Source organism: Agelaius phoeniceus, chromosome Z (genome assembly GCF_051311805.1).
Source record: "Agelaius phoeniceus isolate bAgePho1 chromosome Z, bAgePho1.hap1, whole genome shotgun sequence".
In the NCBI taxonomy this organism is placed as follows: domain Eukaryota; kingdom Metazoa; phylum Chordata; class Aves; order Passeriformes; family Icteridae; genus Agelaius; species Agelaius phoeniceus.
Window position 1 is genome coordinate 67315010 of NC_135303.1, and position 288358 is coordinate 67603367.

At 39.3% G+C, this 288358-nt stretch overlaps 1 protein-coding gene and 1 long non-coding RNA gene across 11 annotated transcripts; one reads left to right on the forward strand and one right to left on the reverse strand.

Moving 5' to 3' along the window:
- Positions 1 to 20794: 20794 nt before the first annotated feature.
- SMARCA2 (SWI/SNF related BAF chromatin remodeling complex subunit ATPase 2) lies at positions 20795 to 139767 on the reverse strand. Of its 10 annotated transcripts, none has more exons than XM_054652860.2 (34): positions 139603 to 139767; positions 126319 to 126579; positions 118288 to 118411; positions 108426 to 108755; positions 107482 to 107583; positions 105779 to 106028; positions 100706 to 100832; positions 99280 to 99453; positions 98887 to 99060; positions 94412 to 94582; positions 90790 to 90843; positions 89186 to 89316; positions 88936 to 88996; positions 87452 to 87552; positions 87016 to 87163; positions 85251 to 85414; positions 83530 to 83596; positions 82850 to 82960; positions 81101 to 81343; positions 80688 to 80801; positions 78645 to 78752; positions 76155 to 76241; positions 75164 to 75210; positions 73589 to 73755; positions 70473 to 70636; positions 69493 to 69720; positions 66039 to 66116; positions 60170 to 60388; positions 40373 to 40590; positions 28954 to 29059; positions 27620 to 27721; positions 23582 to 23714; positions 22332 to 22474; positions 20795 to 21690 (listed from the first exon to the last, which is right to left on the reverse strand). In XM_054652860.2, the coding sequence occupies exons 2-34, from the start codon at positions 126541 to 126543 to the stop codon at positions 21655 to 21657; spliced, it is 4707 nt and encodes a 1568-aa protein (XP_054508835.1). In that variant the 5' UTR covers positions 126544 to 126579; positions 139603 to 139767; the 3' UTR covers positions 20795 to 21654. The 10 variants fall into 10 exon arrangements, with proteins under 10 accessions (XP_054508835.1, XP_077028201.1, XP_077028204.1 ...); XM_077172086.1 differs by lacking the exon at positions 139603 to 139767 and adding an exon at positions 139272 to 139405; XM_077172089.1 differs by lacking the exon at positions 139603 to 139767 and adding an exon at positions 139088 to 139212.
- A 35-nt stretch (positions 139768 to 139802) lies between these two features.
- Positions 139803 to 172680, forward strand: LOC129133002 (uncharacterized). Its single transcript, XR_008535892.2, has 6 exons — positions 139803 to 140262; positions 150947 to 151127; positions 151589 to 151869; positions 152762 to 152838; positions 154311 to 154373; positions 172447 to 172680. It is a non-coding gene; the product is annotated as an uncharacterized LOC129133002 (long non-coding RNA).
- The last annotated feature ends 115678 nt before the right edge of the window (positions 172681 to 288358 follow it).

A 288358-nucleotide genomic window follows, 5' to 3' on the forward strand; every position in this document is an offset into this window, starting at 1 on the left:
ATGACAATATTACAGCCAGAAGTTAATCCAGTTTTTACCAAAATACTGCATAACCTGCACTGCCTGTTTGCTCTTTTACTGGTCTGTATCTTTCATACACTTAAAATGACAACAGTACAACCTTCCTACCAACGTCCCTGCTACAACACATAGCCTTCTAATCCTAAAACACTGTGCTCCTGACCCCTCCTTGTTAGACTGTCAATATGAGAGCAAAGAGAGCATCACACATATCAGACAGGACAGGGGCTTCTCAAGTAGCACACATGGAGATACTTCCTACTGCCTTTTTTATTTTAACTTCTAGCTTAAGGAGCACAATGTATCATAGTAAAACCCTGCCTCATAGAACATGGCTGTCCTCCAAACTGTGTAACATGGTCATGCTCTCATAGGTGTACTGAACTTCGCTTCTTTTGTGGCTGTGGTTCTCTGTCTGTTTAAGAGGGGAGAAGGAGCTGCATGGAAAAATTGCAGAAAAATTTTCCTAGGTCTTCCTATGAATGTTGTGTCTGTTTCGAAGACTTAAAGCTAGTCACAGCACAAATAGTGGTTTTTTGGTGTCAGCTAAGGGCAAGGATATAGTTACTGTTTGCATAGACAGCAGTAGGTAAGCATGTAATGCCTAAAGTATCACTTCAGAATCAGCAACAGAGAAGTACATCAGTTTCCTTGTCCTACTTAGATTGCCTGGATGTGTCACAAAGATAAGCACATTCACCAGAATAAGCCTACTTTGTTAATTGGACTGAAACCACCTACAAAGACAAAACTTTTCAAGTTATTGTCTTCTCCCTGTGGCAGGTGTCCTTCATCATGAAAGCACAGGTGAGAGAAAGGTAAGTGCCAGTCACCTGGGAGTTTGGTATACCTACAAGGAACGTGTTTCTACACAAAGGCAACATCATGCAAAAAACCCCAAGCAGCTCTTGAAAACATCATTGAACATGTCAGTTCCAGGTAAAGGCTGCTGGTTTGCTGATTCCTGTTTCTATGATGAGTCCTGGAGCAGCTGAGGTACAACTTCCCAAAGTGAGAGGCACCTGCAGCTCCAGAGAAACATTCACACCTTTGGTGTTGCCCATCACTAAGCCAGAAATGCCAGTATTACTTGGGCATCAGTACTGAATTTCTGTACCCAATGAAACTTGTCAGAAACACCAATCTTGCTCAGGTTTTACACAGATCAAACTTTTGAAAGAAATCACAGAAAATGTTCCTCCACATACTTGGGTGCATATAAATTTAATACACAGAAATCCACTAAAAATCAAAAATTTAACTTGGCAATATTAGTCTTTTTAGACACTTCCTAATATATCTCACCTGATAGTCTTTTTTTACCTCCCACTCAGGCACACTCATCTTTTTCTATTCCAAGCAAATAATACAGATAACCATGGTGATGGTACAGTCTATAAAAAACATTTGATTTTGCTCACTGTAGCTCAAGACAGATGTAACTGTAACAGAAGAACAAAAGTAGTGACAGAGCACTGGGGTGTTAAGCAAAGTTCCTTTCAGAGGAGAAAGTCAATAGCTCAAGAATCAAGGGGAAAAGATACATGGTTTTGGCTCAAAGAAGTCACTGTAGTAGTTCTCTTTAGACAGGATTTCATCCATGATGAAAAAGAGAGATCCATACAAAGGTAAAATATTAGTGATAGGTCTGGGGAAAATGCCTTCTTTATTTTGCTTTTATAATAGTAGAACAGAACAAACGTAAAGAAAAAGCATTTAATATTAATATTAGGAAATAGTTTCATGCAGATAAGCCCATATGGAATCTATTGTCAGTAGGCTTGGAGGATTATGGAAGGACTGGATAACAGATAGTGGCAGCATGGCATCCTGCTGTAAAAAGCTGTCAAAGACTAATTCCTATCAAAAAAATCATTGTGCCATTTCCATGAGAATGCTAAAAAAAGGCTTCTCTTTTGTGCTGAGTTGTTAGTGACTGACAGCCTTTCTTGCATGTTCTTCTAATATACCTAATACTGCCTTCTGTTAAGAGACAGAGGCAGGACAGATCCCATTCTGGATATCTTTGGCTAGTTTAGCAGTTTTTAATCATGTTTTTGCCTTCCTTTGTTTGGCAGGGAGAGTGACCCAAGCAGAAAAGGAGATGGTCAAAGGTGAGGAACATTTCCTCAAATCTAACAGCAAAATTCACGTTAGTTGCTGAACATAGTCCACTCATAAAAGAGATGTCACTTGGTGGCAGTCAGCTCTATTATGGTTCATCCTAAAAATAAAGTACATTTTTTGTAGTGGGTGTCTGAAGGTGCAGACAGTGACAAACAGCATCTCCTTTATCTTTGCTTTTTTCTCTTGATGTCTTGATAACACGCGCATGTCAAATATTTAAAAGAAAGTCATATTTTCCCAATCAACGTATTTACTCCTCCAGAAATGCTAATGGAGACTCAGTACCAGGATAAGAAAGAAACACAAAGAGGGCAGCAGCACTGTACTTTCATCTGCTATAGCAAGCAGCTGTCAGTGTTAATGTAAAAATTATCCAGCAGGCATCCAAATTTATGCTAAGTAAACATTTCTTGAATCTATTACACACAGCAGGAACCTAGTTTTCTTCCGGCCATTGTTCTGAGTAACTATTTCCCAGTCTTTCTTTCCTATGATACATACCCCAAGCCAGTCACCTTGCTGTGCAAGGCCATTAGCTTGGTCGGGCAGATTTTCCACTTTGTAAGTCCATACCAGCTACTTGCAGATGCTTTCTTGCAGATGTCCCTGAAATGGTTTCCAGGATTAGCTGCTTCACCACCTTTCCAGGGACTGAGGTGAGACTTCACAGGCTCTAGTTCCTCAGATTCCCCTTCCCCTTCTTGAAGACAGGAGAGACCCTTGCTTCCTGCCAGTCCTCACAGCTCTCTCCTTACCCCCTTTTGGTTGCAAGCAGCCTGTAAGGACACAGGCCAGCACCCCCAGCATTGTGGGTCCATTGCATCAGGGCCGTGGAGTCTGTAGGTAGAGTTTACCTATATCTATTCCCTGACCTGACCGTCCTCCACTGGGACCAAATGTACCTTGCTCTGGATTTTCCCACTGTTCCCTGAGATCACTGAGAGCAAGCTCAGTAATCAGAAAGGTGAAGAAGACATTGACTACTCCTGTGTCCTTTGTCACAGGGCTGCCTGCCCATTTGAGCATGGGGCCACGTTTTCTCTGGTCTTCCTTTTGCTGCTGCTGTCCTTGTGGAAACATTCCATGTTGGTGTTCACATGTGTTGCCATATTCACTTCCAAATAAGCTTTGGCCTTCCTGACAATTTCTACCACCCGACAGCACCTCTGCAGTCCTCCTGACACCTGTCCCTGCTTCCACCTCCAGTACACTTCCTTTTTATGTCTGTGTCTAGTGGGGAGCTCCTTGCTCATCCCCTGCCCTCTTTGCTTGGTTTCTGCTTGTTGGCATGGACCATTTTTGAGCTCAGAGAAGATTAACCTTAAACATTCACTAGCTTTCCTGGACTCCTCCTCTCTCCAAGGCCAGATCCCATGGAATTCTTCCAGGCAGATCTGTGGACAAATTTTGCTCTCAGGAAGTCCAAGGTGGTCTTGATCTTTGCTTTATTCCCTCTTCTAAGGGTTCTAATCTCCACCATCTCATGGTTCCTGCAACCAGTCTTATCTCTGATCTTCATACTCCTGATCAGTTCACCCTGGTTTGTAAGTATCAGGTCCAGCCAAGCACCTCTGCTCCATGTCTTGTTGATCTGTGTAGGGGAGACCAGTGTTGTTTATTCTTGCATTGGAAATGTCTTGAAAATGGTGTTTATTGCTGCAAAAGCACAGTAGGTAAAACACTTCCTCTTGGAGAGGAAGTCTGTTACATTACAGACACAGGCTCATGTCAGGCTCTGACTTGCTGTTATAGTGACAGTTATGCTGCTCTTGAAAAGGCTCTTGGACCATCTTGTGTAATCTACACAAACCACTGCTCCCTGTTGGCTCTCTCTTTTGCATTTATCACCATCCAAGGTCTTCATTGGCTTGCAGAACGACATTCAGTGATCCATTTTCCTTAGAGATCTCTAAGGAAAGTCTAGGAATCTCTATCTTTTCATGCCAGTCTTGTAATCCTCGCAACCGCTACATTTCTGAACCTCTTTGTCACCTGTGTTGCAAACAACTCTAGGATTTATTTGGCTTAACTTTGCCATAGAGACATTGTAGGGTTCTCCTGAGATCACATTCCACAAGAAACCCAGAAGTTTTATTAAATCAGGTTGACTGCAGACTAGAAAGAACAACAGATCTCATAGAAAGATGGATTACAGATACAGAGCAGTTATAACAATTAAGGCGTCCATAAAGCATGTGGACTGGACTCCAGGAAAGAGGCACTTCTGCATACAGGGAATCAGTTGGACACTCTGACACAGGGGAAAATCTTAGTTTCACTTTATTCCACTGACCAAAAATACTACTTAAGGATGAAATTCCTTTAATTCCTTCCTCTAGCTTTCATGTCTTCATCATCAGAAAAGAGCTGCAACTTCCTTAGAGAAAGCCATATGGGGCACAAAAACCAGGAGTTCAACACAATGATGTAGGTTACTGAACCATCATATTCAATCCCAATGGGAATGCAATTCTTTATTAAACTGAATTGAATAGGTACAGAAAAGCTGGCTGAAGTGCCAGGGAGGAAGTATGGACTGGATATTCCTGCCATTTAATTCCTTAACTGCTAAAACTCCACTCTTTCAGACACTGCCAGTTCCGCTACAAAGAAAAGAAAGAAAATTTTAAGACCTGTGCTAAGAATGAAAATGCCTAAACATGGGGATATGGCAAAAGCGAGGCTATCTGAGGTATAATTCCCCCTTGCAGGACCAACAAGGGGGCCTGTACACAACAGTGACTTTCAATGAGTCACAGTCTGGTGGTGATGTTCAGTGTATGCTCCAAAGACTCAGCACTAAGCCTGCTTGGCCCCAGGCTGCCATGCTGACCAAAGATGCCAAACTAAATTAGTTAATTCCCAAAGCCAATTACTTCATGGGAAACTGTGAGAAGAGGACAGAGAAGAAGAAATGGTAGGCTGCAAGAAAGCCTAAGAGGAAAAAAAGGAGAGAGAGACAGAGAGAGAAAAAGACACCTGCATATAATGCCTGATTAAACAATTCAGCTGAACTCATACAAAAATAGAAAACCAAACCCTCTGACCAAGCTTGGGCAGAAATGCATAATGAAAATTCAGGACTATTGTGGCTCCTAACAGAACAAGTTTTTATGGACCTAATTTATTTTCTGAATTAGTTTATGTATACAGCTCTAAGCATAAATATTCAAGAAAGCCAACTTTATACAGGAGAAAACTTACAGACCTCTCGGAAAGGCTTTAGTTGGCACTAAGGGACAAAAACACTGACACAAACTAAGAACTTTATTTGAATGACTTGCTGTAGCCAGAAAAGAAAACAGCTGATCTACTTCTTTCCAGAGTCCAGGTCAATTGGACAGGAAGAAACTTCTTTCAGCCTGAACAGGCTCTTCCAAGATCTGAATGTCAGCTAACTGTATTATGCCAGCTAATTAAGACACAGGCAGAATGAAGATCCTGCTGAACACAGCGGGATCCCATCACAGGATTCAGCAGACTGTACCAAGTCACATGGGGTGAGACTCCAGGGCTGGTGGTGACCCACATCCATGTGCAGGCTGCTGGTTCTGGGCAGGGATGTCTGCAGGGATTTTATCTTTTTACAGGCATTAGAGACTATGAGCTGAAAAAAACAGAAGAAGCAGAAAAAGGTTGTCTTTCCCTTTCTTGTCTGAGATTTCAGATTTCTGTATCATTACAAGATTTAAAAACTCTGTAGGTTACAATGGTCAGCTTTGCTGCACTATTCCTTGGTCAAACACCATCTGGAATTCTGTCATAGATGGAATATTTCAGCTTGTTTTGACCTCCAAGTAAGGAAAGAAATTGTTTTTTAGTTCTTGTATTGACACAGTGAGGTGGCTTTGAGTTTCTTGGAAATTAAGGTTTGTGTTCTGTATGCTACAAGAACACAAGAACCTTTTTTATGTTAAAAGCAAGAAGACTGAATCAATAAGAAGTCATGATCATCTGAAGTTACTGATTGAGTTAAGAATTAAATATATTTCACAGGTTGGCTTCTGCATTATGGCAGCTGTTGCTGCCTTTTTGGTAAAAAAGATGACAGTAATGGGAGAACCTTTTCCTTCTGGACTTAAGGACAAGCAACAGAAGGAGGAGAGAAAGTAATCAGGAACAAGCCAGGATTAATGCAAGCTGAAAAAATTCCAATAAAGAGCTCCTAAATGTGATTTCTGTCCATACACATCTTGGGGACTTCAGCACTTCCCTGCTTCCCAGTGTTGAAACTTTTGGCTTTTGCTTCTGCTAAAGATTCATTTCCCTGGAAACAGACACTATATTCATACAAATAAGGAAGCAGACTCTAAAAACTGATGGTTAAAGAAAACTCTCTTCCTACCTGTTGAACAGCCATTTTTATCCATACAGTTCATCTGCACACAGAGATGTAAAACTTTGGATTGAAGTAATCAGCCTGTTGGTACACACAGCTGCCTTCCAGAGGAGCAGGTGTTTTAAAACAGCCCTTCTAACTTGGCTTTTAAGGACCTGGTACTTGTGTACCTCAAAATAGTGGGTTGTTGATAGTGGGGATTTGTTCAGAGAATGCATGACCATGTCTCACTGTACTACTTCATCTGTACCAATTATGCACATTCACTGGCCTGCACTTGATTGTGCAGGATAGGGCTCTCCAGAAATTCAGTGGTACAGAATTCTTGCACCCAGATTCAGTAGCACAGATTAGTTTATTATGCTCTGTTGTCTCACTTCACTTTAGGCTTCTAATTATAAACATCCTAAGAAAGCCAGGGTGGCACTGTGTGTGAAAGGGTTCAAATAGACATTATGAAAGATTCTGTACCAGCAAAACATTTTGTTAGCAACAAAGCACAGAAGGTGTAAACAGAGAAGGCAACCTTGGAGTTGACTTTTCCTTTTTGCTACCTGGTGCTAGAACCAAATCATGAATATTTGATTCCAGGTGGGGTTCTCCCTGAGCTCTGGGAAACCAGTGCCTCCCTCATTGTCTCACAGCAGCCAGGAGCTCAAGAACTGCATGCATCCTCAGACTGCCCCACCCTGTGCCACAACAGTGTGGGGAGAGAGGGCATCCACCAGGGTTTGCTCTTGGTTTGTTCTTCACACAGAGAAGCCATGCTGGCATCTTCTCAGGTGTGCTGGACAAGATAAAAGAATATGAACAATTTGTTTCTATTTTCAAAGGAAAAAAAAAAAAAAACCAAAAACAAAATAACAAAACCCAAAGGTTTGGTAAACCAGACCCTGAGGTGTTGAAGCCTCAGCTAAGAGAGATCATCTCCACTTGCCCTGGAAGCTGCTCTGAAGTGGGGGTCTTGGTTTTGGTCTTTGCTTGAGCTGTGTCACCAGTGAGCCCTGCCTGGCCATGGCACCCATTGATCTTCCATGGCCTGTGGGCCAGTATCTAAGCATGACCTTGGCCATGTCCCATGACCAAGTCCTGTCAAGAGCCTCCTCTTCTGTCACCTGCAGCTCCCAGCTTCCCCGACCTTCCATCTGATCTTCATTTTCCCTTCTTTCAAGGTTCATTCTGTTGCTCCAGGAACAAAGAGTGTCTCAGAGACTTCAAATTATGACTTAACGTCTGCCTGTAATATGTTCCAATTGCATTAATTTACAAGGAGAAAAAAACCCAAAGTGTCTGAAGTTCATGGCTGTTAATCAAATACTATCCTTGTGCAGCAATCCTTGTTTTATACAACCTCATTTTAAGTTTTTAAATGTTTTCTTAATGTTTTTTTGTAACATGCCAAAATCTGGGTTATGTTTCTAATGTCCTGAAATGGCATAAATGTGCTCCTTTGCTATGTATGTGCTTAGACTCAGGATCACCCCAAAAAGCTGATGGATTGTCTAAGAAAATACTATTGCAAAGCATATTTCTCCCATTGAAACCCCAAAAAAGCAAAGTACTTACATGTCTAAAGATATTGTTTGTTTGTTTGTTTGTCGCTTAAATCAATATTCTTTGGTAATGTTTGCATTTGGTATAATTCAGACATTCCCATTAGGCTTGAGATAAACCAGTGCTGTACAAGGATTCTTGGGAGGTGTATTCTCCCTTGGTCTTTTAGATCTCACAGAAGAGATGCATTTTTTTTTACCACAATGATACCCTGGAATGGCCTTCCTAGAAGGTATGGTCAATGCACTGACCCTGTAATTGTTTAAGGAGCATTTGATGACATCCTTAACAATATGCTTTAATTTTTCATCAGCCCTGAAATGCTTAGGTAGTTGGGTGACATGAGCATTGTAGGTCCCTCACAGCTGAAATATTCTATTCTATTCTATTCTATTCTATTCTATTCTATTCTATTCTATTCTATTCTATTCTATTCTATTCTATTCTATTCTATTCTATTCCATTCTATTCTATCCTATCCTATCCTATCCTATTCTGTTCCATGGAAAGCAGTGAAACATAAGCAAAACATCAAAGCTAACAATTGGGCAAGGAGACTTCTAGACAACTTTTTAAAACTTTCAATTAAGTTTTTCTAAAGCAAAAGGTAATTATCTTTTCCATTTAATGATTCCACCTGTGTCATAGTTTGCATGCTCATGTTGACTGCATAAAGGCCTCTTCCAATTTTCAATTTTAATAGATTTTTAATGCCTTTCAGTAAGTATTCTGAGAGAGTGGTTTTTATATTTTTTTTTAATTGACTATTATTTTTCCCAGTTCTCCTATATCTTTGAAATACTAGTTTTTAAACCTTGGGGTACTTTGGACAGGATTTTTGGGATCCAGCAAAACTCTCCTGAAGCATGTGAGCTGGCAAGAGCACAGCACTCATCTTGGGAAAGCATTAAGTCCCAAACCCAAACCCAACTTTAATCCTTGCCACAGACAGTTGCCTTCCAAAGCTGTTGCATGAGTCTGCAAAGGACACAGAAGAAAGGCAATGTGAAGGACCATATATATAATATTCATATGAAAATAGGAGCAGTCATGTAGATGTGAATTAGAAGGAAGTACTGTTCAATACAAATAAAAACAGGTGACTACAAGATTCCAAGTAACAATAATAAGATCTGAACCTGGTAGCCTAATGATAGCTTTGGCTCAAACTGGAGGAAATAGAAGTTGAGCCTGGATTTATTTAGACAAGGATTACTACTATTTTTTCATCTGCTCACTGTTTACATTAGGTATTGACAGCATAACTCAAATTCCTATTGAATTTCTGCACCTCAGTGCAAACTTGTCAGTGATTGAGATGCACTAAAAAGATCCATGACTAAAGTGCATAAAGAGTGATATATTCCTACAGCCTGGAACTGTGTTTTTTCCCCACTCAGATTTCAAAATATTTTCATGGGTATCCAATCACTTACAAGCAAAAGATGGAAGTTCAGCTCTGTACCTCCCACAACAAACATTCTGTTTGCAATTTGCAATAATTTGTGCAAGCATTCAGACTTACATAAATAGGGTCAGGGATTTAATTTAGCATTAATTCTACCTGCCTGTCTCCCAGGCTGGAGCACTCCTGGCAAAGCTTGCTCAGTGTGGTTAAATGCAGTTGCTTGAGAAAGCAAATTTCCCTGTGCTGTCTTCAGTGATGAAGAAGCTCCTTGCAGAATGGAAAGACCGTGTTGGCCAGAGGTGGCTTTCAGAGGCTACACAGACTAACATGGCTCCTTGTAGCCATCCAAAGGTGTGCTTGTAAGGCCTGCCATGAGGCTGAAATTAATTTCTGTGTCATAGAGCAAGAGATGCTCTATGACATAGAATGCTTCAGTAGAGACCTCAAAAATTACTTTGTTGGTTGTGAAAATAGGTAGTTTTGAAACTTTCTATTTATTCCTCACTTGCTGAGTTTCATTTTCCTTTAGAAGTCTCCCCAGATTTGCCCTTAGGAAAGTTAATTTATCCTTGCTATCTAACATCTCAAAGGAAAAAATCAATCCTGTGCACAGAAGGATAATTTAGGACACAGTTAATGGGTGGCTGCCAGTTGGTTGAGCATTGTGCTGATAATGCCAAGGTCACAGGTTTGATCCCTGTAGAGGCCATGTACTTCAGAGTCAGACTGATGATCCTTGTGGGCCCCTTCTAACTCAGAATACTCTGATTCTGTGATACAACTGAGTCCAGTACAAACCTTGGCACTGACTTAGGTGTTCAAGCTGTCTGAAGGCAATTGGTACATTTATGTGAGACAGAGTGTATTTTCAGGCAAAACTAGGAGGAAAAATAGCCCCACCAGTGAACACACAAAAAGGTAATATATGTGTGACCCTCCTGGAAATGTTTACATTTTTCACAGAAGACTATTTCTGTACATTTCTGTAACACTAAGGTTTAAAATTTTCATGTTTATCTGTGCAGCATTTTTTGAGACAGACTGCTGTAGTCATACCACATGGTATGCTGTTAGACCTTGTTAGAGTCAAAACAGACCTCTCGTGTGATGGATCCCCATGCTTTACACCAAAGTATACCATAAGACTGAGGTGGGGGCTCATGTTTGAGAGGAATGATAGGAGGTTATGATGCATGATGTGCTGGAGACACTCTCTTAGCAAGTTCACAGAGCACTGTTTGCTCTCTTTTTGAGCAGCAAAGTGCAAAGTGGTGTCATATGAGTAATCTCTTATTTTTGAAAAGATAAATGTGAATTCTGTATGATAGGTATTTTTCTGAGTTTAAAGTTATCTTTTCATGAAGCTGTCACTATCGGACACAGTATTTGTTCATCCTGTGTCTGGACAGAAGCAATTCCGGGATGAGTTAAAAACATTTTACTGTGCAAGCTCATTTAGTTTAAAAATAACTCGAGATTTCTTTTTGCTCAGTGACTCCAAAGGCTGAACAACCCCTAGTTGAATACTTGATGGACTTTAGAAAGATGGGGTGGCTAGAGATGAGAGACACCATTACCACCAGTGTAGATGGTGCCTCTGTTATTTTGTAGGATAGTGTCCGTGATTTCACCTCATGTAACTCTGATTGATCACATAGTTACATTAAAAGATCTACAGCAGCAAGCAATAGAAAGGGAAAGCATTACATGGGCTTCTCCTGGAACTCTTGGAAAGCACTGAGGAAGGCAGTTGTGACTGTCTGTTACTCACTGAGGTTATGACTGCTTCCAAGGGCCAGGAATCTCTTTTATACAGACATTAAGCTATTAAAAAACTAGTCTGGAAGAAAGAGGCAGCACTCTTATCTGAGGAATAGTGACACGGGCAGAACAGCCAGTGAGGCTATTGCTGAATTCAGCAGGGATGTGATGGGTGGAGATGAGATGGTTGCACTCACCTGAGCTCTGAAAGAGGATGAGCTGCCCACTCACACAGCTGGGCTTACCCAAAGGTAAGTTTACCCTTTATTAATCCTCATGCCTCAGACAGGGAAGCATGTTCACCTAGAGGAGTTGCTTTGAATTAGTTTTCACTCCAAAGACTATATTCCAGAATATGCTGGGTTGGAAGAGACCCACAAAGATCATCAAGTCCAACTCAACCCAAGAATCACACCATGCGCCTGACAGCATTGTGCAATTGCTGCTTGAATTTTGTCAGGCTTGGTGACCCCTTTCCTGGGAAGCCTGTTCCTCCCTTGACACAGCTTCAGGCCATTCCCTCAGGTCCTGTCACTGGTCACCACAGAGGAGAGATCAGTGCCTGCCTCTCCTCCTCACAAAAAGTTTTAAGCGCAGTAAGGTCTCACCTCAGTCTCCTCCAGGCTGAACAAACCAAATTACCTCAGCTGCTCCATAGGGCTTCCCCTCAAGGCCCTTCACCATCTTTGTGGCCCTCCTTTGGACACTCCCCAATATTTTTGTATCGCTCTTATACTTTGGTACCCAGAGCTGCCCCCAGCACTGGAGGTGAGGCTGCCCCAGTGCAGAGCACAGCAGGACAATCCCCTCCCTTGCCCAGCTGGCCATGCTGGGCCTGATGCCCCCAGGACACGGGTGGCCCTCCTGGCTGCCAGGGCACTGCTGACCATGTTCAACTTGCCATCAACCAGGACCCACTGGTCCCTCTCTGTGGCACTGCTTTCCAGCATCTCATTCCCCAGTCTGTCTGTTGTCCCATCCCATGGGAATCCAGCACTTTCCCTTGCTGAACTTTGTATGGTTGGTAATCTCTCAGCCCTCTAATTCATTGAGGTCTACCTGCAGGGCCACCCTGCCTTCAAGGGATTCAACAGCTCCTCCCAATTTTGTATCATTTCGAAACTTAGATAATGTCCCTTCAAGCCCTGCATTCAAGTAATTTATGAGCTTGTTGAAGAGTGCAGAGCCTAAGGAGGAGCCCTGTGGAACCCCACTAGTGACAGGTCACCAGCCTGATGCCACCCCATTCACTGTAACCCCTTGTGCCTGACCCATCAGCCACTTGCTCACCCAGTACTTGATGTGTTTATCCAGCTGTGTGCTGGACATTTTGTCCAGAAGGATCCTGTGAGAGGCAGTATTGAAACCTTCACTGAAATCCAAAAGGATTGCATCAACTGGCTTCCCTTGATCAAGTAAGTGGGTTAGTCTGTCATAAAATTAGGTTAATTCTGACAAGAAGGACTTTCCCATCATGAACCTATGTTGGCTGTGACTGATGACTGCATTGTCCTTCAGGTGTTTTTCAGTACCTCCCAGAATAGTATTCTCCATAATTTTGCCAGTCACTGAAGTGAGACTGCCAGGCCTGGAGTTTCCAGGCTCATCCTTCTTGCTCTTCTGGAAAACTGGGACATCAGCCAGGTTCCAGTCACCTGGGACCTATCTGGATTCCCAAGACTGTCCAAAAAGGTAAGAGACATCACAATGAAATCAGCCAGCTCTTTTGAGTCTTCTCAGATGAATTTCATTGGGCCCTATAGATTTACAGGGAACTGGGAGTTGATCATTCTCACAGCCACTGCCCTCCAACTCAGGGCCCTGGGACCCATTAATCCATCATTGGCATTGAGGACAGAGGTAAAGGAAGCATTAAACATCTCTGCCATGTCCATGTCCTTGTTTGTGAGATGACTGTTCTCATCCTCTAAGAGGACAATGTTATTTCTCCACTGTCTTATGCTATTAATGCGTTTAAAACCCCTCTTTTTATTGTCGCCCTCAATCGTGGCCAGCTTCATCCCCAATTGAGCTTCAGAATGGCAAATTTTCTCCCTGCAGTGGGGAGCAGCATCTCTGTGATTCTCCCACATCACCTGACATTACTTCTGCTGAGCCTACACCCTCTTTTCTTGCCTCTACCTCCCAAAGAAGATTCCTGCTCAGCCAAGCTGTCTTCTGCCTCCCCTGCTTGACTTCTGGCATTTGGGAATTGCCTCTTCCTATGCCCTTAGAAGATGGTGGTTAAAACATGACCAGCACTGACAGACCCTAGCACCCACAGAGCATTTTTCCAGGATACCTCACTGACTGATCCCCTGAGCAGCCTGAAGTCTGCTCTCACATCCAGAGTTGAGGTTTTGCTGGTGCTTTTCCTTCTGTCAACAGATTTTAAGCCAGATTGCTTCATGGTTGCTGTGGTAAGGACAGCCACCAATCTCAACTAACACAACCCTCTCTGTTTGGCAAACAACTAATCAAGGAGAGCACCTTTCCTAGCTCTTTCCTCCTAGTACTTGTATCATGAAGTTTTCATCCAGGAGTTCTACCCATCTTCCGGACCTGTTTGTGCCTTCTATGTGGTATTCCCAGCTAATGTCTGCCAAGTTGAAATCCCCCATAAGAACAAGGACAGTTGATTAAGAGGTGTCTCTTAGCTCCTCAAAGAGTAATTCACCAGCATCATCATCCTGGCTGGATGGTCTATAGCAGCCTCCCATAATGACATCTGCATTGTTTGCAGATCCTTACCCAGAAGCCCACAATTGTGGCATTGATAAATGTGAGCTCCATACACTCCAGCCCTTCTGTGAGCAGAAAGATAATACATGTGTGACCTTCCTGAAAATGTTTATGTCTGTGGTGGATGCAGCCTTCGCAGAAGGGTTACAGAGTTTCTGTACTCTCCATATTACTAAGGTTAAAAAAAGTGCACTGAAGGTTCATGTTTATCATTCCAGCAATGCGTCTCGGGTGAGGACTTTCAAGACGGCACAGTTGGAAATGGCAAAGAGCATGAGCCCCAGAAGTAGTCAGAATGACAGAATTACTGCATGGCAGAAAGAAAAAATCCATCACTTGAATGGTTGTGAGTAATATATTCACGCTTTTCCCCGTAACCTACAGCTTGGTGTCAGAGTCTCAAGTCAGCTGAACTGGGCATTTATGTTCTGGAAACAGGGAGGATGCTTTGAATTGAGTCTTTAAAAAGAGACAGTAATAGCCTTTTTTTTTTTTTGCCCATAAGTAGAAATAATCAACTCACCAGATTTAGGACAAGCTCCCTCTTAATTTTTCTTTCTCTGTTTTTTTTTTTTTGTTGTTGTTGTTTTGTATTGTTTTGTTTTGTTTAACCTATGCATCTCAGAGAAATCACTACTGCAATGTACTTTGATTCTGTTATGGAGGTATGAACCCTGCTAACAGCATCTACACATCCTCCAGATTCCCTAGAAATAGTGAAAAAATTAACAGAATCATAGAATCTTTAAGGTTGGAAAAGAGACTTCTAAAATCACAGAGTCCGATCTTGACCAAACACCTCCTTATCAACTAGACCATGGCACCAAGTGCCACATCCAGTTCCTTCTTGGCCACCTGGGCACTGCTGGCTCATGTTCAGCTGCTGCCACCAGCACCCCCAGGGCCTTTTCCTGTGGCAGCTTTGCAGCCACTCTGCCCCAGCCTGTGGCACTGCCTGGGCTTGCTGTGACCCAAGGGCAGGACCCAGCACTGGGCCTTGTTGAACCTCACACCACTGGCCTGGGCCCATGGTCCAGCCTGTCCAGATCCTTCTGCAGAGCCTTCCTGCCCTCCAGCAGATCAGCACTCCCACCCAGCTTGGTGTCATCTGCAAACTGACTGAGGGTCACTCAATCCCCTCATCCAGATCATCCACGAAGAACATAAAACAGAACTGGCCCCAGTACAGAGCCCTGGGGAACATCACTGGTCACTGGCCACCAGCTGGATGTATCTCCATGCACCACCAATCTCTGGTCCCATACAGCCAGGTTTTTACCCAACACAGAATACACCTGTCCAAGCCATGGCCTGACAGCTTCTCCCAGAGAATGTTGTGGGAGTCACTGTCAAAGTCTTTGAAGTCCAGGCAGATGACCTTCCCAGCCTTTCCTTTATCCACTCCCTGTCAAAGAAGGAGATCAAGTTGTACAAGCTGGACATGCCTATCACAAACCTCTGCTGATGGAGCCTGATCCCCTGGTTGTCCTGTACTTGCTGTGTGATGGCACACAAAACAATCTGCCCCATAACCCTCCACAGCACTGAGGTCAGACTGGCAGGCCTGTAGCTCCCCCAACCTTTCTTTGACCCTTCTTGAAGATGGGCATCACATTGGCCACCCTCCAGGATGAATCATTTTCCTGTAATTACTCAAAATATCTATGATTTAAATCTTTATTATCAAACAGAAACAGTAGAAGATGGCATGAAGACACAGAACAAAAAGTTACATTCAGTGAAGCAATACAGCAGTGGAAATTGGCCTAGTAAGGGTTTCTAAAGCAGAAGTAAAATGTTCTTGTTTTGGTTAGACTGCCTCTTATGTAGTTGAAATTAACTGCACAGTTTTAAGTACCTATTTACTACTTCTGAGTGCTTAAGTGCACTGACATGGAACACTTACCGTCTTTTGTGCATCTGCAGAATGTCTGATATGCTCAGCTTCACCGCTTTCTTCTTTGACCATAAGAATAACTCAAAGAAACTTCTAGAAGTGCAGGAGCACTGACATGTCCCTAGGATTATGCCACCAGACAACTGCATTAATAGAAACAAGGTGTTCTGGTCTCAGAAAAAGCAAAATTCTAAGTGAATTGTCATGCAATGCCTTTTTCCTCCTTCTTCTCATTTCAAGTTAGAATGAGAAAGGAGATGGGAAGTAATGCTGCGCAATTAAGCACTGACTTCTTTAAGTCTGTAAGGCACTCAAGTTCATACAAAATTTATTCCAATGGAATGTGATGGAGAGAAGAGTAGCTATGCTGGAAGCCTAAGGGGAGAATGCACATAACAGATACTAGTACTGCAAAATGGAGTATAAACCATAATACAAATAATACAAGTGGATATTAATTCACCTCTACCAGAAGCCATATCTGTTTCAGAGAAGAAAAAAAAAATTACATCTGGCATATAAGTAATCTTTCTCTTGCAATGAATTAATGTCTTAGTATGAGGGTCCTCTCTTGATTTAATCTCCATCTCTTGGCATGAGAATAGCTGACGTTAAGTTTGTATTTGCAGGTGGCAGAGGATGCAATACATAACTTAAACCCTTTATGTCACCAAAAGCGACAAATGCAATGAAACATCAGTATATGTCACTGCAACAATGGATTGTGCATGAAAACATGACACTGAATACCAAGAACAAACCCAGCAAAACAGCTACCTAAATTGGAAGTTATGAAAACGGTCCTTGTTGCGTGTATAAATCTACAATACAAGTTTTCCTGTCCCTCTGAAAATATAGTAACTTCACGTTGCAGCAATTTGTTGTGATTCAGCCTTTTTGACAGCAACTTGGCATACAGGGGGAGAAAACAGAAGCTGTCACCATCTAATTGGATAAAATTTTTGTTCTTACTGTGTCTGCTTTGGTCACAAATATAACAAGGAAGGAAAAACACCACACAGATTGAAATAAAAGCTCTTTAGAATAGACAGGAGAATACATAACAGCGTCTGATCAAGGCACAGACTTCAGTATGTTCTTCAACATACCCATCTCTGTGTGAACATAAAGTCAAAAATATGGTAAACACTGCCACACTGTAGCTTTCGCATCAAGCTAATGGAGAGACAAGGACTAACACCTGGAGAGCAAATATGACTTCTACATGAGAAAGTACTGTTGTGTCTGCACCAATCTACTCTCACTTGAGCTCTTGGTTGTTAAGGGGAAATAAGAGAGAACGAGGCACCAACTTCCAGCAAACTTTTGTTTTGTATCATGTTTAAATAACTGTTGAATAAAATACACTTTCTGACTTTCCTCACAGAGAATAGGCAGGCTGCCTCTGGATAATCCTTCCTGGCATTTTCATTTCAACATAATTAACAAAGTTACCCCTTGTGCAAACATGGTCCTTGTTGTTTAAACACTCATATGGCTGCATAGTCCTAAAGTTCTGTCCCTGGTGAATGAAATGTCCAGTTCCATCAAAACCAAATTAGGTAAATGCTAATTGTTTCACACTTATTGCTTTTTTCTCACCTACCTCTACACCTTTTTTCAGCACAGAAAGATTAGGGATGAGTGACTCCTCAAATAATATACAAGCCAAATGCAAAGGAGTCAAATTGTATCACTCGCCTCTTTGCCTACCCTGAACTTGCTTCCTCTTCTTCTTTAAGATCAAAACAACCATGTAAAATACTTTTGCTAGCTCCTTTTGTGAACCTATGTTTCAGCATACAGTTGAAGTCCCTACTCAAAAACTGCAGGAACTTTAAAATATTTCAGAGGTTTTTCCAGGAGATGAACAGAGGGGAAAGCAAGACACCAGCCTAAAAATCCCTTTCTAAAAAAATTATTTTTTTTTAAATATTCTGTGTCCTGTTTTTAGTATTCTGTTTTCCAGGTTAGACTATCAAGCATTCATGAAAAAGTGACATTAGCCTTTATTAACAGAGCTATTAATGCTCAGATAGTTGGCAGGACTAAGCACGTATCAACAGCTCAGTAACTGCACACAACTCTGAGACTTACCACTGCATCAGCTCTGCCTTTGTCTCAGTGTGCACAGAGGCTGTGGCAGCATTTGCTGTGTCTTCATGCCTCCACAATCATTGAGTCATCAGCTTCATTCATGAGCTGAGGGAGTGAGAAATACTTTGCACTGAGGACCAGACATATTTAAGGAGGAAGCCATTTATATCAACGATGAGAAGAATCTGTATTTTCTTTGTTTCTTTCAGAAGATGTGAGGGGAAAAGAAATATTATTAATAGCATCTGAAATGTATAAAAGATGTTAAATGTTTTTCATCTGGCCCACTTAAACTGCTGCCTATTTCCCAGGAGAAACCGATGCATCAAGAAAATATCTTTTATTTACTTCATTTTTCTTGTCTTCATCAGAGCCCAAGCTACACCATTTCCAATTTTATTACACTATTTTTGAAACTGCAGCAGGAAAAGAGCTAGGTTTCCTCAGTATGGACTGTAGCATTGCGCTTTTTTGGGTACAGTCCAAAAGGTATTTCAAGTGTTTTGCCTGTCACTTTGTACTAAATAGGGAATTCTGTAAAGGAGAAAATATTTCCACCTTAAACACAGATTTGTAACTTAAGTAAAGATTTTCTCCTTTTTTTGGTAAACAATTAGGAAAGTTACACATGACAACAATTTTCCCAGTACCTTTTTTCCTTTTTTTTGTATAGTAATGTACTAAGATTGCCAGGAAAACAACTCATCTTGAAAAATACAGTAAATTCATACAGAGAAACAGCCAGATAGCAATTAAAATTCTACTCTGGTAGAAATGAATTAAAATCCTAAGCAAAATAACAGGACCAACTGCAGTAGAGGCATAAGCATGTCTTACATCCTAAAACTACTTTATTTTAATGTAAAAAAATATTTGCAGGTCCTCTGGGGGTTTTCTGAAACTCAGAGAGGAAATTAAAAATATTTTGAAATTACTTAAAGCTGATAAAAGAAACTGCAGTAAGAATTCAACTGTATTTCTTCATGCAAACTGGTATCATCATATGACTTAGTTATTGACCAAACCCAAAGCTACTTTCAATTCCAACAGAAATGTTGCATCTTCTTAGTTAATTTTTATTATCCAGCTAAACGCTCATCTGCAAATAATGAATTCTTGAAAAATAAATGAAACTGGGTCACTGCAAAGTCATCAGTGACTATGGGGATGGGTAATGTGATACTGTGCCTTTTATATCCAAGTTGTCAGTTTTTAAATCCAGTCTAGGCCAGCAGTGACTGGAGCCTACTGCCACATGCTTTTTGTCAGGTGTAACAGGTTACTAGATTTGGTTCATTTTGCAGGGAAAAAAAACCATCTCTCTATGGAATGTATGATCTTATGAAACTGTCACTGAAAACTAAATTATCCTGCATCATAGAATCACAGGACTAGAGGCAGGCACCTCTGGAGGTCATCTGGTCGAATCCCGCTGTTCAAGTAGGGCCACTTGGAGGTGGCTTTTAAGTATCTCCAAGGAAGACTAAAGCTCTATGGGGAATTTGTTCCAGGGCTCACTCACCTTCAAAGCAGAGGTTTCACAATATTAATAGGCACTGCCTGTGATTTCAGTGTGTGCCCACTGCCTCTTGGTCCTGCCCTGAAAATATCCTGGCTTTGCCTTCCATGAACCTTCCCTTTCCCAATACTAATTCATGTCAGTAAGATGCCTTTGAGCCCACTCTTCTTCGTGCTGAACAGTGCCAGCTTTCTCAGACTCCCTGTGTATGTCATGTGCTCCAATCCTTTAACTATGTCAGTGGCCCCTTCCTGGACTTGAGTCTCCAGTATGTCCATGTCTTCTCTTCGGACGCAGTCCACTACTGGGCAAAGCACTCCAGATACATCTCAACAGTGCTGAGGTGAAGGCAAGGATCTCCTCTCTGGACCTGCTGGCAACACTCCCCCTAATACAGTCCAGGATACCTTCCTTGCAAAAATAACGCACTGTTGGCTCATACATTGTTGGCTCACTTGGTGACTACCAGGACTTTGCTCTTTGCATGCTGCTTCAGACACTGGTAGCATCAATGTGAGCCTCTAAGATCAATGATATCTCTATGTGAAATACTGGGTTTTCAATTCACACTAGGAATAAGATGTTTGAAATTGTTGAAGCTAAGCAAAGCTGACTTCTCTCAGTGCAGGGCTAATATAATCAAATGGGCACCAGTTCAACTTACTTACTCTTCAAGTGAGCTACAGAAATCTGAAACAGTTAACATACTGCAAGGCAGCATGAAGAGATTTATTGGAGACACACTCTCAGAAGTTCATATAACAAAGAAATGTTCTGTTTACAAAGAGGTTTCTAAGCTTGTACATTTTTTACACAAGATAGGCTCAAATCTAAGTCTTGATTTTGCAGACTAGCAATGTTAACTGCAAATATATAGTTCAAACGTTTAGATTACTGCATCGTGTTGCATCACCACTGTGATGCTTTAAGATAAGACTTTAAATAAACTGACTTCTGGGTGGTCTGACTGCCTGCATAACTAATTGTATTCATGCCCACTAAGGCATATGGACATATATTTCCTGAAAGAAAAATAAAAAAAATTATTTTATTGCTTTATCACTTCAATTGTAAATAAGTAATGAATTATGCTTTTATTTTAAGGTACCAGTCTCCTACTTCAATTTTATTATTCTTTAACACGTATCGCATATCTTCTCTCCATCCCAGAAGATACTTTTATGATATTTGAATTTTACGCTGAGGAAGGACCAAAGTGGACTTCTCTACAGGAGATCCTCCTGCACTCTCATTGCTATTATAAAAATATTTTTGTGGAACTTGTAACACAAGGCCACATCTCTTTATTAGGAAAACACCAACACCACATTCTTCAAAATTACTGGAATTTTATTTGCCTCAGGCTTATGACTTGCAACCAAAGACATTGTGCAAAGAAAGCAAAGATTAAGTACACTTTAGGGAAAAGGTGATAATCCACATTGGTAACATAGAAGATCAGTCTGATGAAAGAAGCCATACGTTACACTATATAGATTGCAATATTCAATAGCATTTTTAAACCAACTTCTTTAATAGAGAAAAAAAAGTTAAGCAAAGTTTACAGTAGACATAAATTTGATACAATTCAAAAAGGCTTTTTCTGAAGATCATCAAGCATAAAGTGGAAAATTGTATATGGGGTAAGGTGTATGAAAGCTAACTACTGAACATTTATAAGCTATTAAACAAAGTCGCATATATGTACCACAGTGTAAAAAACCAATACAGGACAAATAAAAAATTTGAAAACGGCCTGATGAAAAATAAAATAACCAGTGGCTTTTAATGAGTTCTCCTGGTTATCAATGCTACAAAAGACTTTTTTTTGTTGCCTTTCTGATGCCACTGAAAAAAACCTTATCAAATGATAAAACCAGGCACAATCAAACCATTACCAAGTCAAAACCAGCCCATAGAAATATACTATCAACCCACATTTTCCCTCAAAAGGTTTCTTTGTTGTTTTTTGAGGCCCATTTGGTCACAATATGTTACATTTTTTTGCCTTTTTTACACCATGATATCATATGTTTGTCTGGCACTATCCTAAAGCTAATTTATAGAGAATGAGAATATAGAAACAACCCAATGTCTATTTGACAAAAAGAATTCACTGGGTGTAAAATAGGAGAAAAGAGAAGAGAAGGGGAAGGGGTCAGTTCTGCCAAGAAAATAAACCCTATGGATCACTCATCATCACTTCCGCTTGCTTCCGACTGGTCCTAGAGGTAAGAGACACAAGACAAGTCAGAAATTCTTTCCAGCTATTCTGTGGAATTTGTTAAAGAAGGAAAAATAAAAGGAAGTATGAGGAAGAAATACGACAATTAAAGTGACAAATCAAGATAGCCTGAAGAAAGGTACTGTGTTATCTAGTATTTCTCTTTCATGAAATTTCATCTAATTGCTGTAGACTTCTTTAGAGACGGAAGACAGAGAGTCAGGAAACACCAGCTCTTTCTTTCTATCCAGACATTTAAATACAACCGGGAAGACATCTATTTTCATTTGTTGCAATAATAGGAAGCACTCACTAAAACAAAGGTAAAAAATAATCAAGTTGTAAGTTTTTAATCTGTGGACAAAAGCAAACAGACCATGAGACTTAAAGGTTCAATGAATGTAGGAACAGCTCGAAGAAATAAGATCCAAACTTCTTAGACTTCTTGTCTTCCAGCACTGGGATCAGATCTCATAAACACACTCAGGTACAGTTAACAACCCCGCCCAATTCTCTCAGGATGATCACTACAAGTTAAATATGTGCTTAAGCATGAATAGTTGAGAATTCTGACAGCAAGCAGGACAGGGCAGAGACGCAATCACTGCAACCACTTCCACAGTCTCACTGAACAAAACTTACATTTTCATCTTGATCCTCATCACTATCATCATCACTCACGACAGGCTTGGCTTTTGCTCTGCTTTGCCTCTTCTTGCCTTTTCCTTTCTCCCGACTTTTTTCATCCTTCTTATTCAACTTGATTTTGACTTTCACTGATTTCGCTGCAAAATGTTCAACAGCGTACATTATTGTAACATTCACTTATCAATTTTAAATGCTGTCTCTTGTTCACAGAAATTCACTTCTAGTAGGAGCCTGAAAAGGCATTCCCCTCTGACTTTACATGGACTGTAGAACAAAAAGCAAGAGGTATTTGCTTTTATTTCTCTTGTTTTTAATAGTTATAACACTAATATATTAAACTATAAAGACTAACATTTAGCTGACCACATCCATTTTCTTTTGATTCTCAGAATGTATGGTATACACACGGTCCTTTGAAAAGATATACATTTAAAAGTATTTTCTTCCTTACCATAGAAATATTTAGCCTTTGTATAAACAGACTTTTTTTTGGTATTTTAAAGTACAGAAATTCTGTGTGGAGGTTACTGGTGAATTTTGAGTTAACATGTTTCTAAAGCAAATGTTATTCTGATTCCAGAATATCCACTCATTTCCAAATGATCTACTGAAGCTGCATGCTTAGCACACGTGTGTGATACACTTGGAAGGGTAACTCAGGGCCAAGCACTACAGCTTCTGTAACCAGAGAAAAAGGGTAGCTGGAATTTGGATAGATGTACTGGATGGCACAAAGTGCAATGAAGGAATCCATCCTTCTCCACTTCATCATGTTTCCAAATCTACAGTGACTTAATGAGCATTCTGAAACAATCAGAGTTTCACTTAGTCCTTGTCACACTGAAGAGTGTTTTCAACATCATCTGGTTCTTAACCATATGATGAACTTTGTATGTCACATCATGCTTGAAGGTTGACCACTTGCCGATAAAGACCGTCTCCAGCCCTTCCAGGCACTTCCATTTACAAACAGCCTGAACGGGCTCCAAAGGGCTTATAAACAATTATGGTTGCCCATAAAGCACCTCTACAAATTGTTTCTTGCTTAGGAGTAGTTTAAATAGAAGTAAGCCAGAACACCCAGTTGAAAGACCAAAACAATGTTACACCTAAACAAACTTAGTAAGAAACTACTTCTACCAATAGAAAATAGAACCTTATAATCAGTCTCCATGCAAAAGCAGCAAAACCTGCTCTTCCATCCCCTGATATATTTCCTTGGTAGTATCTAGCTGGGGACTCACATTCTGATTCCGATTCTTCTTCCTCATCTTCTTCTTCATCATCATTGCTTTCATCCTCACTTTCTTCTTCTTTGGCTATCTTCTGTCGTGCACTTTTGAACACAGACTGAAGAACAATGGAATCCTCATAGATCTACAGTACAGGTACAAACCTCTGTCAGAACTATGAAGTCAATGCTGTGAATCAGAAATTCACAGCATAGACCTAAATTTCCAGTGCAAGACTACAGAGTAGATGGCCTTTTCAAATATCAAGCAATAATGTCTGTTGCATGAATTGTATAAGAAATGCCAGCATTCACTCTTCATGCTCTAAATGAAGAAATTTGTCAGTGGTGAGCTGCAAAGAAACAACTCTTAAAAGGTATTACATCTAAAACGTCTAGTTAATGTTTTTCTTATTATTTCTACTACCATAGGAACTATTGTGCATTTTCATCAGATCATAACACCCTTGAAAACTTGCCAAAGGAACAGACTTCAGCAGTAAGCAGCATAATTAAAACACGAGTCATCATCTGACAATATAGTTAATAATGACAAATGGCTAACCCTCATTCAATTATCTTTAGTTTTTTTCTGAAATTCAAAGAGGCTACAAGGAAAAGAATAGGAAAATAATTTATCCAAAGCAGCTTATCCCTTCCTTCCTCTCAGATTTAAAAAGACTGAAAAAAAAAATGAGGCTTCCTCTGAACTGAACATGTGCTCTCAAACATTCTCTAGGATCCAGAGTATCTTGGGTACATTGGATTTTCTCTTTAACCTCCAGCAGGAGAGGACTCTCAAAAGTGACTGCTTTTGGCTTGTAACACATTTCTTAGATTTAACAAAGTAAAAATCTTGCTGTGTTGCTGAGTATAAGATTCTTTGTCATCACCCGAACAAATGACCTTGTGTGGCTTTTTTGGTAAAATGTTAGAAGACAAGCACTGCACAATTCAGCTTAAAAAGATTAAGAATCATTCCTAGAAGAGTATAGAGTCACAAACTGCATTTGATTTTATCATCATCATCATCACCTACCTTGGTTGTCTGTCATTCTACTCCTATGGCTGAATGACACACTTCCTTGTATAAAGCGACACGAGGTATTTGTGACAAAAATAATGGAAGGATTTTTGGCTGCCATTATGCAGTCTGTATCCTAAATGTGATACAAGTGCTCTAATACTTTGTGGGTTCAACAAGCTGAATTAGAAAAAAGTTTGTTCAGAATACTTAACATGAAATACCAATTCCTACTTTTTTCACTTGACCACTAAGTGTTTTTTTTGAAAAACTGCCTTTCACTGTGGATTGCTCCCCATTCTCTGAGTTCCTCTGTGCTTTTTGAGATGTTTGACTGCTCTTAATCATGGTAAAATTTTTATATATCTATTATCTATAAAAAATAATCCTGAATGTTTTGAGAAGGCTGCTCTCCTATCTTATGACATTAGTGAGCTATGAGACTCCAGAACCTCCTTCCTTAAAGTCAAATGATAATTGACTTTTTCTTCTACCTACTTCTTTTCAAATCAGCTATTGATAGAACCTACCAAGTTCCTCTTGAGAACTATTTATTTTTCATATACAAAAACCTAGCGTATTAATTGTTCTTAAGAATGGCTCTTTCAACTAACCTTCTGCTCTTACTCACAAAAACACTTTTCTAAGAGGAAAAGAATTAAAGACCTGTAAAAAATTTTATTTTTTTAATGTTTGCCACTATATATTTAGGGCATCAATGTGACCCAGACTTTCAAACAGTTTTCTAATGAAATACAGAGGTTTCAAAAATTATTTTAACCTTCTTTATGTGGAATTACTTGCAATATTCCTATCTATTTTGATACACAAAAACCCCACTGTGGCTGCTTCACGAATAGCTGTGGAAATAGAAATTTTATTATTTTGACAGAAACCAAATTCCAACAGGTTTCAAACAATCAAGCAACAATGACAGTAGAACTTCCTTCAAAAAGGGAAGAGCAACAACAAAAGAATTTCACAACAAATTACAGTATTCATGAGAAATCTTCTGTTTGAAGAGACATACAAACATCTTTAACCCTGTATGCATCTGTGTGTCATTTGACTACTATAACTTGAAAAGCTTTTTAAAACACTGAGGTTTCATTGAGGACAAAAGCCTAAACACATAAAGTCATTCTATCCATGAAAACCCTGAATATGGTTCCATCTCAGATGAAACTGCTTTACACCAAGGAAAAGCAGCAGGCACCACACTAAGAGAACACTTGAAGTTCACTGAGTGCTTAAACAACTACCTGAATTAGCCCTTTTGTTTTGAGTGCACACACAAATAATCTAATTTACTGAAGTGAATTGTAATGTCAGAGCAAATGTAGACCAGAACTATGACAAAGAACACAAGGTATCATGGAAGCCAGGAAAACTGGAGGACTACTGCAGAAGTGTCCTGCAACTCAGGGGAAATCAAAATGAATGCTCTGAGAACTTTACATGAAAAAAAAAAGAAAAAAACCCTTAGATACACATTATTTGGCCCTCATGATATAAAAAGTAATATTAATGTTGGTTCATTGGAAGAGAAAATAATACTATAACACTGATACATGTTAAGTTATTTCCAAACAGAGTAGCAATATCTACCAACACTTCTATCCACTCAGTATTACTCCTCTCAATTCTACCATTTCTGCCTAACAAGACACCAGTTTTCTGTAAGCAGGTTGAGTCATTCTGATGTGGATAATTTCATTATTTTCCCCATTTCACTACTGGGGTTTTTTTACCTCTTTTTATCTCCTCTACTGACCTTTACCATTTTCTGAAGTCTCATTTATACTTTTTGTTATTAACTTTCCTTCACTTTTTTCCTCTCTCTTGTTATAATTAGATACTTAGAGCCATTTTACTGCTATATGAAAAAGCAGTAAACTGAAAATCTACATCTGAACATGTAGCAAAATTTTGTCCCAAGAATTCTACCATAATTAATTTACTTTAAAAATATTTTCAGCTGATTTGTAGTTGCTTCCATGTAACTGAAGACAGTAAAAAAAAATCCTATATATATATTAGAGAAGTAATTTTTTCTGTCTCTTGATCAAAATAAATCACTAAATGATGAACTGACTCCAACAATTCTTCATAATGAATTCCCCACTAATTTTTAATTCTCAAAATCTTATGTAAACTCCCCAATTTAGCTAAATGTTATCATTAATGTTTAGAAATTTTAAGAAAACATTAATTATTGGCAGCATCATCATTCAGCTTAATTTTATTTAGCCTTCAAATAAGATCTTTCTTTATCTCTTTCATGTTAGGGAAGCTGTCTTCAGGGTCTCTGGTCAACTGAATATTGTGTTTGCATCACACTTTTGTATCTCATCTTTAAAAAAAATCATCCAAGACTGTGTTTCACTGTATTGTGAGACGACTTTCTTATCTATCTTATATTTCATATCTGCCATCCAAATTTCAGAATCCTTCCTTTTGCATCAGCACACTGCTCCTAATTTTGAGCCCATTCGTGTGTGCTAAACATCTGTTAGAGTAGAGAGTTTGCCTTCTAAACCTGAGACTCATCTTTCAATAATAAAAGAAATTTAAAAAAGAGATGCTTCAGAGGCTACATAGATCTTTACTGATGGACAATCCTGAATTTTTATGTTCCATTAGCAGAACTGAAGAGCCCTCTATGATGTATTTCCTCAACATCCTGTCCTAGAGCTGTACTGTTACATCTACTACTTCTGTGATCCACTGTGGAAAACCTAAACTGATGTATCACTCCATACACTGCTTTTCACCACAGATTCAAACAGTCTTACTGCAGCTTTAAGGTACACACAGATCTCAGAATTAGTGCTAAAAACAAATTTTCTGAAAATACACACTGCAGCAGTGTCCAGTGAATTCTGGATTCTAAAAATGTGGACATTTTTCTCTACTCAAAGTAAGAACTGAAACAGAGAGTTTATATACAAAAATAGTAATCAACAAGCACTAAAAATGTTAGATAGGGAAAACCCGTATGTTTAACAGAAATTAACTCATTCAGACCTGAGATCCCTCCAAGTTGAATGTCTGTGCATTGTGACACAGCAACATGACATCTTTTTCCAAATCCCCAAGACTCCGATATTTATGGTTGCGAATTCTTTCCTGTTGCATTTGTTGAGGAAATGAAGACAAGTATTGACAGGCAGTGAAGAAAGAAGAACAGCAGAGAGGAAAATGAATTAATATTTGATTCAACACACTAAAAGCTTTCTCTTAAAAAATTTTACCTAAGCATCAAGATAAGTATCTCTTTAAAACATAGAATGTCTTCAACCATGCTATTAGCATATTATTCAAGAAATGCATCAACATAAAAGAGCAAAAAATTAAGCAATTTCTTTGTGAACTGTAAGGGTTAAAATCAAGAGAAATGGAGCTCTTTTGGTAAAAGAATTCCAGTTTTGTCTTTCTAGGAAAGAAACCCAGTAACTTTTAACACAAGTGAAAGATATAGAATTATGACATCACCCAAGCTGTAACATGCTGCCTAGACCCCATCTACCAAACTCTGTTTGGATCTGACCTGGCTCTTCCAAGGCATGAGGCTAGGGTCTAGAAGGGAAGCCCTATGAGGAGCCAGCTGAGATCATTTGGTCTGTTCAGCCTGGAGAAGAGGGGACTTATGGGAGACCGGATTGTGGTCTACAACTTCTTTATGAGGGGAAGTGCAGGGGCAGGCACTGAACTCTTCTCTGTGTTGACCAATGATAAGACCTGAGGGAATGGCCTGTAGTTGTGCTAAGGAAGGTTTAGGCTGGATATCAGGAAAAGGTTCTTCACCCAGAGAGTGGCTGGGCACTGGTAGAGGCTCCCCAGGGAAGCAGCCACAGCACCAAGCCTGACAGAGTTCAAGAAGCATTTGGACAATGCTCTCAGGCACATAGTGTGATTCCTGGGGATGGTCCTGTGCAGGGCCAGGAGTTGGACGTGAAGATATGTTTCCACCCCTTCTAATTCAGGATTTTTATGGTTCTATGGTTTTGAACGTAAGTATAGGTATATTCCCCTAGAACTATGAAATCCTTGTCAACAGTGTGTTTTTTACCATATCTGTTGACAGATTCACAATTAGGTCTTTGCAAAAAAAGGCACTGAGATGTCATCCCTGTCACATTACTATAGTTGGATATGGCCTTGAAATTACAGTGATACACTGCAATATACACCAAACAAAATTACTAACAAATTGTGTGACAATGTTTAAAGTCTAACCCACCAATACAGGTGGCATGAAATATTAATATTGTTATTTTAAAAACAATGTTATGGTCACATTTCTGTAAAACAAAAAGAAATGGAGGAATCTGCACTTCCAAAATTCCTCCATTCCTTACCTTTATCTTTTTGAAGTCCACTGGTTTCCTAATCAATTCATAATACTCTGGTAGTTCTTTCCTAGATGGGAGCTGAATGAAGACTTCACTTAGCTGCCGTCCTGAACTGTTGAGAAAAATAAAGCCATACGGAAAAGAATTATTACAACTTTCTCACAAAACACACACACATGCTATCTAATAGTGAGAAAAAAATTAAAATAATGGAATAAAATCATGGTTTTTCTTTCAAATAATTAGAAACTGAACCTGATTTTTAAATTTGGTACAGATCATTAACTTACAATTTGAAATTTGAAACTGTTGTCCTAACATATCACTAAGATGTCATTGACATCTATCATCACTAGAGATGAATATGTAGAAGAGGCCTTATGAAAGAAAACTTAGGATTTGCATCTAAATTCCACAGTCTTTTGCTGAGTACACTCTTATTGTTTCCTTGTTCAGTAATTTTTAGCAATTCTCCCTTCTGTCACTCTTTAAGTTTGTCTTCTTCTTGATCACTATACAGTTAGTCTTGTAATTCTTCATTATAGCAAACCATACTGATTTCCATTATACTATATGCTGATTGCTATTACACTAACTCGATGTTACAACCAAAAAAACGAGTAACTTCTATTAATGACTGTTGGGTTTCTGGGAAGATCATTCCAACTATATGGAAAATCGCTACTGCCATTTGTACTTCTTCATTCATTTGAAATAAAGCGACAGATTTTCTACATAACTTTTATACTATCGGAACATTGCCTATAACTTAGATGTGTCTGTTCACCCTCTTTTAATAGCTATTATAACACTTTTGTATTGAGGATCTTTTTTTTTAATCTTCTTATTTGTCATTTTCCAAATAATACATGACTACAAGTCACCTTGAAAGAAAATGTGCTGATGACACTTATGGGTTTAGTTGGTTTTGTGCTGTTTTTGGTTGGGTTTTTTCCCCCATGTGCATGCAACTTTCATAGAGTAGCAGAAAAAAGCAGTCCTCTGAAGAGCTATACACAGCATCCACAAGCATTTCCCAGCTCACATTCACATGCTTCCTTCTCTCCCAGCTACTCCAGAAAGGCCCTGCTTTCTCAGCTGAATTTTCAGATAGTATCTCAGGAACATCAAATTCCACAGGAGTTGGGCAAGAAGGCTACCAAGTACTGGTTTTCCCCTGGGCTTTCTCTTGCACCACCCTTCAGAGTGGTTTAGGATCTTATCAGATATTAAACTAAAACTAAACTGAAGGTTAACTGAAGCAATTCTGCAATGGAAAGTAAGGATGATAAAAAGCATAAAGCTGGCAACAGCTCTCCCCTTTATGGAAGTAATGAATGCTTACTATACAGAATGCATTTCTTAATGCCTGAGGTAACATCAGAATTTGAGAAGGTACTATTTTTCTTATATACCTGATAGATTAATTAATAAGAAGGAAAAACAGATTTTCCTTGTTTCTTATCTGGTGTTCACCTAATCCACAATTTTTTATTCTTCTCAGTTTGGTCGTGAGACAATGCTGCTCCTTCCATCACAGATGACAATAATGTAAATACTCTAATTGCAGACTGCTAATCAGCATTGTTCTACAGAAATTTTGACACCAACAGGCAGCTAGACTATTTTTTTGTTCAACAGAGACCTAGAAACCAAAAGCCTCTGTCTCATCCTGTACAGTTGCATCAGACTCTCAGCAGCGACAGCAGCAGCGACAGCAGCAGCGGCAGCAGCAGCGGCAGCAGCAGCGGCCCTTGCCTGCTCAGCAGTAGCTGCCAAGCTGCCTCCTGGGTCTCAGCAAGGTTCTGGCACACACCTGAGTGTGCTCCTGGGTGTGGTTGCTGCAGGTGAGACAAGGCAGTGGGCATATGGTACAACGCCTATTCCAGGAGAGGACAGTAAAGCCTAGGTATTCCTCCCATAACTTACAGCCATTGGGACAGATACCCACAGAGCACAGAGACCACTGGTGGCTCAGCAGCAGCTACTAGCAACTTCACCCAACAGATCTGATTTACTTGGGAAGAACGGTGTTACTGAAATAGACAAAAGCATACAATGGCCAGGTAACTATCACGGCCAAGTCTTACTTATTTCTCTCCTGCCAGGAAATAACTGTGAAATTTTGGCCACTGCACCTGCCATCTCCTTTGATATGGACTCATACATTCATTATTTTTTACTTCCCCTGTCCAAATGTTTATAGAATGTATTTAAAGGCATCAGCCTTGTTCTTGACCTGTGTGTCTGTGTCATGCTACATGACAGAATCTGTCTTCATCACAGACTGCCCTCACAGTGAAACTGGGAGCAATACAAGGAAAAGCAATGCATTACATATACATTCTACACAACTGACTGAATTAATGTGTGCTTCTATTCATTCGAAATTTGAGAACTGCATTTTTTTTTAATTTTTTCTTTTTTTTTTCGTTCACAGAGGGAAGTGTTGAGCAGTAACAACTGCAACTGAGATCAGTGGAATTTCTTCTGAACATATACAACACAATGAAAACCAGCAATTGGATCTCTGGTGCCCAAACAGTATCTTAAAATTTAAGTTTCTATTCCCTGTTTATAAAATGAACATAAAATACTCTGAAAGAAGTACCGTATCTGCAAAACATTCAGACTCCTTAGGAGCATTATACAGAAGCCTATGGAGAATTCAGCTATTCCTAAGTGATCAGTGCCCACCTTATACATGCAAGGCACTGATTGTGAGGAAAGCAAAACAAAACAAAGCAGTATCCTCTTGCACCATTACACAGCACACTGTAATTTACCTGCCTGCACTGGGGTACACTATGAGTGTGGATTAGCTATATAGAAGGACTATCACTGCTGTGTTTTATTTCAGCCGCCTTAACAGAAATTCCTATTTGAGTAAAATTACTGAACCACTGATGCTGGCTTTCTTCAACTGTGCTTCAGAGTCTAATACTGAACAGAATTACTTCAGTAAAAATGAAACAGCCACTAATAAACTAATTCTGATCAAATTTTAAAACATGTTTAGCCTATTTGTCCTACTGAAGTAGTTTCTGATGATTATAGCTTTTAATCTCATGGCTGTATTATTTTCTGTTTTTACATCCACATTCTCTTACACACCCACCCTCATATGGTATTTTATATTAAAAATACAACTCATAAATTATTAAACAACAATATTCTATTTTCCAAGTGCAAACCCAGCCAACTATGATTTGTTCACACATTCTATTAAGCTAAGAATGCCATAGAAAACCCTCAAGCTTTTGCTTGATATAATTAATTAGTGAAAATCACTTATGGCCATGAAAGAAAAAGCATTAAGGGCATGACAGAAAACTACAGCCTGATTTTTGTTTAATCAGATCAATAACAGCTTATTTTGTTCCATCATTTTTATAGAACCTACTCTCACAAAGAAGTACTATCTTGCACTCCCATTGTATACATGCATCCATACTATAAACAAATGGGATCTTTTCTAACAGTCTCAAATTGCTGTGTTGTGGATACAGTAGGCGAAAATCAGTAATTATTAATGCAACTCTGATTTTAATCCTTTTGCTCACTTATGTAATTAGAAAATAATAACCACAACAACTACCACATAAAAATCATGTGCAGTAAAAAAAAAACAACACTTATGGTTGCCTAGCAACTAGCAGGCTACGTGCTGAAAAGAAGAAGGACCAGAATAAATTAAAAGACCTGACTGTGAAAGAACTGTGACAGTTCATTGCTACTGCATCAGCTCAAAATGCTAGTCCCATGTGTGGTCACATTAAAAACACTTGCATACTGCACAAGTTAAAACAGCATTAAGAAATACTGCTTATTTAGAAAATGTTTTTTGCCTAGAAAAATATTTGTGTGCAATGTTTTCAATTGTTTCTCATTTCTGTCAAATCGCTTACAAGATGCATACAAGCGTATAATTCCATCCTTTTAGTCAGTATCGTCTTTGGTGAAATGAAATGCAGGAATCCATTTGTATGAGGCTCCTTTTTATTATTTGCTTTTCCTGGCAGTATTTGGCCAGAAAAAAGCTGCCACAGGCCTGTTAGAAGTATACTACTATCAACACTCTTTCTCCTTTGGCATTAAAAGGAGAGATAACCATAAAGCTGAAACTGCAATATGTTCTTGTATTTCTGGTAAATTTCAAACTTTTAAGAGATAATGAAATTCAATTTCAATTCAATTTCTTCAATTTCAAGAATGAAAAGTCCTGCATGCTTGCCCAAGTCAGAGCGCTCACAAACAGAACCAAGGCTTGAAAACTACAACTTTAAAATCAAATGCAACTCACAAAGATGCTATTTAAAAGAAAAGTGTGGGGGAGGAGAATTACAAGAGTTGACATAGTGACTTCCAACAGTAACCCAGCTATGTAGGGACATGATTAATTTTCATTAGTGTTTAAGGTCCTTTTTTGGAACTGACTACAGCAATACATGGTAAACCTGTCCTCACTATTGAAATGGAAGTGGGTAAAAATAGTTAAATATGTAATCCCTGGGTTTGACATATGGCTATGTATTCCATAACCTGAGCTTGGATGTAAGTAAAAATTATTTGTGTGTTTGAATATCCTAGAGTACCAGTTGGCATAATTATTTACTAGTTAGATCAGTAATGGCTGTGTTACTCTCCATTTTAAAACAGTTATAAACTGGCAACTTAAGAAAACAGCTGAAAAGACTATGAATAAAATCCATTTCACATACAGAGAAAATACCCTTTCCCTGAGCTGTGTCATCAAAATGCTGAGCACTACAGACAGGGATAGTCTCTTGCCAAGCAGGCAAAAGGCACAAAAACTCCACCCTTCAATTTTTTTCTATCTTTATTTGAACGTGGTCAACAGCTACGTGATACCAGGAGAAGATTTTGTGAAGTTAACTGCTACACCACGCAGGTCCTTACTTTTAATCTATGAATAGATCAGATGGCAGGTAGGGGACAAATGAAATCACTGTAAGGAACAGAGCAATCAGCATCCTGGGACTCTTGAATTCAGCTGTTGATATTAATGCAAAGTTAATGCAAACTAGTGGTAGTATCAAATTTGTACCCAGGAAACATTAAATTCTAATGCAAGGCAGAAGAAAACAGTGGGTTTGTAAGGAATTTGAAAGATTGCAAGATATTAATGACAGAATCATAGAATTACTTATGTTGGAGAAGACCTAGAATATCATCCAGTCCAATCATTAAGCCAGCACCCAGTCTACCACTAAGTGCCACATCCTCACACCTTCTCAATACCTTGAGGATAGTGATTCTACCACTTCCCTAGGCAGCTGGGTCCAATGACTGAGCACTGTTTCAATGAAACATATTTCTCCCAATATCCAGTTGAAATCTCCTCTAGGGCAACTTGAGGCCATTTCCTCTTGTTCTGTTACTTGCCACCCTGTAGAAGAGGCTGAACCTGTCTCAGATAGCAGTTGTAGAAAGAAAGCAGTAACATGTTCCCTAGGCCTCCTTTTCTCCAGGCTGAAACCCCCCTAACTTCCTCTATTGCTCCTCACAGGACTTATGCTCCAGACTCTTCACCAGCTTTGTTGCCCTTCCCTGGACATGCTCCGTCACTTCAGTCTCCTTCTAAAAGTGATGGGCCCAAAACACAGGATTTTAGGTGTGGCCTCACTAGTGCCAATTATAGAGGGACAAGCATTTCCCTAAATCATCCTGCCAGGATGAAGTATAATTAATTTTCTCTACTTTACTTTTATTTATTAATCACAAAAAGAAAGCTACCCTTACAGCTTGTCTTCCTCTGAAATAAACCATAAGGAGGAAAACTACCACAAGAGAAAAAATATAGTTTAGGAGACTAAGTCTGCATGTGTATGATGTAGATCAGCAGCTGGGGCTCAAATGAGGCATAAAATTTCCTTATTATGAAAGAAAAGGTATCAGCAGTAAAACCCTCCCTTCTTTCAAAAGGTTACAGCATTTTAAGTAGACATACAAACTATTTTTTGTGTACCAAACTTATTTGGTGGTGCCAGGCAATAGGATGAGAGGGAATGTGTAGATACCAATGCACAGAAAAGTTTCACCTTAACATAAAGAAGAACTGCCTTACTGTGTGGGTGACCATGCACTGAAACAGATGGCCCAGAGACTGTGGAGTTTCTCTCAGTGGAGACATTAAAGAAATGTCTGGAGCAGCCCTGTGTCATGTGCCCTGGGATGACCCTGTCTGAGCAGGGACCAGATGACCTGCTGTAGAGTCCCACCTAAACTGATCCATTCTGTGGTTTCTTTGATTTTGTGCTGTGAAAACATAACATATATAACATATGATTCCATGATATTAATTTCTATGGACATTCCCAATTTTGGAGGGTAAGAAAGAAAAATTAAAAGCATGGGAACTGGAAAAAACATGTGACAATAATGTTGGACTGATGCAGTGCAACTTGCTCTCTTCTAAACAGAAGTTTTACACTGCAAGGTTAGAATAAAGTACCAGGCTGTAATGGCATTTAAATCTTAGTTTAAGAAGTAATTGCAACAAAATCTCAGATTAATATGTATTGCAAATGGAGTCTGCAAGGTGAAGCTTTACTTGGGAAAATCAGGATCAATGTGTAACTGGAATCATGTTTCCAAGTCCCTAATCTAGGGTCTTGCTAATGTACATAATCATATAGAACTTTTTTAAATCAAGGAACAAAGGCCAAATCTATCTAGTTATTTCTGTCCCACCATTCCATATGGAAAGATTACAGAACTCTTAATTAACAACTTGTATGAATTAATAAATGCTTCCAGTCATATGACCTTGTGACCACCATCTTATATTTTTACATATTTCAACACTTCCTGTATTTATGCTTCCCTTCTTTCCCAAGTGTGGGAAAGTGAGAGCAACCATCTTCCCCTCTCAAGACTGGATATACAAACCAAGCTGTTTCCTCTTTTGAAGCTTTCCCATGCTACTTATCACTGAAGTAATTATTTACACTTTTCTTGGTGTTAACAAATCTTTCTTGAATGGAAAAGCATTCAGGTACCATATACAAGTTTTAACAGTATCACATATAATGACATACACCCATAATTAGTATTTCCATATCCACATATGCAATAGCGCCACAATAAGGCTCCTGTTTTCTTATGTCTGGACAATATTGATGGATCATAGTTGGCTTTGATCAATAATTTCTCAGGTAATTCTTCTTCTGTCAGTTCCATCTGAACTGGCACTTGAATCAGAAGAAATGTTTCTGAATTTCTTATTTTTTGGTACCATATAATGCACTCTGAGATACTGTACTTCATGCCATTTCTTTTACTCCAGACATAACTGTGTCCAGTCTGCTGTGATTAACACACTGCTATGATGTTTTACTTCTGGCCAGGACATTCCTCATTTTTAATATATATCATAAATACATTGTGATCTAGGCCAACACCAATTCTCCAAGACCTTCTTTCCAGTTTATCAATACCTTTTTAAACAGTGCCTTCAGCTAGGTATTTTTACTTATTTTCACTCAGATTAATGAGCTTATTCATTGTATCATTCTTTCATACTAGCTTGTAATGTTCCTATGGTACCCTAAAAATGCTTAACAAAATTGTAGAATCATAGAATGGTTTGGGTCAGAAAAGACCTTTGAAGATAAACTAGTTGAACTTCTCTGCTGTGGGTGAGCACAGACATCTTTCACTAGATCAGATGACTAGAAGTCAGAGTATTCTGACCATCTTTTCTTTCCTACTTTTGCTTCATTACAGATCTAATCTCTATTTTAAATGAGTATAGATGAAACTTACATTAATTCAGCTTAGCCTGTTATGGCAAAGTAGTGTAGAAGAATAAAAAAGGATCTGAATCTGAAAAAGGATCTGAAAACCACTACATGTTTTATGGTTTGATACTGAAAGCTGAGTAATGAGACCACAGGTGCAGTTTAAAAAGGTAGCAGTGACTTCAATAGTAATTTCTATTTAATGATTTGGAGCAGGTACCCCACAGTTCTTCAGACTGAGGTATCAGCTATCTGTTTCCAGTTTAACAAAGATAAATATGAAAATAAAATAAAGAAATGCCTATCAGCATGAAGAAAATCTTGAAGCACATCACTCCATACTGAAATCCAACGCAAAAGAGACTGCATAAATCAAGTATGGTCAACTTGTCAAAGACCTCAACAATTCTAACACCAAAGGCACTGAAGCAGTGCAAGCTCAATATTCTCAGTGTCCTCCATCTTTGTCCTTTTTAAACTATTTTCCTTATTATATGGGACACATCCTAGACACCGTAATTTCAGGAAATGAATGCTGGCTGTCAGTCAAATCAAATCTCACCGCAGTTTTTTTCTCCTTCAGTGTGTCTCTAGCTCTCTAGAAATACACAAAAAAAAATCAGCTTTTACTTGTAAATTGCTCTCAAAGAACTATTAAACTTATTGCCAATGGAATGTTTCATTAAAATCAACATCACATTGGGATTCACAATGGGAATAAAAGGATATCGGAGGATTGCTAAACTGTACTGCATGAAAGAGAAAAATATAAATTAAATGGTTGAAATTGCACTGAGGACATGGAGGAAGAGCAAATTGACCTCAATACTGACTTCCATTTTCTTGCATCGAGTTCTTTATCTGAGGTTTACAGGTACTGGGATAATGACCTCTGCATTCCTTTTTTTGAGAATCATATGTTGCATTTATTCACACTAAAAATTTACCTAAAATACTGCTAATATGTCTGTTTAAACTAGTTTTGATCTTCACATTTAAGTTTGACCATGCATTTACTATTTACTAGTGCTCATTGTTTGTACTACCAAAATCTTTAGCTTTCCTTGACATAGACAATTTTTTTGGATGTTTTTTAAGTAAGGGAGGAAAGGGTAGTATTTATCCCCAGACATTTACGACTAAAGTCAAGTTCTAGACAGTTACGAAAGCACTTGAAGAATCCTTCCCTGCATCAACATTAGACAGTGTCACCACAGAAAAGCAGCCAACTAGAATCTCAGATTTTTGTGAGCACCATGGATTTTACCTTTTTTTTTTTAAAGGCTTTAATAAGAACAGAAATGTGGTTCTGTATTTAAAAGCAACTCTTCTCAAAAGCAATGGAAAACATGAGATAAAGCATGGAGAGACTTAATAGCTTAGTAATGTATTCTTTTCACTTTTTTTTGTGCTGGACTTTAATCTGCACAAAACTACTAAAGATTGTAGAATTGGCTTCTACAAAGTAACTCAGCCCTAAGTCAGTAAGATTTTGGATGGGTATCACCTGATCACCTTTTGGGACACAATCAGTTCTACATAGTTCAGATGAGCCCTCTGGACTTATCTTAAAGAAAAGATGAACACCTTTTAGCACTGATTTAAGCTAAAGACAAAGATGATTTCAAACATTCAAATACTAAATACATGAAACCCATTTTTTTCCCCAGATGAAACTCATGGCCTACTTTTCTTCCAATTAACCTGTCCCTCTATACTTGCCCCAATTGCCTTCACACTCACAAAAGCCCAGAGCTGAACCCCCAACAAAACTGAAGGGTTCCAATTCCTAAAACCCACTTAATTCTACAGCTGCAAATCCTGAAAATATTAATTGAACTTTAGAGCAAGTTAACCCCAAATATTTTAAGATATTTGAAGTTCCCTGATGCCTAAATTTGTAATATTATTTTTTCATACTATTAGATGGTTTGATGTTCTCTCACAAAAAAATCAGAATGCAGAAACTTGGAACTCCTCCTTATAACTTACAGCACTGAAGAGCTCAGTTTAAGATGTATTTTTAATTCCTTACAGAATAGAGGTCCATACACTTTTTCAATTGGAAGTAATTTTGTCTTGCATAAATGTGGGCTCCAGGGAGAGGAAACAGTATGCCTTATCACTATACAATAGCTCAGCTGTTAACATTTTTTGACTTAAATCAGATAGGAACTTCCTGGGGGCACAAACATCAGGTAAAAATCTTTAACCTCCCCAGAAGCCATCAGTTACTATCAGTAGCTATCCCCTACTGAAGGCTAGTGGAAGCAACTTTACTTGCTCTTTCAGAAGTGAGTAGTAGATATCCTGATCAGAAGTGCTTGGTGTTTCGAAAGAAGGCTCAAGGCCAAGGATCCAAAATTCAGAGATGCCTCCTTCCAGTCCTAACTGGAATACCTAAACTTAAACATTTCTCCCTTCTCAGCTATTCTGTTAACTGAGAGTCATTCAGCAAGCTAAATACACTGAGATTGTAGTCAGCTTCTTGCTCATCATGTTTGTTGATATGAATGCTGTTGCAATACAACAAGATACTTTTTGATGTACTCTATAAAGAGCCCACAGACCACAGAATGGTTCATTTTTAACAGTTATATCCAAAAGAACTCAGAGATTACATCAGTGTGTGCTTCACCAAGTACCACCCAAACTACCCTTGAGCTAGAACAGATGCAGACCTAGAACAGCAGCTGCAAAAAAGGGCAGAGTGAAGTTGCCATTTAAAGTAAGCAACTGAAAGTTGTTTACAGGCAAAAAATACATTGCTACATCTTGATGCAGGTCACCTAATGCAAATATTTCTTGATTTTCTCTCAATGCATTTAGTATTAACTTAGTTTATAAGAGGTGCTATATGATCTACGTAATTCAATGTACAGCAAAGAAGGGATAAGCACACAAGGTGGCTTTACTGATTTTTGGCAGATACAAACTGCGTTTAAATACAACTTTTGCAATCAAGTCTGATTCAAAGACATTATGAACTAATTCTTAATTTCTTGCTCATGAAGCATAGGTGATTTGCAGTTTGAAAATCTGCAAAAGAGAAGTCTTCAAATGATATTTCAGATTAGAAAGAGTATTTTTCCCTGAAGTCCAACTATTTTGCATATTTTTATGCTGAAAATGGGGATTTCTTGACAAACAGGATCCCATGTCTGATGTTTCAGTATTTCTGTATTTTTTCTTTTGGCAGCTCTAATGCTCATGTTATGAGCTGTACACATTTCGGGCAGTCTTTCAGTCTTTCATTGTAATACCCATGTAAACTTGAATTAATAAATCTGTAGCCATGTCTTTGAAAAGATTAATTTCAACACATGCTCACGAAATTGAAGGAAAACCCTGCTCAAGCTGAATGTTCTTAAGTACACACCTTGAGCAGAATTACTTAATTCCTAAGCAGAAGCTCTACACTTACTTTTTTCTTACTTTTTAAAATTGTGTTTCAACAACTTTCTATCAGATGGGTCTTAAAAAAAACTCTACAAAGCTTGAGACTTTCAGGATCAGACCCTAAGAGGAATTACTCTTCAGAAAACAGTGTCAACATGTCTTTCTAAAGACTAAAAATACAAAGTCGTTATAAAAGGCAGAGAATGGTATCAGCAGGGAGGGAGAGAGCACACGTAATAGAGATAGACTGTCTCCAAGCTCACCTGTCCTTGTAGTTTATCACAGTATCAATGATGGCATTCATTTGTTTTGTCAGTTTGGGTGGATTGGGCGACAACTTCTCTGCAGGAGGTCTGCCTCTTCTTTTCTTTGCTTTCTCTCCATCCTCCTTCCCAGAGTCCTTATCCACGTTTCTTCGTCTCTTTCGCTTTTTAAGCCGGACTTCCTCTTCCATTTCTTCCAAATTGCCGTCTTCAATTGCCTGACAACCACGGATTCAAAAATTATGATTTTTAAACAAAAGAGACATTGCAAAGGTAAATAACAAACTATATTTAAAAACAACAATAAAAACCCTCTGCAATTCCACAGAATGCAGATAATTTGACTCTAAATGTTCTGTTTATTTACAAACAAGAATACAAGAAACTGATCTATTAGCAATCAAAGAGACACCAAATATTAACTTTTCTTAAGGATCCCACTATCATCTAAACATGTTCTTTTATCTGAACCTTGAATTCTGCACCAAATTGCATTTCACACATACTGACCTGGGGTATTGTCTCAGTAAATGTACAGAAAACATTCATTTTCTCACACCAGTGTCACTTCTGGGTTACACAGTTCCATGCAAAACAGACTTTGATACCACTTGTTTTCAAACAGGAGAGTCTATATTGTGCTCAGCTCCCAAAGCCAGTTCACACGCAGTTCTTTGTGCATATGCACAAAAGAGAGATACTTTATGTAGTAACAACTCCTCTTCCAAGCCTTCAAAGCAACTTTTAAATCACCTAAGTGTTAAAATCATCTCAAAATGTATAATTTTGTTCTGGAATAGGAACCATGAGGTAGGCAGAAGCACTGGCAGTATAGTGGTTTGCTGTAAACAGGACTCATAACATGGGATACATAAAACCCATCCCACAAACTAAACCATACACACAGTCACAGACAATTAACACTAATTTCAACTGTTTCAATTACCTGGATGTATGCTTTTAACCAGACCCAGCAGCTCTACGCAGAGGGAAAAAAAAATTGCTACAAAAAACCAAACTAGGAATAGAGGGAACCTGTTCACACACACTATCAGATCCACATCATAAAGCAAGAAGCTGAACTTTTTGTGATTTGAGAAAGCAAACAAAAGAAAAGAAATAAAAATACCAGGTCATAAGACAACTGAAATTAAAAATAACAAGTAAAATAAAATAAAAAAATCTTAAAACTAAGGCTCTCTGATTAATGCTTTCTCAGAACATAACTAATGTTGATATTTGTCGCTTTTGCTTCTCAATATTGCCTTGAGTACATGCAAATGCTAATCAATCCTTTCTCGTAGCTGAAAGAGCTCTAATCCTAAGGCAATTACCTTCATTTCTCCACAGCACCAAACATGGCTAATATTTATGATCATGTGAGCATAACAATCAATATGAAAAAGTGATTACAGCCTAGACATAATTTTTCTCAATCGTGTACAATGTCTCTTCAAAAACGTTTTGTGAACAAAACCTGATGCACAACACAAAATAACCTGGCATGTTTAAAATAACAGTGGGATTTTGAAATCTGTTTCCAATGCATCCTCCGATGTGCAAATCCACAGGCAAAAACAAAAGCAGAATCCTGTGAGACAGCCTGAAACTAGGCCTTAATAATCAAAAGACAATTTACATCATGCTTCTAGCATTCAGATATTCACTATGAGGGAGGCTCGAGATCTGATGAGTTAGGAAGAAAGAAGAAGGGGAAAAAAAAATCTGCATACAAATTCATTAATATTCATCTGGCTAAAGCAGGACACGCGCTATAAACCACTGAGGCTAATGAAGATTAAGAAAAGGAAATTTCTCTGCATATCTTGGAAGCTAGAAAAGCTAACAATAAATACAGCATGCAAGGCTGTCAACAGTTAATGTCATTGCTCTCCTTAAGCACTCAGTTGTACATTGAAATACGAAGAGCACCGACTTTTGATGTGTTACACACCTACACATGCCTGTGATGTAGTTCTACTGAATCTTCAAGACGGCAATGAAAAAGGATATTTACCTTACCACTATCAGCAGGCCGGCTATCGGAAATCACAGTTAGTGGGGATAAAATTAACAAGCCAGCAAAGCAGCGAGCTGCTAGTCTCTTCATCAGCTGATCAGGAAAAAAAAGAGAGCTGGGGAAAGGCTATGTTTTCATATACAAGTAATTTTATTTTACTGAAAATTTAATACTGAAAGGATTGTGGATACTGAAATCTGCTGTTTCATTCTACCTACTACAAGGCCTGAAGCCTTCCTCCTTCAGCTGGTTTTAATATTGACAACTACTTATCATATTTCTCCCCTTATTATTCTAAGCATTCAAATTAGATTTTTAGCTGATTCTTGTTATTACTTTAATAATAATAGCACAATTAGACAATTTCAAGTATGATTTTAAAACTGAAATTGCTTGCATGCATTTTAAAGATTCTTTCATTACAGAAAATGTATTCCTACTGCTCTACAGAGAACAGATCAAGTTTTGGTTACTGAAACTGATACAATAATCTATTCTGATTTAAAAGAAATTTAAAAAAATAAAACCAACCAAGTAATCATTCTGTTAACTTTGTTAACTTTTCCTGTTAACATTTTTCTGTCCTTCAGAAAACTTCACTTAACTACAACATATTTATAATTTTGCTTGCTTAACAGATTTTCTACCACCAAAAAGACAATCACAGTGGTTCTGTCATCACAGAATTTATAACATCTCACTTAGAATTTTGCATAAAATTTTTGGTTAGAGTAGGCAGTATTTTGGGAAATAAATATTAGTGAAAAGAAAAGACAAAAGTGAAAAGTTGGGATTTTTAAAAATATTACATATAGCAATTTAGTAAAGACAAATGATAAAAATAAAACCCAAGTAAACTAATATATACTCTTGCACTCTTAAAATTAGTAGCTAGCAGGTAGCAAAGGAACTCTTAGCAAATTACAAATCTATCATCAAACATTAAACTTTCTATTTAGCCAGTAATAAATCTATCAATTACTATATTAAGTTTTCAAAATTTCTATGCATCAATATAAACTCAGACAGCTTTAAGATCTTAGTGACCCCACTCGAAAATCATTTTGACAATACAAGTAGTACAAAAATGTTGCTATTACAACTCTTAACATTTGTTCTCAAGAGACAAATTTGTATTTTGTACATAAACAATGACATTTAAAACAAACCTATATGCTTTATTTTGTCTCAAAAGAAGAGACATTTAAAACTAAACCTATATGCTTTATTTTGTCTTAAAACTGTATCATATGAATCAATTATCAGCAGATAGGTTAATGCACTGTGCATACATCTACACATATGATCCAAGCATGTGGGTATCAGCAGCAACATATTTATTAAGTGAATTCATCTGACTGAGCTTTTTGTTAAAAAAGCTTACTATTCCAGGCCCTAAGTGCCACACTGAAGAGAATGCCCTTCCAAACGTTTACCAGTACGATTATGATACAAATCTCAGGCAGAAATCTCCAGTTCCTGACAGATGATGGGCTGTGTGAGAGTGCAAAATAAGACAGCCATCTCCCATGTTCAAATGCCTCTGGATTAGTGAGGTGAACAGCAAGGGAGTCAAGGAAAATAGTACACGAATAAAAATTTAACACTTTCCTTCCATTAAGGAAACTGGACAGAACATACCAAAAGAAGTCTGTACACCTCATTTTTTTCAAAGACAGCTGTAAAAATTTAATGTCAAATTTCATAAGTTGTCAGGCATCTCTTGAAAGGCAAATACGCCAGTAAAATATGAGGACCCTGTGTTAAGTTCAGTACTGACAAAATGTTCCTGCTTTTCTGACGCATATTGCTGTAACTTAGTCCATGCACACAAATCAATTTCATTTCTAAAGAGGTAAGAGCACACTTATCATGGATTAAAGAAATCAAACTGTCTTCTTCCAAAAAGAAGCTTCCACTTCCCAAGAGCAAATATATATTTTTCAGGAGGCAAGCAGAAGTTACTTCTGAGACACTCTGACTCCCTATTGCTGCTTGCAATTAGATTTTCATCTTTCCTAAAGAAGAGTTGTTTTCGGGTGGAAGCATTGCTAGGGAACATCGTTACAACATTGATGCCTGAGCTCCAAACAGAAAAAAGTAAGGATAAAATGCAAACTGTTTATTTTCCCAATTTGAAAGACAGGATACTACATATGTATTTTTCTGTTGGTGATAATACAGCACTGTGACTCAACACCTTTTCAATTCAGAATTACAGATGCAAATAAGGATTTAGTACTAACAGCTCAGTTTTGTTTCACGACTGTGTTCTGCAAGTCAATAATTGTGTAGGCCTTATACAACTAATATGTTTTAAAATAATTTTACAGGAATCAGGTAACTCAAGTGTGGTCACAGAGTGAATCAATGGAGGTCCTCATATAAAATCAGCTCTGGTGTCTAAGGCCTGTCTCATTTAGATGGTGGAAAAACTGCAGTACATAATTATTTTTCCTTTGACTGGAGATAACTAGGTAACTAGAAAATTGAGACATAGTGAAAGCTATCAGTACTAGATACAGTCTAAAAACTGGACACACAGAGCAGAAGTGGCACAGAGCCATATATTAAGTCTGCTTGAAGCTATTCAGATGAAACAGGATGTGAGTACAGGACATGCAAACTCTTTCTGTGTCCCTCTCCAATTTTAGCTTAATGAGATGAACATTCAGAAAACTTGCTGCATCCCTCAACATCAATGCCCTGTACCTCTCCAACTTGCAAAGCTGAAAGATAGTTATTCTAACTAACATGTGAAGAAATACCCTAGCATGCTAATTAAACTCAGTATTTCAAGAGAAAGCGCTTAAATATAGGTGAACAGAAAAGGCCCACACCATCTTACCAAATCCCTGAACATAAATACTAACTCCATCATAAAAATCTCCAAAAGAATGAGCTTTTTTGGGAACAACAAGTAACTTAACAGGGCATTTTACTGACTATTGGCCAAAAGGCGCTAAGGTTTAGGGCTGTTAAGCACTTAAAACCAAAAACCATGTCACTAGTGTAGTAATGAACAGCAGATGACTGCTTTGCAAAATGAAGTTCACATTTACCACATTAGAAGAGAAGAAAGGAAGAAAAGAAACCTAGGGACAGCTGACAATAAACACCAAAACCCCTAAAATGCCATCTACCTAGCTTTACCAATTTCTCTCTTCAACATGATCCTTCTTGGAATATTGTATTGGTATTCCAAGAAAAGTTTTCCTGTTTTGTCTTTTTTGTTGTTGTTGTTATTTTGTTTGTTTTGTTTTTGTTTTTTCTGTCTTGCTCTGTCTGAAATCCTACCATTCTTTATTTTACATTTGTTCTCAGATTAAATCTGGCAACCAATGAAGATTTCAACTTTTCACTCTGTAGTTCACATTTTTAAATAGATCTCTTCAAAATCCAGTTCTTTTGCTTATTTTTTTACCAATAACATTCCTGACATCTGGGACTGCTTCTAATTTTCACATTAGAATTGTTTCTAGGCTCTGTACAGCAAGTTTCCTTACATCATAATTGTATCTTGCTATGCAACAACATAGAGGTCAGTATCATAGATAAAGACTGTGAGGAAAAATTACTTTAACACTTGGCAATTAGATTAAAGGGCTTAAGATATTCTATCAACAGTGCAATCAATAAACACATGAAAATAATTTTAAAGGTTGGTGAAGAGTTATTTTAATTCAATTTAGTCTTCTTGTTGAGTATTACTGCACAACAGACTCACCGGTCTAGTTTTTCTGAGACTAAACTGAAACAGAATACAGACCACAATTTGTCAAAGGCAAAGAGTTTGTGATTACATCCAGTTTTAACTTGCTTTCATCAAAGTATTGCTTTTTCTAAAAACTCAAAATGCAGTTATTGAAAAAACTTGTAATACATAGTCTTCTCAGACAGGCTGAAATTCCACCAAATATGGTAAATGAGTTCTTCAGCCATATGTTCACCAAGCAAGAGTCTGTGTCGTCACATCACTGAAACTAGCATCTTTTTAAGAAGTGGGAGAAAATAGACTGTTTTCTGTTTTGGATTTGAAAATTATTAATAGTTACCCAATTATTTCCACTGAAACTCCAGCTGCCTATGTTTAATTAGACATTAAGGAGAACAATAATGTAAATTATAGGCTTTTCCTAAATTTTGATTCAAAGACTGATGACAAAATGCTCTGACATAACCACGCAAAAATATGAGTTATCTTTAAAGAGAAATGGCCTCAACCAAAGCAATAAAGCATAATATTAAAAAAAAAGGTAATGACTTAAAATATTAATAGGATCAAAGCTTTTATCATCAGTGTTTTCTTTTGGGTCTGAGAATATTTTTTCAGGTCAAATATCCTAATATTTAATCTTGATATAAGATATCTTAATGCAGAAGCTTCATCTTTAATATGATAATTATTAAGTAAAGCATCATGCAGAGCCAGCACTGATAAACTCTCTCTCAGTTATGACAAAACCCACTGACAAGTGCATAAAATTTTCCTCTGTTCAAAAGTGAAATCTTGTTAAAAAGAAATAAAAAAAATCTGTAATTAGTCTCATTTGTCCCTCTCCTAAAAGGCAAACAGGGATGTTAAATGGAACTTCTCAAGCTGATTTTGCACCAATGAGATTTTCAAAAACTTTGGGGACAGAGAAATTGAAGAGCACAATTAACTACTCATGATACCAGGACCCCACTGCTTGTCTGCTCAGTGAGCAGTGGAAGTGCTCCATTAGAGGGAAGGAATTGGGTTATAGAAAGAAACAACTGTATCATGCTGACTATAAATATACTTTATTTAACCAATCAGAGCACTGAGAAAATACATACGCACTGTGTCAAGACCCTGAATGTGAAACTACCCAAAAATCATCACTATTCTGTGGTCTACATTTACTTACCCACACTCTGAGAAGATCTAAAGGTCTGCCAATTGTCTTCTACAGTTTTCAAAATGTCTTGCTAAAAAGACTTAATTTTAAAAACCTCTTGACCAAGCCAACCTCATCTAGGAGCAACAGAAAGATGAGAGAGGAATCTAAAATAACTCTATGCCAGAAATATTGAGATCATGCTCTTACTCTTTATCACTGAACTGTTCTGTTGTGGTGGGGTTTTTTGTTTGTGCTTCCCAAACATTCTTCCCATAAGGTTAGAAAGCTACATAACCTGCTGAAGAATTCTTGTCACTTACAGTAATAATAATAAACCCGCTTCTGAACACAGGGGTAAAAACTCTCTCCTTCATGACTGGAGGACAATTTATAATGGACTTGTGAAATATTCGGCAGGAAAATTTCTAGACGATAAACAAACATATTCCAAAAGGGGTCTTACAATAGCATTTCTCAAGTGCAAGGTATCCTGGGTATTTCAGATTGCCTTCATATAGTTCAGAACCTTAGAGCAAATTGATAACTCAAAGAATAAATATCTTTAGCAGACTGGTACTGGAAATAGTTGCAGGTATCTTTGGAAGTATGATTGGAAGTAAAATTGAGAGACTGATGAGATATAACTAACTAAAAAAGGCACTGGAAGACTGTAATGAAAATATTGCAGGTATGTTTCCCAGCTTCAGATTTCCAAGCAATACATCTTAAAGTAAAATCTAAGCCATGATAGAGATGCCTCATTTTTCCCCCCTTTATTTTGCTCCCTATGTCAGAGAAACAGATGCTTGTTGCATAGAAAAGATTCTGGAGCATTTAGTAACTGGTGCTACTCAGTGAGGAAGTGAAAATAGGGAAGGTTTCCCCCTTTTTTAATTTTATCAGTCTTATTAAGAATTCTGATTCAGAAAAGCCTACTACTGGAGTGTAGAGAACTCTATACTGACTAAGGCATTGTGGGATAATTGGTACTAGAGTTATGCTTTTCCTTAAACAAGTACATTATCTTCCCTACACAAGGGGCAAGGAAAGTTAATTGCATGAGAAAATCACCTTTTCTGATGGGCATCAGGAGAAGGTGGGTGCCGGGGGCGGGGGGGTGGTGGTGGTGGTGATTACTTTTCTCATTTTTTCCTAAATTCCTTTAAAATAATAAGCTTGGAATTTAGTCAGCATTAAACATATTTCTGTCTGAGAACAGATGTAATTTCCCTGGCATCTCAAAAGTTTAGAAAGAAATTAGTAATAGCTTGTAATAGCTTAGCTTTTACTGAGGGTTTTGCTTCCAGAACTTCCTTCCTTCTTTGGTCTAAAATAAATCTTTTACCGAAGGGATTTATTGCCCTGTTGTTCTTCTGAGGTAATTTTTAATGATTTGCTAAAATAGTTCATGAATTAGTTCAGAACTCATGAACAAAGTTTAATTTAGTAGTATTTCTGTTAGCACCTACACTCCATTCAGGCTCACTGACAAATGTCACAGAAGAGGAGGAAATATGCTGCAATGAAGTTATGGAAATACTCATCAATAATAACCACATTCAAGAACAAAGAGGAATTCAGCATTCCAAGGATTTATCATCTCCTACTAAGGTTAAGACGTTGTTTGCTTTACAAGGGAGATCATGCATAAAAACCCTATCAGAAACACACTTATATCTGACTACTTATAAATAAATAGTTATTCGGGATGGCTTCTTTTCCAAGTTCTGAGGCAAGTATTTACAGCTGTGTTTTATCTCACATTTCGCAAAATACCGTTACTGTTGCAGGTTTCTGACTAATTCTAAGCAATGTTAATTTGTCTTTTTTCACTTGACATTTACCTTTTTATAAACATGACATCCTTTTGCTGTGGAAAAAGTAGGAAATCTTTACTTTGCAATGTCTACTGGCAGACTTGCAGTGTGGATTATGTTTTGCAGCTCATAGTGCTAACAACTAAAGATTTCTTCTGTTTGATTTTATTCTTAATGAAAAAGATTTTTAAAATTCAATTTGAGAATGGGAATTAATGGATTTTTAAAAATTACTTTTGAAAAAACGTCCAGGTGTTTAGCCCTTCTTCATTCAAAAAAAATTGTCTCCTTTATCTTCTAAGACCCTACTAATTAAATCAGAAAAATACCTGGTATAAAGACAGGGTTTATACCCTCATCAGACCAGCTCTTTGCAAAGAAACTGCAGTCTTGGCTCTTTCCAGGACATTTGCTTCCACTGATGGTTGCAAATATTTGCCGCAACAGGCATCTGCTCTATGGTAAAGATGAAATTGACAATTCTAAGCACTGGAAAAAGGTAAGAAGCCATTACAAACTTGCTCTGCAACATACTCAACAGCAGGATACCGTATCTTAGTAGAGTGTTTCCTATGAAGAACAGGATGCCTTTTCTTCCACTATGGAAACAACACAGGTGAGGACTAAAACACAAAGGGATAATTAGCAGATTTCTAGCACGAAATCACTAATTTTGAGATAAATCAGTAGTGTTACAATAAGTGAACTATTTACCTCTCACGTAAACAGATATTCAGGGGTGCCTTCTAAACTGCTCAGAATAACGGTAGAAGTTTTCTCTCTTTTTGATTAACAGAATAACAGACTAACACAAGGCTTCTAATTTAAAGATAAGCATAAATTTTCTGTGTCCTGAAACCCATGGCTCTTAATGATGTAACAAGAGAAGTCTATAGTACAAAGCTTAAACTGGCATTTTTATGTATGTCGAAATAAACTCAGCTACTGCCGACAGTCAAACAATCAAATATTTTCATTTACATGTTCTTCTTTCTTATATTTAAGTATATTCACATATTCTCAAACGTAATCTTTTATTCCAAGTTTAAAATGTGGAACATAAGTAAATGGGAGCAAAATTGAGAAAATAAAACAAAACAGATAAAATATCTTGCAAAAAATAAATACATGAGGAAAAAAAAGTAACAGCTTTCAGAAACCATTATAGCTTAATTATTTTTCAGTGGATGTTCACAGATCTCTTATATCTACTTATTCACAGAAAACAGCTTAAGATTTTTTGCAATAACATGGGAAATTTGGTTTAAACATCTATCATTATTAATGTAAGTACTGCGAGGCAATTAAGAATGGGAAGCACACAGTGTTAAGAGAGCATGATATGACAAAAACATATTGTAAGAGATTAGAATATTCACTCTTCCTGTGCCAAAAGAGGAAAATATTTATAGAAATAGAGTGTACTTAAATAATATATACTAGGAGGTATCTCTTTATGACAATTCCAGTATAGTTTTTTAATAACTGAGAGGAATTTAGAGGAAGACTGCATGGAATGAAACTAAGTTAAACTTTGGAAAACTTGCTGAAAAAAAGCTAAATTATATGTATCTTTTATGTATTTTATATGAAAACAGTCTGTTGTGATGCTACCTTTGAGCATTGATGCAGTGAGTTCCATGTCTTCAGGATGCTTCTGAAGGCACAGTTATATGACCATGCTAGGACTCACAGTAGATCCTGACCCTTTAATATGCATATTACAACCTAGAAGTAAAAATCTAACATGACCAGTATCTGTCTAGAAGGCTTTTTTGTTCTTCTGGGATAAGTTGCATTGCAAATCACAGTCTGATGAGCACAAACTATTACCTACAAGCAATACAAAAAATTCTTGAAAAGCCAAGGACTTAAGAGCACATGAAGTTTCTCAACAAAATGATGTATAGTATAGTATAGTATAGAGCATATACAAAAATCTAAAGAAAGGCTGGAAGCAACAACAAAGTCCGGTTCTGCATTTGAAACCCAGCTAAAAATGTCAAATGCCTCTGAAAAGAATACATGATGAATAGCCAGGGAACTTGCTAAACATGCAAATTTCAGAGTATGGGACAAAATTACATGGTTGTGGTTACTTGGAAGTTCTCGTAGGATTTTTTTAAGGTTAAAATTTTACCACTAGAATAAGTAAGTACACTACTGTACTCATCAAGCAGGGTACTTCAGGATGACTCAGGAAGCTAACTGACAATCAGACATGGCTAAGCACTGGCTGAATAGTTTTTGAGAAATTCAGACTGAAACCTTTGTGTTCTTCCATATCTGTTAAGTTAGTACTTCCGTACTTGTTTACTTACAAGAAAAGACAAATTGCTATCATTTAAGTTGCTATAGAAGTAGTTTCTATAGAAGAAGCAGAGCTCTGCATACATACAACAACCTATCAGAAGAATTATTTTGCCTATATGCATACTGCATAAAAAACATCAGCATAAAGCCTTCCATCACCTGCTCAGGTCTACCTTCAGAAGACAGCCTTTTACAATAAAGGTCTCACAATTTTCCTCTGATGACAAGGCAAAATACTAAATGGCTCCCTTTTCACAGAGTGAATAAATACTTTGGCCAAAATATACACTTTGAAGGTATGGGTAACTTACCCATGTCACAAATGCAAATCAACATACGAAAATTTAATGTCTTTATTAAAAAACTGATATGTGACAGAAGGTTAGGTACCATACTACCCACCGTTGTTACTTTCAAGTCATGTCAGAGAACATAACAATGCAATGGACCCAAATATTAAAATGTTTGCTGCTTCTTGTTCCATTGTCATATATGCCCTCAGCAACAACAATGCTTTAGACTTCAAATGCAGACCCTGGTTCACGTGGGTTTTGCGAATTATTTAATAGCTGGTTTTATTTCAGTTTTAGAGTCATAGAACATCCTGAGTTGGAAGAGTTCAACTCCTGGCCCTGCACAGGAGAACCAGAAGAATCACACCACGTGCCTGAGAGCATTATGCAAATGCTGCTTGAGCTCTGTCAGGCTTAGTAACCACTTCCCTGGGGAGTCTCTTCTAGTATGCAAACACCTTCTGCGTGAAGAACCTTTTCATAATACCCAATCTAAACCTCCCCTGACACAACTTCAGGCCATTCCCTCAGGTCCTGCCACTGGTCACCACAGAGAAGAGATCAGTGCCTGTCCTTCCTCTTCCCTTCACAACAAAGTTATAACTGCAATGAGGTCTCCCCTCAATCTCCTTCAGGCAGTTGATAGGAATTTTGAACTTCCATGTAAGGAGTATTTCTGGCATCTTAACCACAGGGACTAATTCTTCTTCTGAAAAATTTTGCACTTGAAACAGTAAAAATTTAACAAAACATGAAACCCAGATTTTTAACTCACAACTTCCAGGCTATATAAACTTGGTATGTCAGAGGATACAGTTATTTCAAAGAAAATTTAGTTTATTTTATTCTAATGCTAACAGTACTCCCTACATTTTTTTACAGTAAGTATTTATTTGGCATTATTATTTAAGGTTATCTAGAGGAGAACAGATGTACAATTCTACTTCAAGGCACGTTAATATGTGTTATCGTACTTTACATGTAACATTGTATAGTCAAAATCAGACTGAAATAAAAAGAATCCTATGAAAATATGACACTGTTTTACTGGAAGGTACTCCTCATAAACAGCTATTCAGATTTCCTGACTTGAAGTCTTTCTCAAAAAAAAAAAAATCAAACAATAAAATTTCTTTATGGAGAATATCTCTGAAGAAGAAGCATTTAAGAAGCATTTCAAAGTACTTTTTTAGTTTTCAAAATTAATACTCTTGACCCTGATTCCACATTCTGAGAAAAGACAAGAGAATTTCTGAGAAAGTCACACAGCGTGATCAGGCTCTTTCCCTTAGAAACTAACAAAGCTATCCTGCCAAAATAGTGAACCAAAGCTATCAGGTAGATGCATTTAAATTCCCTCTCATCCATGAAAAACCAAGAAAATACCCTTTCTGCTTCACTAGTTTTAATTTCACTACAATGTGAAAGTACCCTTTTTTCCTTTTCTTAAGTAGATTCTGAATTGAATTTAATGGAAAGGACATGAAAGATAGGTTGTAAGTATACCAAATACAAAAATGGTTCAATGAGGCCTTGAAGTCATATCCAATTTTATAACCTTTCAAAAAGCAGCTTCCACATGCATAAAACTTATCTAATATTCACACTGAATATTAGCAGTACCTGGAGCATTCTGATGATCACTGGTCACAAAATAGACAACAACCTTGGATGATGAACTTTTTAATCTTCCAGTAACAGTCTTTTACATGTGACTTTTTTTCCCGTACAGCTTAACAAATTCAATTGCATCTGCAATTCAATACTACAGAGCATGGTTTAGATCAAAATGCAATTTTCTTCAAATGTCCTGCGCAAATACTCATTTGATTGTGAAACACGTTTAGCAGCAACTCAGGAAACTTTGCAATTGCAACCAGAAATGTTATAGAGTAGAAACAAAGAGAGAAAACCAGGAGTGCAGGGGTATTATGCACATAAACTACTCAGATAAACTATCCACTGGGTAAAAACTTTTTTTTTCCCCTCCTTCTATGAATTTCAGCCTCCAATACTGACTAAAACCACTACAGACTACAATAATAATTCTACACACAGGTATTTCAGTACTTGTTGTAGGAAGGCCTAAACAACAGGCCCTGTGCCAAAGCTGACCTCTAGATGAACTCTCCAACCAAAAGTTATGTGTATCCATTAATCGGTGAAGCATTATTAGCAATATGATATATGTACCTGCTCACTGGTGAAACATGTATTTACCTTTCTGTATTTAGAAACAGGACAAGGCCACATCTGGCCTTGTTTGTAGGCAAAGGATCAAAGACAACTCCCCTGGCTCCTCCTTGAGCCCTGGCAAGGCTTTGGGAGAAACCCAATAGGAGGATAAAACCTGATGATTCTGTATTAGAAGTAATGGTAGCTTGCTTATTATAAAAGCTGGGCTACTCTCACCGTGAAGTCAGAAGCCTCGCTGCCTGCAAGGTGGATGCACCACAGGATTTCCCAGCTGCAGGACATGGTTTTCCAGTCCTTCACTATGACACCTTCCCTGGGTTGATATGTAGATCTAGATGAAGGGTAAAGCAGGGCAACTGTAACCTTTCTTAATCACTATAGGCATTTTTTGTAGTAATGATTAGATGCATTGCTTAGTTTATCCTTTTGTGATTCTTTGCAGTTTTGCATTATAGAAAACTACACTATCCCTTAAGTTGGTGTCTGTCTCTGACCCTAACCATCAGCAAAACACTACTGTAAAATCAAATTCCACTACGCCAGTTTACAAAAATATGTCTTAAAATACCTTCCTAGTATTGATTCTGAAGTTATATATATAGAACTGAAGCTCTCTAAGAAAACACAAACCTACTTGAAAACTTTTAGCAATTTATACCAAGTTATACCAACAAATCGACCCAAATTTACTATCTCTGCTATCAAACCTGTTAACAGACAGGTTTGAAAGTAAAGTGTGTAAAATCCAAAATTTAAAGTTCCAGTTGATAAGGAAACAGTTAAAAACACATCAAAAATTTTTCCTGCTAGGTAGTTTATTATACCATGTAACTTTAGTAAACATAAACAAAATTTATGCCTATGTTAAACAGTAACATCAGATATTTTGTATGAGTGAAAGCCAGCACTGTTTTTCTTTAAGTAAGACTGACTAATTACAAACCAAATGCATGAATTTCACTTACAATTTTTAGATCAGCAAAACAAGCATAACTTTTACATGTCTGCCTGACATAAATGAGATGCTGTTAATTTTGTAATCAGGTATGCTTCCCTGGCCAGCATGTAAAGCTATTTCAAATTAACAAGGACAACTGGAGACTACGACTTTATTTATGTCACCTAGCCAGCAATTAAATTGCATGAGAAGCTGAAACCAGATGCAAGAGTCTTAAGGGTCTTTTACCAACTCAAATAAATCCTCTGTTTCTTGAAGCCTGTCTCAGGCAATCAAATTCTTAGTAGATGACCCCTCTCAAAAATACTATGCCATGGGAACCAGCAAAGTATTTTCTGTAGAAGTGGTGCAGGGACAGAATCTGCTGAAGCATGAAATACGTCCAGAATATAAATGCTTTGTAGATCGGGAAGCAAACTCCTCCTTCCAGATTTTTTTTTAAAGGAGATATGGTTGTCATGCCACCAGTTATAGAACAGCGAGCTGCAGCGACAGCTAGTGAATGAAGCCTGTTACTGTCTTAAGAGTTTTCCTGGGAGACTGTCAACGAATGACAGGCTGCTCTCCAGCAGCAGCACAATCTCACTAAATACTGCCTATGATAACAGGTTTGGCTTCTGTTATTATTTTGTCCCTTGCTTCTACAGTCAGTTACTTGATCTCCTAGGAGGAAGGGAGCTTGGCATACTTGGTCAGTGTACAGACATGCATACAGACCTCAAGGTACACTGTCCTTGAGGTCCTGTTGGGATGTGCCAGAGCTACACTGTCCAGTGTTGGCATGTATCAGCAAGAGTTCAGGATCTAACTTAAAAAGAGCCAGCACCTATTCCACAATCAAGAGCTGTGGCTGCTGAATGAGGCAAAACACCTTGAAAAAGATCTAGTCAGCTCCCCAAGACATAAAAGAGACAGCTCAGTGCTACACAGCAATATTATGAAACCAACCTACTGATCAGAAACAGAAGATTTTGTTCAGAAAACTCTATAAGAAGATAGCAGCTACAACAAGAGAAGAAAAGTGAGGGGCATCCCTCACTGCTAAATAAATCTCCTTATTTTGTAATACTGCAATAAAAATAGACCCATGGTTACCTTTGGAAAATGGCATCTACCACCTTTTTTTTTGTTGACATAGCTAAGCATTCCCTTGAATATGCTGTGCAACACTATTATTATGACATCTTCTTGAGATGCCATTACAGAAAAATCAAACATATTCTCAAAGACATGAAAGTGACTTCTGCTGAGAGTGCAATGAGTGTGACAAAGAACTCTGTTTCACACACATGAAAAATAAGGTAATTTTAAAAAATCCAAAAAACTTACATTACTTTCTTTTGTTACTTTACATTACTTTATTATCTATCCAATTAGGTAGTTTTATTCTGAAAGTGCACAAGCAATGATACATTATAAATGTAATGCCACTGAAGAGACCAGAAAGTATTATAGAATCACAGAATCACTAGGTTGGAAGAGACCTTTAAGATCATCAAGTCCAACTCATGCCCTAAGACCTCAACTAAACCATGGCATCAAGTGTCATATCCAGTTGTTTTTTTTTAACACATCCAGGAATGGTGACTCCACCACCTCTCCAGGCAGGCCATTCCAATATTTTATCACCCTCTCTGTGAAAAACTTTTCCCTAATATCCAAACTGTATTTCCCTTGGTGCAGCTTGAGACTGTGTCCTCAAGTTCTGTCAGTTGCTGCCTGGAGAAAGAGACCAACCCCACCTGACTACAGCCACCTTTCAGGGAATTGCAGAGAGTGATAAGGGCACCTCTGAGTCTCCTTTTCTCCAGGCTAAACACCCCCAGCTCCCTCAGTTGTTCCTCACAGGATTTGTGTTCCCAGTCCCTCTCCAGCCTCGTTGCCTCCTCTGGACGCGCTCCAGCGTCTCAAGGTCCTTCCCAGACTGAGGGCCCAGAACTGGACACAGCACTCGAGGTGTGGCCTCACCAGTGCCGAGTACAAGGGAGAATGACCTCCCTGCTCCTGCTGGCCACACTGCTCCTGACACAGGCCAGGATGCCCTTGGCCTTCTTGGCCACCAGGGCACACTGCTGGCTCATGTCCAGTCATTTGTCACCAGTACCCCCAGGTCCCTTTCCAGCCACACCGTCTCCAACCTGTAACACTGCAGGGGGTTATTGTGGCCAAAATGCAGGACTCAGCACTTGGATTTATTAAACTTCATCCCACTGGACTCTGCCCACCCATCCAACCATTCCAGGTCTCCCTGCAGAGCCCTCCTACCCTCCAACAGATCAACACATGACCCCTACTTGGTGTCACCTGCAAACTTACTAATGAAAGACTCAGTACCCTCATCCATGTCATCAGTAAAGGTATTGAACAGAACTGGCCCCAGCACAGACCCCTGAGGGACACCACTGCTGACTGGCCCCAGCTGGATGTGGCACCGTTCACCTCCACCCTCTGGGCCCGGCCATCCAGCCAGTTCCTAACCCAGCACAGAGTGCTCCTGTCCAAGCCATGGGCTGCCAGCTTGTCCAGGAGTGTGCTGTGGGAGACAGTGTCAAAGGCCTTGCTGAAGTCCAGGTATGCAACATCCACAGGCTTTCCTGCATCCACCAGGCAGGTCACTTGGTCACAAAAAGAGACCAGGTTGGTCAAACACAACCTACCCCTCCTAAACCCATGGTGGTTGGGTCTGATACCCTGGCCATCCTGTAAGTGCTGCATAATGGCACTTAATATAAATTGCTCCATTATCTTACCTGGTACTGAGGTCAGGCTGATTGGTCTATAATTACTAGGGTCCTCCTTTCTACTTTTTGTGAATGGGTGCCACATTAGCATCTGGAACACCTCACCAGTGAGCCAGGAGTTCTTATTAGCAGTTCTTATGCTTCCATTTGTTTCATCACACCCTCAAATGCACCTGAAAGCATGTTAAACTAGGTATACAGTAGAATTATAATAGTAATTACAATACACTATGAACCAATCTGTCCTAAGGCAACTTAGTGAATTTGAAAACTTGCTTAATTACTCAACAGAGAGAAGCGAGAATAATTTCTCTCAACAGAAGAACAAGCCATGGTGAAAAAAGGGTAGTATATGTAGTATATGTACCATCTTGCCTAGCAAGGTTTCTAACTTGGCTTCACAATACAGTCTCAGAAGCAAACGATAAAAACAATTACTACCAAGTGTATGGAGACCTGCTAAAAAATTATTCTCAGAGTAGTCCTTTATAGCTTTTTATCAAATGGTCCATCACTTCAGTGTTCTTACTGTTTTTAGAAAGACAGAATAGAAGGTACGCCTACTGAATCTCAAGAGAGCACCAAGTTGACCAGAAATTCACCCAAGGACAGGCTTAAAATTGAAAGTAATTTTGGTGAAGAAAACTTGAAAATTATTCAACAAGGGTATATGCTAAATCCTCTTAGGAAGGAAAGACTGACTGTATGAAACATGGTTTTGAAAAGCTGGCAAGGAAGTAGAGCCACAGAAAAGGATTAAGGTCTTAGACTGGATCAAAAATTTAACATGAGACAATACCTTCCATGTTAGAAAATGAACTACTGAACTATGAGGTTGTACCACAGAAGTTATGCAAAAGAACTCCTCCTTATTCAATTGACAATGCATCTGGAATTCTCATGTCTTTTGATCAAACTTGTAGAATGAAGTCAGTCACATGGAAAACAACTATGGGAAGCCACTGAAAACAATCAGGAGATTCAGAAAACAGGAACTATGGGAAAAGACTGCATAATCATGGTTAACTTTTTGAACTTACTCAACTGGGAGACAACTCTCCTATGACACAAAGAAATGTTTAAAAAAAAGTGCTATCAGGCTACTCTGTGTAAGCAGAGTTAAGACCATGTAATTAGATGAAAATTCAACAGGAAAATTAAAATAAAATATAATAAAAAGCCAAACAGTCAGAAACAATCCACTGCAGACTTCTAAATTCACTGCTCAGAAATGGCTAGAAGAGGTAAGATCTGGAACTTCTATTATAAATGACATAGGACTGTATGATTCTGCCTGCAGTATGACAGGGATCACAGGATTTCTTTTAGGCCTGCTATTTTTGACAATAAAGCCCTCAAAACAAATATTACAGCCAACTGAAGCACGAAACACAAAAGCCAAAGCTAACTTCTTTGCTGCCATAGCCAGAGTGTTCCATCTTTAAAAGAAGTAGCTTTAAATGACCCTGAGTAGATGTACACTATACTGCATGCACTTCCACTGCAGGATAAGGTAAATCTTCAAGAATCCAAACAGGAGTTTATTTTTTTAGATCTTTCTTCTCCGCTTGAAAATGTCAGATATCAAACTTCTGCATTTTCACAGACTTGCTTAAACTTACAGCTGGTGAATAATTCAGGCCTTTTCTTCCCTAAGCAACAGGTCTGGATTAGCTCTTAGTACAGTATTGCACCATGCAGGCTCCCAAACATTCCATATTAAACTAAGTAGGAAATATTTTTATCTATCTTCAGGGAATTACACAAAACCTACACTGTATATTGTTGTTGCTATTGTCTGTAATCAAACAGACAAGTTTTTAAAACAAAACTTAAACTCTGTCAAACCATGTAATTTAGTTTTGCACTTATAATATTTCATTTATAAATTTTGGAAATCATATTATAACAACAAAATTTTTGAAAAGCCTTTCCAACAATCACCTTTTTACCATGCTCTTGCTACCACATTGAAAAGACACATGCATTATTATTCATGGAATGTAGATTTCAAAGAACAGCAAGAGACAAAATCCCAGATTTGGTGTTAGTTTAGTGTAGAATCTTTGCTTTCAGGCCTTAAAATTCTTAAATCATTTACCAAATGTTTTGATCTCAGTGGAGTTAATAAATGCTCAATACTTGGAAATTAAATAGCCTGAGAGGAAGAAAATTTAAGTGAAAATTTCTGAATTCTTAAAAGGATTAAATATAGGCATTAAAAATATAATAAGCTTGTGTGGCACAGAAAGTTTAAATATATACTGACTAATGGTTTTCATGAATATTGAACAATTCTTCATGCATCTGAAAGACGACACACACAAAAGTACCTGAAGATGTAAGATCCATGCAAATAAGAACAGTTGCAATAGAATGCTATCATAGCATTCTAAGACCCAGCACTTAGTAACACTGATTTAAGTTTGTAGAGAGTAGTTCAAAACTTACTTATATCTTCAACATAGCAGCAGAAGCTGAATAATGAGGATATTTTAAGCCTAAAATTGTGCTCACTCCAAAATGAGAAGAAAAACCTACCACAAATGTGTAAATTTCAAGTGTATAAAACAACCAACCAACCAACAACCTACCCGCAGCCACTGTTTCTCTGTGAGAGCATCACTGTAGTCCACATCCCTGCGCTGACGGGATCCTCTTCCAAATATTTTCTCTTCTTCTTCTTCACATGTGAGCCTTTCAACTTCAGCATCATCCTTAATAATCCAGGATGGTAATTCATCCTCCTCCATCAAGCGAGGTTTACGTTTAGGGTTTCTGGCATCTTCCCTGCGACGATCCATGTCCATGCGCTGCAATGACAATTGGCAAAGGATAAAAAGGTTTTAAAGGCAATTATTAAGTGAACTCTATCAATGCCCACATTTCTAATAACTCTTGAAACTTTAAACCAAGTCCTTCCCAGATATCTCCCTTTCATAATATTCCTAAATACTTCTAAAATGCATCTGTAAAAAGAAGCTACACTCAATTGTTAATTTCCAGTCATATTCACTACTTCATAACTAGCTTTCACTGACAGAACTAAGACAACACACTGCAAAGTGACACAAAGCAGATCACAAGAACACTGCTGTCCCCATAAGGTTTTACTACTATGTACTAAAAAGAGTAACTAAAATACACCAGTTTTGTTACCCTGAATATTAGAAGAAAATTTAAAAGTTATAAGAAACAAAGACTCTGAATTTATTAGTTCTCAAAGGAGAACTAATAAATTCAGAGAAAGGCTTGTTTACACAGAGCCAGAAAGCCAACACGCTCGAACCCCTGAATTTTTTTCTGATTTTTTGTTGTACCAGACAAAAATCGAAACACAAAAATATCAGATAAGCTGAGGTAAAGTGCTACAAACATAAGAAGGTGATGTTAAGACTTTCAGCTGAAATTTAAATAATCATTCACGTGGGGTGAACAATGGCTCAGACATGGAGACAGAGGATACATTCCTACAATCTACTGCTGATTCATCAGTGAGGTGTTTTATAATCCTCCTGGGGAAGCATCCACCTCTGTCGACTACATACTGACCTGGCTCTTATGGTCCCATGAATTGCACCTGCATTGCCTTAAGTACTCAAATCAGATAATAAGAATAGGCATTTCAAATTGGCCTTTTGAAGACTCATACACTACTTAACACTCAGTAATCAGCTGCTAAACAGAGAAAACAACCAGATGGCCACCAACATTTCACTTTTGTATTTGAAAAAAATTATGTAAATAGACTGGCATCAGAATTGGCTGTAGCATCATATGAGGCTACTGCTTTGGCCACTAAAATGTCATAAAAAAACCATTCTCAATTATGTACAAATGTCTCCCTTGTGTAGATGATGCTGCACTTAAAACATGATGCCAACTAGACATATCATCCTTTTACAATAACGCATGTTATATTATCCTTTTACAATTAATGCATGTCTGTTAGCCAAAACAGACATGCATTAATTCAGAGGTATTATCTCTCTGGAGGGACAGCTCAAATCCAGCCAAATGTAAAACCTGAGGCTTAGTAATGGCATCATTGAATATGCTGAATCTTCTCTCATCTTGGGACTTCTCAAACACAAGCATTTCTAAAACATGACCTCAGGAAGTTCATCTTACAACTTGTTTTCATACCTTGCCTTGTGCACTATCCAATTTCTAAACTCAGTGAAAAGCAGAAAGCAAGAAGTGGTCTTCAGTCTGCAGGTCCAACTATGTTCAAGAAGCAACTACAAATACATGGGCATTTTCCCTGTTCCCTATTACTTTAGACAACAGTGAATGGGCTGAGCAGCCTGTAGTTTTTTATAGGAGACTTCCATATTTCACCTATTAAAAAACATCCCATTCAATTTGAATTAATTTCAAGATGTCTCATTCAAGCCAAACATGTGGCTTGGTTTATTCTAACATGACAACCAGACAGCTGCACCAAGAGACAGTTCAACTGGGATAAATGAAATAGATTGCTCTATTTCTATTATTTAGCCGAGAACCTGAGTGTTGTCAAAAGACATCATATTTTAATGCCATTAAAAACATGAACTCAATGCTGAAACTTTGTATTTTTTCCTCAATGACTATATTTCTTTGTCTAACACAAAAACTGAACACTAAGATAGTACATTATAATAGCTGTTTTCTGATATAATAGTGCTTGGGAAGGAAAATTAAAGATAATCTCAGTTAATCTGAGATATCAGAGATATAAACTGATTTTTTTTCCCCTGAGGATACTACTCAAACCGTATTTACACCTGGGAAATCTCCAGTTCTATCTTCCCATCTCTTTCCAAAACCTGTGCTTCCAAGAGACATCTATATTATTTTTATATAACTAATAATGATAAGCTTTCTGTCATCAATAAGGCCTAAATGCTAAAAATAATATGCTGCTACTACTACTTAAACCTAAGCAAAGAACTTGAACGTTGGCACATTCAAGCCCTAAAATTTCCAGTTCAGAAAAACCACAGAACACTACTGTCCTCTGAACTGTGGATGGTTATCTTAAACTTTCCAAATTATAACTAGAAGAGTCCTTGGAAGAAACATCAAAGCCATTCTATGTAAAAGTTTCTAAATTATAACTAAGATAGTCCTTGGAAAAAACATTCAAACCACTCTGTGTAAAATCTGTAATTTATACATCCAGTTCTAGTAGATTGCCATTTTCACTTCAAGGAGATTAACGTATTAGCACAACTGGAGTTTTGGTACCCATTTGGCCTTCCACTTGAAAGGCATTTTTAAATCAAAAATCATGTTCTTTTAATGTTTTCTTTACTTTATTTAAGCAGTTTTAACAGTAAAGAGAACTATTTCTTTTCCAGAAAAGTAGCTTATTGAAGTATTCTTACGAAATGACCAGAGTTGTACAGGTCACATAAACCCCCCAATTTTTCTCTGAATATTTTCCAATTTTTTTTATGATGTGAAGCCTCTAAAAACCACAGGAACAAAGTCCACTTGTACACACCTTCTCCCTGAACAGTGAATTTAGCTCCACAGCCACATTTCAGGTCCTGTGTCAAACAACACTTCTAACCTGCAAAGTGACTATAGCAAAGATGCTCATGGAACTGATCTTTCTTGTTGCTCACTTCAAATAAGTAAAATACATGCTTTTACACACCTAAGACACTAAGACACCCAAACACACTTTTGTTGGGTATTGCAGACTCCTGAATTCTGATTACATATGCACAACTTTAAAAGGGAATGAAGTGGTGGCACAGGTATAACTACAGCAAGGAAAATACAGACTACCTTTTGGTTTTTATCTGACTATGCAAGACTTGAAATATTGATAAAAAGACAAATAGCTCTGACTGCCAAACTTGCTTTTCACATTTTTCTTTTACAGAGAAACAGTTTGCAAAAAATTAAAACCATTTTTTGTATTAACAATTTAAATTATTTCTTAGCTATTAATATTTAACTACAATCTTACTGTCTTACTATTTTCAAACCCTGGCTTTCAAAGTGTGTAGTTTTGCCTCTTAAAAATTTTTACTACCAACTCCTTACTTTCCCTTAAACTTTTTTCCCTAAAAACTTCCACGTAAATTAATATGAAAAACACATTCAGCCCACACAGCTTCACAAACGACTTGGATGCAGGACTTGAAGGGATACTAAGCAAGTTCACAGACAATAAAAAAACTGGGAGGAGCTAGTGACTCCCTCAAAAGTAGGGAGGGACTGCAGAGACACCTTGACAAATGAGAGGACTGGGAAATTACCAACCTTATGACATTCAAAAAGGTTGAGAGCCAGATTCTGCTTCTGGGATGGGGCAGCCCTGGGATGTGCAGACAGACTGGGGAATGAGATGCTGGAAAGCAGTGCCACAGAGAGAGACCAGTGGGTCCTGGTTGATGGCAAGTTGAACATGGTCAGCAGTGCCCTGGCAGCCAGGAGGGCCACCCGTGTCCTGGGGGCATCAGGCCCAGCATGGCCAGCTGGGCAAGGGAGGGGATTGTCCTGCTGTGCTCTGCACTGGGGCAGCCTCACCTCAAGTGCTGGGTTCTGGGTGCCACAGTGTAAGAGAGATACAAAACTATTGGGGAGTGTCCAAAGGAGGGCCACAAAGATGGTGAAGGGCCTTGAGGGGAACCCTTATGAAGAGCAGCTGAGGTCTCCTGTTTTCTTCAGTCTGGAGAAGAGTGGGGGGAGACCTCATTGCAGTCAAGCACCTTGTGAGGAAAAGAGGAGGGGCAGGCACTGATCTCTTCTGCGGTGACCAGTGACAGGACCGGAGGTAATGGCCTGAAGTTGTGTCAGAGATGGTTTAGGCTGGATATCAGGATAAAGTTCTTTACCCAGAGAGTCATGGAGCACTGGAATAGGCTCCCCAGAGAAGCTGTAACAGCATGAAGCCAGACAGAATTCAGTAAATGTTTGGACAATGCTCTCAGATACATGGTGTGATTCTTGGCATGTCCTGTGCAGGCCCAGGAGCTGGAATTGACCTTTGTGGGTCCCTACCAGCTCAGTATGTTCTGTGATTCTGTCAAAACTGTCTTTACTCTTGGCTCCTCAACTTTTTTTACATTAAATAGCCTTCAAATTTAATACTACAAGTTGAAAAAAACAGATACAAATTCATCAGCTACTTTCAACCATGGATTAGTTCTTTTCTTCTGGGTCTGAAGGAGAAATCAGAAGCTCTTTTCTAGAAGCAAATGCAGCTTCACAAAACTCAGGGTATGTTCAGTCAATAATTCAGATGAAATTATTTCTTTTGAGTTTTGGATCAAATGGCCATCTCTTGTTTTGTGTCATGTAAATCTCCTTACACTCAAATCACTGATGGAAAAGTTTAAAAAGACAGGTGTCTGTAAGCACTCCTCTTCTGTGCAACCTGGCTTTAGTGATTTCAGTTCTGAGTAACACTTAATGAAGCCCAGCATCAGAACACTAAACTGGCAAATCAGCAAGATCAAAAGAAGAGTCATATGGGGGAATATGACCTTTTCCAACAGTGTACATGAACAACTGTAACTTACACAAAAAGGGCCCCTGCATGCTTGTGTAACAGCAAATTTTTACAGTTGAATTCATAAGCAGAAGACAATGAGGAAATAAAACCTGTACTGGGTACACAGGTTTTGCACTGGTCCTATCAGCAGTTGTTTCTGCAGATACCACCAGACAGACATCCATTTATGCACAGGAGTGTCTGTCTTGTTTCATCTTGCAGAAGAAAGCCACCTCTGTAGAATTAGAGGGCATGGTGCTTTACCTTCAGTATTTAAGTATTGCCCTGTACTGGTGTCAGTGGAGCCCAGACACCCTCTAGCAATCCTCAGACTGTACAAACACTAAAAGGCAAGAGCTATGCCTACAAAGGCATTTCAGTAATTATTCCATCAGTGCTGAAGTAGCATAAACAAAAAGGGAAGTACTAATAAAAAGAAGCGGCTCACATTTGAACCACTAGCTCTATTTTGGTAGCTGTTCCAACAGCTGTAGCAGTAGAGATGCAGCTAATTGGATTCCTGATAAAACCATCAACAATACCTCAGTTAACTCACCAAGAAAACAGCACTGTTAGTCTACTAATTTACTACCTTGCTAAGTTCCTGTAGCTGTCCTTGCCAATATCAAAGTCCATAAGTAAGACAAAATGTTAAATAGTAATAGTATGCTGTAGAATTAGCAAGCCAAACTGTGACTGACACTTTTGAACTATAAATTTCTCAGGTTGTGTCAAACTCTTCCTCTAGATTGTCACTATTTCACTGACAGCAAGCAATCTCTGAAGACTCTGTGTCATTTGAGGAACTCTGTATTTAAGCAGACTACACTTTTTTCCTCAGATGAAGAACACAAGTAAATAAAACCTACTTCTCTAGTAAAGTTTTGACAAACTTGAGTGATAAAAAGGTTAAGGCCTTTATTAAAAACACTAGAGAAGATGATTTTTTTATGATTACCCATCCTCACCATAAAGAGATCAAATTCCTCCTCACGTCGAGCAATCATCTGATTCAGTGTCTCATCATCAGGAACTTCATCTTCTTCCTGGTTAGAAAGATGGATAAAATTATTAGGAAGTACTCACATGCACCTTGAACTAACAGCCTCCCTCAGTTCAGAGCTCCACTGACCCTCTTTTTCTGACAACATGTGGGAGCACTTAAACTGAAATGAAACCTTTTAAAGTGTTCAGCTATTCAGAAGTAACAAAATAAGATGGTAAGAATGACAAATGACACTTATTACTCCCTTCAAAATTTGAGATTGAGGAAATGACCAAATACAAAACCAGGAAATTTTGGCTTGTGGTTTTCCCGGGTCAGAAGCACAGTTAGTGCTTTGATTAAAACAGATGTATTTCTGTTCTGCTATTCTACAATATTCCTTCAGAAATACCATTCTAGATTTTGAGGTTTTTTCCCATCAAAGCAAGATGACTGAAAAATTCCTGATTAAATGAAAAGAACAAAACATGTTTTTATCCTGGAAAACAACCCTGCTGAATCACTTTCTCTTTACCATTTTCTGCTTACAAATTGAGATGTGAAAATTTTACTGCAGACAAAATGGATTATTTAATAAAAACAGAAACAGACACTAGAAAAACAATTTAGAACTGTAGTGTTCAACTGAAAATATTAAAGCTGAAACCATTATGATATCCTCTTTAAAACAAAGCCCAAAATATTCAGTCTTCCTCCCTGAATTATTCTGAAACCACAGATAACAGGTCACTCTACACAGGGCTTTCTGAACAAATATTACACTATGCTACAGACCTATAATTCTTCCTAAAAACTCCTGTTTTGAGCCCAGTTTAATGGGAGTATAGAATGCTGCATGTAGCATCCAAAAAGCTAATATACTGTAGCTTATTTTTCAGAATTAGAAAGTAATTTATATTTCCTCACATCTCCCCTCCAGTGTCTGGATTTCTACACCAAAATCCAGACACTGGATTTTGATTTCAAAACCCAAACCAGTTATCATTAATGCAATTCTCAAGGAACACCTTTGTACCTCAATGAATATATAATTTAGATTTTAACATGAACCAGGCAACTGGGAAAGTGATTAGGAGAGCTAGTTCTTCTCCCTTCTAGTCATTGCTCCTTCACTCTTCATGAAAAGGAAGTCACATGGTTACTCACACAGAGAAAAGATTCTTTTATAAATGTGACCATCATGAAAGGGCCACATACTTCCTTATTATCTCAGAGTAACTTCTGACCTGAAAAAAGGAAGTGATCTTACAGTAGAAGCTGTAACAATAGTGTGCACATTATCAGCAGTTAGGCTGAATAATCCTGTTGCCAAACAGGTAGGCTTTGCAGAAGAAAAAATTATAAATAAACTCAACCGCCAACAAAAAATTACACTATGAAAAAGTAACTGCTAAGTTGTCATACATTGCTATTATCTAATGAATCTTTCTAGATACACAGATATTACCTCTCTGCTTTATCAAGTACTGCTAAAAGAAAAAATGGATCAAAAAAAGAAAGAAGAAAAAAAAATAAGGGGAGACTTGATGCTGAACTTAAAAAAAAACTACTGAAAAAGGATGAACAGAACAGAGTACTCTATATACAAATGTGAAAAGTTTAAAGTTTGCTTAGCATGGGTTTATTTAACTAGATTATCAGTAAAAAATATCTTTGTTAGACGTGCCAGTCTGCATCTGTAAGTCAAAGCTGTGTCAATATTGTTGATAATTTAACTTTAATTGAGAGGTTTACTTTTTTCCCATCAATCTCCCACTTGACACTCAGTGCTGCTGCAATGAAGGAGCAATGGATGACCATTGCAGGATGGTGCAAATTCAATTCCTCCTAGTCCTCAAGAGGTTGAGTGTTTGGGCAGAGTTTTGTATAGTCTCTGTTCATAAAGAAGTATTAATCGAAAGCTTCAGCCAGGAGTCAGACTGCAACATCAATGCTTTAAAGACTGATGGTGGGCTATGGCAAATAAACAGTTTTTAAATCTACTTGCTTCAGGATGGCAGATTAAGTATATAACACACAAGAAACAAATTGTTCTGAAGTCATCTACAAAATAAGGCATGTCACACAGGCCTGGCAGCAGCCCTGACTTCTGAAACACTGTCAGATAAATGCTTCAGAAACAAATGCACTCCAAATTTTTTTAAAAATTCACAGTTTCCTACTCATATAGGGAGTGTGGTCTGCTTTAGAACTACAGGTTTACTTAATCAAAAATTTTACATATGTATATCACCAAATTTCTGATTAACACCACAAATAAAAGAAAATTACTGATAAAAATGTTTTGTGACTCTTCTTTAATTTCTATGAAAAATACTAAAACAATACAAAATTTCATCTTAATCATGCTTTTCTAAATGCTCAATGCAGAATTTACACAGGAGGATTAATGACTAAAGAAGTAAACTCCTTGATCTTTGAAACTTTGCTCCATGTAATGAAGGATGCTAGTGAAATACAGGCTGTAGAATCTCCTATCAGTGTGCACCTTATTCACACACACAAGCTCCACTCAGAAGCAAGATCGGTCTCAAAAGCTCTGTCTTTAACCAGTTCAGGCTATTTTCAAGTTGGGAAAACATCAGTGCTGATCAAAAATTTCTCTGTGTCATCAGTATAACTGACACATTTATTTAATTTCTCCCAAATATGGCTTTTGTCCAAATACTGAATTTTGTTCAAATTAAGAGAAGAATCTGCAATGACAGCCAAAGAATAGGTTTATCATTCCATACTCTGAGTTCCATAAAAGAACACAATGAAAAGAGAAGGACATTCAGTGTCCTTCACTTCCCACTATTAAAAGAACTCCACTTCCCACTTTTAAAAGTAAAGACTTGACAGCTCTTTTTAAACAGCTAATTATTTCTCAAAGAGAAAGTGGTGATGAGAAGTCTGGGCTGGACACAGCATGAGAAAGAAACAGTTACTTTTGGACTTGTCCTAAGCCCAAGGCATATCAAAGCAGATCTTAACTCTTAAATAGATTCCAAACGAAGTACAATAAGCAGGGTCCTTCAAACCTGAACTGAGGTAGTACTAGCTGCTCAGCACATCTGAAAATCAAACTGCCTAGCTGAACATATATATTGGACTTAGGAAATGGTTTATAATGTGTTCTGGAAAAAAATCTTTGTTTGAACGCAATTATTTGCCAAAATTATAAAGGGTAGACTGGGTTTTAAGTTGCAATGCATAATTCTACACTACGATTTAACCATAACCATTACATCATAACCAGTAGATTACAACCTATTAATGTGACCATAAAAAAAGATAAAAATTAAGTTATTTCTCTAAATGGATGGTAAGAAATTATAATGAAATTTTTAATTTCAAGAGTTATGACAATCTTTGTAAATTATGAATAAAAGAAGAGTCAGTACTTCCTGAGTAACTATTTCTAACTACCTTACCTCATTTTCTTCTTCATGCTCCAATATAGCTTGGAGGAAAGCTCTCCTTTCATGGCTTGAAGACTTCTGATCAAACATTCCTGCCTGAATAACTTTTTGATCTACATTCAGCTTATACTTTGCCGCAGCAAGTATCTTCTCTTCCACACTGTTCACAGTGCACAGTCTCAGGACTCTAACTTCATTCTGCTGACCAATTCGGTGAGCTCTATCCTGGGCCTGCAAGTCCTATTAGGCAAAGAACACAGAGACTAATTTACAGAGAGAGTGAACACAGATAGTAAAACCCTTTTTAGTCTTGCCTCCCTTACATTTTACATGTGGCCATTGAATATTATGTGAATTGCATACATTTGCACAATAACTGAAAACACATACAACTATGCACTTCTAGGGATATTGAACTTACTTTCTTACAAATAGGAAAAAAAAGGTGGCAAAGGCATAATTCAAGTTACCCCTTCTGGCTTTTTAAAACAAGCCGAAGTGGGTGTGATATCATCTTTTTCTGGTGTCTGTTGTTACTACAGACTAACCACCACAGAGTAAGTTGTTCTCAGGCCAAGACTACTGCACTCACATGGTCACCTAATTTCATGAGATAGGTAGCATTCAGCATAGCCTTTACTGAAGTATTACAAACTACCTACCAAAGGCTAGTGAGCTGGTTATTATATCATAAGGGTTAAAGAATGAGTACAGTTATACTAATGAAGCATTTTTACAACACTCCTAGCACTGAGGATACTCCAACACTCAGATAAAATATATATGTAGGCAAAGAATTAGTTCACCTAATCAAACAAAGACATTTCCTGATTATGGCAGTTTGCCTCACTAATTCCTCTCAGAGCAGCATTTTATCTCTTCCTTGGATTTTTTCCTTTCGTCCCAGGCTACATCATCTATTTAAAGAAGCGATTCAAAAAAGCATCATGGATTCTTTGCACATTTTATGAAGATAAGAAAATAAATATAACCTGATGAGGATTCCAGTCACTGTCAAAGATTATAACAGTGTCAGCAGCCTGGAGATTTAAGCCTAGCCCTCCAGCCCTTGTACTCAGAAGGAAGATAAAGTATTGCGATCCAGGTTCATTGAACTTCTTCAACAGAGCAGCTCGATCCTCTGATTTTGTTGTGCCTGAAAAAAAATTTAAAATATCATATAATAAAGTTGTGAACAGAAATAATATAAATATAATGTCCGTTGCTAAAACTATATGTGAAAGGGTTATTTTAGTGCACTGCTTTTTGACATCTCTGCCACATTTTCCATAACACTGGCCATGAATGTTTAGGTCAACTGTCTATCACACCTACAAGATGGACTTCTAAAGGTCTCTTTAAATGCATTTGTTTTGACATTTCTAAAGTAGATGTTAAAATGTTGGCTAACATTGTTATACTTTTTTATAACTCATGTAAATTTCAATTGAAACTACTATAAACAAACAGAAGAGAGCTCTAGTTTTGATTAATGCCTTCTGGCTAGAGCAGCATTAAATATTTTTAAAAGCTACTTATATAGAGATTTATCAAAATGTCACTATTTGCCTTGGGAGTCATAGTTAATACCAAAAGACTGCAAATTCTTAAAATGTCCCATCTTGAGGGTGATATATGTATAGATGATGACATTACAAAATTTTTTTTATTACTATGGTGGGCTGTTCCCCAACTGGCTTCCACATACAGACCCCAGTGAACCCAATAAGCACGTGAACTGGGTAGGAAACACTCCATGTAAGAAGACAGCTGGGCAGAACCTGGATAGATTATATCCCAGTATGAAAGTATTTGTCATAATGAAACTGGAAAGGAAGAAAAAGGGTTTATCTAATTTAATGAACTACCTGAAAAAGACAATGAGGTGTATTTACCATATTGTGTCTTGCCATAAATATTCTAGCATGAAAAGGAATCAGTTTAAAAATACATGATGTAAAGTAATTGAAAACATTTAAAATGTAATGTAATTTATTTGTCTTAAATAGAAATATTAACGCACATGCAGGCCAGAGGTATGAAGAGGGCTTTGTTAGCATGCCCTCTGTTCTTCAGACAGTTTTGGCATTCTATGGCACAGTGACATAGCTCACTTGTGTGTCCATTTCATAATCCCATTTTACATTCAAGGATAATATTGGTTCAACTTCATGTTCATTAATATTAATAAAAGATGAGAATATTTCTTGGTACTATTTTTTCTTCTGATTAAAGCATGAAGCTAAGAGTCAATTTAAAACACTGTCAAAAATGTTCAGAAGAAACTTCAAGTCTCACTCACACTCTTCTCTGTATTTACCTTAAATCATTGCTTCTCTACTAAAAAGCATTCTGATAAATGCTGCTGGTCCTATGTAATACTACTATGTATGAGATAAAACATTAAGCAAAAATGATCACTATTTAAGAAGCTCAGTATGACATAGAGATCATCATCATGGAAGAAGACCAAAATGGAAACTTCTTTCACACTGGTTTAAAACTCACGTGGGATACACTATTTTTAATTTTTCTTTCATAGAACTGTGGGACTCAATTAGCAAATCAAATAGATTGGAAAAGACCTCTGAGATCATCGAGTCCAACCTTTGATCAAACCTACCTTGTGTACTCAATCACAGCACTAAGTGCTACAGCCAATCTTTCCTCTTTAATGGATGGTGACTTTCCCATGTTCCTGGGCAGGCCATTCCAATGCCCAATCACCCTTTCTGTGAAGAAATTCCTCCTAGTGTCCAACCTGAACTTCCCCTGGTGTAGCTTGAGACTGTGTCCTCTTGTCCTGTCACTGGCTGCCTGTGAGCAGAGACTGACCTCTACCTGGCTACAGCCTCCTTTCAGGGAGTTGTAGAGTGTGATAAGGTCACCCCTGACCCTCCTCTTCTCCAGGCTAAACAACCCCAGCTCCCTCAGCTGCCTCTTGCAGGACACGTGCCCCAGACCCTTCCCCAGCACTGCTGCCCTTCTCTGGACACGCTCCAGTAACCTCAATGTCCTTCTTGGAGTGAGGGACCCAGAACTGAACACAGAACTGAGAGTATGGCCTCTCCAGTGGGTACTCATGAGTACAGGGGGTCAATCCCTGCCCTGCTCCTGCTGGCCACACTATTGCTGGCACAGGCCAGGATGCCATTGGCCTTCTTGGCCACCTGGGCACTGCTGGCTCATGTTCAGCTGCTGTCACCAGCACCCCCAGGGCCTTTTCCTGTGGCAGCTTTGCAGCCACTCTGCCCCAGCCTGTGGCACTGCCTGGGCTTGCTGTGACCCAAGGGCAGTCTGTGAATCTACTGAGAGTACATTCAATCCCCTCATCCAGACCATCCACAAAGATATTCAACACTCAACAGAGACACTGAACAGAACAAAAATATTAGTATCTAAAATGTTTCTAAACCATCTTTTTGTTTGAAGTAATAAAACATAGCTACACATGAAGAAATTCAGGCTTTTGATCTTCCTGTGAAATTCAGGCATCATGCTGAAATACAGCTATCTTGTGAAGGACAGCAGATGAATTTTAAACAGACAAAAATGCATTTATTCCATTGGAATACAGGCCTAACACTGGCATTATCATCTCTTATCATGTGAAGATTTTCAGATAACTTAGATAGTGATGACTGATTGGGAACCTTGGATTTTAAACCCTATGTGAAAAAGAGATGAGCCTCCAAGCAGGAAATTTATACATAAGCTGCATTCCTGGTATAGACCTGAACGTTTATCGGAAGAATCCATTGACTAAATGGTCTGCAGATTAAACAGATAAAACAAAACACTGAAAGAGACAGAGACAAATACTTCTACCGACAGAAGCAAAATCACATCTTTCTCAGTACCTTCCTTGTCTGGAAGAATATGGGAAAGTCTACTAAACTGCCACTGAAGGGTCTACTGGCATAACTTCATGGTAAATACATCTGCAAGATTATAAAAAAGTATTTTGAACCTGTTTTCACTCTTGTATAGCCACAACACAGCACTGTTATGAAAATACCGGGAGGAGAACCCAGGGCTCCCATGCCCAAACTAATGAAGGATACTACCTCTTATCTTAGTATTTATCCTTTTTTTCCATTTAGCTTACCATCGAGGCGCAGGTAAAGGAAATTTCGAAATGCAAAGTAGTCTTCCATAATGGTCATGAGTGATGTCATTTGACAGAAAAGAAGCACGCGATGGTTAGTAGCTCGTAACTTTGGCAGAATACGATCGAGTAGCTCAAACTTCCCTGAGGCCCGATAAAGTTCAGCTCTGTTGGAGAGAAGCAGCAAAGTAAATACCAGAATAAGCCCACATTTAAAAGTCTGTAGTCATTATCATGTCAGAGTATAACAAAAAGACTAATTTACTTAATCTAAACGAGACTAATAGCACTTTTCTTTCTTTAAAATTGCACATGTTGATGAAAATAAACACATGCAAAGTCCTGTTTTCCTGAATTTTTTTCAATTACAGAAATTGTGCTGACTTTCAATCACTCAATTATTTTTCATTATTTATTAAAACAAACGCTATTTCTTAGCTAGATAAGCATTCTATAAGCTAAGATATTCACCTGATGCTTTGTTTTCAACTGGCATTAAAAACAACATTCAATTGCAACTGCAGTTTTAAATTGTATTCATCAAGTATTTGTTGGAAATTACCCCCTTTTCCACTCAACTATCACACACACAGAAGTGAAGTATTGCAAATGGAACTAATATATGGAGATAGTGGCAGGAGTCTGACATATACTCTAGCCATACAACTTGGTCATCCCGAACAGTATTTAGCTGCTTTGATTAGCTACTCTTTTGTCTTCTATGCAAGAATTCCAAAACCAACTCCTAGCATGGAAATGCAACCCCCAACCCAGAAAATGAATACAAGTAAACAGAACATCTAAATCAACACCACAGTGATGCACTTTACAGGAATAAACTTCATGCAATGCTTCTCTAACCTTGAGTCTACACTCTCAAAATACAATTTATCATTAGCAATGGCACAAAATCCAGATGATACATAGCCTTCTGATATGTATGCACTAATCTGTAATCAGCCTAAACTGTTTAGGAGACAATTATTTTGGTATACTAGCTAAGGACACAAAGAGTCTGGTATACTAGATAAAGAAAAAAATTTATCATTAGTACCAAAACAGGAAGAAAGTCAGGTGGATGATACACACTTTTTGTTTAGAAAGCATCCATTAACTTGACAACTGCACAGAGTGTCAAGAAAAATAAACCAAATCTTTTTCATTTCAGATAATGGAAGAAATGCTATTTTAATTTGGAAAAGAAATAGTAAAAAAGGAAAAGTAGAAGGCAAAAGTAACAATAAAGAGAAGAAAATCCTAACAGATATCTCTGAAGAGTCTGTTGAATTGAAATTGAAATTCAATTCCCAATGAATTTCAGATGGTGTATTATTTCAAAATAAGGGAAAAGGAAGACACGAGTCTTTTCTGTCTACCATCCTGAAGGAGACGGACAGTCATGAAAAGATCTTGTAACACTTCTAGTACTATTAGGTTTTGCTTTACATATGTGCCCTGTACTTCCTCTGCCTCTGTATGAAATGCTTGCGTTCCCTAACATGTAGCTTCCAGAAAAATAAAGCGATCGTTATTTCCAATACAACACTATGGACAGCAGGAAAAACAGAGAGTTACCCGTTAATGACACCATTTGAGTAGCCCAGATGTTCAGCGAAGGACTCCTGCAAAGTTATAAGCAATAAACATATTACAAAATACACAGCAGCCAAAAACTACACGTTCTTATAGAAATCAAATTAAATATATGAGTATTGTGGTTTGAGTTCAATGATGTCCATACTCTTGGAAACCACCTTGTGGCAACAGTGCTCTGCTTAATGTTTTCCTGTACAATTATTTGAAATTCATGATTTGCAGAACTGACTTCTGCAGCATACATTTTACCAGATTACAAACACAGTAGAATAGTGATTATTAATCGATACTGATCAGTAGAAGATCCATCTGCAAATTACTCAATTTAATTACTCAGCATACAAGATCACGAAGAGAGAAAACTACTACAATAATAATAATAATAATAATAATAATAATAATAATAATACTATATCACAGTAAGCACTTGATTATATTTTCATAAATTTGGCTGTATTCCAGATATCTATGACACTTCATATCTTTTCAGATATATTACATTGACATACTTAGGTCCTATTGAGAGATGCTATATCGATAGTACATTTTTGCTGAAAAACAAGATGGATAGAATAGAACAATTGCAGTTGACACTGCAGAAGATTAGCAGTCTGCTAACTACAGAGATTCTACACATGATATTTTGAACCAGTGACTACACATAATGAATTTGGAGTATGCAAATGCAAAAAATAGCTCTGGGTTGTCTTAAATTAACAAAAAACTCTTCCGTTTTAAAGACGCTACTCCATAAAATTAACTATTTTAAAAACAGACTTTGGATTATCAATAAGAAGATGGCACTTGTTGGCTATAATACATATTTTTTCTGAATCTGTCCGTTCCAGTATAAATTTTGTGGACAGAGATGTCCCCTCCCACACACATAAGCTTTAGCAGCAGTTTTCTACTATCCTATCCTATTTTATTGAATAAAAATAACTCTCAAAATCAGACCTATTGGTCTTACCTCAATGTGTTGAAACATGTATGGGTGATTGCATATCTTTCTCAATTGCATGATAGTGTTCATAAGAGTTTTTGCTCCACCTTTTCCCTATGGGTACAAACAATGCAAACCAAATAATTAAGTTCTTGGCTTATGAATATACCCTTTCAACATACTTTTATCCCAAATCCAAATTACATCATGAATTAAAAAAAAAAAAACAACAAAAGGAAATCAAAACACAACAAAACTCTACAATAAGAAAATAACAAACCAGGACAAATCAAAACAACGAAAATAAAAAAACTATTGTCTTGCTCTATAAATTCATCTGTCATAAGGATGCTCTGTAATGAAAAAGGAAGACCTTGAAGTAATTGACAAAGTGCACTACATTTCTACCTGCAGTATTCTTGATGGGAAGCAAAGCATCTACTGTCCTGATTATACTGTTTACTATGAAACCATACAAACTTCATAGTGTCTGAACCCTCTAACAGAAGTAATTCTAGCTGGATTATTTTCAATTCCATAGTAGCTTCTCCAGTCTGTTAACTCAATGTATGGGTTTCTCACTCCAAGCAAACATCAGGCCAAGGAAAACATCAGGCCAGAGATACTAAAATGCTAAAGCTCAACAACTTCATGAGTAATATTATTTAAGGAAGTATATTCTCAAAACATACACTATAGCTAATCTTGTAGAACCAGGACACTCATCAGACACTCAGGTGTAACACTATACAGTTAAAAACTAACTGCAGCTGGTCAGCATACGTTTGAGACCATTGTATCATATTAACATTGCTTTCTAATGCCATTTGGTTTTGTTGCCACTTTATAAAAATGTGATCAGAGTGGCATCAGTATTCCAAGTTTACTATATGACTAATTCAGATTTATTTAAAAAATCTTAGCCAAAACAATTGACCAATTTTGAGTTGTAAACTAGGGGAAAATTCAGTACTTAATTATAATATATACAAGCAATATTCTAGTCTTTTCTGGGAAGTACACTGAAATCATAACTTTCATCTAGAGATAATCCATTTGAAGGGGGCACTCCATATATTTAAAACTTGGTTTTGTTCTTTCTAAGATCATGTCTAATTTGCTCCAAAAATGTAGTTCATATTTGTTATAAAAATAATTTCCTAGAGCTTTCCATCTGAGAGAATTGTCTCTAATCTCAGCTGGGTCCAGGCCAGAGCTGTAGAAGGACATGATTTTTTTCCTAACACAATGGTTGCTTGATCATTGAAGCTAAGCAATCTTAACAACCACCTCCCTTTGCTGACAACAGGTAGCAGTGATAACAGAGTTTGATTTAGCATTTTAAAAAAAATCAATTAAGAGAGAGTTGCAAGAAAGGAAAAATTTTAGCCCCCTGGGGAGAGAAGAAGGCAAGGGAAGTGTTCAGATGACAGCAAAGGCAATTTTAACCGGTTAATCACAAGGCCAGGTAGAGAAACAGGTAGGGAAAAGTACATGGAAGTGTCTGAGCAAATGAAAGAAAGAGACCAGAAAAGGAAGTGGAAGACTGTGATACAAAATGAAATTTTTTAGGACAAACATAAAGACACCAAACTGAAAAAATGCATTAAAAATACAACTGAGTAATATGAATTAATGTCTAAAAAGTGTTCAAACTATGAAGATGCGTTCCAATATCCAGTGAAAAACAGCCCTTTTTCTGGAGTTTAATTAAGCACCAGTAAAGAAAACAATTTGACTGCAAAGAACTAGGAAGGTGAAGTAAGATACTGAAGAGAAAAATCACCAAAATATTTCTTTGTACCAATGTAACATGAAAAAGGATAATGGAAAGACTATATGCACACTGCATCAGCAATATACGCACTAGAGGGTGCAAACTGAAACTCTTATGTTCTAGATATTCTGTAGCGTCTGTTCAAAGTATTTCACATTTACTATATTTCAAGTTTGTTATCATGCGAAAAGTTGATGAATGGCAATTTCTTTACTCAGTAGTGACTGGATCAAACCCCCTGACAGCATAACCAACCTTTACTACTACAAAGTCTAAATCTGACTATATGACCTTGAATCTTACTGATCTCTTAAAGAATTTTGTCACCAACAGACCTTGTAAGGATGAATGCAAGCATACAGTCCTAGCTAACTGAAAACAAGACTTAACTAATAGCTCTGAAAAACAAGATAAATGATCTTCTCTAGCCATCATTCCCACAATCACAATTATTCAGACATATTATTGAATCAAGCTCAGCCAAGGAAAATGAAGGTTTTTTTCAAACATTGCCTGTTTGCAGAAAGGCACTGCAACTACACTGAATACAACTGAATGCAGCTACACTTCTCTTTGTGTATAGCTGCTGTCTTGTAACTGAAAGGCATGCCTGAAATTTCTCTTCCCATGGGAGATACCTGTAAGGACCTATATATTAATTTTATAAAACAGAAGTCATGTTATTAACATGTTCACTCATAATACATTATTTTCTTTATATTTTAGTCTTTCTTTTGTACCTTCTTGTCTTTTTCAGAACCATCTGTGAGAAGGATCCCCTTGGCTTGCATGTGACGATACAGGATCTTTTGAAGAGCTGACATGTCACATTTGATCACATATTCCACCTGGTATTAAAAAAAACCCCAAAACCATGAACATGCGGGCATAGTAATGTCAGTGAGAACTAACTGCAGGTTCTTGTCATTCTACAACAAAACAAAAAAACCCTACTAATCTTTTATTTACCAGATCACCACATAAAATTTCCATGACCAGCAATACAACTGCAAGCACAGAAATGAGTATTTGTGAGTCACAGCTGCAGTGAGACAGCTGGATCCTAAAGATGCAACTGCAAGATTACCAAACATACTTTATTTCTCACTCTCTAATTTTTAAAATCTAAAAAAATAACTTAAAACTAATTTTGAAATTAACATGCAACTAAAAAACTATTTTATGTTTAATAACCAATTGAATTTATTTTGTCTGTTAAGTATTATAAAAATACCAAGCAAAGCATCATAAAAATATCATCACTATATATCTAGTAATTATAAAGTCTAACTGGCATAATGTTTATCTAGACTGCCACCATTTTCTCAACATCCACTAAAACACTAGGAATTAATACAGTATTATATGATTGCTACATTCAGCCTGACTTGCTCAGCTTTGCAAAACTATATTTAGTTCTTAACTGCATACTAGATTTAAAAATAGTAACAAAAAGACTTCACACACCAATTTTATGTAATTTTTTCTATTGCCAAATGTCCAGATTATAATCACTACAGTTTTATTAAGTTATGTCAAATAAAAACTGTAACATAACAAAATCACACTAGTGGCTACAAATCTTTCAAGCTATGAAAGAAAGACAATGAGTAAGATTCCTCATGTTTAATAAATAAACAGGAAGAAAACTATCAGGTTATTTTCTTCTCAGAAAGACAAGAGTATAAACTACTTAAACAGAAGTGACTTTCTTCAATGTTTACCAACATCTGCAAGAGCAAATGAACCTGATTAGGCTTCTGCCCCCAGGTTCAATCCTCGTGGCTGGATAAACTCCTTTTTTCAGTTAATGGTAACAAAAAGAAACATGATCTTCTGAGTATGAGTGTGTATGTAACTTGAAAATTTTGCCTCGCCAGTGCCTATTACTGGATTTGTCTGTGGTTTGATTTAAGTATTGTTTTCAAATGCAAACATATTTTATTCTCAAATAAATTCTTCTGAGGATATTGAGAATTTGACATTTGAAGGAACAGAAATTTGCAACAGAAGTAGTATTTACATGATTACAAAGATGAAAAATAATTTTAAAATGCCCTTCTTTGTATTGTCTCTAAGCATCTGTACACAGCTCTCCATTCATTTAGCCAGTTGGCTCATAACACACCTTATAGATATTTCAGTTTTGTTTGGTTTTAATCCAGTTTACCTTAAAACCAGCTTTTCCTTATCACACCTTAAAATTTACTTTTTTTAATTTTAGTTGCTGTTATTCTGTGAAGAGGGATGCAGAATTGCAGAGGAGGACACAATGGGACAAAAAGAGTTATCCAGAAATAAAAACAATTTCCTTTGAAATCAGAAAATAATTTTATGTTCTGAATTAAAATGACACTAGTTAAAAATAATTGTGCAATTTCAACAAGACACTTCACACAACTCCTGAATGATAATAAACCAAATTGTGCCTCCTTTATAAAGTGCAGTAGGTCCCTCAGAAATTTCAGTGAACTAGCTTCAACCCAGTGCAAGAAAGATGGTATGGGACAGAATTTTATCCTCAGTGTACAGCTGGCTCATATATTGAAACCAGACTATAATGCATAGAAGCTGCATATCTTACACTGGTTACAACAAACACATACAAGGTTGGAGAGGAATCCTGAGAATGCAGACACTTCAGGTACCCAGGTTTCCTTAGCTTTCTCTGAAGAGGTATAAACAAACAAACACTAAAGAAGTCCTGTTCTGCAAAATAAATCTCAAAACTTAATGCTCAGAAAGATTATTAAACCCCTTCCAAAATCCCTCTCATTGCAAACCTTTTCTGGGAGTTGAGACTCAACCTCCTTCTTCAGTCTTCTCAGCAAGAAGGGCCGAAGCACTTTATGCAGACGACGGATGATCAGAATAGTTTCTTCCTCATTTAAGTCCACCTAGAAAAGTTTATAAGTCACTACAAGACAACTCAAATATATTAGTTAATGTCTTCTCTCACATGGACTGCTAAAAATGTGCAATGATTATTTGCATCTTACAACCAAACTGACACTAAGTCAAAAAATGCACTTTAAACATTAAAATTTTAGTATTATAAAAAAGGGGTCTTTTAGTTATGTTAAATCCTTAAGTACCAGCACAAGTTCAAACACTAATCCATCTGAGTAAGCTCTTTTCTGTTTTCATCAAAGTGGTTTATTTCTGATCTTTAAAAAAAAAACCACTGCCACAGTACCCTTTCTCCAGTCATGGCAAATGGAGCGTTGAACCACTGCTCAAAGGTGCTACAGCTCTTGAAAATGGTTGGAAGAAGGAAATTGAGGAGAGCCCAAAGTTCAGGCAATTTGTTCTGCAAAGGAGTCCCAGTCAGCAGGATTCGCCGAGGGGCCACATAGTGAGTATTCAAGACCTGAGTCAGCTTGCAGTGATGGTTCTTCATTCGATGGCCCTCATCTACTATCATGTACTTCCACCGAATCTGAAAGAAAAAGAAGAAAAGCTGGCAAAGTTAGAAAAGGCCAGACTTTGTCAAGGTCCTCACGACAAGTATAAAACAAAAATACTTAAAGCCTGAGACATCAATCAGTCTCAACCTTGAGGAAAGCCAAATCAAGCATTATGCAACTATCAGTGTCCTTGCTACCAACACACAGAGAGACAAACACTAGGTACACTCAATCTGATGGTGAATTCTGACTGGAATTGAAACAGCTAACAGCAAGCAGATTCCTTCCATTTTTGGGAGAGATTAGAATAACTGGCTCTTCAAGGCCAGAATATGGTTCACAGTGGAGAAAAGAAACCATATAAACTGCAAATAAATCTGTCTGTAACAAAAACCTTGACAGGAGAGAAAAGCCTTTTCAGATAAAGGTGAGTATGCTCATAAACAACAGCAACCCTGAACTTTATTTTGTTTCAGCTAATACTAAGTTTTTACTTCAAAAGAAAGCAGCATAATTAAAAACATCTCAGTTACTGCATTTTCAACTAAAGTTTCTATTTCTTAATATGAAATCTTAAATGCAATCACAGCAGATGTTGAAAGCTGTTGTTCAAGCTCTCTGTTACCACCTTACTACAACATACTGACCATATGACCATAGGAATGCCTCAGTTTGTACTTTTACACGTGCTACCTAATTCCATTTCCCAGGACAGGATGAGTGGTATAGTGCTGTCCTTCTATCTTTCAGAAAGAGTGGGGGGGAAAAAAAAGGAAAAAGAATATTATGTAGTCTCAAGCTGTCCTCAAGCATTCAGAATGATAAGAAAAAAATGCACTGCCTTTGTATTAGAAAGGACAAACAAGTGATATGCAGTAAATATGCAGAATGCAACAGATAAAATGAAGTGAAAATGAACAATAAAACTACAGGAAAACCAATATGGTTTCTTCATATAGCAGAATACCTCTGCTTTGTGCACACATGAAATAGTCTTACAGTATAGTAGGCTTTTTAAATTAATTATATTTGATACCTACCTGTAGAGAAACAATGAGCCCCTAAGAAGTGCAAGGTGTAGACTCTTTAGCCTGGACACCAAATTCATGATATAGGTGACTATTTAGTCATGTGGGGGAAAGTAACCACAGAGCTGGAAGGGCCCTAATAGGAGTCAGTTTTAGGAAAGAAATAACAGGAAAAGTGAAAAGTCACTGATGCAGATTAGGCTGAATACTATGCAGAGGTGAGAAAAGTCATGTTCTTCCAAGGACAGCCAGGTATGCAGTAATGACAGAATTTCACAAAGGAATTAGTCCCCTGGACACATTTGGGAAAATCCTAGTGTTTACAGAAGGAACAGCTGTGACTGAGAAGTTCAATCATAAACTAAGAAACAGAAATGTAAATGAAAGGGATAACTTTTATTGAAGGACAGAACAACCAGGAACTTCCCCATAAAACAAAAACGTGTTTTGTGGTATGTACCACTTGAAGGTGTCTGGGTCTTGCTGCAGAGACATAACAGTCAAAATTACCTTAGCAAGGATATGTTTGTCCTTTATTATGTACTCATAAGTAGTTAAAAGAACATTAAATTTTCCACTTCGAAGCTGAGGAACAAGTGAGCGGCGCATTGCAGGTGTACCCTAAAAGAGAGAGACATGTGAGTTGTTATTCTTTACTTTGATGAAGAAAAAACATTGTTTTTGTGAATTACCAAATAATAAGCAATCAGATGAACCTGCAATCCTACCATACTGTGAATAATACATTGACAAAATTCCAGACCTTGTCAGAGTGCCTTCCCTAAACCTCTGCTAGACTGTAAAGCCACTGATGGGGCTCACGGAAATATAAAGCCAGTGGTCTGGTCTCCATACAAATTGCTTGACTATATCACTACTACAGGAGCCAAACAAGAAAGTATTTAGCTAGGAATAAAATGTTAGGTAGTTACCATTCTTAACTCTCAGCAGAAGCCTTGCAAATGTGATAATTAAATATTTGGTTCTGCATTTTGTACAATGATTTACAGCTGTTTTACTTCTACAATCTTTCACAGTTTATTATAGTCCTCTTATATGGCTAACTCACACTGCTTAGTACATGACAAAACCTGATGAGCGGATAGTTTAAAAGCTTGCAGAGACAGAGGAAAAACTGTCTCTAGTTCTCATTCCTTCAATTCTACAGTCATATAAAAAGCAAATCAAACCTTGTAAGATATCTTCACCACTGAAGGAGCCCATTTGTCAAATTCATATGTCCAATTGGATAAAGTCCTATAGAGATTATAGAGAAAAAGTAATATGTTTCATCATCTGCAGATCAAACTTTTTAAGGGTTTCCAAGTGGCTGCCAGCTTTTCAACACATTTTATGTAATCAACCCACAGAAATAACAACTTATTTTAAAAATGCACTTTATATACACTGCAATAAAATACAAGCATTTCAGAGGGATACAACCAGGAAAAAAATGTGTGAAACACCCATCCAGCTTGTATTCAGGGCCCTTTCTGAAACCAGTAAAAGTAGTGTTTTACATGCACCTTTATACTTTGGAACATAGTAACAATAAGAACAGTGTCTCTGGACAAAAAATAGATTTGCAAGTTCCTCTATACTAGATATATCATCCAAAAATGGACACTACAGCTTTTCAAATACAGCCCAATTAAACTGAAAATAGACTTTATCTACTGTGCTCTACTCAAGCAGAACTATCTGCGCTCTACTCAAGCAGAACTACTCGTAGTGCCACCAACCACTACTTTGAGGATCCATTCTTGCACTGTTTCTGCTGTTTTACCCCAACAAAAAAGTTGCTACATAGTGAAGCTAATTGCTATTATGAGACAACAGTAAAAAAAAACCCTTGAGGCTTTTCAGCTGCTTGCTTTTTTTTTCCTCTTCTTAGTGGACCAATGATGACAGCAATACTAGCAAGGTAGAAAAGGCAGAGAAAGGCAGCTTTTAAAATGTATAAAAGAAAGAACTTTCAGCTCTTCTGACTTTTTTCAAAAAACACTGGAGTACATAAAAGAAATCATATTTTTTACTGTGCCCACATGAAAATTGACATTAATAACACTCCCACTATTTTTGTTTTATAGATCTTCTCTGTTTCTTTTCAAACTAAGCTTATAATTTGTGTTCATACAATTAAGCACACCTATGGCATTTATCTTAGTTAATCAGTTACTACTACAGCACAGCCAGAAGAGAGGACACCTCAAAAGAAGTCAAGAGATGACTACAAATCAAATTTATCCTAATTCTAGGACAAATTTGCACGCTCAGCACAATTGGTGGACAAATTAGCTAATGAAATTACCAGGGAACCTCTCAACATCAATCAAGTCAATTACACATAAAAATAAGATAACGATTCCTCAACACAAGATTTCTACAATGACTGACATTTTTTATTCAAATCACTAAAACCCACACCTGACCTTTGGAGAAAATAAAACATGCTAAAAGAAATTTGTAAAACAAGCAGCATTTTGAAAAGCTAAGGAAGAGCAAAACGGAGGTAGCACAATAAACAATCATAATCTGCACACCTGACAAAAGTGTGTATATCAATCAAGGCTACATATATCCACGGATACCTATACAGTACTTAAAAGATCAACCTCATTAAAGTATGCTTGCATGGTATCAGATGAGGTGCCAGCTGCTTAAAGAATTAAGCAAGAGATTTTTATTATCAGTTAAAAGCTGAAAAGTGAAGTGCTTGCATGCAATAGGAAAGAAAAAACATCCCCCTCATTTGGCTTAAGAGTGAATTACAGTAAATTCAATACAGTTTGCCAAAATTAATAGAATCAAGTGTTTTACCAGCTTTCTGGTTTTGCCAGTGTGTTGTGTTCCAAATAAACCAATCTGAAACGCTTAGGACAATAATGCCAGAATGAGACCCATTACTTACGACAAGGGAACAATGATGAGATAGGGGCCATTGAGTCTTTTGTGCTCCATCAGGTAAGTGATCAGAGCAATAGTTTGTATTGTCTTTCCTAGTCCCATTTCATCTGCTAAAATTCCATTCAGATTGTTATTATAGAGAGAAACCATCCACTCCAGTCCCTGGAGCTGAAATGAAAAGAGTTTCAGTTATTTAAAACCCACAAAAATAATTAACAATAAATCAGCAGCACGGAACTAATGTTCTGATGTCCCTGTCTACTTATAAGTTAAATTTCCTTTAGTAATACTATATGCATGGAGACCCCTGCCTATCTTTACATGGAAAAAATGTTCTGTTTAAAACACTCTGTAAGATCAAGTCAAATTTCATGTATAAAGGTTTTACTACTGCACACAAAGCAACAGAGGCACTTATAGTAAGGCTGATAAACAGCACAGCAGGTATTTGTTCCTCAGTTTCAACACTCTCAAATGCTGAAACTTTCTGTGTGTATTTCATGACATTTGTGTGTGTCAATTAAAATCTTTCAAAACCAAACTCATTAAAACCGCACAAAACACACTTGCCAACTGTATCACTGGTATGCTAAAGCTCTTGTAGCACATGTCCACTTAGTACTTGCCATTCAAAACTCCACATCAGAGTAGGCCACCTTTGTCCAAATATGCCTTGTGTATAAAATTCCAGAGCTGGAAAGGAGCCAGAGTTCTGTAGCTTAGCAGTATCTACATAACAGAATTTCACACTCCAAGGAATGCTGCTAGAAAGCACTATTCCCTTCTCAGACAGATTTTCACATGTGTGTATCACATTACTGATGGATGCGTGAAGTTTCTGCTCCTCATATCCAGAGTTTTGGCGTGTCCCATGCATGGAGAGAGCAGGAAATTAGGTGGCCTGAGAAAGTTCAGAGGGAAAATTCTACAATACACTCTTGAAGTAATTGTCTGTTCTTCCTGCAAGACAGTATCCAAAATAACTGTCCATAATAATTGCAAATTTACTGGCCTTACATACATGTGGACTGATTCATATTTACTATTAAGTCATCAAGAGCTGACTGGAATCTGTAGTGTCACTCTATGTCCCACCTACAAAGTCACTTCAGAATTGAGGAAAGCTCTTTTGTCTACATAATTATTGTTTTATATATACAAGCAATGTTCTGAATAGAGATAAGATGCAGGTTATCGGAGTTCACTAGAAAGTTGTGTGATAGCAGAAGTGTAGAAAATATGCATTAAGGACATTTTCAATCACATGTGAATCTAGCTTATATCAAAATAGTAAAGGTCTTGGTTACTAAATCCAGTGAAAGTCTGTGAAGAACATGTGACACCAACCTCCACAGCAAAATATTTACCTTATTTTCAAGTTGTACCTATCACTGCCCCAAAATATTCGGACATTAATTAAAAATAAAATTCTAAACTTGTAAATATTGGAAGGAGGAAAATACTGTTAATACACCAAAAGAGTAAGAAATCAAAGTACAAGTCAGTTAGAAGGATGCCAAAATCAAAATATTATTCACCTGCAATGAAGAACAGGTAGAGGTAGCTGTAAAAAATTTGTATTGTTCAAGGAGTATGTATGTAACATTATCTGTGACAGGTATCATTGCTTTGTCCAAACTTCCAAATTCTTACCTACTAGAGCCTTTGTACTTCTTAACAAATTTTCAGTTTGCTGTTTGAAAGATCAGACTGAAATGTTTGGCATAATCCCAAGTTTTAGGTATTTTATTGTTTTAATGATTTCTCACCTGATAATGTTTTAATGTGCCATTAATAAGAAGGGAAGACTGCTTTTCCACCCTTTCAGTGATAGCATGAGCAACAGTGTAGTAGGACTGAGACCCTCTAGCACTATATTGCATGCTATATTCATCATCCACATCTTGTTTCGCTGTCCTGGAAAGTAGAACAATAACTCAAGTGAATTCCTACAAACAAGTATTTTTTGACCATGGCTTACATGTCTAAAGAAACAGTTCAAGTCCACAGTTGTGAGTGAGGTGAGTACACCAAAGGGTGCAAGATTATAAAGGGTATACAATTAAATGATCATGCTCCTTCTCCTGCAGGTATTTATACCAGAGAAGTAAAGCAATTCACTGTAATCTACAGAAAGCTACTCCTGTGAAACACCACTGGTTAGATATCACAGTTGCTAATAAGCAATACTTAAGGAAAACTCACTCAATGATTTGCTTTGCATCTTTCTCAGAAACTTCCTCACTGTTAGGATCCAGAAGTATCTTCTCATCTGTTTCTAATTTGTTTGATTCTTCTTCCTCATCCTACAGAAACACAGAAAAAGAACAGAAGTGCTGGAAGTGTAAAGTGTACCTCAGTCATACTTTCAAATGGCATTCTCATACAGGTAGCTTTCATTGGTCAGTGTTTTATGACAGACATCTGAATCATAAGGTTCAATTTAAACCTATTCTGCAATAAAATTGCACTGCACCATAACAAAATGATTGATTTTTGACATACACTAACAAAGGAAGTCAATAATACTTTGAAATAAAAATTATTTTCCCCTGTAATGATCTTCGTTAACAAAGGCTTTCTCTGACTACCATATTTATGGAGAGTATTCCAATACCATGTGTATTTTTTTATGTTGTATTCTAGATGTCTGATAAATTAATAAGGCTTAAAATACTGTCACGTACTACTGATTTAGGCCTCTAGTTTCTTAATTTTTTAAAATCAGTTATTTTTACTCTTTTGAAATAACTCATCTTTTGACTACTGTTGCAGCAGATAGCATTAACTTAAAATCTCACTGAGATTCTAAAATCTGACAGATATCAGGCCCTTCTCTCATACCTTAATACTAACAGATGTGTAGAATTACATAACCAGAAATTACTCCTACAAAGACACACCGTAACATCATACAGTCCAGTCAATTTCAGTGGTTGTTTGGTCCAGTAGTGTAAAGACTAAACTTAGGAGATCTGAGTACTATACCTAGTTCTGCTACCAGACTGTTGATTGAACATGGTCCTTCTCTATTCCTCATTTCTGTTCTCCTTTAGAAAGTACTGATCTGAAAATGCTATGCAATTATCACTATTCATTATTCATAGTATGTAATATGATGACCCTGCAAGGCTGAGATCTTTGTATGGATTAATGGTAAGATTCTTTTTAGAATTTTTATAATAAAAGTATTTAAATCACCATCCAAATACTCAATCAAATAAGCCTACCCTGAAAAGTCTGAATATAAATCCCTGTCATAATCCCTAACATTTTAATACACATAAGTAGTAACCATGATTTTTATTGCCTATAAAACCTTCAATGCATAAACTTTGAAGATGTTAATTTCATTCAGCACAAAGCCACAATGCAGCATTTTCTGAGATGTATTTTAAAACAGGAACCTGCTAAATCCTTTGGTTCATTACCATTTACAATCACAGTAAAATATTTACTCTTCCTAACGACAATTACCAGTTAGGGCTTTACAGAGTATATAAAGAACTAATGCTAAAATTCAAGAACTACAGAATCAATTAATTTTCCTGTTCGTAACAGTCTTAAAGCACCTGCACATCTGCTATCACCTCCCCTCTCTTCATTATAAAGAAGGGGAAAATTAAATATGAAATAAGTACTTTTTTTTTTACTGTATTGTCACAGTATTTCTTTTTGAAGATACATACCTCCTCCTCATATTCAGAGCCACTTTCATCTTCACTGTCTGATCTGGGAGCAACTTCATAGCTATACAAAAATGACAGAAAGATCGTGAATTACAGTTAAAAGGGGGAAGCTAATAGGTTCAAAACATCCCCTACTCAGCTTACATATAATAAATTGAAACAAGAATAGAATTGGTAAACAAGAAAGTATAACATGAAAACATCGATGCAAACAGGAAAAAACAGTCTACTTTGTATACTAGCTACTTACCCAGGGTTCATTTCCAGCCAAGCATCCAGCTGACTTGCTTTGGGTGCTTCTGGTCCAAGAAGAACTTTGCCTGTTTCAGTGTGAGTCACTTTGACTGGAAGGTCACTCATCTGACTGCTCTCATCTATGGGCTAAAAATTCAAGTGACATTTTACACTATAAGGCAACTGAACTTCATACTTTTCTTACATAATAAAAAGAACTAATAGCACTATCAAAATTGCAGTTCTGTACAACCAGTGAAGTTTTGTTATTAGATGCCACACTTTCCCACTAAGCAAACACTAAGTCACGGTATTCTGTGTGTAACATACTCTATGTGACATCCAGAAATATATCCCAGTATCTCAAGTAAATTAACAAGAACAACACGGAAAAGAACACGCTATTGGTTTTTGTGGACCAAGACACAAGTTATGTATTTTATAGGCCTTTAATCCTGTTGTTTATACCAACAGACATCTGTAATAAAAAAACACACAGTGACCTTATGGCTTTTTTATTTGAGAAACAAGAATCAAACAATTCAGTTAACTTTCTAAGTAAAGGCCTGTTTTAAAGATTCACTGTCTTAACTTCTTCAACTAAGCTGATGAAGCACCTGTAAGAATAAAATCTCTTATTTGTGTTGTAACAGAACTAGAATAGTATAATCACTCTTTATGTTATTTCTTTGCCCTGATAATCACAGATTTTTTTACTTCAAAAACTTTTTGCTTTCTAATACTGTTTTTACCCAAGAATATTTTCCAAATAAATACATATGAGCAAGAAAAACTAATTCTACACAGTTCTAAGTAGTGACTGGTCAGAGTGCTAAACACAGCCAGTTTCCATTAATACTGAACTTACAGGAATATTATGTGCATTTTCCTTGTGCAAATACAAATATACTGAAGTATTTTTGCTATAACTCTAACTATACTATCAGAACTATCACTTTCAAGTATAAAAAGAGAGCAGAAGTAAAACAAACACAATTCTAAAGTCTTTAAATAAAAATGAAGTGGAACAGAAAAATTGCATTAACAGAAGAGCTCTGAATGAGGCAGCATATGCTGGGCTACTGAATGAACAATATTATCTGAAGAATGACATAGAAAAATTACTAATTTCCATTTGCTTCTGAGGAGGAAAGAATTTTCAGATGTCTTAATCCATCACAGCACTGTACTCAGTCCTGTGCTGCAAGATAATTACATGCAATGTCAACAATGTATTTTTTATAAAGATGAGAAGATTGACTATATTGTGTTCATGCGCTCAAACTAGAAAATAAGTTGTCTATATACAGACTGCAAGAAAAATATTTCTTGTAAGCACATTACAAAACTGAGAGGCAGACTTCATCACTCTCAGTGATAGAGTCAATATAGTTTTCATTTTAGTCTTTGATTTTAGGAATAGCGAAAGGCTAGCATACATGTTAACCTACATAATGATTATTTCTGTTTATAAAAAACAGCTCCTAGAACAGTTGTCATCATAACTCTTTTTGAAGTTATAGCCATGACACACAATCCAGAATAATCACTGGAAAGTTGCTTTTTTTAAAAACCAAAAAGTAACAAGAAGAAAAAAAAACACCTTGTAAAAATTCATACCTCTCCATCAGGACCAAGACCAGATGCCACTCCTTCTGCATTTTCCTCAGCTTTCTACAACAAATAAAGACGTCATAAATACTATGGTCAGATTAAAAGTACAGAAAGTATACTTTATATGATGCAAATATTTTGGATCATGAATATGTTTCACTTATTTCTGAACAGCCTGGGATTCAAGTTTTTGAAGGTGTGGATGGATATAGACAGAGATAGGCCCAGAGCAATAAACACACAAAAATAATTTACTAACATAAGGAGGGTACCTACTCACTTCAGTCAATGATATAAATTTGCATGGAAGTAGTGGCTGGCCCACTCAATTTCCAGCTCAGACCTAAAGCTCAGTTGCTTATAGGCTATTCTAATGCAAATAAAATAGTAAATTATTTTCACATTATTTACTATTAATTTCCTCTAAACTGCTTTAATCTCCTAAAGGTGTCAGCAGGCATCACAGATTGTACATTCATGCAAGGCACTTTTGTCTTGCGTATGTATTTCTGGTTTTTGGGTCTGACAACTAACTAGAAGGAGTATTTTTGGAGCTTTTGTACTATGTTCCAATCATGTGTAGACCTTACTCAAATTAGAAACAAAAGGAACCCAGGAGTTCTTCACTGGAGAAAGCTATATTTTCTTCTCTCCAAACTGAGAAACGTGCAGTATCTTTTTCAAGGCTTATTCTTATTTACCTTACTTAAAATGTCAGCACAGTATGAGGAAAAAGAAAAAGACATATAGTTTGCTTCTGCATTCAAACTTTCCTAAGCAATTCCGAGCAAGAAAGGACATTTTACAGCTTCTCCTCATGTCACACTGCTGAGTTTGTAGCACTATAGCAAAATATTCTGTACACTAAAGTTAAGATAATAGCCTAACAACAAAAAGTGATCTCTTAAATTGTGTTTTAGACATAAAAAACTTCTAAGTATTATTAAAGCATGTGATCAATACAGACCATCAAGTTATTCCTTTTTTTGTTTAAGAAGTATACTTGAGGAATAGCTACACTTCTCAATATTGATATAATCCTTAATATCTACTTCAGCCTTTTTCTTTGCCACTAAATTCCATTATCTAAAGCATGTACTTGAAATGAACAAGCAGCAGCTGATGCTCAGTAGGAACAACAACAACAAGCTTCAAGGCTGCCTGCGTCAGCACTTCTGTGCAGCAGGTATGACTGCTGACAAAGAAAGGAACTGTTCCAGAAGTGAAGATTTTAAATAAACACAAGGGCAGGATAAGTTACCAAAACACTTATCTACTCTTGGCTGAACACACTACATTGACTGAGAATACTTTTTCCCTGGATGAACCAGGGCTGGGATCCATTCTTTTACACTAGAGAATGCTGTCTAATACATAAAGATTGTTATAGCTTGGCTACAGGCAGTGGAAAAGAACTTAACAACTCAAATTACAGACAAGCAGCAAGCATCAGCACTGTTCACTGTGCAGAAGTCATAACCTGCTGTGAGAACATTAATAACGTACAGTTAAAAATTTTGGAAATCAGAAGAACATATTACAAAGAAAATAAATGTAAATAATGACAGACATCTTGCACTTTTATTTTGGACCATGCAAACAGACCTTTAATGTTGACAACTTAACCCTTGAATTGGGGAAATCTCCGTATTAAAAAGCAGGAAGGCACGTTTTGTTAATTTTCTGCATAATGACAGGAAAAACTACTAACACTAAAGTGAAAAGCTGCACTGCAAGTTGAACTAGCCTAGAAGATGAAAATCTCATATGGAATATTTTTTCTTTTGCATGACTACAGTATGAAGCTAGAGACAGAAAACACAAATAGAGGAATATGAAAGAAACAAACAAGCAAAATCTATCATGAAGATTACAGAAACTGTGTCCCAGAGAAAGAATGGACTAATCTCAAATTTTATTCTACTAAGAATATAAGGTTCACTCAGATATCTATAATGAGCCTGGCAAAGATTATTTCTTCATCATCTACTTCCTCACTGCCATTTCTAGGAGAAAATCCTAAGAACTCTCTTTTTTTGTTTTTCTGTAAGTACAAAACATTAACTACAGGTATTAGTAAATTAAACTTTATTATGGATTACAAAACATAGAAGTTTAAGAATTGAAAGTGTATGACTTGCAAAAAAGACACAGTGCCCACTAAATGCAATGTGTTCCACAGTCATGGAATGAAAAATTCATAGAATACTAGCTTAAAATAAAGGGTAATATTTGTGAACTCCTACTTCCTTCACATATGAGCAAAAGATTGCTGGAAAGAAGTTAATTACAAACAAAAAGATGCAGATGACCAAGACAGAGCAAACTTTTTTTTTTTTTTTGCTAATCTTCCCTTTGGTTTTAGGGTGGGATATATGCAAACCCTGAATATTATTTACAGGACATATTTCCTTTCAACTTCAGGAACAGAAAATTATGTCTTGACTGACATGGCCAGAAAATAACACTGTCTCTTATACATACTTAGACTAAACTGACATAGAAAGAGAAACGTATCACCTATGTGGACATACTTACTTACATTATTACAGTGATGCAGTTACTCTGCTTGCTGTCTCAATAATGATTATCTTTACTGAGCATTTTGTACATTAATCAGGCATGTTCTCATTGGTAATGCAGGCCAAGAACCCCATCCACACTACATCTTTATTCTGTAGACAGGTTATTGTTCCTATGTTAAGACTATACTCTGAGGAACAGGCTTTTTTTTTGAGAGCAGGAAAAAACATGTACTGTTTTTTAGGTCATTAATGTCCAAGATCAGTATTTTTTCTAGGCTGGTTGTTTTTAGCATATTTTTTAGCAGTACTGTGAGCAAACCCACTAAACATGATGCTAGTATTTGTAGCAGTAATTCGTAGCAAACCACGCATGGAAATAGATTATAAAAATCCTCTTACATATTCTGCAAGAGATGAAAGGTACTCTGAGGTCGTAAAATAAAAAATAATTTCTTAATCACTGTTTCACAGATAGAATTATTGTTTTGAAAACTGCACTGTTCAATTTCAACAACTTTCTCTTGCACTTCATATGAAGAAAAGTAAAGTGAAAAGTCTCAATTAAAAGTTAAAAATGTACAATGAACAATATTACTGCAAAATATCCATTTACTATAATAAACCTAGCCAAGTTTATTAGCCGTTTTCAATGATCCTAACAAAATGGACTTCACCAAGTATATAATATGGAGGTCTAAAATATGTGTCCTGGATGAGACAGCTACACAACTCAGACTCTTGCCATGTTCTTCCCAGAATGTATTTTTGATACATTGTATTCCTTTTGAGTACATTAATCCTAACTTATACATCTGTCCCAATTTTACCTGTACAAAGTTTATGAGCAAATTAGTGCCATGAGGAGATCAGCAGCTAAGAATTTTATAATCCTGCCTCTTATCATCTTCTTCTGAGTTAATAAAAGCATAGATATATATTTCAATAGAGAGATAGATGAGTTCCCTCAGCATTAAGAATTTGGTGGTGTAGATTATTTTAGACACCCTGATACATGTATGACAATTGGGAATCACCACATTTATCAACATTTAAATTGGATTTGAAGAAGAAATGGCTTAAAAATATCAGCTGTAACTACTTGCCTTCTTTCTTCTCCTTCGCTTCTTCTTCTCTTTGGCTGCCTGTGCCTGCTTATGCTCCCATACCAGGTTAGTCAAGTTAGCCACATACTCATCTGTTTGCTGCAACAAGTAGGCCAGGCGTCTGTCTTTCTTTTGATCAATCAGCTTACGGTACCCTTCTTCATCTTCGGCCTAGTGACAGAGAAGAGATGTCAGAATGTCTCAGAGAAGAGATGTCAGAAATGATGGTGAATGCACACCATCCAGCTCCCATGTCAACAATAAAGTGTTATCCTAGGTCATTATGATCTGTACTGAGGGGCAGCTACATGGGTAAAGAGCTCATTGGATGATCAGGCCCAGAGAGTCATATATTTGTATCAATGTCACAGCATCATAGGGGTTGGCAGGGACCTTAAAAATCTAGTTCAAATTCCCCTGCCATGGGCAGGGATACCTTCCACTAGACCGCACTGCTCAAAACCAGATCCAGCCTGGCCTTTAACACTTCTAGGCATGGGGAATCCACAGCTTTTCAGAGCAATCTGTTCTAGTGTCTCACCACTCTCAGAATAAAGTATTTCTTCCTAATACCTACTCTAACCATACTTTAATAGAGCCACAGAATCGTTATTAACACTGGAAGACCCCAAAGATATCAAGTCTAACCATCAACTTGACACTGCCAGGTCCCCCAGTAAACCATGTCATCAAGCACCACATCCACATGCTTTCTGAACTTCCCTAAGCAACTGTTTCAACACTTGACAACCCCTTCAGTGAAGTACTTCTTTCTATGTAAAATCCAGTCTAAACCTTCCCTGGTACAACTTGAGACTGTTTCTGCTTGTTACCTGGGAATATGAACCAATCCCCACCTTGCTACAACCCTCTTTCAGATGGCTGTACAGAGCAATGAGGGCCCCCTGAGCCTCCTTTTCTCCAGGCTGAACTCCAGGTCCCCCAGCTGCTCCTCATAGGACTTGTGCTCTAGATCCTTCCTCAGCTCCACTGCCCTTCTCCAGACATGCTGCAGCACCTCAATATCCTTCTCTGAGTGGGGTCGCAAAACTCACTAGAGGATTTGAGGTGTGGCCTCACCAGTGCTGAGTACAGGGGGTCAATCCCTGCCCTGGCCCTGCTGGCACAGGCTAGGATGCCATTGGCCTTCTTGGCCACCTGGGCACTGCTGGCTCATGTTCAGCTGCTGTCAACCAACACTCCCACATCCTTTTCTGCTCTGCAGCTTTCCAGACACTCTGCCCCAATCTGGGGCTGTCGTGACTCAACAGGGGAGGGCACTTTGCCATATCACTGGCCTCGGCTTTTGATGTAGTCCATGATATGATTGGCTTTCTGGCCTGCAAGTGCAAATTGCTGGGTCCTGCTCACCTTGTCATCCCCCAATTCACCCAAAATCCCTCACTGGAAGGTGTCAGAGGTCATACTTTGTCTGAAGACACTATGAAGAGCCATACCACAGGAGTCCCTGCATCATGTTGTGTTTAACACGACTATCAATGACAGAGGAAGGGATGGAGGGCACTTCAGTCAAGTTTGCAGAGGACATGAAACCACAGGGTATCTGTCAATGTGCTCAAGGGTTGGGCTGCGCTTCAGAAGGACCTGAATAGGCAGGAAAGCTGTGCCATTTCTGACGTTAGAGGTTTCCAAGACAGGGCTGAAAAAAGCCTTGAGCAATCTGTTTTGAACTCATTGTTAACACTTCTGGAAGGTGGTTCAACTAGAGAGGTCCCTGACAGGCTGAGTGACTCTGAGACAGAGATTCCACAATTCTACACATTTCCTACTCTCATGGACTAACAACTAGAAAAATCTGCTGTAGTTATGACTGGCAGTGGAGGGAAAAAAAAAATCAATGCTACATTAGGCAGACTGAATGTCCTGAAACAGAGATAGTAAGTCTCCTACAGAGATGACTTTTCAAAGACATGAAGTACAGGCAGTTCACCAAGGGGAGGAACACAGGAGCTGGACATAAGATTGCATTTAGTCCTTTTTCCAGTATGAATATAGACCCTTTTCTTCTGGATGTCATGTGAACTCTTCTCTTTTTGTTTATGTACTGCTGTTCTACTCTGGTTTTATTTAATCTCTGAGATAGAGTTCACTATCAGAAACAGGATTCACCAGATAAACCCTATCTGAGTCATCCTGGCAACTTCTGCATCCTTGTCATACTGTGTAAGAGTGTTGGACATACAACAAATATTATTTTCATATGTTGTGACAATATAATGCAGAATGTCAGAAAAATACAAAAAAGCAGCAGAGGTGCCAGAGGTGCCTGTCTCAATTTTGGCTGAAACAACAAATTAAGGAAGTATACAGTGCTGTATAAAAATCAAACACAAACAAGAAATACTTTAAAGATGATTACTTTAAAATACAGCACTCTGGGAGATCTCCTGCTTTTCTAGAGACACCAGAATGGCATACAGTGAGTAAGAATAGCTATAATATTCAAACTGAGCTTGCAAAACTGCTTGCAAAATTCCATTGCTATGTTCAAAATTACAGTGCTCAAACCCCAAGTTTTCAGGAAAAATAAATTATCATTATGATTGTTGTTGCTGTTTTTATTGCTTCTAATGTTGCTGAATACACACTATGCGTAACCTAGCCAAGGTACTTCTTTTATATATTTAAGCTTGTCTTGACAACATCTTCTAAAATCACACCCATTTTTACATGATACATATAGTACTGCTAATGAGCTGTGACACAATCACAATTTCTAATCATAGTAAATGAAGAGAAATTTGTGGAATTAATTCAGCATTCCTGAAAAGATATGCAAAAACTTTTAGACAGAGCACATTTTCATAGACCACGGCAAGCATCTGAAAGGAGATGATGTTTTAAAAAAACCCACTAGTACACATCTGTGAATTCCAAATTCACTACAACTGGACTAGAACTAAATAGGCAAAGTAACCCCATTAACAAAACACATAGATTGGTTTTGCAGAAGGATTTAATTGAGCAGTAGGTGCAAAACCCTAAACTGAGAATGCCTATGAAATTTTTTATGTATGGTAAGAGCTTAACCAGTCTTGGTGAGGTTTTAGGAGAAAACACTGCTCATCTGGAACCACTGGTATCCTGTTCAATTTCTGGACATTCAAATCTACTTTGTTTTTTTCAGCAGTGCACATCTTCATTACTTATCACACTGCATGTTCAATTTTACATAAACTGGACCTCACAATACACAGAAGTATTTCCCAAATGTAAATATTGCTTTTATTTAAAAATCAGCCATTTTTTTGCTAATAATTAACATTTTTACATGCTAGGTTAGACAAACTGATGATGATGACCTCCATTTATAAAAAAAGCTCTTTAATACTGATTACCATGTAATTTTAAGAAATGCTCTAGGGCCTACACATCTGTTATTCTCTTATGCAAGTTTTAATTTACAAAGCTTTCTTTTCTAAGTTTCTATCATTGTTATATTTAATTTTTTCTGCATTTCATTTTGTGATTTTTAAAATGAAACTGTTCAGCCCATTTTCATGGTGGGAATAGATTCTGGACAGGAACTAGCATTTATATCTGCACCTCTATTAGATACTTACTGTCTTTGGCCAGCAAGTTACAAAGTAAACTTGTCAATTTCCTTTCATTCTGTGTTGGTGAAACATTAATAAAATGTTAAGACAAAGCTAACCAATGTCTTGAAGAATGTCTTCTAGCCCAAGTCACTGACATACTTGTATATATGCACTGATCTTTCTACGCTTTGAATTCCAGAATTATTTTAACTCCTGAAATCTCGGCAGCCCTCTGACTGGTTCCACAGCATTCTGAAGAGACGTGATTATACATAAACCCATTTTACTCTGTTCTTAGAATAATACAACTGATACTGTGAGGGTATAGGGAAGGAAAAACTATGAAATGGTGTGGAGTATGATTTGAAGCTTTAAATGGGTAGAATTGACTGGTATTCATTCTCAAAACACATGTGTTACTATTATTGGTTATATGTAGAATCAACTGTATGTAAAAATTGTGGAGTAATGCATGAACAAATTAATCATCTGGAATCTTCCAAACTATAAACCTAGAAATAAACTGAAGTCCATTATTTGTAAAATGGACCAATAGCCCTGCAATCATACAGAAGTGTTAATATGTGAACTTAATAACATTAAGTTGCTGTTATTCAGAAGTGGCTGTGCTAAGTTTTCATGCTAGTAAAAAACATCAAGATATTTCTATACAAAAACCTTAAAAAAGAAGGAGCCATAGCTTAAATTCAATCGTATCACACTACCATTAACAGAAACGTACGTAACAAAATGTAGTTACGTACATTTTTACGTACATGGATTTATACTTTTTTCATTGCTGAGTACCTCACAAAGAAAAGGCATGGAAGTGGCTGAGATAATATATAAGCATTTTAAAGGGATACAGTACATAACTTTAACTAAAATAACCATCTTCCTTCCTCTACTTCTTACCATTAGTCTCCTCATTCTTTCTTTCTCAATTCTCTCAGTTTCTTTTTTCTGCTCACGTTCAGTGTTGGCATGCCAAGTTGCCACAGCTTTAGAAAGCTTCTGAATTTTCCCAGCGACTGACCGGTGGTACTCTTTAAAATCTTTAGCATGCTGCAATATGCTATTCAGGTATTCCTAGAAAGAGAATCAAGTTAGTGCAGGCACTGTGACCAGGCAAGGATTTGAAATCAAGAATGTAGGAGTTCTGATGCCACAGTCTTCCAATTACTTATCACAGCACTTGGAGTTTTTTAAAAAACTCCAAAGGTAAATAAAATATGTAAAAGAGAACATCTGCACAGCAAAGCAAAATGCATTTCTGTCATGGGGCAAACACCTACTAAGTTAAAATACCTGGTGCTTCTGCCTACGCTTTCTCTCCTGTTCTATCTTCTGTTGTTTTTCAAGCTTTTCTGTCATACGAGCCTCTCTTAAAGTCTGCCGCTTGCTTCGTTTGTAGGCTTTGGAGTTCAGCGCTGTCTCCAGTGTTGTGTCACGACGCATACAGGCTACTACCTCTTGTCTTAACTACCAGTGGAGGGAGGGTAGAAAAGACAAACACTCAAAAAAATATAGTAGTTCTTAATAAAACAACTTTAAACACTGTTCTGGCAGAGTAAAAAAGTAAACAATTCAAAATATATTGCAGTCTCCTCTTCCATTTTCATTATAGTTCTGAAAAGATACAGCATTGATACAGTTGTAACAGCTACATCTGTCACCCTAAACAAAAAAATTTAACCTTCAGAATGGTCAAAAGCATTAATTAATTTTAATTATAATTTCTTCCCTCCTTACAAGATGCTGGTAAGAACTGCCCTGCCACAGTAAAAGGGGCCAGCCAAGATGTTACACATCAAAATAAAATGCAAATGAACCACATACATAACTCATTTTCTAGTGCTGGACCTGAACATAACTGACAATTTGTTTCACTGACAGCTGTACAGAAGACAGGTGGGAGAGGTAAACGTTAAGAGCTTGGAACAGTATTGCCATAGTCCCAGCAGTACAGCAGGGAGAGCCTGCTGCTTTTCATCTGACCTCTGACAAAACTTCATTATAAATGAGTGCCAAGGGTAGAAAGGAAGGAAGACTTGGACACCATGGCACAACTCCTGCCAAGGCTTTTGTCAGGAAGTATTTTGGTTGACCTGCCAAATCACATTTGTTCTTCCAAACTAGCTGTAAAAGCCAATGGCAAGAGGCCTGTAGAAGTCTGGCAGTTTGATTCCTTTCCTGAAACTGATTTGCTGATACAGGCACTCAACATTCAACTTATATTTTATGTATGATCCTGTTATGTTTCATTTTCAAAGTCTGTAGCACAGTGGAAGTACCAAAAACAAATTACAGAGAAATAGCACACAAAACACCAACACACAACTTTTATTAAAACAAGGGGACTTGTGGAAATACTAAGTATGTTCAGAAAGAGGTATTTGTTGAGAAGGTCTGTGATGAAAATCAGCTTGCAGTCTATCCAGAACTTAGTTTGTCTTTGTACCAATGTCATGTTCACTTCAAAAGACACAGTTCTATGGTCACATTCTACACTGGAAGATAAAGGAAGGAACAAAAGTAGCCCCTGCACATTTTTATTACCAAAACAAAATAAAATCTAACATTTCTGTGACTTGCCTGTTGGTTATGTCAGCTCTCATGCACGATCTGGTTACACTTTGCAATAACCCAAAATCTCTTTCCAGTTTACTCTTCACTGCATGAACAGGTTTGCCTGTAACTGCTATGAAAATTTTCCTCAAGTAAATGGCATTACCTGGCGTTGGAAATTCAGTAACCGAAGTGCCTTCAACTCTACTGTAGCTTTGGTCCGCAGATCAGGGGGCAGAGAACCAGGCAAGTTCTCCAGCTCCTGGATTCTGTGAGCAATTCGAGCCTGAAGTCTACAAAACCAGAAAACTGGGTAAGACACCACAAGAAATCTGTAAGGCATTACTAAAATTAGATAGTAAAAATAGTCAGTTTAACTCAGGCATTTACTTGTATTTTTCTGGGCTTTTTTTTGAGCTAACAGGCTTTTCCAGAGATGACACTGGGTATCTTTTTCCACTTTGAAAATAAATTGTCAAGTCATCAAAATGTCCCTTGGCTTTTCTTTTCAACTAGAACTACATATGTGAAAATAAACTTGGGAATTCTATTTTGCACATACTATTCAGGATTCTGCTTTCAAGCTTCTTTGATGGGTATTATTTTTATGCAGTGTAGTCAGTGGTGACATAGACCACACTTGCCTTATTAACTGGAATTCTATTTCATTATTTTATTGACAAAGTAAGTTTGTTTATAAAGTATTTACAGCTATATAGCTGCTACGGCAAATCGAATTCTACTTCACTCTTCCTTTAGAAGAGTGTATTTTGTATTCATTTGCAAATTCAAGAGAGAGAGAGAGAGAGAGGGACTAATAGACAGAACTTGATTTTTTTCTGCCTTTAATATTACCAGAAGAATTCTGAAGTTCCTGGAACAACAAACAGAATGTGATGCTGCATTACTGCAGAAGACTATATTGGTATCTTTAAGAGAGTAAAAAACTGAAGCAGAATTAGGTAAGTAATGTTTGTCATACAGGCTGAAAAGCAAATCAAGAAGAGTTATTTCTAAACTAGAAAAAGTTTCATTCCAGTTTATATACCACACTAAAAAAAGCTCACATTTTGCACAACTGGGCACTCCAGTTAGTAAGAAGATATTTTAGTTCATCTAAGGATGTAAAATTTTCAGAATTAAGTGGTTTCTTGGAGAGATGTACTAGCCAGTGTACATTCCTACAAAAAAGCAGCTAAGCTGTTCCAAATCATATGCTCTACCAGTTGCTTACCCACACATGGATGCAATCCTGCATCACAACAATTATTTTTAATTCTCCTTCCCTTCCCAAATAGCTGCAGTGTGTCTCCTGAAACTATCACCTACAAAACAGTTATAGCCAAACCCCACTTTTCCTGACTTTATTGAAACCTTAAGGGAGCAGTCACAACCTTTCCACACCTTTCTTTTGAGCTGTGAACTTATTAAAGCAGCTGAATATTGAACATATTTTCAATTTCTTTTTACATTCTTGCTAGCAATGAATGTTCCTTCTTTTACTATACATGCAGATGAGTTAATCTAGGTTCTCCCTGGCATACCTTATGGTTTTAGATAACTAACTGTAAGAGTCACTTACAAACAATCATGAAGTGAAATGCTGACTTCTTAGTTCTGTCAGAATTGTTTTTTTTTCTTTCAATTCAAATATAAAACATACAAAAATGCCTGCTGTTGTAAAAGTTTACACAATAGAAGTCCAAGCAATTGCCAAAGGTGGGTTGGCCTCTGCATTTCTATCATCAAAATTTGTAACTAAAATCCAAATATACATGTTTCTTGAGATATGTCTAAACATAACCAAAGCTCACAGAGTGTGCTCATTATGTACCAACATCATATTATGCAGTCCCCTCCCATATAATACCCATTTCACTGCAAACATTTTTTTTTTCAACTTGAACTTATAAAAAAAGCAGATCAGAAGAGAATGCACATGAAATTTTATCCTTAAATTACATAGTAGATTAGTATATCCAGGATAACTTTTCCTTCAACTATTTTCCTTCATATGTTGAAAAGCACTGAGCTACAAACAATGATAATTGAAGGCTTTGGTGGGTGATTGCCCTTCCTTTAACAACCCTGTCAGAGGGAAGGAATAAAAACAAAAGCATCAATATTTCTAAGTCAGTAGAGATATTACCTCAGAAAACTCTTATTGTAACTCAGATCAGTTCTCTATTTTAAAAAAAGTCCAGAAAAATAGAAGTTGAAGTAGTAAAAGAAAATCTACAGTACATATATGGAAGAATAAAGAAAATGACAACCAGATGAGTTATGTATGAACCAAAAAAAAAAAAAAAAAAAAAGCTTTGAAATTTAATTTCATACTTTCCCAGAAGTAATATTTATACGTAATGTCTATGGTACTAACAGAGTAATTATAATAATGCTTTCTTCAGTAGTCAGCGGGAGTTTTTAAAGAATTCCAAGTCAAGTGAATGGAAGAACTATTTCTCATCACTGCCACCTTCTAGTCTTTAAAGGATGCGACCACGGTTTGTTGTACTGCTGTTATTTTCATGGAACAATGCCAACAGCTGTCAAGTAAAGAGAATCCAAAGAAAGAAGTTTCCTAGATCTTTTTACAATCATTTGAAGTATATAATCTCACCGTTTAAAGGAGACGTAATAAATTAATCTTTGCAGTTCAGCAATCTACCTCCATGCAGAAAGTGGCCACTGAATGTACGCAGAGATCTCTTTGCAAAGTAAGTGATGCACACCCATTCCTCATTAACTCAGGTTAGCAGCAGAGGTTATGGTTGTACAATCAAACCTGTCTGGCATGGATGCCAGGCAGTAAAGAAGATGCCTAAGAAAATACTTTGCAGATAACAGAAAGAAACCACGTACAATCTGCAGGACATTTCCAAGTGTCCAAGTGCATTATTTTTTAATGTGCAATGAGAATGAGAGTGGAAAAAGCCTTTCAACATAATAAAACAACTTTAAATTATAGGCATTATTACCTTTAAGACAGCTATTCAGTGAGATTAAAAAGCAGCACTTTATTTTGAAGAAAGCATTAAGGAAAGTTTTATAAAAACATGTATTGGATTTGCATGGCTAGGTACTGCTAGCAGGAGGGCTACAGCACTGGCTTCTGTGAGAAGCTGTCAGAAGTTTTCCTATGTCCAGTAGAGCCAACACCAGCCAGATCCAGGACAGACCCCTCCACTGGTGAAGGCTGAGCCAATCAAAAATGGTGGCAATGCTTCTGTGATAGCAGACTTCAGAAGGGGGCGGGGGGGGGGGGAAGTTACTGGGCAGATTAATTGTGGCTAAAGAAGAGCAGTGTGAGAACCTGTGAGAGAAACAGCTCTGCAGACACAAAGATCAGTGGAGAAGGACGGGCCACAGGCAGCAGAGCTGAGATTCCCCCACAGCTCATGGTGCAGGTAATGGTGAGGCAGCTGTGCCCCTGCAGCCCACGGGGGACCACAGGGATACAGAGATTCACCTGGAATTCAAACGGTTTTCAAGATATAATGCTCCTTTATTAAAAGGGTTTAGTGTGAGATCTCAAGAGCCAACTGTTTCATAAAGCTTTCACTAACCTCAGTGTTTTCAGGATAAGGATGTTTATTTTGGCTTTTTTCTGCTCCATTTTTATTAAGAAATTGTGAAGACATATTTCTGAATTAAACTTGCCTATATTAAAGCTAAATCCAGCACCATTCAAACCACAGAAGCTGTGAAACTGTCTTTTTCAAAACTTTTGTCTGATGTTACTTACACAGTTTTAAGTAATGAAAAGATTTCCAGGAGCTCTACATATTCTGGAACTCAAAGCAAAATTAAACACCAGTAATGTTCAACATTAAAAAGGTTTGGATCTCATTTCTCTGTTCTAGGATAAAAATCCCATAAAATATAAAATCCTTCTGCTGGAGAATCCCTATCAAACTTTTATCTCACTATGTCAAGAACACCAGTGTATTTAGAACCTAACATGCTGGATCTGTAACTGGTTCTCTACAAGTAAAAGTATCAGCTTTATTTTTTGTTACTCATTACTTTCCTCTGTTTATGAACACTAAGACATAACAGCTTGGCACAAACAGTGCAGTAGAGCAGGGCTGAAAACAGGAAGAGTAACAATGTGATGTTAATTGATGCAGAAAACATTGCATCATACTGGCCATATGAGTCTTGGTTGAAGTTAGTGCTACAATTCTTCTGACAGAGTAGCTGAAACCGTAAAATGGTGTGTTCTACAAGCTTCTGAAAAAGATGCTGGAAAATACTGATTGTATACTTATGCTGAAAGAGATACAGCCATTCAGTCCTAGGGTGTATACATAAGACTGGCAGAATCATGACAAGAATGCACTGATAGAATTAGTTAAGCAATACCTGACACAAAAAGTAACCGCTTTTCTGTAATCAAGGTCTGAATTCTGGGCATGGCATCACACCCAAAAGCGCTTCATGGCGCTTTACCTTCATAAAGCAAAAGTTGTTAAACCAGTCTTCTGTGAGATCAACATCCCGTTTGGCTACCTTCCTCTACAAACTCAAAGTAACAATGCAAGAGGCATCATTAAACTAAAACAGGTAATACTCTGAGTGCAATTATTTTCCTCTGACTGATAATCATCAGGAACGTATTTTAGGTGCAAGTCAAAAAATCCTTCTGCCTGGCAGACTCTCAAGGTCAGTTATTAAATAGCCTTGATGTTGTGAGGAGGGAAGAAGTCTCTTTCTAACTGCAAAAGAAAAGTTCTATCCTATACTTTTTAACAAATATACTTCATCATCTAAACAGAACATTCAAGAGGCAATTTTTGAAACTGGTATACTTTTTCCTAATTGGTATACTTCTAATCTTGCCTGTGACTTTCTTATTCTCTTCACTCTTTGGCTGTCCAGACAAATCCATCATATTCATAAAATGTGCTTTTTCTGGGGTTACTAACTCTTCAGCCTTTTGGCCATCTCTGTTCTCTTCTAACTTTCCTTTTTTTATAATAATAAAAACCTTGGCCACAAAATTGGTTTCTCTTTAAACTTAAATGGTTTCCAGTGATACTGCCAGTATGCTTCACTAGTTCATCATTTGGGGTAGAATTAAATAATTCTTTGATTTGATATTTGTGTACTTCTTGGTAATACAGCCTTTCCCTGGAAACTTGGTTTACACTATTACCACTACAGTAGCTGATTGCAAGGAGTTCCAGTTAAGGATGTGAAAAACAAGAATAATTTTAATCTTGTTATTCACTCTTACCTATATTCACGTTCTTGGAGTATTTCAACAGGATCCAGTCCTTGGGGCTTCTGGATAGGGCTGATGCGGTTCTGCTTCTGCTGCAGCTGGACAATGGGTGAAGGTTGTCCCGGCGGGGGCTGTGGTACAGAGGGCCCAGGCATGGTGGCAGCAGGCTGGGCAGCAGCAGGAGCAGGAGAAGGCCTCCCACTAGGAGCTGGTGCTGGAAGCTTTTGCTGTGCATTGGAGACGCTCATATCTGGGGCTTGGCCTGAAACATGAACAGTACTGACTCATAACTTGAAATATGGAAAGCAGGAAGAAAATCAAGATGGCTTTCTGAATACAAGATATGAAGGTAAGATAAACATTCAAAATCACCAGAAAAGGCACACTGAGATTACACTCTGTTTTTTGAAACAGGCATACTAAAATGCAAGTATACCATACATTGCAAGAAATGGCCAAAACAAAAACAAAACACATGAAATTTTATAATGAATGCCATTTCTTTTGCTATTTCTGTGGACTTTTAATTCTAGTGTTACCAGAAATGAAACAGCTGTAGAACTGACTTCCTCCAAATCCAAGACCTCATTCTGCCTCTTGGTCACTATCCTTGCAGTTAAAAAAAAGCATCTAACCACAACCTGGAAACAAGCAGAACTAGGCCTGATTTCAGACCTCTACCAGAACTTGATAACCATATGAAAATTTTCCAACTGTATTCAGAAATACCTGCCACATATAAATAGCTTTTGTTTCACTATGATCTCCCATTAATTTTATTTATTTAAAATATCAGGAACTCAATTATTCTAATCACATTGTAAAGGAACACCTCCATTAACATAAAAATGGTACCTGTCATTTACAGTCTCTAAAGGTCATAGACTTTAGAATTTCATTATGACAAGTTACCATGCATTCAGATGTTCACGAATTCACTGTCAACAGACATTGCTAAAATAAAGATGCTGCTTTAATTATCTCAAGAGTCACAGTCACTTAAGCTAGGGAAAACAATTGTAAAGTACACCTGCAATCTTGTAATCAACCTTGATTCAAACCAACATCCTGAAATATAGAGAGATCACCATTTGTCATTCACACATCTGCATCAAACTCCAGAAAAGGAACTTGAGCACAAGCTGTAGATTCTGTATGCAGCTATACTGCATTTCAGCTTATAAGAAGGAAAAAAAGCAAGCCCATCAAAAACCTCTGTGCAACCTCAATTCTCAGGGAATCTGGGAAGCTGAATGACTGTGCAATGAATGACAAATATATTTGAAGACATGGGGGAAAAAGTTGCAGCATTCATTTGATCTCAAAGATTGCACTGATCCTTCAAAGCCACTTGATTCCAAAAGAACAAAATATACAGAAGGAAACAGCAGAATTCTACCATGATTTGAGAACTTCTTTTACAGTAGCAAAGGTGAAAGACAAGCTTGCTACAATTAAGTATACTCAGAACATAAGTTACTAAGTTTTATGCATGTTCCTCAGAAAACATACAGATTTCATTCTGATTGCAAAAAGGTGCTTCATGTTCGGTCTGTCTAAAAACTGCAGTAATTTCATGTGGGTCTCTTCCATATGAATGAAAGGTTAGACTCTCCTTGATGAAAATCTTAGACACAGTAGAAGTTACACTATTTTTCTTGCACAACTTTTTACCTTTCCTTTTTACTTTTCCCCACATCCTTTTCCCACTATACCTTCAGTCCACGTTTTAGGGGTAATGGCAGTTGTATGTCCAGGCATCCCTGGTGCAGCCCCTGGTCCAGCAGCAGTGCCACTCATTGCATGTAATCCAATACCTGCAATTTGACAGAGGAATAAAATTTGCTGAAACACAAAATATTACCAAGATTCAAAAATCATTGTTTTCTAGCATGCTAATCTATTCAGGCAAGTAGTGCTTTTCTTCATTAAGTAAGGATTTAAGTAGTTTTTATCATTAATACATATGAAAGTAATACATATACTTAAAATCATGTTTCATGAAAAAATCCAACTTAATTGGTAGCAAAGCCATATCCACCAAAATGAAGTGAACAGTGACATTATTAAAACTTAAGAAACAGTATCATCTTAACCCTTGATTCCAACACAAACTCAGTAATGGAAGTGTTCAGAAACTAACAGGTTCAGGGTATTTAATGTAAGAGTTTTCTTAGGACCAAAATGTGCTTGCTTACCTCACTGCAACATCTATCATCATTGCGAGAAAAAAGTAAGCACACTTCCTTTTTCTTATGTTTTGCACTTAACAGCACATTGTATGTGGTTTATTTTCAACAACCTAAATAATCAGTCAACTCGATCCAGATTATTTATCTACTTTCCTGCATACCAACAGGAGACTGAAAATTCACCGTAAGAAAAACAAGGGGAATTGCTATCAGTAAAGTACAATTAACATTCAAAAACTGTCAAGCATAGCAGGACAGATACAGTACTGCACAGTGAAATAACTTCTATTTCAATTATTAGTATTCTATTTTGACAATATCCTATTAATAACAGATGTGTTTCATGCACTTGCTAAGGCTTAATACAGTTCCAAATTACAGCCCTGCACAGTACCCATTTCTTAATCTATCAAAGGTAGAACTTCGAGAATTGCCTGAGCAATGACTCTTACCGAAGATTCACTTACCAGACTGCCTGTTGAAGGCACTGGGAGGCTGCTGCTGTTGAATGCCAGGCAAGGTTCTCTTGCCCTGGACAGCAAGCTGGAGGTTTTCTGGCAAGGGCTGACCCCTAGCCAGCATTTTGTATGCTAGAATCTGAGCTCGCAGCTGATGCAGCTGTGCAGGGCTGAAAGGGGAAGGCCCTCTGTTAGGCTGATTCATAACTTGTGGGTCTCCTGCTATAATGGGTCCTGGCTGACTGGGAGTCATCTGAGGTGGTGTTGGACCTCCTCCAGACATTGGACTGGACACATGCTCTGGTGCTCCTAGTGGAGATGGATGTGGAGACATATAACCTGGAACAGGTAGAAGAATCATAAAGTTACCACTCTGCTAGTTAAACCTGAATTTCATCCAATATTTTAACAGTATATAAAGTATAAAAGTATCTCTCTGAGGCCTGGATAGCTGTAGCATTTTCTGTGAAGACAAAAGTGCAATCCAAATTCCCTGGGATATCAAGAGAGCCTCAGGAGCTCCTCTTTAAGAAGAACTACAGTTATTTAGTCCAATAATTCCTAAATATAACAATTACCTGCATATTTGGAGTAAGACAAACTAAAACATGAAATATAATACAGAAGCCTGGGGATATAGCGTTATTTACTAGAACTATGGAAAAATGTTTCTTTGTAGAACATATGCAATGAAGTCTGCCTAGTTTGTAGCTTAATAGCCTAAGTTTATTTTGAGGCACACACATCAAGGAATATCCATTCACTTCTACAAGCCCTCTTTGCCAACACTCACCAACATATAGAAGTAGAAATAATTGGTATTCACTTTCCATACAACTACTCTTTAGTTTATACAGATTAAAGGTTTGAGCCAGACGAAGTATGTTCAATACCTTTTGCTGTATGGATACTCAACAACTTGGAACATCAACTGCAAGCACAAAAATCACCGTCTGAAGAAGCTGCTGAAGACTATGTCAAGACCAATCACAGTTCTGAAATGAACAGTGCTTATATCTTACTATACCACTTGAAAATGCAGTGGTTTTAATCCTGAATATTAATTACACCTACTACATATTTTCTTGAGCTCCAAAAAGCACAACAGACAGCTAGTTTTTGGGGATTTTATCCACCAAGAGTGAAAAAGAGGTAACAATATTTACTCACTTTGCTCTGGTATTGTGGAACACAAATAATCTTCTCACAAATTGGAAAAGTCTAAAACAAAATTCATAAAATCTAAAACTCTTCTGGCTCATTTTCATATTCCATGTTCATAAGTCAAAGATCATAACTCCAAAGATCATGATACAGTTCATGATTCTGTGACACCCAATCTACTCTTTTCCCAATTTTCCTGTCACTTTACAGTGAAAAAACTTCTATTTCATCTATATGTAGTACAGATCACAGAAGAAATTTTGCTCGCTCTTCACTTTTCTTACTGACCCTTCAGTAAAGACAAGATAGGCAAAACCTCAAAGTAGTCTCCACTGCTCATTCTCAACTCTGGGATGACAGGAGCTGCAAGTCACTAGAACTTTAACCAGTGAAGAGATTAGAGTGCCAAAGAACTGAAATTTGTGCTCAACTTAAATAAAGGTTGTAAATGTATGAGACAGAAGAAAAAGAAGAAAGGATTTCAGTTTTCCTAAAAAAAACCCCAAACAAAATGAGATAGAAGAACAGTGGGGAAAAGGGGATTTGTGATAGGAAAAGATCAGATAAGACAGAAACATTCAAACTAAAGATGATGACCATGGGAAAAGATGATGGAAAGAATTTTGGAGAAAAGATTTTGGAAAGAATAGGAGAAGTTACATAGTTCAAGAGAAAAATGAGGGGAGAAGTTAAAAGAAAAGGAAGAGACATTAAAAAGTTAGAACTACTGGAGCTATATACTAGTTCAATATAAAAATTGTCTATACATCCCTTGCTGGTGATAAAAAGTATGATAAATAACTCAAGTTTATTCCACTTATCCATAACTTACTTTTATCTCGGTATTATTTTAAGAGAAGAGGGGAAGCTACAAATCCCTCTTGCTGAGCACACTGCTTAAAAAAAATGCCCATCATACCACAACAAAACAAAAAAAATATGCAACTGCATTACTTGTTTATACTACAAAGTGAGGTTTATTGCAATGTTTATCCATTATTACATTTCTAAATCTCAGGTTTTACTTTAAATGGCACCTAACTGGAATGACATTGTTTTCTGAACTGCTTTTGAAAAAATGGTTTCTGTCCCTCCCAAGTTATACTGCCCAAGTTTTAAATTCCTTTATGACTGATACGTTTCAGACTCAATATCTTGAAATGAATCTGGACTACAAAGTTTAGAACAGTGGTCTAAGATGTTGAATATTTGTTTTCAGTCCTGACAGTTCAAGCTGCTAAGTCTGTGATGAAGTTTTGCAAAGAGGAGTTTTCAAAAGCAGACATTTTTTGATCTTTCCAATTATGAATTTATTACTTATACCTTCTCTCTTCCTCCAAGTTCTCTGCATTAGCATTTTTAATAATGGAAAACTGTGCTTGGGAAGAAGAAGAATTAAAAAAATTCCATGAAGTGAGGAAAGAACAAAATCCTTCCAAACTTCTTGTAAAGATGCTAAAATGTGGCATTTACACAATGTAAATTTTGTGATGCTATATGAAATTTTTTTTTTTTAAGTGTGAAAACTTTTATATTATGACAGTGAAAAAAGATACAGTCACAAGCCTGTCCTAATAAAGTGTTTATACTCCTTGCTTTTTTCCTATCTTATTACACATAGACTCTAACACAGATAAGCATGTACATGAGAACATCCCCTAAAATTATATGTCCCACCATTAAAGGACAACAGTAACCTACAGCTCTGAACAACACAGAGAATACCAGGAAAGGGAGGCCAAAGAACCCTGTCTGTAATTTTAAACTGTGGTAATTTCTAAGCTTTATCAGGTTTCTCCAGATTTTGTCTAACTGAGCTCTGAAAACCTCAAATGACGGTAACTCCTAATCACTGTAATGCTGAATTTCCTTTCCCTTAAGTCCCATCAGAATTTCACTTACACAATTTGTAAACATTACTTCTCTACTTTTACTGTGCATCTTTGAGGAGAGTCCTGTCAGTCTTTCCCATAATCCTTCAATGGGTCATAGAAGAGGCTGCATCAGAAACCCTTCTCAAGTTTTCCTAACTGAACGCATAACCAGAAACATATTTAATCCCACTTTGGCATCAACTTGTTCAGCAAAAATACAACACAGCATGTCATAAACAATGTATATTCTTTACAGTATGAACATTGGAAGAAATCCTAGTTCTAACGCTTCTCCAAGTACTGTTGGAGGGCAGTGTGTACACAATGTTTCTGCTTTAATTGTTTTTTGTTTCACTTCAGATAACAGAAACAATAACATCTTTCTTTTCTGTTTTAAAGCTGGAAAATCAGAGTGCTAAAAGTTTAGACCCTTTTTTCAACACTTTTAATGCTATAATGAAATGGAAAGAACACCTACAAATTAATTCAAAAACCTAGTAAAGATACAGAAAAAAAATCAAAGTTTTGGCAGTCCAAACACTGGAATGTTTAACAGAGGTTTTGAACTGCCACTAAAATTTACAAAGTCTTAAACAATGAAAGTGTCTGAGGAACATATAGGTCACATCTTTATACTAAAACCAACAGAAAAGGTATATTTGTACTCAAGAATATGACTGTAAGAAGATTTTTGATTTGGAAGATATGGACAGGACTGAAGAAATATAGCTGTGTAACTCACTGAACTATCACTTCAATCATCAATTGAAGTTAGTTTAAAAAAAAAGAAATTAGAATCAAGTACACACACAGAGTACAAAAGCACAGTGTTTTGGAACACAGTGAAAAGTATGATCATGTCAGATTGAGGCTACAAACTTTCCTAAGGCAAGCAAAACATAAAATTTCCCTCTCAGTAGTGTGGCCAGGGTTAACACCAGTTACTGTGAACCTGAACAAAGAAGAAAGAGAAGTCATGTGTGCAAGTAATTTACAACTAGGACTGCAGAAATAAAATTGTTGAAAGGTCTTACACTGGCAGGCAGATGAATAAAGTGGTAGGTCTTTCCTCATCTTTAAAATTCTGAATGAATTCAGAAAAGGAAATGCAACTAATTTAAGAACAATAGGGACAATGAACATTACCTGTGAAGCAGCAGTATATTTGTGAATTCTACAAGTTAAAAAATGGCATGTCTTTTTAAGTTCAACAAATACTGCATGACTAATAAAAAGTAATATAGATCAAGTTCCAGAACGCTAAATTCCTTCAGACCTTATGTTTCCACTTACAAACAGAGCAATTCAAATTGGCCTGTATTTCACTGCTGTATCACAGTAACTTCATTTAACTTTTACAAATCACAGAAAACCACAGAAATTGTTTATTCCAGTCCATTTACATATTTTTACGAAGTTTTTATAATACAAGTATTTTATTTTATATAAATAATTGGCTTGTCTTTCCAATTTCTATCCAATCCCCTTCAAAAGTCAATTGTAACCATGATTTTAATCTGTTGGATGACTGTTTAAAAGCTTAACCATTTTTTACAGTAAATTTCATACTCCTCATATAAATACTGCAGAATTCACCACAGTTCACTCACAGTGCTGGAAGACAGTTTCTAACCAAATTCAAAATCAGCAACATGTAGTAAGCTTACTATTTAAACAGCTAAATATGAAATTGGAGCAATGCATTTTCCACTCATTTAACCTGTTAGCATCAAAACAAAGGCATTAACACTAAACAGGAGCATCACTGTACATAAGTTCAAGAAAAGAGAATCTGTCAACAAAACTAGCCAGGAATGTTACCCTTTCTCCAATTTGGTAGTAAGACTGGAAGGAGCAATTGCTGAGGAGAAATATACCAACTCATAGTATTTTCACCCATATATTCAGACTTCTGAAAATCATCCTATTGCAGTACACAATAAAAATGTGATGATCTGTCTGAGCTAGTAAAACATTCTTTCTGCATGACTCGCATCTCACTGAGCACCAATAAAAAAATAAACAGAGAAACTAAATAATAAAGTTGCATACCTTAACTTAGTAATTACTGTTGGTTAAAAAATACAAAAATCTCAGAACAGTAATTACCATACAACCAGTGAACAGGCACTTAAGTAAAATGACACAGTTCTTGCAGATTTAGCTTTCAAATGTTTCTGACTTGCTCATAATTCATTTCACCTCAGAAAAGGATAGTTAATTATTTCCTAACATAAGAATCATTACTTCCAAAATTCTGTATCAACTTTCTCTTGTTCATTCACAACTGTATGCTTTATTTACATAACCATATCTACAATTGCATGTGCAGTTGCCAATTTACTTCTAATTTATCACCCACATTTGTAAGCATATATTTTATAAAAAAATCTTGCTTTTGTACTTAAATACAAATATTTTTCCCACTGCCTGCCAGTGTAAGACCTTTCAACTTTATTTCTGCAGTCCTAGTTGTAAATTACTTGCACACAAAATTACTAAAAAGAACTAAAAAGACTGCTATTGGAACATCTGGCATTTAAATGAAATCTCATTTTGTGACCACTTCCCATTGTAAACTGCATACAGAAGGACAACAGCCTGTGGATTCATCACAAGTATTCCACCCAGATTTCTAAGTACTGAAGCATTTTATGAAGACTATCCACCTTGCCATTCTCAAAAAATGTTAAGACGTTGTTTCCCAGTCTAGCTTACCAGTCCTTTTCAGAATCTTGGAGCCTGTGAACAGGCAGATTTCTGTCAATGAGGGACCACTACAGCTACAATAGTCTACCTAGCTTTTCCAAAACAGACCAGACTCTTGACCTCTAAACAAACTTCTCCCTTTGGTCTATGGGACACATGACAAAGACATCCAGTGCTGATGTAGCTTTTGTATGATACAAAACCTTCCACAAATACTTGGGTAATCCTTGTTCCAAAGGTTAAATATCTTCATTAAGTAAAATACAGCTATTTGAACACATTTTGAATTCAAATAGTTTGCAGGCAATTTTGCAGATAGCCAAATCCACTGCTTTGTTTTTGGTTTTTTTTTCCCTTTAAAGGCTTCATCAATTACAAACCCTTTTACTGTCTGGGAATGTGCAGACTGATCAAGTATTCTTTTAACTCTCTCATCAGACAAATTAAAAAATGGATCTTAACATTCTCTAGGATAAAACAAACACACTCCTCTTAGCAGTATAGACTGTTTTTTATGACACAGTTTATACTACTACATAGCAAACTATTTCGCTCCTTTACATGCATTGCTCTTGGCTGTGCTAAAACCTATGCTAGAAAAATAAGTACATTCTTCTCAGACTCCAATCAGCCTTTGTAACCAACTAATTTATTACTCACTGCTAAACCTCTGTGTTATATAAAATTTTTATTTGTACCGACTTCAAACTTTTTTCCAAGATCACAAATACCTTGAACAGCACTCAACCAAAACAGACTTCTAGAAGACTAGGAAAATCAACAATTGGATGATCATCTTCTAGTTACAGTTAAATTTATAATCTGTCATTTAATTATCATAATATATTTAATGCAGATTATATTGATTTTACTTAGTGATATCTTTGTCTTAAATCACAGTATCATACAGTAACAAGCCAAGGAATTTTTACAACAAACCAAGCAGACAAGGTTGTGTCTATCATCAAGCTACTGGCTTTAACAATGCACAGAGAAGCCCCATACATGGGCTAAGATAATTTTTCCTGACAACTGTACAAATACTGTATCAGACCAGTTGACATTTTAATGAAGAATTTAGCTTATGGCCTCCAGAAAAATTACAGACTAGTTTGACTAGTATATAAAAATAATATAATTGTATCATATTTACGTAATATATAATAGTAAATTTGTCAGACTAAAGGCTGACTTTATGCAATTCAGATGGACTTGGACAAGCTCAAGAAGTGTGAAAACCTGTACTCCATGAGGTTTAACAAGTCCAAGGTCAAGGTTCTGTACAAAGGTCAAGACAAACCCCAGTATTGATACATACTGGGGAATGAAGGGGTTGAGAGCAGCCCTGCTGAGTAGGGCTTGGGGATACAGGAGGACAAGAAGCTTGACATGAGCTGTCGTTGTGTGGTCACAGCCCAGAAAGCCAATGGCATCCTGAGCATCCAGAGCAGCATGGCCAGCAGAACCAGGGAGGGGATTCTGCCCCTCTGCTCTGATGACACCCCACCTGCAGTGCTGCATCAGCTCTGGGCTCCTCAGCATGGGAAGGATATGGACCTGTTGGACAGGATTCAGAGGAAACCACAATGATCAGAGAGATGGACCAGGCCTCCTGTGAGGACAGGCTGAGAGAATAGAGGTTGCTCCTCCTGAGAAAGGCAGGTTCCAGGGAGACCTTGTTGTGGTCTTTCAATACTTGAATGAGGCTTAAAAGAAAGCTGCAAAGAGACTTTTTACAAGGACAGTACCACAGGACAAGGTGGAACCGTTTTAGTCAATAAATTCAGATTAGATGTAAGGAAGACTTTTTTTTTTAAATGAGGCTAGCGAAACTCTGGCCAGATTGCTCAGAACAGTTGGTAGATGCCCCACCCCATCCCTGGAAACATTCACAGTCACTTTCAATGGGGCACTGAACAACTCTGAACAACAACAGGGCTCTGATCTAGTTGAACATGTCCCTGTTCACTGCAAAAGGGCTGGAGAGAATGACTTTTAAAGGTCCTCATCCAACCCAAACCATACTATGTTTCTATGATTCTTTCCAGAAAACTGTTCTTGATGGTCTGAATTACAGGCAACATCACAAAGAGAGACAACATAAAGAGAGACAAAATTTTTATTTTACCTACAACAATATTTAATGACACATGGCCATTCTTCCTAAGCTCTCACATTAATGGGGAAATTTAAAGCAATCCCTTTCCTGGGGTTTTGGACTTATTCAGCTACTTTCCCTCAAATGCCCTCCAAAAACATCAATTAGTGCATATTTATCTACTTCAACTTGAGGACTACAAACAATAGCCATGAAAAAACCAGACCTAGAACTAATGAGGTATCATTTCTACGTGACATTTACATTGTTAAAAATTGTACACAACCATGTACTATAAGCTCAACTATCAGACAACCATGAGGAAGTGAACGTTATAGCAAGCCTTGGTTTCTACCATACCCAACCGAAGACTGTCAGGACTTCAAGAGTTACCAGGCATCGTCCCATGCATTCTTAGAGAAGTCATGCTGTCCTTTTGCCATGAGTGTGGGCCTGGGTAAACTCTCATTAACCATACTGCATATTTCCAGAGAATTTGTAAAAACACAAGTGTGCTACTTTCTCTAATGTTGTGGGAAATCAGACAAAAAATATCTAATAGGCTGACAGGCTATCAAGGAACCTGGTTTTCTTCCCTGGACCTCAACACTAATGGCAAAAACCTACAAGTCTAGTAGATGGGACTTTGCCCAACAGGTATCAGAACAGCATCAAGTGCCATCACCACTTTTTTATGGAAAAGACAGTCGTGGAAGAGCAAAAAAAAACGGAGACACAGAGTCAGTGAAAGCTAAAGCAGTCCTCTATAATGTCAAAAAAATATCTGGAATATTAGAACATCGGGAGATGTTTTTGACCACTTCTTTTAAAAGCCTGCTCCACATCATAACTCTAGTAATCTCTGTTTACATTGTAACAGTTGCTGGCATACAAAAAAAAGAGAATAGGAATCTGTAGTATCTATCCTGACAAAGTTACTATTAATACAATCAATCATCTTTTTACAGTGCAAAATAACCTGGAAATCTGACCTGAGGCAGCACAGAAAAGGAGAAAACAACTCAGAAGCTACTTGTATTTGAAGATTTGCAAACTATGCTCCTGCATTTTCAGTACATAATGTATGAACTGTCCCATCTTCATCTTTAGACCAAATGCTCTTTCATTTCATCCTAAGCAGAAGTGCCCTCTAACTGCAAAGACAAGCAAAATTTGTCTCTCAGATGATCATGCTTACATTTTGTTGAAATGAACTAAAGAGGAAGTTTTACCTAATGAAGAACTTGTCTCTGCAAAGTCAGTTCTATTTTACTTAATTGATACTGAAAGGTTTAGTGGAAAAACATTACTTTCTAATTATCTGGGTCCTAGACTGGGATTCAGCTGGCAAATTAAAGACTAGAGTTTCAGTCACATACCACTGAAAAGCACAAAGAAGTTCAGGACCACCTCCTAATAGATCTGTACAGAGTGTGTCACACCAAGAGTCTAATATCATTTGGGATTCTTCAGAAGTTGTTGTAAAATAATTAAGCATGCAACATAGAAAGTTTTGTCTGCTGTTGAACTTATTAATACTAGCAGGTGTTTCTAGTCAAATCTCCAGAATACCAAGCTGCTCATAGAATGCATGTCCTTTTATGTTCCAACCTACAGACACAAAGAAGGCACAGAGCGATATGTTAAAAAGAGTTTCTATCTTCTGGCATAAAAAACATTGGAAAGTACTTTGATCAGCACTTGATGATAGTAAATCATATTAAAATGTATTTACATTCACAGCAGCCACATAAGATAATAAGTAAGTTGATGGGTTTTTTCTTTAGAGATGCAAACTGAAATCTGTGATAGACTTGCCCCAGCCACAGACTTGAACCTTAGTTTTTCTCCAATACCTGCCTAATGGATACTCCAGCAAGCAAAGCAATTCAGCTATTTGCCTGCCCTGTTCAGCTTTTCCAAACAAAGCTGATGGGAAATAACTGGCAATCTGTGATATGGAACTACGGACTCTTTGTGGAACAAGAGGCACCAAAATCACAGAGCATGCACAGTATGGATAAACCTTGGCCATGCTGGTCCATTGGACTCTGAGGTGGACCCATTCCAGGATGAGGAGGTCGCATACTCTTCATGGAGCCACAGTGAACATCTTCAACCATTCCTTTTTCATGCAAGCCATCAACAGACTGTGAAAACAAAATAAGTATTTAGAGAGAGATAGTATATAAATCCACTCTAAAAATATGAATGACTAACTCAAAATCTAAACAAATACATGAAGAGGAAAAACTTCTTTCAGCAGTCATTCAAAATAAATAAAACGCAGGAACCTCTGCCCTGAAATTACACATTTAGGAAACCATAGAACATTATTAGACTGCTTGTCCCTTGTTTCCTTTTTGCCTTTTTTCCCCTTATGAACTGTTTGGCAATGGCAGGGAGGCAAACTGTCCAAATACAAACACATAACCTGTATTGGCCTCATATTACCAAGCAGTGTAACACACACTAACTTATGAAAGTAGAGCCTGTGGCTTAACTTGAGTTATTTTTAGCCCAAACTTTGCCCTTTCAGTCACTGCTTTACTGGAATGTCTCAACATTGTTTCTCTTCAAAAACAAGGGTGACACTGCAGGAAGTAACAAAAACAAGGATAGGCAGTCAAGGAAGGGAAAACAATACTTGTCCTCCCTACAGCGCCTGTCCCCTCATACACTCCTCTAAAACTAGAGCTCCCATGGTACTTCCGACACAGAACAGTTCCAAGTGCTCTCCTTAGAGAGTGTAGAAAAGATAGCCTGGAGTCTAAAAAACATGATGAAGGCATTCTGGGCACTGAAAAAGGCTCCATAATAAAAACTGAAGAGTTCTGAAAGCGAAAACAAGGGAAAAGTAACATTGGAAGAAAGATGTCCCCAAGAAAAAATGAAGCTTTCCATGAAAGCAAAACTTTTATCATATTCCTAACTATGGAAAGGATTAGGCTAATTAACTTCTAACACAGCTCTGTAAGGTTTTGTGTTTGGAAGGAAAAGACTGGCATCACTTACCTTCTCTCTACAGAAATATACGCCTCTGTCCCACTCTAACATATGCATGCATGCACACTAAATGCTGCTCTTGCAAACACTGCCAATGGAGACCTCGTGGTCTGTTTTATCTAAATGTACATCTCTTTATTGAGACTTCTTTTTAAAAAGAGACTAAAGATAACTTATTCCAGGGGGAAATGTAGGGAATTAATTAAACCAATGTGCAGGAAGCTACATCAGCTTATAGAAAAGAAGTGTCACATTTCTTATTTTTGAGTAGCTTGTTGCACATGACTAAATTTCAACAGAACTAAACAAAGGTCACCCTTTCTACAAAAGAAAAACTAATTCTGAATTTCAATTTTCATAAACCTTTCACATAAAATTTCCACTTTCAATTGCAATCATCAGATTTGACTGAAAACACCTTTAAACACACAGAATTTTTTGTTGTTGTTCAGCATTTCTCAAGGATTTCACCATCATTTTTTCTTATCAGAAGTTTGGGTTAAAAGGAGGAAAGTTATAGAAAAGGAAAAATAAAATAGATTTTTCATGTTTCACCAAATCACTTAATTATCATGACAGTATAAAAATGTTTGTGAAAAGAAACTGTATCAGAAAAATACATACTACTCAAGAAGCTATTTTTAAATACAAGAACTTGGGATATGGTGTAGAAATGTAGGCACAGATGACTGACACATTAAAAATAGTTCCACTTTGCGAACCAAGTAAATCCCAGTGCCCTTTTCTGAGGCATGAAGATCCCTCCCTCTCTCTTCATCCCTTCTTACAAAGACAGCCAGTGCAGAAGAGAACTCTCGCTTCACATTCTGTCTGCATGAGCTGACTATTACAGAAACCAAAACACCTATAAAGCTGGACGCATTCTTATTTTGTCATGGTATGTGCTGGGTGCCATGGTATCTTTATGGTTACCAAGAGGAGGAGACTTGCTGGTAACTTGATCTGATCTCCAGAACAGAAGTCTCTAGCTGTACATTTGTGGCATATGTAACTGCAGGGATGGGTTTCACTGCACTAATAGGTGGCAACCATGAAACCTCTGGGAATGCAAACAGCTTGGGTGGGAGTAAGAAGGCACACAGCATGCATACATCAGAAGTACCAGCATAAAGAGCACGGGGTTGGCAGTTAAAAAAGAGCCACAGAGAAAAGAAAAGCGAGTATGTGGCCTTTGACAAAGGAAATTTTTTTTTAAATCAATCAAGAACAGAGAGGTAGTAACATGACTATGGAAGAAAACTTTTATTCAAGGCATGCTTCTGTGGAGATCATTGATCAAAATAACAGATTTTTGTAAAAAAAGTATTATTAAAAAAATACAGACACGAAAACAAGTGTAGCAAATTGAAATGTTTCAAGTCTAATGGAAGGGAGACTAGACACATAGCAAGAAAGGGGTTTGCATCTATGTATTTACTTATGTGGTGAAAAAACTGAAAACTAAATTCATTAGAACACATAAATCAGCTTTTTACTAGCAAAAATACAAAAGATGAAGATGGCATGAACTTCTGTGAAGTCAAAAGTAGTTGTAATGATTGCATAATTGCTAATGTATGCAGAGACTGGCACATCCAAGAATGTATTTCATATAAAAGAACCTCTACTGGCTATGAAAAAACCATATACAATAGGGAACACAATTCAGCAGAGGACAGCAGTGACCTACAAGAACTGAGGAACAGTTATTTATGGTAACTTTTCTAAATCACTGTATAGTTACAGAGCTAGAGGACAACTCTAAATCTATGCAACAGGTTAAAAATTACAGAGGGTATCTAAACACAATGTAATTTCTGTAAATTCTTCAGTCCTCTCTAAGTTATTAAAGCTATGTTCCACAAAAACGTTGTTGGGATAAGTAACTTGTATTACCAATAAAGCACTACTATCACAATGGGGTACTCTTTTTATGACAGAACAGAAGGGAATCAGGAAGTTGAGACATATTCAACTTAGAGTAGAAATTATGGTTTTGATTGGTCCCCATAAGTAAGGAAATAAGTACTGAAGAGGCCAAATAAACAATGCTTAAAGAAAAAGAATGAGGGATGAACTTCAACTGTAGGCTAACTACAAGCCTATAGACTTGGCAGACTTACATAATGTCTAATGCATAAGGAAAATTTTGCCTACAGTGCTTTTACTCTGAATTTAGCAGCTAAGGTCTTTTCACAGATGCATCACAGTTTGACCTATTTTCAGGTAAACTGTGACATTACAGTGTCTGGGTTTTTGTTTTTGGTTTTTTTTTTTGTTTGTTTGTTTTAATCCACCTTATTAAAAAAAACATCAAGCAAAAAAAACCTCTAGCCTTGAAATCAAAGACTGAGTACTGAGACTAGTTTTCTTGTAGACCATACATCTTCTAAAACAACAGAACTACAGAGGGTGAACAGCAATGTGTTGTCATGTATCTGCCACATAACTACACAGCATAACTGAATGCATCCCTGATGGACATCCAGCCTGACTGTATCTCTTGCAGCAGGAATTAGTAGTTTTTGGCCACCAATTCTATTAATCTCTAAAAAAATCACAAAATCACCATTTTACATTAAGTTCTCTGTTGATTTTTCAAGGTTGGCAATACTTCCTTTCTTTTCTACTAATGTAGACATGAACAACAACAACAACAAAAAGCAGGGAACATGCCTACTGAATTTGCATGTTGTTACTTCCAGGACCACGACAGAAATACTTCAATTTCATTGTCTAATCTATTACCCAATAATATCTGAAATGGGAAACCATTTGCCTTCTGTTTTAATGGAACATTTGAGTGAACAACTAACATATTTAGTAAAAACTACTGTATTTCTGATGAATTTTTTCTCTCCCTCAAATTTTATCTCACTCACCAAAACCAGTAATATTCCCCATGACATCATTCTAATTATTCCAGTCAGCAGTCATTTACACTATATCCCATTACAAATTCACAAAAGAAGTGATTATGCATCAGGTTACAATTAAATGGAAGAAAAAATAAACCAAGAGCTCATAGTACTCCATCCATCCCTCAAGTGAGCACCATTCAACTTAACAAGCTATAATGTTGTCATAACATCAGAGGTTAAGCAGCTAAAATTGTGTGGTCCAGCTAGCATATAAGAAGATAACAGAAGGCTGTATCATAGCATCATAGTACGGCTTGAGATGGAAGGAACCTCAAAGATCAAGTTCCAAACCCCTTACAGTGGCAGTCTCTAGACCAGGTTGTTCTGAGTCCCATCCAAACTCACCTTGAACACTTCCAGTGAAGGGACATCAACAGTTACTGCAGGCAACCTGTTCTAATGCCTCACTATGTTCACAAGAAGGAATTTCTTCCTAGTAGCTAATCTAAACCTCCTGTCTTTCAGCTGGAAACCATTCCCCCTTTCACCTGTCCTTGTAAAAAGTCTTTCTACATCTTTCTTGCAGGCTCCCTTCAGGTACTGGAAGGCTGCAATGAGGTCATTTCAAAGCCTTCTCTTCTCTAGGCTGAACAAACCCAATCCTCTCAGCCTTTCCTAGCAGAAGAGGCGCTCCATCCCTCTATCAGCTTAGTGGCCTCCTCTGGACTCACTCCAACAGGTCCATGTCATTCCTGTGCTGGGACCCCAGAGCTGATGCAGCACTGCTGGCCACGCTGCTTTGGATGCAGCCCAGGACACATGTGGCTTTCTGGGCTGGACATGACCATGGCTTGGTCATGTCCAGCCTCTCATCTACCAGCACCCTCCAGCCCTTCTCAGCAGGGTTGCTCTCCATCTTTTCATCCTCAGCCTGGGCTGCTATGAGGAGCTGCCCCAACCCAGGTGCAGCACCTTGCAGCACCTTGTTAAAACACTTAAGATTCCCATGGACCCACTTCTCAAGCTTGTCCAGGTCTCTCTACATGGCATCCCATCCTTCAGACATTGTCTGCACCACTCAGGTTGGTATCATCTGCAAACCTGCTCAGTCCCTGTGCCTATGTCATTAATGAAGACATTAAGTAACACTGGTCCCAATACAGACCCCTGAGGGACACCACTTGGCACTGGTGTCCATCAGGACTCTGGGCCACTGACCACTACCCTCCAGGTGTGACTGTCCAACCACTTTCTTATCCAACAGTCCACTCATCAAAACCATCTCTCTCCAATCTAGAAAGGAACGTTGTGGGGGACTGTGTCAAAGGCTTTATCAATTCAGACTAAAACCAGGTAACCTCGCTCTTCCCCAGAGGAGCTTCTATGTGGATGCAGAAGAAAAGTAAGGCTAGGGCAAGGAAGGTAGCAATGCTTTCTTTTAATATCCTTCAGTTTAACATCCTTCCAAGTATTACTTCCACCAGTTTCTCTGAGGCTGTTACAGTTTGTCCATTTAGCAGTATCCCAGACAGACTTCTTGAGTACTCCTTCTTAAACACAGTTGTGATGCATCCAAGATACACTTTAGTAAAATCTGGACCTATATTTTGCTGGAAATTTGGTCGACAGTCTTAAGAAACCAGCAAGAAATGCAGTTAATTTATTGCTTCTGTGAAAACTGTGTTATGTAAACTAATAGTAAATTTTCCTGTGGAAAGGTCTTCTGGTTACTAAGTGAATATACAATCTTTAATTTTCATAACAACAGTTCTTAAGTAAACATGCTTTAGGAATTATTATTTATTAATATAAATTTGTTTCAATCAGTTTTAGGTATTGCTTGATCTTTTGGATTTTTTAAAGCTTTTTGCATGATATTATCATTTGTAAGCTAGTCAAACATGTAACACAGTTGTTTCACTTAAGCATGTGAATTTTAAAAGGAAGAGTTAAATGCCAGTGCATACATGAGTATCCCACAGAGCAACTGCAAAACTGGGACACTTCTGGTGCAATCCCCCATTTTTACTGCATTTCATTAAAAAACAGTGTTATGATATAGCATGGCTTGCAAGTCAGCATATTTTATTTAAGCAAAAAGAAAATGTTTATTTGGTCCAGCTACAGGTGGCTGACCAGTTTTTTAATTTCATGAACAGCACTCCAGTAAGATTTGCAAAATAATCCAGAGGCACCCTTCAACAGCATTTCTTATATCCTTCCAACAGTTATCCCAATACACTATTTCTGGAGTTGCACAGAAAAAGAGACCTAAAACCTCATATAGACTGAAAATTAAGTAAGATTTTATTTCATTTTTTTATTTTTTTCACCTGTATCAAGTCAACAGACCCATTTTCTAGGTTAATCACACACATGTGAAGGCATACTGGAACCTCAGAAGTAGAAATGTAAAAGACAACAGCAAGCTTGCTGCTAGTAAAAAATAAAGACTTGTGAAATTACAGTCTTTATTCCATTATCAGAACCAAGGTATAGAAAAGGTAATTTACTGTAACTATACTGAATGATCATCTTTGAATAGGCTATCCAGACTCTTTGTGGCACATTTTACAAAATATTTCAATGCCACCTCAATGGGAGACTTTCTGCTCTGGCTCACAGAACCTTATGATATGCTCTCTGAAGTCCCTGAAGAAATGTTGTGGGATGACATTTGTTGGTTTGTTTCTAACTATACCATAGGATTGACTGCCTGATATAACAGTATAACAGGATATATCAATTACAAACAATGTGTGAAGTATTCAGCTGATCTATGAAAAATTCCTGGGGCCACCTTCTTCTACAGGTACAAGAAAAATTGAAAGGAATGAAGTGAGAACCCTGGCTATGAAGTATGGTGACAGAGTTCTGAAAAGCTGGGCTGTAACTGACTCAACAAACAAAAAAATGCCAACTGCAAATGTCTAATCTGGCTAACAGCTAAATCAGACACGTCAAGATTCAAACGCAAATGTTATAGTTACTGCACATACTGACCTCTCAGAGATTACAGCAGGTCAGTGCAAATGGAAAGCTGGATCACAGCCTCCTTCACGTCATCTAGTCTTTATGTTATTACAATATTTTTAGTTCTTCATGTAAAATATGGTGATGTCATGTCCCTACTGATTGGATATTCTTTTAATGAATGAAACTGATCTATATGTGAGAGTGTCAAAATGAAGATGTAATTTCAAGAGGAAAATTAAAACATGTTTCTATCACTTTACAACAGTTTTTTATTGTAATTTTTTCTCTATGTGCATATAACAATTCCCAGTGGAATCAACAATAGCTGCCAAAATGTTTTCAATATCTTGGCTCTGTAAGCTGCTACTACGTATTTCTGAGTAGAACATCACTGCAATCAAAATTATTCTGGGTTCTAAATCTCTGGTACACAACCAAACAAAAATGACAATACATAAAGAAACTGTACTCACAAAGGAATTTCCACACATGCAAGTATTTCCTCAAAGCAAAAAACATTAATGATAGTCTAAGCACACAATCTAAGCACACATAGTCTAATTTTAAGTGTATAACAATAACCACAGAAGTACAATTATTGACATGTTCTACATGATAGATCATCATGATACATCATATGTTTTATATTCCTTTGCAAGATGGAGTCCTTATAAAATAACTTGAAAGCCATGGTTTTTAACCACATTTTCAATATGGAAGAGTAAACAAATTTGTAATAGAAATTCTTTAAAGTGGGTTAAGTTTGTTTTTGGGGTTTTTGGGTTTGTTTTTTTTTTAAGGAAAAGAACAATAATTTTATTCAAAAGTAAAAACCACCTCAGAAAAAAACACATGCTACATCCACATAGACAAGAAGAAAGAGAAAAAAAGTGCTTAGAATGGTGTGCCCTAAAGTTTTAACGCTATCATTCATTTTTTTCTCCCTAGTAACGTCTGTCTTACTGAAAAGTACAATTTAAAAATTAACATTTCCAAACTACTAACTATACTCCAAAGTAGTACCAGGAACAAGGAAGCAGTGTTTAAGCTGATACAATAATAATCTTCAGTAAGAAAGAAAGAAGTAAGAGCATAGCTGAAGTTCTGCAGGTGATTTATAGAAGCACTTAAGCAGGTCTAAATGTGCAGTTTAATAACTCTTTTCATCAGTGGAGAAAATAGGGAAAAAAGGTTCACTTGTAATAAACTATTACCTTATGCATTTGATGCATGCCTTCCTGTGGATAATCTGTAGGCCCCATTGTTGGCATTGGATGTGGGACACTGGGCGGACCAGGACTTGGCCCCATCATGCTGTGAACGGAGCCAGGAGACGGCCCTGGTCCTGGGCTAGGTCCCAGAATCGGTCCAGGTGAAGGTCCTGGTCCAGGGGAAGGACCAGGATGAGGCATGGCGCCAGGGTCTGTAGGCGTGGACATCTATTTTCTGTCTCCTTTTCAATTAGCAGAATAGCTCTAATAACAAAAACAAAACAAAACAAAAACAAAACCACAATTTCTATGTGACATTAGGGGTATGGCAAAAAATTTAATAAAATCAGTCGTTACACACACACACACACGCATACACATATACACAAATACACATGCAACCTGTCACCAGCAGAAAATGCTTACACAGTCCTTAATGTCGCCCATTAGCTTGACCATCCTTCTAAAAGCCCACTATAAAGATAAGGATCCTGATAATTTCTTCAATTTCTGGACATTTGTATGGTACCCACAGAACAAAGCAGCTGGTGTGCTATGCGAAACATCTATCAGAAATACAGCTGAACTGACTTGCTATCACCAGATGTGCCATGTGGGCCAAGCACAGCACAGTAATTACTAAAAGCAGGAAAGAGCATGACGTCTTTGTAACCTATATGTTAAAAAATCTTTCCCTAAGCAGCTGTGACTAGCCTGAAATTTGTACTTGTAAAATTCATGGTAGTAGAGTGAAAACATTAAAAGGATTATTAAGACTGTTTTCAGACTTTTTTTTCACTTGCCCGAGAGCGCTGAGACATACATGGGCTCCACCAGCCTGCCCTGGAGTGGCTGAGTGGGCAGAGCCAGTAGTGACAGCGATGGGTCGGAACATGGCATCACTGCCCCCAACCACCCCCTGCCGAGGCAAACAGCTCCAGTGTGGAGCCATGGACAGCAGTGAGCAGGGCTGGAGCCAGGGGAACCACAGGGGAGCACTGACTGGCACCTGGGACTGGCAGCTTGCCCTAGAGCAGCCGACCAGGCATGAGTGCAGCCAGCAAGGACGACGGCTGCTCCAGCTCTCTCAAATGGTGAGAGTGAATGTGACCAGGGCACACTGGTTGCACTCCCATATGACCACTTGGGAGCAGCCAACAAGAGGCAACGAACAGACCCAGTAGTTGGAGAAGATGGGCATTCTCTTATTAGTGAATGCTCCCTCAGGTGTGGTTTTCTGACATGCCACAGAGCTCATGCCCCCTGAACTCACTGCACCAGCCACATCAGAAGCTTTCAGCCAGCTAGACTACCCATTAGCAGATGAAGCTCTTCAGGACTCAGGCTGCCAGGAGTGCCTGATGCCTCTCCATAAGGCTGGGGCTGACCATCACTCCTGTCACAGAATATGTATTATTGTAAGTAAGCTGTTGCCAGGTTAAGGAGCCACGGGTGAAGTGAACAGCCTGTGCAGTACTTGCGAGAATGAGTGAGAGTTTGACAGGCTATTCTCAAACTCCACTGAAGAGAAGATGCAGGCAGACTCAGAACCCTACCAAGCAGGAAGGCAGAGGTCTCTTGAGCACAAACACTGGAAGCTGGCCATTGGCCACACTAACCAGAACACCCTTCCTCCTGAAAACTTGAAGACAACAAATAGGACTGGTACCATTTACAAGAAGTATGATGCCCTGTAATGGGCTGGACAGGCAACTGATTAGGTAGACAAAGGTCTTTCTGGGATGGGGGAACCATCTGGAGTAAGACAGCCTGCCACCCTCATCACAACTGCCCCTGTTAATTAAAAGGAAAGGGTAGTTGATATAGGTGACTCCCTTCTTAAGGGAAGTCTGCTGTGCAGACCAGACCTGCTATGCAGACCAGACCCAAGTCACAGAGAAGTCTGCTGCTTCCCAGGGCATGTGGTTCCAGAATTGGATGTCATCAGCATAATCTGCTTTTTTTTTTTTTTTTTTTTTTTTTTACAACAGCGTACTGATACTGAAGGTATGTACCTTTTGCAGAGTGGAAAAAGGGTTCTACCACAAGAGCTAGCAGGGCTCATTGACAGAGCTTTGAATTAGATTGGAAGGCAGGAAGGGATAAAACCAGGCTTCTCAGTAATAAGCAATGGGATGGCACACCAGAACCTGAGGAAGTGAGATCACTCTATCTGCTCCATGGGGTGTAGGCTACAATGAACTACAAGCATGAGAAAGGAGCAAGGGGAAGCTTTGGCCCAGTGCCAGAAATATGAAATCACTGACATAAAAAAAACTCAGTGGAATGAGTCCTGTGACTGGCATGCCATGCTGGATGCTTACAGGCTCTTCAGGAGGACAGGCAGGGCAGGCAAAGTAGGGGTATAGCATTGTTTATACCAGAGGGACAAGAATGTATGGAGCTTACAACTGGCAACAGCAAGATTGAGACCCTCTGGGTTAAGATTAAGATATAAACAAATAATGAAGATGTGATCATGGGAGGCTGCTATAGATCATACAAGCACAACAATGAGATCAATTCCTCAAGTGACCAAGGGAAACCCTAAAACTTTTCCTTATGGCATAATTCAACCTGCCAGATGTTAATCAGGGAGACCACACAGCTGGCACAATCAAGTCCAGGAGATTCTTAAAACATCTGGATGCTACTTCATGGTTCAAGTCCTAAGAGAGCTGTCTAGCAAAGATGCTGTCCTTGATTTCATGCTTGTTAACAGGGAGGGTCTCATGAGTGACATGGTGATTGGCGCCCATTCTTGGCCTCAGTGCCCACAAAATAATCAAGCTCAAAATCTGCTGACAGAAGGAAAAGTGCCAGCAAAACCTCAACTCTGGATGTGAGGAGAGCAGACTTCAGGCTGTTCAGGGGATCAGTCAGTGAGGTATCCTGGAAAAATGCTCTGTGGGTGCTAGGGTCTGTCAGTGCTGGTCATGTTTTAACCACCATCTTCTAAGGGCATAGGAAGAGGCAATTCCCAAATGCCAGAAGTCAAGCAGGGGAGGCAGAAGATGGCTTGGCTGAGCAGGAATCTTCTTTGGGAGGTAGAGGCAAGAAAAGAGGGTGTAGGCTCAGCAGAAGTAATGTCAGGTGATGTGGGAGAATCACAGAGATGCTGCTCCCCACTGCAGGGAGAAAATTTGCCATGCTGAAGCTCAATTGGGGATGAAGCTGGCCACGATTGAGGGCGACAATAAAAAGAGGGGTTTTAAACACATTAATAGCATAAGACAGTGGAGAAATAACATTGTCCTCTTAGAGGATGAGAACAGTCATCTCACAAACAAGGACATGGGACATGGCAGAGATGTTTAATGCTTCCTTTACCTCTGTCCTCAATGCCAGTGATGGATTAATGGGTCCCAGGGCCCTGAGTTGGAGGGCAGTGGCTGTGAGAATGATCAACTCCCAGTTCCCTGTAAATCTATAGGGCCCAATGAAATTCATCTGAGAAGACTCAAAAGAGCTGGCTGATATCATCACGAGACCTCTCTCAATGATTTTCTAATGGACTTGGGAATCCAGATAGGTCCCAAGTGACTGGAACCTGGCTGATGTCCCAGTTTTCCAGAAGAGCAAGAAGGATGAGCCTGGAAACTCCAGGCCTGGCAGTCTCACTTCAGTGACTGGCAAAATTATGAAGAATACTATTCTGGGAGGTACTGAAAAGCACCTGATGCAGTCATCAGTCACAGCCAACATAGGTTCATGATGGGAAAGTCCTTCTTGTCAGAATTAACCTAATTTTATGGCAGACTAACCCACTTGATCAAGGGAAGCCAGTTGATGCAATCCTTTTGGATTTCAGTGAAGGTTTCAATACTGCCTCTCACAGGATCCTTCTGGACAAAATGTCCAGCACACAGCTGGATAAACACATCAAGTACTGGGTAAGCAAGTGGCTGATGGGTCAGGCACAAGGGGTTACAGTGAATGGGGTGGCATCAGGCTGGTGACCTGTCACTAGTGGGGTTCTACAGGGCTCTTCCTTAGGCCCCATGCTCTTAAACACAATCATAAAGGCCTAAATCACAGAATGGTTTGGGTTGGAAGGGACTTTTAAGATCATCTAGTTCCAACCTCCCTGCCATGTGCAGGTACCTCTTCCACTGGATCAGGTTGTTCAAAGCCCAGTTCAACCTGGCTTTGAACACTTGCAGAGATAGAGATCTTCAACTTCTCTGGTCAACCAGTGCCAGTGCTTCACCACCCCCACTATAAAGAATTTCTTCCTAACAGCTAATCTGAACATATCTTCTTTAAGTTTAAAACCACTGCTCCTTGTCCCGCCACTGTGTGCCCATACAAAAAGTCCTTCTCCCTCATTTTTATAAGGCCCCTTCAGATAGTCAAAGGCCACAATGGGGTCTCCCTGAAATATCCTCTTAAAACCCCTACTCTCTCCACCTCCTTCACAGGAGAGGTGCTCTGTCTAAGCTTCCTCAAGGCCATCTTCTGGACCCACTCCAACAGGTCCATGTCTTTCTTACACTGGGAACCCGACACCTGGACACAGAACTCCAGGTAGGGTCCCATGAAGGAAGAGTAGAGGGGGAGAACCACCTTCCTCACTCTGTGAGCCACATTTTTTTGCTACAACACAGGACGCAGTTGGCTTTCTGGGCTGGAATTGCACATTGCTGGCTTACATTCACTAAAGACTTTGAAGAAGGACTTGAAGGGATACTACTTTTGCAGATGATACAAAAGCGGGAGGAGCTGTTGACTCCCTCAAAGGCAAAGAGACCCTACAGAGAAACTTAGAAAAATAGGAAGATCAGCCATCATCAAAGGTACGAAGTTTAACAAAGCCAAATGCCAAATCCTGTGCTTGAGATGCAGCAACCCTTGATGTAAAGACTGGGGAATCAGATGCTGGAAAGCAGTGCCATGGAAAGGGACCTGGAGCTCCTGGTCAACAGAAGGCTGAATATGAATCAGCAGTGTCCTGGCAGCCATGAAAGCCAAGCGTGGCCTGAGGGCGTCAGGGACAGCATGGCCAGCCAGGCAAGGGAGGGGATTGCCCTGCTGTGCTCTGCACTGGGGCAGCCTCACCTCAGGTGCTGGGGGCAGTTCTGGGTGCCATAATAAGAGAGATATAAAGCTACTGGAGAGGGTCCAAAGGAAGGCCATGAGGATGGTGGAAGGCCCAAACTACAAGTACCAAGGAGCAGCTGATGTAATTTGGCTTGTTCAGCCTGGAGAAGACAAGACTGAGGGAAGACCTCACTGCAGTCTACAACTTCCTTATGAGGTAAAGAGGAGGGACAGACAATGTCACTGCGTCTCTTCTATGTGGTGACCAATGACTAGACCTAAAAGAATGAGTTTTACATTGGATATCAGGAAAAGACTCTTCACCCAGAGGTTTTTTGGGCACTGGAATGGGCACCTCAGGGAAGCAGTCATGCCACCAAGCCTGACAGAGGTCTCTGGCACCTGGTGTTGTTCTTGTGGTGTCCTGTGGAGTGGCAGGAGTTGGACTCAATGATCCTTTTGGGTTTTTCCAGCTCAGGATATTCTGTGATTCTATGACTTGATACCTTGGGATCCTGTTTCCTTGCAAGGTAAAACACATAGATGCTTATGAAGCTTCTCAGTTCAAAACTCTACAGTCACTAATTAGTCCTCTACAACTCCACAACATGACCACAAAAGGAATCAACTTATCAAATGTTCACAACTGCGAACACCATACCATCCTCTAAGAGGCCTATGTTTTGTATGAAGGACAACACACATTTCCACACAACAAATAGTTTCTACATATTTCAATCATGATATTGCAAAATCTAAGACTGACACTCTCACAGCTGAGTCATGTACTATGTGCATTATGAACAAAATTCAATCCATTTAACAAAGCAGGTAACTAGCACCACCACTACAATCCAGAAGAATGTATACAGAGCCATAACACAATCAATAATAAAACTACTATCAGTATACAGTATCCCAAAATATCTTATTTCACAAAAGACATCTACCTATACCCATGCCTTAAAATGGGTATTAAAATCTTTCTCTCAATTCACCTATTCATCCTATTTCAAATTCAACTTGTAATTCTCATAAAAACTAGCTCCACTCTCAAGTCCATTAGTTACACTGTCATTTACAAATACATTAAACATATCTTGCATGCAAATTTGAAAAATTCAGAAGTCTTTCTGATAGGATAGCAAACGTCCAAACTATGAAAAACAGTAACTACCAGGGGTGAATGTCTGCATCACTTGCACCAGACCAAGTCCCCTCATCACCTTTCTCTGAGTGAAGATACATCTCACATAATTGGGAATTGTCTTAAACAGATAATTTGTATTCAGACATTTTATACATCAGAGAAAAAGAAAAAAAAAAGTAATTTATAAACCTACATCAGGGAATATAAAGTATTGGAAAACACTACTTAAATTCAAGTAATAAACTCTGTCCGAAGACAGTCATGGAATTAAAGAGACAAAGCAATTTTCTCTGGCAACAGTAGTCCACAAAATTAAAAAAAAATGCCACTGACCTCAACCAGAACGCAGTATGGCCCTCCCAACAAAGTACTTGTTCACAGAAATTACCTGCTAAAAAATTTATAGTTTAACATGTTTCAAAAATAGCTTCGTTTGTCTTTATTAAGTGTGAGATTGTACCCCACAGAAATTAGAGACCCTGCTCTCATCAAAATTCAGTAAAAGCCAGATATCTAATTTATTTAGGCCTTTATGAAAGTCTCATTAAAGTCAAAGCAAAAATCTACAAAAAAACAACAGGTCCAAAAGTCACTGAGTTCCATGCAGATAGTATTGGTATTATTTTGGCTAAATTCTGGTGCCTGCAATGAAAAAAGCAGTATGAAGCCAACTCCCTGCCAAAAGCCAGTGTTGACCTATTTCTTTGGACTGCTTTTTAATGAGTAGTGCCTGTTAGAATTAAAAAGCAGGGAGGAAGGAGAGGCAAAAAAAAAGTAAATGTTTCCAACAAATTACAAGACAATAGTGAAATGAAAAAAAAATTAAAAATACCATCTTACTGTTCTAAATTATGAGGCTCTTGGCTCTGATTCTTGAACACATTACATGTTGTCAAATTGTTTTTCAAGTGTCCAATCTTACAGTTTCCTCAAAATGCTCACTGGAGTAGTATTATTTACATGACTTCAAATAGGATGGGGTTTTTTCCTGAACCGTAATCCTTTACCACCTCTTAGATCTATTTACATCAACATGACCAATTTTCTTTTGTGAACCACCCCAGATGAACTACTGGTAATTGAATCAGTTGTGGTGAATCACATGGTTCTTCCTGTGGTCTCAGAGAATTTCTCCACCTTTGCTGGACACAACCAGAGCTAAGACAGGAAAATAAAAAGGCATCTATCGTATATCAGCATAACTTTAGCCAGATCCAAATACAAACAGCCACAAAACCAAGAGCCGAAGATTAAGGGAGACTTAGGATCTCTGCTAACTATTTCTAGATCAGTTTAGGACAGTGAATATCTGCACTGTGAACAATATGAAATAACAGCCTCTAAGCATAAATGCTTCTCCACTATCATTTTATATACACTTAGAAAGTTTTGTAGATGTAACTAATTCACTGTACAATATAGTCTTCATCAGTTCAACATTTCTATTTTACACACATTTTGGTATAAACCTGCTACAAACCCACAGGTAACAAGGGCAGGGATTTTTTCACATGAGGAAGTATTAGCAGATCCCAAACAAAAACACAGCAGGTAAAAAACCATTTGCATTACTTTGGAATTCAAGACCAGCTGTACACCCAAAAAGATCCAGGGATTACAGACTGCTTTGACAGGGCACACACCAAGTCTAAGAACAGATGGAGCAGTTAAGTATTTATAACTCTTCTAGCTAGTTCCTTTCACCATCCAATGTAACTTCTGCCTTTCCTCTCAACCTAAATTGAACCTCAGCCAGGATGTTTTGGCCACATCTCCTGCCTTGGATATGCAGTGGAAAGTAATGAAACTATACCGCTTAGAGCTTATGAAATATGGACCCACACAATAGCCACACAGACACTGCAAAGCGTAACTTTGTCTTCACAAGAGAAATAGTTACAATCTACTTCTCCCCACACATTTCCAACTGCAGTCACGATTCACAACTGGCTTTGAAAAGATAAACTGTAAATTTGTGATACACTATAGGCTACAGGAGTTATCTTTATTATACTACCATAGAAAACATAGAACATTATACTGTCAGTGATTTGTATTACTTGCATAATCTGCTAACTATAATCAAATTAATATGCTCAAAGTAGAAGAGCTGATTAGTAATCATAGCTTTATCATCACTAAATAACTTATCACACTTAGAAGCAAATCAGCGTTTTGTATTGTACAACTTCACAGGACACTGCATTACCTTTTATCATGATTTAATTACTGCCATTTCATTAAATGACAATTCAATCAATAAACAGGTTTACATGAAACAACAAAAATCAGAGAGAAGACTCAAATCTTCAACTAACATATACCAGAGTTATTAGTTCACATAAGAAAAGCCAAACATACTAACATGTGCCTTTGCATGCTCATTTATGTCATGTCAGTGTAACTTGAAAACCTTCTGCAAGGGCATCTGTAGTTTAAAATACTAACCACAGAACCAGAAATGCTGAACCTTAATTACTTATCCAGACACCTAGGCCAGAAGAAAAAAACCTCTGCAACACTCCTTTAGCTGCATGTCTAGCTCTCTGCCAGAAACTGCAGAGAGCATCCCCATACAGTTCAGTAAACAGGTGGAATGCTTACACTAGAAACTTTATTGTGGAGTCATATAGTATGATACAGTTTGCTTTAGGATGATAATCAGTACTCCTTACCTTGAAATATTCTTGTAGAAATGCTTACTCCTACTGTATAGATATTTCAGCTTAACACAAAGTTCAACTTTTCTCAGCTGCTCTAGTTTATAGCCTACCCTCTCAGGAAAAACTGACATCAGCAGCAAAAAATGACTTGTTAACAGCTGGGAGTTGAAAGTACTCTAGACTGTCAAAAGGCATAATCACAAATCAGAGTGCACACAAGTTAGGCTAAGCTACGCTGCCAGACTTTACTGTGAAGACACTACAGCACAGACATATGATCCTTTCTGATAGCTTTGCTGCAGAAGACAGTAGCCTTCAGGAAAAGAAGATAGCAGATAGCTACAGTCAGAAGTTTAATTGCCATCAGACAATTTCTAAGATCAATTCCACATTTGCTACATATGTAGATTCCGCTGTAAATTTAAAGCACAGAAAACTGATACAGGACACTACTGAATGGTCATGGATTAAGTTTTCATACTGTGAGCTTTACTACAGGTATTAACCACAGCTATTGAACGCAGTCTTCTCATTTGTTTCTAAATAAAAAACCGTAAGAGATGTAGGCAAAAGGAAAGAAATGCACCATATTACCAACAGGCCTTGGCTTTACTTAAGCAGGGAAGAAGAGGAGGAAGAAGGGAGAAAATTGTTTGTTACAAGTTACTTGTATTTAAAACATATATTTACTGTAAAAACCAACTTATCATTTTAAGATTTTCTCCAATGTCCCACCTCTAAATGATCCACCTAGGTGTTCAAACTCTGAAGTGACAAATAGAAAATATTCTCTGCCAACTGGAGACAAACAGGAAAATGTTAATGCCTAATAAATAATGACTTTATACAGGTGTCACAAACAAAGAAAACAATTTTCAGCGTTAGTCTTCTCATTCTACTGTATTTACAAACTATCAAAGCTGTGTTTAAGAAAGCTTTACTTCCTTCCCTTATTCATCCTTCTCTTATTTTATCTTGGAAATAAGACATGAGCTTTTCTCTAGTGCAAATTTTATGACAAATAATCTTTATGCCATAATGTTGTGTTTACTATTCCAGTAGAGAATCAAAAAAAAAAAACCCAACCTAATCTGATAAAGTCCAAAAGTGATGGAGGTCCAGGAAACACCTACTACACACAGAGAATTCTGACACAAGCAGGAAACACACAGAAATGCAACAGACATTTTGAGGAGTGATTTGCAAAAATGTTCTAAATCACACAAAGTATGAGGAGTTTCCTTCTGAAAAGGATCACTTGTAGTTCACAGCAATATTACTCATCAGGACGACAAAAAAACAGAGGTAAAGTATAGACATTTTTTAAGTTACTACTGTGTATATTTTGACCTTAACTTCAAAAGTCCAACAAAACCTGAGAAATATATATATATGGAGATAGTAATTTCAAACACACCTTTGTCACGAATATATGTAATATAGGTATGCGAGCTGAAGGAATTTTTCTCCTCCCAATTTTCAAGCCTCAGGTGCTGGTGAAAGCACTTCTTAAACTTGACAAGAAACGTTCATAGACTACTTCAGAAATAAACAAAAGATTTAAGACTGCTTTGAAAACAGCCCTTTGGCACATGTTCCATGCAACACCACAGAAATACCAGTCTTAAAGCTGAGAAATAACTCATGAGAGAAATAATGTTTTTAATGAAGATTTACTCTCACCTCTGGTAAGTCCACATATGCTGTATGATCCACTCTAAATTTTAAAAGCTCACTATACAAAAAGTCTTTTTGCTTTCTATTACTGATATATATATAACAACCTGCCTTGAGGCAAGCCTATCCTTCTGAAACACTACTTTTTTTTCCTTAGACTCACAAAAGGACAAAAGAAACAAAGTCAGAGACAGTAATAGGGCAATTAGGTTCGGAAAGAGAAAGTGTGCCTGTATTTGCACAACAATAGTAACTTCCACAGAGGAGACTGCCCCACCCCGAACAAGTAACTGGTACACTACCAAAGGAATTAAATTCTGGTACAATGTTTATCATTTGGGTCTTAGAGTCCGTGGTTAAAACCACTTAACACTTCAGAAAGTTAAAGCAATACAAGAGAGAATGCAAACGGAACAATGCCGTGTCACAGACCCCAGATCAATTCTTCAACGAAAGCATGCTGAACACTTTCAGCGAAAAAAAACCCCGACCAAACAAAAAACCGAAAAATCAACAACTTTTTTTCCTCAATTCTTCAGCTAGTTATTTACTTGCATATTCATATTCACATAAATATTCATAAAAATACATCCTAAAAAGAACAGCGTTAGCCTTACGTTCGGTAAGTCCGAATATCAAACATATGAACCAGATATCAAGAAAAAACAAATTCGGTACGATGTACGTAATCTGCAGACACTTTTACACTCCCTCTACTTGACCATAACGCACGCTCAGGGAAAAAAACAAAACAAAAAAACGACCCGAGTCGCTCGTTAAACTGTAACTTCAGATCGAGTTAGAAGAGCTGCAACTTTTGCAGCCGTGCGCAGTTTGTAGTTCCACCATTATAAATTTAGGAGGGGAGGAGACAACGTAAGAAACTCCATTTCTGCACCGTGAACACAAGGAAGAGCCGCGGCGGAGGACCCGCGACCCGGGAGCTCCGGGGGGCGGCAGGACAAGGCGGCCGCTCCCTCCCTCCCTGAGCGGCAGCACCGCTGCTCTGCCCTCGGGTGCTCGGGCCCTGCAGGACGGGCGGGCGCAGGCCTCGGCGCCGGGCCGCCCGCCGCCTCCCCCGCGAAGGCGCTGGGGCGGGCGCGCACAACCAGAAGGGCCCTGTTTTCCCCCCTCCAGCCTTTCTGGAAAGTTTTCTCCCCGGCCGACAGGCTGTAAAACGTCCCTGCCTGGAAATGCGGCGCCGCTGCTGCCTGCCCCCGCCCCTCCACGAAGCAGCGGGTGCGCTGCTGACGGCGCTGCCCGCGCACGGCCCCGTACCTCGGCCGCAGGCGGGCGGGCGGCCGGCCGGGTGAGCAGCCGGGTCATGCCTCAGGGCTGGGCTGGGCCCGTCTCCCCGCCTCTCCTCCTCTCCGCCACCATGTCACGCCGACCAAACATGTCTGTGCGCCTGTGTGTGGCGGCGGTGACTTCCTGATCCGCCGCCGCTTGCACAGGCGGAGGGACGAGAAAGGCCACCCACCCTCCTATCCTCTCCCCGCCGCCGCCGCCGCTGCCTCCTGCCTCTGCCCCGCAGCGGCCCGGGGACGGGCTCCGCTGCCCTCCGGCCCCGCCCGGCAGCTGGCTGCAGCAGCGCTCTGCCGCCCACCCCCGCCTCCGGCTGGGCACAGAACTTTTCCAGGTGCCAAACACCGCCGTCCCCTCTCCCGACATAGGGGCAGGGGAGCCGCAGCTACCTGAGCATCCACGCGCGTTTGCATCCTCGCTCCCGCCCGGCCGGGTTAAAAAAAATAAATTTCCGCGCACACCGGAAATAAAACGCTTTTTTGCTTGGCAGGCGATTCCAAAATTGTAAGCGCATGTTTTGTGCTACTCTGCTTGGAGATGGGGAGGAGGAGGGGGGCGAATTTCTGCAGGGAAAACGGGAGGGGTACGACGACATGTAAGCTATTTTGGGAAGTAAACCGCGACACCTTTACAGTAGGAGTGACTGCACAGTTAAAAACAAGAGACCGAAAAGCAACAGGAGCTGCAGCCCTGTTGGGCTAAAGTCCCAGCCCCCGCTTCTTCCACCTCCCCGGTGTGTGCAATGTTTGTGACAGGCAGGCAGCGATGATCCGGATCATGGCCTCCCTGGCTCTGCCGGGGAATGCCGCTACTCTCCTCGCAGGCGAGACCGCTCCCCCATGCACCATGTTCCTCCCTCCTCATGCCTCCCCACTTCCCCTCGCTCGGCTGGGTCTGCGCCAGCGTGTGCCACGGCAAAGAAACAGCCCCACCGCACCGCGCTCTGCTGCCTCCGGACACCCTGAACTTCACCCTGCGACCTCCGGCAGCTGCAGCGGAGCCTCCCCCGGCCCGTCCGTCTGGGCTGTCGCTCCCCAAGGATCTATTTCTCCCGTGGCCGCTTTGCCCGCAGCCCGTGACACGCTCGCTGGGCGGCAAGACCGAGAGTGCCGCTGACTCACGAGTCAGCCACCGGCGACTCCGTGGGGGTTCTGTCGCTCCCGCTCCGGCGATCCGCATCGTGATTATTCCAGAATAATACCGGATCAAAACTTTCTTCTCTCCACCCACTGGGGGATATAAATATTCGGGAGGGCCGGGCGCCGGGGAAGGTGGGGAGAGGAAGCAGGTGGCACGGCGGCGGCTGGGACCGGCGGGGCCGTGCCCGGGGAAGGGGAGCAATGGGGAGAGGGAAGGTGGGTACGGTGCGAGCCGGCACAGCCAGTGACAATAAAGGACAGTACCGGGCACGGGGAGCTGACGGGGTTGGACCGAGTTGCAAGTTGTATTTACCTTCCGCCCGGGCGGAGCGCCGTGCTGACTGTCGCTCCTCTCCCCCCTCAGTGAGTCACCCGAGTCCAGAGCCGGAGCGAGGGACTAGATTACGAACATGACTTCATTGATGACAGCCATTCCCTCCTCTTCTTCCTAAACTCCTGCCCCTCCTCCGGCCCCCCCCCCCCCCCTTCACGGACGCCACTGCTCAGGCAGCGATGTTGTCATTGGTCCGCCGAGCAGGGAGTGCCCGCCCCCTTGCGTAGAAGAGGCTGTTCTATTGGCCTGGGGAGCTGTCGCTCACACCGGAGGCCAGGAGGGGCGGAGGTGTGCAAGCGCGCGCGGGGCGGGGTGCGCTGCGCTCCCGCGGCGCCGTGCGCACGGCGGGCGCTGTGCTCCCGCGCTTGCCGCGCAGCGGTGGCGGCTTGCGCTCCCTCCGGGTGCTGCCGTCGCGCTCCCCCGCCCCTCCCAGCTCGCCTCTGCGGCGCGGAGAGAGGGGCAGGACCTCTTTCCCCACTAAGGCGGCAGCAGGGCTCGGGCGGCACTCGCGGGAGTAGTTTGGGGAAGAGGTGAAGAAGGTGCTGGAACTGCGCTGTGACTGTGCCCCGCTGGAGGGGCGGGGAGGAGCCAGCGTGACGGGCCTGGGATCAGCTGTGTCTGGCTGTTGGGAGTGAGTGTGTATGTGTGTGTGTGTGTGTGTGTGTGTGTGTGCGCGTGCCCAGGGCGGGTGTCTCCCTCCCCTTAAAAAAAACACACGTGGTGGGGAAAACCTACACCCCGTCCCCTGTCTCTGGTAGCAGAGGGCGAGAGCAGGCTGCTGAGAGCATTCCAGCGGAACCGGCCTGTCAGGCTGGCTCCAGCTCCGGCACCGGCGCCGAGGCTGCCCGCCGCCCCTAGCGGTGCAGGGCCGGGGCGGCTGCTGAGGGATCGGCAGATAGAGCGAGCCCGGGTGAAGAACCGCGGTGGACCACTTTTTTTCTGCGGGATTGGGAGGGAAAATAGTGCAGTTGTGTTCGGTCTGTCTTGCTTGCTTCTGTTTCAGTAGTTTTTTTTAAGTTGAAGTTGGTTTGGAAGGACGCTTTCCAGTTCCGTAGCGTAGTGCCGGTTTCTTTGGGATTTTTTGTTTGTTTTTATTCTTTGTTGTTGTTGCTGTTTGAGTTTTGGTTTGTTTTTTTGGTTTTTTTTTTTTTTAATGCTTTAGCTGGTTTACATGGTCTGCAGCAGGGGCTGCAGAGTCCGCATGTTTTTTGTACAAGCTCGTGTAACAGGCGACTAAGTACTTCATTAAAATAATGGGCCCACCTGTCTGAGGGTTTGTTGTTTTTTCTTGAACGCAGGGTGTAGAGATAAAAAAAATTCAGCCAGACTACTGTACTATATGTTGCAGGTAGTTAAATTTTTTTAAGATCATGTCACATGGGTGGTATTTGCCATTCTGAAAGTAAAATTCCACTTTGTACAGTGGAGTAAGAATTGTACAGTGGAGTAAGAAGGTTTGTGGGAACCTAAGTAAAATTAGTAGCTACTACAGAAGCTCAGGTGTGAGGTTCCTGTGTTGTGGTCTGGTGGAGTAGTTAAAGACCTGAAGCAGTGCAGGGAGCACCAAATGCACCTTGTGGTCTTAAAGTAACAGATATTGTTTACATGGTGTTTAGCTTGGAGGTCTTTTTATTGTTCAAATCACCAATTTACAATGCTGGCAATACAATGTCAATTACTACTGTTTCTTTAGTTTTCCAGCTTAATCAGCTTCATCTTATTTTTTATGTAAATTACCAAAATGCTGAAAGATAGATGTGTAAGAATCAGTGCTAACTGGACAACACAAAGTATCAATAAAGTAAAAAGTTTAAAAGGCTGTATTTTCAGTTCACCATCGTCAGTGAAAAATATTTACTTGGGAACAAAATCAAAGAAATTGAATCATTCAAATCTTAATATACAAAATAACTTATGTCATTATGTAAATCTTTTGATCCACTTGTAATTTATAGCTTTGGTTTTAGCTTTGTCTTAAGCTGCAAACTGGTGTCTAAGAGATAAAAGAATGTAGTTAACATTCTTGGAACATTATGCTAATGGAAATGAAAGGGGTAAAGAGATGCTTTTTCATTATATTTTTTTTTTAATACTGAAACTCTCATTAGGCAGTCATTTGCGTTTGTGGTTTGTTTTTCCTCCTCCATTCCCCAGTGTAAATCTGAGTACTGTTTGCCTTTTCTCTGTGCAGAAGAGAAAACAAACATTAAATAATGGAGGGGAAGCTTTCTTTCAAAACAGCTCAGCTGTTTGCTGGATTCAGCAACACTCAAACCAATCTAAACCAGGTCAACCCATTCTTTTGTTAGAAAGCATACAGAGAACAAAAAGAAATAAAAAGTTAATCTTTTAGGCAAAAGAAAAAAGGTTCACTTGACTCTGGAATAGATGCAGCTATATTTAGTTAATGATTATGTTTATTTTGGGAAGGTTGTACAAGCCAATTTCATTTTGTGAGAGCATGAACATGCCTGTTGCTGGTGTCAGTCTGAAGGCTTTTTCTTTTTGTGTTTTGATGAAGTACTATTGAATCTCATTGTAATCTATCCGGAGGGCATGGGAAACATGAGAGTTTTTTTGTCAAGGGAGGCATGTTCACCTGATAGGAAAATCTTAATTGGGTCAGTAAGGCTTCCCTATATGAGATTTAAGTAGCTTAAGCTTTATGCATAATGAATATGTAAACATGATGAATAGTCATATGCTATAGGATAAATTTTTTTTCCCCCTATCAATTTATCTAACATAACAAAAGGAAGAAAAGATGAGGGTCCTTAACTTAAATCTTAAATTAATGGTTTGGATGTGGCCATTAATGGTAAAATAGCATGTAAAATTTTCAAACTAGATGAGGTACCACTACAAAAAGAGGTATGTCTTTAACTAGCTAGATATATTGTTGAAGAACTAAAACTTGTTTATTTGAAGAATGATACCAACATACTAAGTCTGTTTAGAAACTGATGTATCGGTGGTACTCTTGCAGAGACACTTCTACCAAAAGGAGGTCGTTGCCGCCAGGGAGTTGCAGTTGTTTACAGCAACCTCACCATTACCACCTTGAAACCCCTGCTGTAACAGTTAGGGCTGCTATTTCTGGGTTTGCTACCAATTGTCTGCCAGAGACAATTGCACTCGCTGCAACAGAAATAGCAGAAAAGATTATATTTTAGTATTTCAGCTGGTTCTTAGCAGAATCCAGCTGCTTTAGCCTGCGTGACATGTGAAAAAGGGCAACAGCTAAATCATTCCAAGAAGATGGCTTTATGCTCAGGCTTCTGCATAAAAATGTTCTTTCATGTGTCCAGGTAAATCATAAAGAAGTGAACTTGCCATCCACAAGTCCATGGGCTATGATGGGTTCCTTCACACCTATGAACGCTGAAGGAACTAGTAGATGTGATTGCTCTCAGATCTTTAAAAGGTCATGGCAGTCAGGAGAGGTGCCACAATACTAGAGGAAAGGAAGTACCACCCTGGTCTTTAAAGGGGCCAAGAAGGAGATTCCAGGGAGCCACAGGCCAATTGGTCTCATTTAATCCCTGAAAAAGTAATGAAACATTTCATACTGGAGGCCACCTCCACACATGTGGTGGACACAACGATGATGAAGAGTAGTCAGCATGCTTAACCAACCTGATTCCCCTCTATGCTGAGACAGCTACCTGGGTAGATGAAAGGGAAGAGCAGTGGATGTTTACCTGGACTTTGAGCAAGGATTTTGACTTTGTCTCTGGTATTATTCTCATAGGCAAGCTCAGGTTGCACCTCACTGTCCACTCATCCAGCCCAAATTTCCTGAGCTTGAACTGCAGATCCCCAAGTGTTGTAATCAGTCGCACAGGATCTCATTGGAGGCCTGTCTCTAGTGCTGTCCCCAAGGACTCAGTACTGGTCCAGTATTGTTTAACTTGTTCATCAGTGACTTGGATCAAGAGGCAGATGCCTCTGAGTTCACTGACAACACAAAGCTGGAAGGAGTTGAGAGAGAGAGATCTGTGCAACTCTTCAGAATGACCTCGACAGCTTGAAGAGGTGGGCATAGAGGAACTGTCTGCAATTCAACGTGTCCAGTTCTGGGCTCCTCAGGGCAAGAGAGGCATGTAGCTCCTGGAGCTTGTCCATCTGAGGGCAGCATAGATGGGGGTTGGAGCATCCCAGACGGGACAGGGCCTAGTCAGTCTGGAGAAGACTCACAGAAGATCACATCAATATATATAAGTATCTGATGGATGGAGCCAAGTTCTTCTTAGTAATGCTGAGTAATGGGCAGAAACTGGAACATAGAAACGTCCACCTGAACGTGAGGAATAAATTCTCTACTAATTGAGCACTGGAGCAGGCTGCCCAGAGCAGTTGCGGAGTTTCCTTCCCTAGAGTACTCAAAAGTAGTCTGGACAAAATTCTGACTGCCATGCTCTAGGGGATGCTGCTTGAGTGAGGAGGCTGTGACCTCCAGTGGTCTTCTCCTGACCTGTCTGTTAAAGGGAAACAATACTTTCCTTGAAGTAGGTTAATCCTGGAGGGAAGGTTACTCTGTAACCATCTGTTGTTGTGCTGCTTGTAATGAAATGAATATACAATACTCAGTTGTATATAGAGTGTATCTCAGCCTGATATGATTGACAACAAAGTCAATTGGAGCTGGTTCAAGCTTTTCCTTCTCTTGTGGAAAAGTTAATTACTATTTAATTTAAAAGTAAAATTTATGTTCAAATACAACTGTTATGAATGTGCTTGTACTCATGCCCCTTCCCCCTTAGTATTTTTTTTTTTCTGGAGACACACTCATCTATCTGCATTTATAGGTTTAAAAGACAGAGCCTGTTTCAAAGTAGCTTCATTTGCTCTAACCCCTCAAGGTATTTTTGTGAGTGTTATGTTGAAAAGACAATATTCAAGTGAGATCTTTTCAAGGCTTAATAGAGGTTATTATCAATCTTCTTGGTCGAAAGATCCTCTCTGAATACATTCCAGAATAAAGCTGGTGTGTGAGGAAGGTGAGCTGGCTTGCAGAGATAATCCACTACTGTTCCTATTTATTTTGTAGTCTCTAAAATTCTAGAGTTTGGTTTGATGTCATATGTTACAGGAGAGGAGAAGTACACTGTGTTATCTCTTTCTCCCTTTGTTCTTTTCAGGCTGCCATTGTACTTCCCAAGCAAATAGTCCCAGTTTTGCACATATGTTTTTACAAGAATAACACCTGACACTTGATTTTTTTTTTAAATTTTATCTTAATGGTCTCTGAGCCTCTGCTATTTCTCAACATCTATTTCAGTTCCAGTCCTCTCTTCTGCAGTGCTCACCAAATCCCACTAGCTTTGCGTCAGCTGCAGATTTTGTAAACATTTTCATTAGTGAAGAAATTTAAAAGACATTTGAAGATAACCATGCCCAGAATGGATTTCTCTGGTACTCTGAAGTGTCCTCAGTTGTTATGCATTCATTCCAGGGTGTTGACCTGTTGCCGTTCTGGCATCCCGTTATCTTCTTGTCTGCCTGTAGTAAGATGATTTGTTTTCTGGTTCTGGCTCTTCCTGGCCTGTTAAACAGCCTGCTGGATGTGGTCAGATGTCTTTTGTTCAGTGGAGGAAACCCAGAATTCTGAACTGAAGCCTGATTTCTTAGAGAATCTGTTTTGCTGTTCTTCCTGTGGTTAGTAGTGCTCCTATGGCAAATGTGAATTTACCCATCTTTAAACATTCTGTGAGTTTGCCTCTTAAGTACAAGAGGCAGGTAGAATCTATCATTATTAACTTACTCTGGTGTTCCTTTTTAGAATCATGCTAATTACAGGGCAGTATCAGAATACATGAAGAAAATTACCACTGTAAAATTTTGAATGTACTAGATTGTGAAAAATAATTTCTTTGCTGTATGATTACAAAGACTATGGTGATGCAGTTTAATCCAAGTGGAAAACAAGTATGGAGGACAATGAGGTTTTTCTTCAAATAAGGCTCAAGTCAAGCCACTGTTCAAAGAATGGCATATATTACATACATGTAATATATGTTCTGATTTGGAATATGCTGTTAGGTTAGAAAGGAAAACTGTCTAGGCAGTGAATATTGTGGGCCTTTGAAAAGCATGACTTGCCCTGAAAATTCTGTATAAACCACATCTACACACCAGGAAAATCTTATGACTGTTCAATTAGTAGAATTTCCCAAAATTTGTTTTTTTCTCTTCCATTTTCTTTCCTCCAATCAAATTTGAGTTGTGTTCCTCTCTTTTTTTTTTCTCACAAGTGTTTATCCTTTTCTCCTTCCTTCTTTACAGTTACCTATTTTTTTTAATTTGCTTTTTCTTCCAGAATTTCTTTTCCTTCATCAGTGCTGTTTATGCCAGTGTTACAGACAGTGACTACAAGGTGAAATTACACTATTTAAAAATACTCATTTTTATAAGCTACTGGTCACCATTTAAACAATGTATGAGAACCAATTATGAGTACTTTCTCTTCTTGAACTACAGACTGTGGTTTTGCCCAGATGCAACCATGTTTAAGACAGTGGAATCTAAGTAAAGCAAACTGATGTTAACAGGACTTTCATCCTCCCTAAAATGTGTTTTTTGTCATACTTAACTTCATCATATGAAAGGGGATATTCTTGTCCTGGCAACTAGGAAAAAAAAAAAAAAAGGCACAGACAGAAAAAGAAATTCTAATTCTCATTCCCTGAAGAGAAACTGTAGAGATTTTTTGTTTGTTTTCACAGTATTTTTCTAGGTCCTGTTTCATGTGTAGTTTTCAGATTACAAGATTGTGAATCCACAACCAAGTCACAGGTTGTATCAATATATTTTTTTTTCTAATTCTCGAGCAGTAGGATATGTTTGTAACTTCTAAGTCATGGTACCTGTTTTCACATAATGCAATAACAACTGAATATGTTTAGAACTTACTGCTAAATTTTATAAATCAGTGCACTGCATGAATTAGCAGAATATTGTAAGATTCTCTCCTACCTAAAGGTGTAACATCTGAGACAAGTCCTGGAATGTCTCATTAGCCTTCATATCTCAGAAATGTATTTTATCAAAAATCAGCCTGGTGAGTATGATGATAAAGGAAAACAACAGTAAAATGGGGAGGGAAATGGTCTACTAAGAGAGAGTTGTTTCAGTATTTCGTTAAATGTGTTCTCAGTGTGCAAGGGCAATTTTGTTGTGTACAATAACAGAGTTTTCCCAGATGAATGACTGCTAGCTGCTCAGTTACACAATTTGATCAGAAGTACCAAAGGCATGTAGTAGATCTGGGATAAGTAAGTTTTTCTAGAGGCTATCAAACACCTGGATAAATTGGACCCATCTTTGCTGCTACTCAGCTTGCAGAGTAATGACAAGATAAAGCCTTGAGGGTGTTCTTAAGGGTGTTCTGTCTGTGGTCCCCTATGAGCTCATTGCTAACTGCTATAGGTAAGTAGGACTCTGGAGATATTTTTATTTTCTGTTTATACTTCTTCCTTACTAAATCAGTTGCATGAACATGAAAAACAGCTACTCAAGAAGAAAGGTATGCAATTTAAGATGTCAAGTTTTGTTTTCAGCTGGTCTTGTCAATATGCAGACTCTTTCTAAATTAGTGTTCACACTCTGGTTAGGATATAATAATAGTTTGCTTCTGTTTAGCTTTGAACAACTGATCTTGAAGCCAAAATAAATCATTCATCAGGAGATGGTGCACAGGACAGGCCATTCAGTAATGCTAATGGAAGAAGTAAATGTCAGCTTTCTGCAACTGTTTTTTACATTGCTCACTGCTTCTAGCAGTCTGCTTACACAACTATTCATATTACCACTTTTAACACAGAAATTCAGATAAATCAGCTTAATTTTGACTGGTAAAGATAATTGGGTGTGCAGGACATGACTCTACATCCCAGAAGGCCAAATGTGTACTGGCCTGTATGCAAAGTAGTGTGGTTAGCAGGAAGAAGCTCTCCCCCTCTGCTCTGCTCTGCTCTGGTGAGACCCCACCTGCAGTGCTGCATCAGCTCTGGGGTCCCAGCACAGGAATGACATGGACCTGTTGGAGTGAGTCCAGAGGAGGCCACTAAGCTGATAGAGGGATGGAGCGCCTCTTCTGCTAGGAAAGGCTGAGAGGATTGGGTTTGTTCAGCCTAGAGAAGAGAAGGCTTTGAAATGACCTCATTGCAGCCTTCCAGTACCTGAAGGGAGCCTGCAAGAAAGATGTAGAAAGACTTTTTACAAGGACAGGTGAAAGGGGGAATGGTTTCCAACTGAAAGACAGGAGGTTTAGATTAGCTACTAGGAAGAAATTCCTTCTTGTGAACATAGTGAGGCATTAGAACAGGTTGCCTGCAGTAGCTGTTGATGTCCCTTCACTGGAAGTGTTCAAGGTGAGTTTGGATGAGCAACCTGGTCTAGTGAAGGTTGTTGCTGCCCATGGCAGGAGTTGGAATTAGATAATTTTTAAGGCTCATTTCAACCCGGGCCATTTTATGATTCTATGATATGAACCAACCCATTGCATTTTGGCAAAGTAATGCTGCTTCAGACTATTTTGACATGTTCCATAGAACTTCATTCTTCACAAGAAATGTGATAGGTGAAGGCAACTTTTAATCCAACAAAAAGGTGATTCCAGAAAAAAATCATCCAGTCATAAACAGGATATCATACAAGGGATTAATAACTGTGAAGAAATTGTAAATTCACATGGTCTAGCTTAGCCAGAAACATTTCTCTGTTACGAAGATATCTGTGTTCCTTTTAGAAATCCCAATGATTTCTAAATCATTGTTTTTCAGCCTCTTTACATGTTTCCTACTTTATTCCATATAAATTCTGCTAGTTAGCTTGCAAGAGTGTTGTGTTCATTGTTGCAGCAGCTTTGCCTGCTGTCTGTCTGAGAGCTAGAGGCTGTTTGGCCTTTGCCATCTTGTTCAGTGACCTGTGCATGTTAAACTTAATGGCAGTTAAAAAGCATTGTTTTAATACATGATATTTTAATCTAGCTGTGTAATGTACTTGAGTTAGCTTGCAATCATGTGCTTGACAGCTCTCGATAGGATAGTGATGGTGATACTTACTGTCCAGTTTGTCATGTGCAATAAAAGGTATGTTAGCTGAGACAGCTAGGAGGTAGTTAGCCTCTGGCAAAGAAAGTTCTCAGAACAGCTGTAGTTGTGTACTGTCTTCATACCTTGGAAAAATCTTTATACTTTCGGAGACTTATGTATAAACACAGAAAAAAATGTCTGTCAGTAGATGAAATTTTGAGGCTTAGCAAAGATTATTCTCACTGGCTTTGCTAGAGATCTCCTATGAAAAATTACTAAACTCTTCAAGATTCTACTAGGCTCAAATAGTGCTTCTCTCATTACAGCTCTGACAGAAATTTTAGTAGTTTGAAATAAAATATTTTAATAGGACACTCCCCCTTGGGTAGGCTTCCTCTCCCATAAATAATAAAACATATTCCTGGAATTGGTCTATTAGATTCTTAAATGTTTGTGGAGATTAAACTACCGGGTCTATGTTTGACGGTGATGTTCCAGTTTAACCTGTGATAGCTGAAGTGTGGGTATGGCACTGCTTCTTAAGCCAAAACCATGCAGTGGCTTTTGCTGTGGGGCTTTGTTGATGTCTAGGGATATGGAGACTGTCAGTCCCAACTTCACAAAGTCACCCTGTGCTTTCCATGAAGAGAAAATTTAGCCAATTGAAGAGACTTTATATCTTGGGACACTCCATTGTCCTGGCTGGTAGGAGCAGAATGGTGTGTTAGTAATGTCTAAGTGCTGCAATAGTGTGCTGCAATGCTTATGAGTCAGAGCCCTGTATCCTTTGCCATGCACTCTTTAATACTCAGGTGGAATATAATGTATGTGTGAGACTGTTATCACAATCAAAACATTGTGTTCTTGTCCACACAAGACTTTTTTTTTTTTTTTTTTTTAGGATGTTTAAAAGCCTTCATCAGTCTCAAGGCCTCTGTCTCAAATATAGATCTATCTAGCCTCATGGTTTTCAATTATTTTCCTAAAATAAAGAATAATCAGAATTCTTTTTAAATGAAAAACTCTTAGTAATGAAAAAAGTTAGGGCTATAAACTTTATTTTTAATGCTTTTTGTAACTAAAGGAGCAGAATTGGATACTACTTTTAAACAGTGTTAAAATCTGTTTCTGATAAGATACTCAGAGGAGTTAGAAGCTTGTAGCACAGAATTTATCAATGGTTTTCAAATATTTCTGTTATCAATTGTCACGAAACAAAATTTTTTTCCAACTTTCACTTCCTCTAGAGTGTATAAAACGCATGCAGTTAACCAGCCATTCTGAATTTCTGAAAATTTGCAACTTACTGAAAATATCTGGGACTTTTCTGCAAAATTAATGAGGACTTTTTCCACTATAAGATTTGTATAGAATGACATGCTCAGAGTAATAACAAAATAGAGCAAAACAACTGTCAGGTTAATCCCTGCAGCAGAGAGTGGGAATCTGGCAAAAAGTTGTCATCTCTTGTTACCTATCTAGCTATAGAGGTGTTATAAAGTGTCTTAAATGACATAAGAGTTCTTGAAGAATATTAATATTTGACAATAAGGAGAAATATTCAACTAAATCATAACCTAGTAGTATCTGGAAGAAAGTAGATAAATTTAATACCTGAGAGTTAATTCTTTCAGGATAAAAGATGAAAATATCAAGGAAAATAAGCCATCATGCAACTGTGGATTTGTACTGGAGAGGTGTTTGTCTAATAGGGGTTTAACTCTAGTGCACTTGCTAATTTCAGTAAATGTAAAGGGATGCATTTAAATGAGTAATCTCTGATTAGAAGTTTGGAAAGCAGAATGATTCCATTCCAGGGAGGCCAATAAGCTAAGTAAATATCCAGGCCTTAGTTACAAAGGGCTTGATATTAATATTCTGTATGATGAAACTAGGTTGATACATTGTTGTTAATATTATATTGTCCATAGTGCTTATAATTTTGTCAATTGTTTCCTGTATTATTTATTGGCCCATTGTATTTACTTCTTATTTAGCAGGGCAAATTGATTTTTCTAAGTGTGTCAGGGGTACAATCCTCTGCCTCACTCTTGCCTTCATGCATTCTAATATGTGCTAACAATATCACTAAGGACAATGGCTGTATACCTTTTGCCCCTGACTGCCATCTGCCTTTTCACCAGGCCCAGTATTGTGAATAAATTATCGAGCAAAGCAGGCTGTCAGTGTGTTATGCCTGGGTATAAGTGTATGTTGACATTTAGGTTCAGGAATGTTAGTATGTGTGGTAAGCAGCACAGATTCATAATTGTATTAAACTTTCTCAGGGGTCTTTCAAAAAACACAGAAAACCTGAATTCTGGTGAACTACTGAACCTCTTCTAAGACTGGATGCATTCAGAATAATTAACAAGGAAGACAACAAATTTGTGAGTGGATAGATGCAAGCAGACTAAGAGTAGTAAGACAACCATCCCTCCACTGACCAAATAAAGTGACATTTAAAAGGTAACTGGAAACCATTACTGGAGTGCTGTGTAAGAAAATCCCAGGGACAAGGAAACAAATATAATCAGTTACAAAAAATAAGCTATTATAGCCCTAGATGTAAGGGATATAATGATAAAATAATCGCCAAGCTAGCAACAGTTTAGTTGGAGATGCAGTTGTGTAAGGACTGAAACAGGTATGGACCACATGGAAATCTCTTGCAAAGCATTCATTATCCTGCACCACTGTAAACAAACCAAGCTATTTTTTATAATTAGAAAATTATTATTATTATTATTATTATTATTATTATTATTATTATTATTATTATTATTATTATTATTATTATTATTATTATTATTATTATTTGGAATTTATTATTTTAAATTGTCTTTTTTGTGAAAGAGGTGATAATGGTTCTTGAAACAGGAAAATTGTTTTGAAGTAACGATAAGAGTTATGTCTCTTCCCTCTTTCAGCAACTCTTCCCACATCACTCCCACTACATTCAGCCGTTGCCCTGCCTGTTGAGGAGGACTTGCAAGAGACCGTTTGCTACTTCTGCCATGGTGTAGGACAACCAGGAGAAGAAAAAAACTTGGTGCTTTTGTTAATCCTGTTTGCTTCTGCTGCTGCCTTGCATCTCTCCAGCTCTTTCCTCAGAAGCCAAGATTATGCAAGTAGCAAGCAAAACCAACTCTTCAGGTTGCATAGGTTGCTGAAACAACTGATTATTTCGGTCTTATCCCAAATAAAGCAGGTAGTTTGCTCTTCTGAATTGCTTCCTACTTTGCCTGGGCCAAAAGCTATTTTTTTTCACTTGAGACTCTGAACAGGCTGCATTTTAGAAAGAGCTATGTTCAGAGCAATCTAAATAAAGGTTGCACAGGCATGTCTGTTTCTGAAGCCACTGCATGGAGGGAGGGCTTTCCAGAAGAACCCCTGAGAGCAAAGGTGTGGCACAAATCCTTGCACAGGGCACATCCAAACTGGAAGGTTAACCCTAAATATACTAGCAGCATGCTAAATTCAGAAACCACGCCAAAAGTTAAATAGAAATTGTCCTCTTAGAAACTGATTGGCTAGTTGGGCAGACTTCTAGCTAGTCTTGTTGCCTGGGGAAATGGCCTGCAACACTTGTGTTTGTCACAGCATAGAATTTCTAAATAAAGGAGTTGGACCCTTATGCATGAGTAAGGGCAATAGCAGCAGTTGTCATTCCAGCCCACCTATCAAACACTTGTGGACTGTTGGAGAATAACTCAAATACACTGGGTTTCATTGCTACATAGTCAGCATCCACAGAGAACATTGACAGGATGTGAAACTGTGTTATTCTGGCAAGTCTAGGGATGAGGCTCCATTATCAGCATCATTGATGTATCCATTGCTATTCCTTGATTCCTATACATCACCCATTAAACATGCAAAATTTTGGCTGCTTTGAAGAATGAAGGATCCCCCAAAATATTGGTCCTTCTACATTCCTATTCTTTTTCCTATACCTATTTCCTGTGGGTTAGAGTGGATGGGTTTTTTTATTTGTTTTGTGGGGGGTTTGTCCATATTTTTGTTTGTTTGTTTATTTGTTTTTTTGTAAGTCTGCCTTAAAATTAATCATGAAACTTGATTAATTGCGTCTGTGTTCCTAGCTGGAGTACACGGTCTGCCTAGAAGAAAAATGGCCTTTTTCTTGCATGAGAGAGGAGCTGAGGAAGCACAAGAGAAGGTAGGAGTAAGAGAAAAGTCAAAATGAGAATAAGAACCAAACCAAGTTAAAACTAAATTATGGGAAAATATTCAGGCCAAGGAATGTAAAATGGAGGTTCCTGGCAGTTAGTGGGAAGCACATTTGACTGGGCCAGTTCTTTTGCCTCCTCATGGCTGGTGCAGGTTTTTCAGGTAGCTAGCGTATAACTTTAACTTCTGTGCTTTGTTTCATCTGATAGGCGTACTTGGAACACCCTGTATAAGCAACTTCACACAGAAGCAATTATGATTGTAGTTGGTTAGAGAATGATCTTAGGGATAAAGAAGACTTAGTAGAGATTGTAAACAAGTAACATTTTTATCGTGATACTGTGGCTCATATCCGCTATTATTTTTTGTTATGGTTAAAGGAGTGTTATAACAATTTAAGAAACAAGTGCGTTAATGCTGCTGCAATTGTGGAGAGGCTTTTGAGGGTTAAGGCAATCCACCTTCAGAGATCTCAAATTTCAGTCATTATGAAAGTGCTTTTTACCAGGCATAGCTTATTCGTTTCAAGGATTATGTTGTTGTGTAATTTTACTCAAGAAATAGCCTGGCTATTAGCAGACACTGGTGAGTAGAAAATCTGTTACAAGGACTGTGATTGTGATAGCTACCACAAGCAATGCAACAGACCATACAACCTGCACATCAGTTTAGGAGTGGAGGTCTGCAGTTATGTTGAAGATTTTATTTAATGGTCAGGCTTTGCCACAGGCCCTCTGGAAAATCAAAGCATTGGTTTCAAATTGGCAAAAAAATTGGCAAAGGTGTTAGCGTAGATGACTTGAAAGGTCATAGATTGAACCTTTCCTACTTTGTACATGTGTTAATCTGGGTTTGTTCCTCTTTGGAAATTCTTTTATTTTTAACTCAGATAACAGCAAATTATTTGCTGCCAAAGCATTCTGGAACTATGCTGCACATAGCTACCATATTTTCTTGTCCTGACAAATACTACTTTCACTGGGGTTTTTTTGTACCTTGGCTTAAAGAAAGTGCATTAAATTGCATTGGAAGCTAAACTGAGTAGACTGTATTGATACTCCTGTTCAGATCCCTTATACTGGCCTTCTTTATATGTACTCCTGGCATGTGGAGCCATGTTAACACGTGATGGTAGAATTTCTAGCTAAGCATGCCATGATGGTGCATTTTGTCCCCCGGTAGTTCCTTACATCTACAATTACACTGTGGAGAATAATATTCTTGCGCTGAAAATGTAATTTGGCCAAACCCCTAAATTCTTGAAAGTTAGATAATCTCCACTTTGAAAGCACAAAGACAGCATGCAATTTCCCTGAAAGAAAGAATAAATTAGTGGTAGACACATGGACAGTACATAGAGGTCAACTTTTTATCCAATGATCTAGGTGGCAGAAATGTTGAATTCGTGTTGAGAGTGAATTTCCTCTTTCAGCTCGATAATTTGCATTAATTATTTGATAGGAAGAAGAGGGATATTTTGAAGGCATTCTGTAAAATAACCATGGTCAACAAGAATTTTGACAGGTAGGTTTAAATACTTGTAGTTTTAAATTTGGGTTTTCTTTAGTAAAAATTCTTTAGAAAACAAGCTGTCCAAAAAGAGATAGTGAAAATAAATAGTGACTTATAACGATTTGTTGAGTAACTTGCCCTTGTAACGATTTGCTGAGTAACTTCATGAGGTGGAAGTGTTTGTAGGAGGATGTACTTTGATTTCAAATACAAGCAGGGTTTGTAAACATGTTCAAATCACTGTGCACATGGCTGCTTTGTTTGCTCCTAGAACCTATGCCAGATTGGTTATATATTAGAAATCTCATGCAACAGTTATATTATTGTGCAATTAATATCTTCAAAGGTTTGCTAAAATACTTTGCAGTTTTTTTTCTAATACCATAGAAGTTCTGCTATCCTTCCAATCATAGATTTTTGCATTACAAAGTTATTTTGGTGCCCTCTTCACAAAGCACATTGCAAGTGTGCTGCTGTATTAGGCCTTGCTGGCTTGCCTGCTAGCTGGATGCTGGCTGGTGTCTGTGACTGTTCAGTTCCAAAAGAGCCATTTTGTGGTTGTGGGGTTTGGGGGTGTTTTTGCAGTATGATTCACAATCCACTTTCTTCAAGATCCACCACCCATAACTACTTTTTGGCCAAATTTAAGACTGAAAAGAGGGGACCCAGTAGTGACTTAGTCACTTCTGTTGTGTGCCAACAAGTTGCTCGTTTGCTGATTTGCCACCTGCTTTTGATCTGGATTATATCCAGACCTGCTCCAGCTGGCCAGAGAATGGGAATGTCAGCTGTAGTCAAGGATACCTGCAAAGCACTGAGAGCTGCAGCAAAGCATCTTTGAAGAAAAGCACAGGGAAAGGGAAATTAAAGGGAAGGCAAGGGAAAAACAGAGGCAAGGAGCCAATTTCTGATCTCAGCATCACTGATGTCACCAATACAAATTTGGTCCACAGAGTGCTGAGGAAATGAGAATAGATATAGGTCAGAGGGAAAGGTGACAGACTAGCACAGGTGACAGCAAGGGGAAAATTAATCATGTCTCAACTGTAATCTTAATGGCTACTCTGCTTTAACACTTGAAATGTCTCTTACTCATCCAAGAGCATAAAATTAATAAAATCTTTCCTACAGTCTGCTTGTATTTCATAGCAGCTCCAGACAGGAATTTTTAGTGGTGCACCCATCTGCAGATTCATTTGAAAAGCAACATGCTTGCTTTTCAGATCTAATGAAGAAGAAAAGGTTTAAATCTCCTCATGTTTCAAGTGAAATCCTATAGTAACAAACATACTTATACTTAAGTTCTTCTTTCTTGTAGTGTTCTACACATTTCTAAGATTGCTTAATTTGCTGGTGAATACCAACAAGTTTTAACTATTCTTTAGAGCATGTTTTTGTAGAAAATTGCAGGAAACACACAAAAATTGTCTTCCTGAAATATTTTCTTTTGAAATTGGTCATGAAACTCTGTTGGTGAATTGAAAAAGATGAAAATAAATGTAAAGTTTGCTGCAAGGATTTTTTAGTTGTTTCACAAGACTATTCATTCTGAAACTAGTTTTTCTATTTAAAGTAAGGAACAGAAAATATGCATGAACAACCCCTCACCTGCTTTCAAGTATTCTTCAATCTAAAAAAGTTGTGCTTAATTATTTGTTTACAGTGAGTCCATTCTAAATTCTTTAGTTTTTTGAACATTTGCCACTGGAAAGTTGTTGATTTGTTGGGTTTTTTTGTGTGTTTTGGTTTGGTTTTTGGATTTTTTGGTAGATTGACCAACAATCATAAAACTAAGGCAAATAGTCAATTTCATGTGTCTAGGTATCACAAGGGTTAATATCATTCAGTATGATAATATACACTGCAGTTATTGACTTTCACTAAAGAGAAATAAGGCTTTGGAATTCTTTGTCTGCTTGAATAGCACTATGATTTTTGGAAGTGTTTGAGAAGTCCCACTGAACTGAGGGAAAGGCAGCAATGTCTCATATTCCTATTTGCAAATACTTGGAGGCCTGATCTAGCAGTAAGGTGTGCCATGTTCGTTTTCTGACTGTTGCCTTAGAAAGAACAGGGGTTTTGTGCAGAAGGTTTCTTTTTGTAAGTCTGCATTTATAGGAGATTGTCTTTGTCTTGAAGCTGACAAACTTTGTTGTCTGAAAAATCACCTCTCACAAAAAAGAAAAAAAAAAGCAAATAAAATTCTCCTTCCAGTTAGTTACAGTCTTAGACATAACTAAGAGATACTGTATATTAAAACATAGACATACCCCTTCCCCTAGAAACAAAACTGTCCTCTGAGGTCAACAGTTTACATTAATAAGATATTTGAAATTCTCATTTCCAGATATTTCTGTTGCAGGTTTATTTCTTTTGTTGTATATTACCCCAGCCACGAAAATTTGCAAGTGGAAGCAGTCTTACAGTCAGACAAGCCCCTGTGGAGCAGCTGCTCACACAGGACTACCCTTGTACTTGAGCAGCATTGCCTGCAGAATTTAACACTTGTCATGTTTACAGATTTCCAGCTTGAAACCTAAACTGAGCAGGTGTGTGATTAGCTAATTAACACAGCCAGCTGAGCTTTTTAAAAATTAATTTAAGTATAAAATATATAACATACAGATAGCAGTTTTAATACTTCTGGATGAGGTCATTCCTCCTAATTTGGAAGCAGCTTCAGTAGGAATAGATATCTATTTAGCATCAACAGGATTGTATGATAGTCTAATGAAAGTCAAATCATGTTATTGAGCAAATATTTACGTTTAAGATTAGGAAATACCTGTAGGTTTTTGCAACTCAGTTCCAAAGTTGAAGAAATTTCAGAATGTAAGATGTCTTGCTGTAGTAGGTTTATAAAATACCTTAATGCTATTATTTTGGAAAAAAATAAGTATCATTGTTCTTTGTTTTCATTCTTATTATTTCTGCATTTCTTGCAGAAATAATTTCTCTTAGCAGCAGCTGGAGCTGAGTTATGCTCCATATCTTCCTAGTAAAATTTATTTAAGTACAACCATTAGGGACAGAAATTTGCATTAAGCTGCTGGTATAAACTTCAGTATGCTATAAATGCAGCCAATCCACTTTTTACCAGGGCAGCTTCTTTATTGGTCCACTGAAAAATGTTCTTTCTGCAGTGATCCTACTTGTAAGAGTGATCTGTTCTTTGTTGTATGCTTAGTAGGAAATGTGAGTGAAACCTGGGATGGATTGTAAAGGTTTCTTCCCTTCAAGCTTGTTTGGCTTTTTTTTTATCATGTCTTAAGTAAAAAGTCTGCTCCAGCAAAGGTAACCTTCTCCATTTGGCTGGGAGAAGGAGTCACGAGGTGATCATGTGCAGCACACCTCCACGCTTCCCTCTCAGCAGTTCCTCCTTTCCTCTCTGGCAGCTGCTAGATTGGAGGTGAACCCTGTCCTGCACTGGGTTGGTCCAAACCAGATTCCACATCAGCTGTTTCCAAATAAAAATAATCATCTTTCTAGGTTGAGGCTGCAGTAAATTGCCAACATTTGTTAACACAAAGCATACTGGTGAAGATGTGTATTGATGACATAGGACCATAATTCTCAAAAGGTCTGATTTCAGGCAAGTGCTTTTATTAATGTCCCTGTTATATGCCACTCATGGACAATATGCCCCTGATGCATGAATTGCAGCCAGGAATAATGAGGACCTATTAGGAGCTCTTAGGAAATGAGACGACACTTCAACATGACCATGACTAGGGTTTATGACTGATACCATAGTGGTGGGGTCCCTGTGATCTCTTGTGGAGTGATTTACCACACATTACAGAATACGTGCAGAAAATTTCCTTAAATCATGTGTAGTAAAAAGATCCTGAAATCCCTAATAAAAATGTTTCTCCAAATTCTGCAGTGCAGAATATCAGATGAATGTGAAGTATATGTATCAGGAATGCATTTAAAAATCTGGTTTTGTCTAAGGATGAAAGTGCATTTGACCTCTTAGGAAAAATTGAATTTAGCACAATCTGAACAAATACTTTTCTGTTGGCAATGCCTGCTGTTCCCTAAAATGATACTCTAGTTGTTCATAGGATTTTTCTTTCATTTGTTGCTTGTACAGTCTCACATATTCTCCAAGAATAAGAGTAAAGAAATAGATACTTCAGCCTCATCTTTCTAGCTCATAGAAGTGATAGAGAAGACAAGATCCTTTTTCTAAGCAAGAACATTCCATTTTCTAGCTTATAGACCACAGATAATGCATGTGAAATTGCTTGGGAAAGTTCTCATGATTTCTTGGGAAAGTTACAGAAGAGCTGCTTCATTCTCATTCTTTCTTAAATCAGGTTAATGTAAAAAGCAGCCTCTATATATCTTGAATCAAGGCACAGTATTCTTTAAGTTGTCTAGATGCTTTATAATCTAGGCAACTTGATTTAGAAAATTATATTGGTCTTGATATGGTGTCAATAACAATATTTGCACAAAAGAATAAATTTTCAATGTTTTTTATTCTATCCTGCATTTTTAAATTATTTGATTCTTTGATAGTTTTTCAATCTAGTCACTTAGTCATTCCTGTAACTTCCTGTAGTTCAGAGATTCCTAGATAATATGCTGCAAATAATGAGAATAGTTGGAGGTTAAAAGAAGTGCCAAAACCTCTCTGGTTTAATCTTCACCCCGGTTTGAAGTAAGAAAACCAGCAAGGCATGCTTTAAATGCAAGCTGAAAGTCAAAGAGGCATCTAAAATGTAGGAAGTGCTTTTTGAACCCTCCAGGAACTGGATTTATATAATAAATATGTATAGCTTATCTAGAAGTCCTTTTGTATTCTGGCTTCTTCACCTTGCAACAGGTCTGGTTGCAGGCAGAAGTTATTCCTTCAGAGTTTTGGTGATCCAGTCTACTCTGAGTGTCATTGAAGTGGTGGAAAGTGGTATATTGCTGCTTTCCTACAATGACATGCAAGTAGCTCTTTAACGTAAATACCTATATTGCCTCAAAGCTGGTGCAGGTGGTTTGTCCATAACAGGTTCAGATTTTGTCCAGAAACTGTAGTCTCATTGTTTTTCTCCAAAAGTTGGATTTTCACTCCTGTAAAAATGTACCCTGTAAAAGGCTGGCTATGTGTTGTGCTATGTGTTTCTCAAAGCTTTTCAGAAAGCTTTTACAACAAAGATGTTTTTAGAGAAAAATATTTTTCTGCTTTCAGGTATAACTACACCTCCAGATATAATTAGAATGTGATTAGGCTGGTTTCCCCTAATTTCAGTAATTTCTCAACATTTTTGCTGTAACATTTTCCTAGGCATTGTGACAGAAGGGCAGAACTTAACATTCTTAATATCTTTTGATCATCTGTGTCATTTAGCTTGTTCTGATGCATCTGCCATTGCAAAGGAAAGGAAGTTTTCATACCTGGGGTGTGTCTTTTTTTTCTGGTTAACTTTCTGACTGGAAACATAACCTAGTATGATTACAGCGAGGAGCACGGATTTGCACAAGGCTGTGGGTATTAATGACATTAAGCACCATCTGAATGCACGTTGCTCAGAAGAAATCTGAAAAAAAGACAACCAAATAATTTTATGAGACTGAGACTTCCATAGTTTCAACTACCAGAAGTATTCCTCCGTGGGTTAGTTTCTTTTCTGAAAAATTCATGGACTTCATTTTAACAATCTTAGGTCTAAAAATGAGGATGAAAACTAAGCGAAAATCCCCTAACAATTCTTAACACCTGACAAGATATTATAAAATGAGCACTTTGAGTCTGAGTAGTACAGTTGGTAGCATCACTACTCTTACAGTAAAGAATTTTTTCCTAATAGCTAATCTAAACATGCCCTCTTTCAGTTTGAAACTATTGCCCCTTGTTCTGTCATTATCTGCCCATATAAAAGTCTCTCTCCCTCTTTATTATAAACCCCCTTAAGGTACTGGAAGACTACAATGAGGTCTCCCCAGAGCCTTTTCTCCAGGATGAACAAGCCCAGGTCTTTCAGCTTGTGTTCACATGAGAAGTGCTCCAGCTGTCTGATCATCTTCATGGCTCTCTGAATCTGCTCCTACAGTCCACATGACTTTTCTGAATCCATGCAGCACTCTAGGTGGGATCTCACAAGGGCAGAATAGAGGGGCAGAATCCCCTCCCTTTCCCTGCTGGTGCTCCCTTATGGTGCAGCCCAGGGCAGGATTGGCTTCTGGGCTGTGAGCACACACTGCTGGGTCACACCCAGCTTTTCATCCAGGAGAGCCCCCAGGCCCTTGTCCACAATGAGTTCTTCTCCCAGTCTGTACTCATATCTGGGACTGCCCTGGCCCAGGGGCAGCACTTCACACTTGGACTTGTTGAACCTCAAGAGATTCCCATGGGTCCATTTCCCAAGCTTGTCCAGGTCTCTCTGGATGGGATCTTGCCTTCTCAGTGTCTCAGCTTCATTTCACCTATGAACCTGCTGAGGGTGTGCTCAATGTCACTGTGGATGTCATTGATGAAGATATTGAAGGGCACCAGACCCCAGACCTCTGTCTGCCCTGAGAAACACCACTCCTCACCAGCCTCCACCTGGGCACAGAGCCATTGACCACAGGTCTCTGGCTGTGTCTGTCCAGCAAATTCCTTATTCACTGAATAGTACATCCATCAAAGCCACGTCTTCCCAGTTTGGAGGTAATGGTGTCATTAGGGACTGTAAAGGCCTTACAGAAGGAGACAGGAGATAACTGTCTTTGTCAATCATTGCTGTCACTGGACCATAGAAGACCACCAGATTAGTCAGGCATGATTTGCTCTCAGTAAAATTTGCTGGCTGCCTCAGATCACTTCCTTGTCTTTTCTCTGCCTCAGCATATCTACAAGGAAAATTTGCTCCATAATCTTCCCAAACATGTGAGGCTCACTGGTCCATAGTTCCACAGATCTTCCTTTCTCCCATTTTTTAAAAATGGGAGTGATGTTTCCTTTTCCAGTCACTTCACCTGTCTGCCAGGATATTTCAAGTATGGTGGAGAGTGACTTGGCAATAGCAGACACTTTCCTCAGGACCTGGAAATGCATCTCATAAGATTTCATAGACTTGTGGCTGTGACTTAGCTTCACCAAGTAATTCCAGACCTGTTCTTTGCTTATAGGGAAAAGGACTTTTGTGGGAACCCAGAACATCCCTCTGGCTGTCCAGGATGGCCAGGACCCCTGCCAGGGGGCTCAGAAGCCCTGGCATGGAGCCCAAAAGGCCTGTGGGTTTGATTATGACCTGTGGAGCAAATTACCAACCTTATATGAAGATCAGCAAGCCACAACAGTTTAGGTACAATAATAATGAAGTTATCATGGGGTGGAAAAGTAGATTTTAGGGTTTTTGGTATGGGGGTTCAGGAGGCAAGATGGAGGGAACTGGGCATGTCCAACCTTTCTCCTTCTTCTTCTTGGCCTCCATCTTCTGCTGTGATGTTGGCACTTACAGATTGGTTTGGAGTAGAAGCTCACTGTCTAACATAGGTGATGGGTATTGGAAAGTAATTGTAAACATTATATATGTAGTTTTTAGTATAAAGACATAATACTGCCCTGGGGGCAGGCAGTGTGCCTGGAACTGTCCTGCTGGACAGACCTTGGCAGGGCAGGAGAAAATATTTTATAGATAAGGAACAATAAACAACCTTGAGACTGAGAGCTGAAGAGCTCCGACTCTTCAAGCGCTCGGGCTGGGAAAAGAGACTTTTAACATTCTCAGGATCACAGCGACACAAAAGGCCCCGAGAGACTTTGATCCTTCAACAGCCACAGGTAGGACGAGGGACTTGAGAGAACTGGGAAGCCTGACTGCCAGTGCAGACTGAGGCAAAGAACTCAGTGAGTACCTCAGCCTTCCAGTTTTCGCAAGTTCACCCTTCTCACTTACCAGGATGGATGCACTCTACTTGGCCTTTCTTTTCTGATGGATGTTGTTATAAAATCGCTTCTTGTTGTTCTTCACATCTCTTGCCAAGTCCTGTTCCAGCTTTGCCTTGACTTTCCTGATGCCATCCCTACACATCCAAATTATATCCCAGTAGTCTCCCCAGGTTACCTGTTCCTGCTCAGTTTGATGAGCAGATACTCAGCCATGCCAGTTTCCAGCCTGCCTTCCATGATTTCCTACACATTGGGATAAAGATCTCTTGTGCTCTAAGAGAGTTCCCATCAGCCCCTCTCTTCTGGGACCTTGTTCACTAATTTTTTTCCAACAGCTGGAACTCCACTCTTACAAAGTTCAGGATCTTGATTTTGCTCCTTGCCAGGCCCAAACTCCTTGAGATCATGAACTCAGCCAGAGTGGTTGTTACAGCCAACGCTGCCTCTGATCTTAACTCCTTTGATATGCTCATCCATCGCATTGGTGAGTACCAGGTACAGTAATGTCTCACCTCTGGTTAATTTGTCTAATACCTGTGCTAGAAGTTGCTCCCCACATTTTTCAGGAGTCTCCTGGATTGCTTGCTGTATTGATTTCCCAGCAGGTGACCAGGTGGTTGGAGTCCTTGTCAGGATGAGAGCTTGTGAGCATGATGTTTCCTCTATCTGAAGCAAAATGCCTTGTTGACAGGCTCCCTCTAATCAGGCAGCCTATAGCAGATTCTTGTCACCAGGTGTCCTTTGTTAATCCTGTCCTTGGTTTTCACCTACAAGGTCTCAGTCTCTTTATGGCTGTTTATCAGGGACACCTCTTCACAATCTAACCCTGCCTTAACATTGAGCACAAGACCTGCACCCCTCCTTCCCAGCCTGTCTCTTCTGAAAAGCTTGTGGCCCTCAGCTGCAGTGCTCCAGTCATATAACTCATGTCCCATGTTTCTGTGATAGCAATTAGGTCATACTTTTCTAACTGCACCATGGTTTCCAGCTCCTGTGCCTTGTTACCTGGGCTGCATGAATTGGTGTAGAGGCACTTCAGCTGGGATATCCACCTCTTTATCTCCTGGGAAGAGCCCTCTCTAATTCTTTTGGGATGATTTACAGGTTCCCTGCTGTTCCCTAAATGGTGTTGTTCCTGGTTCATTTCAGATAAGCCAGTAGAACATCCTCTTTCTCTGCTAAAAGTAGTTTAAAGCTCTTCTAGTATGTCTTGCCAGATTGTTCCCCAGAATAATTGTCTGAGTGCTTCAGTACTAAGGCTTGCTTAAGCACAGCACAGAGATGTAGCAGTGTTTATAAAATGTATTCCTAATTCTGCAGAACCCTGAAGGCCAGAGCATGAAAAACATCTGGAAATAAGAGAAAGGAAGGAGTATTGTGCAGAGTCTAATAAGGTCTATTCTTTCTTTGTGAGAAAGCTGTTGAATGTGTGACCATGTGCTCAACAACAAACAATGCCTAAATAAGCAAGTAAGGCCAACTTCTTAATGATAATCAAGGTCAACATTTTTAAAAGTGCGAGCTACTAATTACAGAAATATGTGGCCTGATCTTACAATCTTTGCCACAGAGAGAATTTTCTTGGCTACACTAACAGTGCTCACCAGAGTAGGTATTGGAATCATAGGATGATTTGTGTTAGGAGGGACCTTAAAGATCCTTGTGTACCAGACTCATTGCCATGGGTGGGGACACCTTCTACTAGACCAGGTTGCTTGGAGCTCCATCCAACCTGGCCTTGAACACTTCCAGGGACAGGACAGCTACAGCTTCTCTGGGGGACCTGTTTCTGTGCCTCACCACCCTCCTAGGAAAGAATTTCTTTTTAATATCTTACCTAAATCTACTCTTTCAGTTTTAAGCCATTCCCTCTTGTCCTGCCATTAGAAGCCCTTGTAAGAAGTCCCTCTGTAGCTTTCTTCTAGACCTCCCTTACACACTGGAAGACTGCTTTAAAGTTTCCCCAGAGTCTTCTTTTCTCCAGGCTTAATAAGTCCTGCTCTCTCAGCATATCCTAATAGGAGTGGTGTTCCATCTCTCTGATCATATTTGTGGCCTTCCTCTGGACCTGCTTCAACAGGTCCTTGTCCTTCTTATGTTGGAGCTCCAGTTACATTATGTATAATGTTTCCATAAGTGATCCATTCATAGATGCAGACAAAAATTGTCTCATTTTACCTTCTTCAGTCATGAAGGATATACTTGGGCTTAAAAGCATAATTTCTTTAGAAGCTCTTGGAGCAGATTCAAAGGTGACCAAAACTCAGGTGTTCCCAATTTTGTTGATCGTTTAAGGTTTCCCTTCTGCAGAGTGATTTAAATTGAGCTGGCAAACGGAGTAGATGAAAACAGGCAGACTTTCATCTTATTTTCATTGTTTATGACAGATTGGGTGGTGCCTGGAGGAAGGTGCATGTATAAACAAGCTCTAAGGTAAACTGTTGGCAAGTCTGCAAATGCTGAAAATTGAGCATGCATCATGCTGAAATGATGCTTTCTCAACAGAGAAAAACAATCTTTGTAGGTGTTTGTCTCAGAGATGTTTCACAAGATGTCTAAAGTTTTTGGAATAAGTGATACAGATGCCAGACTTGTTAAACTTACTCTAAAGATTAACCTGTACCCCCTGAAAATGAAATTAAATGTACTAGCTAGTGATTCCCTTCTCTCAGTAGCGAAAATAAGTTCATTAGTTTTGCTAATTGAAATGTCTTAGGTAAATTTAGATGAAACTCAGCCACTTTTCCTTCCCTACAAGTTCTTCACTGCTGTAACAATGTTTTCCACAGTACTCAGATTTGCAAGAGGTTCTTTTTCTTTTAATGCTGAAAAGTGAGAATTTGCTGCAGCTACTGCTCAGCTTTTTTTATTGCAAACCTTCCTTTCAGAAAATATATCCAACTCCCCGCATCTCTCTGGTCATGGGACAAAGTATAACTCTGTTCTACACTTAGTTTTGTCTGCTGAATGGGTGTTTTCTTAACTTTTGCAAATACTTGAATAATTTAAATTTCATTCCATTATAAATTTTCACTCACAGATTTGGGTAAATATGATATTAACTAGCATTTTCCCTTTCTCTATAATTTTTGGAAATGAGCAAATATTGCCCTTGTTTTGCAGTCTGGCAGTCAGGACAGAATAGTTAAGTCATTTAAGTCAATTGTTAAGTCATGGAAGAGTTTAGGCACCTAGAAACTAAGTGGAAGCATGGAATCCATGAGGGCAATGGAACCTTAGCCACTGAGGTGGGTGGGCAGAGTCAAGTACAGCGGGTTGTTCAGTGCTGTGTCTGTTTGGTTTGAATATCTCTAGGGACAGAGACTATCATCCACTCTGGAAAACCTTGTGCTTGGTCACCCTGACAGTATTTTTTTTTTCTCATGGTTATATGGAATGTCTTACTTTGATTTGTGCTTACTGCCTCCTCTTCATTCACTGGGTATTACTGGGAAGAGTCTCACTCCATTTTCTTTATTCTCTTCTGTCGGTTGTTTATACACATTTGTAAGACCCTCCTGAGACTTCTCTTCTTCAGGTGGAACAGTTCCAGCTCTCTTAGCCTCATTTTCTGTGAAAAGTGCTCCAGTCCACTGTGTTTGTGGTCTGTCATCAGACTCCCTCCAGGAGCTTCAGTGTGGCTCAGACCTGGATACAGCATCTGTGTGTGCATCACCAGTGCTGAGCAGGGAAAAAGGATCTCATCATTTGGCAGTGCTCTTCCTAAAGCAACCCAGGATACTACTGGCCTTTTTTTTCCTCAGGGGCCACATCTGGCTCATGGTCAGCTTGTTGTTGATTCAGACCCTCCAGGACATTTTCTGACAAGCTGCTCTTCAGCTGTTCAGCCCCTGCGTGTAGCCCCACTGTGTGGCAGACTCATGTATATCCATTTTGTACATTGACCTACTCAAGTGCATAGGAACCTGAGTTTTCATCATAAGATACTCTAGGTATGTATCCATGCCTAGGCTGCAGCTGGCTTGACAGGTCTGAGGGCTGCATTTCAGGTCATGCCTGAGCCTGCTCAGAGGTTGTTGATAAGTTATCCTGTGCCTACAGCTCCAAAGGGATCCAGTGCTGTGACTGTGCATGCACCTGAATGTGTACTGCTGAATCATCCCAAAAGAGAGCAGCTGTGATCATTTTCCTTCTTAAATACAGCTGGCAGTCCAGCTAACTTTTTTTTCCCCTTTAATGCAACAGGATTTGCTCAGCAAACTAGGAACCAGGTTTGTTGGTCTTCTGCAATTTCATAAAGTTCAAAATCACAGCTTGCAGAGAACCCAAGTTCAAATTAACTCATTTTCTTTTTGAGCCAATGCATGCATGCTGTTTTTCAGCCCTGGCACAATAGTACTTCTAAGAGCTCAGTTAGGCTGGATGCTTGTTTGTGGGCCTGAAGAAACAAGCTGCCTTTCCAGAGGTGCTCTGATACCATGGCAACTGTCACTTGACAGGCAGACAGATAGCAACCCAAGCCCCTGAGCCATCCCATTGCCCAGAGCTACTGAGGCTTCACTAGTTCCAGTAAACATTAGAGGTTGCACTAAGCCTGGTGTGATCAACTGCAACTCCAGTGACTTCAAAGGTGTTTGTCCCACTGTAACCCTCACTGGAATTACTATTTCAGTGACAGTGAAATTATTCCCATGAAGTACGAATTACTTAGAAGCTTTTGGATAGAACTTAACCATAGAAATATTTGCCATAGCTATGATCAGTGAACTGAAGACAGGAAAGCAATCTAATTTTACTGTTTTATTCAGATGTAAAAGTTGAACATGGCTACACTACAGGTAAATTCCTAGAGAGAGTTTCCATTACAAACATCAAATACTGTCCAAGGAAGCAGGACCAGGGTATATTAGAAAAATTAATTTCAAGCAATTTACATCTGTTCATTGCAAAAGCAATTTGTCTTGCAGCTACTACATCAAGAGAAATAGAGAGGCATTTGTCTTTGTTCTGAAAATGTAGCATAACAGTGAAAAGCAAGGGGGATGCCAAAGGTCAGACTGAAAGGACTCATGGGTTTGCCAAGTAGGTCAGAGTTAGGATTGTCTGCCAGTTACTGATCTGAAGCCTTTGTACTAGGTCTGACTGGGATGAGGGTTTTTTCACCGTATCTCCTGTGGTGCTGATAACAGACCAACTTTTCAGATGCTGCTGAACAGCATTTGTGCAGCATGAAAGCATTCGCTGCTCAATCTCACCCCAGTGAATAGATTGGAGTGTGTGAGAGGCAGGGAGAGGACACAACTAGGCATATAGCCCAAACTGACCAAAGAGATTTTCCATGCCCTGCAGTGTCATGTTCAGCAATAAAAGAGCAGGAAGAGTGGTGTTAGGTAGGTTAGCTGTCTATTGCTTGGTAACTGATGAGGCATCAGTCTAGCATGGGAGGTGATTAGTGATTGTCCTTGTATCATGAGCTCTGTTTTCTTTTCTCTGTATCTTCTTTCAATTTTCCATTGCCTGTTAAACCATCCTTACCCTGACCATGAATTTTCTGGGGTTTGCTCCTTCCTTTTATCTTTCCCCATGAAACTGTCTTTGGGGGTAGTGAAGGGAGCAAGTGTCTGTGTGGTGCTTAGGTGCCCACAATAGTCTAGTGTAACTCATATAAATATCAGTTTTCAGGACAGCTCTTTATGTGTGTGTTTAAAACCCATGAATTAAAGAAATTGAAGCTTTTTGTAGAACAGTTTTGTGCTCTGAAGTCCATGGAAGCAGGAAGCATTGAACAGGCAGAGAAATTCCTCACAATTTCTGGAGAGCACCATGTGGAGAGAAGCAGGGCCTCTGAATCACTCCAGTCCTTGCCTTGTCTTTGTTTTTTATAGTCAGTGTTGGTGTCTTATGAGACAGCCTTTAAACAGCAGCCATCATGAGAAGGCTTCTATCAAGAAAGATGAAGACTGCTAATAGCACTTTGCTTGCTTGTTTCAAACCATTGTGTTCTTTCCAGCTTGAAAGGTTTACTCCCCATTTGTGGATTTCATGTTTCATGTAATGCTGTCATCCCTTTCTCCCAAGAGAAATCTGGAAATGTGAGGAAAGCTGCAAAACCATGATTTTGAATATCAAATAGTCAAAATATTTGCCTGTTTTAGCTGAGGAAGAAGTAATTCTCAGTTGGAGATTCCATGCCCATAAAAAGCTGGTCAAGGAAGTAAAAAATGTATTTATGTGTTTACTTTCCATTGACCCTCCAATAAGAAGCTGCTCTAATGTGTTATCCTTGCAGCCAGTGCCTGTTTATCTCTGCTCTGCATTATCTGAATGCAGGGTCAGGTACTGTACTTGCTAAGGATTGAATAGGGAGCACAGACACAAAGATAAACATTAACAGGGCCTGACTGGAATGGAGTTAATTTTCTTCCAGATGCTGCTCTGTTTGGATTTGTGACTAAAGCAGTGGTGATGGCTCAGTGTTGTGGTACGGCTTGTGTGGCATTAGGGCTTTCTCTTTTCCCAACTCTGGCTCAGCAGCAAGAAGGTTGGGGGAGCATGAGATACTGGAAGAGGATATAACCAGGACAGTTGACCCAAAGTGACCAAAGGGCTATCCCATGCCATAGAATGTCAGGGGTGGTGGGGAGGGTTTGGGGGTTTTTTGAATGTAGACATTGCTTGGAGACTAACCAGGTGTCAGTATCAGTGTGCTTGTGGGAGGTGAGTGACTTCTTTGCATCCCTTGCTTTTGTTTTATTCTTGCTTATTGTTGTTTTCTTTCTTCTTCCTTGTTCTTTCCGATTTTAAACTGTTTTTATCTCAACCCCTGAATTTTCTTGCTTTTGTTCTTCCTATTCTCTCCTTGTCTGACAGTGGGGGAGTAATAAAGTGTCTATGTAGGCTTGACATGCTGACCAGCATTAACCCACAACATACCCTAAAATAGTAGTCATCTGTGGCACCTGCCAGGCAGAAATCACAGAGGACCTGATTTTCACTCATATGCATGAAGTTACTAATGGCTAAATATTTGTTGTATAAGGCCCCAAAATAGAAAAGAGACATTGAGATTTCTGAGAGGGAGAATGTCACAGATGAGTCCTATAATATTAAGGTAAAAAAAAAATTTGTTAACTGGAAAATCTTACATTGTGTATCTATAGAACTGCTTTTATATAGGTGCTTCCTGATCCAGTTTGCATGTAGCCATCAATCTATTCACCCCAGAAAGGAGTCTCATTTGAAAGCTTGTCTATTGAATTGTGCCTGGTATCTCCATAAGGACAAAATTTTTTATCAAGTTGTGGCAGGACGCCCTGCCCTATGAGGGCCTATCTGTTACCCATCAGCTGATTCAGTAGCTCAGGGCATCTTCCCCTCACGTGTATTTACTAATTGCTAAAATAACTCAGTCAAGGCAGCTTGTCTTGTAGCAATTTATTTCGGCACCATGGCAGTGACATTCCCAACTGACAATAAACATCTTGCCTTAAAAGCAAGATTGTAGGAAGATAAGCTTGAATTTCTGACTGACAGACATTTCACTTTACAAACTATAGAAGCTACACCATACTTTCATTTGCATATTCCCTGGAAATGTGTGGGGAGCTCTCCTCAAGGTTTGGGACGCCTGTCTTGAGTTACTCTCCCAAGGGTTGAGTGAAAGGTCTCTGTGTACCCCATGATCAACTTGGTGGTAAGTTACATTCACTCCTATTCTATTTCTTTGCTAGCTGTTACATAGGTACCTTTATGTCGAGCACTGTTTTATGTAACCTATTAGTAGTTCTTTTGTTTTATCCTGTGTAGTAAGTAACTCTGTTTAAAGCCTTTTGTCTGTTAATGTCCTGTCTATTTAATAAATAACCCATTTTATAATAGACCTGATCTGCCATTCTTGAGAACTTGTGAGCCAGAACGATTTAGGTGCAGGTCACCTAAGCAGAGCTGCTGTGAAAAATCTGCGGCTAAGGCAGGGCTTGTTCAAAGCTCTCACTCAATCCATTGCAAAAAAGACTTACATCTGAAAAGACACTAAGACATTTAAATTGTTAAATGCTTTCAATATTTTTTACCTCCTGGACAGAAGAATCATGTATCAATAACAATGGAAAAAACTAGCTTGGCTTTAAAGAAAAGATTTTCTTTTTAACTTAATAGAAAACTTGCATGCTGAACTCGAGCAAATGCTGTAATTTATCTGTTTATTGCAATACTGCCTTAGTATAGCACTGTATAATAAACATTTCTCAGTAATTGCTAGCATTAGTGTCACACGGCCACTAATACATTACCTTGGGTGCACTATCCCAGAAAATATTAAAATGTGAATACTTCCCACTTGGGAAAGCTGAGACATCACCTTAGTCTTTTTCTACTTGATGTAATGTGCTCTAGCCAACATCTTGTCAAGCTGACATTTGAATGCAGATAGCACTGACGCATATATATATCTATATATATCTATATATATAGATATCTACGTAAAATAAACATTTTGATACTGTTGGGAAGAGATAGAATATGAGTAGTTTACCGAAGACTACAGATAGTGATCATGGAAATATCTTTTTTGACCAACAAACACAAATCTGTTAATATGAGTGATTACCTTTGTATGGTGAATTAGGGTTACCTGGACACTAATCAGACAGTGTTAAATATAATCTTGGGATAGTTACATGACATGTAAATGAATTATAGCATAAACAAGTGATGCTGCATGAGTTTTTGATTGGATTCAAGATCAAAATATGCAAAAGCAATCAGAACCAAGCTGGATGTTGTTCAGCAGATCCTGCTCTGGTTTTTAATCACAGGTTCAGAATTGAACATCATTCCAAACTTGTGGTAGAGTTAGAATTTTCTGTCTTGATTTATGAAAATAACATGATGAAAATAAAAAATGGTCCATGTCCTCAAGTCTGAAGGATGCATCTCCTTCTATCCCTTCCTGTGTCAGCTCAACAGAAAAACTTAGGTTCAGTCTACTCCAGTATCTACCAGGTATGGAGATGTTAGCAAGGTCTTTTCAGCTTTTCAGCATTTCCCTGTCACAGTGGCATGTACATCTATAAAATCACATCTTTCTATTTATTTGCTTACACTTTTTGTCCACACCCACTCAGCTTTTACTAGTCACTCTTGATAAAACAGCTTGAGCTAGAAATCAATGCTGATATGACAACACATAAGAGCAGCTTCAAATCCACTCTGTTGAGAGCAAATCCATTTTCTTTTAATGAAGGCACACCTGCTTACAGAAGTGATCAATGTGACAAGACATAAGCATGTGTTTGACTGCAAGTGTGTGCTTAAATTTCCAAGCACTCTCAGGCTTAAAGCTTGTGTTCATTTGAGCTGAAGATTCTATTGCTGATTCTAACATCTGTGAAGAAAGCTGCAAAACTGATGATGCAATAGGAGCTGAGATGGCAATAATTGTGTGTGTCATCTTTAAAAATAGATACTTCCCCTCTTGCCATGCTTGTAAATAGCATGACAGAAGAGACAGAAGGAAAGGCTTTCCACGCTATTTATTTGTTTGTTTATTGTTAGGATTCATGAAACAGATGTGGACAATCAGAATATTTTCCATTGGGTTTTGGGTATTTCAGTAGGTGTTTATGGACAAGGTTTAGCCAGATGACTGATTTTGTAAGAGTATGAGGGAGTCTAGTGAAGGAATTTGAATCACTAGGAAAGGGGATCAATGCCCTGTCAGATTTCATCAGGGCTTTCAAGCAATGTTGCACTTGTTCTCATCATTGCTTCAGGTGTAATTGGAGAATAACTGGTTTCAGGCAGTGAAGGCTGTGGCTGACAAGCATGTAGCATTATGCAGTTTGAGCTAAATTTACATCCATGCTATGAACTAGACTTCTTTGTGCTTTGTGCATAGACTTCATTGTGCTTTTTGCCCAGGCATCTTCAGCAAATGCACTTCTTTAGTAAGGCAGTACAAAGATGCTGTATTAGACTGACTTCCACAATGCTGGAAGGAAAAAATGTGAGCCTCCATGATGAATTAACTTAGGTGAGATGTTTCCTTTACACGTTCAGGAAGGGCTGGACGTGTTCATACCAAGGGTAAGTCCACACAGAGCTGTACAAAGCTTTAGTCTTTCAGAAAATGGTGTGAGTGTTTTGCCATCTTGAGGTTTTTTTAGTTTGCCCAACAGTTTTTTTCCTGGAAAGAGAATGTTCGCTGTGAGCCAGCCCTGCTAATGTGTGCTGTCCATCTCCTTCCAGGGTGAGTGAAGCCCATCTCTGTCTGCACATTCCTACTCCCCATCTTTTGCATTTGAATGTTGCCTGGCTGCTGTCTCATGATTTTTGTTTTAATCACTGCTTTATTGTCTTAAGTCATTATTGCACCATGCATTGTTAAATGTTGATTGGATTGGAAGTCACTGTATGCACAATAATATACTTTTTATTTCTGTATTGTAATAAAATAAATTTTTTCTTGTAATATCTTTTCTATTACATATTATACATTCTATCTATTACATATTACACATTCATTGTTACAGTGTACTCCTTGTATTTCAGAATGTCATGTGTTGGATCAAACATTACTCCCATGATGTGACAAATGCCTTTGTCATGGTTTCTTATGCATTTATACCCCTCACCATGTGATATATTCTGTTGAACTAACTCTGAAACGGTACATTTTCTATCAGCACACTTATGCTTGAGCATGTATTGTACTTCTGTTTTGAGTATTACAGCAGTTCATGAAGAAAGGACTGGATTAACTTTATCATATTCACAGTGAGGAAAGAAAATACATGCATGCTGAAAACTTTAGTTATAGTGGTGCATAATAAATTGTTTGTCATTTCATGAGTTATCCCAAAGTACAAGTTACAGTACAGATAATAAATGAAAGCTTATATTGTCTGAAGATAATAACTTAGTGTTAACTTAACACTGCATTCATAAACAAAGAACACTTACACTAAACATCAGGATGAATATTTTTTTCCCATTTGGGGGAATCTATTAATAGATTGTTTTCATTTCCATTCTGGCTTAATTCTCTGCAACCTGTATTGGTTCTGGTGTCATTGTATTTCAGTTTCCTCCTACTATTTTGTCCATGGCCTTACTTATGCATCATTTTATTTGGCCCCCCATTTCAGATGTTAGGTGTAAGCTGGGATATTTATCTTGGCTATCACAGTTTGGAAGAGTCACTCAGAATGCTTTGGCAATGCTCTTCAAGAGGTAGACAGAGACCTTCAGTCTCACTCAATTGTTCCCTTCATTCTCCCCTCCACCAAGAGTTGTTACAAAAATTTAGAAAAATATATTTATTACGCACACACAGACACACACTCTCCTCAACTGCTGGACAAAGAACACTTTACCACTTTGTACCCTTCAGATAAATTGTTATAAACCCATGGCAACTCCTGTTAGAGTTGCTACACTGAAGTACAAAATAGCAGATATCTAAAAAGATTTTCTTAGCAACAGAGGTACCACAGAACTGTTGAAATTTAACTGGATTCAGCCTGTAAAGGACATGTAGATGGCAACTTTAAGTCTCGCAAGTGATCATTGAACTGAGTACTATAAAAAAAGAGAAAAAGAAATTATTTAATTACTGAAATGCATAGTTATAAATGTCATTATTTTTTGCAGGCTGAAGCAAGCATTCAGCCTGGTTTATGGGTTATAAACATGTTATATCAATACAGGTTATATCAATACAACTTATGCTTCTATGGATTGCAGACTCTAATTCAAAAGGAGGGTGCCTATATAGGACTGGCCGAACTTGCCTTTAAGGAGAGACTGAAATTCACTGACTATTAACTAAATGATACAAGTTTTATTATAAAAGAAAATAAAGACCCAGGTGATAACTGCTCCAACTTTTTGAAGGGCAAGCTGATCCATGCAATCTAGTCCCATTCACACAGTACTAGATTGATATCAATTATGCAATCTGATCTTTATTGCCAAAATCTTACATGAAGCCTATTAATGCCTACTCTGATCAAAGGAAAGTAGCATAGGTCATTGAAGAAAATAAAGTACATAGAAATAGTGTGACTAACGTATAATAATTTTGCCAGACATTGGGAAAACGGGATTAACAGTACTCAATGCATGCTTTAAGATTACCACAGGCACTAAGGATTGGGCATAAGCTTGCCTATGAAGAGGGAAGCTGAAATAACCATTACAAACACAACCTAAGCCATGGAAGTAGAGCTGGATGTCCTGGCCTGAATACCTCTGAAGAATAAGGTATCACAAATGAGCGATGCAGCCATAAATCAGCTAACAACATTTGGAAGATTCAGGAAGAATAGACAGGAAAATAAAATGTATAGTGATGACATTTTCATGGTCTCACATTTTATGGACCTCCAACATTACTTCCTTGATTTATAAGGTGGGGTTTTTTAATCCAAAAATATGGGATCTGGTAGAAAAAATAAAGATGGTATTAGAATGCAGCTCCTTCTATGTCACAGAGAAGGAAGTATTAATCAGAACTACACAATAACTGCAAACAACTGAGAATATCCATAAATATGGTTGAGACATGGAGCCTTCTGTGCAACCTCAGAGGCATATTGAAATGACAAAATGGAGAAATAATTGCCAAACTGGTGATGACCATCACTGTTCATCATGCTTTGCATAGCAATGAGTATGCTGAGTGCCCTTCCTTCGCCAAGTTACCTGGGCAAGCTATTGAAATTTTGCTAATGTTACAGGTAAATGAGAGTCAGATGGCAAAAATATTTGGGGTAAATGCTTCTTTATCTTCCATCGCTGTAAAAAGTATCATTCACACTCACAATGATAGACAAGGACTTAATTCATAATGAACATTTTATCAATGAACACCCTGGTGATTATTTACTTATTGCAGGAACCACGTGTGGATGTAGCCACCTTGCCTAGGTGTTAATCAGAGAAGTATAGGATATGGTGAGTTGGAAGGGACCCACAATGGTGAAAGTGTTTTGAAAACTTCTACAAAGGATGTTTGTGTAGTGTGTCCCTCAGAGTCCATGCCATTTCGGGAGGAGTGTGGCAGAGGGAATAAATAACCTGTAGCCCAAGATATGATTATTTCTGAATTTGCAATAAAAAGGCGTGGAAGTTCCTATCATGAAAGGAACAAGAAAATGACATCTCTGCCTTTAAAAAAAAAAATGCTGTCACTTTTTCTTCAGGACCAATTTTACCATGGCTTCAATCAGACATTTTGAGATGCTGACACTAAATATCTCTGCACAGACAGATGTCTGAAGTGAACTGTTAGTTTTTTCGTTTTCCAGAGTACAGCTCACTTTCAAATGAAGAAGCTGAGAGCATTCTCTATTTTCCCATGGTGCACGTTGATTACTGTGGGCAGCTGCACAGTCCAAACAGGGTTCCTGAAAGGACCATGCTTCAGGGCTGTTAATTTGTTGGCATGGATTCTTGGGTATAGGAGGTGTATTTTAAGAGATTTGTTAGCAGTGATTTCACCGAGAGCTTGTGACGAGATAGAAAGTGACACTGCAAAATATCCTTAATGATCAATTCCCCTTCTTTTTTAAAGTAACTTCAATTTCTATATAAATAGATTAGGGCTCTGCTGTTGGTCTGCATTTACATAATTTCCATCCAGTATGTTTTTTAATGTATGTTTTTTAAGTTTTGGCTTTGTGGGGCTCAAAATGACAGAACACAAAAATCACATAACTGTATGCAGAATACGTTAATATACTCATTTTATCAACTTGTTTTTTCAGAATATACTTATGCCATTCAAGTGATTTAGTTCAAAGCTAAGGTCTGGTCTGTCTAGGAACTTACTAAAATGGGTGAGCTTGACTCTACTCAGCTTAGACCAGATCTTTGTGGTTTTCTTATCTTGATGTAAATCCTTGTGATTAAATTCTGAGTGTTAAACTCAGGAGCACTACATGGGAAGAAGCAGCTAAAAACTTCACAATTGCATTATTATGTGTAAGATCTCCTTCCAGCATAAAATTAAATGATACATGGTGCCACTAGGAAACATGGTAAATTAGTCTCAGTTGGCATTCTGTTAAGAATTGGAAAATTAAGAAATTAACCTAAATCAAGCAGTCCAAAGCACACAGGGGTGTGTGTTCATATGCATATGGGAGCATATAATATGTTTGAGAGTAGGAGGGACACATTGTATGATTCATCTTGCTGACAAGCAGAAACATTATTTGATATCTTAGATAGAGCCCTAATACTTCATAACTTTGTATAAAGACTCTGGATACAGTTTTGATAGACAGCAAACTATGTGTATGGTGAACCACCTGCCATCTTCTTCTCATTAAAAAGTTGCCTTGTTTATTCATTTATTCCTGACTAAGATAAAACTTCAAATAAGAGTTCCCATTCTAATTTCTATGCAGTACTCTTCTGATGAATGAAACACAAAATTATTAGTCATTCTTTCCTTTTTCTTAGTCTACCATTGACTTATATAATGTATAGGGCATTCATGAAAAAAAAAAGATGGTGGTACTGTTCCGCTGTGGGAAAGAGAGAGAATGGAGAGGAAGAAGCTTTTTAGACAATTCCCATCATAACTCTAATAGTATGTCATAGTAAAGGGGGTATGTCTGTTATTAGTGGACAATTATACTAACCAGCATGAGATTTTTGCCTGCTAGGCAGTGTACTGTGGGATTTTAATATGGAAGTTTTTAGAACTAAGCTTTCCTAATAAACCAAATATGTAAGTCCTAACGCTACGTCAATGAAGTTGATTTACATATGAGTAGAAGGCCATGATACATATCTGAAATAAACTGAAAAATCCAGGCTACTGCACGAAGGTAGAGGAGACACACATTGGCATAGTATGAAAAAGTCAGAGGGTTAACTTACACGGTTTATTTCTCTTCTTCTGTCCATGTTTACTCATAAAAAGCTGCAAATAAAGTCTTTGGGAAAGAGCACAAATGCAATTCTAAAAAGCAAAGGGCTTTAGTGATCACAGATGAAGTTATTGAAAGCAAAGAAATAGGCAGCTGAGGACATTACAATATTCATGTTGGCTGAATTATAAACTCTTGAAAGTCTTTCCACACCTTTAAAGAGATGCAGAAGTCAGTGTAACAGGAAATAGAGATACACATTTCGAAAACAACTAGACTGAGGTCTGGGTTCCCTTAAGTTTTAGGCTGACACCACTCCTCAGGACTGCCTGGTCCATGGCCATGTTTGTGCTTGGAGAGTTCTTCTATTCACAAGGCTTTGTTAGGCCACAAAAAGGTAGCGCTTATACATAAAATTTTATTAAGCTGCCTCAGCCCAATTAGCTATCAGGCTATATGCTATGAGAAAGACATCTATGTAGTATTTGTACTGTAGGAAAGTAATAATCCTGACTGAAATAAGGATGTGGAAAATCTAAATGTGCATAGGCTAAGGATCACTTGTGTCATCATCAGAATTTATTGATGGGAGGGCTAATAAGATGACCTCCTGTAACAATATAGGCCATCCCATTCTTTACCCATGGACAGCTCAGCTGTGTCAAAGACCAAGGAGCTGTGTGTAAAACAGCTCCTGAATCACTAGCAGTTGCAGTCCAATTATTTTGAAGTAAAATTACCTTTTATTACCTTTTATTTCAAGACAAATTGAACTGAACTATGGTGTTTCAGAAGCAACCTAAGCCTCTGTGTGCAAAAGTCCAGTACATTCAATGCTTTCTCTAAAATGCATTGAACAGCTGTTGGGTCACCCAGAAACAATCTCTTTTTCTCTGTGTCTCAGTTTCTCTGTGTTTCTACTGTCTAAGTAGAAACCCCAGTGCCAGTACTCTGTAATAGTCAGCATAGGTGACATTGCCAATTTTGCAAGGTGATCCTGCAATCCCCAGGGGCATTGATAAGGGGCATGATTCAAATTCAAATAAACCCTTGGCTCTGACAGTCTGGAAAGTGTTTTACCAACATTTCAGCAGGGCCACATGTGACACTTTGTTAAATTTTCTTGCTCTGTGGCTGCTAAAATCATACAAATACATCCATTTTGAAATGGGCTTTATCTCTTTATCTCTATTCCCACCACTATCAAGATGTGACTGAGTATGCTAGAGAAGCTGGTGAAGGTCAAAGAACTTTATCACCAGGTAGGGTTGTTGTCATCTCTGATGGAAGTAGGTTTTGCTGTGTGAAAGACTTGGCTGCATTTGGGGTTGATTCAAGTTTTTTTAGTGTGCCCTTGCCTTCTTACAATATTGCTATTTATTTGTAGGCATAGCTGTAAGAAAGGTCCTTCAACCTTTACTGTCATGATGTAAGTCTAAATTCTGGATGAACAAAGCTGTTGGGAAGGGATCAATCTGCCCACAGCCAAAGGTCAATACCTGGGCATAAACTGAAGAAATAAAATCAATCCACCATAACCTAAATCCTTCAAAGATACAGGCAAAATGCCAAGATGGGTCACCCACACTGCCAAAGCAGGTTGCAGTGGCTGTCAGCCAAGCTAAACAGCACATTGAGGAGATCCAGTCTTGCAGACCAACAAACCTATACCATGCAAGTGCCACATATCTCCTACAAACATGCCCAGGTAATGTCACTAAACTCCCAAAATATCATGAATCATGTGAAATGGACAAGCTAACCCATAATTGTACCCATGTTACCTAGATAATGCATACCCAGATACCCATCAGACCTAGCTGAGTGCACACTTCAGAGCTCAGCATCAATGCCAGCTCCTGGTTCTAAGAATGAGCCTGTCATGAATCCTAGTGCATATGGCCTTGAAACAGAACCTTACCAAGCTTAGTTTTCCATGATACCTCCCTTCCTAGCCTTGTTCTACCCTGTCCTTAAGTCTGCCCTCTGTTCTCAGGGTTTAATCTGCTCTGATCTTCTGCACATTTGGAATATGGAGGAACTGTGCTCCAGATGTCTGGTGCCTGCACTGTCAGTGGCACTGTGAGGTTTTTGTAATCTAACTGGGCAAACCAGAGCAAGTGAGGAGCATGATGGAGGATGATGAGTGGCTCTGCACAGGAAAGGAGTGTCCTGGTCCCAGCCACAGCCCACACCAGGAGAGGAATGTCCCGGACACAGGCACTTCCCAGACACCACTGTGCTCTCCACCAGGCTCTACCACAGCATCTCTGGGATTAATTTCTCCCCACTCTGATGAGGCAGAGGAAGGCCATTCATACACTGAGGATGGACCTGCATGTCAAGACACCAAAGTAATTGAAAAGATGTTTTTAAAACACAGACAAAGTGCTGGGTGTTGTTGATAGATAAAGTTAAGCGGGATCTTTCAGGGATTGGTGTGCAGACCTGGTGTGCAATCCTGGTGTGAAAGATTAGTGTCTAAGAGAGAGGTGTTGAGCAGATGGCCTTCGCCTTTTTGGTATAGATGCACTTTGGTATTTTATTTATATACTATACAAAGCTGTTTTTTCCTACTTAGCAGCTGAAATTAAGGTGAATTTATCAGCCTCAGTGGTGTCCCTTCTGAACAACAGCATCCCACAAAGAGAAAAGGCCAACAAGTAATCTAGCACAGCATGGCATGGTTGAAATTATCTCTGTCTTGCTTTGTGCATCTGGAAGAACAAACTTTTTGGTACAAGGCAGATGTAATTCAGTCTTTGTGCTGACTCACACTTGGCAATTAGCTGAGAAAAAGCTGCAAAATATGATTAATTATTTGTTTATAATTGGGATTTTTTTTTTGTGTGTGTGTGTGTGTGTGTGTGTGCACATGTGTGCACATGTGTGCATATGAACAGCTGCAGCTCAGTGGGACTGAGAAACTAGGGTGGACTGCATTTAGAGCAAAAGTGAGGACTTCACTGGTTGCCTCCAGTTTCCTCTTCAAAGCCACCATTGCCTCTTTTCTTCTCTTTCTTCCCCTTTCCACTCTTCCAATATATTCACCATGTAGCATGTTTATTCATATTCAAGTGCTCAGATATAATCTAATCCACACTGTCCCTTCCTGCCATTCTACAAAAGAATTTGTTCCATTGCAGTGGAAAGTTGCAATGTTTATTACATCTCTGTCTAAGATGAACTCCAAAGCATGCATTTTATGCTCACTCATATAATCATCATAAGGTAGAAAATGAAATTTCCAAAATCAAAAAACTGTAGAAGAACTTCAGAGAACCGCATGCCAGTTTTTACTTTGCTGTACACTATGTTTAAAAAAATCTGGAAAGGGGAGGTGGTGAATAGAGGAAAAAGATTCACTGAGTATTTTCCAGAACAATAGAGATTTCCTCTCTATTGCTTAATTCTTTAGACTGTTGAAGGAAGAAAATGATCTCTCCTTGCTGCCTGGAGTGAGAGTGAAAGTGTTCTGAAGAGACATTGTGCGAACTTCATTTAATACCATGGATGGTTTCTCATTCCCACTTGCATCCTAATTAAAAGTAAACATCACCTCAAGGTTTGCAGTGAGGGTACAATGCTTTTTAAAACTTTGGTGGGATTGGCAGATAAATACTTTTTTTCCTAAGATGATTTAGAAAAGAGCTTTATCTCAGACTAGTGAACTTCATCACCTGGTTCAGAAGTAAGGGAGCATCTGGGGTTAATGATGTGTGTTTATCCAGGTGATGAGTGCTAGTTTCTGAACTGTATACTGCTGTTTATTTCCTGGGAGAGCAGAGTTTTGGTCCTAATTGTCAAGGGAAGTTGAGTATATTGTCTTTCTCTCTCTGTCCCTCTATTCTCTGTTTAGTAAGACATTTAAGCACACACTACTAGTTCAAGAAGCATGGCCCTGTATTCCTCTCCTAGTGGCAATTGAATCGTCTCTACCTGCTTTCATTATTTGGTTGCATCTTCAAAGTAATAGCCCTTTTTCTTTCATAGATTTTCTAAACTAACTCTGTCTTTCCTCACTTCTCTCTGCCACCGCCTATTTGCACTTAGAGCTACTGTTAGTGTCATCTGTGCCTGCCATCTGCTTCTGGAATATTATGAAGCTGTAATCACAGGACATTTTGAAATTTATTCGTACAAATCAAAGACATTCAGTTGCTGTCAGGGGTGGATTTAGAGCTAGAAAAGGCACAGGTCTCCTGGCAGAGGCTTTCAGAAACAGCAGCTGGCAGAGGGAGGCTGGAGGTTTCCTTGCCCAGTTTTCCATGCCACCTGGCTCCTGACCTCCAGCATTTTTTGCATTCTCAGGGCTGGCTTCAGCTGAGATCATCTAACTGCCAGATTTGCAGTTTAGTGGTAAACATGAATCTGGGTGAGAATGAGACTAAAGGAATTTTTCACTTGTGACCCCATTTATGCCTAGCCTGTAAAAGTGTATAACCACGGTGGTAACCTCTGTCTTTCTCCTTTACAAAGAGGCTGTACCTCAGCATACACTTTTTCTTTGTTATTTGAGGTAGAGGCTACTTAATTAAGTCCAAGCAGTGCATTTATTTGTGGCTTAATCCCAATCAAGGGCCTCTAGATGCTGCTCTAGTAAATGGTAGTTGTAATATCAGATGGGGAGCTATCTGTATCTTCCCACGTGGAAAGCAGATGCTAAGGGTTGCTCCTGCACTGCTCAGTTTATACTCTCAACTTCCAGAATAATGGCATAGGTTACAATAAACTATGTTTTCATTGTAAGATGCTATAAACTGCTTCTACTGCTCCAAGACAAGTTCTACAAAATGAAACAGCTGGTGCCAAGGACCCACATTGACAGTATGTACATTTCAGGTTTTGCTTTGGACTTTCTCTACTCTGATCTCCTGGACTGGTTTAGGGCAGAAGTGCCTTAGTTGCAGTCTTGGTGTGCAAGTTCTAATTTGGCCTCATTCAAGGAAAGACTGTTCCATGCTCTATGCAAACCAAGGTAGAGGTGATGAAGGGCTGCACACTTCTTATAAAACTAAAGGGCTGATTTTTGCAGTATATTCCACTGACTTTGAAACTATTTAAAATCAGTTTTAAAATGTTTTCTCTTTCACAGTTCATTTTCATACATTTGGCAGATTGGTGTGCCTTTCAAAATGTCTCTTCTAGGTCTCCTGCTTTCCAGAAGCACCTTCAAAATGTCAGTGTTTCTATAGATGCGTCTAAATAGAAACATCATTATGTAGGAAAAAAAACAAAAATGAAAAAAGAACTGTTACATATTTCTGCAAAAACAAACCAGTTGTTCAGTGGATTCCCTTTTCCTCCAAGACCTGTAAAGAGCTGGAGATCCAACATGAATTTAAAGTGCCAATGGCCTCACAGTGCACACTGTGAGTAGTAGTCTCAGCTACTAGCTGGAGATAAGCCAGCTCAGGGTCCTGGAGGCTGTGGACACAAGCTAGCGTTCTGTGGTCAAGAACTTGGCAGGTATTAGACCACAGAAATCAAATGAGTAGAAAGGCTTCATTTGGCTCTGTTGCGGCTGGTGAGTTGCTGTGTGGGAATAAAAAAGTGTGACCTACTGATTTGCAGTGGCAGTACAGCAGCTGAAAGATTGCAAAAGCAGGATAGTTTAATCCCAGAGGTTTTGTTTTTTGTTGTGGTTTTTTTGTTGTTTTGCTTTGGTTTTTTGGTTTGGTTTTTTTTTTTTTTTTTTTTTTTTTTTTTTTTTTTTTTTTTATTATTTAGGGGGACATCTTCAAAACACCCAAAGGAGCTAAATGTGACACAATGAAAACAGGAGCAGTGTTTTCAAGGGATCAGAATTAAGATGAGTTTCTTACCTATAATTGTCTACCTACCTCCTGGTGCTACAGCACTTGATAGCATTCCCTCACAGGTGGAAAACCAGTGAAGCTGTACTTAATTAGAATTTAAAATCCCTGACAAGGACATTTTGAGTGGAAAGGTTAGTCACCTGGTGCACTGGCTTCATGAGGGATGTGGCTGGCACCATGTCATCGAAGGCTGACAATAGTGCATATGAAAGAGTAGACATGGAAAGGATCAATGAAGGCAATGGTAATGTGAGGGAAATACAAAAGACAGGGGAGAGGCCATAGTATATTACCATCCTTGATGAAATGCCTGAGCCCCTTGTCCCATGGTGGCAATTTGTTTGCTGTCAGGTAATGTGGATTGGCAGCAGAGCTCTAGAAATGGAGGAGGAGATAGTGGTTGTGCACAAGCAAGTGGGAAGGCACTGAGTCCTTGAGTCATGCTGCTATGGGGAGGCTGTTGTGGGCACGCAGTGCTGAAGCAGGCAGTGGTACCTACCAAACCCCTTCTCAGTGCTAGTGGGTGATTTCAGCTCCAGGTGAGAATAGATTTCTTTGTAATTGTTCAACTAATCTCACAAAAGGACTGTACAATTGAAATGACAGCAGATTATTTTAGATGCAGGTTAACAGACTTATGAGTGGTTTTGCTACATCCAAAATGCAGCAGAACAACTGAAACTTACTGGCATAAGTTGAAGCAGCCTTCTTCTCCCTGCTCCTTCACACAGATCCTGTATGAACATGCTGATGTGTATGTTTTGGGATGGGATGACAAGCCCATTTACCTATTAAGCGGTTAAGCACAAAAATCTTAACAGTTCAGACAAGAAGTCTTATCATGTTCATCATGGAGTTTGCAAGTCGTTTTTCTGGGCCATAACCAGCAGGTGTGACAACAGAGTTTGGAGCTAAGGCCCTCCATCTGCATCCCTGTGCCTGCATTACCACTGCTTGGATGGGGAAGGGGCACCCCTACCTTTTAATGCATTGAGGTGATCAGCAAGGGTAGGGGCCACAGCCTAGGGATGGGAAAGGGTAGGTTTGATTATGGACACTGGAAAGGACTTGGGTTTCCTGGGAAGCAGAAATTCAAGGTGGGATAAAACCATTTTCTTCTTGCCCAAGTTAGCCATACATGGACTTGTCTAGATTTGAAATGGGTGGGGTGTTTTTTAGAAAATATTTAGCAAGACAATTGTAAAGCAGCTTGACTCTTGGCTAGTTAGAGCTTCACAGCTATAAATTGGGCTTGTTTTATCTGCATAGCTACAAAGTCTGTCAGGTATAAACCAACAGGATATTAGTATATTAGTGTGTTAGACCACTAGATTGCAAACTCTGAATCTCAGCCTGTTTCACACAGTTTTGTACCTCACCAATCTTTTACCTGTCTTTGAAATTAAAAAGTTTGCTGAAGTAATTATTGATTTGTAATAGGAAATACTGTAGAATTTTTTTTAATGTATGGCCTGCAGTGAAACAGGTACAAATCCCTGGATCAGTGGAACTGAAAGCAGGATTGACTTCTGACTGTTCAGGTTCAGCGCTCCCAGGACTGTCCTTAACAAGCATATATTTATGGGAACTCAACACCTAGTTTCCTAAGTTCCTGGATCTGATCTTAAGTATGTGTCAACTAAGTTAAGATACCACAGTCTCATGAGTGCTGGTGTGAAGACTGAGATTATAAAGTCATAAAATACCAACTGGCAAAATTAATTTGGAAGCAAATAAAGCAGAGACATTTTTATTTTAATTTTCTTTGTTTTAAAGTCACAGCATGGCAAATAACGTGATTACACAAATAATGTGATTTTTCAAGATGCTTCTTACTAGGAGATTCCAATCAAGGCTTACTCTTTGTTTTCTATATCCAAACGATAAATATTTTGCCTTTTACCAAATAATTATTTTATAACCCAAGGGCTGGTACCTGCAGATAAACTTGTGCTTCAGCACACTCCTCTGACATGAAAAGCATTCATAAATCCCAATCTAAACTGCAATTTCACATCCTCTGAGAAACAACTCTAACAGAGGCATGGCAAGTCATTTAAGTAGTTGGCAGAGCAAAGCCTGTCAGTACACTTACACTGCAGGCATGTAACCTGTTTTCCCTTCCTCCATCTGCTGCATCACTTTGGGGTTGAGTAGGCATTGTGCAAAACAATAGCTTCTACCATGTCAGAAATATGTAGAATTCCCCTCTAGCTTGCAGCCCTTTCTATCCCTTTATATTGTGTCAAGATTTTGACATCACACCAGTGAATGCTTTACTGAATCTGAGGGAAGAGGAGCTGAAATGTAATGGGAGGTATGGTATTGCCAGGAGCATGGCAGACCATGAGAAGACCATAGGCAGATGGTCTGTTAAGTGCTTGTCCTTTGCGAGTGTGGGGAATATCACTCACAGAATAAAAACCATGGCCTTGGGCCACCCCCACAGCTGGGAAATCTGCATAGGAGAAGAGTGCTGCACTTTCCAAGGTCAGACATGAACCATTTCCCAGACAGAGGCTGGGAGCACTCATCCTGGAGGAACCTGCAGGGCTGAACTAACGTTCCCCTCTGTAAGTAGAGCCAAGCTGTGGAGCAGGGTGTAGAAGCATCACAAGAGCCAGTCTTGGTTCAGTGGAGGCTGCAGAGAACAGCAGGGTTTCAGGTTAGAATAGCATTCCTGATGGTTACTGCCAAGGTAAAGCATTCCAAGGTTACTGCCTCCATGCTCTGGACATAAGACATAAACAAAATGTTTCAGTGCAAAAGGTGCATGATGCCTGTGTGCCTTTATTATGGGAAATATTCTTCTGAGAGCCCTGTGGATTTTGGGTGTCACTACCATCCTTTTCTCCCCAGTGCCAAGCCCCAAATTCCACTGAACTGAGGTTGATGCACTCAATGCAGGTGCTTGATGATAGAGAAAACATCTACAGTCAAAATGAAAACACTCCAATAATGTGAATGTGAGATGAGAAAGTAAGTGGTAACATCAAGCAATGTTTAAGGCTTTTTCTCAGCCAGACAGTTTCCCTTTTCAGAAGTAAAATCAGGACATGTAACAAACAAGGACAAATTGAAAGAGAAAGTATTCCCATGTGTCTTGTTTTTGTTTTCTCTTAGGCTCAGATTTGTATTGCATTGTAGCCCAAACTCCTATTAGAGCCATCTGGTTTAAGTCTGTAGGGTTCTTTGTTTATGGGTTTGGCTTTTTTAATTTTCATTTTCCTCCCTTTTACTTTTGATTCTTTCTCCTCTCTAGCTTTACTCTAGTAATATTTTCTCAGCTTTTGTCTTCTTTGTTTGTCTTTTATCTTCTCTCCTTTCTCTCCAGTCATCCTTAGCTGCACTTGTCTGCTCAATGCACTGTCTTGCAGAGTTAGTAAATCTGGAAGATGACCAGTGCTCAAGCTTTAGAAAGACCTCTTCTTTCCTTTAGTCTTTCTTTTTTTTTCCCCCCCACAAACTTTTACTGTCTGCAAAACCAGCTGCAGAGAGGGAGAGAGGCTCTCCTTCCTTCAAAGTAAAGAGTGCCACCTTTCTTGGAAGTGTTTTTCCTGATTTCTGCAGCTAATGGAATAATTTCCCTTCCTAGTTACCTTGATGAGTCTCTTTCTGTCTCCCAGTGAGTGGGGCACCTGTGAGGGTTATTGGCATCCAGACACTTTATTATTTCCTCTCTCAAGTAATGGGTTGTTCTTTAAGGTCGCTCAACACATGGTGAAGTGCTGCTTTTAGGACTCTCTAGTGTCCCAGGTTGGTGTGAAAGGGGTTTTGGCACAAGTGAGAATAAAGGCCAGTACTGTCATTACCTGCTGTTCAAAATGACTCATTACTTACTTTTCTTTGTGAAATTGATGCTGTCAGTGATGTGAAAGACAAAGGATGTTCTTGCTACTAGAAACACTGCACAGAGGCTTGAAGGATTTTCAGATTTTCATTCACATTTTTGCCCATTAGGTAGTGCATGATGCTCACTAGGTAATACAGCTTGAGGCCAGTTTTGGTCTCCAAAGAATAAAAAAACCTTTCTTTTTTAAAGGTGCTGTAGAATTCATGCACTTTAGAATTGATTTTTATTTGTACAGCACAGATGGCCCAATCACCTCTGTCTTCACATAGAATAAACACAAATGAATCAAGTGCAAAAATTACTTTTTTGCAGGTGCACTCCTTTTCTTCTCCTTGGATAAATCTATTTGTAGGGTGTACATGGGAAGAACTTTTGCATGGCCTGAGGTTTTTTTAGTTCAGAGGTACATAAAGTCTAGTTACCAATAAGCACTTCAGAAAATTTATATTCCTTCCATAGTTCCTTTTTCAGTCAAAATTTCCCCTTTAAACAACTTGCACATATGTCTTTTACACACCATTGGCACTTCTTCATGTCATACTTTCATAATAACTGTTATATTGCTTCAGTCATTTTCTTTGTCAGTGGGATGACATATACCTCCATTAGATGACCTTTTAAATCCCTTATTTGTGAAGGAAACAAATCCAGATGTCATGTCTGAGTAGGTTTTCTCTGTATTTTAAAGTCTCCCTGCAAAAGCATCTGGTTCATCACCCTAAAGGACACAAAGAGTGTGAGTTTGCAGAAATGCGAGGCCCTGTCTTCTCAAGATCACAGTTTTCAGTGGGTGTATCTACACTAAGGCACTACATTGCAAAATGACAAAGATTGCCAGCCTTTGTCTGGTAAGCAGCCAGGTATCAAATCCATTCCACTTGCAGCCTATTCTGTCTTCATAAAGACTCTTCTGAAGTTTGCAAAGGACTGTGGCAGATAGAGAAATTCTTTAGTAATTTAATTATGCATTCAGTAAATCTCATAATAATGGGGTATTATATTTAATTTCATATTGTACTTATTTCTAATAAGATGCAGACTATTAACTTCAGATATCAGAATTCAGCTAGTTTGTACCTTTCTAGTATTTCTTCAGACCATCAGTACACTTTAAAAGACATTATGAATCACATGCTATTCGCCTTTCCATTTTCACCTCAGAAACAGAGCTGTTAGTAAGGACTAGACAGACTGAAGCAATTCTTTGGAAGGGGGCAAATCTGATAGGAATTTCTGCAGTGGGAGTAAATTTCCATATATTTGCTACATACACACACATTATATACATACATACATACATATATATATATATATATGGGAATTTGCTGCAAGATTCATTTAAAATTATGGTACGATGTAGTTCTCTCACCCTTTGCCCTGTTATTGAAACATCATTACACATTTTGCACTAGGTGATGAAAGCCATTTTACTTCCCTCTACCTCTGCCTTTTAATTTATTTATTTCCTAATTCTTTCATCACTGTCATTTTATTGGCTAATTGCAAGTTCAATCTTTTAATTTGTCCTGTGTAATGAAATTCTTCTCAAATTACCTGCTGTTTTCCATCAGCCAGTGTAGCTACCTTGTTATTCTGCTCCTTTTTTTCTCCCGTGACTATCCGCCCTTTTTTTTGAACCTGCCGTTCTGTATACAAAAGTAAAGATCCCTCTTGTGCTGCTCCAGAACTCTCAGGGAGGCAGAGTTTTGCCTGCTGTTTCACCTTTGGCTAAAATGCAAGTGAAAGCTCATGAATTTATTCAAATGATAAAAAAGTTATTAGAACTAGAGAAGAGGCTTGAGGTCAAGTAGTAGCGCTGATACAATTGTCTTCTCCATCCTTCATGGCTCTTACCCCTGTTCATACTCCTTCTTCCTTTCACATGTGCATGTAAATGATGACTGTTATGCTATGCAGGTAGGGCCAGTGGTAGCATCCTAGGCTGATGGTGCTAGGGATAAAATTCCCATTGAATTCTGTGCCCTTCAGTGGTTGCCTGAGGACACCAGCTTATTAACGTAAATAATCTGCATTATCTCTATTTGTGGAAAAGAATCTCTGTGGACTTTTTTTAAGGATAAGCAGAACCGGGCAAATGAGAAATAAGTGAATTGCCTTTCTATTTCCTTTGTATAGCACATGTGCCCAGCTGTGCCTGCTTTGCTGCTGCTCCTCCTCCTGCTTACATGTAAGATGCAGCTGAAAATGGTTGGCTGTCCTAATTGATGTGTTCTCCTCCAGCACTGAGCTCAAGTACCACAGACACATGCCAGACCCAGTGCTGCTCCTGGCTTTTCTGCCACTGCGCAAGAGCTAATTGTCAAACAGCTACAGAGGTTGCTGAAAGTACTTTCCTTCCAGTATCTGGTCCACATTGCATGGGTTTTGAGGCATAAGTAGTTTCTGAATTCAATAGCAACAGTCAACACACAGATTTAAAAATTGCTGGAGAGGTGGTTATGATCCTCTTTTCTAGCCTTCTGGTTAGTCGGAGCTTAGAACTTACACCACACTGTGTACAATACAGCTCAATTTAAGTGCAACATTTTCCTCACGAAGGCAGAAGAAATGTGTTTGAAGAAGAAAGGAGAGGATGTCTGCCTGCGCTTCTTTATTACAAATTCTCATCCGTGTACAAATCAATTGCCATTTTTAGATTGCATGGGAGAGATTGCCAAGATTAGGCACAAAGTAAAACTTGAAAATAGATTCCTTTTGATGTGTACCAAGCTTGGGGCTCTTCTGAGATTGTATCACTACGAATGGTATGCCCAGAAATATATGGTTCTGGCAACTGTGAATACTTACATGACCCTTGTCATTTTAATGTCTTCTGAGTAGAAATTAACACATGTGCTCTTGCCAACATTATATACTACCTGTAGGGAAAGCTTTTGCTTTTTTGTGGTTTCTCACATCCTGGGAGGAAACATACTTTATCCATAATTTTGTAGAAGTGGAATCAATGTGTAAAGTGTTGAAGTGGGGTCCTGTACATCCCTCTTCCCCTGGCTCTTCAGAAAAAGTCTAAGTTGTAAAGGATGTAGTGCTTTCTGTCAAGAAAGATAATGCTATTTCTTTTTTTCACTGGCGTTTGGCAGTTCACACAAGCTGGATCTTTTCTCTGCAAGTACCAGTTTGGCTGTGTACACTGCACAGGTATAAAAATTACCAGGTAACTTCCTTTTTCACTAAGAAGTGACATTAGTGTTGTAAAGCTGATTACACTTGAAACAAAACTTTTGCATTGATGCCATAATGACTGACAAAAGGACCATTTTCTATCATTTAATGAATTATTGCAGCAACTGACAACTTTTAGCACAGGTGGCCATTAGCTGCCAGGAAACACCTGACCTAAAGCTGATTGTTTATTAGCTATGAATGTCCAACCAGACAGCCATTACATCAAGTATGAAATAATTTTCTGCATGTCTAAAAGTTAGAAGCTGAGCTGGCCATTGCCATGGATACAGCAGGCAGCTCGCAGATGGCATGTGAGGCACTGGCCACAGGATGAGTGGTCCCATCATATTTTGCTAGCTCCATCTCACTTGTTTGGGAGGCAGTGAACACTGGAAGTATGCTTTTCCCTCCTGCTTTCAATGGTTTTGCTCCTTCAGATGTGAACAGTCCTTTTCAGGGATCAGAAGGAAAGTCATCACACATTGCCTGACCCTGGGTAAAACGGTCCTGGTTTGAACCACACGTGGGGTTAAGTTTACATGAAGTCTGAAACACTGTGCAAAACAAGGAAAGTCCCTGTTGAATTCAGTAGAATTTAGATCTCATGGAGAGCAATAAGGAATCCTTTAAATCAGCTGCTGTTATGCCAGTTTTGGGCATTTATATTTCTAGCTTTTGAAGCTTTGCCAAGGTAACTTTCAAGGCTTCAGGGAACCTTCCCCTTGAAACGGTGCAGTTAAGATGCTCTTCGTCCTGGTTCAGCATGATTCTTGGGTAGAACACACTGTTTCAATACTTTTGCCTAGACAAGAGCACTCTTCAAATTAGAGGCTAAAGAAAAGAGTGTGTAAGAAAGCTGGAAAGGAACTTTTTACAAAGCCATGTATTGGTAAAAAGGCTTTAAGCTGAAAGAGAGTAGATGTAGATTAGATTATTAGGAAAAAATTCTTACTTTGAGGCTGGTGAGGTACTGGAAGAAGTTGCCTAGAGAGGTTACAGATGCCCCATCCCTGGAAATATTCAAGGCAGAGTTGGATGGGGCCCTGACAAAGCTGATCTGGTAGAAGATGTCCCTGCCCACAGTAGGGGGGTTGGAACTAGATGATCTTTAATCTTTCTTTGGATCTGCTACCCCAAATCATTCCTTGATTTTATGAAATCAGGCTGCCAGCACTGGAATGCGCATAAAACTTGCCTGGTACACATTGCTGATGGCTGAGATGTAGATAGAGGCCCAGCATTCCACACAGGGAAAAGTGAAATGTTTCATACATTTTCTGTACATATAAAAGCTAAGCAGTTCAAGCAGCATACATCTGAAGCTTGCTGTATAATTAAACACTACTGCATCATCTAAATGTATGCCCATTACACAGAGTTGGGGTTTTCATTAACAGCCCTATCAACAACACCTCAATGATACACATTCAAAAAATAGATCATGTTCAAGTGTAGAGAAATTTATGTTTTTACAGACTTTTATTCAATAAATTATATTTAATTTTTCTGAGATTCTTCTTTTTCTAAGAAATTACACAGAAAATAGAGTTTTACTTAATAGTTAAAGCAAAAAAATCAAAGAACCTTTTATTTCTCCTTATAAAACTTATAAAGTTTCTGACATTTTCTCTCAGGTCAGAGACACTGCATACAAATACCTGTTCTGCCATTCAGTCAGTGAGGCAAAATCTGAAACCAGTCTCATCCCTGGAATAATTGCTCAGCAAACAAGATGTGTGTAATCCATTTTATTATTAATACTTCAGTTAAGATTCAGGTACCATATTTTACTCCTTATAATGAGCACGGTTTTACAATGGATGTTTGGAGTTTACAGTGCATAACATCACTGACATCTGCAGACTGCCTGTCATGTGCACCACAGCTGGATTAAATATAAATACATTTCTTTGGGCAGTAACAGTGTAAAGAGATAAATTGCAACATATGTCTACTTTGCTCTACAAGCACAAACACGATTTTCCCTGTTATTTCACTGCATGGATATATTTGTTATCATTTTGCTTATCAACAAAATATGTTATTAGTGTTATATTGCATGTCAGGTAAAAAAAGATTAGTTGGTGATGTCTATTGCAGAAAATGCTCATGTGTTTCCAGTCCCAATGATTTTACAGTATAATTCCTAATATCCCCATATGATTTGGGATGAAGACCCAAGATTATGCATTTCCTCCTCTCGCATCTTTTACACTATAGGGACAGACATTTTAATTTCTGTAAGAGGCATGACTTGGCTGATTCCTGGATCCATGATTTTCTTCTGTGCTAGCCATATCTTGAGAAGGGCAAACTGGAACAGAAGGGTCATCAAAATAAATCTCTCCACCTATTGACTAGTTTATGTTCAGAATTTGATGCATTGGTGGGAAATATTTTTCCTGTTTCAAACAAAGATCAATTCCTAATTGCCACAGTCCTCATAAGGACATTCTAGTAGCTAGTTAAGCACCATCTTACTATTTTTAAAATGAAGCTGTTAAGTTGCAAAGCTGCCATCACACATGCACAATCCATCTCACTGTCTGTGGGATACTGCTGGGTCCAGTTTGAGCCCAGTTGCGTAACAGTAGAGCCTGTTATCTTGGATGAAACAGCAGTAGTGTGTTTGTGCTGAGGACAACCCAGGGAGGAAAGCACACCGAGAGCTTCTGGGACTCTTGTGGGACAGGCCTTCTCCTCACACTGTCAGTTGCAGCTCATGTGCTGATCAACAACATCCTCCAGCAGCAGCTTGCAGGCTGAAGAGGTATGCTGGCGCTGCTGCCTCTCATGTCCATGCACATCCCTCTGAGAGCAGAGGGCACCATATGTAATCCATTGGTGGATGTGTGCAGTGCAGGTGCCATGCTGAACATGGATCACTGGAAAAAGCTGTGTTTCTGAGGGTTTTCAGATGGCCATTTTTTCCCACATGCACAAAACTGTAGGTGCAAAAGCAAAATGAGGGGGACAAGCAAAATTTCATAGTCAGCCACCCCAAGGGTTGGAGTGGTGAATCTTTTCAATATGAAGGAATTAATTTTTCCATCCTTTGTTCTATGGCTTCCTATCAATGGAGTAGGTTTGCTCTCTCTTAGTTCCTAAGGCTCATCCTTGCATCTATCCTAACAAAATCAGTAGAGTTGGCTCTCAGATCCCATGTGTGAATATCTAATGGCTACTACCTAAGGAAGGTATAAAGATGAAGCATGAGGCTGATGTTTGTGCTTGAGATTTCCTCCCCTAATTTGATGCGGGTTTCATGTCACACTGACATATTTCTCCACAATATATACAGTAAATCTCTGTATTTCTTCTTCTCAAGTGGACCTCCTTCTGTATCAGTAAGTTGCACAAAGCCAGATTCTTGTTTTGAACTTTATGGATCTGTGTTTAATATACATGAAACTCCAGTGTCATGAAACTGTTTAGGACAAAAAAATAACAAAAACCAAACAGCCACTAAATCATAATAATCATAATCAATAATCATAAGATTATTGTTCTCTCACAGTAGAACAATCTCCTACAACGTACTAAACACCCTAGCCTGGTCACTGTGGAGAAGCAGACTATGTACAGTCAGAAATAGCAGCAGAAAAGAATGCACATCAGGGAGCACATTCTTCACCTTACCCCAGAGATACTGAAGAAACAGAAGGGGGAATCTCCTTCAAATTGGAACCAAACCACCCACAGCAAAACTTTCATCAGAAACTGCCCAGTATTAGACACCAGCTAATCTAATCTGTGTCAGGCTTTTGTGAGGATTCACTCAGAAGACAGTTGGTAGGACTGTCTCAAGGATTTATCAAAGAGGTAGTTAATTTACCGTCTCGTACAGAAAGATCTCAATTTTTATATTAAGCTTGACTCCTGACAGTGGACATAGTGCAGACCCCAGACACCATCTGCACCTGTGGAGGGTGCAGCCTGTCCTTGCTATCACTCACAGGGAGGAGAAGGAGAGATGTCTGCACTCAGCTTTGTGGTCACAGGCATAACATCAAAAGACAGTCAGTATGGTCTTTAATGTGGTAAGAAGAGTGCAGATTATGAAGTTTAGCCAACAAAAGGCTCTTTTCCCTGGCAGCAATCAATGCTGGTCCTCCCTCTCCTGCTCTCCTGTTTCTGTCACAAACTTTATTTTTTTTTAGAAACCCAAACAGTACTCAGACTGCAGAAACAAAAACAACTAGGTAGGAATTTCCTCCCTTACTCCCCCCACCCTGACAGAATGATTTTATCACATAATAGCCAATCTAAACAGTGCAGTGAAAATCCTACTTTGCATGCAAATGTGCAGACAGTGTTACCACAGGAATGGAGTCTGTTTGGGCATGGGGTGGGCAGAAGCTGGCTGCTCTCTTCTGAACAGACCCAAGTAGTGCAGCAAGAAATTCACAGATTCAGGGAAAGTAGGAGGAGTATCTCTCCTGGTTTTTTCCACTTTGCTTTGACTTTGCTGCCCAGAAGGAGACATTTTCAGATGCAGGAAGCCAACAGCCAACAGGAAGTTAGCAGCAGGAAGGTTTGTCCTCTACCCAGAGAGTCAAGTGGTTCAGACCAGCCTCATACCTTTCATATGAAAGCAGAATTATCTGCGTATACTCCAGCTGGGATTGAGGCTCTGTTTACCATCACTCTTCAGCTTCAGAGAAACAGTAAATGACTCCCTGTCTGTACAAAAACCAGGGTTTCATGGGAAGACAGATTTGGCCTTCTGCCTGCTGGATTGCCTTGGCCCTTTGGAACAAGACTGCTAAAAACACTTGACAGCTTGTTTCCACAGATTTTTTACTATGCCCTGAAGTCATGCCATAATCATGTAGGTAGCACTGCTGGTGCCTACATGTCCCCATGCTACAGGCAAGAGCATCCAAGAACACTAATGTAATACATGGCATTGATAACCCTTCCCAAGAGTGTGTAGCTGACATGAGTGTTGGAGATATGCTGTCCAGACACCTCTCACATTCCTGTGAGACCATCACTGCAAGCTATGAAAACAGCTCACTTGTCAACTGGCAGCCACCCATGCTAAATAACTGGGTGCAGCCCTATAAGAGACTTTTAATATATGATTCTCTGCCTATATTTGAAATCACCCATCTCATTGTTATTGGGAATTATTAATAACCCTTCACTGGTTCCTCACTGTTGGTGGTATGTACTAAGCACTTGTCCAGCTGTGTTTTTGAAACACAGTGATAGAGATTTGATCTAAGATTCTTGCCACCTTGCTTATGCATGCTTTGTGCACTCATATCTAAGTGGTTTCAACACTTCATACCTTCTGTTTCTCTCGCTGCTGCATGTCAATATTCTCTGTTTATTCTGCAGGACTACAAGCTTTATTTGCACAAGTGTGAGTACAACAGGGCCCCAAGATTTGGCTGAGGTTTTTGGTGGTCAGTGTTCCCCCCATAGATGAGGCTTGAATTTTAGCATTACTCTGGACTCAGGCTGAAGGATTCACACACTCATTCAGGCTGGGATTCAAAAGCAGCAAATAGCTAGGTGACAGATAGCTACTTCTGGCTTTTGGCATGTAAGCAAAGGAATTAGCAGGCATAACTGCACAAGCTTACAATGCCTGGAACAGACTGGCAGGCACTGATGGTTGTGTCAGCTGAAAAAGAAAGGAGCAACAAAAAACATGGAACACAGAACAGTAGTACTTCAGAAAGGAAATCTCAGCTATTTGCAGAATGCCATCAGCTGAAATTTCTAAAGACCAGAAGGGCCCATTTTAAAGTGCTCAGCATGCCCAGTCAGGACCAGGTTTTCAGTTAAGCTCAGTTCCCATGGAGGCAGCTAAACAAGAGCCAGATTTTTAAAAGCACTCAGTATCCAGCTGTTTCCATTGCAAAAATTCTGTCCCAGTTTTTAAACAGAGCTTAGCGCCACCCAACAGGCTGTGTTATTTCAAAAGCTCACTCTAAGTGACTTCACACCTGGTGTCATTGTTTCATTGGCTACCTGTAAGAAGATCATGCCAATGAAGCTACCTGTCAGAAGATCAAGCCAAGATCAAGCTCCATTTCTGTCTTCTTCCACCTCTCCTGAGCCCTGATGTGGTCTGAATAATCAGAACTATCAAATAACTGTTCTGGGTACTGTACAAAGGGGAAATATCAAGAAATGCACCTCACAGACTACAGCATGGTGAGCTTCACAGCTCTGCCAATTTACCAGGCACTTTTGAGCTGCAAGAGCCAGCATTATGTGTCGACTGCCAATCATGCTGACTCACGTCAAATTATGTCATCTTCCAAATGTCTGAGTTTGGAGGTCTCAACCTTTTTTCATATGCAGATGAAGCTGAGAGTTTCTTTCTCCTGAAGTCTGCAGAAAAACAGAAAAGACAGCAGACTCCATGATTCAGGGAAGACTGTGTGGCAGGTGATATTAAACATTATCTGGTTATCAGCACTTGTAGAAATTGCAGTCTTCCTTCCATTAGCATGTCAGTGTGAAACTTTCTAAGGGCAGGAGTAACCCTTTGCTAGGAGAAGCCAGCCTCAGAGGTCCTAAACCACACACAGCTCTTACATGCTCTCTCAAAATTTCTGAGAGCTTGTAGGAAGTGCTCAAAATACAGACAACATGGGAAAGGGTAACATCTTCTGCCCTAGTGCCTAATTCAGACCATGGAATGAATCACAGAAATTCTCAGAAGGCGGTCTTTGAGAAGAACTAGTTTTCTTTTATTTCAGTTGCTTGTGTTGGGACTTTTTTTTTTTGTTTGTTTGTGTTGGGTTTGGAAGTTTTTTGTTTGGTTATTTGGTTTGGGTGGGGTTTTAGGGTTTGTTTTGGGGGGGGGGGGGAGGATTGGGAATGGTGAGAGATTGTTCTTTTATGTGACGATCCAGGCGACAGAGGGGAAGGGCAAAAAATTGATTTAAGAAGCAAGCCACCACACAGACAGGCTCAGGCTGTGCACTCTAAGGCATGGGTAGCTGAAGACACTTTTATCCTTTCAGAGAGAGCTTAAAATGTTCAAAACAAACTACTTCAAAGAAGAAGAGACCTGAAGAGCAGGTGAATTTCAGTCATTTTAAAAAAAGATGCAGTTAATTTGAGAGGCATGTATCTACCCATTTGAAGCGTCATTCTCTCCTCTCATTTCCTTGATCCCCCTTGCTGTGTGACCATGTGACACGCAGCCGTTTGGTGAGAATCGAGAGAGATATTGGCAGTTTGGGAGCTGTTGTTCCTGCTTATGTATGCAAAGAACATAATTGCTAAGTGCATCATCTGTTGTAATTTGCACATCCACACACAGAATAGATCAGGGCATTCTTCCCACAAGGATGCAGTGCCTTTTTTCCCTCTCTGCTTTTCTGGGCAGTAAAATATTAGGTCTTCTGGATGTCACTGCAGCACAGGCTGAACCAATGCCCTAGGAGGTGATCCCTGCCCCGAATATCTTACACTCTTAATACAGCTGCAGAGAACCAGGATGTGAAGCAGTTTTTCTGTAATTCTCTTGCTTCACACGCAAGTTTGAAACTACTTGAGAAATAATTTAGGTAGGTCTGCAGCAGGTGTGAGAAGCTAGCAGTGCCAAACCCAGCATTACATAAACACTCTGCAGTCACAGACACACCAAGCGGGAGCTGTGTGGCTCCCAAAGGTTATCTAAGCAAGGGCCAACCATGGAGCAGTCAGTGAATACTGGTTTGGAAAGCAAAAATAGCAGCTGAAAAGAAAAAAGTAGCATCTCTGTAATGATAAGAGGACAAAATACTGGAAAAATATAAAGAAATCTAGAGAGAATATCAGAGTGATTTTCAGCCTCCCCATCAATTGTGTTGATTCTCACTGTCACAGCCATTTGACTTCACATGATCTTCTACAGCAGGAGCCAAGCCAGTATGCTCCTCAAAACCTTAAAATGCAGGTCAGACAAAGCCTACATCTGAAAGTGCAAACTTCACAGGCATATTAGACACCTCAGAAACCAGCCTTATGCTTCCCAATGACAGGGACAGGGTCTTGTTGTTCCATCTGACTCCCCTAAATAAACATGCAGTTCATAGTGTGTCTTGAATTCCTTTAATTTCTTCACCAAGCTGTACTTCTTGCAGAAGATTCCTCAATTACTGTTTAGGACCTTCAGCGATAGAATCTTATTGTCCAAAGACTTTTTTCAGTCTGTGACAGACCCCACTGATGTTTATATTAAGATCCTTAATATAAACATCAATTACTCAGTGGACCCTGACCATGTTGTCTTATAGTAGAGGAAATGTATTTGAATATGTGTATAGAGGCTTTGCCTCAGAGGTCCCGGTTGCCCTTGATGGGCTGCAGCTGTGATGTCCTTAATTGGGCTGCAGCTGTAACCAATGAAGATAACTGGGATAAAAAGGGGCAGGTAAGCCAGTCAGGGAGAGCCTTGGAAGAGCCCTGCCCTGAGAGAGAACAGCATGCAGCCGAAGGAGTCCATGCAGTGAAGATCTGCAGCCATGAGAATAGACCCAAGAGTTATGGACTTTAGAAATCTGAGAATATCATTATGAGACTCTAGAGAAATAATAGAAGAACAACATTGTCTCAGGGAGCCTATTATATAGGCCTATACCAGGGAGCATTCCCTGGTGCCTGGAGTGCTATGTATCTTTTTAAGCAGAGATTCAGAAGAGAAAATTTCCCTTCAGACAGTGGTCTTTAAAACAGCAATGTGCCTTGTGTGAACACATGGAGGGCCCACTGAGCCTCCATCAGTGTTGGAATGTCAGTTCCTTCCCAAACTAGCTCTTCTGCTTAGTGGAGCAGAGAGCTGCACTATTGGATGAAACTTTTGCATAGCAGCACCAGAAATGGGGGAGCTGGGGACTGCCAGTGAGCACCAGGCATTTCCACACGTGTGCTTTCAGATTATGCTTTATGTGTGCATGCAAAGCGCTCTTTCCTCCAGCTGCACCACGGGGACGTGGCCCCCAGGCAGAGCCAGAGCCACTAGAGGGCATTTGAAGGACACCAGATCAGTGGGTGGCAGGTGTCTGGGCTGGGGGATGAGCCAGCCCTGCCAGTGTGTCCCACTGTTCCAGGCTGAGGCATGCAGCAAGGAGTCTGATCTCAGTGCCTTTCTCATTCTGTCTTTCTGCAGTTGCCCCTGGGTACTGTGAGTTAGTGGCTTGCAGGAAGCATGGCATAAGTTCTTTCCATGGATGAACGGCTGCAAATGGGCAGCAGCTGAGGTGGAGCAATGCTGCTAAATGGACTACTGAATAACTATACCTCCCTTGACTGCATCCTTGAAAATAGCTATGTATGTAGATATTGAACAAAGCTTTGTTCATCAGTTTTAATCAGCTGCCTGCAACCTCCTCATTTAGTTTTTCTTGGCATTAAATCAGAAGTCCATGATTTTCCTATATTTTGCCATCTACTCTCTCTTAATGGAGACAGCTGTTCTCAAAGGCCAAACTTTAACAAAAGCCTACACCTACATTTCATACCAACCTCTCTCAAGTCCATTTCCCTAGACTGAGGAGTTGAATATGGCCTTCTGTATTCCAGATGAAGGCCAGGGCCTTCAAAACAACATATCTGCAGTGACTTCACCACTACATCTGCTGTCCAGAGGGAATGCCTGACACAGACTATATAAATCCTTTCAGTCAGGCTTAAACAGCTCCCCAGTGTTCCTCTTTATTTCCCCTTTAATTTTTTTTTCAAGAGACCAACAGTACAGAAACAGCATGCTCTTTCAGCAGGCACTTGCTTGGTGATTTTCTGCACAGAAAATCAGACGAGTTCTCACGAGAAAAGTTTTCATTGCAGAGTTCCAGGCTGGTATTTCTGCCAACTGCTCCAAGTGTGTTGGAGAAAAGGGATAGGGAGGACAAGGGTGAGCTTCCACTTGCAGTGGGACAAGAAATATCAAAATGAGTTTGCCTTGTTCTTGTCTATTGTCAGGGTTTTTTTTAGTCCAAGAATGACCAAATGCTGCCTCAGTTATCTCCCCATCAAATTGCTTGGCAAAACTTCAGATGTGCAGGAGTGGCCTTCTAAAAACAAGCAGGGGTCTTGCAGAGTTCAGAAGAAAATCCTAATGCTTTCCATAGACTTGAGAGAAAAGATGCCAAGCCAGCATTGAGTCAGACAGGTCAAACTCTACAAAAGTAGAAAGGGAAACAGTCTGTCTAGCCCTCAGGCATTCTTAGTTTGAATCAGGGGGTTGGGAGCCCTTTGGGTCCAGGTCCAGAGTCTCAAGCCCTATAAATGGCAGAGAAGCACAACACCATTACTCATCCCTATGTGCTAGGAGGCAGCTGTTGTGGGGTGGGAGTGGGAGTGATAGGCTGGATTTAGCTCAGGACACAACTGCTCAGGTGCAGTAGTATGAGCACCTGTCTGCTCTTGGAAGCAATCCTGATGGACATGTGAGATAGCATTGGGGCTTTTGTGTTTCTCACTGGGGTTGCTACACCACCCTTCTGCTTCCAGGACTGAGCACATGAAGCTTTATGGTCAAGAGAGGCACTTTTATACAAAGTCATGCCTTAAATCTCAGGAATAACTCAGAAGGCAGTGCACAGATTATTTTTATGCCAGTGGTAGGGACAAGAGATGTTTCTTGGGGCACAGTAGCAGACCTGTGGGTAGAGCTCAAGAACCTTGATAATGTTATTCTGAGACCAGCATCCAGCTTTTCTACATAGCAAGTCAGGTTTTACGGGCATTGAGCTACCTGTCTCCATTAATGAATTAAGACCCAGCAAACCACAAACTGAGCTAATTGGTATATTTTTCCCTTAAGAAGAGACTTAGATAACACACTTGTACTGGGAATTGCAAATGATACATTCTGCCTGGAGGAAAACAAATTATCACTCCAGCAGGGAAACTCACATCCCCAGGGTTCTGAAAGCAGCTCATGTTGACTCTCTTGTTTTAATCTGTGGGGGATTTGAGAGGAATGATTTGGGACAGGAGCAATGGGGAAAATTCTCTCCTTGTGTTCTCTTTCTCTTTTACATGACTGTCAAACAACAGGTGATGAACAGGCTTCCTCAAAGTCGTTGTGGTAAATGCAGATTACATTTCATACACAACAGACAGTTGCTGCAAATCTTGACTGGTACAGTCTTTAATGATATACTGTTTTCAGGGAGGCCATAGATGCCATTCTGTTCAATAAGTAAAGATTATATATTTTTCCTCCCACAGCATGAGGTGCTGTTTGAAAGGAGAACTGAACTAAATAAAGTAAATAAATAAACTAAATAAAGTTCCCAAAGTGAACAGAAGGCACTACAGTTAGACAGTTAAAACTGCTGCTGGTTTCAGGATGGCTTTGTCATCTTAGGTTACCTTGGTGACACACAGCTGGGAGAAGAATAGTGTGATACCATAATCCTGCAAATTCTTGAATCCACCTTTGAAAGCCATCTGATCAGATCTTACATGAATTTGGGCTATTGCAATGATACTCCAGATGTTGTCTGAGGAGAGGTTGTCTGAGGAGACAGTTCACATATGTCCAGTATTAGACACCAAGGGAGGACATGAGCTTCGCAGATCACATTTCAACAGTGACTTTATCAGTTGTCAAGGCTGCACAAGCACTGGATTTTAAGTTCAAATTAGGTGTGGAACCTTAAAATACCACTTCTGTGGAATCTTGGCTTCTGGCATGTGAGTCTTACCCTGGTGATGTCATGTGGACAACATTGCCATGTCCTGGTGAAGTCAGTGCCAACAGGTTATGTTTGCAACATCAAAGAGGAAAGGAACAAAATAGAAACATACTTTTAGTATTAGGTTTAAAAAAATCCTGTATTTAAAAGGTGTATTTCTTCTATTAGTAAAAGTGTGGGAAAATCTGGGATACAGGACTTCTGCATAAATTGAATAAGTTATCATTATTGCAGTGGAGTTATGGCAAGGTAAATCTACTGGATGTATAGAAATTATAATTCTTAGGAATACATCAGGATTACATCAGGACAAATAAAGGCTGAAGGTGAAAGGTGAACTTTGGTCAGACAGTAAATACAAAATAAAAATACTGTACACAGACTTCTGAAAAAGCACATGGAAGCTTGAGCAATTTCTTAAGACAGCCAAAACATCTTGCTGACTTCTGTTTGTAGGGAGTGCTATTCTCCTTATGGTATAAGACAAGTTCAGTTATGGGCATTTATCAAAGTATTTGTCAGTATTTGTGTATTTGTACTGATACTAGTCAAGATGGCTGTATATGGGTACAAAACAATGAAAAAACTTAAGCAAAATTGAACATTTCTTAATTTTGTTTTTTTCTTTTCATGGTAATATCTGCTGTCATAAGATAATCATGAGTTCTACTATGTAGGCTTTGAGAATCTAAATGTAACATGTAGCCCTGAACATTGTCATCTTCCTGGCAGAAACACAGGGTAATATTTGGAGGAATTTATGTTTGCTGACAAAATATCTAGTTTCCCACATGTAGATGTATTAGCTACTTGTAGATTTTAAAACATGTGCTAGGCAGCTGTGACTATGTGGGGCTAATGCCACATCCAAACCCGTAGCCTTCTCCCCTCTCCTCATTCAGACTGCTGGGAGAAAGGGCTGTGCTCTATTTTCTGTGCAGCCAAGGGTCTCTCAGGAGACATCTCTTGTTGGTGAGAAGTGTGCCTCAAGAAGGCACACATGCATGAAGTGTAGAGCTGCAACTGACTTTGATGGGCTTCCTCTTGTTACTTCCTCTTAGTCCCATCTTTCAAACTAGTATTTGGAGTGGGTAAGCAACTTCATGTGGAGATTTTTATACTTCTCAAAAAGAGACTTAATTATACACAGTAATGTTTTTGACTAAGCAATGGGACAAGATCTCAATTACACTTCAGCCACCACATATTTTCAATATTGTAATCACAAGAATGTTTCTGTGAAAAATAAATTGTAGACAAAGTAACTTACTGAGAAGAGCATTGTTTTTTGATATCTCCCTCATACAAACAAATAATAGTTAATAACATTAATTGAGCAGATTCTAGGGCAGCTGGCCAAGGAAAGTATTTGTCTTGTGCTGAACACCTTCTGTTGCACTCTGCAAACACAAGCTGCTAGAATGACCTCAGCACTTCTTTTGCTTTTATTCAAAGTCACCGAGATGTTTATGATTCAGTTTCCTCCCTATCTCAGCAGTAAATACCTATGCAGCAAAGGCCTGTAAATCTGCCATTCAAGCAGCAAAAAACAACAACATGCCAATCCAATAAATGACTCCCTCACAGTGTTTTCATTATACAAAGAAGACTTTTTCTGTGTTCTGTCCAAGAACACCATCCTGCAGAGTTTGCTTTATAGTAAACAAGGGAGGTCCAGCAGAGATGGGCAGCAGATCAGAGGAGAATGTCATATAGACTAAAGCAGAGTGAAAAAGAAAAGAAGGCGTAATTATTGTTGAGCATGTTCTTAAATTACCCGGTGATTCTGTTAAATTCAGTTTCCTACACAGATTGCATTTTTTTGGAAGTGGCCTTTTGTCATGATATTCATTAATACCTGGATATTTAGCAGTTCTGTGAATGGTTTGATATTCTTTCCTGCTTTCTGAGTAAGAAAATTAATTATTTTCCTGTATATTTTGTTGCTAATACACTAGAAAGGGATAATCAACCAACAAGCAGTTGAAGCAACTTCTTTGTGGGCAAACAATGAATTTATATTTGGCTACAAAGTGTATTTCAAAACTTTACAAATAAAAAAATCTGTCAGAATATAAACTAGTGTATTCATCATTTACAAACTGAAGAAAAGACTGTTTCAAACTCACTGAGTAGTTTGCTCATTATAATTTGTTCAACTTCAAAGTATGTGATAAAGCAGTGAGGAAAACAATTTTGAAATGCCTCTTTCAGTGCCCAATGCCCCATTTATACATCTGCTGATAAATGCAGAGGAAAGATGGTGTTAAAAAATAATTTTGTTTCACTATTGCTACTTTTCTTTTGAGAGCTAGCATAGATGTGATCAGCATTTTTCTTTCCCTATAAAGGTAGATTTTCAACATTTCTTTATTACTTAGGAATAAAAATAAAACACCAGAAAACCAAAAACCCTAAGAAAACCAACCCGAACAAAAAAACACCCCACAACAGCCCCCCAAAAACACAACAAAAAACCTCCACAACACCAAAATCAATCAAGCCCCCCTGCAAAAAACCAACACACACACATAAAAAAAACCGAAATAAAAGAACAAAGAAAGGCAAAGAAAAGGACCAGACATCAAAAGCTACAATCAGATTGGCTCAAACATTTTATATCCTGAAGGACTTGATTGTCTTCCATATCTCTGGGCTCAGCCTGTTGCACAGGCATCCATGCATTTTTCTCCTTCAGAATAAAAGCCATGTTGCCATTTTCAGTTGTGGCAGGATGTTATATAAACAGTTTTTTTACCTAACTCAGAAAAAATAACAGGAGGAAGAGGAGAAAAACAGGATGATTTCATCTGTTTGTTGCATTTTTCTGTTGTGGCTAGATTTTAAAAAACTGAGACACTTGCTACAGTAGGTATGTTTTAGAGCTGATGCCAGGAAGGGAATAAAAGTGGTGAGACAGAGAAATGGAGAGAAGGTCAGAGCCACTCCTCTTCAGTGTAAGAATGTGGAAAGAGAACAAAGGGGGAGGATGAGCAGACAAGAGCTATGTGAGCCTTGGAACAAGATGAAATGGAAAATTGTTTTCTTGAAAACAAGAAAAACAGAATTCAACACTTTCTGCAAATAGAAAATAATGTTAAAATGTTAATTTCAACATGTAGAAAATAACGTTAAAAGCAACAATCAGCTGAAGAAGCTGAAACTTAGGGATCTTGAGAGAAGGTTCAGCTTTGGCAGTATAAGAAGACAGGGAAGGAAAGAGGGGAAAAGTCTCAGACCCAAGGAGAGTCAAAGCACCGCAGGAAGACAGAATGAGGAGGTCAGCTCTGTCTGTGTTCTTCTGCACAGTGAGGGCTTGGTGCACATGTGTGTCTGCACGAGGAGAAGGGCAGAGCAGTGCAAAGTGTGACTGCGCTGTGGCGCACTAAAAAGAGTCCTTACCACAAAAAAGAGAAAAAGACACACACCGGAGTGATTTAGCACCAGCTGTGCTTACTATGTTTTAAATGGTTTTTTCCCTTGTGTTGTACAAACAAGCCTAATTTTGAACAGGATATTGTCCTTTCATTGCCTTCCCTGTAGCTGATGTTCTTGTCAGCATCTCCTGCCCTAAAATACAGACCACATTGTAATGATGCTGCAGTGCACTAACTTTCAGGGACAGCGGGAAGAACAACCCTTTGATAACTGTGAGGCCTCTGCTGCAAGAGTAGGAATAAAAGCCTTCAGAAAGGGATGACCTGGCTGCTCCTTATTAAGGTGTTTAGTATATTTTGTCACGAAACACTGGAGAATCACAAAGTAACACACAGGCAAAGCACAAGGCCCAAGGAACAATAGGAAGCCAGTGGTGACTGCTTTTTTCTAGCTTCAAACTACCTTGTTGATTACAGCGTGGTAATAACAGCGTTTTGCAGGCAGCTGTGCTCCTTCGTAATGCACTGTGTGGGAACAAGGGAAAATTAAGGAACACAGGGCTGGTGCCCAGCTTCCTCTTCGGTTGCACGAGGCCCCAGAGAAAGGTGATGCTGCCCAGGGCAGGAATAAGCACCATCTCCATTTTTTTATTGCAACCTGAAAGATCAGTTCTAGAAAAAACAAAAAATGACAGATTTTAAAAAGTGTGCATCCCAGCTGTAGGAAAATATCTTAGCAAAGTCATGGTAACAGTTTGCTCCTGTATATTTTGTCTCTACCTATTGTAAACTCCACTACCCTGCTATGTCACAGAACTTAGAAAACTATTTCTGCAGACCTGATTTAAGAGCTGTCTGTGGAAAGATTATCTAAGATGTCTATCTCAGATACCTGGAAAACCTTAAGACATCTTTATTGCAGAGAGCTGTAATTATCCAATACACCAGGAATATGATTCAATTACACATCTATTGCAGAAGCAGAGCCAAAAAACCCCACAACAAACTGTGCAAGTCTTTGCATTTCTATAACTGCAGAAAACTGGGCAGTCCAGTAACCTTGCCAAGGTGTTAGCCACCAGGAACTTTATTCAGCATGATATGTGTCTGTTCTCCACAGCCTTGCACTACAAAGGAGGTCAGGACAGGGGTCCCTTCAGGCATGTGGTGGAGCTGTGTGCATCAAAAGCAATACTGAAAGTGTAGCTTGGAGCAAGAGTAAAATGTGGTATCTTTAGAGCAGTGTTATTTCACAGAAATCCTGCCTTGTCTAAGTACTCTGGATAGCCAGCCAACTCACCACAAAACAGGAGAAGGGGTGTTGGGCTAACAGAGAACAGGCATGGATTTGCCCTCTGAGGCGAGCCAGACCGTAGGAGCATAGCACTGGAGGCAGAGGGGGCAACACCAACCTCCCTCCAGAGGACAGCCTGAGTCATGCCAGGTGAGTTCTGAGGAAAGCCTGGTGCTCTTCATGGATGGAGCCTTAAGTCAGCAGCCCAGGAATGCACTTTCTCACAAAGTGTGTAAGCCTGTGTGTATGCATTCCCTGAGGACCTTGGAAAGAGGACATGACTTCTGGCGCCAGTGCCATTCATTTAGCTGTCTGTCCCATACTGAGGTAGGCAAGAATTTTTTCAGAGAGTTATGATGATCCTCAACATCACCATATGTAAACTTGATTAAAATCCTGCTGTCCTATTAGCCCATTTTCACTTAGCCTTTCCTCAGGCAGATTCCCAAACACTAAGCAAAATAGACTTCAGGATCTAACTCAGGGAATTTATTTTCTCCCATCACAACAGGAGAGAATGTTCTGCTCTAAGAATCAAAAGAAGTTTCCTCTGGAACCCTTATTTCCTGGCTGCAGTATGCCTGTCACATTTCCACTGATTCATCGTTCAGCTTCAGGAAAGAAAACAGCTCTCAGTCCCTCTGCTGAAGTTTACTCCATTTGTAGCATAGCCTGTGATAAAATCCTCACTGCACTGTCTTGGATATTCACTGCATCCTTGTTAAACAAGGGGGAATACTTGATGCATAAATTATCCTGTGCTTAATTTTGCATGTCATATAATTTTAGAGCATTTGGAAATGCTGGACTTAGCCAGCATTTATCCTCACAGCTGTGGCAATTTCAGTCTCAGTGACTTGTTTGCTAAGGATACAACACTGAGTTTCCATTGTAAGCAATGCCCACAGTGTCTGAGGGACAGCAGAAAACTTTAAGGCATAAACTCTCTCACTAAGCAGCATTCACCTTACTGCAAAGAACAGGTACGTACATCAAGTTCTGCTCAAATGCCTGCACTGACCACGACCACTGTGAACAGACTCCAGCCCTCCAGTCCATAAGCAGAGCCAAGGAGCATGACAGTCACCCAATCACTTAGCAGTCACACAGTTTGCTGTTTTCAAGTGTGTCTTTCCTCTACCTGGTTTTGCAGGCTCCCAAAACAGTGCAGCAGGAGAGGGAATGTTTTTCAAACCTGCTTGCTACAGTGGGCTGTGCCTCCAACACACTTCAGTATATTTAACTGGAGACAGCTGCAGCAGGCATAAACAGTATCAAACCCTGGTGAGTTTTAGGTCAGCTGCAAGACTGCAGGCAGCCCTGCCAACTGCAAAAGTACAACCCTCCCCACAGGCCAGGATGGGAAGCCTTCACCTTACCTTACCTAACCTTGACAAATCAAAGTATCATGTATTCTTATATAAATTCCTGATGGAGACAGGCAGCTGACTTCACTTTCTGAAACAAAATTATCCAGAGAGACTCATACTTTAAAGGAAGTTTAAAAAAACTATTTAAAAAAATCTTGTTCTGTTTTTCACAAACAGCAGAAACTCCCTCATTAGCAAAAGGTCGTCACATTAAATAGAGAACAGATGTTGTAAATAATCACACTTTTTCTTAGGTGTACTAACAAAAGGCAATACCCTCATGGTTCCCCTAGCATCTGTGTTACATGTTGTACTGTGAAACAATCCACTTCTATTTTACTCTTCATCTGTCAGTTGTGAAAGTGCTTTTAAGAAGGTAGTGAACCACTCATTCAAGATTTGATGATTGAAGATACCCCTGGACATGCTCAAGTGAAACAGAACCAAACAATCTCTTTAAAGAAGAGAACCAGCAAGCAGGCTCTGTGTGTAAACAAAATTCTCCTCACAAGAAAACACGATGACTATCATGACAGATTTGCTATCTTAAATGGACAATGAGAGGTGGTCAGGGCATGTGAGCTTAAAGGAATGGAGTGAGGCACCTGCTTCGGACCTCTGCAGTTTGTTTCAAGTCACGAAACAATTCCCCTCCTGTCCTCATTTTCATCCTCTTTCCAGATAAAGGCCACAACTCCAGCTTTAGGAGCAACTGATTTTTTTTTTCTGTTGTAGAATTCCAGGAAAAGGATCATGCCTGAAAATGACCATTTCATTATTTGTGAACTGAAGCAGCTGAGAAATCCTTTGAGAAAGGACATCTCAAGGTTAAAAAGAAGGAAATGGTTCTTCACCTGCTCTTACGCCTTACATCTCTCCCATGACTAAGCTTGCAATATCTGCTCTCTGCCTCTCTGTGGCTGCTTCCATCTGTGCAATTGTGTTGGGGTCACTACTCTAAAATCTGCAGCTGTCCTCAACCTTTCCTTTGCATATTCATTTGTCACACCAACAGTTTTCCACCTGAAGGATCTGTTGGCAGCAGTAGAGTCTCTGTGAGAGTATTTGAACACTTGCCCTAAAACAGCCATTTCTGAATTTAGCTGGGGAAAATCAACTAACTGGTAATTCTCCCCTCTATTATTCAGTGATGGAGGCTTGCAATGCCCCAGCACATTTCCCAAAACACTGTTTTTCATCTAACATTGCAAGCATCTAAATTTAGCTCCTGGTCTGAGCAGTACTTGAGAAAAAAGCTCAGTCACAGAAGCCTACTCTGAAGACTGAAGTGCCCAAGTTCCCACAGCTCAGATATCCCCATGCCTCTTAACATCTGCTTCAGCCTGCTCTTGGAGAGCCAGTCCAGGACCATGCCAGTTGCAGAAATGTCAGACAACAGTGAAGATGCCCCTGAAGTCTGGATCCTAGCAGTGATACTGCTCAGCTTCCTTTGAAATGGAGTCCTATTAAAAGCACTGAGAAATTTTATTAACAACAGCAGTCACAGAAAAGCCATGTTTCTGCAACCACGAAGAGAATATAGTTACACAAAAAAGTGGGGCAAGAAAACAGATAAACCTGTTGGTTTTGCCTGGCAGGCAGAGCCCATCTATGGATAGGTCACCTGGGCAATTGACTGGTACATTATGTCTGCAGAACTGTTGAAAGACCTTGTGCTTATATAGAATCAGAGAATCATCTAGGTCGAGAAAAAAACCCTATTCTGGGACAGGAGATTCATCTAATCCAGCCAGTAATATTGTCTTCTTCAGTTTAATGAGAGCTAAGTTCATTGTAAATCCCATCACAAATTCCTTATATTCCTTATTACTAGCAGATTTTTATATTTTCTCTGCTATCAGTTATTATGTGATGTGTTAGTCTTCAGCAGAGTGCCCTCATATTAGATCCCTTGAATCCAAAGATTGTACCTCAGAGAAATAAAGTCACGGCACCAAGCCCACATGCCAGCTGGGTTGGTCACTGCACAGCATGTGGTTGAGAGCAGGGAGACAGAGCAGGGCTGCACCTGGGAGCTGGGCTCTGCCGTGCCTGCCTCGTACCTCTCTGCAGCCACAGCCTCTTGAGCCTCTTCTGGGGCTCTCCCACCTGCACAGGTTACAGCATGGAGCTCCAGCATTTTATTTACCAGCTTCCCATGAAATGTGACTGTGGAAAGTCGACCCGGGCTGGATGCCAGGTGCCCACCAAACTGCTCTAGCACTGCCTTCATCAGCAGGGCATGGAAGGGGAAAAAATAAAATGAAAGCAATTCATAGGTAAGACAGTTTACTAAGGGAAAAGTAAAATGGTGCTTACTCAAACAAAGGAAAAAACACAATGATTTTATTCTGCACTTCCTATCAATAGTGGACTACTGCCCATGAAGCAGGGCTGCAGCACATGTCACAGTTGCTCTGGAAGGCAAACACTGTAAATAACCAGCACCCTTCTCCTCCTCCTTTAGTAGCTTTTCCATCTGAGCTGACGCCATATGGTGTGGAATATCCCTTTGGTCAGTTTGGGTCAGCTGTCCTGGTTATGTCCTCTGCCAAGATTTTGCCCAGCCCCAGGCTGCTGGTGGGAGGGTGGAATGATGGAGAGACAGCACTGGTGCTGTGCAGAGCTGACAGCAGCAGCCAAAACTCTGGTGTGTCACCAACACATTTGTAGCTACCAATGCAAAGCACAGCAGTGTGAGGGCCCCTGTGGGAAAATGAACTCCATCTCTATAAAATGACAACAAACAAAAATGCTTGTATTTAAGCCCTGCTGTGCCCTTGTCCATATTGTGTGTAGTTTCCCAGATGAGGAAGTGTTCATGAGGAAACATCCCACTGTCTTCCCCTTGTGGGGATAAAGTTAGGGGCTAATGTGTATAGCAGGGTCTCAAAGGTTTCTGGAACTCATAAAATAACAAAGAGCAGTAAATATTTACAAAGCAAACTCAAGTGAAAAGAAATGAATTTCCTTTCATCTTTCAGAAGCTGTTGGATTTTAAAGTCTGCTACACTTACAGCCACATAGTTTCTTTAGAACTATGAGGTGAAAATTCAAGTAGGTTCAACTAAGAGAGTATTAACTATTTTGTGTGTCACATTTGAATTAATGGCTCAGATGTTGCCATTCTCAGAGAAGTGCTCAATATGGAAGTGTGGTTTCTGGGAATGCAAATAGCTCACACAGGTTTTTGGCAATGATAAACAAATGGATGTTTGCACAGGTGTAATTAAGCACAGAAGAGGCAAACCTCTGCACAGAACTGATTTACAGTCAAATTTATGAGCCTTGAAAATCCAGATTACATTGCATGTTGCTGTATTATCAAACTGATGTTTCAGTTTCTTGAATTACCAGATCTTCCAAATGATGTAAATTAGGTGATAACTTTGGAAATAAGGTGAAATTGGTTTAAACTCTGACAATGTCAGTGGAGGGGGCAGGGGGTAGGCAGGACAGTGTGTGAGTAGTGTCTTATTGCAAGAACAGGAAGTCCATCTTCCCAAACACAAACAGAAAGCACTGCAAGCCATGGAAATAATTTACTACCTTCATGGCAGTATGTCTTTTCCAAATAGTGCACCAATAGATAAAGAATATTCTTTACTTTGAAGAATTTGCCCTTGCAATAGAGAAGTAAAACCAAAACTATTTTGTACATAGGTAAGATGTTTGGGGATGTCATGAAGAATGTGGGACTCATCATAAAAGTTTAAACAAACCTAACTCTGATATTGCTAATGCAAAACTTCAATCCCTTCAAAATCAGAGCCATCGTTCAAACAAGATTTCCTGCAACTCTAAAGGCTTACTAAATCTCATAACAGAAACAGATTATTCCAGTTCTTTATTCCTCCCTTACATCAATCAGCCCAATCTGAATTCAAAAAATTTCAGGAAATTGAGAAAGTTATGAAAGAATTTAAATGTTATTTGAGAAATTTTCTGTCTTCTTTATGATTACTACATACTCAAAATTGTAACAACCAGCAGATGTCTCTGCAACCACTGATCAGTGCTGCACACAAGAGGAAAAGAGGAAGAATTTAATGAGTGAGCCTTCACTTTAAGGTTGACTTCCAGAAATGTCAAACCTACACAGCAAATTCCCGAAGAGCAGAGACTGACAGCATTATAGCAGCACTCCCTAGGAAGGAATCAGCATCTTACTTGGTTTTAAAAATAGCAACATGAACACCTTAGAACTGTCTGTTTACAGAGTGGTTTATCAAGAATAGTTAGTCCCTAAATTTGGTATCTTTGCCTCAAAAAGGCCTTGTTCTCAAAAAGGGCAAGCTTGCCATCTCTGGAGCTAACCTGTACCTGTACTCCTTGTCCTCCCACAGTAGAAAATGACTGCCACAAAAATCCCTTGCTCTGCTCCAACTCAGGGCATGCAGCTTCAGGCTTTCCTTTGTTAATGTATAAACAGAAACATGTGAAAAAAATAGTATTTACCCTAAGAAAACAAGACACCCTGCTGTACATCAAATTCCCTCCATGGGGGGAGGATAAGCTGGAAAATGAGGCAGATGATAGTTATGAGTCACAGTATTTAATGTGCTATGGTAAGGCACTTGAATGTTATGACTGTGAGAGCAATAGAAGAAGCTATTTGATAACAAAGCACATATTTTCTACCACTGTGAATGATTTGTAAGCCCACTGAGTTGCTGACTTGCAGCCTGATGTCTCCAGGTAGAGTCATCTTTATTGAACCCTGCTGGTGCTAAAGATTTCCTGGCAGGTAGATTTGTGTAGCATTTCTGTCCTGTACAGAGGCAGTCCCTCTTGCCACAAACTTACAGTTGGCTTTTGGATTGAGACAACTGAGGAAAACCTCAGGGAGCACAGCAGAAAGATGGAAGTTCTTTTAAGCCATTTTTTCTCTTTCTGAACTCAGAGTGGCCCAAAACCAAGTGTAACTTGCCACTGACTTCAATAGACCCTGCTTGCAGACCACTGCACCTCTTACCTCCTCACAGGTGGCATGAAAAGGATGCTGAAGATGTAGAGAGGCTCTTTGGTGTGAATTCAATTGCATGTCTGCAGGCTGCACCCACACTGTGGATGGTAGGGAGGACAGGCTGGGGCTGCATGCTGAGAAAGGAGCCCTTGCTCTGGCTGCTGTGTCCCTTGACCTGCTACACCGTGGGCAAGGCACAGCCCTTGCTGCAGCAGCACACTCTGGCAGTAACATCTACACACATACACATGCCACTTTATGGAGGATGCTCACCTGTAAGGCATTTCTCTGGATTCGGTTCTCAGATTACAATATATGTGTAATATATATGTACAGTTTATCTTCTCCAGATCTTCTAATTATTGAAATTCAAGAAACTCCATTTCTTTCAGGTAATGAAATAGGAAAATCCTACTGGCATTATGGTTCTTGGCTGAAGACCTGTAACAAATGTGATCCTTCTCCTTTCCCTTCCAAGTAAGGTGGTGGGTCATTCAGTTTGCAGGGGAAAAAAGACCAGGTGGTGGTAAATGTCTTTACTATATGATGTATGTTTGTATGAAAGGTTTTTATTTTTCTTATTCTTTAATTTCTGTGAATTACATTTTATTCCCCTCTGTTTTAAATAAATTGAGTAGCAATATTTGTATATACATTTAACCACTACTTAATGAAAAGCCTGCAGTTCATACCTGGGATCCATGATGTATGATGCTGCCACAGGAAAAGTAGCTAGCGTTGTTACAGACCTTCATCTTAATTATGAAAATTTTTTATTTAAATATAGAGCTGAGCATACAAAATACAGCACTAGGCCATCTGTTAGTTTTCCATCTGGACTCATTTGCAAAATACTCTCTGTTTCCCTCCTAAGCACTATTTATAATCTTCCTTGGAAAAAAGTATGACTAATCTATGGCACACAAGAGATTGCTATTTGAATGCCACTTTTAATAGAAGTGGCTATATAGTTCAGAGTAGTAGCAAAATATATTTATTTTGTTTTGCATGCAGGTGTAAAAGCTCATATGATTTCTAGACACACAAACAAATTTTTTTCCTATCACACTGTTTTTAACTAGCAAAAAGTGAAAACCTTCAAGATTTCTGATTTAATGGAAAAGTTACAGATGAGAATGAACAGTTAGCATTTTGAAGTGCCTGACCAGGACTTTTGCAGTGATTCTGAAGTGGCTTGTATTTCTTTCTTGCTCAGTCTGAAACATCCCCAGAGGCCTGATTTCTGAAGATGAGCACTCAGATTATACTTACCATAAGGTATCATCTGAGCTGAATATTGCAATATTAGTGTAATTGCTAGTCATTTGGTCCAAACCCATGTTCCCCAGACCAGTAAAAGTGTGGGCAATGGGTCTGGCCATACCTCAAAGCAGCAGTTGCAGAGAGCCCACTGGAAGCCCCCTGGAAGACACATGCATGGGGCTCATTTGATGGTACCCTCTAAGGCCATCTGTGGATCACCACCTGTGTCCTCCAGAGCCACTGACAATGAGCTGCTGGGAGTTGTGTCCTATTTTCTCTTTCCACTCAGCATCATAGAGCAGGGAAAACCTCATTCCCTGGAGGCTATTCCCTAGTCATTCTTTTACACCTCTGAGTCAGGTATCCTGAAGTACCTTCTCAGGTCTTCCTCCCTCCCCTAACATGTCATCTCTGGCCAAACTCTACTTCACAGCTGCCAGAGTGGAAAGCAAAAAGGGGCTTATTTCAAGGGTTTATGATTTGATGGGCAATAATTCAGTAGTATCTTACTCTCCTCTGCCCCTTCTCTTTATTTTTCAGAGAAAAGAAAAATGTTTTTAGTCACCCCTGCTTGTTTTAATTCTTCATAAAAAGGCAAAGGCTGATTTCTCCTGACTAACTTGCATGCAAAGTTCTGAAGAAGTTCTTTGCAGGGTAATATTAAGTCATCTTTGGGGTTTTTTTGGTGATCAAACAAGTTATGTTCTAGAAAACACATAAAAATAAAGAACTGGAATATTACCAGGCTCCCTGGCATTGTTTCTTCAGGCTGTCTAGTATCTCATTTCTCTTGCCTGTCTGTCTTTCTGCCATCACCATGGCAAGATGTTTTAAGTTCTCTGCTACAAAGACTGTCATTTTTTTCTTCCTCAGTTTTCAGTACTATGCCTAAATGCATTGTTGCAAAATGAAACTTGCATGTGCAGTTACAACACAGCCCTCCCCTACACCCCAAACCTGAAAAAATGTGGTCCCTGACTATCAATTGTGAAATGGAAGATACTTGAAAAGTTGCAGCAGTCCATATGCAGAATCCTTACTTTAATACTGTCAAGGTCTGAAAATTCCATGCAGCAAGCCAGTTTTTATTTTATGTTAGTAAGAACAAAATTACACTCTAAAATACCAACTATCTTTTTAGTGTCTTCCTGTCAAAGAGGAAAAAATTGCCTTATCTCAGTGTTGTGTACATTTACAATGAAATAGAGAAAATCAGAACAGATGCAGGAGGTACAAAAGACTCATAAGTACTAAGTTTAAATTACTACAATGCAAACATTAGTAGCTATTTACTAACGATTTAATTAACTTCCCCCCAGCTATGCCACCTCAGTTTTAATTCTTTCAATAACATATGGCAACTGTAGGGTGCATTTTGCAAACATTCCCCCCTCACAAATATTTGCGTACTTATGGCTAGATGTGGCTCAGGAACTGAAGAACATTCTGTGGCATGCAGTAGGCACATGTGGCTCCACAGGTGGAGCCAATGTGACCAGCTTTGGGCTATGTTGTGTCCCCATTCAAAGTGCTTCAGAGCCCTTTAGGTACTGTCAGGCTTTGGTCCCTGCTGGCTCCTGTGTGCTGGTGATGCCCCGCCCTCTGCTCAGTCACCCGTTTTTGCCTCTGTGACAGCCAGAATTAGACCCACTGCTTGGTACCAGGCACTGCTGTGCTTTGTCAGAACCAGCCTCCTGGAGAGACTTGTGTTGCTCTGTAGGACTCAGACACCACTGGGAGTTGCAGACACAGTTAATGCTTCTCCTGAAGTTTCCCCTCTTAGTTTCCAAGGAGAAAATAGCAAAACATTAAATAAGACTCTTTAGTAACTCATTGATAGGGAAACTTACTCGAACTTTTCAAGGTCCCTCTTACTGAGCCAGCATCAGCACTTACCTTTCCCTGCTAAGTCAATGGAGCTACCAGAAGACCAGTCACTATTTTCTGCTGCATCTGAGATGCAGACAGAAGAAAGCTACCTACTCACCCTAACAGAAACCTCAGGGGTGTTATGTATAATGTTTGCAGAAGAAAACCAAAATGCAGTGGAGCAAGGCAAGACAAAGTCAAGACAAGGTGAGGAAAGGCAAGGCAAGGCAAGGCAAGGCAAGGCAAGGCAAGGCAAGGCAAGGCAAGGCAAGGCAAGGCAAGGCAAGGCAAGGAAAGGAAAGGAAAGGAAAGGAAAGGAAAGGAAAGGAAAGGAAAGGAAAGGAAAGGAAAGGAAAGGAAAGGAAAGGAAAGGAAAGGAAAGGAAAGGAAAGGAAAGGAAAGGAAAGGAAAGGAAAGGAAAGGAAAGGAAAGGAAAGGAAAGGAAAGGAAAGGAAAGGAAAGGAAAGGAAAGGAAAGGAAAGGAAAGGAAAGGAAAGGAAAGGAAAGGAAAGGAAAGGAAAGGAAAGGAAAGGAAAGGAAAGGAAAGGAAAGGAAAGGAAAGGAAAGGAAAGGAAAGGAAAGGAAAGGAAAGGAAAGGAAAGGAAAGGAAAGGAAAGGAAAGGAAAGGAAAGGAAAGGAAAGGAAAGGAAAGGAAAGGAAAGGAAAGGAAAGGAAAGGAAAGGAAAGGAAAGGAAAGGAAAGGAAAGGAAAGGAAAGGAAAGGAAAGGAAAGGAAAGGAAAGGAAAGGAAAGGAAAGGAAAGGAAACGGGAAAGGAAAGGAAAGTGAAAGGAAGGATCAGGTAAAGGAAGACGAAAGAAGAGGAAAGGAAACGGAAAGGCAAATCTAAGATCCTAGCAATGGTAGAAAACCTTCTGCTTTCTATCTGTTGCCCAGGAGGAAAATTTTCCACGCGAGGAAGTGTTGTGTCTAATTTAACACTCTAGATTTGCACAATCTCAGCCTCTGGGTTAGTATGAGGTCAAAGGAAGGAATAGCACAACTTACATTTCTTAGCAGACCAGGACTGGTCCAAGAAGTTACTCTGTCTGTATGAGTTCAAAGGAAGTGATTTTGAGCTCTAAGCTAAGGTTTAAGATGAAACTCTGTTTCACAGACATGTAATAAAATTTATGTACCATGAATGTGCAGATCAGTCTGTATTAGGCACAAGTTCCAGGGTTCAATGTGTCCTGTAGTAAGTTGGGTTAACCGTCCACAGTCATTATGATTAAGTAGAAATGACCCAGTTTTCAGAAATGCTAGACACCCACTTTTTTTTGTCAGCTCCCATGAGATTTGCAGATGGTCCAGACTTTTTAAAATCCCCTTACTCTCACTGATACAACTAGGGCATCACATACCTACAAGTGAATTCTTTGGCAAACAGTCTGCTCTGGGGTTTGTCTTCTAGTTTGTTGTTACTTTAGCCTCAGGGCTGTTTACTTGAATAGAAATGGCTACTCCTTCTAACAGGATTTTTTGGAATCTACCCTGGAAATCTCTTTGCATTTAGAGTCAGACTCTTAAATATAATTAAAATGCTTTAGAAAGCTGCACTTAAGAAAAGTCAGATGGCAGATTCATGGAACGATTTTTTTCCATTTATCTTGCCAGGTTAAAGGAAAATCTTCCATGGCAACATAGCAGCAATCACCCATCCATTAACAAAAAGCCTTTATTTATTTTTTTCATTGTAGGAAGTGTAATTTCATTTCTCTTATCATTATGCCTATTTCACATACGTTGCTACTCAACACTCATATTTTCAGTCATTTGGATTGCTTATAAATACACATTTTTCAATGCCAAGTGAATTATCAGCCCATTATTAACTTTATACAGCCTGAAGTGGCAGTCTCTCTCTCTTTCTGGGATGTGTGCATATTCTCTCTCTCTGGGATGTGTGTAATCCCTACCTAGAGAATTAGAAACTAGGATGCTTATTTTTTGGTTTCTTTTTTTTTAAAAAAAAGAAATTTTGCTAAATAGAAGTGCTTTGTAAATGGGAAGAGGCATTTCTGGAAGAACATTGAGCACGTGGGGGTCTTGTATTTTAATGCTGCTCCATTTGAAATTTAATATTGAAATTATTTGAATAGCAGTTTAAACAATGACTCTCTGAAATTGCTACAGGTGATTTAGTGGCATTCATTCTTAGTGGTAAAGATCTCATACACTTCATGCAGTTTTCCTTTGAAATTAAAGACAGCAGAGACTTATTTTTAAAAAAAAAACCAGTGTATGTGTATTATGTGTGTCTGAAATTTTTCACAGATACAGTGATCAACAATGTTCATTCCTGTTCCTAGAGGTTAGAACCTGGAGGTTTTTATATGTAGCTTTTAAGTCTTCATGGCAAAATCAAGATGCGGTAAGAGGCTTTCTTGCATTCTAGTCCTTTCTACACTCATCTTAGCCATTACATTGTATTTCAATATACAAAACCAATGGCAGGTTTGGGCCCACATGTAAACCTTGCAGATGTTTCAGTTGCAGATCCAGCATTTAGGAGGATGTGTTGCTGGGGAGTGAAGTATAACAATTTTTGTCCTTCAGAATACCAGGAAGAATTATGAGGATTGTCTAAATCCATTGTTCATATTGTTATTATTTAAAAGGTATCCCATGACTGTCATTACCACTGAACACTGTTATTTCATCATCATGAAGTATATCAGAGAAAACACCACACAGTACAAACTAGGCACAATCTAGATTGCTGTATGGGTTTTTTCCTTAGGAATCACATATGCTGTCAACAACTACTTGATTTGTCTTGGAGAAAGGCAGAGTAAAATTGTGTGGCAGCATCCTCTTCAATACCTTTAGGCACGATCCCTGACATTTGGATCAGTAAAATGTGTGTAACAGGACGTGGGACCAAGTGAGTTATTTCATCTCTGGGTCAAAGAGCCTCATCAAGGATGACTAACTTTGTATTGTGTCTACATAGATGTATCACAGAGCTGCATGGCCTTGGGTGTGACTCTAAGACCTTGGTTAGCATTTTCTTTCACTCCTTCTTTAGCAAGATTTTTTTTCCTCTTTAATCTCTCACAGTTTCTTCTTCTCCCAATCAGAATCTGAGCCTGTATTTAACAGCTTCTTTACATTACCAGTCTTGTATTAAATTATTCTCTGTTGTGGCATTCTGATTTATCTATAGAACTGTAGTTTTTGAAAGCATTGTTTTTTACAGCAACGGTTTTGACTTTCAAAACATTTTTCGTTTTAATTACTGTGTATTGAGCTTCTAGGTATAAAACTGTCAGATAAACCTGAGTATCTGCATAAATGGGGGAACTGCATGTGTTATCATTCAACAATTGCTAGTGGACAGTCAGCAAACTCTTGTCTAGGATGTCTGTTCAGCTGCTGCAGAACAGCAGTGATAGGATGAACCACAGATTAGTTGTCAAACCATTGTGCAGTCATGACCTTGATTCTGATTAACACAGCAGATTATTCAGATCACCCAACCCATCAGCAATGTAGTGTGCACAGCCAATTTTACTTCAGTCAGTAATATTCAAAGTGCTTATTTCACAGGGCACCTCAGACAATAGATTTCTTCTGGCTTCTAAGAGAAAAAGTGACATCATTTACTGTCTTGGGTGGCCAGCAGACAGGTGACTCCTTCTTAGTCCATAGGTGCTGTTTTGTGTTTGGCCTTTTCAACAAGGATAAGCCTATTTTGAGTATAGGGACTGGAGTCTCTCTTCTCCTGCCTGGGGTAGGAGGAAGACTGCAGTGCCTGTGACTCTGTGCTGCTGACTGCACACTGTAACTGACCACACTGTAAGTGGTCAGTTTTGCCTTTTCTTCCTGGCTGAGGGTGTGCACCAAGGCAGGCAGAGGGCCCACAGCAGTGAGGCATAGCCTAGCCCAGGCTCTGAGCTCTGGGCTCTGGGAGGCTCCCCGAGCTGGCAGTGGCACTGCTGGCAGATGGTCGGGAGCTGCATGGTGTTTGTGAGTGAAGTTGTGGTGGTTCATTGACACACAGCATCAGACAGCAGCCCTCCAGTGCTCCTGGAGCCCAGCTCAACAGTGGTCTCTTGGTTCTTCCAAGGATGTCAGGACAACTTCAGTCCCTACCTGGGACTGATGTGCTTGTTCAACTGTATTGCGCAGACGTGTGAAGTTGCATCCACACTGGGCCCAGAAGAATAATTGTGTTTTCCCTTGCTGTTTTCTGTCTGGGAAGCTGCCCCCCTACCAGCTTGTCAAGCAGAATTGGGTAATGGAACTCCACTACAAGAGACAGGTCTTTCCAGAGCTCTCTGGACCTATGGCCCTAGGGTTGATTATCTACAAAATGTTTTCTCATTCTCTTTTTTCAGTACCACACAATAACATTCTGTTCACATCAGTTACCAGTACTTGGTACTTCCAGAAGCAGTTCAGTGCTTCCATCCTTGCATATTTCACACACTATCTACTTACTTTGTCTTTGCTGTCCCTGTTACTATTGTGTCCTCTGGTGTTTGTATTTGAAGGTCTGTAGAGGTGGGACTGCATGTGTCTGGTACACAGCACCTGGCACAGTGGAGAAAGCCAACTTTGTGCTCCTGCATTACAGATAAAACATGTTTTCAATCTACCAAGCATAGATAGGTAAAAATGTAAGGAGCAAAATGACTACAGGTGCACAGAAATTGGTGGCCACTGTCACTCAGAGTAGCGAAAGGCTTGCTGCAATTCTACTGTGAGTGTTCTTCCAATAATCTTTCTGAAAATTAGACACAAAGTAGATCTTTTGGCATAATTCTCTTTCATTTTTTCCTTACTTAGCTCATGTTTGTCATACTTGGGACTATTTTGTTATTTCTGCTCTTAATGAAGAGTTATTTCACTTTTTAATGAATAGCTTTCTGAGGTAAAGAGAGAATTGCAGTGATCTTTTGATATATCCATCTTTGCTTTTTCATTTTGTGCCTAAGGTGCTCAAATTGAATGAACTTTACTGCCATCTGGAGATGTAGTATTTTCATTTCTGTTTGTCATTTTACCTTTGAATTTCATTACAGAGCCTCATTCCTGGGGTTTAAAGAATAAAAGCATTTTGGTGTTTTACTTGCTGTAGGGCTGTACTTGTCTTTATAGTGATTAGGTGCTGAAATAAAAGTCACCTCGGGCACCTGACGAGAGTGTTTAAGATTGAAGAGTTAATCTGCCTAAGGGCAGACCCCTACTTACTGGATGTGTGCAGGTTTTTGGTGTCAGGGGAGGATGATGCCAGTGCACTGCAGTCCTGCTTGGGGTCAGTCTGGGACCTAGGGGCATGAACAGACAAACCATGCCCTCTCTCTGGAACCTGTCAGTATCTGGAACTGTTGGAATTCTAGCAGGTGTCAAAGGTAGAATTTTTGGGTTGGTATTACCTTCTGCTGCCCTGGTGTTAGTTTTAGTTACAGGCGTAGCAATGCCATGCTCATGTAAGAGGGCACCAGCTGGAACATACACTAATGGTGTGAAAGTCTTTATAAAAGGGGTACAAGATCTTGTATGAGAATCAGAAAATGTTGTGTCAGACCTTTAAAAGACATGTTATTAGACTGTGGTGGGTTGGCTTTGGCTGAATGCCAGATGCCCACGAAGCTGCTCTATCACTCCCCCTTCTCAGCTGGACAGGAGAGAGAAAATAAGATGGAAAACAACTTGTCAGTTGAGATAAGACAATTTACTAAAACACACAAGCAAAGAGAAAAAAACCCCATTCTCTACTTCCCATCAGCATGAAAACCTGTGTCTGACCACTGTCTGGGAGGCAGGGCTTCAACAAGCTGTAGAAGGCAAACCTCCTTGCCTCCCTCTTCCTCCTCCTGTACTTAGCTTTTCTATCTGAGCTGATGTCATAAGGTATGGAATATCCCTTTGGTCAGTTTGGGTCAGCTGTCCTGGTTATGGACCCTCCCAGGATCCTGCCCACTCCCAGCCTGCAGCAAACAGAATTTTGGAGAGACAGCATTGAGGCTGTGCCAGCGCTGCTCAGCAGAGGCCAAAACACTGGTGTGTTATCAACACATTTGTAGCTACAAGTGCAAAGCAGAGCATTATGAGGGCTCTTCTATGGAAAATCTCAAGTAGACCCATTATATAGACTCCCTTGGAAATAAGAACAAAATTATTTCAGTAGAAAAACCACAGACTATCAAAGAATCACATTTCAAACAAATGAAAGGAGATATTTTTGATCAGTAGGCATTTGGTGTGTAAAGCTGCTTCCCAAAGGAAACTGAATAAAAACCCCTTTGTTTTCCATCAGAGGAAGATGGTATTAATGTTGAGAAGACAGAAAGTTACTCAGCAAATCACACCTGAAAATAAGTGAAGGATGGGAGAGTCTTGGAGTCATGGCAGCAGGATATGCTTGTACTGTTTTTATTCTTTCCTGGACAACTGCTAGTGGTGGAGATGGGCTGCTGGCTGCTGCATGCATCCTCCTTTTGAGACACCACAGCCCTTCCTATGTTGTCCTTTTATCGTGACAAACATAACGGTGGGAGGTAAAAGGATTGATGCAAAATAGTTGAAGTATTGAAGTTGTGGGTTGTTTATAATTCCTATTGTTTTACCTTGACACTTAAATGTTAATTAATTTTTAAAAGCTCCTGCTCAAAGAAGTAGGATATCAGTTCTGATACAGTTGCACATAAACTTTTTTCCTACTTGACATAAGGAAGAACACATTTCATCGAAGAACAGTAACCTTAAATGAAACTCTTGCTCAACACTTCTTTTCAACTGCAGCCATTCTTACTATCACTCTTACAGTGTTTGCATCATCGGCTGGAATATCTGTGAAATTCTATCTTGTTTTTTCACAGATCCACACTTCAATAAGAGAATTACATAAATACAGGGCAGAATGAGCATTGTTATAAATGTTTTGCTTTGCTGTAATAAAAGAAATTATAAACCTGGTTATTCTCCTTTTGCTTTTAAGAACTTGAATCTGCAGGGGAAAAGAAAACCAACAGGAAACAGATTTCTGCTCTTGGAATACAGTCACGGCCAGGACTTTGATTAAAATGAAAAGAACTGTTTTGTGGCTAAGGTGCATTTGCAGAGAGAAGAGAATTACAGGGAGAAAGATGACAAGTTTCTTGAAACCCATCTCTCCTTCCCCCACCAATCTCACCTGATATTTCATGTCCTAGCTGGTAGCTGGAATTGCAACACCTGTAGTGTTTCAGATGTTGTGCACTGAGTCGCAACAAATTGTGTTTGTCAAGACACTGTCTACACAAGGGTGTTTTTCAGTCAGTTCCTACTAGTTCATCCTCACTAGCATGTGACCTCAATACTCATTCTGCGCACCTCACATGACCCACTTGTGGTCAGTTATCAGGCAACAAAACCCACGTCAACGGGGATTTGGTGAGACTAACTTAGCTTCCAATTGCTAGTTGTTCAAGGTTTATTGAGTGTTGTGTCTTTAATTAGGGAACTAAGGTGTAAACTGCAGTGTCCTTTGCAAAGTCAGACCAGTGGGAATAATTTCAGGAGTCAATTGCCACATGCTGGATAGTAATTGGGAACCCAAAGGGATTCACATAGGAATAGTAAATTAAGGTGCACAGTAGTAACCAGAATTTATACCTGGAACATCAGAGCTCTTAATGGCCCCATTAAAAGGAATTAGGTCATTTCTTATTTAAAGGATCAGAGATACTGCATTTTCTAAGGATACAAAAAATGCCTATGAGCAAGACATGAGGGCTTTTCTGTTGACAATTGGTAAGTGCTGCTATTCAGAATTAGTGTCATGGTTTAATATTGGCCAAACACCAGATAGCCACAAAAGTCATTCACTCACCTTCTTCTGTTATAGTTGGGCAGAGGAGAGGGAAAAAAAAAAATAACAAAAGGCTCATGAGTTGAGATAAGGACTGGGAGAAAAATACTCTAAGGGCAAACCAGGTTCAAATTTAAAGGTATAAGATAAATGTATTATTAACAGAGTCAGGGGAGTATAAGGAAAAGTAAAATAAACCTTTAAAACACCTTTTCCCCTGCCAGCCCCTCCCTCCTTCCCACTGACAGTGGAGGAAGACAGGGTGTGGGGGTTCTGGTCAGTTCATCACTGAGATTTTCTGTTCACTCAGGAAGAGGAATCTTTTCTCTGCCTTGCCATGGGGTCCCTCCCACAGGCAGTCTTCCCAAAACTGCTGTGGAGTGGGTCATACATCCACAGGCTGCAGTCCTCTAAGGACAGGCTGCTCTAGTTTGGAAGTAAGGGCCCTCTCTCTATCTCTGGGAGCAGGAGTCCTCCCTCTCTATTCAGGTCTCCCATGGATCACAGCCCCCTCCAGCATGCACCCACTCCAGCGGGAGCACTTCTTCCATGGGCTGCGAGTGGATCTCTGCATCCCCCATGGACTTCATGCATCACAGGGGGACAGCTTGTTTCACCACAGTCCTCATCTCACGTTTGACACTTGGAGCACCTCCTTCCCCTCAAGGCATCACTGACCTTGATGCCACCATGTTGTTTTCTCTCACATGTCCTCATTTCCTCCTCTTCTCTGACGAGAAGAAAAACTGCTCTGTGCAGGTACCATTGTCAACAAGTTCTACCAATTCAGAGATTCCTGCACGATCCCACAGTGCCGAGAGGTTCCACATTGGGAAGTCACTCGTTGTGTTTCTGCTGCCAGCCAGGTGACCCCGCTGCCATGACACGGGCAGTGATGGCTGCCATGGCGTTGGCACCATTTAACATCTCCCTTCATGCAGGGTCTGGGAAGGGAAAGCCACCACCGCCTCTGCCCTTCTGCCCACGGCGTGGCTGCCTGGGGGCGGCCAGGCAGGCAAGGCCCGCCGCAGGCCGCATCAAGATGGCGGCGGCTACGGCTCATTGCCACCACTGGAAAAAACTGTGCACATGCTGTTTTGCTTTTCTTCTTAAATATGTCATCACAGAGGTGTTACCAACCTCTCTAATTGTGCCAGCAGCATGTCCATCTTCAGAGCCATCAGAAATTGCCTCTGTCGGGCATGGTGGAAGCTTCTAGCAGGTGCTGACTGCCTGTGCTGAGTGAAGTTAGGCAAGATTATTTCCCATTTTGTAACTGGTATATGTGCCTGAGTTTTGCAGAGCAGAGCTTGTAAGTAGGAGGGCAGGATTTACAGCAAAGAGACTAAGGGAATTTTCAGGTGTTCTGGCTGAAGAGCCAGATGGGACAGCACTTTCTAAAATTGGTAGGACAGTCTCAGTTTTCTCTTGCAGAAATACTGAAGACTGAGATCTCTTTTGTGGCTCATGCTATGAAAGTGACTGTAAAAGGCTGGAATAATCAATGAAGATAGGTGAATATACTGCATGGACACACTTCCAAATTAAAACATTTTCAAAGGCCAGATTTGAGCACAAGATGTAGTGCTGAGTTTCCTCACATCTCAACAGAGCACTGACATCACCATTTCTGTTCTGAAAGCCATCTCCTTAAAAATTATGAAAACCATTGGTATTTAATCCTGACATAAAGGTGAACATATATTTGTCTAGCTTTGGTAAATATCACTGAATCTGAATGCCAGTTCCCACTTGTCACTCTTAAGACACAGTTTGGGGTTAGTTTCAAAACTCTTATCCAAGTCTCCTTCAAATCCAAATCCATGTGCTGGACCACCTAACCCAACCCAGGCAAGATGTATCTGAAAAGTAAAATCTTACAAGCATGAGTAAAAGCAATTGGATATTTCATGACAAGAACAGCATAAAACTGGCAAAAATAAAGATCATCTAGATGTGGGCAGCTCTTTGCTGCCAGGTTCCCCCGCCAGGGGTTTTAAGTGTTAGCCACAGGTCTGGTGCCTCAGCAAAGTAGCCCACTTACTCATACAGAAGCTTGTCTGTGTGTTGGAGATGGTCAAACCATATTAAAGCTCTGGAAAATTAACAGAAAAGAATGTCAGAATGTTCAAATCTTACACAGAATTCTTGACAATTAAAGTTATTCACTTCACAAGAAAGAGGTGGAGCATGTGACATTTTTGGAGAGACAGTAGCTTAAGCATCCGACCTTCCCTTATCAATTATAAACTTAACAGGCTGTTCAGATTTTTTTTTCAGAATCTGTTTAGGCTGCCAGGCTCCCTGCAGAGCAAGGGCAGACAGCAGTGACTAGAGGCTGTAGCTGGGTCCTTTCTCTAAAGATCTGGGAGATGGGATCTGTAGCACCCAGTCCTCTGAGGAAAGGGAACACCATTGCCATAAGAGGTATCTTGCATTTGATCACCTATATTCAAAATTAACTGTGTCCCTCAGCTGGGTAAGTGTAATAAAACTTGTATGTCCTTTTTTTTTTTTTTTGTTCAAAGATACACGATGAGCTTTCAGTAGAATTTTTTCTTCCCTAAAACTGCTTTTTCTACTCCAAGAAAGGTTAGCACTTGGCAGTATATTGTGAAATAGTAACTTCTGCTCACACATAACAATGTGAGAAAAACCTGTGCTAGTAAAGTCTAAAAGCTACAGACATTCCACATTATATATAGTGCCTTACAACTGGAGCACCATCTGATGAACTGTTATTTTGCTTCCAATACCTATTATTTTCCACTTAAAAGACATTCAATATAACTAGAAAATAAGCCTGATTTTGTACAGATTTGTGGCCTATACTTCTGCAATGTATTAACAATATTAACTTTCTTTCCCTCTACTCTTTACCTAGCATGTCTTTCAGCTTCTCTCTGCATTCCTGAAACACCTACTTCACTCCTTCTACTATCAAAATGGCTCTACATGGTTCAAGGTTACGTAGATGATGACTCCTCATGGCCAGACAGCCAAAAAGGTAGTGGTAGAGGTTCACTTTTTCTCTGCTGTTAGTGGAGAAACCATTTACAGATTTTCTTATAGCCAACTTTCAATTTCCCACAAGGCTTCTATACACTCAATTATTTTTGAGAAATCTGTCTCTACCAGATTTTTTTGGTGTCTATTCTCAAACTATCAGAGCAAAGGTGACTGAAAAAGTGATCATTTAGGCTTTTCCCTCAGAAACCAGGGCTAATAATTTTTGTTCATCTGTTTTTTTGTTGAGTAAAGTGTGCCATTAATGATTCTGCAACTGCAGTGAAATGGTCCTGGTAATTTATGGTATTTTGGTAAGTCCTGACATCATGGTGTTACCATTTAAGTTAATCATTTCCAGCCTTTTAAACAGATAATCTGCTGAGGCTGGTTCTTTATGCTATAAGCTTGTTAACTTCCATGGCAGAGGAGAGGCAACCCAAATGTTTGAGCCTGGTTATGAGTACAAGGTTTGTATTTGGGTGCCTACACCCAAGAGTTCATAGTTTCTTCTTTCTGACAAGAGTCTCTCCTGTTCCACTTTTTCCTAAGAAGGAATGTTTCTAAATTGTTTTAATTATCATCCTAGAAACAAAATACAACTAAGCTGAACATGCCTTCCATGTATTGTTCTCACGTACTACTGATTTTTCCATTTGTATTTCATCTGAGTGGGGCAGAAAACAATCAGATGAGGTACTGGCTTTGTTCCCATTGTCCTCAGCATGTTTTTCTCTCACCTTTATCTCAAGAATCATATACTTGATCTTAATTCTTAATATATTTCTAGAGACTACATTGGCTTCTCTGACTGTGACAAAGCTCTGTATGTGTATCAGGTGACAACCCAGCAAACTGTCATTACAGTAAGTACTGCTCTATCTAATAATAGTGCATCTACCTACATGGAAGGATCCAAGAAAATATAACTTAAAGGTCTTATACCAGATTCCAATAACAAAATTCTGTTGAGTCTAATATCCCCAAAGTGCTTTCACCGCAATTTTTCCTGCAAGCTCATCTGTTTAATAATCATGGAAGCCTAGAATCATAGTATGGTTTGCATTGGAAGAGACTTTACATCCAGTGCAAAACTCCCTGCCACAGGGACACATTTCACTAGACCTGGTTGCTCAAAGTTCCATCCAGCCTGGCCTCAAACACTTCCAGGAATGGGGCAGCAACTTCTCTGGGCAACCTGTTCCAGTTCCTAACCATCCTCTTAGTAAAGAATTTCTTCCTAATATACAATCTGAACCTACTGTCATTTTAAAGCCATTTCCCCTTGTCATGTCACCACATGCCCTGGTAAAATGTCCCTCTTCAACTCTCTTGTAGCTTCCTTTAGGTACTGGAAAATGCTATAAAGTCTTCCCACAGCCTTCTCCTCTTCAGGCTGAACAAACCCAGCACTTTTAGCCTTTCTTCATGGGGGAGATGCTTCGGCCCTCTGATCATCTTTGTGATGTTCCTCTGGACCAAATCAAGCTGGTCCATATCCTTCTTATTTTGGTGACCCCAGAGCTGATGCAGCCCTGCAGGTGGGGTCACAGCAGAGCAGGGCAGAGGGGCAGAATCCCCTCCCTGGCCCTGCTGCCCACCCTGCTCTGGATGCAGCCCAGGACACGTGTGGCTCTCTGGACTGGGAGTGCGCATGGCTGGGTCACGGTGAACTTCTTGTGCAGCAATATCCCCAAGTCCACCTCACCTCTCTCAATCCATTTTTTGACCAGCCTGTATCCATGTCTGGGATTGCCCTGACCCAGGTGCAGGACCTTCCATTTGACCTTGTGGAACTTCCAGAAGTTTGCACAGGCCCACCTCTCCAGGCTGTCCAGGCCCCTTGGAGTGGCATCCCTGCCCTCCAGTGCATCGGCCACACTGAACAGGCCTGTGTGGTCAGCCAGCTTGTGTGACCAATTTTGATCCAAACAGACTTAACTACATGTAAACATTCATTAACAGCACATTTCTCCTGTATTCATCCAAACGAATTAAAAAATGTGTTACACTGTACACCTCTGAAAACCACAAGGTTACCCAGTGATGGCACTGCCAGAAGTGAAGAAGAACAAGCCCAATGAGAGTGAGGCAAGTTGGTGGTGGTTGAGGAGGTCAGCTGCAGAAAGATTGCAGACACAAGCTGCTTGCTGTGGGCTGTGGATGGGGACACTCTGGTTTGTAATAGACAAGAAAGGAAGTTGCAGAAACTTCACATTTGTAGCTCAGCCACATGGCTTTCTTTTCTCTCCTCCATTCTTAGGAGGCAGCAATAGAATGTAGTTTTTCTGTGTCCATTCCATGTCCTTTAGGCAGGTTTCAAAGGGATTTTCTGACCAGCTGCAACAGACCTGGGAGTGACAACATTCACTATGAGCTGCAGCTTCTCCTAGAGAGGGGAAATTATAAGTGCAAATCCACTCACACCGCAAGAGAAATGAGAGACCAACCTCACTGTCCTCAGGTGACCAGGAGACCATGAAACTTTAATTTACCTTGCACAGAGCAATCAAGTCACAGGTTGGAGCAGGACCCCAGCTTCTTTGGAGTTTGTTCATGGAGCCTCATCACATTTTCTATCCATGTCTAATATTATAAAACCCATGAATCTGAAAAATCTTTACTAAGATAAAGATAGATAGTATGAGGAACAAAAACTTTTAGTCCTACCATTTACTCCCAAATTCTCCTTAACTTCGAACAGTTAATTCTCAAAACTTAAACTTTGTAAATAAACAGAAAGAAATGCACCGTGTTGACCAGGATTCATGCCTGTATGAATCCTGATCAACATGGTGCATTTCTTCTACCTTAGGGCTACAGCTGAAATACTTTACCTAAATCTTTATATTGCTTTCATTCCTTAGATTTCCCCTCAAGATGAGCACATTTTCATTATGATCTAACAAGCAATGGTAGAAAAAAAAAAAGAGTAAACTGCTTCCTTGCCCAAAACACATAAACACTTTATTTGGGGACTAGATTGCTTGCATAGGACTCATAAGAAAAAAACACAGCTTACTTCTATCTTTCCATTCTATGGAAGTCCAGCTGAACTAACAGGGTAACTGGCTCAGCACAAAGGCAGCAAGAAACTTTTCATATTCTTGTCAATGTGGATTGAACTGGGTTTACAGAGCTGGGTGTCCAGCAGTGTTTCCACTGCTTCTTATCCAGCTTGGCAAAAACCAACCAACCAACCAACCAACCAACCAACCAACCAAACAACCAACCAGCCAAACAACCAACCAACTAACCCAACAACCCAATAATATTAGAGAAGAATATTCCGGAGTCTCTAGCCTGGCTGAGAAAGAATGATCAGTGCTAAGGACTGCCTAACAGCAGACATGACCTACACAATAATTGGTTCACATTGACTTCTCCACGTTTCCTTCCCAGACAAATAATTACTAGCAGCAATAATGGAAAAAATTTTAAAAAAAAATTAAATATTTTTTTTAAAAATGCAAAGCACAAAAAAGGGATCAAATGCAGAAACTCATTTTTTTCTGTGCTAGCAATTCAAGTCAGTTCTTCAAGTATTCATGAGACACTTATAGTCACAGACAAAAGCTGGTATTACACAGTCTCTGTCTACAACAGTCTTAATGTTCTAATGAGACTTGATCATTCTCATTATGCATGCATTTTCTGTTTGCTCTGATCTACAAGCAAACATCAAGAGGGCCAGTAGCATACTGCTTAAGAATTTCAGTGAAGCATTAAAAAGCAGAGCAGCAGAATATATCTTTCATTTGTCTTGAAGTGCAGACTATCAGAATCCTTTATTTTTTTTTCCTGTTCCTTTCTTTAATGTAACTTAATCTGCTTAATAATTACCTTCAGTGTGAAGTTTCCACAACTTTAATTTGAGCAACAAAGCAGCATTAAATGGTTTGGTTGGAAGGGACTCTTTGCCAGTTGATAACTAATAGTAAGCAAAAAGATACAGACAGCAGTTAATAAGGATTACTTGATGGGACATTTAAGAATGTTCAGTACACCAGCACTATATGCAGGGCAAATCTTATTTACAGTGTAAAGTAATTTCAGTAATAATATAATTTTGGATCTGATGTACACTATTATGGTTTTTTTAAGTAATGAAATAGTAACTTTTTAGCTCAGAAGATCTACTGCCACTTCTCTGGTTTTCTTTTCAGAGAAGAAAATATTTTAACGAAGGGTACCATAAAACACCAGCTGGAATTTGACATTAGGACTTTTCAAATTTTAAGAAAATTAGGAATTTTCAAGGCCCAATCATCATGGTGTTTTATTAGAGGTGCATTAAGCAGGAAGAACACATTTGCCACGAGTAGAGAATTCCACTGCACTTCTCCACGATTTTCACTAGAACTGAGCCTTTGCTACCTGGAACATTATGGTAGAGTGCATTTTCAGACCCTATAATGCCATTACCAGAAATACTGCAGCCCTTTCCAAAGAAGATACTTTCACAAGATATATTAGGAATGGAGGGACTTGCCAGATGGTGAACTGTGTGTTTATGCTTATGTCATCCAAGACACACTGTAGTAGGCAGAGCACCAAAACTGGCTGTGAAAACAAGTGCCTTCACCTCTGAGATCATCATGGCCCAATGAAAAGTTAGTATTTCTTTTACTTTTAATCAAATATTTCCTTTCATTAAACTTGCTTTTTCTATGGTTTCTTCTCCTTACACTGTCTGAGGGTTCAAAAATGAAGGATCCGTGCTGAGGACACTAAAAAGAAAGGACACACAACAGCTATGCTCATTTGAGAGATTATCTGTGCTATTTTCCATGCTAGCTGTGCCCTCCAGGCGAGGTATCCACCACAGTAAATGACAATGCAATTGGCTCTTTTTTGTTTTAATTGAATCCATTACTGCAGGATGATAGTCCATCAAAACAATTCTTTGATTCTGTGATAATCATAGAATATCCTGAATAAGAAGGAACCCACAAGAATCAGTAAGTCCAGCTCCTGGCTCTGAACAAGACACCCCAATAGTCACACCATGTGCCTGAGAGCATTGTCCAAATGCTTCTTGAACTCTGTCAAGCTCAGTGCTGTGATCACTTCCCTGGGAAGCCTCTACCAGTGCACAACCACCCTCTGGGTGAAGAACCATTTCCTGATATCCAACCTAAACCTCCCCTGGTAGGTTCAGGCCATTCCTGTGGGTCCTGTCACTGGTCACCACAGAGAAGAGATCAGTGCCTGTCCATCCTCTTCCCCTCACCAGAACAAGATGTAGGCTGCAATGAGGTCTCCCCTCAGTGTCCTCCAGCCTGAACAGACCAGGTGACCTCAGCTGCTCCTCATAGGGCTTCCCCTCAAGGCTCTTCAGCATCCTCGTGGTGCTCCTTTGGACACTCTCTGGCCTTGTATGAGGCTATTGTGGCACCCAGAGCTGCCCCAGCACTGGAGGTGAGGCTGCCCCAGTGCAGAGCACAGCAGGACAATCCCCTCCCTTGCCCAGCTGGCCATGCTGTCCCTGATGCCCCCAGGACACGGGTGGCCCTCCTGGCTGCCAGGGCACTGCTGACCATGTTCAACTTGCCATCAACCAGGACCCACTGGTCCCTCTCTGTGGCACTGCTTTCCAGCATCTCAGTTCCCAGACTGTCTGCATATTTAGGGCTGCCCCATCCCCTGTGCAGAGTTGGGCACTTGTTCCTGTTACACTTCCTTCAGTTTGTGATTGCCCAGCCCTTTAATTTGTCAAGCTCTCTCTGAAGGGCTTCTCTGCCTTCAAGGGAGACCACAGGTCCTCCAAATTCTGATATTCTCTGTACCTCGCATTGCACTAGCTGTGCACATCAAGAACAGCCAAATTCACATTGGAGCCAGCATCTGCTCAGGACAGGACCAAACAGTCTGACCCATTTAAGGTATTTCTAGTTGTTCCATTAATATATTAAAAATAAAATTTCTTTAATGTACTTCATAAAAAGTTCCAGAAGATCTTGGAAAACTAACAATTTCCTGCAGAATTTACTTTTAAATAAAACCTTCTGTATACACTCATACAATCTTTCAGTAACAGCAAAACTCTTTCCTAACAAGCTGGCCCATACTCTTCATGAATACCATGGCCACTAGAAAGATAAATAAGTAAAAATAAATAAGTAAAATCTTTTTCCCAAAGAGTGCTCTCATCCCCAGGGAAAGGATTTATTTTTGCACACCTAAACATCTATCTCCAAAGTGGCAACTGTTTAGCAAGAAGAAATTTTTATTGATCTTCCTGCTTAATTATATCTGTGTGAGAGTTATTGTGGGCTCTAATTTGGCACCTGTTCTCTCTCCACTCAAAAGGAAAAAAGTTTCAATTAGAGTAAAACTAATCAAATTATTGAAGCACTATCCTTTTCACTTTTTATTTTGCTATAGATAATGGGAAGAAAATTGGCTTGAGTGTTCAGAGATTCATACCAGACTCCAGTCAGTTTTTATGTAATAAAATAAGGCTAACTACTGTTCTCAGCTGAATTATGTACATGAAGACCTGTGTTAAGTCCATTAGCAGATCTGATGTTCACAAGTTTTAGTACTGTGGGCCTCTTTTTGGCTTTTTTACACTCATAGGTCTGGGATAGTAGTGCTATTTCTTCCTTTCCCAAAATACCTCCATTAGAATTTTCAAGTGGAAATATTTTTTCAGAAGCAGGTGTCTTTGAGCCCCCCTGAGTGTTGCAAGTGGTCTAGGTGTACAGTAACTGGGGCATCAGCTGCCACTCTTGTGCACAAGGCAACATGTTTTCCACCCTTTATCCACATTTTATCCTCACCACCCGAATTTGTAGATGCAGGTTGTTACTGGGTTGAATAATTCTACCATGTGATGCATAAAAAGGTTTGCAGGGCTGTGTCCACACAGATTTTGTGTGGATGAAGACCAGAAAGAAGCCTGCAGACAGAATTCTCCTTGTTGTAGCTGAGGGCCATCTAACTTGCAAGCAAAGGCAAAAAAACTTAAAAACTAGATGTACAGGTTAAATTTTGGGCATTTGTCATACATTTGTGGCTGTGCATTGTTGTTCTATCTAAATAAGGTTTCGGAAAGCAGGCAGGTGGGTTGTACTCTACTTTTGACAGCATGTGCTCCTTACAAACACATACACGTGAGGAATCTGGAGCCACACATGCCACATGGAGCCACACATGGAGCACAGAGGTGCCACCCTGATGCAAGGCAAAACCAGCCTGACAAGCCCAACATCTGCTGGGCTACTGCCTCTCCTTCTTGGCCCTTCCCTTGCCAGCGCACAGCTGGACAAGTCCAAAGAGCCTCCCCTACCCACCCCTCTCCATCCCACCCCTCTCCTTTCCTTCAGTGAGTGATGCAAGAGCATTACAAAAGGCAGTCCCCAACTCTCCTACTTCAGGACAGCCAAGGTTCGTCCCTGGGGGAGGTAAATGAGCCTGAGGGAAAAGTCCCTGGCATCTTTTCTTGGCAGCAGTGTCAGGCTGGCAGCCCCAGCCTGTTGCCTCTGCTTCACCAGCATACATACTTTCAGCTCTTGGCACAGCCCAAGTCTCATTCCATTGCCTGTGATCAGATGCTGCTGACATGTAGTGCTACCCAAGGGATGGAGCAGAGAGGAGCAAAGCAAGGGAAGAAGATCCCTGAAACCTGGGTGAGCTGCACTACACCTCTAGGAGGACCTTACTTACTGTTTTCCATCTCTCCTGGCTCCTGCCCCTGAGCTGGTGCAAGCCCAGGCCTGTTGTTGAAAGGATTTTGTCAGAATGTAACACTAGCTTACTAACACCTGTTCGCATTTTCATAGAGACTAACATAGGAAGGAAATGTTATTCTAAATCAGCACACACATGTTCCTATCTCAGGTTGCATCCTTCCTGAGGGTAGGGAAGCACTCAGATGTTTTTCATCTGAATTATTTTGCACAATGTGGGCTACCCTACCTTTCCCATCCATTACTGCTATCATTCCTTTTGGGACAATAATGAAAAGGCTGTCCTCAGGATCCCATAACTAATATCACCATGTCTTAAGATGGAAGATATTATTAGAAGTATTAAAGCTTACACAGCAAGGGACAGTAGCATCCAGCCAGCAAGTAAAGGGGCTGTTTGGTTTCCCTTACTGTAAGAGAACACTCAATACTTCTGTATAACAGAATCCTGAGACTCATGCACAAAAGCAAGCAGTGACATCACTTGAAACAAGCCATAAGTATCATCAGTCACATGTTCTGCCCCAGCACACATTGTCAGTGAGAGGGCAATAATCTTTCTCCAAAGCAAAACCACTCCTATTTGTGCTCAGACCAGAGGTGAAGTACTTTGGGTGGAATGGGCTCTGACCTGAACCTCCACCCCAAAGTGAAATAGTCTTGCTCTTTGAATGTTCTTTTTTCCAGCACTGTGCATCTGTGAACCTTCTGAATTATGTCTCAAAAAATTAACCAAAGACCTCACTTATATCAGATCTTGGAGCTTTTTTCTAGATTTAAGGAGGTTTGAATACGTTTGCATAAGCAAGCTAAGCTGGCTTGTTTCTGAGGGGTGATTTGGCATTTAACTGAGAGGATAACAAAATCATTAACTGGGCAAAAGGAAATAAAGAGAATTGACCTGTGACACTAAGTATGGATCCTATTGAAAATTTCTGAATTGTTTTATCCACTAATAATGTACTAAAGACTATTCATAAAACACATACATGGAGGGATAGCAGAGGACTCATCTGAATTACATGTCAGTCCATGCAGTCATTTGGAAAATCACTTAAAGTATGGCATTATCCCACATTATCTACATTATATTTTGAATCAGTAAAGGCTTCACAAATTCAATGTAGATGCAGAGATCCACTCTGCCTCATCAATTAAACCAGTACAGCAAGAAAAAATTGTAGAGAATATTTCTTCTTTATTACGGCACCATTTTGTTTAGAGCACCAGAAAAAGTCAGGGACATCATCTGATCATCCATACAAAGTTGAAAATACTTCTTGAAAAGTAAACAAGAGCTTTCTTTTGCCTCAGAGAGCAGATGGTACAATGCAGTGTCAGATAATGTACTAAAATGAAAACAGGAGAGCCCAATGAAAATTCCAACATCCACAAAAAGTACTTGGTGGTCCAAAGTACAAAAGGCCAGCACAAAACCAGAATTAGTTTGAAGTAACAATAGTTTGATATCAGCTCAGAGGAAGTTGAACAGACATGAGTACAAAGCATTTTTATTTGATTTGAAAATTAAACAAATTCAAAATTAGGGCTATGTTTTCTAATAAATAAAAGATAAACCATGCATTTTACTCAGTTACATTGATAACAATACAAAGTGGTCAGATTTTTTGACTCTTATAGCAAAGTATCCAGACAGATACTGAAAAAGACCAAGAATTGAAGTCCAGATAAAGTAATTTGCCTTTGCCAGTGAACCTGTAGGGTAGTATATGATGAAAACATCAGCAGTACCATTCTGATCCTTTCTGGCATTTAGGCTTCTTAATTATACATATAAATGCAGAATTAGAATTTTTTTACAGCCAAATTTAAAAATTTCAGGTGGCAGATTCTAGCTTAGACAGTTTTACTCAGCCTCACATTTAAAGATTATGATCCACTTCTCCACTCATCATTTTACTTGCATTAACCATGGAGTTCTTAATTACAGTTTTATCCAAACTCACTGATGGTCTATATCAAATCTCAGGAAATGCCTTCCACACATAGTTTCTGCTGAAGAGAACACTGCAGCACCACATCTTGATTTGCTGTGAATCACCTGCTTCTAGAACAAGGTTTTCCATAAAAAAATACATCACTTTGGTGATTTTAGAGTCAAACCATGGACTATACAGCTCTGTAAAACCATTCTCAATCAACACAGCCCCTTTCATAGAGGTGCTATGGCCTATTATTTCATGCAATGTCACAAAGGTGCTGTGGCCTATTATTTCATGCAATGCTTTCCTTTTTCAGAGAACTGAAAGGCCTTAATGTGCAGAGGTGTGGGCCAGGGAGACCTGAAGAAGAGAATCAGCTCAGGGAAGAAAGCAAGAAAACAAATAGAAGAGACCTCATCATAGTCTACTGCTTCCTGAAGAGGGGAAGCAAAGAGGCAGACGCTGATCTCTGTGGTGACCAGTGACAGGACCCAAAGAAATGGCCTGAACTTGTTTCAGGGAAGGTTTAGGTTGGATATTAGGAAAAGGTTCTTCACACAGAGAGTGGTTGGGCCCTGGAAGAGGCTCCCAAGGGAAGTGGTCACACACCAGCCTGACAGAGTTCAAGAACTGTTTGGACAATGCTCTCAGGCACATGATGTGATTCTTGGGGATGGTCTTGTGCAAAGTCAGGAGTTGAGCCCAATGATCCTTGTGGATCTCTTCCAACTCAGAATGTCCTGTGATACAATGAACTTAAGAATTTTCATGCTGTTGTAGTCATTGGCAGAGACAGAGAAAACAGAAGGACATCTGTTACACGCTTATCTTGGCTACCCATCTAGTACCTACTGTAATCACTTCAGAAATGCACTACTGGACTGGGACATGCAGGAGAAGCACCCTCCTCTGCAGACCTTTCAGGTCAGAGAGAGCAGAGTGGGAGACAGAGGCACAACTGGCTGAATAAGACAAGTAAGCTCCTCCACAGTCAAGTAGCTGAGCTGAGACCTTGATCCCCTCCACTGGAATGCTGAAACTTCAGTCCCAGTGGCTGGATGGAGCAGAGGGGAGGATGGTGAATATCTGGGCAAAGCCAGATACCACTGCGGACTCTGCAGGCAGGAGGCACAAGATACCTGACAGCAAATGGGATGTTCTTTCTATAGAAAACATAAGGACCTTAAGAGCAGGACCACCACAAAGCAGAGGAGAAAAGGGAATACATTTATAGCATTGCCTTCAGCAGTATACAAAGTGTAGGACATCTAGAACAGGCTGTGACTGTTCTGTAACCTGGTGAGCCTGAGGATATGGACTGTTGTTGAAGCAGGGGAATGCACTCCAAGTTGTTGGAAAACTTTTTGATGCACGCCCATGAGCGTTCTCTTGGCAGCACCATTTTTAAATATGCAAGGAACTAAGCCTGTCACATCAGCTCCTGGTGAACCACAGGCTCCTTCAGAGATATAGGATTCATCTTTTTGCAAGGAGTGGATAGCCCATCCCCTGCAGGAGCATGGTCTCAAGGGACATGAAACACTGCTTTTATCTCCTGCTTTTATCTCAGTCTCTGGACTTGTGAGCTTTCACTGCAGTGATTCCAGTGAAGAAAGTCTTAGGTGAGATTATCCACATTACAGGTGGTCCAGACCCACAAAATGCGCAACAACTCTCTCCAAAACATCTGGGGCCTGAGGCTCAAGGGTGAGAAATTTGCTTCATGTGGAAATACTGTAAAACACAGGAAAAAGAATAATTACTATAATAAGCTACCAGAAATGGTTGTGAGGTCTTATATGTAGATGAAGATATTTGCCAGTCTTTATCACTGCCAGGGGATGACACAGAATCACTGTTAGAATTTGCTCAGTATGCATTCATGATTTCTTGTCCTTTCACAGTCCTTGCTCAGATGGGCCAAACAGTGCTGTCAGCAACTTCTGCAAACATGTGTCTTCCAGGAATTCACACTCATAATGTATACCTCTCAGTGGCTTTAAAAATAGCATTCTGATATTTGAGTTGAAGAAAAATGAGGAAGAATCCATGGAAATTAGCAACAAATTGGTAATACTGACCAATGTTGTTAATATACTAATACATAATAGTGTATTCCCAGGTAAGACAAAAAGAATTGTGAGTAAGGCAAATGCAGCTCAGGGCACACAGCGAACACTGTCTGGCTGTGCTTACAGAGACTGTTAAATAGTAGCTCCTGAATATTTAAGATACAGCTCTCAGTTTCGCTCCAAAGATCTGGCTAAGCTCAAATGCAAAACATAGTTTGACGCTCCTTTGGAAGACTGAATAGCAATAATCCACCCTGGCATTTACACAGTGCTTCTCTCTTTGCTGTTTTACAGACGTATTCAATCAATTCTTGTGTCTCTCCAGGGAATAAAAATACGCCTTTCAGGAATGGGGAAACTGAGGAAGAGAAGCAAAACACTTTTGCATGGCTCACAGAGATTTGGTCACAGGAGAAGTTGTTGGATTCAGGAGGCCACTCCACCCCCATCTGCCACCCCCACCACAAGTCCACACCTTCCCCTTTTGGTGTTAGTGAAATACAAATGCTTCCTTTTCTTATGTGCTTGTCAAGACCTGGGGCAGAAGCCTATCATATTCTCAGGTATGCCAGTGGATGTGGTCATTCCACAAAGTAATTTATAATATGTACAAAAGCTTCTTCTAAGAGTGTTTGTATGATATATGGGGTTAGTAAAGGCCTAATAAAGACTAAGCCACACTAATAAAATGCAAAGGTTGTCATTTAGAATGGAAAATCCTGTGATTTAAAGGCAGTAGCCAAATATTGGATCATTTTATATATTGTTAATAAATCAGAACAAGCAAGGCACAGAACATCTGGTGTAAAAGTTAAAGCTCTTATCAAAGTCCACCAGATAGGGACTCCAGGATTTCTGTGCTGGGTAAACCCCAACGCCTGTGTGAGAATCTCCTCCACTGTACTGGTGGCATCACATACATTTTGCCTGTGCTGATTTGGCACAGGGGTGACTTTTGTGGAGAAGGTCCCGTCACCTGTTGCTGTCACCCTACTTTCAGGTCCATTTGATCAGGTGTCTGTAGTCTAGTCAGGTGCAAGAGGTGCTGCAAACAGGATATGTAAAACTTCACAAGCACATCACAAGTGTTTCCTGCCTGGCACACACAAAACATGGCTATGATTTAGTGAGCTACAGACCACCTCTTGTGAGGAATCCAAGGAGCTTTTGTCGCCCATTGGGTAACATGTAGGGGAGCGTACCAATTCTAGAGCAAACCCTTGATGTTAAAACCCAATGTCTTTTCCATCAGCTCCATCAATACCAAGGACACCCAATAAACTGGCAACCAGCTCCCACTTTCTTTCCAATAGGAGCTTATTCACAGAATCACAGAATCACTAGGTTGGAAGACACCTTCAAGATCATTGAGTCCAACCCGTGCCTGAGCACTTCAACTAAACCATGGCATCAAGTGCCACATCCAATCTTTTTTTCAACACATCCAGGAATGGTGACTCCACCACCTCCCTGGGCAGGCCATTCCAGAACTTTATCGCTCCTTCTGTAAAGGACATTTTCCTAATATCCAACCTGTATTTCCCTTGATGCAACTTGAGACTGTGACCTTTGGTTCTGTCAGTTGCTGCCTGGAGAAAGAGACCAACCCCACCTGACTACAGCCACCTTTCAGGGAGTTGCAGAGAGTGATAAGGGCACCTCTGAGTCTCCTTTTCTCCAGGCTAAACACCCCCAGCTCCCTCAGTCGTTCCTCACAAGGGTTTGTGTTCCAAGCCCCTCACCAGCCTCGTTGCCTCCTCTGGAGGGATTTGTGTCTTAGGAACACAGGGCATTCCTCAGCACATGTATCCATGCTTACCAATGCCTTCCCTGTGCAGTAGTGCTGAATAAAATGTGACTGTTCATGTGAGCAGTTCATGTGGCTTATGTGACAGCAACCTTTGGTGTTTCACTTATCACAGTCTGTTTCCTGAGGCATTGATATTTTATCCATGATCTTGAATCATGACATCTTCTGATCAGCATGAAAAGCTCTTTATGCAGAAACATTGCCATTTCCATTTCCATCTAGGTGCTTCCTCTAGCCTTTGGAGAGCTTGGATATGCTGGTGACTATGACAATGCTCTCCAGATGGGGTTTGTAAGGTATCCATACCCCAGGGAATGGAGTGCCTTATGTCTGATCTTTCAGCCCTATAACTGCTTAAGCTTTGCAAATAAGGGAACGCTTAAAAGCCACAGTTTGACAATAACAGGAGAAATTTACCAGAAGATCAAATAGCAAACACATTGTTAAAATGATATTTAATGAAGAAATTTTTCCTTGGGTTCTGCAGTGCTGCCACTTGCCTGTGATTCTGACTAATCAGTACCTGTAATGTCTTTTAAGGCTGTCATGTCCTGGAGAGTTTTAGATCTGTGTCTTTTCTGCTTTTATAGCTAATGATGACTACAGGAGCCACCTCTGACAATTATTTTAGGCAGTCTTTTTTCCCCCAGTGTATACAGAAACACCTTCTTCTCATCCCTCCCTATCTTCTGGTTTAACAGACCCTTGCCTCTAATGACCAGCTCTAGGGGTGCTATATGCTAAGCAGGAGCTGGGGTTATATCTTCTATCCATTAAGGTCTTTTAATTAATGTTTCCATGGAATATCCAAACTAGAGCACTGATAGCTCCAAGCTTAAACAGTATTTTCAATTTACCATGTTAAATTTCAATTTAACATCATGCCTTTAGTCTTTAAGGCATGATGTTAAAGCTTTACAAGTCATATATTCAAGAAGTTATTAACCAGATAAACATAGCCTGAATATCAGTTCATGAGCAGCACCACAGAAATAGTAATCACAATCCCTCAGCATTGTAGAAAGTGTTACCATGATCTCTTCGTCTAATATATGATAGAACTGGAAAATGTATTAGCTTGTTTGGTTAGTGCTTCTTTACCCCCACTGCAGCTTCATATCCTCAAAGGAGCTTAGTCACACTAATACTGCCCCAATATTAAATAATGGAAATGTTGTACTACTAGTTTTCATCATTTTCAACTAAAATGCAGCTGCCTGCATGACTGGACATTTTCCCAAAGCAGAATTTCAACAGTCATTACAGAAGCTGGTGCATGCCCTGGAGCTCCAATTTAACACCTTCAAACCACAGGCTTAGCTGTTCAAGTTTTATGGTTTAAAATTTATGCTAAAATTCATTTTATTGTTGAAAATTTATTTTATTTTAAACTCTCCAGAATGCCCTCCAGCCAGTTAATAAATGGCAGAATAAGCTTGTTGTCTTCCAGCCAAATTGAACCAGGGATGTTATAGAGCAGCACAACCACACCACACAGAATGAGCAACCAAACAACTCTAAGAGACACAGTACAAGAATCCTTAGTCATTTTACATCCATGAGAAGTTCTCACTGGGCTCATTAATAATTTTTGCCTGCATTATGTTGGTTGTGTACAAAGTTTATGTGTTTGTGTGAGAGAGATAGCAAACCACACTGAGCTAAACAGTCAGGAAGGGGTTTAACTATTGCAGCATGGCAAGCAACTGCAGCCCTTCAACAGACAGAGAGTAGAGCTGGTGAGTGCTGAGTATTAATACTCACTCCAACTCTCCTGTGACACTCCTTTGTCTCCCAGAATCATAAAGTTCACCAAAGTAAGCATAATTGTTTCCACTCCTAGCAGAGTATCTGCAGAGAAAGATGACACTTTGCCTTTGGCAAAGGGGAGTAACACCCTGGCACATATGCCTGCTCTCTCAACAAGCTGTTGTGCCATCAACCTGAAAGTGTCAAAACAAAAGTTTTTTGTTTTCCTGCCTAACCTGCTTTCTTCCCAAAGAACAAACCTCATTTCAGAAACAGGCATTTCACAAAACCTCTTCTGAGGTGCTTTCATTGCAATGTAAGGCTCTGTCCCCTATAGTAGGTGGACCCTGAATCAAAATGCGTGTGTGGGTATGAGCTTGAGGAGCTGTTCAAGCAAAAATGCTTGCAGGTCTGCAGGTACAACATCCAGATCCAGCTAGCAAAAGATTGCAGGGCAACAGCAAAATGAAGGACATAGCATATTTTTGCATCCTCTGTAAGGTGAAGATGAAATCTTAATGCTGGATTCAAAGACTGAAAAGTGAATGAGAAAATAAGGCAGGAAAGTACTATGGTAAGGAGATGGCTTTCATGGAGCTGTTTTGAGCAAACTGTAGGGACCAAACATTTATAATATGTCCATTTATATGCATTTAGACCTGCAACTTAGACAAATGATGAGAAAGACAATGCATAAGTGCTTCAGTGTATGAGTGTCTCTTCTGCTAGGCTTTTTGACTTTAAAATAGCTAAGCCTGCATGTTTGAAAATTTCCAAGTTACAGTACAATAGAATTTCATTTTTACTAAAAATGAGGACTTTGTCACCTCCTGCCACTTCATCTCTCAGTTCTCTGTTATGACAGCCCAGCTCTTCCATAGGTCCTTAACTCATATGGAGAGCTGCCTCTGACAGATGAACAGGCTGAAGATCTGGCAGAGATCCAGAAGCACAGGAGCTCATAACAATTACAGATGACACAAACTGACAAGGTGGCAAATAACCATGGGGACTCTTTGGTATAGTGGCACACACGCACAAAATATATACATTCATAATACATACACATAATATAAATGATGTCTGTGTATACACACACAAATATATATGCATATTTGCTTAAGCAACCTGGATTGTTTAGAGAATTTGAACTATTTATGCAAAATAGGCTTCTATGTGACTATTTAGTACATGGCCATGGTCATAAAAGGAAGCCTTAAAGTCATGCCTACAAATGCATGGGCTGCACTGTGAGTGGCAGTGTGATGAGTCTCAGCTCAACAGGAATTAATCTTTTGATGTAGAGACAAATCAGATTATTATAGTTCTTGAACAGATAAAAAAGAAGAACAGGAAACAGCTGAGAGTATGAATTTCCCTCTGACCATAATGTCAGTGAGCTGGATACTGGGCATCTGGACAGTTTTGAAGATCACACACTCAACACTTAGGAATGCATACACACAAACTACAGACATGAAAAGGGTACAGAAAAGAGCCATACAATGATCTGATGGGGTGAAAGAAGTATCTTACAGCAAGGATTTAGAGATCTCCTCTGAAATCTTTAATGGTTTTAAGTTACAGAGAAACAGGAAATTTGAGAAAAATCTTCATTGTAGTCTACTAATACCTCCATGGAAAAAAAACCACTGGGTTTTCAAAAGCCTTTTAGTTCAGCAGAGAAAGACACAAAAGGAACCAGTGTCTAGTTAAAGGATAAAGCCAGAAATGTTAAAATGATAACAATGACTCACTTTTTGCTGATTTTTAGCTGCTGGAGAAAACTATCAAAGCAGTCAAAGCCTTTTGCATTTGTTAAAATTTTTCAGGTTTTTCAATCCATCAAGGGTGTTCCTCCTTTTGTCCTTTCAGTTCTCTTCCCTTATGCCCTGGAGAGAACTGAGCAAGCAACTGGGTGAGTGCTTGGCTGGTGGGATCAACCCACCTGACTCTGCCACAGAAACAGATAGAATATAATTGTAGGGGACTGTTTTGGCACAACTATGTTGGCCATCTGAGTCCTTGGAAAGACACTCACAGAATCATTTAGATTGGAAGAGATTTCTCACACCAAGTTCGACTGTTAACCTAGCACAGCCAAGCCCACCTCTCAAGCCATGTCCCTAAGTGTCATATCTCCACATCATTTAAATACCTCCATGGATGGTGACTTAAGTCTGGGCAGCCTGTTCCAATGCTTGACAAAAATCGTGTCATCAGGATGCACTAAAGCCATCACTGCAACTTGACCCAAGTCTGGACTTCTGCTCCAGGTCAGAGCCACCTTGTAGCAGATAAGCAGACCGGGAAATTCCTGTCATCTTCTATCTCTAAACAAAGTATCCATTTCCTTTAAAGGTAAAAACACAGACCTTGCAAACATCAACTGTATTCTTACAGCCCACTTGGAAAAACCAATTAATAGAGGTGGCTAATCCTGATTCTGTTAGAAATGTGGATAGAACTGTCAGGAAGTTTAGACAAATTTTCTTCAACCTATGTAGTGAATCGGTGGACTTAAAAAAAAAAAAGATCTGTTAATAAAGCCTAAGCAAGCCAAGCTCCTGAAGGACAGTTCTCACCCACCTGGGGGCTGATGGGTCACGTTCATTTCTCTCCAGCTGAGTCCAGCCTTGGGCACTTACTGGTAGCAAACAAGAGGAGAGCATAACCTTTCCATTGGTGCCCAGTGACAAGAGAAGGGACAATGAATACCAACTGGAGGTTCCCTCTGAACATCAGGAAACAGGTTTTTAATATGAGGAAAACCCAGCACTGGTACAGGGCTGTGCAGGCATCTTGTAGAGTCATCCTCCCTGGAGATGTTCGAAAGCCACGTGTACAAGGTGGTGGCAAACTGCTTGAGCAGAGGGTTTGAGCAGCAGAGGTTTATCAGCAGCAGCCATACTGTTACTCTGTAATTTTCAAGAGGAACCAGTGCCCAGAGGGGCTTATGAATGCCACAGTTAGGTCTACAGATGTTAATTCTCCACCTCCTATCTGGGATGTCCTTGGTGATGGCAGCCAAAACTATGGCCTGGGAATGTAGTGAAACTATGAGTGGTCAATTTTCCTGGGCTTGGCTTTATTGGCAACTAAACAGCCAAAACAGGATTGATCGTACCCTGCTTTTTCTTATACTTAGGGGACTTCACTTCCATTTAACCCTATGTCAGGTCTCCCATGTGCAGGACAAACTCCGTGAAAGCTGCAGAGTGACAGCCTACCAGTGCTTCTAGCAATTCCATTTGGCAGCATGTAAGCACAAGATGTTGAAAACCAAGTAGCACTAGGGAGTAATGCTGCATCTCAGCATGGGCTCCCAGGCACTCTCCTCCCAAAAAGGCAGATGTGAAAACTGTGGGATTTCGGGATGCACTCCTTAGAGATGCTTATTAAACAGAATAGATTAAAGTTGGCCTGTTCCTAGGCCAACTTTTATTATGTTTACATAATGCTAAGTCAGATGTGCTTGCTAATCACTTTCAATAGCATTAGCTTTTTTAACATAGTACTTGTGTTGATATACAAAATAAAATAATTTATTGAAATAAAAGGTCAGCTGAAAAATCATTGTCTCTTCCAAGCCTTCTCTGTTTGAGTTACAGGGTTATTCTCTTTACTGAAAGGATAATAGGGATTATATTTCACAGAAGGCTCCAGAATATTATCCATCTCATTCTTTTGTACCCCAGGAGAGGTTATTTCAGGTTTTGTGGATCCCTAAGGAAGAAGAACGGAATCATATTTTCAAGCCCAAATGCTCTGCATGTGCAAGCATGTTCTAAAGGAGACAGAACAAAGGCAGGCCAGACTGATACTACCTCACATGTCGTCGGGTACCATATGCTTCTTTTCTCCTGAAGCAAATCCCCAAACCCAAGTAAGTACAGAAATACATAAAAAAATCAGATCTTCACATTTGTGATTTCCTTTGAAGCTTTCATTTTTGAGGTATGTGCTGCCTTACAGTGTCACTTCTGATCTGTCTCAGATCTCCATGAGCTTTCTGCTCCTGAAATGGGGCTAAATCACTCCAGAAATCACATGTAGGTTGAATATTTGGTGAATGCTGGCATGTCCAAATCTTCAGGAGTATCTGATTCTTACCTGACTCGGTTTCCTCATACATGGGGTGGTTGTTGAGAGTGCAGAGTCAGAGAAGACATGCCAGCACCGTGTGTGCCACAGGACAAAGAAGTCATTGGAGCAGTGCCATGGCAATTTTGTGTCTTCAAATTTTGTGTGTTACAGCTTGCATTCCCCAAAAGTTTTGTCCAGTATTTTACAGTAAATGTAAAGGACATACAATGTGATTTTGTCATTGTCTCATGCATAGATCCATATTGCACAGGCTGAGAATCCAGGTGTTTTCCAAATTCACCTTGGCTTCTTGCACCAGATGAAGCCAAAGCCTGTCATCAGCAAAACTTAGCAATGAAAGGGTAATTCAGGCTCTAGGGAAGGGACTCTAGGAGGTCAACAGGTTCAACCTCCTGCTCAAAGCAGGGCTACATTTCTTGAAAGCATAATGGACACCAAAGCCAGTTTTTAAATTACATTCTTCACAGAAAATGGAGGCAGTGTTTAAGCCATCAGCCCTTCATTAGAAACACATTAAGGTGACAGAGCTTGCCAGCTCACAGGCAAGAGCAGCCCACAGATTCCCTTGGCATCAGCTGCAGCTGCCAAAAACCAACCATGAAGTAGTAGAGATGTAGGCTTGGCCCCAGATCACCATGCACTGCAGTGGGTGAAGTCATTTGTGACCCGGCTGTCCTGCCCTTTTTCCCTTGGTCTGAAGAATGGTGAAACATGATATGCTCCTTCACAGGGTAGTTTCAGATCCAAAGCTGATGTAAATGAATTTAAAGCTTAATATAAAGCTAGTTTGGGGATTACTCAGAAAAACGGCATGGTGGGGGATCAAAGTAAATTGTTGACTTGCTTCGTTTGGAAGCAGCTTCTTTCTCCAATAAAAGTTAAATGGCTTTTAGTTTAGAAACCTTGCACACCTTATGTGATTCTTGAGCACCCAGTAAGGATACAGTAAATAGGAAGAGCAGTCAGATCTGGAATAATATAATACGTGACTTCCGAAGTATTTCTGTGATACAGTAATTTCTATTTCTATCATCAGGAGCTTGTATTATTATTACTGAATTCCTTCTTAGATAGCTGAAAAGTTCTTTGCCATTGATGGAGAGACAATATCTCCATATAAAAATATACATATCAGTATTTAATTCAAGGTAGCTATTCAGAATTTTTGAGCCTGTTTCTTTTTCTTATTTAGAAGTACAAATGTATTTACCTATGAACAAATCTATCAACAAATCTATGAGCCTCTGATTCACTCAAAAGAGGTATGCAACACATTTCAGTGTTGCATCTCTGTATTTCAGTGACCAATCCCATAAAAAAAGCATTTTCCAAGAAATGCCTAGACCATCCTGCTTTCCAATAGTCTAGTAACAAGAATTACAGAGGCATGTGGAAAACTGAAAAGAAGGGAAGTAAAAAGCTGCAGTAGATTTAAAAGCTCATATCACACCTTAAAAGGATCACATTCAAATTAATGTGTATGGAAGGAATAACTGTAATCATTGTTTCTGTAAACAGTTTCTAAATATAATGATAAAAGATACTGTAAGAACAATCTGCTCAGAGGAAAATAGGGTGTTTGTATTTTTCCTTACTCCCCACTTTTTTTTTTTAAATTTTAAACTTCTGTTTTCTTGCTGTTATCAGTAAAAACAATACTTTGGTATTGTTTCTGACCTTCTACTCTTTTGAATTTTTTTTTTACATCTTTCTTGGTGATGCTTGTAGTGGTCATCAACACTCACATGAGAGTCCATAAATGGTGAAGAGTGAAAATCTAGCTGTCCAGTGCTTGGCAGGACATGGCAAGGGTGTCCAGTCTATTTTAAATAGTCAGGAAGAGGCACTACAGTTGTTTTCCTTCCTTCCCCAAAATCCCGGTGTTTTCCCAGCCTAACCTGGACAGGAGACAGTCCAGGAACATTTCTAAAGGCAAGTCTCCAGCATGATGAGGCAAGTTTGGTTTCCTTGTAAAAAGTGGGTGGAGACAAGGGAAAGAGAGCTGAAACTGTTTTGAAGTAATGGCAACTTCAGCTGCTGCAGTGGAGTGCAGAGATATGTGATATACTGTGATTATTGGAGTTTAGAGGCTTCCTTTTCAGTCTAAAACATTTTTCACTCCTTTTGGAAACAGTATTACATTACAGGTGTTATAACTTTTCTTCAGAATCAGACTGGCCAGGGAACTGTAAATCTAAATCATGGCTGCCCTCAGGAAACCTGCCAGCCTGTAAACACAGTGAAATGAGTGAGATGAAAGTATCTGAGTGAGCAAATTAATTTTAGGCATTCCACTCAAGTCTATTTAGTTTTTACAGTCTGGCCTGGCATCTACAAGTAACAGCTGGGGAGGACATATTAATTCCCAGTGACTAATGCTGGGAAGATTACCTTAAGCTTGAAATCTTTACATAGGCGTCCAAGGGGGAAGAGAAAACTTATTCCCCTGAATTTCTCTTATTTTTTTCCATGCTGGAAAGTCATGGTATTCTACCATAAGTATCAAGCTTTCCTACTTCTGACACATAATTGTTCAAACTGATGAAGTTTCTGATTAGGAATTTATGGAGAAAAGTATTTCAAAGTGCAGGCTGACCACAATAACTTGTCAGGACATTGCATGTTTTTCAGCATATTTCAGGTTTTTTGGCATATTTGTGTGCTTTCAGAGAGTTTCCCCATTCTTAAAGAGGTCTCTCTTCTCAGAGGATTTTGCTCTTTTGCTCACAGCTCCAGCCTAGCAGGGGCAGGTGAACACAATCCAAAAATGTGGAAACAATTCAAACTGATTTTTTCTTCATGTTTCTTCCTCTGAATGTGAGCAAAGATTCCATTTAAGATACAAAATGCTGTTACTCATCAACCTGTTTATACCCATGTCTACTCCATTATTTTTCATTTCACACACTGTTGCTTGTCAGTGGGCACAAAGAATGAAGCCAAAACACTGCAAGAACATTTCCTGTCCAGACTGTAAGAGAGTATGAGTCTCTTGTTAGCTCATTCTCATAACTTCCAGAGCACTTGATTTTGTGCCCAGATTTTGGAGAGTAAAGAGCATCCAAAGAACACCCATTGCTAGCTATGCCATTTGTCACCTGGATTCTTCTAACATCCTTCAGACCATATTTATATCTCTGATAATAACTTTTTTTCTTCCTACTTCTTATTCTTTATAAGACCTTCCTGGATACTTTCCAGGGACTATTTGCTTTCAGCTCCCTTATAAAGCTCCCAGTGAAGAAGCCCGTGGGGTTTAGCAAATACAGAGATACTGGGCAACTGCAAAAGCAGAAGACAACACTGTGATTCCTTATCCCCATCTACCAGAACCAACCATTCACTGCTGTCATTAACATTCCCAATGATATTTTTATACATCTGCCATCAGTTAAAAGGGACTTTCACTGTCCACCAGAAAGGAGACCAGTGACTTGTCCATCAGTTCATTCTCTCTTACACAACTGGAAGGAGCAAGCTGCTTCTTCATTTAGCTCCATCAGTCTCATTTAGCCACAAGGGTGCTCAAGCAGCATTAAGATCTGCTCTAGGCATGAATGTGGTGAAGAAACTCAGAACAGTCATTAAATGCCCTAGAAAACAGACTTCCCAAACAGAAGGTCTGGGGACAGATCTTGATTTCTGGTTGGGTGTTGTTTTGTGCTGGTAAACTCCATAGATGAGACAGCAGACTTCTAGGAATACTCCTGGATGGAATACTGTATTTTGTCTAGGTGTAGAGATGAGCTGGTCCTGTAGCCATCATTTGGGATGACCACACATCATCAGGTACTCAAAGGCAGAGCTGTGTCTGCACTGTTTATCTGTGCCCAGCTTCAGGCAGCAGCTCACCTGCTCTTCAGTTCAGTCATGGAAACAGAAAGGCTGCAGTCACATCATTACTTCTCACCTAAAATGGGCAGTCAGTGGAGCCTTTGTGTAGACGGTCTTCCAGAACCATTGCCTTAATTACTGCAATTCAGCAGGCCAGTCCTGAGCATCCTGGGGAGGATCCTGCGTAGAACTCTTATGACAAGGAAAAGGAAGGTATTTTCTATGGGAAAGAGAGTGTGAAACATATTCACATTGGCACTGTCTGCTTGGAACTGTCTACTGATAGAGACTGGGACTGGTGGGAAGGGGAGAAACATACATAAGAACTAGAAGGAAATAGATGGAACTAGAAGGTGTCAGAACTTGCTTACATGATTGGGGCTGTACCAGCTGCTTTGGCAGGTTGAGCAAAAGGATGTCGATCCTAAAATCCTGAGCCTATGATGGGCAACTTCCAAGCCTTCCCACTTTGGAGTTGTTCTGGTCCTGACACTGGTGCAGAAATTAATCCCTTTCTGAACATCTGGGAATTTACTGAGTTTGTATACCCAGCTGCCTCTTGAATAATGAACAGCAGGTATAAACAAGGCAAATGTCCATAGGGTCTTTCAGCATCCATTTCCTTTGGATGATAGTTTCAGTTTTTCTGAAGAGGGATGGTGGCACTCAGATACCATTTTTTCCCCTTCTTTCCTGTAAAAAAATCTACTTCCCAGTCTCTTTCTTATTATCCATGTTCTTAGGTGTGGAAATATGTTTGCTGTGCTGGAAAACTGACTTGGGGTGTCCAGTATTCGTTGATGTTTTGACCTTGGAGCAACAAATAATTTCAACTAAAGAATCCTAACTGCATAAATAATTACGCATTCCACTAAAAGTCATAAGTCTCCTAAGTTTGTGAGACAATTACATTAAAAAAATAAAAATTTTATGTGTATGCATACAGGCTTTCAAGCGTATGATAATGAAATATTTAATGTATTCAAAAATTGATGATGTTTTAAGTGTGTATATAAAAACATGCATAGGCACATTAAATGCAGTAGTAATAATATTTTATATATATAACATGCTACAGAAATAAAGGAGCAGCAAAGTGTTCTACTTAGAGGTTACAGAGTAGCAAGAGCAACTCTCTCCGGCCATCCTATATGTGACTTTGTGAGAGAAGTGAATCTGATTACTTTAAAAAAAAAAGGGTGATCATATATTAAATGGTTATGAGTAAACAATTAAAACATTCTGGAAAATGTATTCCAACAAATTACTGCCTGAAATTTAACATGTACTTTCATGAAAGTGTCTCTACTTCAAGAATATTTCTGTTGATAATGGGTCTAAAATAGCTTTCTAACACGATAGTGTTTTTTAAACATTTCTACATCTACATATTACAGGTGAAAACTTTGGAAGTCTGAATTACAGTTTGCAAGTTTCTAACTACTTTTTGTCACCTGAAATACACTGAAAATCACATGACCAAGTCACTCCTGTGACTGGATCCAGGTCTCATTATGCAGCCCTGCAGTGGTAACTGAGGGTGCAGCTTTTGTGGTTTAGACCCAAATCCTCAGCTTTATTTCAGCACATATCCCCTGCGTGGCACCAAGAGGAACTGTGTGAATGATTTCACAGGCTGAGCTTGTTTCCATCCCAGCAGTACAGTTCAGACATCATACACTGTATTTTCCACATGAAGTAGTCTCCTGGATATAGTAATGGACACCAAGCACTGAGATTATACAGAGGCAGGGACAAGCCAACTCAATCTCCTCCTCATTTTGAAATGTCTTTGCTTCATATAATTTCTTGTCTTCATAACAGCCTATAAGACAAGTTTGCTAAATTAATCTGCAGAAAAAACTAATAAAAGAAAAGTAATAACATGTTCAGTTGGTATCTATAGCAAATGTCAACTTTTGTAGACAAAGAAGAGGGAGAAGCTATCCACAGTCTAACTTAAACACTCACTTCCTAGCACAAGGATTTTTAAACTCTTGGAAGAATTAAGCCAGAATGATGAAGTCACTGCTGCAAAGCCCAAGCTCAACATTTATGTCTGTTCCCTAGGACAAATACCTCACTGGTAAAAAAAGAATGTTTCAAATCAGCTCACTGCACTGCTCTAGCAAATATTCTATACAACTCTGTTCTCTATATAATGTGGACTTGTGTGTCACTTGGGGCTCCCTCACAGATAAAAAGTTTCTCTTGCTGTTCTTTGTTGCATGTCTCTGATTTCTAGATAATTGAAACAGGAGAAGAGGAGTGTACTTAGGAGTGATACTTTCTAAGCTGTTCTTGGCTTGCATCCCTAATGCAAGGCTTGCCATCCTGATTTTTTTTACAAAACATGTGACAAGCTGAGAAGGAAAAAGGGAAGGGGAAGGGGAAGGGGAAGGGGAAGGGGAAGGGGAAGGGGAAGGGGAAGGGGAAGGGGAAGGGGAAGGGAAGGGAAGGGAAGGGAAGGGAAGGGAAGGGAAGGGAAGGGAAGGGAAGGGAAGGGAAGGGAAGGGAAGGGAAGGGAAGGAGAGAAAAAAGAAGTCTACTCCAAACGCTTTACTGGTACTGAAGGAATAATATTCTTGTTTTATTCAGAAGTACTTCACTACCTCTGTGTTCTGAGAATATAGACAGGAAGTGTCAGGATGCAGGTAAGCTCCAGGGTGAAGAAGCTTGCTGTCCTCTCCAGTACTTTGAAGAAAGTGTGTCCTTGAAAACTGCAATCACATTTAAATTATCTGCCAAGGGCATTCTGATGCAACTGATTTCAGGAGAATAAGGTTAACTTCTGAGCTCCATCAGGGTTCCACTCTGTGTCCTTGGACAATTACCTGCAAGTCTTGAAGATTTCTTTCCCAGTCTATTTAGAAGGGAAAAAAAGAAAATCATAAACCTGACTTCCAGTATTTTCTAAAAATTGACTCATTGTTTTTAGTTGCTTTGTAACCATGCCAAAGGTATCAATTAGGCTTGGACCCAGGTTCAAAAAGTTGATGTGAGCTCTGTTCCTACAGATGGTAGTCCGTTTTTACACAACAAACTGCAAAGTAAAACACTAAGCAAAACTAATAAGCTTGCCGTTGTTTGAAATTGCAAATCAAAAGCATTAAATCACAGAGTTTTGATGGGGCATTCTAGCCTATTTCATGTGAACTTTGTGGAAGTATTGAAGATTTTTTTTTTAGCCCTGTCAATTCTTCCAGTTTGCATGATACTGAAGGAAAGGAAAGTGAACATAAAACTTATGGAGCTTCAGAAAATGCCAAATTCACATATGGGATGCATGTTTGGGCCTATTATTTTTCTCTTGAAATGAATATGCTCTTTTCTGGCTGAGATGTCATAAATGGGTCTGCTTCATATGAACAAGGGGAAAATGGGGATTCAGAAAGGAGGGCGTTTGTGAACATGAAAGCGTGTATTTTCTCATGCAACTTTTCCTTAATACACCAATCATCTTCCAATTACCAGGACTGATTGCACCCAGAAGATTGTTTGAAAAATTTTCAGCTCAACACCTGCCATTCTGGTCCTGGCTTTTGTAGTCACTGCAAATACGGAACACTGTATCACTGGAACACCGAGATCCTCCCAGGTACAACAGCGAGCTTTTCCAGAAACACCTTAACTTGCAAGTTAAGCTGCAAGATGTGTCTGCAACACAGCTCCGCGCCGCCCGATGATGCGGGATGCTGAGTCCTCCCTCGGGGGCCGCTGCTGCCGGCGGGGTGACGCGGTGCCGCAGCGGGCGCGCACACCCAGGGCGGGACCCGCGCTCCCCGGCGCGCTCCCCGGCGCGCTCCCCGGCGCGCTCCCCGGCGCGCTCCCCGGCGCGCTCCCCGGCGCGGCCACAGGATGTCGCTGCGGCCCGCGGGCGGGCGGAGCGGGGCCGCGCTGCTCGTCCCCGGGCCTGCGGGCAGAGCCGTGCCGTAGCAGCGCCTCGGCTGCTCCCATCCATCGAGGGTGAGGAAACGGCGTCAGTCTGCTCCGCTCACCGGGTCCGCCAAGCTGCAGGGCAGCTACAAGGGCTGCATGTAGAACACCTCTTTGTGAGTCCGTCAACGTTTGCGTTGATTGACTCACAAAGATTGATTAACTTGGGTCAGCACTGGATATAGACTTGCTTTTTCTGCTCCTGTAATCTCTGAGAAAAAGCCCATGGATTCCCTCCAATGCTTGCAGATCATAAGTTTAAATTCGCCAAGACAGAAAGAGGCAAAGGGAGCAAGTATCGTCTGTGAGCGAGTATCGTCTTCTGCACAGGAATTATCCTGTCACCCTCCCATTAATTTAGCAAAGGAGACTGAGGCACTAACTCTCATTTCATCTCTGTAGGTGTAAAGCAGGCTTAATTTTGAAAATTAATTGCTGTGATTGCATGAGTACAAGCTTGGTGTTAGATCAAAACTGAGCTCCACACAGTCTGTCTTGCAAGACAGTTGTGAAAGGATTTTTTAAAATCTTGGTGAGCTCAGGTAAAAAATAGGTGGCCTCACTTTGGGAGAGCAATCCCGCCTTAATGCCAAGAATAACAAAAAGGGTCTGAATCTGCTGCATTTGGAAGGGCTTTGTGTAAGCTGTTGTGTAAAGCCATTAGTTTAACTCTGGCAGTGTGGCATAAAGAAAAATGCTTGAAAGACCACACCTTTTAGTGGGACACTTTTGTTATCCTCTCTGTCAGAGTTAGATGGATCCGCAGTTCCCACTTCCAGCTGCAAAAATACAGCTGAAGTCAATGTAAATTAATTTAATTTCGCAACTGGAAAACAAAGCTCCCAAATATTACACACATGCACTATTTTCTACCAGGATTTGAAGGTTTTCTCCACATTAAGTGTCCATCAAAGCTGTTTATCTTGCTAGTGACCAATAGTCTTCTTAACACAACAGGCCTGATTTTGGAAGACAGCATTATTCATTACACAGATCTATTGCATGTTATAATGATTTCTGTCCATCTATCTTTGCTGTGAAACAAAGTACTCTTAAACTCCATTAATGTCCTTCTCTACTGAAATAACCCCTTTATGTTCACAGAGAGTTCAGTTCAGATTAGACTTGCTTCTTCAAAGCCAGATGGAGGATTTTTACCAGAAAGATCAAAGCCCAAACCTACTGCTATAAGAGGTGGCAGGAGCACTGCACGGTAGTGCTGCCACAAGCTGCTTGACTCAGGTGTCCTGGGCCCCCAGCTTCTACACCTGGCCTGTATTTCATTGCTGCTGCTGGCACCATGCTCTAATGGGCAATGGACACATGCCCTCAGTTACTTGAGGGTTTTGGTTACCTTATTTTCCAAGCGTCTCAAAAGCTTTTGCACCTTTTTCTCAGAGGGTACCTTGTTCCAGCTTGTGCATTGGTTGCTTTCTCTCAGTTTTGTGGAGATGAAGAAGAGGAGATACATGTGAAAATTCACACTTAGCCTGGCACACCGCCTTGGGCAGATCCAGCTAGATCCTGCCCTGTACTCAGAAACCAGCAGATGTTCACAGATCCTGCACAAGGGTTCTCTGTATGACACATTTCCCACAATGCTGAGATAAAATATCTCAGCTGTGCCCAGACTTTCTGCATGAGTAAGGACTAGGCTTGTCTTTGATGGAGTTTTATATACTGTACATTCTGTACATTTTTTGTGAGAAGAAATATATTTCAGGGTTTTGCTTTAATGGCAGATTGTGGGTATTTGTGCATATTGTAGAGTGTGTTTTCAAGGCATTTCTGTCTTAAATAATTCTCTGTGCCGTTGAGCCCAAAAGCATGAAATAGAATTAACACCAATATTAACTGCAGAATTTATTTTATTAGGGCTGGCTTTTGAATGATGTTACCTGACCTGTAAGCAGCTGTTACAAGTAAATGTAAATCAAAACCAGGAAACGAAATTATTTTATAAAATAACCCCAAACTTTTTCTTCTTTCAGTATATAAAACTTTTCCCCCTTCCTTTGAATAATCCAGCTGTATCACTATTACACAGTTATGGCTACACTTCTCCTTTCATTCTTTTGTTTTCCTCCCAATGGTTCAGTTCTGCTTTATTAGTGAGATAGTCCTATTCCTGCAACTAAGTATATTTTGTGTGTTGATGACAATGACATAGTAGAGGCTAAGCTGTGCTGAAATAGATGAGGTCTGTAACACCCATTCTGATTTATCTGGCTCCTTTGCTAATTTGCCAGCCTGAAATCTTTGGCACAATTTCAGACCATGTCTTTGGCAGTGCTGGGCCCTTTTCTCTTTTTTTGGTGTCTGTCTCTGACACTGTAGTTGAAGGCTTTTGGTCTGTTTTCATTACAGATGATGTGGCTCAAACTTGAAGTGCCATAACGTACATTCTGTATCTTAAATCCCACATTTTTTTTTCTTTTTTCCCCTCCAGCTATAAAAAAAGGAAGCAAAGCAACCTGAGGAGAGAAGGTATTTTGTACCAGTTTCTTGAGCTGGGCACACGCTATCACACATTCCCACAGAGCTTGGAGGTACTTTGGAACACCAGAATCTTGTGTAATTGCAGTCACTCAGAGTTGTCTGTCCAGTGTGGGAGCTCAGAGATGTCTGCCCACTTTTCTCCGCTTGGTAGCAATTGCTGTATGTAAAATTAATAGAAAAGGATTTATTTCTTCTGCCTTCATAAATCAGAAGAAAGAAAATCTGCATAGACCGTGATGAACTTGTATTTTTGATACAAATCTATAATTGTATTATCCTGATAAATTCCTTATGACATAATGTGCTAAGAAATTACTCACATGGCTTCTGTTCCCAATCAGGAGAAATATACTTTAAACAATTGTGTTGTACCTGATAAAATTATTTCTAGATATAGAAAATCCTTAATGCATGAAAAAGTTTCACAATACAGTTGCTTTAACGTAGTAAAGGAGCTAAATTAGTAAGAATGCACATAGACCCCATGGAGAAAGATCAGAGAAATCTCAGGCTCCATCAAGGAAGCTCATCAGTCCAGTACTGTTTTCAGAAAGGAATTTGGAGTGTCCTGGAAACAGAGGAACTCAAAGGACACTCATAGCTGGCCTGAGAAGTTTACATTCATTCTTGCTGGGTTTTGTGTGGAAAAAACACTGGTATCATTTGTCAGTGCTCATTTACATCTTTAGGGTTACGTTTGACCAGGAAAGGATGAGAACTTTCCTTTCTCAAAAACCAAAACTAAGTAATTCTTCTCACTGAATTGTTCTTGACCTTTGGCAAGCGCTTGATATATTATACAAAAGCTGCACAACAGAATGTCATTAATTTTATCACAAAACTCAATTGAAATTGATTTTGAAAATTACTATGCATAGACTACAGGTAAAGAAGAGCCAAGGTATCACAGCAAATTCAGATTCATTTATTTCGATCCTAAAAAGATTTTAAGCAACACTATACCTATTCCTGTGAGTGGATAATGTATCCTTCAGCTGATTCTGGCAAAAAAACCCCACCATTATTTACTGGGATTAGATTTTTAGTGCCTTCTTTTAGTGCTGTTTTCTCCTCCCTTTTTTCTACCTTCATTGATTATTGAAACCTGAGGGTTGAACATTCTTATATATCTTGTTTCTTTTTTATATTCACATGGGTAAGCACAAACAGCCATTACCACAGTATGTTGTACTGTCATAATGTAGGTACTACCATGAAACTTTCAATGCAAATTAATTAACATAAATGATCTGGTAACAGAAGTATTCATTTTTGAGAGATTACTGACAGCAACTATCGATTATTTGGCTCCAATTCAAACAAGTACTTAAGAACATGCTTAGTCAGGGTCACTTTCACTCTTGCAGTTAATTGGGATTACAATTTATCTTTCATTTAAGCAAAGTGCTTAAGAAAAGAAATCTCCTTAAAGCATTTGAGAAGAGAAACAGTTTAAATCTCTTTTGACATAAATACTTCCTCAGGAAATGCGTCAGACAGGTTTATAAAAAGATCAAGATGAAAAACTAAGTCTTCAGTACAATCACCATGTGTGCTTTATGGGAAAAAAGGAGCCCAAATAAAACTGCCAGATGCATCAGCTCACTCAATTTCTAATTTAGAAGGGCATTGCTTCTAATTTAGAGGGTTATTGTAGATCTAGGAAAATAGTCATGGAAAATCAAACAATAAAATTTGTTTCCTAAAGATGATATGAGAATGAGAAGGGAAGGCATAGTCATTTGGTTTTTAGTTTACTCTGGCCTAAAGGTGGTATTTTCCCTAAATAAGTCCCCTTCACCACAGGGAGAATATAATCTTCCAAAACTGGAGAAACAATATAAGACAACATTATTGCTCTAGACATGCCAAGCCCTTCACACAAGTTTTCACCCTCCAGAAGTCAGAGGTGGCAGATCCAGAGCCCAAAGCCAAGGGCATGTCATCTCTGGTGGGTAAAGCCATGGCCACCTGAGCACACATTTTGTTCCAGAGGTGATGGTGGAACTTGACAGCACCCGTTTCTTGCACTGGCTAGTGCAAGCCACACTGGCTACAAGAAGTTTCACTTCAAGGCTTCCTTTGTGACAGTTTTCAGTTTTGGGGTGGAATAGGTTTCAAAAGAGTTCCTTAATTGGTTGACACCGTCAAAGGCACTGCTAGAAATAGGTCCATAATATATATATGTTACATTTGGCATGTCTGAGTTTAGGGAGGGAGGAAGTATTGGTTACAGGTGCCTCGGTGGCAGTGCACTTTCTGTTTTGTAGTACTAACTCCTGTTGTAATTCCAGACTTCATTCTCAACACTGACTCCAGTCGTCTAAAGGAAGTCCCTCCGTCCTTCATTTCTTTATGGCATTTTTCTTCATTATCTCTGTAAGATCACTGTCTGTGTGCCTTCTTCCCAACAATAGCAGTCATTTGTTCAGTAGACTTACTGCCATGAATATCTCAACTGAGACTTATTCTGTAGATTTTGCCTTTGAAGTTTTGTGGCTGAAGATAATTTAATCCATGTCCTTGGATGGGAAGAGAACGGTAGAAGAGTCTTCATTTCAAAGAAGTGTGTCTATGGAAAAACTCAGTGCAAGATGAGTGGAAATGAGTAGTAGGAGAGCCTGCAGAATAGGTGACTCATTGAAATTGTATAATTTTCCCTCCCCACTTCTCATCACTTTAACTAAGTATTAAAGTTCACTTTAACTAACCCTTTATATAATATAATATAATATAAGTTCTGCTATATATTTTTTATTGTTATTTTTATTTTTATATATACACACATATATACAAAAATTATAAACATTACAGTTTTACAGTTTTAAAAGCATGTGTGTACATAAAACCAAACCCTGTTTGGCAGCAGGAACAAAAGAGATGTACATTAACCCTCTGGATCCAAAGGACTTCGGGAAATGGGCTGCCTGCCCGTGAAGGACAGGTGAGAGTAGCAGGGATTCAAAAGAATGTAAGGAAGAAAAGACAGGGACGCAAGGGAGAGGAAACAGGAGACCAGAAAGAGGGGAGTCCAGGCTGAAAGCAGCCTTCACACTTAATTAGCAGGATCTGCTTTAGAGGGAACAGAAAGACATACTCCCCCTCCCCCAGCCCTTTGCAACTGCAACATCAGAAACTCCAGTACACAGAAAGGATGTAAACCAGCAAAATCTGATGTTTTAAACATTTGCCATTACAAAAACAGGTTAAAAGGCTTTCTGAAAATGACACCATACGCAAGGCAATAGGGAGATCAGACAATGTCTGTCCAGAGCACAGATCTTTGTCTGGCATTTCTCTGTGGTACCATCGTGCAGCGAGGAATTACCTGTAATAACAGGCTTTGAAGCAATAGGTTTTTCATTCCTAGCGGGAAGCAGCTCTGAATCTCTGAGTCTAGCACAGCAAACAGATCTTTCTCCATGACTCCCAGCTACAGTCAGAACACAGTGTATCCATCCCAAACTGAGACTTTGGGTTTTTTTGGATGGTGTCTCAGAATCTACTTGGAACACAGCTTTTCTACATTTTTTTGCCTCTTTTTTGGTAATAATATCTAATCAGCGCATGAAGAAGGCAAGTAAAACTGTCTGTTGTATACATATCAATCACCTCTAAAAATCTGAGGACTGCAAGGTATTTTTTAATTTGGGGTACTGCCTTAGTAAACAAATCCCAAAATGCTAATGCATTGGACATTGTGTCAAACACATCACATCGTTATCGTGGGAGCCATTGTCAGAAAGTTGAAATCAAATATCACTTTTCAGTTTAAAAGACGGGAGTATCAAATGAACAGCCAGAAACAAAACTTGTCAGTTTTGCCCAGAAAACCATTGTTCTTTGCCTACTAAATAAAACTGGGTGATTAGCTTTCAAAGGGATGGGCTCCCACAGTCCTAAAAAATTGAATACTATCTAGTTCCTTCAATGCCATAAAATCACTCTACAGACTGAAAAGAGGAGTCTGCTGTAACTTCTTTCTGTCACAAGATAACAATATGGTTTCTTACTTCAAGGAATATGCAGGAACTTCAGCTGTTTCTTTCTGTGGTATGCACTCACTGCGGGTGCTTTTGTAGAATATCAATTTTAGTGCTTCTGTGACATCTTGTTGCTTTTACCAGCCAGGATGTTCATGGTTCTGTTGACCACTTGTGTTCAACAACAGCTACTACAGTCAGATGGTGAAAAGGTGGTCAGGAGTGACATGGTTGTTTTTCAGGACAGAACCTGAACAGATGGTATGTCTTACATTGTTTCATATATTTCCTCCTTCAAAAAGGTATTTTTCAACATTGCTTAGAAGTAAAATTTCATTTTAACTGTGTGTAAATTTATGTACTCTGAAAAGGCATGTATATATACTACATAATGTACAGCATGTTAGTAGACACCAACAGCAGCAAGGATCCTAAAAAAAGCAACGTTTTCTCCAGTAGTTAAAAACAACTTCTAAAACTAGCACAGATTCTGTTGTCTAATAAAAATACATCAGGAAAACTTTTTATCAGCTCCACCACATCGTTTATTTCAGACTTGTGAAAGTCCACAACTCCATCATTTAGTAGTGGTGCAGTACAGCTTTTGTCTATGGGAAAGAAGGCTTAGAGTGAACTGGTAGCTAGGAGGGACCTAATGTGGAGGTGCAGGAACCTGCATCACCTCAGGCTGTTGGAAGTCCTTTGCTTTTGTTAGCAAGTTTACACTTATGAGTTACTGTGACAGATGAATCAGCTGTCTTACTTTTAATCACACTCAGGAACAGTGACATATCCAGCACCTGTGACCTAACTGCAGGCACTGATTTATCTGTGTCATACAGAGTCCCACAGTCCCAGAATCAATTAGCTTGGAGGAGACCTCTGAGATCATCCAGCCCAGTCTTTGAGCACTGCCATGTCAATTAGACCAAGCCACTGAGTGCTACATCCTGTCCTTTGTTAAACACCTCCAGGGACAGCGACTCCACCACCATCTTGGGCAGCCCATTCCAATGTTTAATCAACCCTTCTGTGAAGAAATTCCTCCCTGTGTTCAGCCTGAACCCCCCTGGCACAGGTTGGGTCTGTGTCCTGTCATCCTGTATCTTGCTGCTGGGAGAAGAGCCTGACCCCCACCTGGCTACAAACTTTCAGGCCATCGTAGAGAGTCATAAAGTCACCCTTGAACCTCTTTTTCTCCAGGTCAAACTGCTTGCTCCCTGCTTGCTCCCTCAGTTGTTCCTCAGAGGACTTACCTGTAGACTTATACCTCTTTTTACCTTCAGCAAAGAAATGTATCTTTTGGCTCAAAAGCAAGGATACAACACTAGAAATAAGTAATTTTTAGAATAAACAGAGATTGATTGATACAGCAGTGGCAACATTTATTATAGTTCAGCACCAGCAGAAGAAAAAAAATTGTAATCTGATAACCTGCATATTCTATTTCTGTGCAGAGCTGAGGGTGAGAAAGAAGTTGCTGCTTTTATCTCTGGTTAATAGATTTACAAGTGCCACAGGTATCTCCATGTTTACATCATACTGTCAAATCATTGTATCTCTGTGATTAAAAGGGCACTCTTGTGTACAGTCCAAAAATATTACTTCTAAATTGAGATTATGCAATTTGCACAGGAAAATGTTCTATGGCTCTTGTCATTCCTGATACCAAGCTAAATGGTCTGTTGGTGCCTTCCTAGTCAAAAAATACTCCTCTATGGAGTTTTACTATGATAATTTTAAGAACAAGGAGAAAGGACACAAACTCAAAACAACCTTCACAAGTTCTCCCAGAAAGACTAAAATGTAGTAAGAATCTAAACATAACAGGTTCAGAGCTAAGAGATTAACAGGTTAACCACCTTCTTAATAGCTGTGATGGGTAACTCTCGACATTTACTTTTGTGAAAACTACATCCCAAAGGCTCCTGTGAAGCAAATTAATTCAGGTACAGTTGTGCAGGGGAACGCAGCTTATACTCTCATAACAGCCTCGGAAATTCCATTATGTTTATAGTCACTGGAATGGTTTCCTAAATTCACTTCTGAACTATTCTTCAATCTGTTTGTTTATTTGATGTCTGGACAAGGGCTTTGATACAAGTATTTGTTTTATTTAGCACCTGCACTGAAACATTAGTTATGTTGCACTGAAGTGTTCCACATGTTTCTCTTATCTCAGACTAGTTAAGCAAGAGCATTCACACATTTCCTTAATCCCAGGCATCATAAATCCTTTACAAGATTTCTGTTTCATTGTTCTTCTCTCAGGGGCTTAGCAAAAACAGTCAACATGCAATCCTTCTTTCCCAAGAGTCCACATGGCTTACAATAAACCTCATTTTTGTCTTGTTCTGGAGGGCTTAGTAGTGTTGCAGATTATAAAGTCGGGGAGATGTGTTAGAGAAGAGTTGAAGTATTCTCCCAAATGGCATCAAGGATTTATACCAGTCTCTTGCCCAAGAGCCCCTACTGCAGTGTTATTACATACAGAAGTAGCTTTCTACATTCCCTAAGACTGGTAATCCACTGCATCAGTTGAAACTGTTGTCACAGCAAAAAATTTAATTACTTTCATACCAACAGCTAACATTAATAAAAGAGTGTTTCTTTAATAAAATAAAAACTCTGGCCAAAGTCCCTTTTTTCTTAACTGCAACTGTGCATTTAGAGAGTTCCACCTTCTTATAATGTCTACAAATTCATTTAACTGTGTTTTAACAGAGGAAATATGACAATAGAAAAATGCAAGAGTAAAAGTGACTAGTCAGCAAGACTTTTATTCAGTAGCTTACTTCTATGTGTAAGTAGGTATATTTAGAAGGAACTCCACCAGTGAGAGGATTGTCCTGGTGTCCTCTCATTTACTGATTGAAAAAGCAGCTTTTCAATGTTCTACTCTGCCATAAATTCCTGCAATAGTTTTTAGGTATTTTTGTTCAATGATATTCTTGTAAATTTTTAAGGTTGAGACACATAAGCATGTCCAGTAAAAAAATAACCTAGATTTTTTCACAAAGGTTTGCTTGTTAGGGGCACTCATACATGACTAGAAGGCATGGGCTGTTCTTCATAGTTTCCCAAAAGTTGTTGTCACTTCTTCCCTTTTGACCTTCCAAAATCTTTAACCCAAAAATCTGCTGATAAAGTGTGAGCTTTTATGAAGTCAATGAGACTTTACATAGCAATTTCATTATAGTCAAGCACTTGATTTACTGGTCTAGGCAGCCACTCTCAGGCTCATATGGGCTAGTCCATATTAATCATTTTATGGATCAAATAGTTTTACCTTTGTAAACTACATTACTACAAGAACTCATACCACTTAAAGACACTCCACTTTCAGAAAATGCTTTTGTGAAGGTGTAAAAAAAAAGGCAAAAACTCAGCTTCCTTCAAGAATTGTGACATCTTACTGCTACACTGTACTTGCTGGTTGTGCCTTGCTCTATGCCTGTGTCTGTCTGAGCATTTAGAAATTCAGCTTACTTCACATTTAAAGTTTTGATGAAGTATCTCCTGTGGGTCATTTTATAACAGCCTTTTCTTTTGGCTTAATGCAGCAAATAAACTAGCTCCAAACCATACCTGCTTCCAAAGCACTGATGCCAATCCTTAGCAGTAAAATAAGGCAGCTGTTCAATTTCTAAAGCATACCATGATACTGTCTTTAGCTAAGTAGAAAGAAAAATTTCTTAATTCCTTGAATAGTTTTACTAAATACAGACACTTTAGTTAAAACCAACAGTTTTGCAAGTCCTCTGTGGCAAACAGTGACCAATATAAACATCTCCAGTACAAGTATCAGGAAGTGCAGGTGTGTCCTGTTGGTCTCCTTGTCTTATGAGTTGCCTTAAACTGAACCTTTTGAAGTCAACTAGAGCAATCAATGGTTTAGCATCAGTGCAGACCTGTAGTGATATTCAAGCACGGTTGCAGACATCTTTTCATTAAAATCCTTTTCTTAGGATTTTTTATTCCTGAGAAGCTGAGAGGCTCCAGGAACAAAATGTTAACAATGGTTGTCTGCTGCTGTGGAATGCAACAGGTGGATCTGTGATTGGTCTCGTGTGGATGTTTGGAATTAGTGACCACTCACAGCAGAGCTGGCTCTCGCTCTGTCCAAGCCACAGACCTTTGTTTTCATTCCTTTCCATTCTATTCTTAGCTTAGCTAGCCTTCTGAGATGAGCCTTTCCTTCTATTCTTTTTAGTATAGTTTTAGTGCAATGTATATCATAAAATAATAAATCAAGCCTTCTGAAATATGGAGTCAGATCTACGTCTCTTCCCTCATCCTGAAAACCCCTGTGACCACCATCACAAAGCACCAGTTATTCTGGTATTTTACAGGGGAAAAGCACCTGATCCATGTACACAGATTCTATAGAAATAACATAGCACAACATACAATGTAAAGCAAATAACTTTACACAATAATTCCTTTGTGCCATTTCCACCTAAACCATCCCAGTATATAACCTTTCCTGCTATGCAAAGATTTACAGAGTGCCCATTTAGACCACCTGATTCTTTCGACTATGGCTTGTTGTACCCAAGGCTGATGCAAGGTGACTCTGAGATGACAAAGAGAGAAGTGGAGAATTTTTGAGTCTTCCTTGAAAGTCTTGAGTTTCCTCTCCTGTTCTATACTTTTGAGGCAAGGAAATTCAACAGATAGGATCACCTAATTAAGGCTTACGTTAACCTGCTTTTTATTCTTTCTCTATGAATGGATTGGTCTATTGGGAGTTGACTTCTTTCATCCATGTGCTGATATTGCTGGGAATGCATTTATAGATGCAAAGAACACAGGGTTAGTCTCCTATCCTGTCTTTCTTTTTAGTTTTCTAGTTCAACATTGACAGTGGGGAGCTAACAGGTAATGCAGAACAGTAATTCTCTCAAAGTAGATCTTCAGATAACAGCAGAAGGGTAGAGGCTAGGACACACCCTTCATTTTTCCCTCTTTGTTGTATACTGTTAAAAATAACCAACATTTGCAATGCAGACTGGGAGCTTAAAAGGCATTTCACATAATAAACACAGACATGGCAGGGTTTTTTCCCTCTTATGCTCTGCCTGCAGAAACTTGCATGGGATTTGCAAGTGATGTAGCTTTTTTTCTTCCTTTAAACTTCAAAACAGAGGCAAATACCCATGTGTCACTTGGTCTATTTAACTATTTCAGAGCTTCACTGCATGTTGAGGGTGTGGGAGAGAGATTTCTCCTGTAAGGCGTCTTAGGCAAAACATGAGTTTAGGAAGTCTGGAGAGTATGTTTGCCAGTGAATCACAGGCAACAAGAAAGGAAGAAAATTTTTGGTCCATGAGCTTGCTCTTCAAGTTTCAGCACTTTTAAAATCATAATCTTGGTATTCATTCTGTGACAGAAATGCTGAAATTTAATGAAATTTAATTTAATTTAATGTTGCAATCTGTCCGGGCTCATCAGTGTAGCACATACGTACTTGCTAATTAGCACTATCTTCCAGAGGGTCCTCTTCTAGTAGCTGTAGCATTGGGGGAATCCTTTTGCCTCACTGATGCTTACAAAGTATGGGGAATATCTAAGTGTTTAAGAACAATTTCTGTTCTTCTTTAACTAGCACCTTCTGCTTCTCCCTCTGGCATATTTCTTGTGGTTTCTACAAGAACCTTGCTTTCCTGAGCTGCATGTGTTTTCATGATTTCATCACAGATGTTCTGATCTGCAAAACAACTTCACGGAAGTAGCTATTTTCTGATGATGATAGACATACAGGGAAAAGGAGAATGAGATAATAGTAACTCTGATGTGCCCAAGAGATTTCCCTTCTAGTCCTTGTGAGCAGTCTCATCTTTTCCTCTCATGGTTACTAGTGCACTAGTGTTATTTTGTTCATAAAGTTACCCTCCCCATAAAACCAAGATACCTTCTTATTTTAATGAATGGTGGACTTCACAGAGTGGTGGTCTGTTATGTGCAGTAATGTTACTATCTTCTATGTGTCTTCATCTTGCTCTCCATTAATTTCACAGGATACCCCCCTCTGGCATAGGGCAAAAAGAGAGTAATAGCATTGTTTCTGCAGAACTGAGGTTCTGATGATGCATTATTTTTTAAGGCTTGGCCTCCTTTGGCTTCAGTATTTGAGACATGGCACACGCTCCTTTTGTTACCCTTTCTTCTTTGTTGCTGTTATGTGGAATGTTATTCAGTTATAACAGATCAGAAAACTGTTAATTTGATACCTTTAAAAAATCCTTACATATCCTAAAGTCAGCTTCACATAGTTGGAGGTGAATGTCCTTAAGTGTAAAGCACTTTTAATTTGAAACTTCCTAAGAGTTATGAAATAATATTGTCTGCACACAAGAGATTTGGTAACAGATTAAACTAACATGGGACATTTCATACCAAAAAAAAAGGAAAAGTTTATCTCAGTGCAGACTGGGAATGGAATATTCTGTGAAACAGGTTGCTACAGCACAATATGGCTGCTAAAAATTTAAACACATTTGAGGAACAGGTAGACAAATGTGCATGAGAAGGCGAAATCCACCAAAGTATGTAAAATACAAAGGTACTACCTTTCACTCAGAAATTACCTTAACAATTCATGGGAGATTGAATCATTTTTTAGGGGATGTATGGGATGTATCACAATATGTTTTGTTCTTATAATTCACTCCTTTCCCAGAATCTGTTTTTGGCCATTATCAGATGCTATGATAGGTGGATATTTTTATTTGATCAAAGATTGCTGCTCCCATGTGCCTGTTCAGCTGCAAATGCACAGGAGTTGGGACAGCTACGAGTCTTCATGAGTCTCAACAGTATCAGTCTTCATTAGTACCTGAGTATCTGTCTTTAGGTCTTCATTATCAACAGAATGCTGTCGCAGTTTCACACTGCCATCTGGTTGGAGCTTTTGCTCTCACTTGATAGCCAGCAATGTGCTTCTAAGGTAAGAATCAAATATATTCAGGTTCATGGACTTGAAGATCTCTGTAAAATTTCTCCTGTTGAACTGATGTTGTAAGTCTGTACATCACCAAATTTCAAGCTTTCTCCCCCAAAAGAACAAAAAGGACTGCTGCAGTCCTGCCTGACAATCAATAGGATGATAACCTTTCTCCTCTAAAATGAGGCTGCCACTATAGAGCCACTGCTCTATGGTCATTAGCAATTCAAAGTCTGAGTGCAGCTGGCATGGGTGGACATTTCTGACCACTTATGGGAATTAGGCTGGTCTACTTCCCTTTCACAAAATTTCAGTCATTTCCAGGAAGCCACACAGCAACATCCCAGCTCCAGTTGCAAGAGAAAGGGCATAGATACAGAAATCAGATCCTACATTTCATTTTCACTGTTAGTCTGACAGAAATCTATCTTTCAGAGCAGAACATCATTGCTGCTGCAGAAAAATTACAAAGTTTTTGCCAGATTTGACAAGAATTGTGTTTCAGTTTATTCTTTGAATATGAACGGTCATAACTCCTACACTAACAGTGTGGCTTTGAATTTTTTACTTAGACATCTAAAGTACAGTAGGTACCTTTATTAAAAGAAAATATAGAGAAAAAACCAAAAGGTTTCCTGTAGTCTGAGAATGCAGAAAGTCTTTGCAGTCTTGGCAAAATAGACCTTTGACACTGTTCTGATCTCCTTGTAATCCTCTCAAATTTTTTGATGTTTATCAGTACACCGGAGAGTGCTGTGCTAAGGAAAACTGTGTTGGGTTCTCCTTCACAGACACTGAGGATGGGGTCAGAAAACATGAAGATGATCAAGTTAAAAGTACGACTTGTTCTTTTGCTCTTGCTGGTGTACTCTACTAAAGCTGGTGCTGGCATGCCCCTTATGAGCAATTAAAGCACTGACTGTAACCCAGGTAAGAAATCCACCTACATCAATCAGCCTGCCTGCAAAATTCTTCCCAGGTGACCCACACCCAGCTAAGCAGTCCCTGCCATGGGCTGAGTCAGGAGAGAGCCCACACAGCAGAGGTGGGTCAGAACCCTACATCCTTGTGCACCCAGGGCTTCTCAGCATTTAGGACTGGGCTCCTGCATGGGTGACTCTAAAATTGTCTGCTTGGCTGGTCTGCTTTACTCTTCCATGTCTTGAATGCAGGTGCCTGGTTTTTAAGCTCTCAATTGCTTTTGCAGAAAGGACCTTTTGCCTGCAGCATTAGCACTTTTCAAGAGAACTACTACTTTATGATATGCAGCCCTTACAATGAAATGGATTTGGAAACATGTTAACATTTCATCACAGAGGTCTAAAATGAAAAGTTACTTTCATTAATAGAATCCTAATATTACATGCTAGGCATAAGAACATGTGGTATCACAGACTCTACATTAATGTAGCTAGTATTTCTCTGTTAACAAATCGTTTTGAATGAGCATAGGAATGTGCATTCTTCAAGTCATTTTGTTCTAAGTTAGGGTCCTAATGTTTGTTAGAAAGGGGTTTATTAGATTCTTTTTTTAACCTGAATATTTTGCTATCTTGCTATAGCTTTTATTTGTATTGGCATTCAAGTGTTTTGTATATGTTACTTGGTATACAAAGGAAATATTGCAGGGGGTTTTATTATGTGTATTGTTTGCTTGGGAAGAAAGTGTCTTTTTTCTTGCCTGGATTGGCTTTGGAAGATTTAAATTGTCTAGAACCAGAAATTAAAGAGTGGTAAGGATAAGGTACTGCGTTTTATGAATGTCTTTGCTCTGCAGGCTGTCTTGGTAGGTGGTAGGTTGCAGAAATTAACATGAAGAAGAGGCACAGAGGACTCATAGGGCTGTTTTACCTCCATTTTATGCCAGAAAAATTGTAAAAACATCACATGCAACAATTATTTAGTTTGTCTTTCAAACAGCTGTTTGCTCTGCCGTTTCCCTGATCTTTGCACTTTATCATTGAAACCATGCCACAGGTTATGCATTAACAACATATGAAGCATAATGTGCTACCTCACTCTCATCTAGGAGAAATTACTGTTATCAGATGTTGACAGCTTGCAGAACTTTATATCATAAGTAAATTTCAACAATAATTGGGGTAAAGTTAATCTGCTTAACTTCTAAAGAACTCTTTGGGGGAGACATTTTTTGCCCAGAGTTTTAATCATGTGTTTGCATTACTGCACATGGTTAAAATGAATGTTGTGGTACTCAAATTGGGACACCAGGATTAATGAACACATACTGTGTCTGGAGATTATTCTTTCTAACTTTCCATTGTCTACAATGGCTGTGTGTTAAGCCTTATCCATTACTTAATTCATTTTTTGGAAAAGCCTTTCCAGTGAAGTGGTTGAGTCACCCTCCCTGGAGGTAGGGATCAACTGATAGATCAGTTTGATCTCCAGCCCTAAGGAGTCAGCAGTCTTGCTGCTGTGGTCAGGAGAGGTGAGCAGGTGTGAGTGCAAACAACCAGGAGCAGGGCTGAGATTGGACATTTCACATGAGCTTTCTTATGATACTCCATGTGGTCACAGGGGCCAGGGTGCATGTCTGATGCGACTTTTGCCCTAAGCCCTGGCACCCCCAATTTTTTCTGCTGTCATTGCAGACAGTAATGCAGCCTTGTGCCTGATGCAGGAGCCCTTTAAGCCCTGCTGACGCAGATGGCCAGCTCCAGTGACAGATCTCCAGATAGCGCGTCACTGCAAGTGAGCAGGTGCTGCCTGAAGCCAAGGACACATAAAAGGAAAGAAAGTTTATCCTGTCAGAAGCCCTCTCATTAATCATCTTCAAATGCCATACAGATCAGATGTATTTCTCCCCATTAACAAGCTTATACAAGCAGGCTTGTTTGGCTGTAGCTGGCACTGAGTGTAAGCCACTAGGAAACCCACTGTAGAATGTTTAATTTTTTAAGTTTTCTTCTTTCCAAGGGTGTTGAAAGGTCCCATTTGTGGGTAACACTGCCTGCATTGTTCACCCTCCAGAAAGCCCTGTGTCTGTCAGCCTCTGGAGAACTTGTTTTGTTTCTCCTCCATCCATCCTGCCCTCTGTGGTCACCTGCAACAGAGGACAGCAAACAGCAGCCTAAGCTCTCCTACCTTCCTTTCTTGCCTCCACAAAGTAACTTGTCACAGCCATGAGAAAGATTTCTATTTAAAAACAAAGAGCTGTGACCGCAGAACTGTGACTAATATTGGAATTTAGCAAGAAGTCAGCTCTTGTTTCAAGAGGTTGTGTTGCAAGTTTGGGAACGTTTGCTACTAAAGCTCTTGATGAATGACTCCAGGAAGAGGCGTTAGTTTTTCTGATTTCTACTTCTCTTTCAGTGCCTGTTTTGCACAGATGATAATGAGGAGTGTCAGGAAAGCATGTAACAAATTGTTTTCTCTCTCATGACAGAGAAAAACTATCATTATGTCAGTCTGACACTGAGAACCTCCTGGACTTGAACAATATATAGGTTTAGGGAGAAAAACATTTAAAAAAAAAGAACCAAGCGTTATAAATCACTTTGCTTTCTCAAGTATGAGTTGTTCAGGATAACTCATAGGTGTCTGTCTTTCATTCTACTACATTCACTTTTTCTGCCTCCACCATTTGCAGTTTAATTCACATTAAAATACATTTTTAACTAGCAGTTTTAAAGGAGTCTCTTAGATGAATTTTTTAGCTTTGAATTCTTATTTTTAACAAAAAATTGGCAGTATAAAAACAACTTACAGACTCTGAATTCAGGTAGAAGTGTCTGCCCAGATGCAAATCAGGTATAGCCAAAGGGATCTCCTCAGGTCCTCAATACCATCACATCTCCTTTGTTGTCTCTGCTGCTACCTCTGAGTTTGACAAGCTGCATAGCAGTCTCTCCCATAGAAGCTGAAATGCAAACATATTTCCTTCAGTTTTTCTGGAAAATAACTACCTTTCTTTTATTTTGGAGCTGAATTTTTTGCTAGTTTCTGTTACAAGGAGGAGTGTTTTTTTAATTTTTTTTTCCTTGCATCTTGCAATTTCCTTTTCTATCCCTTCCCTGCAAACAGTGAGTACTGCACTTTACACTGAGCTGTGTAGTTTTGTCCAACAGATTGTGCAATGGCCATTGCAGCTACTGAAGAAAAACCTATAACACACTCCTTCTTCTCTCTTTCAAGCTCTGGGGTGCTTGTATTCCAGGAGGGAATAAAGATTTTTTTTCCTGAGGGAAATCCTCATGTGCCTATCCCCCCCTCTGCTCTGTTCCTCCCAGTGAACTCTGTTAGCCAAGGGACAATTGCTGCAGGGTGGAAAGACAATTTCAGCCTTTCCTGTTCTGCTCTTCTGCACACTGTGCTAGCTGTCACGTCCTTGCTTTGTTTTGCTTACAGATGTGCTGATTCCCTGGAAATTGTGTTGAAGGCATCAAGCTACACTAGGAGATCAGCTTTCCTCTGTTTCAAAGCCTTGTGTACTCTCATCTTGTTAATGATGACAGACGCACCCTTTCAAGCAGGCCTAGTGTCCGCACTTCAGTTACTAATCATGAAAGAGGATCTTGTACAAGAATTTACCAAATTAACACTTATTTCATCTGGTTAACAGTTCGGGTTGACCTTGTTGGAGTTCTGGTTTCAGCATTAAGACAAAATCTAAAATACTCAGTCCGCAGTGCATCTCAAAATGTACTTAGCAGAAAGTGCAGATGATTGCTTCACCACTCCCACCATTCACCTCAGTGTTTATTGTTGCAGCAGGCTGCTCAAAGACACAGCCCCTGCTGTGCTGAGATGGCCAGCATCCTGCTGCCCTCAGATCAAGGATGGCCAGCTCTGGGACATAGTTCAGTGACAGAGACAGGTTGGCATCACAAACCTAGCCCCAGTGAATACAGGGCATACATGTTGACTTCATGGGCAAACTCACTTCTCACTGTTAGCTTTTATACATAATAAACATTATAAGCCACAGCTCAGCTGAACTAACAACACATTCCACTTATTTTCCCTTTGAAGAGAGGTAATTCCTTTGGATGGAGGGCTATCAACTCATGCTCTGAGCTGACTTTCCCTTACCTTTTCTTCTTAGCTGTGGTAGAATGACTGCTGACCATCCTCTGTCTTATTTACAGACATTAAGATTTAATTTTCAAAACATTCATTTAATAATTTTTAAAGTCCTGGAAAAGCATCATTACATCTGAGTTGCTGTATACCTTGGATATTTAAATCTGCTCAGTAAGCATGACACAATAAAGATCCAAAGGCACAGACACCAGATCTATTGTGATAATCTCTTTTACATTCACCTGTTTGTTCTCACTAGTCGTGACAGAAGATGCCACCCAGTACTGCCCAGATCAAGAAGTGATTATGCAAGATTTAAAAGTGCTGAAGCTGACTGTTTCTGATACATAAACACACATATTGCATCAAATAAAGACCTGTTTTCACAAGAGCCCAAATATTCTAAGTTTGAAGATGCAATAGAGGAGAATATACATACAGACCATATATATGGCTCCCTCAGAAACCATGTTGAAGTAGAATCAACACTAATGTTAGGTATATGCAAAGACTGAGGATTGTATTTGTGACTTTAAGAGTTATTTAAGTTGTTGGCTGGGTACCATCATCCTTTGTCTTGGAAAACCTAAAAATCAAAGGAAATTTAAATATGTTAGCACAAATTAAATGATCGATGATTTCCCAAGTGAGACTGCATGTTCTTGTTACTGTGCTCATCTCCGACTCATATGGCATATCTGCACTACTGTGGATTTCAGTGCTCTGAAGTCATACTGCCACTGGTATGTACTCATGCACTTGACTAATGGTTTTAGAAAGAAGATTGTCAGCATGCACAGAAAGTTGCACTCAAGAAAGGTGCATTCAATCGAAGGTAATGCAGACAATGAAGGAATTCTACTGCCTTCAAGGGTTTTAAACAAAGGCCTGTGTGGCAAAAAAAAAATAAAAATCCTAGGGCTTACTGAGCTAAAGGTTGTGTCAAAAAAAATTTAATATTTTTTGTTGTAACAGAATTCTTGTTGCTGATTCTGGTCACAATTTCAGGACATACATCAATGTTGATGTAGTTGTTGATGCAGGCAGTTACTTCAGGACACATAGTAATACCAAAGGAGCATTTCACATACTATTTATTCACACATATAGACACATGGCTCCCTAGGAAATCTCTGTTAGAGTTTTAAAAGTGCATGGGTAAAATGTGATCATTAATTTTTTTCAGTGCTGCGGAAACATGCAAAACCACTTAGTTTTATTTTATTTTATGCAATTCCATCCTATTTGTATTCTCATTTGAGAAAAAATGCCAGGTTAGACAACTTCTTGTAGAAACACTGTATTTTTTGAAAGCAGGTATGTGCAGATGCCATGCCCTGATGCATGACCTGTCACACAATGTCATACCAGTGAATTCTGTGAGACAGCAGCTACTCAGAAAGGAAACAGCACCGTGTCAAGTTGCCAGCATCTGAACAGCACCAGGCCACTGGTGTTAAGGTTAGCAGTATTGAATGGTCAAGTTTTAAATTCCATGGCAGTATTTAAAGCTTGCACATTTCTCTGTCACACCAAAACAGTGCAGTTGAGACTCCTTCTGTGTGGCTGGCACAGTGTTGAAGCCTGCTGCTACAGCCTTGGTTTACATTTATCTTCTAAGCACAGGATTGTGATGTGGTGCCAGCAAATCATCTTTTGACACTGCAAATAGAAGTTTTGTGAGCTTATGTCTGGAAAATCTACCAGATCTGGTACCATTCACATCAAGGAAATCTCTCATTGGACTCCCCACTAGAAGCGCTCTCAGTGCATACCCTAGCTAAACCTTTGGATCTTTGACTGAAGTGATTTACACCCACCTTCCCCTAGAGTATATAATTCTCTCTCTCCAAAATGTTCATCTTGTTAATACCAATGTAAGTCTGGATGATAATTTATTTGAGTCATAGAAATAATTCATTTGGACCTTAATGTGATTTTTCTATCAAGCCATGAAATCTGATTTTTTTTTCCGTCACCATGTCCAACTGATTGAATGTGTTTTCTGTCTTTGTGATTTACACTGTACCTAATTGTAGCATGAACAGGTTTGTTTCTCAGAAATAACTAACAGGTGTACAATTATGTGCACTCACATTACTCCCATCCGGGTGATTTCACACTCCATATCCAAATGCAGCAGCTTATTTTTCTTTTTTTGGCAAGTGGTTGAAAACTAACTCAAGGTGGAATGTTCCCTGCTGGAAATCAAACTGTAAGCATGATACCTCACTGTGGTCTTAAAACAATGTTTGCTTCATGTTGTAAAGCACCATAAAAAGTTGTCAGTTGGGTGACATCATTATTTGTGTATCCCACAAAGTGTTATAAAGACAGATCACTGCCTATGCAATTATATGGAATCATACCAGTGATAATGCACCAGGCAATTTTCTATATTCTTTAGCAGAACATAGAGTGCACAAGATGCTAATTACGTGATATTTAGAGAATCATGATTAAGAGTCAATTATTTCTAATATATTTCATAGAACATCTTCTTTTTGTAGCTGGTTTTCAAATCCTGTTACTATCATACAAATTATATTGCATATGTTAGATATGAAAATGGAGACTTCTGTTTACTTTTTCTCTTAGCAAGATCAGCTCTCTAAATTGAAGTTGTTTTTCCAAGTGGTTTGTTTCTGAAGTCCTTTTTCTAGCTGCTTGTCTTCACAGATCTGTGGGATAGGCCACTGTGTTCTTGAGTACCAAGTAACAGAGGCAGTTTGACCTCTGAAGTGGATAAAGTTGTGATGATGAGGCCTGCAGGGACTGGAAAACTCATCGTTTTAGGCAAAGGGTTTGCTTATGTTTTTAGTGCTTGTGACATATCTTTGGTCATCTGTTTTCTTTAAAGCTAGTTGACTCATCTGTATTTCTTGATGCTGAACACTACCTGGAACAGCAACTAGAAGCCTTCTTGCCATCTTTCTTTTTCCTTAATCATGTTAATATCATAACCTTCTGCTATGCCTTTAAGATAAAGGCATTTACATCTATGTACATTGCCTAGCATCGAAGACAATTTTGTAATGTGGAAAATCTCTTTACTCTGTTGTCCTAATCAGAAGTGTACACTGTGGGTTGTGAGCATTAAACTTTCCCTTTCTTCAGTTGTGTCCTTGATTTGTCTTCTGCTGGAAAGCTAGCTCCAAAAATTCCAGACTCTACTACCACTGGTATATACTAATATGAGAAACACAAAATTAGTGTAAGGTAAAACTGTTCCTGAAACATATTACAAAAAGATACCTGGTGGCCAGTATAATTTCAAAAGCTGTTAGGACTTATATAATTTATATTTTCCATTAAACAGGGTTCCAAGTGACTCTAACTGAGAAAAAGAAGCTATCAGAGGTACATGAAGTGAATTGAAGGAGGTTAAGAATCTACAGGAGATACATGCAACTGTGTCTCCAGTTTGTCCACTATGGAATCAGTCAGCATTTATAACACACTGGCTGCATGTGAGACAGGCAAGAAGGCCAAACAGAACAAAATGCACAAATGAGCTGATTTTAAGAAGTCAGAGAAACTGAGGCCAAAGACCTCTTTCCAAAATCAAGAATTTGTAGCATTCTTTATAAAGCCTACAACTCCTGTATATAAGGAATAATTTTGCACACTTCACTCTTTCAGGCTTTATAAAGAACAAAGAGGAGCCAAAATACTGTCAGACCTTCAAGAAAAAGCTGAAATTGTGTGGCTGCCCTCCAGAGGATGGTTCTTCCCTGGTTTTGTTCTACAATAATTGGTAATAATAGGCCTTGCAAAAAGGCGAAGTGCCTGAGGCATCTGTTCGGTATTTTGCACATCGTTCAGGAAGGGTTTTCTAAACAAGTTGCTCTAGTATGTTCCTTGGAATGGGTTTCCTCCTTTGAGTGCTACAGATCTCCTTTAGAGGATAAATCTCTTCAAACTGCAGATCTGCTTTAGACATTCCCAGAGGGAGTGCGGGCTGGGCAGTGCTCCATCCAGGGCTGATTTAGCCCAGCTGGCCAGGAGAGCTGCACTGGGGCTGCCATACCTGAAAGGAAGCATTACCAGGCAGCTGGCTAGTTACCACAAAGGAAAAAAAAACTAATGTTTCTTTCAGGTAAGGAATCTGGTAACCTACTCTCTCCATGAAACTCCTTATTTTCTTCAAGACAATCAGAGACCTTTCTGTGCACCAGCAAGTACAGAATTCCTTTCCCCTTTCTTGTATCATATCTTCACTCAGCACTAATGCAAAGCTGAATTTTCAGTCTGTGACAGTCTGGATATCAAAGCATGGAAAGGGCTGTTTTTCCTGTTGTTATTCTGGTATTTTCTAGCATCTGGTCAGATTTCAGGCAGGACCATGTATCTGCAGCATGGAGATTTAAATGATTTTCAGCCAGTCACAAAGAGACAAGCAATTTTCATCTCTCAAAGAGGATAATGTGGAGAACTGTAACTTTTTTATGCACCTTGTGAGACACATTTGGAACAGTTTATGTTATCTTAGCTCCCATGTCATATGCTGCTTGCTAACAAACCTCCAGTACAATGGTAAGGGCATGCTGCCAGCATCTCTTGTGAGCTGCTGTACCAAGAGTTGAAGAGACTGAAAAATATCCACTGTAGGACTATGCAACAATAATAAATGTCATGAACAGTCCTGAGTGTAGACAGAAGTTTTCAAAATGGAGGAGGTTTGTGTAGCTGGTTGTTCTGTGTGTATCTACAATTCAGGGCTGAAAAGAGAGTAATCTCATTTTGGAGAGCTATTGACAAGAGAACGAGAGGGTTGCATGGGCATAGGGTAAAATACACATAAACAAATTCATGTAAGGCCCAGAATTTGACCACTGAAAAAGCAAAAGTATGGGGAATGCTGCTCAGGTAGGAACGCTGCTCAGGTAGGAATACTGCTCAGGTTAGAATGTTGCTCAGGTTAGAATGCAAGTTTATTAAGATGATCAGTGCAAAAAGTCCTCAGAAAGCATCCCTAGGGCCACATTCATTCTCTCAATCTCCAGCAACAACCAGTGTCAGGAGAAAGGTGCACAAATTTAAACTGAGAGTAGGTTTAGATTAGATATTAGGAAGAAATCCTTTACTGTGATAGTGATTTGTTGCCCAGAGAAGTTGTGGATGTGTTGGATTCAAGGCCAGATTGTTCTGACCAGCCTGATCTAGTAGGAGGTGTCCCTGTCCATGGCAGGGTTGAAGCTGTATGGTCTCTGAGGTCCCTTTCAACCCAAGCCATTCTATGATACTGGAATTCTATGAAACCATAGTGGACCATAGTTCTTTGCAAGAAGTGGACAATGCCAGAGATCAATGAAGAGAATTCAGAAATTGCATAATGCAGTTAAGTCTGCCTGAGGAGAAGGAGGAAGCAGAAGACTTTTATACCTTGCACACCTGTCTTCTCTGATGGAACAAGAGTACCATTCTCCCAGCAGAATTTCTCCCTAGAGAAACATGGTAGAGAACAGACTGTCACCCTGAAATAGGATGAGCCATATATTAAGTTATACTTGGGGCTGGTAGGCAAGCCTAAAAGCACCAGAAAGCTTGATATTGTTCTGAAACAAGTTACAGACTCTGTAAGGTAAGCAGGAATTTGCAGGCTGTTACAATGATGTGTTTTTCAGTCATGGACCAGTCCATGACCAGTCTGAACTGGACATGCCTGCTAACAGCAAGAGACTGTGACATTTGTCATAGACGGGAACAAAGTACCCACAGTAGTTCTTACAAGCTGTGACTTTGTGGAGTCTCCGTGGTGGAAAAGTGGACTCTAATAATTGGGCAGAACACCACACAGCTCTGAATGGGTGCAGACCTGTGCTGAGATGGGCCAACTGTCACACTGTTTACTGCCACAGGAGATTTCAGACTTTCATGCACAGAAACAACAGAAGAGAGAGAGGTATGCATTATCCTACTGTTGCCCTCATAGCTACATTAGAGGGACTAGAATCAGAGGAGATGAACAAATACATTTCCCATTAAAAGACAAATGCTAAGAGAGAAGGCAAATACCAAATACTTTTAAATTTTTTTGATCAGTTAGGCATACATCCATCAGCACTTGTTCAGCCACTTACTTGGGAAACAATATTTACCCAGGCCACTGTTTGGGTAACCCTTGGTATACAAAGGATTTTGATTTAACGTGGGTAGTCTTTGTGTTGGTATGAAAGGTCTGCAGAAGTGATACTTTGGTCTGATAGGAAAAAAGTGGTAAATAAGGACAAGTGGAGGCTTCAACCTTCTTTTTAGAAATATGTTGTGCTGTTGAACTAAGGTGGATACTGGGCATCACAGAACCAAACATCTGGGAGAATGGTCAGGGGTAAGATGCATCACAGTCTGAGGGGCTGTCAGTCTATGAGGGAAAGGCAGTGTAATGTTATCAGGTACCAGAGGATTAGGGAAGCCATTCATACAAATGCTTGCTTTAACCTATAAGAAAAAATGGTGAAAAGGCTTAAAGCTGAGAGGCTTAAAATGGTGAAAAGGCTTAAAGCTGAGAAAAAACAACAAATTAGCTTTTTATTCAGAGTGTTGCTAAGTATTTTGCTGTCCCAGCCACATTGTTTTTAGTACCCCAACTATATCTGGTTGCAGCTTACACAGATTTGCTTACAACACACAGCAGTCTGCAAGGCAAATACATCAAAATTTGTTTCAGTGAGCCAGATTTGTGCCACTGGTGACAGTCCCACTGGACTTGGGTCAGGGAGTGATACTGGGCTGCTGCTGAGTGCCCAGGGCTGTGATGTATGAGTTCAGTATTTTTTTTCTCTGGAGCTGAGCCTTCCCAAGCAGCAGCCACCACAGTCTGGGAGCAGAGAGTAGGGCTGCTGCAGGAGTGTCCAAACACTAATAGGTACCTACAGGGCTGTTTCCCTTGAGGCTGTGGTGAAGGATCTCACAGAGAGAGACTGTTTTCCCCTAAAGCTCTTGCTTGAACAGCTTTTCCTTCAAACTCCACAAAATGCAAATCCTGCCTCATTAAGGGGTCACCAAGGTAAAGTAACCACCACAAGGTACTCGTGATACTTTGGAATAGGCTTCATGTTGCTGTGACTGTTTCCATGGCTGGGGGAGACTTTCAGACCAGGTGTATTTATCAAATTCACTCTCTTTAAATTTATTCTGGTATAGCCTTTCAACTCTTTCTACATATTAAAAAGAGATCCAAAAAAAGCATTGGTTATTATTTTTTTAGGCAGAAAATGGTAAGAAAAATTGTCCTGGTTTCAGAAAAATAGGAGGCTTATGTATAAGACAGTCTGTAAAATATCCTGTCACAAGTGAGGAAGCAGACATATTAATACATTCAAGGAACTGAAATTGAGTTGAGCAGAGCTTGGTAATAAGTATAATCACTCATCTTTTAATTCCTTGACTCCCAAACAGCTAAATTTTTCTGGTTTATTTTGAACTTCAACATGTCTTCTGCCATGACCATCTTTTCCCAGGAGCTAACAGAAAATGTCCATATGTGAAGGTTTTTCATGGGTGTCAAAGACTGTAGGGTGAATAAGTAGTATAGAAAGGCATGGTGTCCAGCAGGAGGAAGATGAAGGGTGATGGATGGAACAGATTCACCAAATGGTTGTTTGCAAAGAGTATGTCAATATCAAGAATGACTTGCAAAGACAGCACAGCTCTACTCAGCCCAGAAAGAGGCTTTGGCTCTAAAGAGAAAGGAGTCTAGAACCTGGGGTATAACCCAGTTTGTATGACCCAGCGTCTGCTCAGGGAGAGAGGACTTGCTTGTGATTGAAATGGAACAAGAAAGCCAGATGTCTCTTTTTGGTCATACCACACCTTCCTTCACTGTGTCGTGAGAGCTGCAGGACTTGGGGTATCACCAAAACAAACCTGTGTCTAAGCCTGCTCCAAGGCCCAAGGACACTCACCATCCACCACGTGGGGAAACATCCATGCTTGGACATACAAGTCCCTGCTGAGATAAGGCTCTAACCCGAACTTCAGAGCTTGCTCATACTTCAAAGGATCTTCATGGGCAAAACCCGTTTCTCCGCCTGCAAACTTCCAGCCCTGCAAACAGGAGACAGGAGTCTCCAAAGACCTGGGTTTCAAGAAAGTCTTTCTGAGATATTGCTGACCAATCCTTGGAAGACTTTAACCTTTTCATATTCACTTCAGGAAGGAATTGCAATAGCCTGTGTCTCATGAGTAGGCATGAGGCTTTAGAAGCATAACATGGACACTCTGTGGCAATAGTCATGGGCAGGAATTCACACAGGAAGTCTGTGGGATACAAAAGTATGTTGATTTGATGTAGCTTATAAGTGCCACTTTCTTCTTCTAGTATGGATGTAACCCTATTTCTTAGCCTGGCTGTTGGTAAAGTGAGGATACAACTTAACCTATGACATGTGGCAGTAATAAGCCTCAAATAAATGATGCTTTCAAAGTGCTTTGCATTCCTTGAAAGGAATGTGTTGTACAAACACAAAATAATTCATTCAAACTTTATGTAAAGGTTGCATTTATAAATGCTGTACAAGTGGGTAACAAATGATTAACAGATGTTGTAGCCATATTACAGAGATTAATGTATTTTAGATGGTTATAAACTATCTATGGAGTTGTTGGACTCTTTAAGGATTGGAGAAGTAGATTAACCATGGATTAAAATATCAATCATGTGTTAAACTCATTTATAACATCACCCTTAGTAAAAAATTTGAATTTACTTTTCAAGAGGCTTCATTCATGGGGAAAAAAAGCAATGGTGAATCAAGTCTGTCATTTCACTGTTACATGTAAGATGAGGGGAAGCATTACTCTTTGCTTTTAAAAGAAAAGCTTCATTTAAAAGCTTCATTTTGTTGGTACAAAAGAATTCATGTAATGGGAATGACACATTTCTAAGCCCCTCTTCTCTTACTCTAAGAAAGACTAACTTCCCCTATGGCTGTGGATGAGGCTCTTTTCAGTCTTTTCCCACATAACTATGAAAGTGAGTTTGTTGTATCATTCTCCTTAAAAATTGATACAGAGGAAAAATACAGTAGGTATAAAAATTCAAAACTTAAACCTCAAATTATTCAACTCACCAAAGGGTCTAACACTAATGAAACTAGTAAATAAAGTGGTAGCAAAGCTGCCTTTGTACCAAAGCTGTTTTTATTCCATTTAATCTGTCTTTTTCAGAAGTGCTGCTCCAATCCAACAATTCCTATTTAAATGCTTGAACTTTTCACAGTTTCTAAGTAGTCCTCATAGAATAATTACTCCAGCTTTTTAAGTTTTTCAGCATTCAGCCTTATCTTCATGTCATCTGCTTTTCTACATTTTAAAATTTCTATTTTGTAGAAGCATTGCTGAGTGCTTAATATTATTTACTAGCCATTGCACCAGCCCTGCGTGTAAGGGTCTGCCGCATACAAGTTGCCTACTCTGGTGCATATCCAGAATAAGTCAGTAAAGTTACAGGTGACTTGACACAACAGCATAGAAAATATCTATAGGATCTGACTTCTAAACAACATTTTTTGCCCCTATTCTACCTGGTCATGTTCATGGGGGTGTGAGTTGTTTCATCATTAATCATTATCACCATAATCAGCCAATGGGGATATGCTCACTCAGTGGTTTAAATCAATTTATCTGCTGTCTTGTCTGGTCTTAAGGGTTGTGAAAGGTGCATCCTCGTACCCTTTCCAGCATGCCAACAAGCACATCATCTCTGGGCTCCTTTATTCACTAGCCACTGACTCTCTAAGCACAGAAAGAAATTGGTTCCTGCTGTGTATATTTTGTGAGTAAAGTCATGGATCTTTGAAAAAGAAATGAAAGATTGTCATGAGCACAGGCAGTGTAAAAGGGCCTGCACTGGCCAACAGCTATCCACACAGTTTTATCAAAAACACCTCCCCCCTCCTATGTGTGGTGTGTCAGACACCACTTAATGACAACAGCTGATAAATAAGGACTTGTATATAGTCTGTATCTTAACTATTAACTATCTGTATTGATCTTCTCTTCAATTTAAATCTGTAAACTGTTCATCCTCCTTATGTAGTAATCTCCAGTGCAGGTAGTAAAGCTCAGCAGGGAGACCTGTAGACAATCCTGACTGACACACAGCTGTAGCATGTGACCTTCTGAGAGGGATTGGTGCACACAGTTCTGCTTGGGACTATAACAATTATGGAATTAAAAACTTGAGTTTCTAAATGTGTTTGAATGTTTCTTTTCCAACAAAATGCGACTGCTTTTTTCTTTTCCTTTTCTTTTTTTTTTTTTGCAAACTCGATTCCTACATGTTTTCTGCTCCTGGCCTATTGTTTACCTCCCTTTACATGTGTGTTTTATTTCATGCTTCTATTAATTGAGGTCTTCCCCCCTTCACCATTGCATGCCTTGTGCTTCAGAAGTAAGAAAAGAAACTGTGTCAAATCAATAAATTCCAAGCTGAGAGGCCAGCACCATCTAAGCCCTTAGACCCACTGGGCATTGGCTTGCTGAGTGTAACCTGAAATCTTAAAACACTTTCTAGACGAACATTAAGGTACAAATGAGGACTGGTTTGTCTCTCAAGTCAACACTTAAAATGAAAAAGCTGATGATGTTTTCATTGAGGTGGAAAGAGTGACAGACAGCCTCTTGACAGTGGATTACCAGGAGAGGGAAAACAGAGCTAAAGTTCTGTTTTCACTTTCCACTGCAGAGTGAAGGAGGGAGGTTAGGGGGCTGGGGAGGAGATTGGAAGTGGGGAACTGCATTTTTCCTTGTGTTTTTTTTGTTAGGCTCAGTTACATATATATCACCATGGCTAAATTAAAAGGCCTGTATTCTGCTGATGGATGGGCAGTAGGTTTTGCTTGGAACCACAGGAACACTCAGGATAACATTGGCAATACCTAGGCCAAAGGGAAATTGACAGCGTAAGCTGAATGTTAAGCTTCCCTTCCAGTAACAGACTGTGGTCCAATCCATGCAAACTCTTTCTGTAGTCATCTTTCTACAGCAAAATATTTTAGACATGTTTTAGGGTCCAGCTCTCAACAAAGTACTTGAAGACAGAGGAGTGGAAATTCACATGGAACTCCTCTGCAAAAGCTAGAAATGGGAAAAAACAAGGTCATGTATCACAAGAAGGAAAGCAGAGCTAATTATGGGATACAGATGAGTGATCTGAGCTGTACTTCACTTGCCAGTAGGAGTAATTCCAACAAGGAATTGGTCTTCCCCAGGCAAAGGCAGCAAACACAAGCCATGACAGAAAACATCCACAATTACAGCGTACTTAAATAAAAGCAAGAGGAAGTTTTCTAGAAACTCACATCCTTGGCAAGATGGGGGCCTGCTCCCCATCCCATTAAGTCCAGTCTGTCATCTTAACTAGAAATTGCAATATCTCGTCATCTCAGCGCTGCAGCCCATGTCTCAGGATCGAGCTATCTGTCTGTCATTCCAGAGGTCTGTATTTCCCTTGCTCTGGTGTAGTAGGCTATTCCCATAAGTGGAGGACTGTGACCTAGCACTTCCAGGAGGAACAACTTTATTGTCTCTGATGATACAAGTATTTCTGGATGCTGGGCCAGTCTGTGTGGGCACAGGGGACCTGGAGAACAAGAAAAAGCAGGTACACCTTCAGTGATTTTCTGCCCTCTTGCTGCTTGCCTATCTTAACTCATATACCTACAGCAGTAGGACAGCAGTAGCAGGAGTGAGAAATCTGGATGTCTGCCCAGTAAACACATCTGTTTCGAAAGGGAAAATTTATTTTTATTTTCTGAAAATCAAATACTTTCTTAGGGTCTTTCAGATTAGGCTTTTCCACAATTTGCTACATCTGAAAAAATACCAACAAACCATCAGTACAAAATTACCCCTCATGTCTGACAAATCTTGGCCAGGTTCATCTCTGCATTCTCATGGCAGAATAAGCACTGCAAAAATCCACCATGCATGTGTTCAGCAATGCCTTTCCTTCACCACACACACTCATGCGTAAGTTTTTAAAACATACAATTGGAAATAAACAAAGTGAAAGATTATTAAAAAATCACACATGCAGTGAATATGAACCTGAATGGAAAGGCTTGACATGTTATAAAATAAATTTTATTTTTAAGGAAAAAAAATTCTAGAAGTAGAGATACTTCTACAGTAAGTCAGACCCTAGACTGGAATGGTCAAAATGTGGTAGAACAGAATGACATCCCTGCACTGCTTGGCACCAGAGTGTCTAGCATGTGTTGTTGCTCTTATTGAAATGCAGGCAAGAATTAGACCCTGAGGCCAGGAGGTAGCAAAAATGAGTTCCAGAAAATGCCTCTACCTACAGCAAAGCAGTAATACAGAGGAGATAAGGCTAGGGGATTTGAAAGAGATGAGATCCAGGGTGCGATGCGACCAGCAGGACACCAGGGAGTAATCATGAGGACAGGACAGCACTGTTGAGCAACTGAAACTGGATTTTGAAAGGAAGCTACTAGTACAAGTCAGAGGTGTAATAAGTTCCAAATGCAAGTTAGTGAGGGAGATCTTTTTTCTATTCATAAGTTGGGGTTTTTTCACTTGTTTTGTAGCTAATGCAGTAGTTCAATCTGATAATTTGAGTTTCATTATTGCTAGAGTTAACTGATTTGTCAGCTAATCTAAAATGCTGCCATGCAATCATTTGAACATAAATTACTGCCAGGACATCCAAAATTTTATTATTTTTTGTATGCAAAACTGCAACCAGCTGTTCACAAAGAAGAACTGTTGCCCCTTAAAAAATAAAAGGTGTAACTTCAGTAAAAGAAAGAGTAGGAAAAATAAAAAATGAAGAAATCATGTTGAATGTCAAAACAGAGGAGTCCATCTTAGGCTGGTGACTGGAGGGCTGACTAAGAGCAAAAGATGTTTGGACTTACAAGTAACTCAGGGACAGCATTTTTCTAGTTAGTATTTGTATCACCTGAGGCTGTTTTATATCTGCAAGGTAGGTAATTGCCATGGACAGAGTATTTTCCTGAGGCAATTTGGTAGTAGTCAGCAGCATTACAGTAAAGGTGTTTCTGGTCATGAGAATTTTGAGATCTCTTTCCTTCCTGTTGAGGAGCAACATGAGTAGAAAAATTATATGCAACTTCACCGAGTCGAACCAAGGCCAGGAACCTGTGACTGACAACATCTGGGAGAAAAAATTAATTCATTTTGAAATGTGTTATATGCTGACTGTTTTAACCTCTTAAAGGAAGCATGTCCACACACCCATAAAAGATGATTTTGTATAGTAGAGGTGGCCTTTGAGTCCTAGCAAAATAGAAGTATCGTACTTGAATACCTGTACAACTGTTAACAAGTAAAAGAAAAGGGGGAAATATAATAGAGGTGGCCTTTGAGTCATGGAAAAATGCATGTATTGTACTTGAATATCTGTATAGAGGCTTTGCCCTAGGAGGTCCCGGTTGCCCTTGATGGGCTGCAGCTGCGATGTCCTTAATTGGGCTGCAGCTGCGACCAATGAAGATAACTGGGATAAAAGGGGGTGGGTTAGCCAGTCTGGGAGAGCTTTGAAGGAGCCCTGAACTAAGAAAGAGCAACATGCAGAAGAAGGAGTCTGTGCTGTGAAGATCTGCAGCCATAAGAATGCACTGAGGAGGTATGGGACTTTAGAAATCTGATAACAACAATATGGGACTCTAGAAATAGAACAACAACAATTTTGCCTATGCAAACTACTTGTAGTGAGATGTTTTCCCCATGGCCTTTGCTATCAACCCTCACCTTCAACATGTGATTTTGTGTTACCTTATCCACTATGAAGGGAAGCGAAGCAAAGGAGCTCCTCATCAAGTGTCTTAGTATCAGGGCCACTCTTCCTTTGTACCTGCCATTCCCATCACAGGCTCTAGATAAGGCAGCCCTTTTGATAGCTTTAATCATAAAAGCTAACATTCAAAGAAGATAAAAACCTTTTTCTAGCTCTCTCCTTCATATCTTTCATCATCTGCTTTATACCTTCATAGCTGGAGAAAACATAAGCCGGTGCCCAGGATCTTTGGTCTATGACCTCCGGTATCCAGTGGTTATTAAATTTTGACCCCAGGTCTTGAATGTATTTTCCACATTACTTTCCAGGAGAGCAAAGAGCTAGTCTGGCCATTTCAGAGGGCAGTTTATAAAATGTGAAGGAGTAACACCACTCAGTAACTTCAGATAGTCACAAAACTATCAAGTAGATTTATTCCGTACTTACGCAGTGGTGTCTTTCTGAAAGCCCTGAAGTCTAAAGTTAAATGAAATTATGGTGACATAACTTTGGCTTCCAGCAGAAGGGGTGTAAGGACCTTACATCCTCCAAAAAGAGTAGTGCTGTCCCTGTTTGCAGGTGCATGAAAAGAAAGCAGCTATTAGGAACCATGTCACCATCATATTTTCTGAAAAACCCTCTTGCCCAGGATTTTTCTCCTGGGAAGCTGAGAAGCCTCATAGAAAAAGGAAACCAATATTATCTCATTTGCTTCTCCTGTGTTTTGCTGCTTTGAAATGTGGTTTGGAGATTGTTTATCCAACAGGTGGTTGGTTGTTTGGTTTTATGTGAATTATTTTGACTTAATGACCAATCACGGTCAGGATGTGTCAGACTCTGAGGAAAGAGTCACAAGTTTTCATTAGTATTGTCCAGCTTTCTGTCTGCATCCTTTCTCTATTCTTTAGTATAGTTTTAGTATGGCATTCTGTAATATGATATGATACGATACAATATTAATAAATTAGCCTTCTAAGGACATGGAGTCAGATTCATCATTTTCTTCCTGCCACAGAGGGACCCTGAAAATACCACAGAACCATACATTTGTGGTTGTTGTTCTCCCCAGGCCCTGTAGCAGAGGACACACATCCATAGCCAAGGAAAGGTAAATACTAACATGTTCGCAAAATATTCAAAGAGATGGGGAAGTGGAAATCGATATATGATGGAACTGACATGAAATGCAACTGTAAAGCTTCTGTATTTTTTTGGGTACTGACAACAGGAGAGAGGAAATTAATCTTCACAAGTCCATTGTAGGACCCCTCTTCTTTCCTTTGCTTCTCTCACTGTGATCTTTCTTTATCATAAGTGGGTGGCACACCTTTCCTTCACATACTTCAATATTTAGAAGTGTGCCAGAGGCCAAGAAGGCAGAACAGAAATAGTTACCCATGTACTGGGGAGGACTATGCGGCAAGTCTCAAATGCAGAACCAAGTACTTTACATGTCCTATTAATTAGCATTTTATAATAAGAAAAAAGGCTTTCCAGCTGCAAGGAACAGCCGTGTCTCTTGGCAGCAGACAACAAATGCAGACTGCATTGGGAACAGAAAAAGTGATTCAGTTTGCTTTCCTACTGGTTCTCCCCACTGCTTGCTGAAAGATGTATATAACAATTACACCAACAAAGAAACAGCTGTAAGATTAGGGAGGCTCAGTCCATGACTGCACAAGCAGAACAGTACAATACTGTGGTCCATCTGCTCCACTTATAAGGATTCACTCTTTTCCACTTCCTAACTGTGTGCCTGACCGCAGTGCAGCTTCTGCCTAGGCCGTTTCCCAGCCTAGAAAGGGGCAGAGATACAAAGCCAGAGGAAACTGTTGCCCCTTAAAAATAATAAATTTCTCTCAGGTCACATCACATTCTATCCTACAAGCTTAAGATAAGAATATCTGTAGTATGGTAGGAAAGAGTCAGCTTAGCCATGTTTCCTGTGTTATGGAGATCAGTGTTGGAGGCCTAGGGAAGACCAAAAGGAAGGAACATCAACACCAGCATGATCTTCCAACTTCCAGGTATTTGCAATTCACAGGCTTCAGAGCCAGCATTTTCATGTCAGATAATCCTTGATAAATCTTATTTCATGAACTTATCTAATTTTGTTTAAGCAAGCATGCATATAGCATACAAGCATGTACTTCTAGTTTCCTCTAGAGTAGAAGAATCTGTTATTTTTATGCTTGTCCTGTATTTGCTCTTGGAAAAGCTGAAATATGTTTTCACTCTGGCTCAGTTTCATGAACACTGATGAAAATATTAGTATTCACAAGGATACATATAAAAGGAAGCTTCATATTGCCATATAACTCAACATGTAATTAATTGGTAAATTGTTATATTTATATAGCAATACTCAATCAAATATTCTCGAATTAACAGATGTCCTGAGTTCTTTTATGTGCAGCTATCTCAGATTTTGC

Coding starts and splice junctions, on each gene's coding strand:
- SMARCA2 (XM_054652860.2), bottom strand. CDS start 126,543: ATGTCCACGCCTACAGACCCTGGCGCCATGCCTCATCCTGGTCCTTCC. Junction 108,756..118,287: donor AATGGACCAGCATGGCCAAG/GTTTATCCATAC, acceptor TACCTGTTCCAG/GTTATATGTCTCCACATCCA. Junction 100,833..105,778: donor CTCCAAGAACGTGAATATAG/GTAAGAGTGAAT, acceptor CTGGTTTTGTAG/ACTTCAGGCTCGAATTGCTC.